Source organism: Mobula hypostoma, chromosome X1 (assembly GCF_963921235.1).
Source record: "Mobula hypostoma chromosome X1, sMobHyp1.1, whole genome shotgun sequence".
Classification (NCBI taxonomy): Eukaryota; Metazoa; Chordata; class Chondrichthyes; order Myliobatiformes; family Myliobatidae; genus Mobula; species Mobula hypostoma.
Genome location: NC_086128.1, coordinates 67,577,516 through 67,853,820, shown reverse-complemented (window position 1 = coordinate 67,853,820; position 276,305 = coordinate 67,577,516). Strand labels below are relative to the sequence as shown.

Sequence of the window (276,305 nt, the reverse complement as noted above, 5' to 3'; positions counted from 1 at the left end):
CTGTGGCTCCCCGTAGCTGTTTGCATGCGACAGCGGCCACACCCCGGGCAACGGCTTCGACAAGCCGGCTAAACCAGGTGAGGGTAGCCGACGGGTCTCAAACCCTCGGTGAGATAGGGAGTTGTCTATCCCAGCATGTGAAGACAGACTCCGGCGGATTGAGCGGACGAGACCTATGGAAGGTCCAACGGTCAAGAAGGCGGTCTCTGCAAGCGTCATGGAACGTGTAGAGCAGGACAAGACACAGAAGATGTCCTGGTCATCCACTGCACCTAGTCCCATCTCCAGCCGTCTCGACTCTGTCTTGGCACTGGAACCAGATGGGAATTGGGAAGAGAGAGTGAGGCTGACGCTGCGCAACTCTCCCTCACTTAAATCCAAACCACACGCTAGTCTCAACACCACTATAATAGTGTCAAGGTCCTCATCGATGTTGACGATGGACGAACAACGAACAACCACTACCGTCCAGGGCCCTAAATAGTCCATCCAGGTGAGGCGACACCTCACCTGTGAGCCTGTTGGGGTCATACACTGTGTCCGGGTCTCCTGCATATCGGTGAGACCCGACGGAGTTACGGAAACTGCTTCGCCGAGCACCTACGCTCCATCCGCCAGAGCAAGCGGGATCTCCCAGTAGTCACCTGTTTTAATTCCACGTCCCATTTCCATTCCGCCATGTCAGTCCACAGCCTCCCCTACTGTCGTGATGAAGCCACACTCCGGTTGGAGGAGCAACACCTTATATTCCATCTGGGTAGCCTCCAACCTGATGGCATGAGCATCGATTTCTTGAACTTCATCAGCAAACTTATATATTGAATTCGATGCTGCTGAGGGGAGGAGAAGATGGCGGCGTGACACAGCGCGCGCGGCCGCTCCAAATGATATCGTATCTGTGAAGTAGGATGCCGTGCACAATCCTGATTTGATGGAGACTGACGTTGAGAAGCACGGAGGAACATCTGGAGTAACTTCTGAAATGCCCGCTTCGCTGCCACTGCTACTGTGCGATCGAGAATCTCCGGAGGGGGAGGCCCCAAATCCTAGGCTTTGCCTGTTGCCTGTTGCTGGGACTGGGGTCGAAGCGCTCGGCAGAGATGGTGCTCGGTGCTCGGTGTCGGAGGGCTGGTCGGAGGCTCGAAGTTTTCGGACGGAGTCAGAGTCGGACTGTGGTTGGGGGCTTCCAGGGTGCTGCATTAGCAAGTTTGCGGCGCTGGAAGCTCATGGCAGGAAGAGAGTTTCTCCTTTCTACCGTCTGCATGAGATGATAGGACTTTCGAGAGACTTTGAGACTTTTTTTTTACCGTGCCCATGGTCTGTCTGTTCTTCATCAAATTACGGTATTGCTTTGCACTGTTGTAACTATATGTTATAATTATGTGGTTTTTGTCAGTTTTTTAAGTCTTGGTTCGTCTTGTGTTTCTGTGATATCATTCCGGAGGAATAAGTTGTATCATTTCTTAATGCCTGCATTACTAAATGACAATAAAAGTGGACTGCGAGTCCTCATAATCTAATCTAATCTAATCCAGTAATGCACCCCCTCTTCACCATTCCCCATTCCCGTTTCCTTCTCTCATTTTACCTCCTTACCTGCCCATCGCCTCCCTCTGGGGCTCCTCCCCCCTTTCCTTTCTTCCATGGTCTTCTGCCCTCTCCTATCAGACTCCCCCTTCTCCAGTCCCGTATCTCTTCCACCAATCGACTTCCCAGCTCTTTACTTCACCCCCTTACCGACACCCCCTCCCCCGGTTTCCCCGATCGCCTTCTTCACCTCCCCCTGCCCCCACCTTCTTACTCTGACTTCTCATTTCCTTTCTCCAGTCCTGCCGAAGGTTCTCGGCCTGGAACGCCGGGAGTTTGCTTTTCCCCCCGCAGGTGCTGCCTGGCCTGCTGAGATCCCCCAGCATCTCGTGCGCGCGCGGGTGGGGCGTCACGTCAACATGGCTGAGGTTACCTCTGGAACACTGTGGTCACGTTTGGCAGATCTGCTGCAGGCAAGGCACCATTTTGCTGGAAAGAGCTCAGGAGAGATTTATGAGGGTGTTGCCGGGACCTGACAGCTGATTAGACACATTCCTTAGGTGTTAGAACGAAGGTGCGTGCACGTGGCCAAGTGGTTAAGGCATTGGACTAGCGACCTGAAGGTCGTGAGTTCGAGCCCCAGCCGAGGGAACGTGTTGTGTCCTTGAGCAAGGCACTTAACCACACATTGCTCTGCGACAACACCGGTGCCAAGCTGTATGGGTCCTAATGCCCTTCCCTTGGACAACATCGGTGTCGTGGAGAGGGGAGACTTGCAGCATGGGCAACTGCTGGTCTTCCATACAACCTTGCCCAGGCCTGCGCCCTGGAGAGTGAAGACTTTCCAGGCGCAGATCCATGGTCTCGCAAGACTAACGGATGCCTTTAGAGCATAGGAGTGCGAAATCACAAAGGATGTAGAAAGCGTGAATGTGTGAGTGGAAACATCCTACAAAAGGCGGTGGGTAGAGCCCAGTCCATCTCAGGGAAAGCCCTCCCCACCATTGAGCAGATCTACAAGGAGCTGAGGCCTCTGTTGGTCTAGGACAACCCTGGATGTTGCGTCTCAGCTGTCTACGTGATACGCGAGCCTGGGCAGCACGATACAGAGAGCGGACAGTTGTCCGTGTAGCGGGCTCCGCCTCTCCAGGCAGCCGATGGACCCAAAGGAACGGCAGAGACCGATACAGTTTGGCACCAGGAGTTGCCAGTCAGCGTTGAACTCAACACGGGACTGCCTCAGGAACTCCAACTCTGGATTTTCCCCTCAGGGTTTACTCCCGAAGCCGTGAGTGGGCGTAGCCGCAAGGCAGCGGGTGGTTTGCGATCAGAGTTTTCCTTCTCCTAGATGAGCTGCCAACCGCGGCTGACGAGCCCCATCTGCCCGAAGCGACTGGTTTTAAGGCGCCAGTAACCCGCCTTTGCCCCTTCTCCTGTCAGTAGACACGGTTCCGCTGGGTTTAGTAGCTAAAACACACGTGAAGGCCGGGAGCTGGAGTTGGTTGTTAGAGGCTGTTTGAGACGCACGGCGTTGGGAGCATTTAATAGGCAGTGGGAGCTTGTCCCCACTCCCACCCCCGGCTATAAAAACCTTAAGGGACCAATAAGGAGAACAGCCACAAGAAATCCACATCCATCATCAAGGATGCCATCAGCCAGGATATGGTCCTCTTCCTGATGTGCGGAAGCCTCAGGACCCACACCACCAGGTTCAGGAACAGTTATTACCCCCTCAACCATCAGGAAGGAGGTACAGGAGCATCAGGGCCCACACCACCCAGGTTCAGGAACAGTTATTACCCCCTCAACCATCAGGAAGGAGGTACAGGAGCCTCAGGACCCACACCACCAGGTTCAGGAACAGTTATTATCCCTCAACCATCAGGAAGGAGGTACAGGAGCATGAGGGCCCACACCACCCAGGTTCAGGAACAGTTATTACCCCTCAACCATCAGGAAGGAGGTACAGGAGCCTCAGGTCTCACACCACCAGGTTCAGGAACAGTTATTACCCCTCAACCATCAGGAAGGAGGTACAGGAGCCTCAGGACCCACACCACCAGGTTCAGGAACAGTTACTACCCCTCAGCCATCAGGAAGGAGGTACAGGAGCCTCAGGACCCACACCGCCAGGATCAGGGGCAGTTATTACCCCTCAACCGTCAGGAAGGAGGTACAGGAGCCTCAGGACTCACACCACCAGGTTCAGGGACAGTTATTACCCCTCAATCATCAGGAAGGAGGTACAGGAGCCTCAGGACCCACACCACCAAGTTCAGGAACAGTTATTACCCCTCAACCATCAGGAAACATAGAAACATAGAAAATAGGTGCAGGAATAGGCCATTCGGCCCTTCGAGCCTGCACCGCCATTTATTATGATCATGGTTGATCATCCAACTCAGAACCCTGCACCAGCCTTCCCTCCATACCCCCTGATCCCCGTAGCCACAAGGGCCATATCTAACTCGCTCTTAATTATAGCCAATGAACTGGCCTCAACTGTTTCCTGTGACAGAGAATTCCACAGATTCACCACTCTCTGTGTGAAGAAGTTTTTCCTAATCTCAGTCCTAAAAGGCTTTCCTCAAACTGTGACCCCTCGTTCTGGACTTCCCCAACATCTTCCTGCATCTAGCCTGTCCAATCCCTTCAGGATCTTATACGTTTCAATCAGATCCCCCCTTCAATCTTCTAAATTCCAACGAGTACAAGCCCAGTTCATCCAGTCTTTCTTCATATGAAAGTCCTGCCATCCCAGGAATCAATCTGGTGAACCTTCTTTGTACTCCCTCTATGGCAAGGATGTCTTTCCTCAGATTAGGGGACCAAAACTGCACACAATACTCCAGGTGTGGTCTCACCAAGGCCTTGTACAACTGCAGTAGTACCTCCCTGCTCCTGTACTCGAATCCTCTCGCTATAAATGCCAGCATACCATTCGCCTTTTTCACCGCCTGCTGTACCTGCATGCCCACTTTCAATGACTGGTGTATAATGACACCCAGGTCTGGTTGCACCTCCCCTTTTCCTAATCGGCCACCATTCAGATAACAATCTGTTTTCCTATTTTTGCCACCAAAGTGGATAACTTCACATTTATCCACATTAAATTGCATCTGCCATGAATTTGCCCACTCACCCAACCTATCCAAGTCACCCTGCATCCTCTTAGCATCCTCCTCACAGCTAACACTGCCACCCAGCTTCGTGTCATCCGCAAACTTGGAGATGCCGCATTTAATTCCCTCATCCAAGTCATTAATATATATTGTAAACAACTGGGGTCCCAGCACAGAGCCTTGCGGTACCCCACTAGTCACTGCCTGCCATTCTGAAAAGGTCCTGTTTATTCCCACTCTTTGCTTCCTGTCTGCCAACCAATTCTCTATCCACATCAATACCTTACCCCCAATACCATGTGTTTTAAGTTTGCACACTAATCTCCTGTGTGGGACCTTGTCAAAAGCCTTTTGAAAATCCAAATATACCACATCCACTGGTTCTCCCCTATCCACTCTACTAGTTACATCCTCAAAAAAGGTACAAGGAAGGAGGTGCAGGAGCCTCAGGACCCACACCACCAGGTTCAGGAACAGTTATTACCCCTCAACCATCAGGAAGGAGATACAGGAGCCTCAGGACCCACACCACCAGGTTCAGGAACAGTTATTACCCCTCAACCATCAGGAAGGAGGTACAGGAGCCTCAGGACCCACACCTCCAGGTTCAGGAATAGTTATTACCCCTCAACCATCAGGAAGGAGGTACAGGAGCCTCAGGACCCACATCACCAGGTTCAGGAACAGTTATTACCCCTCAACCATCAGGATGGAGGTACAGGAGCCTCAGGACCCACATCACCAGGTTCAGGAACAGTTATTACCCCTCAACCATCAGGAAGGAGGTACAGGAGCCTCAGGACCCACACCACCAGGTTCAGGAACAGTTATTACCCCTCAACCATCAGGAAGGAGGTACAGGAGCCTCAGGACTCACACCACCAGGTTTAGGAACAGTTATTACCCCTCAACCATCAGGAAGGAGATACAGGAGCCTCAGGACCCACACCACCAGGTTCAGGAACAGTTATTACCCCTCAACCATCAGGAAGGAGGTACAGGAGCCTCAGGACCCACACCACCAGGTTCAGGGACAGTTATTACCCCCCTCAAACATCAGGAAGGAGGTACAGGAGCCTCAGGACCCACACCACCAGGTTCAGGAACAGTTATTACCCCTCAACCATCAGGAAGGAGGTACAGGAGCCTCAGGACCCACACCACCAGGTTTAGGAACAGTTATTACCCCTCAACCATCAGGAAGGAGGTACAGGAGCCTCAGGACCCACACCACCAGGTTCAGGAACAGTTATTACCCCTCAACCATCAGGAAGGAGGTACAGGAGCCTCAGGACCCACACCACCAGGTTCAGGGACAGTTATGACCCCTCAACCATCAGGAAGAAGGTACAGGAGGTGGGGGGAGGGGTAGTGGTGTGTATTTATCTGCTTTGCTGGTGAGACAATCTCAGGTTCTGGGCCTACTCTGTTGGTGGTTGCAGGAGTTGACTCTGGGACTGCAGGAAGTGATTCCGACAGCTCTGGACACCGTTCTTCACCAACAATTGACCCTGCTCTCCTCAAATGATGGATGTGTTGCTTCCAACTGACAGCAGACACGGATTCTTGTGTAGGAAGGCGGTCCGGTTCTGTCCTCGACCTCTCTGAGTCTTGATCAGCTCAGCGGTCCAGGAGTGAAACACCGGACGCTTGCCCCCGATTCGTCTCAGCTGTTCGTCCCGGCTCCTCCATCTGCAGATCGAAACTGGACACCAGCGGCTGATGATCGGTAATGAGGGCAAGCTCTCTCCCATACCAATACCGGTCGAGACGTTTTACACCCCAAACCCACCTCGATGCCCCTCCGTCGATCCGCGTGTAAATTTTCCCTGCAGCGGTACAGGACCGTGATGCAAGGACTATGGGGCATCCACTTCCGTCACCCGTTAGATGTGACATGGCTGCCCCTGCACCAGAAGACGAGACATCACAGGCAAACTCCACTGGAGCGTAAGGTGTGAGTACAGTGTCCAACGTCATCATTTCCTTCATCTTTTGGGAAGCCACGTCACACTGCCTGGTCCATTCCCGATCTGCAGTGATGAGTTCAAGGGATGGAGCACAGTAGCCAGGTTTGGCAGGAGACTCTTGTAGTAACTGACAAATCCTTGGCTTTTCTCCATCAGGTCCTGTCGAAGTTTAGAGAAAATAAGAAGTCCGACGTTTGATACATCTTTTAAATTCGAAGAAACCTGGAGACCTTTTATTCGGTATTTTCATATGGTTTGATTTATTGCTCTCCCAGTTACTCTCTCAAAACTTTGAATTTGATCAGAAAGTTCTTCTTTTTTCTTACTTCACTCTCAATATGGGCTGCCCAGTTCGCCTTTCTTTTTTTAAATTTTTTTTTTAGTTTTTGTTTATAGAGAATAGTGTTTTTTTTTCCTATATATAAAATTATAAAAGTTTCTTTATCTTTTTCTCTTTTTATGAAATGATGAGTATTTTATTTTTTAATATACACTATTAGATTAATACCATATGTGATCTTGATTATGTTTATTTTTACCTTTTATATGTATTGTTATCGATATAGAAATCTGAGATAATCCTCCTCTTGTTTTCGTATATATGTACTTTTAAAAAAATTAATAAAAAGATTGAGAAAGCAAAGCAAATCCTAAAGAGGACCACAGCCATGACACATATTTTGGCCTTGGGCCATCGACCGCAGCTCGAATTTTTTTCAGCACAGCTACGTAATTCTTGCGCCTCAGTGGTGTGACCACGGTAAGTGATGCTCGGCTTAAAGAATTCACTCGTGTCACGACACGCTCTGAACCCATCACTTTCTAATCTTTTTAATACTGCCTTGAGATCTTGGAGATGTTCCTCGTCATCTTTACCGGTAACAATGATGGCATCCTTACCGGTAGCAATGAGGTCATCCTTACCGGTAATAATGAGGTCATCCTTACCGGTAGCAATGATGTCATCCTTACCGGTAGCAATGAGGTCATCCTTACCGGTAACAATGATGTCATCCTTACCGGTAATAATGAGGTCATCCTTACCGGTAGCAATGATGTCATCCTTACCGGTAGCAATGAGGTCATCCTTACCGGTAACAATGATGTCATCCTTACCGGTAACAATGATGGCATCCTTACCGGTAGCAATGAGGTCATCCTTACCGGTAATAATGAGGTCATCCTTACCGGTAGCAATGATGTCATCCTTACCGATAGCAATGAGGTCATCCTTACCGATAGCAATGAGGTCATCCTTACCGGTAACAATGATGTCATCCTTACTGGTAGCAATGATTTCATCCTTACCGGTGACACTGAGGCCTGGCAGCCTTACAGCATCCGATGCTCAGCTTTCTGCCAGAGTGAAGGTGAAGGTGCTACTCCAAAAATCAAAGTTCAAAGGAAATTTATCATCAAAGCACAACCCTGAGATTCATTTTCTTGTGGGCAGACTCAGCAAATCAGTAGGATAGAAACTATAGCGGGATCGATGAAAGATCAGCCAGGGTGCAGAAGACAACAAACTGTGCAGGCGCAAATATAAATAAATAGCAATAGATAACAAGAACATGAGATGATGAGATAAAGAGCAGGTCAAATTTGAAGACAGAATGTAACATTAACGGTAAGACTCTTGGCAGCGCGGAGGATCTGAGAGATCTTGGGGTCCGTGTCCATTGGACGCTCAAAAGCTGCTGCGCAGGTTGACAGTGTCGTTAAGAAGGCGTACGGTGTGTTGGCCTTCATCAACCGTGGGACTGAGTTCAAGAGCCTCGAGAAGTTGGTCAAAGTTTTAGATGCCATGCTGGATCTCCACGGGCTCTGAAGAAAGTCGAGGAGCTGTTATGCTGCTTTCTTCATAATTGCACTTACGTGCTGGGCCTCTGAAATAGTATCACACAGGAATTTTAATCTATTAACCCTTTCCACCTCTGATCGTCTGATAAGGACTGGCATTTGGGACCGCTGGTTTCCCTCTCCTGAAGTCCATCATCAGTTTCGTTCCCTTGCTGGCACTGAGTGAGAAGATGTCGCCATGACAGCCAAGTTCATGATTCCCCTCCCACAGGAACCATAGAAAAACTACAGCACAGAAACAGGCCTTTTGGCCCTTCTTGGCTGTGCCGAACCATTTTCTGCCTAGCCCCACTGACCTGCACACGGACCATATCCCTCCATACACCTCCCATCCATGTATCTGTCTAATGTATTCTTAAATGCTAAAAAAGAACCCCCATTTACCACCTTGTCTGGCAGCTCATTCCACACTCCCACCACTCTTTGTGTGAAGAAGCCCCCCTGTAATGTTCCCTTTAAACTTCTCCCCCCTCACCCTTAACCCATGTCCTCTGGTTTTTTTCTCCCCTTCCCTCAGTGGAAAAAGCCTGCTTGCATTCACTCTATCTATACCCATCATAATTTTATATACCTCTATCAAATCTCCCCTCATTCTTCCATGCTCCAAGGAATAAAATCCTAACCTATTCAACCTTTCTCTGTAACTGAGTTTCTCAAGTCCCGGCAACGTCCTTGTAAACCTTCTCTGCACCCTTTCAACCTTATTAATGTCCTTCCTGTAATTTGGTGACCAAAACTGAACACAATACTCCAGATTCGGCCTCACCAGTGCCTTATACAACCTCATCGTAACATTCCCATGAGCTGATTCGTCACCACCTTTGATCCAGCCCACCACAGAGGTGTCATCAGGAAACTTAAAATATGGCGTTGGAGCTGTGCTTAGCCTCACAGTCATGGGTGTAAAGTGAGTAGAACAGGGGGCTGAGCACACAGTCATGTTGTGCTCTTGTGTTGATGGAGATGGTGGAGGAGACGTCGTTGCCATTCTGAACTGACTGGGGTCCGCAAGTGAGGAAATTCAGGATCCAAGGAGGTACTGAGGCCAAGGTCTTGTAACTTATTGATTCGTTTTGAGGGAACGACGGTATTGAATGCCGAGCTGTGGTTGATAATGTGACATGCTGTAGGCTTTCACTGCTGTGTAACAGGCTGTAAGGTTTCACTGATAATGCAATGGTTTCTCTGTAGCAGCAATGTTTGGGTTATGGCGAGAGATAACGGGGTTTGGAATGCTGTTGTTCTTTCTTGTGAGTCTGGAAGAGATATTTTCGTGGTCTTTTGGCTGGGGAGAGATGAGGAGAGAAGACACGAATGGAGAGAGGGTCGGTAGACCGCCGGACGGGGTGGACTCGAAGCGAGGGTTGAAGGGCAGCGACAATCGGAGGAGGTCGATGGTGGATGACGGCTTATCAGTGAGCCTCAACTTTGTGCAATAGACTGTTCCATAAGAATGGGCCCTTTTTCTTTCTTTTCATTTTCTTTACCAACCATATAGTCAAAGTAAGAATTATAAAGCTCAATCATTTAATCACGTGTTCTGTACTGTTTGTTATTTCGGGGTACTGATTTGTAACAGGGGACACATCGCGCAGCATCCACCCAAACGAGATTTCTTAAGTTTGGCCGGGCTGGGGGCTATCACCCCCCTATATTAAGCCACTAGCCGAAGCGAGAATTACAGTAAGGAGTCATCCTTATGTCTGCATCTTTGCTGTCCAGATGTTCCAGGGTTGAATGAAGATGAGATTAGATTAGATTATGAAGACACACAGTCCTCTTTTATTGTCATTTAGTAATGCGTGCATTAAGAAATGATACAATATTCCTCCGGTGTGATATCACAGAAACACAGGACAGACCAAGACTGAAAAACTAACAAAAACCACATAATTATAACATATAGTTACAACAGTGCAACAATACCATAACTTGATGAAGAACAGAACAGTAAAAAAGTTCAAAGTCGCTCAAATGTCCCGCATCTCACGCAGACGGGAGAAGGAAAAAAACTCTCCCTGCCATGCCCGACCACAGTCCGACTCTGAGTCGTCCCAAAACTTCGAGCCCTCCGACACCGAGTACCGAGCACTATCTCTATCCGAACGATTCGACCTCAGCCTCGGTCGCCAGCAGCAGGCAAAGCCGGAGATTTTGGGGCCTTCCCTCCAGAAGATTCCCAATCGCTCAGTAACAGCGGCAGCGAACCGGGCGTTTCAGAAATTTCTTCAGATGTTCCTCTGTGCTTTTACGTCTGTCTCCATCAAATCAGAATTGTCCACGGCCCCTATTTAACAGAAACGACATCATTTTCACCGGAGAGCTGCGCGTGCTGCGTCGCACTGCCATCTTCTCCTCTCACCAGAACAGCCAGGGAGATGGCACCTACTGTGGACCTGTTGCTCCAGTAGGTGAATCAGAGCGGATCCAAGTCACCTGCTTCATCCCCAGCCTCTCGAAACTTTTCATCACTGTGGATGTGAGTGATAGTCATCGAGGCAGGTCACCACGCCCTTCCTGGGCACCGGCACGATTGAAGCCTGCTTGAAGCAGGTGGTTGTCCTCAGACAGGTGAAGTGAGAGGCTAAAGATCTCAGTGTACACACCAGCCAGTCGGTCAGCACAGGTCTTTAGTATATGGCCAGGTACTGTGTCCGGTCCAAATGATTTCCAGAGATTCACCTCCCTGAAGGCAGCCCGCACGCCAGCTGGGGGACGTGGGGGGGGTTTGCGATGGCTTCCTCCACGTTCTGACAGTCAAAGCGAGGGTGGAAGGCAGTGGGTCCACCTGGAGGCAAAGCCCTGCTGTCTCCCGAGTCACCCGATTTAACTTCGAAGAGGAGGCGGTAACGTTCAAGGCCTGCCCACAGCCGTCGGGCACCCCTCGTCGGCTCAACTTCGCTCCGTGGTCTCCACCTCGCCCGCGAAGCGGTTCTCCAGAGAACCTGTGCCCCCTGGCAGCTTTCTCGGTCGCCGGACCTGACCGCCTCTGATCTGGCCCTCAGCAGGTTTCGTGTCTCATGGTTCATCCAGGGCTTCTGGTTGGGGGAGGAAGACTCCAAATGATTTAGTGGGGGACACACTCATCTACAGCTGTTTTAATAAAGTCCATTACAACCATGGTGCATTCGTTAAAAACAAGCCCTTACAGTGATAAAACCCTTTGTGAGTGTTTATGGTGAGAAACATTTTGTTTAGATTAGATTATGAGGACACGCAGTACTCTTTTATTGTCATTTAGTAATGCATGCATTAAGAAATAGTACAATTTGTTTCTCCAGAATGATATCACAGAAACACAAGACAAACCAAGACTTAAAAAACTGACAAAAACCACATGATTATAACACATAGTTACAACAGCGCAAAGCAATACCGTAATTTGATGAAGAATAGACCATGGGCACGGTAAAAAAAAGTCTCAAAGCCTCTCGAAAGTCCCATCATCTCACGCAGACGGTAGAAGGAAGAGAAACTCTCCCTGCCATGAGCTTCCAGCACCGCAAACTTGCCGATGCAGCACCCTGGAAGCACCTGACCACAGTCCGACTCCGAGTCTGTCCGAAAACTCCGACCCTCCGACCAGCTCTTCGACACCGAGCACCGAGCACCATCTCTGCACTTCGACCCCGGCCCCGGCAACAGGCAATAGGCAAAGCTGAGGATTTGGGGCCTTCCCCTCTGGAAATTCTCATTTGCACAGTAGCAGCGGGGCATTTCAGAAGTTTCTCCAGATGTTCCTCCGTGCTCTAACGGCTGCCTCCATCAAATCAGGACTGTGCACGGCATCCTAGTTCACAAATACGCTATCAATTTGGAGCGGCCGCGCGTGCTGCATCGCGCCGCCATCTTCTCCTCCCTCCATTTCGGAACTTTTCTTCCATCTCCATCTGTAGGTAGGCCTCAGCCAAGTCCACTTTGCTAAAGTGTTTTTCTCCAGGAAAGTTTGCAAAGATATCCTCTATCCCGGACAGAAGGTATTGACCTACTTTCAGTACTGGGTTGAGGGTGACCTTAAAGTCACCACAGATCCTGACAGACCCATTCTTCTTGGCTACTGGGGCCGATGGTGTTGCCCATGAGCTCCACTCAAACCTGGAAAAGTCCTCTCAGGCTGCAGTCTAGCTCATGGGCTGCTTCGTCATGGATGGTATAAGGAACTGGGCGGGCTTCGCAAAACTTGGGTTTGGCATTTTCATTTAACGCTATTTTACCCTTAACGTTTGAGTCTTCCAACACGAGGCATCACCCAGTACCTTTCCTAATTGGCTTTCAGTTGACTCTCTTGCAGGGGATGTGGCGTGCAAGTGGTGGATGGATGGCCAAGTCGAGTTTTAGTTGTCTCAACCCATCATGACCCCATAGTGTTGGCCCTCCCGTTTGTAGCAGATACAAATGTGGCCCGTTGGTTGTTGTATTTCACTGTTACAAATGCCATTCCCACATAAGTTTCTCCAGTATAAGTTCTTAGCTGGGTATCTGCAGGCTTCAGTTTAGTATCTATGAAATGTGGTACGAGCTCATTTTGTGGAATGACTGATTCTTTTTTCTTTGGCGTGTGCCTGCCTGTGTGCGAGTCTGTGCGTGGTGCGTCTGCGTGCATGCACGTCTGTGTGTCTGTGCGTGCGTCCGTGATGATGTCTTTCTCATGGCTTTTACAAGGCGCGGAGCGAGAGAGAGACTGTGTGGCGAGCCACTCCTCACACAGACATTTTCACAGTATTTTCCCTTTTTATTTTACGAGGTCGAGTTGCGATCTCGACACTCAACCTGGCACGGATGGAAAGTGTACTCGGGAGCGGACCTGACTGGTTTTGAACCCGGGAACCTCCGCTCCCGGGTCCGGCACCAATATCATTGCGCCACCAGCCGGCCTAGTCAATGTCCAATTCTATTTTAATTAATTATGGTGTAAGCCATATTGCTTGCCTATTGTTAGTTTGCACTTAGCAAAATTGGCACTCGTTTCTCACTGACCATCTCATTTGCTTCAAAATACTGTTCAATTTGCTCAGGATACAATATTTCAGTTATCTTTTGTGTAATGGAACACATCTATCTTTCCAATGTAGCCTGTCATTTCTGCTCTTTTTTAATAAACGTATGGCTGTTATCATGGTTTGTGAACCATGAATTTCGTATATTTTTAAAAAACAAGCCACACTTTATTGTTAACTTGAACGTCTCACTGTCCTTCCTCGTCACCACTGTAAAGTCCGAAGCATAAAATTGTTTGAAAGGAGAAAATGTGGAGCTGGGAGATAGCTTGTGCATGATTTTAATTTTTCCTTTAAGCGAGACGCTGCGTGTGACGTGGTGACGTGATGGTGTACGCCATTCACTTACTTTTACATACAACACATAATGAGTTATTTAAACAACAAAAGATTTGTAATCAAACAATACATTTACAATATTGCTCAAATATTACTGAATATAGATTTCTTTGCTCAGTAGCAAAGAATTCTTTGCAGTATTCTTTATTAGTGCAGCTACAAACAAGGCACTAGAGAAGCCATATTTTCATTAGGAGTTTGAGGGGATTTGGTATGTCACCAGACACTTGTAAATTTCCACAGCGGTATTCTTCATGTGTGGTTTAGCTACTAAGCCCGGTGGAAACGATTCTACTGACAGAAGAAGGGGCAAAGGTGGGTCACTGGTGCCTTAAACCAGTTGCTTTGGGTAGATGGGGCTCGTCAGCCGTGGTTGGCAGCTCAACCAGAAGGAAAACTTTGATCTCAAACCTCGGCAAACCTTGCGGTTGTACCCACTCGTGGGGAAGGCTTCCGAAGTAAACCCCAAGGGTAAAATCTGGCGCTGGAGTCCTCAGGGCAGTCCTATGTTGAGTTCAACGCTGACTGGCAACTCCTGGTGCCAAACTGTATCGGTCTCTGCTGTTCCTTTGGGTCCATCGGCTGTGTGGGGAGGGGGGAGCCTGCTATATGGGCAACAGCTCGCTCTCCATATCGTACGGCCCAGGCTCACGTATCACGTAGCCTTGTCTACGAGTGGTCAGGTCACTTCTCCGAGTGCGACTGGAACCGTGTAACCCAGTGCTACCTGTCGCATGGTCGGGTGGTCGGTGACTAAACCGGCTCCCCCAGCAGGCTTGCCTGGTGAGGAGGGTGGCTAGACACCCTGCAGGACGAGAAACAAGACCTGTCAAAAGGGTGGATGAACCCTCTCGTAGGGTCAACGGCCATCCAGCAAACACGTGCCATGAAGCGCGGAAAGGGCGTCCCTTGCATCGAAGCTTAGTCTGGCCATTCACGGCAACAGAACTTCCCCCACCGGCCGTCTTGGACCCCACCATGCCTCTGGATCCGGGAGGGGTTGTCGAGAGGGTGGGTCTGGACCTGTGCAACCCCCTACTCACCAAAAATCCACTCACGCACATGCTGTTCCTTTCTGAGGAGTGGGGTACCACCCCACTAACTGACTGAAAGGAACCACCATCATCCTATGGGATGGATAGCCAGAGAGAGATCACATAGACAGCTGGGATACATGGTCAACTCTGACTGACGAAGGCCGCAGACACAGACAGACTGTGGAGAGCGTTCTAACTGGCTGCATCACCATCTGGTATGGCAGCGGGGTGCGGAGGGGGCCACTGCACAGGAACGAAATAAGCTGCAGAGAGTTCTAAACTCAGTCAGCTCCATCACGGGCACCAGCCTCCCCAGTGTCAAGGACATCTATAAGGAGCGATGCCTCAGAAAGGCAGCGTCCATCATTAAGGACCCCCACCACCCAGGACGTGCCCTCTTCTCATTGTTACCATCAGGGAGGAGGCACAGGAGCCTGAAGACGCACACTCAACGATTCAGGAACAGCTCCTTCCCCTCTGCCATCAGGGAGGAGGTACAGGAGCCTGAAGACACACACTCAGTGATTCAGGAACAGCTTCTTCCCCTCCGCCATCAGGGAGGAGGCACAGGAGCCTGAAGACACACACTCAACGATTCAGGAACAGCTTCTTCCCCTCCGCCATCAGGGAGGAGGTACAGGAGCCTGAAGACACACACTCAACGATTCAGGAACAGCTCCTTCCCCTCTGCCATCAGGGAGGAGGCACAGGAGCCTGAAGACACACACTCAACGATTCAGGAACAGCTTCTTCCCCTCTGCCATCAGGGAGGAGGTACAGGAGCCTGAAGACACACACTCAACGATTCAGGAACAGCTTCTTCCCCTCTGCCATCAGGGAGGAGGTACAGGAGCCTGAAGACACACACTCAGCGATTCAGGAACAGCTTCTTCCCCTCTGCCATCAGGGAGGAGGTACAGGAGCCTAAAGACACACACTGAACGATTCAGGAACAGCTTCTTCCCCTCTGCCATCAGGGAGGAGGTACGGGAGCCTGAAGACACACACTCAACGATTCAGGAACAGCTTCTTCCCCTCCGCCATCAGGGAGGAGGTACGGGAGCCTGAAGACACACACTCAATGATTCAGGAACAGCTTCTTCCCCTCCGCCATCAGGGAGGAGGTACAGGAGCCTGAAGACACACACTCAATGATTCAGGAACAGCTTCTTCCCCTCCGCCATCAGGGAGGAGGTACAGGAGCCTGAAGACACACACTCAATGATTCAGGAACAGCTTCTTCCCCTCTGCCATCAGGGAGGAGGTACAGGAGCCTGAAGACACACACTCAACGATTCAGGAACAGCTTCTTCCCCTCTGCCATCAGGGAGGAGGTACAGGAGCCTGAAGACACACACTCAATGATTCAGGAACAGCTTCTTCCCCTCTGCCATCAGGGAGGAGGTACAGGAGCCTGAAGACACACACTCAACGATTCAGGAACAGCTTCTTCCCCTCCGCCAAATGATTTCTAAAAGGACTTGAACCCTTTGACACAACCTCACTATTTCTTTATTTCTCTAATATCTGGACGACTAATTTTCATAGACACACATATAATTACTGCAATTCAGCTTTATTTCCTGAAAATATATTTACCATTTATTTCACTCCACTGCGATCATAAATTTGACAACAGAAACTGATGATATGATACTTGATTCTAACCCACATTTTGGAGGCCGTTAGGCAGGAAACACGGTAGAAACTGCAAATAGCACACCTCAGACACATTGGAAGTTTGAGGAGACTTGAGTTTATATCATGTATTTAGAGACACAGAGTGGAACAGACCCTGGGTATTTATGTATTTAGAGACACAGAGTGGAACAGACCCTGGGTATTTATGTATTTAGAGACACAGAGTGGAACAGACCCTGGGTATTTATGTATTTAGAGTAACAGAGTGAACACACCCTGGGTATTTATGTATTTAGAGACACAGAGTGGAACAGACCCTGGGTATTTATGCATTTAGAGACACAGTGTGGAACAGACCCTGGGTATTTATGTATTTAGAGTAACAGAGTGAACACACCCTGGGTATTAATGTATTTAGAGACACAGAGTGGAACAGACCCTGGGTATTTATGTATTTAGAGACACAGAGTGGAACAGACCCTGGGTATTTATGTATTTACAGACACAGTGAGGAACAGACCCTGGGTATTTATGTATTTACAGACACAGAGTGGAACAGACCCAGGGTATTTATGTATTTAGGGACAAAGAGTGGAACAGACCTTGGGTATTTATGTATTTACAGACACAGTGAGCAACAGACCCTGGGTATTTATGTATTTACAGACAAAGAGGGGAACAGACCCTGGGTATTTATTTATTTAGAGACACCGAGTGGAACAGGCCCTGGGTATTTATTTATTTACAGACACAGTGAGGAACAGACCCTGGGTATTTATGTATTTACAGACACAGAGTGGAACAGACCCTGGGTATTTATGTATTTAGGGACAAAGAGTGGAACAGACCTTGGGTATTTATGTATTTACAGACACAGTGAGCAACAGACCCTGGGTATTTATGTATTTACAGACAAAGAGGGGAACAGATCGTGGGTATTTATGTATTTAGGGACAAAGAGTGGAACAGACTCTGGGTGTTTATGTATTTACAGACACAGAGTGGAACAGACCCAGGGTATTTATGTATTTAGGGACAAAGAGTGGAACAGACCCTGGGTGTTTATGTATTTAGTGACACAGAGTGGAACAGATCCTGGGTATTTATGTATCTGGTGACATAGAGTGGAACAAATAATGGGTATTTATGTATTTACAGACACAGAGGGGAACAGACCCTGGGTATTTATGTACTTACAGACAAAGAGTGGAACAGACCCTGGGTATAAATGAGCAGGACACACACAAGCCAGGACGTGCCCTCTTCTCATTGTTACCATCAGGGAGGAGGTACAGGAGCCTGAAGACACACACTCAGCGATTCAGGAACAGCTTCTTCCCCCTCTGCCATCAGGGAGGAAGTACAGGAGCCTGAAGACACACACTCAACGATTCAGGAACAGCTTCTTCCCCTCTGCCATCAGGGAGGAGGTACAGGAGCCTGAAGACACACACTCAGCGATTCAGGAACAGCTTCTTCCCCTCTGCCATCAGGGAGGAGGTACAGGAGCCTGAAGACACACACTCAACGATTCAGGAACAGCTTCTTCCCCTGTGCCATCAGGGAGGAGGTACAGGAGCCTGAAGACACACACTCAGCGATTCAGGAACAGCTTCTTCCCCTCTGCCATCAGGGAGGAGGTACAGGAGCCTGAAGACACACACTCAACGATTCAGGAACAGCTTCTTCCCCTCTGCCATCAGGGAGGAGGTACAGAAGCCTGAAGACACACACTCAACGATTCAGGAACAGCTTCTTCCCCTCTGCCATCAGGGAGGAGGTACAGGAGCCTGAAGACACACACTCAACGATTCAGGAACAGCTTCTTCCCCTCTGCCATCAGGGAGGAGGTACAGGAGCCTGAAGACACACACTCAACGATTCAGGAACAGCTTCTTCCCCTCTGCCATCCGATTTCTGAGTGGACATTGAACCCGTGAACACTACCTCACTACTTCATAATTTTAAAAAATTGTGTTGCTTATTTAATTCACCAATTTCATATATATGTACTTACTGCAATTCAGTTTTTTAAATTTTTATGAACTGCAATGTACTGCTGTCGCAAAGACAACAAATTTCACCACACGTGCCTGATTCTGACTCTGATCGTTAGAAATACAAGTTGTCTGACCACAGTCTCCTGCCCCAATTAAGCAGCTCCGCGTCCCAAATAGACGAAGGGGAATCCTGACTATTCTCTCGGTAAGTGTTTGCTCTTTAAGAGTTGTCCCAAATAAGCCTCTGCCCTGGTTAACCGATGGCCCAATTAACAGCTGGAATCCACGGTACATTTACTTTGAAATCTGGTTGCATAGGCTTTATGCAGAAGGCTTTGGGGTCAAGTGCTGGAGGGCGTAGATTTAAGGTGAGAGGTGAGAGGTTAACGAGGAGCCTTGCAAGCACTGCAGTCCTGTTGAAAAAACAACTCCATGGCATCTTAAAAGTTTCCTCCCCCGGGCAGTGTCTCTGATCAACCATTCTCATTAGACCTCCACTCCCCTCTGTTACCCGCGCCTCGAGGAAGGTTGAGAGCTGATTTCATAGAGGCACGCAAAATTATGAGGGGTATAGATAGGGTAAATGCAAGCAGGCTTTTCCCACTGTGGGGGTTGTTGGGTGGGACTACAACCAGAGGTCGTGGGTTAAGGGTGAAGGGTGAGGGGTTTAAGGGGCAACATGAGGGGGAACTCCTTCACCCGCAGGGGCGGTGAGAGGGCGGAACGAGCTGCCCAGCACAAGAGGTGCATGCAAGCTCGACTTCAACGTTTAAGAGAAGTTTGGATGGGTACCTGGTTGGAGGGCGGTGGTCCTGGTAACAGGTCGACGGGAGTAGGCAGTTTAAATGGTTTCGGCATGGACTAGATGGGCCGAAGGGCCTGTTCCTGAGCTGTACTTCTCTGTGACTCTAACAATGCACTGTAAAAACGTTAAACCATTTTTATAATTCGATTAGATTAGATTATGAGAACACTCAGTCCTCTTTTATTGTCATTTAGAAATGCATACATGCATTAAGAAATGATACAATGTTCCTCCGGAGTGATATCACAGAAAACAGGACAAACCAAAGACTAACACTGACAGAGCCACATAATTATAACATATAGTTACAGCAGTGCAAAACAATACCATAATTTGATGAAGAACAGACCATGGGCACAGTAAAAAAAGTCTCAAAGACCCTGAGTCGATCGACTCCCGAGTCCCCGATAGCAGGCGGCAAAAGGGAGAAACTCCCTGCCAAAAACCTCCAGGCACCGACAGCTGCTGATGCCTTGGAAGCAGCCGACCACAGCTGACACTGAGTCCGTCCGTCCGAAAACTTCGAGCCTCCGACCAGCCCCTCCGATACAGCCTCCCGAGCGCCATCCTCTGCCGAGCAGCTTCGACCTCTCCCCGGCCGCTGAAACACGCAAAGCCAAGGATTTCGGGGCCTTCAGCTCCGGAGATTCCGGTTACCACACAGTAGCAGCGGCAGCGAAGCGGGCATTCCAGAAGTTTCTCCAGATGTTCCTCCGTACTCTCACGTCCGTCTCCATCAAATCACGATTGTGCAGGGTACCCTACTTGACAGATAACAGGTTGTTCACATTGCAAATACACCCTGGTATTTATGTATTTATGTACATTACATTCCATATCTGCACCTCAATCCCTAACTTTATTTTTTTTATATAATTTAATTTTATAATTGTTGAATGTTGTTATTGTTTTGTTGTTGCATGTCGCTCCCTGACCGACCCACCACTCCAAATTCCTCATCCATCTGAGCGTATAATGGGCGGATAAAATTGATCCTTAATGCTTGATAAGTGGCAATTGGCCGTCGTATCCAGTGACGACCAGAGACCTGTGCGGGAAGAGCTTTTGAACTGGGGCGGTTGATCTTGGGTTATTTATTTTGAAATGGAGTTGGAAGGAAAGGTTATCTTACCTGCCGTTAACCCACGGTCTGCAGCAGGAAGCTGTGAACAAGAAGGGCCAGAGTCGCCTAGACTTCCTGAGGAAACTGAGGTCCTTTGGACTGTGCAGGCCTCTCCGTCACACGCTCTACCAGTCTGTTGTCGCCAGTGTGGCGGTGTGCTGGGGCAATGGCGTCAACGCGGGTGATGCTAACAGGCTCAATAGACTGATTAGAAAGGCTGGCTCTGTTATAGGAGTCAAACCGGACACACTGGAGGCCGTGGTAGAACAAAGGACCCTACGGAAAATCCTGGCCATTCTGGACAATGTTTCTCACCCTCTGCATGTCACCTTGGCTGAACAGGGGAGCACTTTTATTCATAGACTGAGACAACAGCGCTACATGTGCTGCAACACACAGCTCGAATCACATCATCAAGTTCGCCGATGACACGACCGTGGTGGGTCTCATCAGCAAGAACGATGAGTCAGCATACAGAGAGGAGGTGCAGCGGCGAACGGACTGGTGCAGAGCCAACAACCTGTCTCTGAATGTGAACAAAACAAAAGAGATGGTTGTTGACTTCAGGAGGACACGGAGCGACCACTCTCCGCTGAACATCAACGACTCCTCCGTAGTGATCGTTAAGAGCACCAAATTTCTTGGTATTCACCTGGCGGAGAATCTCACCTGGTCCCTCAACACCAGCTCCATAGCAAAGAAAGCCCAGCAGCGTCTCTGCTTTCTGCGAAGGCTGAGAAAAGTCCATCTCCCACCCCCATCCTCACCACATTCTACGGAGGTTGTATTGAGAACATCCCGAGCAGTTGCATCACTGCCTGGTTCGGAAATTGCACCGTCTCGGATCGCAAGACCCTGCAGCGGATAGTGAGGTCAGCTGAGAAGATCGTCGGGGTCTCTCTTCCCGCCATTAGAGACATTTACACCACACGCTGCATCCGCAAAGCAAACAGCATTATGAAGGGCCCCATGCACCTCTCATACAAACTCTTCTCCCTCCTGCCATCTGGAAAAAGGCACCGAAGCATTCGGGCTCTCACGACCAGACTGTGTAACAGTTTCTACCCCCAAGCCATCAGACTCCTCAATACCCAGAGTCTGGACTGACACCAACCTACTGCCCTCTACTGTGCCTATTGTCTTGTTTATTATTTATTGTAATGCCTGCACTGTTTTGTGCACTTTATGCAGTCCTGGGTAGGTCTGTAGTCTAGTGTAGTTTTTGTGTTGTTTTACGTAGTTCAGTGTAGTTTTATTGTTTCATGTAGCACCATGGTCCTGGAGAACATTGTCTCATTTTTACTGTGTACTGTACCAGCAGTTATGGTCGAAATGACAATAAAAAGTGACTTGACTTGACTTGACTTGGTGAGGTCATTTTTATCCTCAGCCATTAGGCTCGATAATGAGTCAACCTGTAGCCAGGGAAGTGATGACCCATATAACCATATAACAATTACAGCACGGAAACAGGTCATCTCGGCCCTTCCAGTCCGTGCCGAACTCTTACTCTCACCTAGTCCCACCGACCTGCACTCAGCCCATAACCCTCCATTCCTTTCCTGTCCATATATCTATCCAATTTAACTTTAAATGACAATATCGAACCTGCCTCAACCACTTCTGCTGGAAGCTCATTCCACACAGCCACCACTCTCTGAGTAAAGAAGTTCCCCCTCATGTTACCCCTAAACTTTTGCCCTTTAACTCTCAACTCATGTCCTCTTGTTTGAATATCCCCCACTCTCAATGGAAAAAGCCTATCCATGTCAACTCTATCAATCCCCCTCATAATCTTAAACACCTCAACCTTCTATGCTCCAATGAATAAAGACCTAACTTGTTCAACCTTTCTCTGTAACTTAGGAGATGAAACCCAGGTAACATTCTAGTAAATCTTCTCTGTACGCTCTCTATTTTGTTGACATCTTTCCTATAATTCGGTGACCAGAACTGGACACAATACTCCAAATTTGGCCTCACCAATGCCTTGTACAATTTCAACATTACATCCCAACTCCTATACTCAATGCTCTGATTAATAAAGGCCAGCGAACCAAAACCCCCTCCTGTTAGACTGTTTGAGATAACTTATTTAATTCTTTCTTACTTCTCTCTAACACTTGTGTATCTGTGCACACGTAAAGCTACTGCGACACTGTAATTTCTTTTGGGAATCAATGAACTATCTGTCTATCTACCTGTATAGAGACGTGTACTGAGTAGAACTGGCCAATCGACTGTGCGACAATCCGTAGACTTACATACAAGCAACACACATCAAAGTTGCTGGTGAACGCAGCAGGCCAGGCAGCATCTCTAGGAAGAGGTACAGTCGACGTTTCGGGCTGAGACCCTTCGTCAGGACTAACTGAAGGAAGAGTGAGTAAGAGATTTCAAAGTGGAAGGGGAGGGGGAGATCCAAAATGATAGGAGAAGACAGGAGGGGGAGGGATGGAGCCAAGAGCTGGACAGGTGATTGGCAAAAGGGATATGAGAGGATCATGAGACAGGAGGTCCGGGGAGAAGTAAAAGAGGGAGGGAGGAAACCCAGAAGATGGGTAAGGGGTATAGTGAGAGGGACAGAGGGAGAAAAAGGAGAGAGAGAGAGAGAGAATGTGTGTATAAAAATAAATAACGGATGGAGTACGAGGGGGAGGTGGGGCATTAGCGGAAGTTTGAGAAGTCAATGTTCATGCCATCAGGTGCCCCCATACAAATGGTTGTTCATCGTGTCCAGCGCTGACGGTGAGACGTGAGCGGGAGAGTTTTTAATGTGGGGAAGTTCCACTCTCTCGACCTCGGAAGTCCGGGTCCAGTGGTCTGAGTAGTGGTCACAGACTGGGCTCTTCCCTTGTTGCGGTGGAAGACCGTGGTGTCTTCCGTGCCTTGTCGTGCCCTTCGCAGCCCGCGGAGCGTCGCAGAGCCGCCTTTACGGCTGTTGGGCCTCACTGTAGATCTCGTCCGCCGGTCCGCCAGAACCGACCTCACACGTGCTGGGACGGGCACGGCCCTGTCTCACCCGGGGTATGTGGCTACCCTCAGCTGGTTCACCCCGCCTGCCGGAGCGGAGTACCGCGTCCCGTGCGAACGGTGAGAGCTGGGCGTGAACGGGCTGCCCCCGGAATGGACACGGACAAGCCCCCTCCCTCCACACCTCCGACACCCTCCATGTGAGCAGTAACCTTTTCACATGCGGAACGTTTCGCCAGGAGTTAAGGGCATCGAAAGGAGATAGCAAAGGAGGGCGGTTACGTGGATAGGTAAGGTTTAGAGGGATACGCGTCATGTTCAGGCAAACGCAAATGACCTCAGGTGGGGATTTTGGCCAGCCCGGCCCAGTCAGACCGAGTGGGGAGTTTGGGGGAGAGATAGGTGTGGTGAGGCAGGGAGGGAAAGGCGAGGGGAAGGCAAGTTGGACGCCGGACGAAGGGGAGGGGAAGGGGCGAGCACGGAGGAGGAGGATGGTTGCGCTTCAGTGAGAGAGAAGGAAAGCGTTTGGAGAGGGAGGGAGTGAGTGGGGAGGAGGGGAAGGGGAGTGAGGCAGAGGGATGAAGTTGGGGAGGGAGGGGATTGAGGGGAGAGGGAGGAGGGCTGAGGAGCGAAGCTGAGGGAGGGGATTGAGGGGAGAGGGAGGAGGGCTGAGGAGCGAAGCTGAGGGAGGGGATTGAGGAGGGAGGTGTTGAAGAGGGAGCTGATGGATGAATTGAGGGAGGCTGAAGGAGTGGTTGAGAAGGGAGGATGAGGAATGGGTTTGAGGAGGGTCATTGAGGGAGGGGTTGAGGAGGTAGGGGATTAAAGAGGGAGTCTAAGAGAGCGGATTGAGGAGGGAGGCTGAGGGAAGGGTTGAGGAGGGTTGTTGAGGGAGGGGTTGAGGAGGGAGTCTAAGAGAGGGGATTGAGGAGGAAGGCTGAGGGAAGGGTTGAGGAGGGTTGTTGAGGGATGGGTTGAGAAGGAAGGCTGAGGGAAGGAATTGAGGTGGAAGGCTGAGGAGAGGATTGAGGAATGAGGCTGTGAGGGATAAAGTGGACTGATGAGGGAGGAATTGAGGGAGGAGGCTGAGGGAAGAGGGCTGAAGAGGGAGGCTGAGGGAGGAATGTTGATGAGGGGGGCTAAGGGAGGGATTGAGGAGCAAAACCGAGGAGGTTCTGAGGAGGAATGAGGGATGAGAAGGAGGCTGAGAGAAGAGACTGAGGAGGGAGTTTGAGTGAGGGAGAGAGGAGGGAAGAGATTGAGGAGGCAGGCTAAGGAATACTGAGGGAGGGATTGAGGAGGGAGGCTGAGGGAGGAGGGTTGGGGAGGGAGGCTGAGGAAGGATGGTTGAGGAGTGAGGCCAAGGAAGGAATTGAGAAGGGAGACAGAAGCAGGGGTTTGTGTATGGAGGCTAGGGGAGGAGATGAGGGGTCAGGCTGAGGGAAAGAGACTAAGAAGGGAGGCTGAGGAGGGATTGACGAAGGAGGCTGTGGGAAGTTGAGGAGAGGGTGAGGGGAGTCGAGGAGGGAGGTTGAGAGAGGAATTGAGGAGTGAGGGTGAGCCTGAGGGAGGAGGGTTGAGGATGGAGGCTGAGGAAAAGGGATTAAGAAGGGATGCTGAGGGAGGAGGTCAAGGAGAGAGTGAGGGGAGTTGAGGAGGGAGAATGAGGGATGAGGTGTTTAGGAGGGATATTGAGGCTGTTGAAACAGAGGAATCCATGTGGTACCCACACCCGTTAAGAATAAACACTCCCCAGCTGTATTTACAGGCAATGCTCCAGTGTCTCATCGGGGTCTGCAGAGTTCAGTCCAACCCAGACCAGGCCCGAGGGGGTGGCAGACGATCCTGATCCCTCGAATCATGGCTCTGTCAGAAAGGACGGAAATCTCTCGGCCCCGCCAGCTCCGAAGAGTGAGAAATGGAATTAACCTTCTGTCCTCTGGACGTTCACTCAGATTCCCTCTTCCTGCAGATGCTGCCTGGTTCACCGGTAATGAAAGGGTTAACGCGGTGTGAGGAACATTAGGGCCTGTACTCGCTGGAGTTTAGAGGGAAGAAGGTCGGGGGAGATCATATTGAAACCTATTGGAAATTGGAAGCCCTTGATAGAGTGGATGTGGAGAGGATGTTTCCTATTGTGGGCGAGTCTAGGACCAGAGGGCACAGATAGAGTGGATGTGGAGAGGATGTTTCCTATAGTGGGGGAGTCTAGGACCAGAGGACAGAGATAGAGTGGATGTGGAGAGGGTGTTTCCTATAGTGGGGGAGTCTAGGACCAGAGGACACAGATAGAGTGGATGTGGAGAGGATGTTTCCTATACTGGGGGAGTCTAGGACCAGAGGGCACAGTTAGAGTGGATGTGGAGTAGATGTTTCCTATACTGGGGGAGTCTAGGACCAGAAGGCACAGATAGAGTGGATGTGGAGAGGGTGTTTCCTATAGTGGGGGAGTCTAGGACCAGAGTACACAGATAGAGAGGATGTGGAGAGGATGTTTCCTATAGTGGGGGAGTCTAGGACCAGAGGACACAGATAGAGTGGATGTGGAGAGGATGTTTCCTATAGTGGGGGAGTCTAGGACCAGAGGACACAGATAGAGTGGATGTGGAGAGGATGTTTCCTATACTGGGGGAGTCTAGGACCAGAGGGCACAGTTAGAGTGGATGTGGAGTAGATGTTTCCTATACTGGGGGAGTCTAGGACCAGAGGGCACAGATAGAGTGGATGTGGAGAGGATGTTTCCCATTGTGGGAGAGTCTAGGACCAGAGGACATAGATAGAGTGGATATGGAGGGAATGTTTCCAAGAGGTGGATAGTTTCTTGATTAGTCGGGGTGTCAAAGGTTACGGGAGAAGGCAGGAGAATGGGGTTGAGAGGGATAGTAAATCAGCCATGATGGACTAGGGGAGCAGACTCAATGGGCTGAATGGCCTGATCTGCTCCCGTGTCGTATGGAGAATCTCTGGTATCCTCAGTCTTTATTACAGACATGCTCTCAACATTTATTGTCTTTATTTTGTTCTTTTTTCTGTTTGCATTTTGTTGCCGTTTGCCCACTGCTTGTTTGTCTGTTCACTGTGTGCATTTTCACCATGTCCCTTCGTTTTTACCGTGAATGCCAGCGAGGAAATGAATCTCTGTGCTGTAGACCGTGATATATATGCACTTTGATAATAAATTTCCTGTTTGAACTTTGCAATGGAACTTTGTGCAGTCGTAGATGGTTCCCACCACTCACTTTATCCATCTCATGCTCTCGATATTTATTGCTTATTTATTCATTCTTATTATTTCTTTCTCTTCGTATTTGCACTGCTTGTTGTCTTTTGTGCTCCCATTGAACGCCCAAGGTGGTGCGGTCTTTTATTGATTCTGTTATGGTTACTATTCCATTATGGATTTATTCATTACGCCAGGCCGCTCAAACTGCCAGCCGCTTTGATTACAGAGTTACCTTGAACTTTGATCTGAAGTTTCCCAGTTCTTTGCATGCTCATGAATTCGCCTTGGGACTGAGGGAGTGAGCACGATTCAACATCTCCTGTGGCCGGGACGTACTGAGGGGAGCTTCGAGACTGTGGAATGGTGACAATTTATCACTCCTCAAACACGCGCTTTCCCATCTTAACAAACCCCAGAGCCCGGCAGAAACATCAATCTGCGATAGGAAAGCAACCTTCTTCATCAAGGACCCCCTCGACATTTTCATATGATGTAATTTGACCTTTCCGAATCTTTCTTATTAACTTAAAATATATGAGGAGTGGAGTTGACGACATTAATGAATGTGTTCGATTTACGATTTTGGTCCAGCCTTGTTTTGTTCCGTTTGCTTTCTTTTTGGGTTTAGTAGTTAGTTTTTTATTTTTTGTTTTTGTTTTGTTTTTTTTTGGGGGGGGTGGTTTTCTTTGCATTATTCATTTCTTTTTATTGCTCTTTTCTCTATGATTAACTATATTAAGAGTTTGCAAGTCTATTACACCTGTATTATCTGAAGTCTTTTTTTTGTACATGTTTTATCAACAATAAGATGATTCCAATCTCTCTGTATTGATATTGTTATTCTGTTTATAATTTTGGAAAATTAATAAATAGATTTTAAAAGAAAAGAAAGGATTCCCACCGTGGTCTACTAGTTCGACACACGTTCTACCAGTCTGTTGTCGCCAGTGCGGTGTGTGCTGGGGCAATGGCATCAATGCGGGTGATGCCAACAGGCGCAATAGACTGATTAGAAAGTCTGGTTCTGGTATGGACACACTGGAGGCCGTGGTAGAGCAAAGGACCCTGTGGAAAATCCTGGTGATTCCGGACAATGTTTCTCACCCTCTGCATGCCTCCTTGGCTGAAGAGAGGAACACTTTTAATAATAGACTGAGACAACAGCGCTGTCCCAAAGAAGTCATTCTTACCCTCGGCCATTAGGCTCTATAATGAGTCAACCTGTAGCCAGGGAAGTGATGACCCCCACCCTTCCTGCTAGACTGTTTGAGGCAACCTATTTTTTTTATTCTTTCTTACTTGTCTTCTAATATTTGTATATCTGTGCACTTGAAATGCTACTACGACACTGTAATTTCCTTTGGCATCAATAAAGTATCTAAGTAAGCTTTATTTTCACTGCTGCCACCAGGAAGGAGGTACAGGAGCCTCAGGACCCACACCACCAGGTTCAGGGACAGTTATTACCCCTCAACCATCAGGAAGGAGGTACAGGAGCCTCAGGACCCACACCACCAGGTTCAGGGACAGTTATACCACTCAACCATCAGGAAGGAGGTACAGGAGCCTCAGGACCCTCACCACCAGGTTCAGGAACAGTCATTACCCCTCAACCATCAGGAAGGAGGTACAGGAGCCTCAGGACCCACACCACCAGGTTCAGGAACAGTTATTACCCCTCAACCATTGCACTCTTGATCCAGAGGGGATAACTTCACAGTGAACTCATTCCACAACCTAAGGATTCATTTTCAAAGCCTCTTACTTCTTATGTTCTCTATATTATTTATTAATTTTTTTGGTAATTGCATGGTTTTTGACTTGGTTTGCACCTTGGTTGTCCGGCCTTGTGTGGGGTTTTTCATTGATTCTGTTGTGTTTCTTTGCAATTACTGTGAATGCCCGCAAGAGAATGTATCTCAGGCTTACGTATGGTGATCTACGTGAAGAATGAGCCCTCTGTCAGTCAGGGTCGAGCATGGATGTTGCACCTCAGATGTTTAGATACACAAGCCAGGGTGGTACGATGTGGAGAGCGAGCTGTTGCCCGTGTAGCGGGCTCCCCCTCTCCATGTAGTTGATGAACCCAAAGGATCGGCAGAGACCCGATACAGTTTGGCACCCGGTGTTGCCGGTCAGCGTTGAACTCAACGTAGAGACTCCAGCTCCGGATTTTTCCCTCGGGGTTCACTCCCGAAGCCGTCCCCGTGACTGGGTACAGCCGCAAGGCGGCGGGAGGTTTGAGATCAGAGTTTTCCTTCTCCCAGATGAGCTGCCAACCGCGGCTGACGAGCCCCGTCTGCCGGACGGACTGGTTTTAAGGCGCCAGTAACCCGCCGTTGCCCCCTTCTCCTGTCAGTAGACACGGTCCCGCCGGGCTTAGTAGCTAAACCACACGTGAAGACCGGGAGCCGGACTTGGTCATCAGAGGCTGTTTGAGACACAGACCACTGGGAGCGTTTAATAGGTAGTGGGAGCTCGTCCCCACTCCCACCCCCGGCCCTGACAACCGTGAGGAACCATATATGTAATTTATTTCAACTTTGCTGAAGTGAGAGGATATTCTCAGAGTTATATTAAGTAATCACAATAAACCATACAAACAATACGTTTTTTATTCAGTAATTTAACACTATCTGCAAATATATGTTCCACATCTCAACAGCGGTGATTTCTCCTGCAATAAGTCATTACAGTATAATATTAATATAGAATTTACATTCATTTTTTTAATACTCTTTGCAAGCATATGAACAAGGAAAAGCATGGTTAGAATTTGAATGCTTCCTCTGTCGTTAGTGTCCCAGAGATTCTGAAACTGTCAGTTAAAATTCTCAGGAAAATCTCACTCAGCCCCAGATGCTCCGAGGACAGACCGCGGTGGCCCCTCGTCCTTCCCTCTCTCCCACGGTCCACTCTCCTCTCCCATCAGACTCCCTCCTCTCCAGCCCCTTTGACTTCTCCCAGCCGCTCACTTCAGCGCCCCTCTCTCTCCCAAGCTGGCTTCACCTATCACCTTCCCAGCTTGTCCTCCTTTCCCCGTCCCGGTGAAGGGTCTCGGCTGTCGACTCCTCCCGCGCGTCTGCCGGACAGTTCCGGGAAGCGGTTCCAGGCCGCGGGGCTCACCGAACGCATCTCACCCCTGGAGGGATCACTATTGAGCCGAGGTGGTCATTTGTCCGAATAACTCGCGCCAATGGATAGATTGAACTTGAATTGCGGCGGGGGGGGGGGCAATATCCTAGCAGGGGGCTAATATCCTTGTGCTGAACGACCGGGGGGAGAGAGGGGGTTAAACTAGACTTGCAGGAGGGGTGGGAACCATGCTGCCAGAACAGATAGTGGAGTGTCTGTGGAGGCAAACGTTCAGCCTACATTCAAAGTCAGGGATCGTAAAGTGAAGTTATCCACTTTGGTGGCAAAAATAGGAAAACAGATTATTATCTGAATGGTGGCCGATTAGGAAAAGGGGAGGTGCAACGAGACCTGGGTGTCATTATACACCAGTCATTGAAAGTGGGCATGCAGGTACAGCAGGCGGTGAAAAAGGCGAACGGTATGCTGGCATTTATAGCGAGAGGATTCGAGTACAGGAGCAGGGAGGTACTACTGCAGTTGTACAAGGCCTTGGTGAGACCACACCTGGAGTATTGTGTGCAGTTTTGGTCCCCTAATCTGAGGAAAGACATCTTTGCCATAGAGGGAGTACAAAGAAGGTTCACCAGATTGATTCCTGGGATGGCAGGTCTTTCATATGAAGAAAGACTGGATGAACTGGGCTTGTACTCGTTGGAATTTAGAAGATTGAGGGGGGGATCTGATTGAAACGTATAAAATCCTAAAGGGATTGGACAGGCTAGATGCAGGAAGATTGTTCCCAATGTTGGGGAAGTCCAGAACGAGGGATCACAGTTTGAGGATAAAGGGGAAGCCTTTTAGGACCGAGATTAGGAAAAACTTCTTCACACAGAGAGTGGTGAATCTGTGGAATTCTCTGCCACAGGAAACTGTTGAGGCCAGTTCATTGGCTATATTTAAGAGGGAGTTAGATATGGCCCTTGTGGCTACGGGGGTCAGGGGGTATGGAGGGAAGGCTGGGGCGGGGTTCTGAGTTGGAGGATCAGCCATGATGATAATAAATGGCGGTGCAGGCTCGAAGGGCCGAATGGCCTACTCCTGCACCTATTTCCTATGTTTCTATGTAAAATTGAGTGCTGTGGGACTAACGTTCTTATTAGATTAGATTAGATTCAACTTTATCGTCATTGTGCCGAGTACAGATACAAAGCCAATGAAATGCAGTTAGCATCTGACCAGAAATACAAAGAATAGTGTTATTGACAAAATAACTGCGAATAAAAAAAAGTGCTACAGCACACAAATACAAAAGTACTGAGACAGTACAATATGGGTTTTATCAAGGTTTTCAAAGCTTGCAGAGAGATTTAGGCCAGTTGGAAGAGTGGGCTGAAAGATGGCAGATGGAGTTTAATGCTGATAAATGTGAGGTGCTACATTTTGGTAGGACTAGTCAAAATAGGACATACATGGTAAATGGTAGGGCATTGAAGAATGCTTTGGAACAGAGGGATCTAGGAATAATGGTGCATAGTTCCCTGAAGATGGAATCTCATGTGGTTAGGGTGGTGAAGAGAGCTTTTGGTTTGCTGGCCTTTATTAATCAGAGCATTGAGTATAGGAGTTGGAATGTAATGTTGAAATTGTACAAGGCATTGTTAAGGCCAAATTTGGAGTATTGTGTACAGTTCTGGTCACTGAATTATAGGAAAGATGTCAATAAAATTGAGAGGGTACAGAGGAGGTTTACTAAAATGTTGCCTAAGTTACAGAGAAAGGTTGAACAAGTTGGGTCTTTATTCTTTGGAGTGTAGAAGGTTGAGGGGGGACTTGATAGAGGTGTTTAAAATTATGAGGGGGATAGATAGAGTTGACGTGGATAGGCTTTTTCCATTGAGAGTGGGGGAGATTCAAACGAGGACATGAGTTGAAAGTTAAAGGGCAAAAGTTTAGGGGTAACATGAGGGGGAACTTCTTTACTCAGAGAGTGGTAGCTGTGTGGAACGAGCTTCCAGCAGAAGTGGTTGAGGCAGGTTCGATGTTGTCATTTAAAGTTAAATTGGACAGATATATGGACAGGAAAGGAATGGAGGGTTATGGGCTGAGTGCAGGTTGGTGTGACTAGGTGAGAGTAAGAGTTTGGCACGGACTAGAGGGGCCAAGATGGCCTGTTTCCGTGCTGTAATTGTAATTGTAGGTGATTTTAAGCTTTCCACATATTGACTGGGACTGCCAAACTGTAAAAGGGCTGGAAGGGGCAGAGTTTGTCGAATATGTTCAGGAAAGTTTCATTGATCAGTACACAGAAGTCCCAACCAGAGAGTGTATGATACTCAATCTGCTATTAGGGAATGAGACAGGGCAGGTGACAGAAGTTTGTGTAGGGAGAACACTGTGCATATAGTGATCACAATGACGTTAGTTTCAAAGTCATTATTGGAAAAGGATAGGCCTGGTCTTCGGGTTAAGATTCTAAATTGGAGGAAGGCCAGTTTTGATGGTATCAGAAAGGATCTGGCAAGTGTGGATCGGGACGGGCTGTTTTCTGGCGAAGGTGTACTTGGTAAGTGGGAGGACCCCAGAGGTGAAGTTCTGAGGGTACTAAGCTTGAGTGTGTGCCCATCAGATTAAAAGGTGAAGATAACGGGTTCGGGGAACCCTGGTTTTCAGGTGATGGTTAGGAGGTGCAGAGCAGGCATTGACGGCTAGGCACAAATGAGGTACTCCAGGAGAACAAGGAATGCAAGAGAACAGGGGGGCTGAGAGAAGGTGTCAGGTGGCTCTAGCGGAGAAGCTGAAGGAGAATGGCAAGGGCTTCTACAGAGGTCGGGTGAGACTACAACTGGAGGTCGTGGGTTCAGGGTTAAAGGTGAAATATTTAAAGGAAACACGACACGGATTGTTCATTCTTCACTCTGAGGGTGGTGAGAGTGTGGAGCGAGCTAGCGGCAGATCACAACGTTATAAGAGAAAAGTTTGGATAGGTACATGGATTGGGTGTGTGTGTGTGTGTGTGTGTGTGGTTCTGTGATAGTGCCCTGAACCAGGACTCTCTGCAAAAGTTTCGCCCATTTAGTGTTCAATATCTGACACTTCTTTGTATAGCTGGGAGTCACAACTCCTCATTAAAGTATTTCACATCCGGAGTGTTGTGAGCAGCTCTGGTCGTCCCCTCCCACTATAGGAAGGACGCTGAGGCTTTGGAGAGAGTGCAGAAGAGGTTCACCAGGATACTGCCTGGTTTAGAGGGCATGTGCTATCACGAGAGGCTGGACAAACTTGGGTTGTCTTCTCTGGAGGGTCGGAGACCGAGAGGAGATCTAATAGAGGTTGACAAGATGATGAGAGGCGTAGACAGAGTGGGCAGACAGTATCTGTTTCCCCAGGGTTGAAATGACTAACGCCATAGGGCATGCACTGAAGGTGAGAGGGGGTAATTCTGAAGGTGATGCGGGGTGGGGGGGGCAAGTTTTTCAAAAAATTAAACACAGAGAGTAGTGGATGTCTAGAATGTGCTGCCTGGGGAGCTGGTAGAGGCAGAAGCTTTAGCAGACTTTTGAGGGATGTTTAGAAAGGCACATGAGTGTGACGAAATGGAAGGGTAGAGACACTGTGCAGGCGGAAGGGATTAGTTGAGTTGCCCATAGTTTAGTTGGGCACCACACTGTGAGCCGAAGGACCTGTTCCCTGTGCTGAACTGTTTGATGTTCATGTTGGGTCCAACCCCCCCGGGCGCTGATTTGGCTCTGCATTTGTCTTGCTGTCTGTCACAGGCTCGCACGTCCTACAGCAGAGAATCCAGCCTTTGAACAGCGTAAGAAACCGTGCGGCACTTTCAAAATGTTTTTTTTCCCCGGAATATGTGCACTGTGACTATTTAGAACGGAAGCCAAACGAAGTCACATTATTTCACAGTTAATTTTAAGGTGACGTTAACTTTGTATAAAAGGAAGTTGCAGCTGCGCGGCAACGAAGGCTATGTGCGCAGGGGCATTTCGGTCATTGCGCGGCAGCTTGGCGGGAACAATGACTGCCGACGTTCGGCGAAAGTTCGGTGGTAACTTCATAGTGACAAAGGGTTCTGCAGATGCAGCACACAGCAAAATGATGGAGGAACTCAGCAGGCCATGCAGCATCTGTGGAAATGAATTAAACAGTCCACGTTTCGGGCCGGGAGCCTTCGTCACGACTGGAAAGGAAGGGGGCAGATGCCAGGATAAGAAGTTGGGGTGGGCGGCTGGGGTGTGGGGGATGGGAGGAGGGCAAACTAGAAAGTGATAGGTCAGGCCAAGTGGTTGGGGGAGGAGTGTTGAAGTAGGAAGCTGGGAGGTGATAGGTGGAAGAAGTAAATGGCTGTAGAAGGAAGAATCTGATTGGACTATGGGAGAAAGGGCAGGAGTCATCCCAGGGGGTGGTGGGAGACAGGTCAGGAGGGAAGATGCCAGAATAAAATGATGGGGGGGTGAGGTGGGGGGAATGGAAAGGAGGACTAGATAGCAGGTGATGGGTGAAGCCGGGTGGGTGGGAAAGGTAAAGGGCTGGAGAGGAAGGAATCTGATGGGAGAGGAGAGTGAGGAGGGGCACCTAGGGGAGGCGATAAGCAGGTGAGGAGAAGAGGCAAGAGGCCAGAGTGGGCAACAGAACAGGAGGGAAGCGGGGAGGGAGGAAAAAATCCTGGAAGGAGAAATTGATGTTCATGCCATCAGGTTGCAGACAGAATATGGTCTTGGTCCTGGACCTACACGGTCTGTTTGAACTACAAGGTGTGTCAGGGGAGTCAGGGCACAGATCAGGTCGGGGTGTAGCTGAATGGTGTCATCCCACGGGGCTGTAACTCTTGGCCGAAATGCCTTCAGGGCCAGGGATGAGGAGAGGGGCGAGGGGTCCCCCATAATCACAGCCCAGTGTTTCCCCCGCTGAGCGCCAGATCTGGGCTCCAGCGTCAACGAGGACCCAGTGTCATGCAGGGAGAGGACACACACACACACACTCAGACACACACACACAGACACACACTCACAGACCCACACACACAGACACACACACACACACACACACACACACACACACACACACACACACACACACACACACACACACAGACCCACACAGAGACACACACACACAGACACACACACACAGACTGAGACACACACACACAGACACACACACACAGACCCACACAGAGACACACACACACAGACACACAGACCCACACACACACAGACACACACACACAGACAGACACACACACACACACTCAGACACACACAGAGACACACACACAAAGACACACAGACACACACACACACACAGACACACACAGACAGACAGACAGACAGACACACACAAAGACACACTCAGACACACAGACACACAGACACACACACACACAGACACAGACACACACAGACACACACACTCAGACACACACAGACTGAGACACACACACAGACACACTCAGACACACACACACAGACACACACAGAGACACACACACAAAGACACAGACACACACACAGACACACACACACACAGACTGAGACACACAGACACACACACACAGACACACACACACACAGACACACACACACAAAGACACACACACTCAGACACACAGACACACACACACACAGACACACACACACTCAGACACACAGACACACACACACACAGACACACACACACACACAGACACACACACTCAGACACACACACTCAGACACACACAGACTGAGACACACACACAGACTGAGACACACACACAGACACACACACTCAGACACACACAGAGACACACACACAAAGACACACAGACACACACACAGACACACACACTCAGACTGAGACACACAGACACACACACACAGACACACACACACAGTCACACAGACTCAGAGACACAGACATACTCAGACACACAGGGACAGACAGACACACACAGAGGGACAGACAGACAGACACACACACCCACAGACCGAGACACTCACACACACACTGACACGCACAGATACACACACACACAGACACACACAGACTGAGACACTCACACACAGAGACACAGATACACAGACTGAGACACACACACACAGACACACACACACACAGACACACAGACCCACACAGAGACACACACACACAGACACACAGACCCACACACACACAGACACACACACACACAGACACACACACACACAAAGACACACACACTCAGACACACACAGAGACACACACACAAAGACACACAGACACACAGACACACACACAGACACACACAGACACACACACACACACACAGACACACACACACAAAGACACACACACTCAGACACACACAGAGACACACACACAAAGACACACAGACACACACACACTCAGACACACACACTCAGACTGAGACACACACACAGACTGAGACACACACACAGACACACACACTCAGACACACACACACAGACACACACACACAGACACACAGACTCAGAGACACAGACATACTCAGACACACAGGGACAGACAGACACACACAGAGGGACAGACAGACACACACACACACCCACAGACCGAGACACTCAGACACACACTGACACGCACAGATACACACACACACAGACACACACAGACTGAGACACTCACACACAGAGACACAGATACACAGACTGAGACACACACACACAGACACACACAGAGACACACACACAAAGACACACAGACACACAGACTCAGAGACACAGACATACTCAAACACACAGGGACAGACAGACACACACAGACACACACACACAGACCCACACAGAGACACACACACACAAAGGCACACACAGACCGAGACATACACACACACACAGAAATTGAGACACTCACACACACACACACTGACACACACAGACACACACACAGATACACAGACTGAGACACACACACAGACACAGGTACAGACAGACACAGACACACACACACACACTCAGACACAGAGACACATATAGACACAGAGACACAGACATACTCAGACACACACGCAGGGACAGACAGGTGCGCGCACGCACACACACACACACACACACACACACACACACACACAGGGACAATGCTGGAGGAACTCAGCAGGTCAGGCAGGAATCAAGATCATTTAATGTCATCTTTGTGTCAAGAAGAACTAAATAATTGTTACTTTGGCTCTGACGCAGCACAAAGCAAAACCCAAACAAACATAGTAAGATAAAGAACACAATAATAATAATAAAAACACAATAAATATAAACACATAATCTAGTTTACACACATCGATGGAAATCATCTATTGACAGGAACGAGGAATTGACATTTCAGGCTGAGACCTTTCGTCAGGATTGGACAGGAAGGGGGGAAGATAGATGCCAGAATAAAACAGTGGGGGGAGGACGACAGGCTAGAAGCTGATAGGTGAAGCCAGGTGGGTAGGGAAGCTGGGGGGGGTGGAATTTGAAGTGAGGAACTGGTTGGTGATGGGTGGAAGAGGTAAAGAGTTGGAGAAGAAGGAATCTGACAGGAGAGGAGAGTGGACCGTGGGAGAAAGGGAAGGAGGAGGGACGCTGGGGGAGGAGACGAGAAGAGGGAAGACACTGGATTAAAAAAGCTGGGAAGGAGGGGAAGGAGGACTAGCTGGAAGGTGAAGCCAGGGGGGTGGGAAAGGTAGAGGGCTGGAGAGGAAGGAATCTGATAGGAGGGGAGTGGACCGTGGGAGAAAGGGAAGGCAGGGCACCAGGGGGAGGTGAGGGGCAGGTGAGGTGACGAGGTAAGAGGCCCGTATTTAGAACGGAAGAGGGAAGGGAGAGGAGGAGGAGGTTATATTCAGTACTGGTCGCCGTTATGCGGAGTATAGATCTGAAGCTCTCTGAGGCCTTGCATTGAATCTGCTGATTAGATACTTTTAACAGTTTCTTTCCCTTTATCTCCTCAGAAGGCGCTCACCGCGGTCAGTTAGGGTTCCCGGCCACAGTCCCGAGCACGTTAAGTCCCACCGGCGGCCTATTCCACTTGGGGGGCAGGGGCAGCAGCTCATCCTGCGTGTCAGTGCCCACCCAAGCCCTTGGCGCCCGGACCCTGGCCACCTCCATTTTCTGAATTCACTTGCCCCAGGCCGTCCGTCTTTGCATGCACCTTGGTTTATGGAGAAATGCGATAAATATCGAGAGAGAGGGAGAGAGGGGCGCAGGCGCCCGTTGGACACCGGGAAGGACGCCGCGTCAGTCCTCTGGCGGGGCGAGCACGGCCGCGGGCAGCTTGCCTTACGACTTCAGGGAGGGAATGCTGCTGGACTTGCGCATCACCAGCCGCAGCTCGATGTCGGGGAGGGCGCCCCGCTTGCCGGGGGAGGTCCCTTCGTCGGCCGCTGCCAGGTGCAGGTCGAAGCGGAGCGAGGCCGATTTCTTGCGGAGGTGGGGGTTGTCTTTGAAGAAGGAGCACTCCCACCCTTTGATCAGCTCGTCCATCTTCTCCGTCCTGGAAAGAGCAGAAAGACCGGTGAGTTCCCAAACCATCACTGCGGACCACTCCAGACTGAGACCTGATTCCCCACTGCAGTTCTGACCGCAACAGAGGGAAGGTGAGGGAGGAGGGGAGAATCTTTTGCAACGGGCAGACCTCAGAGGAGTGCTGGGGGGCGGGGTGGTGAGCAGTCCATTGGAACTGGAGGGAGGAAGCAGGCCAGGTGGGTAACTTTATATAAAACAAAATTCCAGCTGCGTGGCAACGAAGGCTATGTGCGCGGGGGCATTTTGGTCATTGTGCGGTCGCGCACCCGCGCAACTAGGCAGGAACGGTGGCCGCCGATGCTTACTAAAAGTTCGGTAGTGACTTCATAACAGCAAGGGGTTCTGCAGATGCTGGAAATCTTAGAGCAACGCACACAAAACGCTGGAGCAACCCAGCGGGTCAGGCCGCCCCTGACAGCGAGAAACAGGAAACGGTCTGGGCGCAGGACCTCAAAAACTGGGAAGGACAGGTTTGGGAGGGAGAGGTGGGGTGGGGGCAGGGCATCTTTGTTGGGGCAAAAACCACGACTGTGTGGATTTCTTCCAGGTGCTGCTTAGGGCAGAGGTACTCAACTGGGGCTCCACGCTTAATGGGTATTGGTTCACGGCCTTAAAATAGGGCGGGAAGACTTGATTTCGAGAAACAGCAAGGATAGACATTCCCGGCCTGCTGAGCCATGCCACCCCTGACTTAACTCTAACCTGAGTATAGGAGAATTTACAATGACCACTTGACCTAGCCAGTACGTCGTCGGACTGTGGGAGGAAACCGAAGCGTCAGGGGTAAACCTACACATTCCCTGGGGGAGGACGTCAAGTCAAGTCACTTTTTATTGTCATTTTGACCATAACTGCTGGTACAGTGCACAGTAAAAACGAGATTTTTTCCAGACCATGGTGCTACATGAACAATACAAAAACTACACTGAACTACGTAAAACAACACAAAAACTACACTAGACTACAGACCTACCCAGGACTACATAAAGTGCACAGAACAGTGCAGGCATTACAATAAATAATAAACAAGACAATAGACACAGTAGAGAGCAGTAGGGTGGTGTCAGTCCAGGCTCTGGGTATTGAGGAGTCTGATGGCTTGGGGGTAGAAACTGTTGCACAGTCTGGTCGTGAGAGCCCGAATACTTCGGTGCCAGATGGCAGGAGGGAGAAGAGTTTATATGAGGGGTGGGTGGGGTCCTTCATAATGCTGTTTGCTTTACGGATGCAGCGTGTGGTGTAAATGTCTGTAATGGCGGGAAGAGAGACCCCGACGATCTTCTCAGCTGACCTCACTATCCTCTGCAGGGTCTTGCGATCCGAGATGGTGCAATTTCCGAACCAGGCAGTGATGCAGCTGCTCAGGATGCTCTCGATACATCCTCAGGAGAATGTGCTGAGGATGGGGTGCAGGGGAGATGGTCTTTCCTCAGCCTTTGTACAGAGGATGCTGGGATTGAACTGCAAACTGTGACAGCAACGCGTTAACGGCTACGCTACCCGTTCCCTCCCACCATCTAAAGGCATCCTGGTCAGTAGGTTGACTGGCCATTGTAAATTGTCCTGCAATTAGGCTGGGGGTTAAATTGGGGGGGGGGGGCTGGGCGGTGGGGCATGTTGGGCCGGAAGATCCTGTTCCTCGCTGTATCTCTGAATGAACAAACAAATAAATGAATATTGCGAATAAACTACTAACGATGTCATCTGACCATTCAGTAAATGGGAGACAGACAGCCAGAGAGCGAGAAGAGCAAATTTCCGGATGGCACCAAGATCGGGGGTGGAGTGGACAGCGAGGAAGACTATCAGAGCTGGCAGCGGGGTCTGAACCAGCTGGAAAAATGGGCTGAAAAATGGCGGATGGGATTTAATGCAGAGACAAGTATTGTTGAGGAGCGTTGTTGGGGATCCCTGCCACCCCATCCCACAATCTCTCTGACCCAGGAAGGAGGTACAGGAGCATCAGGACTAGAACTGCCAAAGACTGGGTAACAGGTTCTTCCCTCAGGCTGGGAGAGGAATGAATACCCGACCACCACTGGGGTCTCGTCACTACCACCCATCCCACAATCTCTCTGACCCACCACCGTCAGGAAGGAGGTACAGGAGCATCAGGACTAGGACTGTCAGACTGGGTAACAGCTCCTTCCCTCAGGCTGGGAGACTAATGAACACCCTATCCCACTGGGGTCTCGTCACTACCCCCCCCCACCCACAATCTCTCTGATCCACCACCGTCAGGAAGGAGGTACAGGAGCATCAGGACTAGGACTATCAGACTGGGCAACAGCTCCTTCCCTCAAGCTGGGAGACTGTTGAATTCCCGGCCACCACCGAGGTCTCGTCACTGGGACAGCGAGCTGCTTACTGACTACCTGTGCTGCGCACAACTTGCATTTTGAATTATATTTTATTGACTTACTTGTGGTAATATTTTTGTTATGCTCTGTGTGGGTGCACCGTGATCCGGAGGAACGCTGTTTCGTTTGGTTGTATATATGTACAGTCAGGTGTCAACAAACTTGAACTCGAAATGCGAGGTGTTGCCCTTTGGCGGGACCAGCCAGGGTAGGTCTTACACAGTGAACGGGCAGGGCACTGAGGAGTGCGGTAGAACAGGGGGATCTGGGAAAACAGGTCCATAATTCATTGAAAGTTGCGTCACAGGTAGATAGGGTCGTAAAGAAAGCTTTTGGCACGTTGACCTTCATAAATCAAAGTACTGAGTGCAGGAGATGGGATGTTACGTTGAGGTTGTACAAGGCATTGGCGAGGCCTGATTTGGAGTACTGTATGCAGTTCTGGTTATAAGATTGAAAGAGCGCAGAGAGAATTTACAACGAGTATTGCTGAGACTTGAAGACCCCAGTTATAAGGTTGAATAGGTTAGGACTTTATTCCCTGGAGCGCAGGAGTATGAGGGGAGATTTGATAGAGGTAGACAAAATTATGAGGGGCATAGACGGGTAAAGTGTTAACAAGTTCGTTGGACAGCAAGAAGATCCAACAAGTCGAAGTTTGAAGAAATACAGCCAGACTGCTCTCTAGGAGACTTGATTATGAGACAAAAGCTCAGATATTTTGGCCACGTCATGAGAAGACAGGATTCCTTGGAAAAGACGCTCGAAAAACAGAAGGTAAAAGGAGGTAAACACGAGGAATTCTGCCGATGCTGGAAATTCAAGCAACACTGGAACAACACACGTCAAATTTGCTGGTGAACGCAGCAGGCCAGGCAACATCTCTAGGAAGAGGTACAGTCGACATTTTGGGCCGAGACCCTTCATCAGGACTAACTGAAGGAAGAGCTAGTAAGAGATTTGAAAGTTGGAGAGGGAGGGGGAGATCCGAAATGATAGGAGAAGACAGGAGGGGGGGGGATGGAGCCAAGAGCTGGACAGGTGATTGGCAAAAGGGATATGAGAGGATCATGGAACAGGAGGCCCAGGGAGAAGGAAAAGGGGGGGGGAACCCAAAGGATGGGCAAGAGGTATAGTCAGAGGGACAGAGGGAGAAAAAGGAGAGTGAGAGAAAGAATATGTGTATATCAATAAATAACAGATGGGGTACGAGGGGGAGGTGGGGCCTTAGCGGAAGTTAGAGAAGTCGATGTTCATGCCATCAGGTTGGAGGCTACCCAGACGGAATATAAGGTGTTGTTCCTCCAACCTGAGTGTGGCTTCATCTTGACAGTAGAGGAGGCTGTGGATTGACATGTCAGAATGGGAATGGGACGTGGAATTAAAATGTGTGGCCAATGGGAGATCCTGCTTTCTCTGGTGGACAGAGCGTAGATGTTCAGTGAAACGGTCTCCCAGTCTGCGTCGGGTCTCGCCAATATATAGAAGGCCATGTCGGGAGCACTGGACGCAGTATATCACCCCAGCCCTTTTCATCACAGGTAAAAGAAGGATTGGACGACAGAGGCTACCACAGATGGATAATATTACTCAGACAACGCATATGGCCTTGGGGGATCTTAGAGAGGCGGTTTCCTCCAAGAAGGCGTCCATGAGGTCCCGGAGAGTCGGACTCGACTTAACAACCGAACAACAAATGGATAGGGTGTATGCAGGCAAGCTCTTCGCACTGAGGTTGGGTGAGACAAGAACCAGAGGCCACGGATTTAAGGGGGGGAATGTTTAAGGGGGAAACCCGAGAGGGAACTTCTTCTTTCCTCAGAGCACGGCGAGTGCGCGGGACGAGTTGGTCCGTTTCTGATCGCGCAGCCGGCACTCTTCGACGGACCTCGGTGAGACTTGGGCAGTCCGTGTGGTCCTCGGAGGTGGACCATTGGGGTACTACCCCCGAGCAACACACACACACAGACAATGCTGGAGAGACTCAGCAGGTCAGGCAGCATCTACGGAGGGGGATGAATAGCGCAATGTTTCAGGCCGAGACTCTTCGCCGAGGACCCGATAGGAAAGGTGGAGATGCCAGAATAAGAAGGTGGTGGGAGGAGGGGGAAGGAGGGGGAGGGAGGGGGAGGGAGGGGGAGGAAGGAGGAGGGAGGAGGAGGGAGGAGGAGGAAGGAGGACAAGCTAGAAAGTGATTGGTGAAGCCAGATGCATGGGGGGAGGGAGGCAAAGTAAGAAGCTGGAATATTGTGCACAGTTTTGGTCTCTAAATTTGAGGAAGGACATTCTTGCTATGGAGGGAGTGCGGCGTAGGTTCACAAGGTTAATTCCCGGGATGGCGGGATTGTCATATGTTGAAAGATTGGAGCGACTGGGCTTGTATGCACTGGAATTTAGAAGGCTGAGAGGGGATCTTATTGAAACATATAAGGTTATTAAGGGATTGGACATGCTGGAAGCAGGAAGCATGTTCCCGATGTTGGGGGAGTCCAGAACCAGAGGCCACAGTTTAAGAATAAGGGGTAGGCCATTTAGAACGGAGTTGAGGAAAAACTTTTTCACCCAGAGTTGTGAATCTGTGGAATGCTCTGTCTCAGAAGGCAGTGGAGGCCAATTCTCTGGATTCTTTCAAGAAAGAGTCGGATAGAGCTCTTAAAGATAGCGGAGTGAAGGGATATGGGGAGAAGGCAGGAACAGGGATGATCAGCCATGATCACAGTGAATGGTGGTGCTGGCTCGAAGGGCCGAATGGCCTACTCCTGCACCTATTGTCTATTCTGATTGGTGGAAAAGGTTAAGGGCTGGAGAAGAAGGAATCTGATAGGAGAAGGGAGTGGACCCATGGGAGAAAGGGAAAGTGAGGTGGGGTTGGGCACCAGAGGGAGGTGATAGGCAAGCGAGGAGAAGAGGCAAAGGGCTAGAGTGGAGAAATAAAGAAGGGGTGGGGGGGGGGAATTATCTGAAGTTGGAGAAATCGATGTTCGTGCCATCAGGTTGGAGGCTACCTAGACGGAATGTGAGGTGTTAGTCCTCCACCCTGAAGGTGGCCTCATTGTGGGAGAAGCGGAGGCCGTGGACTGACATGTCAGAATGGGGAATGGGGTTAGAATGGTCGGGCACTGGGAAATCCTGGTTTTTCAACCATGCCCAGAGTAATGCCAGCCTCCTCAGGACAAGGTGGTTGGGCAGCTGTTGGCCAGCACGGTCCTAGGTTCCAGTGGTGATGCATCAGCACGTTGGAGGGAGATTGAAAATCTGGCCGGGGGTTGCCACAACCACAACCTCTCCCTCAATGTCAGCAAGACTGACGAGCTGATTATTGACTTGGTCCCACTGAACCTGGACCCACACCACCAGGTTCAGGAGCAGTTATTACCCCCTCAACCATCAGGAAGGAGGTACAGGAGCCTCAGGACCCACACCACCAGGTTCAGGAGCAGTTATTACCCCTCAACCATCAGGAAGGGGGTACAGGAGCCTCAGGACCCACACCACCAGGTTCAGGAACAGCTATTACCCCACAACCATCAGGAAGGAGATACAGGAGCCTCAGGACCCACACCACCAGGTTCAGGAGCAGTTATTACCCCTCAACCATCAGGAAGGAGGTACAGGAGCCTCAGGACCCACACCACCAGGTTCAGGAACAGTTATTACCCCTCAACCATCAGGAAGGAGGTACAGGAGCCTCAGGACTCACACCACCAGGTTCAGGAACAGTTATTACCCCTCAACCATCAGGAAGGAGGTACGGGAGCCTCAGGACCCACACCACCAGGTTCAGGAGCAGTTATTACCCCTCAACCATCAGGAAGGAGGTACAGGAGCCTCAGGACCCACACCACCAGGTTCAGGAACAGTTATTACCCCTCAACCATCAGGAAGGAGGTACAGGAGCCTCAGGACTCACACCACCAGGTTCAGGAACAGTTATTACCCCTCAACCATCAGGAAGGAGGTACGGGAGCCTCAGGACCCACACCACCAGGTTCAGGAACAGTTATTACCCCTCAACCATCAGGAAGGAGGTATGGGAGCCTCAGGACCCACACCACCAGGTTCAGGAACAGTTATTACCCCTCAACCATCAGGAAGGAGGTACAGGAGCTTCAGGACCCACACCACCAGGTTCAGGAACAGTTATTACCACCAGGTTCAGGAACAGTTATTACCCCCTCAACCATCAGGAAGGAGGTACAGGAGCCTCAGGACCCACACCACCAGGTTCAGGAACAGTTATTACCCCTCAACCATCAGGCTCTTGAACCAAAGGGGATAACTTCACTCACCCCATCACTGAACTGTTCTCACAACCAATGGACTCACTTTCAAGGACTCTTCATCTCATATTCTCGATATTTATTACTTATTTATTTATTACTATTATCTCTTCTTGTTGTTGTGCTCTGTTTGATGTCTTCTGCACTCTCTTTGAACGCCCTCATTGGTGCGGTCTTTCATTGATACTGGTCTGGTTGTTATTCTATAGATTTATTGAGTATGTCCAGAAGAAATTGAATCTCAGGGTTGTATATGGTGACATATATGTACTTTGATAATAAATTTACTTTGAACTTTGGCGTGACCTAGCACTGCTCCCCCTTTGCTTGTACAGGGCGCCGTTAAGAACAGAACAGAAACTCTCTTGCACTCACTGAATTTTGCCGGGAGCCTTTGCGCTCTCGGATTCCGCGTCGTGACTGGGGATCTCCTGCGTCGCCACCGTCTCAATCCTCTGCTCCAGGGAAGCCTCCATCACGACAGCTACCGGGGGAGACGAAGAGTCATCAGTCAGATGGCGACCCGACCCTCAGCAATGGCGTCCAGCCGTTCTGAGATGCGCCCCCTCCTTCCCAACCCAAATTACTGCCCGTCCAGGCTTGGGGATGGACTGGAAGGACAGACCAGGTGAGCGGAAGGGGCGGAAAGGTACTAAGGTGCCGGGGACATTTACCAGCACGCTGCCTGGATGAAGAGGGTGTGTGTTATAATGAGACGTTGTGTTGCTTCCCCTGGAGTGGGAGAGGCTGAGGGCAGATCTGACATGTTTAGAAAGGTTAAGATAGAATAGGCAGTAGCTTTTTGCCAAGGGTTAAGATGTCTGACACCAGAGGACGTACGTTTAAGCTGGGGGGGGGGCGTAATTTCAAAGGAGATTTTTTTTTAAACAGTGGTGGGTGCCTGGGATGGTGGTCAAGGCAGAAACATTAGAGACTTTAGAAACATTAGATAGGCTCTGTCTGCCAGAGAGAGCAGGATCTCCCAGTGGCCGCACATTTTAATTCCACATCCCATTCCCATTCTGACATGTCTATCCACGGCCTCCTCTACTGTAAAGATGAAGCCACACTCAGGTTGGAGGAACAACACCTTATATTCCGTCTGGGTAGCCTCCAACCTGATGGCATGAACATTGACTTCTCTAACTTCCGCTAATGCCCCACCTCCCCCTCGTACCCCATCCGTTATTTATTTATATACACACATTCTTTCTCTCTCTCTCTCCTTTTTCTCCCTCTTTCCCTCTCACTATACCCCTTGCCCATCCTCTGGGCTCCCCTCCCCCTTTCTTTCTCCCTAGGCCTCCTGTCCCATGAACCTCTCGTATCCCTTTTGCCAATCACCTGTCCAGCTCTTGGCTCCATCCCTCCCCCTCCTGTCTTCTCCTATCATTTTGGATCTCCCCCTCCCCCTTTCAAATCTCTTACTAGCTCTTCCTTAAGAAGCTGGAATATTGTGTACAGTTGTGGCCTCCAAATTTGAGGAAGGACATTCTAGCTATGGAGGGAGTGCAGCGTAGGTTCATGAGGTTAATTCCCGGGATGCAGGACTGTCATATGTTGAAAGATTGGAGCGACTGGGCTTGTACACACTGGAATTTAGAAGGCTGAGAGGGATCTGATTGAAACGTCAACTGTACCTCTTCCTAGAGATGCTGCCTGGCCTGCTGCGTTCCACCAGCATTTTTTTGTGTGTGTTGCTTGGATTTCCAGCATCCGCAGATTTCCTTGTGTTTGTGAGACGTTTTGATAGGTAGATGGATGTGAGGGGAAACTGAACGATGAACACATTGTGTAGGAAGAAGAGAGTGGTTTAGTCGGCCACAGACAAGAGAAAGTCTGCAGATGCTGGAAATCCGAGCAACACACACAAAATGCTGGCGGAACTCAGCAGGCCAGGCAGCATCCATGGATAAGAGTACACAGTCGACGTTTCGGGCCGAAACCCTTTGGCAGGACTGGAGGGAAAAAGGCCGAGGGGAAGATTTAAAAGGTGGGAGTGGGGAAGGGAGAGGGAAACACAAGGTGATAGGTAAAACCTGGAGGGGGAAGGGAGAGGTAAAGAGCTGGGAAGTTGATTGGTAGAAGAGACAGAAGGCCGTGGAAGAGAGAAAAGAGGGGGAGGAGCACCAGAGGGAGGCGATAGGCGGACAAGGAGATACGGTGAGACGGGGAGAAGGGGATGGGAAATAGTGAAGGGGGGCTACTATTGGAAGTTAGAGAAGTCGATGTTCATGCCATCAGGTTGGAGGCTACCCAAATGGAATGTAAGGTGTTGTTCCTCCAACCTGAGTGTGGCCTCGTCGCGACCGTGGAGGAGGCCATGGATGGACACATCGGAATGGGAATGGGAAGTGGAATTAAAATGGGCGGCCGCCGGGAGATCCCGCTTTCTCCGGCGGACGGAGCGTAGGTGCTCGGCGGAGCGGTCTCCCAATCTGCGTCGGGTCGCACCGTGATAGCTAGTGCGAGAGGGCACAGTTTTAAGGTGCTTGGAAGTAGGTACAGAGGAGATGTCGGGGGTAAGTTTTTTACGCAGTGAGTGTGTGGAATGGGCTGCCGGCGACGGTGGTGGAGGTGGATACGATAGGCTCTTTTAAGAGACTCCTGGACAGGTACATGGAGCTGAGAAAAACAGAAGGTATGGGTAACCCTGGGTAATTTCTAAGGTAAGAGCATGTTCGGCACAGCTTTGTGGGCTGGAGGGCCTGTATTGTGCTGTAGGTTTTCTCTGTTCCTATGGTACACAGAAGGCCACACCGGGAGCACCGAACACAGTATGTGACACCCAACTTCCAGGTGAGACAGCTCTTCACCTGTGAGTCTGTTGATGTCACATACTGTGTCTGGTGCTCCCGGTGTGGCCTCCTGTAGAACGGTGAGACCCGACGCAGACTGGGAGACCGCTTCCCCCACCGGAAATAGCAGGATCTCCCCGCGGCCACCCGTTTTAATTCCACGATTCCTGTGGTTGTGCCGGGGTTAAAAAGCTGGGCTGCCGGGCGCCGCGGTTCGCTGGGCCAGGATGGGCCCGTCCCGCCCTGCGTCAATCGCTCAATGAACAGCGAAACAGAACACAGCACGCAACAAAGACGACAACAGCAGAGCAACACACACACACGGGCACAGACAGACAAGACACTCATATGAAAAGGCAGGTGTATGGGGTTGAGTGGGATCCGCGAACAGCCAGGACAGATTGGAGGAGCAGACTTGATGGGCTGAACGGCCTCATTCTGCTCCTGTGCCTTACAGGTCAGACAGCGTCTGTGGCAAAGAATAAACAGTCGATGTTTCGGGTTCAGACACTTCATTGGGACTGGAGAGAAAATAAGTCACGTCACTTTTTAAAAACGCAAACAGGAGGAAATCTGCAGTTGCTGGAAATTCAAGCAACACACGTCAAAGTTGCTGGTGAACGCAGCAGGCCAGGCAGCATCTCTAGGAAGAGGTACAGTCGACGTTTCAGGCCGAGACCCTTTGTCCTGATGAAGGGTCTCGGCCCGAAACGTCGACTGTACCTCTTCCTAGAGATGCTGTCTGGCCTCCTGCGTTCACCTGCAACTTTTATGTGTGTTTCAAGTCACTTTTTGATTGTCGTTTCGACCATAACTGCTGGTAGAGTACACAGTAAAAACGAGACAACGTTTTTCAGGACCATGGTGCTATATGAAACAATATTAAAAAACTACACTGATCTACACAAAACAACACAAAAACTACACTGGACTACAGACCTACCCAGGACTGCATAAAGTGCACAAAACAGTGCAGGCTTTACAATAAATAATAAACAAGACATTAGGCACAGTAGAGGGCAGTAGGTTGGTGTCAGTCCAGGCTCTGGGTATTGAGGAGTCTGATGGCTTGGGGGAAGAAACTGTTGCACAGTCTGGTCGTGAGAGCCCGGATGTTTTGGTGCCTTTTCCCAGATGGCAGGAGGGAGAAGAGTTTATATGAGGGGTGCGTGGGGTCCTTCATAATGCTGTTTGCTTTACGGATGCAGCGTGTGGTGTAAATGTCTGTGATGGCGGGAAGAGTTAGAGTAAGGAAATGGGGCGGGGAGGGGAGGGGGAAAAGAACAGCAGAACAAGCCCCTTTTCCTCCCCCCACGCTCGCCCCTAACCACCCACCCACAGACATTCACCCAACTCCGGGACAGGGGTACAACTTCTAGATTTCTGATTTAACCCCCACCACCTGCCCACCGACTGATCGGCCCGCAGGCCTCCCCTTTGAGCATACGCGCACCGCCAACCTGGAACATCCCGACAGCCGCAGACGTCCTTCGCGCCGCCCCCCCCCCGGCCCCCGCCATGTCACACTTACCTGAAGGGAGAGTCACTGTCTTCTGACGTAACCAGGTGTGCGATGACTGTGAGCCGACGGCGCCTGAGCTGGCGAGACTGTAATGGAGGGACAGCGTAAAGAGGCCGTAGAATTATCCTCGCGATGCACAGGCGAGCCGCTGGCCAGCAGTGAAAATCACGGCCCAAGCAATCGCGTGGCATGCAAGACAATTCCTAGAAGCGTGTGTTTTCTTTTCCCCCCCGCAAACAATTCCGTAAGCAGACTAGCCTTGTAGTCTGCGTTGGGACCGACTCTTTTTACGTTATATGTCAATGATTTGAGTGATGGAATTGATGGCTTTCTTGCAAAGTTTGCAGACGATACGAAGATAGGTGGTGGGGCAGGTAGTTTTGAGGAAGTCGAGAGGCTTCAGAAGGACTTAGTCAGATTAGGAGAATGGGCAAAGAAATGGCGGATGGAATACAGTGTCGGGAAGTGCACTTTGGCAGAAGAAATTAAAGCAGCAGTCTCCAAAGCATGTGCTACCGGTTCGCGAGGAAGCGATATGAGTCAGCTGCACCTTTCCTCAGTCCCTGTCACGCACTGTTGAACTTGAACATAGGGTTGCCAACTGTCCCGTATTAGCCCGGACATCCCGTATATTGGGCTAAATTGGTTTGTCCCATACGGGATCGCCCTTGTCCCGTATTTCCCCCGCTAAGGTAAAGCGTTCCTGTGAAACCTTTTGTGCCGAAATGGCGTGAAGCGAAGAAGCAATTACCATTAATTTATATGGGAAAAATTTTTCAGTGTTCCCAGACCCAAAAAATAATCTAACAAATCATACCAAATAACACATAAAACTGAAAATAATTCTAACATACAGTAAAAGCGTTAATGATATGATAAATACACAGCCTATATAAAGTAGAAATAATGTATGTACAGTGTAGTCGGGAAGATTAAGCCAAAACCGATTTGTGGGGGGAAAATTGGCACGTACGCACATGTGTACACCACATATGCGAACGTCACGCATGCGCACACAGGAACCTGCGCAAGGCTTCACGGTCACGGTCGTCTTTCTCGGGGTAAGCACAAGTGTCCCGTCAACACACACAAAAAGTGCTGGTGAACGCAGCAGGCCAGGCAACACCGAAAGGAAGAGGTACAGTTGACGTTTTGGGCCGGGACCATTCGTCAGGATTTGACTGCCACTTTTGTCCCTTATTTGAGAGTGAGAAAGTTGGCAACCCTAACTGTAAAAGACATGCTGAGGTGAGTTTAACCCTACTTGATCACCCCCCACCCCGGGTGGCCGCCCGCAAGAATATTGTCAATATTAAACCGGTCCGCGGTGCAAAGAAGATTAGGGACTCCTGTATTAAAGGGTTGACTATTTTCTAACACAAGAGAAAGTAAAAAACTCTGAGGTGCAAAGGGACTTGGGTGTCCTTGTGCAGGATTCCCAAAAGATTAATTTGCAGTTGAGTCTGTGGTGAGGAAGGCAAATGCAATGTTGGCATTCATTTCCAAAGGACTAGAATATAAACACAAGGATGTAACGTTGAGGCTTTATAAAGTCCTGGTGAGGCCTCACTTGGAGTATCGTGAGCAGTTTTGGGCCCCTTATCTTAGAAAGGATGTGCTGAAACTGGAGAGGGTTCTAGGGAGGTTCACGGAAATGATTCTAGGATCGAACGGCTTGTCATATGAAGCGCGTTTGATGGCTCTGGGCTCCTATTCACTTGAACGCAGAAGGTTGAGGGGTGACCTCATTGAAACTGATCAAACGGTGAAAGCGCGATGTCTCCTTGCGTGGCGACGAAAGTAGCTTACTCTGCAAGTAAATTGCCCAGATCAGAGAACAACTCAACCCAACCTGAGCTAGACATTTTCCGAGTTATTTCCAGTCCCCGTGAAGCTAACTAATCATCCTTTGCACAGCTCCAAGTAAAAATACGGGAATTAAGTTCAGGTTAAAGGCTCTGGTCTAAGATGGTGCTGGTGAACCACAGCGACGACTTACTGGTAGCGAACAATACTATTAAATAATGACACTTTTTCTCAATGCAATCCAATAGCCTGCAACTTCCCTTCCGGACCCGCTTGGCGTCTCTGCAGTTTTCAACTTAAGTACCGCGGGTGCAGAACGCTCTCAGTGTGGCGCACGCAAGCTGAATTCAGGCAGCGGGGCCCGGACCTGAGCGTGAGGAATGCGCCGATGTTTGGCGGGACCTCGAGCCGACTCAGAGTCGCACAACTGAGGTGAGGTGAGCCGAGGAAGAGGAGCCTGGGCCCCGGGAGCGAGGAAAGACCCCCGGTGATCGGCTGATTTGGGCACCAGGCCAGGCTGCTTACTTACTAATCGTGTTATTGTTTGCATTGGGCGTTCCGCGGTCTTCTTTTTAAATGGGTACGATTGGGTTGCACTGCTCTGTGGCTGCCTGGAAGGAGACAAATCTAAAGGTTGTCTATAATGCATGTACTTTGATGACAAATGAGCTTCGAACTTTTGCAGCCCACAAGACAGAGGAGCAGAACGAGGCCATTCAGCCCATCGAGTCTACCCTGCCATTGTAACGTGTCCGATTTACTATCCCTCTCAACTCCATTCTCCTGCCTTCTCCCCGTAACCTTTGTCACCCTGACGAATCAAGAACCGGTCAACCTCTGCTTTAAATACACCCAGTGACCTGGCCTCCACAGCCGACTGTGGCAACAAATTCCACAGATTCACCTCCCTCTGGCTAAAGAAATTCCTCCTCATCCCCATTCTGAGGCTGTCCCCTCTAGTTCTCCTCTCTCCCCCCGCTACCCACTACAGGAAACATCCTCTCCACATCCACTCTATCTGTGTCCTCTGGTCCTAGACTCCCCCACTATAGGAAACATCCTCTCCACATCCACTCTATCTGTGTCCTCTGGTCCCAGACTCCCCCACTATAGGAAACATCCTCTCCACATCCACTCTATCTGTGCCCTCTGGTCCTAGACTCCCCCACCATAGGAAACATCCTCTCCACATCCACTCTATCTGTGTCCTCTGGTCCCAGACTCCCCCACTATAGGAAACATCCTCTCCAAATCCTCTCTATCTGTGTCCTCTGGTCCTAGACTCCCCCCACTATAGAAAACATCCTCTCCACATCCACTCTATGTGTGTCCTCTGGTCCTAGACTCCCCCACTATAGGAAACATCCTCTCCACATCCACTCCATCTGTGCCCTCTGGTCCTAGACTCCCCCACTATAGGAAACATCCTCTCCACATCCACTCTATCTGTGCCCTCTGGTCCTAGACTCCCCCACTATAGGAAACATCCTCTCCACATCCACTCTATCTGTGAGCTCTGGTCCCAGACTCCCCCACCATAGGAAACATCCTCTCCACATCAACTCTATCTGTGTCCTCTGGTCCTAGACTCCCCCACTATAGGAAACATCCTCTCCACATCCACTCTATCTGTGCCCTCTGGTCCTAGACTCCCCCACCATAGGAAACATCCTCTCCACATCCACTCTATCTGTGTCCTCTGGTCCCAGACTCCCCCACTATAGGAAACATCCTCTCCACATCCACTCTATCTGTGCCCTCTGGTCCTAGACTCCCCCACCATAGAAAACATCCTCTCCACATCCACTCTATGTGTGTCCTCTGGTCCTAGACTCCCCCACTATAGGAAACATCCTCTCCACATCAACTCCATCTGTGCCCTCTGGTCCTAGACTCCCCCACTATAGGAAACATCCTCTCCACATCCACTCTATCTGTGTCCTCTGGTCCTAGACTCCCCCACTATAGGAAACATCCTCTCCACATCCACTCCATCTGTGCCCTCTGGTCCTAGACTCCCCCACTATAGGAAACATCCTCTCCACATCCACTCTATCTGTGCCCTCTGGTCCTAGACTCCCCCACTATAGGAAACATCCTCTCCACATCCACTCTATCTGTGAGCTCTGGTCCCAGACTCCCCCACCATAGGAAACATCCTCTCCACATCAACTCTATCTGTGTCCTCTGGTCCTAGACTCCCCCACTATAGGAAACATCCTCTCCACATCCACTCTATCTGTGCCCTCTGGTCCTAGACTCCCCCACCATAGGAAACATCCTCTCCACATCCACTCTATCTGTGTCCTCTGGTCCCAGACTCCCCCACTATAGGAAACATCCTCTCCACATCCACTCTATCTGTGCCCTCTGGTCCTAGACTCCCCCACCATAGGAAACATCCTCTCCACATCCACTCTATCTGTGTCCTCTGGTCCTAGACTCCCCCACTATAGGAAATATCCTCTCCACATCCACTCCATCTGTGCCCTCTGGTCCTAGACTCTCCCACTATAGGAAACATCCTCTCCACATCCACTCTATCTGTGTCCTCTGGTCCTAGACTCCCCCACTACAGGAAACATCCTCTCCACAACCACTCTATCTGTGTTATCTGGTGCTAGACTCCTCCACTATAGGAAACATCCTCTCCATGTCCACTCTATCTGTGTCCTCTGGTCCTAGACACCCCCACTACAGGAAACATCCTCTCCATATCCACTCTATCTGTGTCTTCTGGTCCTAGACTCCCCCACTGTAGGAAACATCTTCTCCACATCCACTGTATCTGTGCCCTCTGGTCCTAGACTCCCTCACTATAGGAAACATCCTCTCCACATCCACTCTATCTGTGTCCTCTGGTCCTAGACTCCCCCACTGTAGGAAACATCTTCTCCACATCCACTCTATCTGTGCCCTCTGGTCCTAGACTCCCCCACTATAGGAAACATCCTCTCCACATCCACTCTATCTGTGTTCTCTGGTCGTAGTGATGAGACCCTGGTGGTGACGGGGAATTCATTAGTCTGACAGCTTGAGGGAAGGAGCTGTTACCCAGTCTGACAGTCCTGGTACTGATGGTCCTGTACCTCCTTCCTGACGGTGGTGGGTCAGAGAGATTGTGGGATGGGTGGTAGGGAACTTCAGTGCCTCAGGCCCTTTGTCTACACCAGTTCTTGACTACCCTAAATATTGGGCTCTCCATACAGGGACAGCTTCATTTACCTTGGACTTCACAGAGTCTTGTCATCTTCAGAAGTTTTCTGATGACTCTGCCATAGTTGGATGCATCAGCAAGGGCTACGGTAGGAAACTTTGTCACATGGTGTGAGCAGAATTATCTGCAGCTTAATGTGAAAAAGACTAAGGAGCTGGTGGTAGACCTGAGGAGAGCTAAGGTACCAGTGACCCTTGTTTCCATCCAGGGGGTCAGTGTGGACATGGTGGAGGATTACAAATACCTGGGGATACGAATTGACAATAAACTGGACTGGTCAAAGAACACTGAGGCGTCTACAAGAAGGGTCAGAGCCGTCTCTATTTCCTGAGGAGACTGAGGTCCTTTAACATCTGACGGACGATGCTGAGGATGTTCTACGAGTCTGTGGTGGCCAGTGCTATCATGTTTACTGTTGTGTGCTGGGGCAGCAGGCTGAGGGTAGCAGACACCAACAGAATCAACAAACTCATTCGTAAGGCCAGTGATGTTGTGGGGATGGAACTGGACTCTCTGACGGTGGTGTCTGAAAAGAGGATGCTGTCCAAGTTGCATGCCATCTTGGTAATGTCTCCCATCCACTACATAATGTACTGGGTGGGCACAGGAGTACATTCAGCCAGAGACTCATTCCACCAAGATGCAACACAGAGCGTCATAGGAAGTCATTCCTGCCTGTGGCCATCAAACTTTACAACTCCTCCCTTGGAGGGTCAGACACCCTGAGCCGATAGGGTGGTCCTGGACTTATTTCCGGGCATAATTTACATATTACTATTTAACTATTTATGGTTTTATTACTATTTAATTATTTATGGTGCAACTGTAACGAAAACCAATTTCCCCCAGGATCAATAAAGATCAATATGACTATGACTATTCAGACAGCGGGGCAATGTGTGCTGGGTGGTAGCAAGGTGTTTAGATTTCTGTAGAATTCTTTTAATTCGGTTAATTGGGGCAGCCGCTTCTTTGGGACAACTCCTGAAGAACAGAATCCAATCGAGGGAATCGCCAGGATTCCCTTTGTTTATTTGGGATATGAGCTAGTGTGACTGGGACAGGAGAATGGTGCCAAAGAGTCATAGTCATAGTCATAGTCATACTTTACTGATCCCGGGGGAAATTGGTTTTCGTTACAGTTGCACCATAAATAGTTGAATAGTAATAGTCATAGTCATAGAAATAATAACTAGTAATAGAATAGTAATAGAAAATAGTAGTAAATAGTTAAATAGTAATATGTAAATTATGGCAGTAAATTATGAAATAAGTCCAGGACCAGTTTATTGGCTCAGGGTGTCTGACCCTCCAAGGGAGGAGTTGTAAAGTTTGATGGCCACAGGCAGGAATGACTTCCTATGACGCTCTGTGCTGCATCTCGGTGGAATGAGTCTCTGGCTGAATGTACTCCTGTGCCCACCCAGTACATTATGTAATGGATGGGAGACATTGTCCAAGATGGCATGCAACTTGGACAGCATCCTCTTTTCAGACACCACCGTCAGAGAGTCCAGTTCCATCCCCACAACATCACTGGCCTTACGAATGAGTTTGTTGATTCTGTTGGTGTCTGCTACCCTCAGCCTGCTGCCCCAGCACACAACAGCAAACATGATCGCACTGGCCACCACAGACTTGTAGAACATCCTCAGCATCGTCCGGCAGATGTTAAAGGGCCTCAGTCTCCTCAGGAAATAGAGACGGCTCTGACCCTTCTTGTAGACAGCCTCAGTGTTCTTTGACCAGTCCAGTTTATTGTCAATTCGTATCCCCTGGTATTTGTAATCCTCCACCATGTCCACACTGACCCCCTGGATGGGAACAGGGGTCACCTCTTTCAATAGCTTCTAACTGAACAACACATGCAAAATGCTGGAGGAACTCAGCATTCATGGAAGAAAAGTACAGTCGATGTTTTGGGCTGAGACCCTTCCTGCAGACTGGACTTGACTTCTCATCTTCTTTTCTCCAGTCCTGTCGAAGGTTCTCAGCAGGCAGTGAAGAAAGCTAATGGCATGCTGGCCTTCATAACAAGGGGAATTGAGTACAAGAGCAAAGAGGTCCTTCTGCAGCTGTACAGGGCCCTGGTGAGACCACACCTGGAGTACTGTGTGCAGTTTTGGTCTCCAAATTTGAGGAAGGACACTCTTGCTATTGAGGGAGTGCAGCGTAGGTTCACAAGGTTAATTCGCAGGATGGCGGGACTGTCATATGTTGAAAGATTGGAGCGACTGGGCTTGTATACACTGGAATTTAGAAGGATGAGAGGGGATCTTATTGAAACATAAGATTATTAAGGGATTGGACACGCTGGAGGCAGGAAGCATGTTCCCGCTGATGGGTGAGTCCAGAACCAGAGGCCACAGTTTAAGAATAAGGGGTAGGCCATTTAGAACGGAGTTGAGGAAAAACTTTTTCACCCAGAGAGTGGTGGATGTATGGAATGCTCTGCCCCAGAAGGCTGTGGAGGCCAAGTCTCTGGATGCTTTCAAGAAAGAGATGGATAGAGCTCTTAAAGATAGCAGAATCAAAGGTTATGAGGATAAGGCAGGAACTGGATACTGATTGTCGATGATCAGCCATGATCACAGTGAATGGTGGTGCTGGCTCGAAGGGCCGAATGGCCTACTCCTGCACCTATTGTCTATAAAACGTCGACTGTGTGCTCTTTTCCATGGATGCTGCCTGGCCTGCTGAGTTCCTCCAGCATGTTGTGTGTGTTGCTCTGGATTTCCAGCGCCTGCGGATTCTCTCTCGTTTGTAGTTTCTAACTGGTGTCAGTCACGTGCACTTGTGCGGCCGTTGGACACAACGCGGTGCATAGAGCGAACAGTTTTTAAAATAGCATCAGTTATGCGTGCTTGTGTTCAAAGAGCAGAGATTTATGTCACTGATATTTTGCGAGAAATAAGCAGTGAGACAATTCAGAACAGTTTTGCTCACTGCGGTTTCAAGCATTCAGAAATGGCCGGGAGTTAAAATGGAATGATTTCCTCAGAAGTCGATCAGGGTCTTCCCGAACCAGAAACCCTGGATCAGTCGCTCTGCGCGAGCAGCACTTACAGCGCGACATCGAGCTAACATCGCTGGCGATCTACTGGAGCTCAAGAAGAGCAGCTATGATCTGCGCAAAGCTATCAGGGCTGCGAAAGAGCAATACAGGGAGCAGATTGAGTCAAGATTCACAACGAATAGCACACGTGACTTGCGGCCAGGGCTGCAAACCATCGCAGACTTCAAAGCCAAACCTCGTGGTGCCGCCAGTATCGCGGCCTCTCTCCCAGATGAGCTCAATCACGTTTACGCTTGGTTCGATGTCGCTAGCTCTGAGCCTCCGAGGAAAGCCACCGCTTCAACCTGCAACCTGGTCACCTCCGAGGCTGAGGTACACAGGTATTTCCAAAGAGCGGACAGTCGCAAGGCTGCAGGGACCGGACAGCATCCCAGGGCGAGTATTTAGGATGTGCACAGCTGACATTTTTAATCTCTCCCTCTCCCAGTGTAGAGTGCCCTCCTGCTTCAAATTATCCACCATTGTCCCTGCACCAAAAAGGACCAAGGTAACATGACTGAACGACTGGCTCCTGTCACACTCACCTCAATAGTAAGCAAATGCTTTGAGAGGCTGGTCAAGGATTACATCTGCAGCTTGCTACCACCCACACTGGACCCTCTACAATTCCCCTACTGACACAACCGACCGACAGATGACACAATAAACACTGTTCTACACACCGTCCTTACACACCTGGAGAAGAAGGATGCTTATGTGAGAATGCTGTTCTTGGACTACAGTTCAGCATTCAACACCATAATTCCATCCAGGCTCAATAGGAAGATCAGAGACCTCGGCCTTCACCCTGCCTTGTGTAGCTGGATCCTGGACCTCCTATCAGATCGCCAGCAGGTTGTAAGAGTGGGCTTCCTCACCTCCAACCCTCTGACCCTCAATACAGGAGCCCCTCAGTGCTGTGTACTGTCTCCTCCTTTACCCCCTGTATACCCATGACTGTATCGTCAACCACAGCTCCGATCTGCTAATTAAATTTGCCGATGACACGACATTGATTGGCCTTATCTCAAACAACAACGAGGTGGCCTACAGGGAAGAAGTTACCACCCTGACACAGTGGTGTCAAGAAAACAACCTCTCCGTCAATGTCGCAAATACAAAGGATCTGGTTGTGGATAACACGAGGAATGGAGACGGGCTAACCCCTATCGACATCAATGGATCTGGGGTTGAGAGAATGAACAGCTTTAAGTTCCTCGGTATCCACATCACTGAGGACCTCACGTGGTCTGTACACACCAGCTGTGTGTTGAAAAAGGCACAACAACGCCTCTTTCACCTCAGACGGCTGAAGAAGTTTGGTATGGGCCCCCAAATCCTAAGAGCTTTCTACAGGGGCACAACTGAGAGCATCCTGACTGGCTGCATCACTGCCTGGTCTGGGAACTGTACCTCCCTCGATCGCAGGACTCTGCAGAGAGTGGTGCGGACAGCCCAGCGCATCTGTAGATGTGAACTTCCCACTGTTCAGGACATTTACAAGGACAGGTGTGTAAAAAGGGCCCGAAGGATCATTGGGGACCCGAGTCATCCCAACCACAAGCTGTTCCAGCTGCTACCATCCGGGAAATGGTACCGCAGCATAAAAGCCAGGACCAACAGGCTCTGGGACAGCTTCTTCCACCAGGCCATCAGACTGATTAACTCACACTGACTTGAGTGTATTTCTATATTACATAGACTGTTCTGTTTATTATAAATTACTATGATTGCACATTGCACATTTAGACAGAGACGTAACATAAAGATATTTACTCCTCATGTATGTGAGGGATTCAAGAGATAAAAGTCAACTCAAAACTTCAACAAGTTAAGAACTATTAAAAATTTGAAGGTGTCGACAATCACCTTGAATGTTACAATGACAGTGAAGATTTGGAGGGTGCAATCATCTCGAGCATTGCATGAAGGCATCCCATCATCTGCACTAGCTGTCTGTGCTGATATTGTTCATTTACAGTCAAAAGAACACATCAGCGTACACTGGATGAATTCCTTAGTCAATAACTGTTAGGAACTAATACACAGTTTTATAGTTCTGTCGTAATTCAATCCTCCAAGACGACCACAGCCTTGCCGTAGGGTTTGGAGGCTTGCGTGCCTCATTGACCTGGAGAGCTATGTTGGCCGGAGTCAGGGCTTTATGCTTTAGCTCTTGGAAGGGTTACCCTTGCCAAACAGGTCAAAGGGTAGAGGCCAGACTAAGAGTGTGCCTCAAGGATCTGTACTGGGTCCAATGTTGTTTGTAATATTTATTAATGATCTGGATGATGGGGTGGTAAATTGGATTAGTAAGTATGCAGATGATACTAAGATAGGTGGTGTTGTGGATGATGAGGTAGGTTTTCAAAACTTGCAGAGAGATTTAGGACAGTTAGAAGAGTGGGCTGAAAGATGGCACATGGAGTTTAATTCTGGAAAATGTGAGTTGCTACATTATGGTAGAACTAATCAAAATAGGACATACATGGTAAATGGTAGGGCATTGAAGAATGCAGTAGAACAGAGGGATCTAGGAATAATGGTGCATAGTTCCCTGAAGATGGAATCTCATGTGGATAGGGTGGTGAAGAAAGCTTTTGGTATGCTTGCCTTTATTAGTCAGAGCACTGGGTATAGGAGTTGGGATGTAATGTTGAATTTGTATAGGGCATTGGTAAGGCCAAATCTGGAGTATTGTGTACAGTTCTGGTCACCGAATTATAGGAAGGATGTCAATAAAATTGAGAGATTACAGAGAAGATTTACTAAAATGTTACCTGGGTTTCATCTCCTAAGTTACAGAGAAAGGTTGAACAAGTTAGGTCTTTATTTTTGGAGCACGGAAGGTTGAGTGGGGACTTGATAGAGGTATTTAAAATTATGAGGGGGATAGATAGAGTTGACGTGGATAGGCTTTTTCCATTGAGAGTGGGGAAGATTCAAACAAGGACATGAGTTGAGAGTTAAAGGACAAAAGTTTAGGGGTAACATGAAGGGGAACTTCTTTACTCAGAAAGTGGTAGCTGTGTGGAACGAGCTTCCAGCAGAAGTGGTTGAAGCAGGTTCGACGTTGTTGTTTAAAGTTAAATTGGATAGATATATGGACAGAAAAGGAATGGAGGTTTATGGGCTGTGTGCAGGTTGGTGGGACTAGGTGAGAGTAAGAGTTCGGCACGGACAAGAAGGGCCGAGGTGGCCCGTTTCCGTGCTGTAATTGTTATATGATTTAAAAGAGTGGCCCACTAGTCCTCCAGGTTTGTGTGGGTTCAGCTGTGGGGCTAACAACCCTGACCGGTCAACCAAAGCTGTTATGGAAACAGCAATGAGGAATCCTTCTACATCTGAGTGTGACAGTATTCCTGAGTCTCCACCTGGGACTTGTGTGACTGACAGTAGTGAAAACCGAGAGGGAGCTACTGATATGATGAAGGTATCCTTGAACACCACCAGAGATGGAGGATCTTTATCGCTGCCCTAAACGCCAATGGAAATTAGTATTATTGGTGGTGTTCTGTATTTCATTTAAATACATAGTCTGTTACTCAAACTTTATACCATTTTAACAATTTCCAAGAAAATTCAGCCAATTGTGGAGGCCACTTAATTGGGCCGCAACGTACTGGTCCCGATGTGTTCCAATTAACCAGAGTCCACTGTAATACCTTAGCATTTCTTTTCCGTGCAGGCATTGGCAGGAAAGTAAAGAAATGCGATAGGATTTGTGGGGGAGAAAAAAAAAAACACGAACCGCCAATGTGCCAGAGAAGACAAACTGTGGAAATTAACAGATAAACAAATAATATGGCGAACGGGGGATGTGGAGTTCCTGTCAGTCACCGGTGCATTTAGCTCACGGCAATCGCACTGAAGACAACAAAAAGGCCCGTAAAAAAAATTGTGCTGGAGTTGGAGACGGAGTCAGAAGGCTCAGAGGGACCGTAAGACAGAGGAGCAGAATTAGGCCATTTGGCCCATCGAGTCTGTTCCGCCATTCCATCATGGCTGATCCAAATTTCCCCTCAGCCCCAATCTCCTGCCTTCCCCCCCCCCCACCGCGTATCCCTTTGTGCCCTGACTGACCAAGAATCTATCAGGGGTGCCGGGGTGGAGAGGTGCATCTTTAATGATGGATACTGCCTTTCTGAGGCATTGCCATATGAAGGTGTCCTTGATACTAGGGCGGAGAGTGCTCACAATGGAGATGGCTGATACCATAATCCTCTGCATCAAAAAGTGAGGTGGTGTTCATGGACAATTCGGGAATCGGATGGCAGAGGGGAAGAAGCTGTTCCTGAATCGTTGAGTGTGTGTCTTCAGGCTCCTGTACCTCCTCCCTGATGGCAGAGGGGAAGAAGCTGTTCCTGAATCGCTGAGTGTGTGTCTTCAGGCTCCTGTACCTCCTCCCTGATGGCAGAGGGGAAGAAGCTGTTCCTGAATCGTTGAGTGTGTGTCTTCAGGCTCCTGTACCTCCTCCCTGATGGCAGAGGGGAAGAAGCTGTTCCTGAATCATTGAGTGTGTGTCTTCAGGCTTCTGTACCTCCTCCCTGATGGTAGCAAAGAGAAGAGGAGATATCCGATGCTCCTACGTCAAAGGGTCTGGGATGGTGAGCTCTCAGAATGAGACCAGATACGGAAGCAACTAATAATGAAAAGTTACGATGTTACAATAAAAAAAAACTTTTAAAAATAAACAAGTTGTTCAAAAACAAGAGCAAAAAGTGAGGTGGTCTTCAAGGACCGTTCCAAAATCCGTTGGTGGAGGGGAAGAAGCTGCATGTAAAACAGTGAGTGAGAGCCTTCAGACTCCAGTATCTCCTGGGGGAGACACGTCGATCCCTTAAATCAATCCCAGGAGAAAAACAGAATCATGGCAGAGAGACATCAATTCCAGTCTGACAAACACGGTCATGGTGGAGAGACGTTAATCCCAGTCTGATATACAGGGACATGGTGGAGAGACGTCAATCCCAGTCTGACATACAGGGTCATGGTGGGGAGACGTCAATCCCAGTCTGATATACAGGGTCATGGTGGGGAGACGTCAATCCCAGTCTGACATACAGGGTCATGGTGGGGAGACGTCAATCCGAGTCTGATATATAGGGTCATGGTGGGGAGACGTCAATCCCAGTCTGATATACAGGGTCATGGTGGGGAGGCAACAATCACAGTCTGAGATACAGGGTCATGATCGGGAGAGATAAATCCCAGTCTGATATACAAGGTTATGGTGGGTAGACATGATCCCAGTCTGATACAGATGGTCATAGTGGGGAGACATCAATCCCAGTCTAATATACAAGGTTACGGTGGGGAGACGTGATCCCAGTCTGATATATGGAGTGATGGCAGGGAGAGAGAGACGTCAATCCCAGTCTGGTATACAGGGTCATGGTGGGGAGACGTCAATCCCAGTCTGATATACGGAGTGATGGCAAAGAGAAGGAGACATCAATCCCAGTCTGATATACAGGGTCAGGGTGGGTAGTCATTTATTCCAGAGGTTGATATACAAGCTCATGATGGGGAGAACTAAATTCCAGTCTGATCTTCAGCGTAAAGGTGAGGTGACATCAATCCCAGTCTGATATGGAAGGGCAGGTGGGGAGACACGTCTGATATACAAGGAGAGGACATCAATCCCAGTGTGATCACAAGTCATGGGAGGTAGAGATGGGAATGGTCTAACAAACTAGACCTGGTGGAGGGACACCAATCCCAGTGTGAGACAAGGTCAGAAGAAATCCCAGTCTGATTTACAGGGTCATGGTGGAGTCATATCAATCCCAGTCTGATATACAGGGTCATGGTGGGGAGACATCAATCCCAGTCTGATATACAGGGTCATGGTGGGGAGACGTCAATCCCAGTCTGATATACAGGGTCATGTGGGGAGACATCAATCCCAGTCTGATATACAGGGTCATGGTGGGGAGACAACAATCCAGTCTACAGTCTGGTGGCCAGACATCAATCAGGGTCACAAGATCATGGGGTTAGACATCAATCCCAGTCTGATATATAAGGTTATAGTGGGGAGATACGATCCCAGTCTGTTACAGAAGGTCATAGTGGGGAGACAACAAACCCAGTCTGATATACAGGGTCATGGTGGGGAGACGTCAATCCCAGTCTGATATACCCAATCCCAGTCTGATATACAGGGGGAGACTCAATCCCATCTGATATACAGGGTCATGGTGGGGAGACGTCAATCCCAGTCTGATATACAGGGTCATGGTTGGGGAGACACAATCCCAGTCTGATATACAGGGTCATGGTGGGGAGACGTCAATCCCAGTCTGATATACAGGGTCATGGTGGGGAGACGTCAATCCCATCTGATATACAGGGTCATGTGGGGAGACGTCAATCCAGTCTAACAAGATCATGTCTGATATACAGGGTCATGGTGGGGAGACGTCAATCCCAGTCTGATATTAGGGTCAGGTTGAATCATAGCTAAAAAAGTATGGTAACTAGATCAGATCAGGTGTAACAAGTTATAGTGGGAGATCATCCAGTCTGTACAGAAGGTCATAGTGGGGAGACAACAAACCCAATCTGATACACAGGGTCATGATGGGGAGACGTCAATCCCAGTCTGATAGACAGGGTCATGATGGGGAGACATCAATCCCAGTCTGATATACAGGGTCATGATGGGGAGACGTCAATCCCAGTCTGATATACAGGTTCATGGTGGGGAGACATGATCCCAGTCTGATACACAATGTCATACAGGGGAGACGTCAATCCCAGTCTGATATTCAGAGTCATAGTACGTAGTCATCAATTCCAGAGGGATATTCAAGCTCATGGTGGGGAGAACTAAATCCCAGTCTGATCTTCAGGGTAAAGGTGGGGAGAGATAAATCCCAGTCTGATATTCAAGGGCATGGTGGGGAGACAAGAACCACAGTCTGATATACAAGGTCATGCTGGGAAGTTGTCAATCCCAGTGTGATACACAACGTCATGCAGGGGAGATGTCAATCCAGTCTAACAAACTATATCCTGGTGGAGGGACACCAATCCCAGTGTGAGTTACAAGGTAATGGTGGTCAGACAGAAATCCCAGTCTGATTTACAGGGTCATGGTGGGCAGACGTCAATCCAAGTCTGATATACAGGGTCATGGTGGGGAGACGTCAATCCCAATCTGATATACAGGGTCATGATGGGGAGACGTCAATCCCAGTCTGATATACAGGGTCATGATGGGGAGACGTCAATCCCAGTCTGATATACAGGGTCATGGTTGGGAGACATCAATCCAGTCTAACAAACAAGATCATGGTGGCCAGACATCAATCTCAGTGTGAATTACAAGATCATGGTGGTTAGACATCAATCCCAGTCTGATATATAAGGTTATAGTGGGGAGATACGATCCCAGTCTGTTACAGAAGGTCATAGTGGGGAGACAACAAACCCAGTCTGATACACAGGGTCATGATGGGGAGACGTCAATCCCAGTCTGATAGACAGGGTCATGATGGGGAGACGTCAATCCCAGTCTGATATACAGGGTCATGGTAAGGGAGACATTGATCCCAGTCTGATATACAGGGTCATGCTGGGGAGATGCAAATCCCAGTCTGAGAAACAAGGTCATGGTGGGGAGACATGATCCCAGTCTGATACACAATGTCATACAGGGGAGATGTCAATCCCTGTCTGATATTCAGAGTCAGAGTAGGTAGTCATCAATTCCAGAGGGATATACAAGCTCATGGTGGGGAGAACTAAATCCCAGTCTGATCTTCAGGGTAAAGGTGGGGAGAGATAAATCCCAGTCTGATATACAGGGTCATGGTGGGGAGACGTCAATCCCAGTCTGATATATGGGGAGACGTCAATCCCAGTCTGATATACAGGGTCATGGTGGGGAGACGTCAATCCCAGTCTGATATACAGGGTCATGATGGGGAGACGTCAATCCCAGTCTGATATATAGGGTCATGGTTGGGAGACATCAATCCAGTCTAACAAACAAGATCATGGTGGCCAGACATCAATCTCAGTGTGAATTACAAGATCATGGTGGTTAGACATCAATCCCAGTCTGATATATAAGGTTATAGTGGGGAGATACGATCCCAGTCTGTTACAGAAGGTCATAGTGGGGAGACAACAAACCCAGTCTGATATACAGGGTCATGGTGGGGAGACGTCAATCCCAGTCTGATATACAGGGTCATGGTGGGGAGACGTCAATCCCATTCTGATATACAGGGTTATGGTGGGGAGACGTGAATCCCAGTCTGATACAGATGGTCATAGTAGGTAGACATCAATCCCAGTCTGATATACAGGGTCATGGTGGGGAGACGTCAATCCCAGTCTGATATACAGGGTCATGATGGGGAGACGTCAATCCCAGTCTGAGATATAGGGTCATGGTTGGGAGACATCAATCCAGTCTAACAAACAAGATCATGGTGGCCAGACATCAATCTCAGTGTGAATTACAAGATCATGGTGGTTAGACATCAATCCCAGTCTGATATATAAGGTTATAGTGGGGAGATACGATCCCAGTCTGTTACAGAAGGTCATAGTGGGGAGACTACAATCCCAGTCTGATATACAGGGTCATGGTGGGGAGACGTCAATCCCAGTCTGATAGACAGGGTCATGATGGGGAGATGTCAATCCCAGTCTGATATACAATGTCATACAGGGAAGACGTCAATCCCTGTCTGATATTCAGAGTCATAGTAGGTAGTCATCAATTCCAGAGGGATATACAAGCTCATGGTGGGGAGAACTAAATCCCAGTCTGATCTTCAGGGTAAAGGTGGGGAGAGATAAATCCCAGTCTGATATTCAAGGGCATGGTGGGGAGACAACAACCACAGTCTGATATACAAGGTCATGCTGGGAAGTTGTCAATCCCAGTGTGATACACAACGTCATGCAGGGGAGATGTCAATCCAGTCTAACAAACTATATCCTGGTGGAGGGACACCAATCCCAGTGTGAGTTACAAGGTAATGGTGGTCAGACAGAAATCCCAGTCTGATTTACAGGGTCATGGTGGGCAGACGTCAATCCCAGTCTGATATACAGGGTCATGGTGGGGAGACGTCAATCCCAATCTGATATACAGGGTCATGATGGGGAGACGTCAATCCCAGTCTGATATACAGGGTCATGATGGGGAGACGTCAATCCCAGTCTGATATACAGGGTCATGGTTGGGAGACATCAATCCAGTCTAACAAACAAGATCATGGTGGCCAGACATCAATCTCAGTGTGAATTACAAGATCATGGTGGTTAGACATCAATCCCAGTCTAATATATAAGGTTATAGTGGGGAGATACGATCCCAGTCTGTTACAGAAGGTCATAGTGGGGAGACAACAAAACCAGTCTGATATACAGAGTCATGGTGGGGAGACGTCAATCCCAGTCTGATATACAGGGTCATGGTGGGGAGACGTCAATCCCAGTCTGATATATGGGGAGACGTCAATCCCAGTCTGATATACAGGGTCATGGTGGGGAGACGTCAATCCCAGTCTGATATACAGGGTCATGATGGGGAGACGTCAATCCCAGTCTGATATATAGGGTCATGGTTGGGAGACATCAATCCAGTCTAACAAACAAGATCATGGTGGCCAGACATCAATCTCAGTGTGAATTACAAGATCATGGTGGTTAGACATCAATCCCAGTCTGATATATAAGGTTATAGTGGGGAGATACGATCCCAGTCTGTTACAGAAGGTCACAGTGGGGAGACAACAAACCCAGTCTGATATACAGGGTCATGGTGGGGAGACGTCAATCCCAGTCTGATAGACAGGGTCATGATGGGGAGATGTCAATCCCAGTCTGATATACAATGTCATACAGGGGAGACGTCAATCCCTGTCTGATATTCAGAGTCATAGTAGGTAGTCATCAATTCCAGAGGGATATACAAGCTCATGGTGGGGAGAACTAAATCCCAGTCTGATCTTCAGGGTAAAGGTGGGGAGAGATAAATCCCAGTCTGATATTCAAGGGCATGGTGGGGAGACAAGAACCACAGTCTGATATACAAGGTCATGCTGGGAAGTTGTCAATCCCAGTGTGATACACAACGTCATGCAGGGGAGATGTCAATCCAGTCTAACAAACTATATCCTGGTGGAGGGACACCAATCCCAGTGTGAGTTACAAGGTAATGGTGGTCAGACAGAAATCCCAGTCTGATTTACAGGGTCATGGTGGGCAGACGTCAATCCAAGTCTGATATACAGGGTCATGGTGGGGAGACGTCAATCCCAATCTGATATACAGGGTCATGATGGGGAGACGTCAATCCCAGTCTGATATACAGGGTCATGATGGGGAGACGTCAATCCCAGTCTGATATACAGGGTCATGGTTGGGAGACATCAATCCAGTCTAACAAACAAGATCATGGTGGCCAGACATCAATCTCAGTGTGAATTACAAGATCATGGTGGTTAGACATCAATCCCAGTCTGATATATAAGGTTATAGTGGGGAGATACGATCCCAGTCTGTTACAGAAGGTCATAGTGGGGAGACAACAAACCCAGTCTGATATACAGGGTCATGGTGGGGAGACGTCAATCCCAGTCTGATATACAGGGTCATGGTGGGGAGACGTCAATCCCAGTCTGATATACAGGGTCATGGTGGGGAGACGTCAATCCCAGTCTGATATACAGGGTCATGATGGGGAGACGTCAATCCCAGTCTGATATACAGGGTCATGGTGGGGAGACGTCAATCCCAGTCTGATATACAGGGTCATGATGGGGAGACGTCAATCCCAGTCTGATATATAGGGTCATGGTTGGGAGACATCAATCCAGTCTAACAAACAAGATCATGGTGGTCAGACATCAATCTCAGTGTGAATTACAAGATCATGGTGGTTAGACATCAATCCCAGTCTGATATATAAGGTTATAGTGGGGAGATACGATCCCAGTCTGTTACAGAAGGTCATAGTGGGGAGACAACAAACCCAGTCTGATATACAGGGTCATGGTGGGGAGACGTCAATCCCAGTCTGATAGACAGGGTCATGATGGGGAGATGTCAATCCCAGTCTGATATACAATGTCATACAGGGGAGACGTCAATCCCTGTCTGATATTCAGAGTCATAGTAGGTAGTCATCAATTCCAGAGGGATATACAAGCTCATGGTGGGGAGAACTAAATCCCAGTCTGATCTTCAGGGTAAAGGTGGGGAGAGATAAATCCCAGTCTGATATTCAAGGGCATGGTGGGGAGACAAGAACCACAGTCTGATATACAAGGTCATGCTGGGAAGTTGTCAATCCCAGTGTGATACACAACGTCATGCAGGGGAGATGTCAATCCAGTCTAACAAACTATATCCTGGTGGAGGGACACCAATCCCAGTGTGAGTTACAAGGTCATGGTGGTCAGACAGAAATCCCAGTCTGATTTACAGGGTCATGGTGGGCAGACGTCAATCCCAGTCTGATATACAGGGTCATGGTGGGGAGACGTCAATCCCAATCTGATATACAGGGTCATGATGGGGAGACGTCAATCCCAGTCTGATATACAGGGTCATGATGGGGAGACGTCAATCCCAGTCTGATATACAGGGTCATGGTTGGGAGACATCAATCCAGTCTAACAAACAAGATCATGGTGGCCAGACATCAATCTCAGTGTGAATTACAAGATCATGGTGGTTAGACATCAATCCCAGTCTGATATATCCGGTTATAGTGGGGAGATACGATCCCAGTCTGTTAAAGAAGGTCATAGTGGGGAGACAACAAACCCAGTCTGATATACAGGGTCATGGTGGGGAGACGTCAATCCCAGTCTGATATACAGGGTCATGGTGGGGAGACGTCAATCCCAGTCTGATATACAGGGTCATGGTGGGGAGACGTCAATCCCAGTCTGATATATGGGGAGACGTCAATCCCAGTCTGATATACAGGGTCATGGTGGGGAGACGTCAATCCCAGTCTGATATACAGGGTCATGATGGGGAGACGTCAATCCCAGTCTGATATATAGGGTCATGGTTGGGAGACATCAATCCAGTCTAACAAACAAGATCATGGTGGCCAGACATCAATCTCAGTGTGAATTACAAGATCATGGTGGTTAGACATCAATCCCAGTCTGATATATAAGGTTATAGTGGGGAGATACGATCCCAGTCTGTTACAGAAGGTCATAGTGGGGAGACAACAAACCCAGTCTGATATACAGGGTCATGGTGGGGAGACGTCAATCCCAGTCTGATAGACAGGGTCATGATGGGGAGATGTCAATCCCAGTCTGATATACAATGTCATACAGGGGAGACGTCAATCCCTGTCTGATATTCAGAGTCATAGTAGGTAGTCATCAATTCCAGAGGGATATACAAGCTCATGGTGGGGAGAACTAAATCCCAGTCTGATCTTCAGGGTAAAGGTGGGGAGAGATAAATCCCAGTCTGATATTCAAGGGCATGGTGGGGAGACAACAACCACAGTCTGATATACAAGGTCATGCTGGGAAGTTGTCAATCCCAGTGTGATACACAACGTCATGCAGGGGAGATGTCAATCCAGTCTAACAAACTATATCCTGGTGGAGGGACACCAATCCCAGTGTGAGTTACAAGGTAATGGTGGTCAGACAGAAATCCCAGTCTGATTTACAGGGTCATGGTGGGCAGACGTCAATCCCAGTCTGATATACAGGGTCATGGTGGGGAGACGTCAATCCCAATCTGATATACAGGGTCATGATGGGGAGACGTCAATCCCAGTCTGATATACAGGGTCATGGGGGAGACTTGGGAGACATCAATCCAGTCTAACAAACAAGATCATGGTGGCCAGACATCAATCTCAGTGTGAATTACAAGATCATGGTGGTTAGACATCAATCCCAGTCTGATATATAAGGTTATAGTGGGGAGATACGATCCCAGTCTGTTACAGAAGGTCATAGTGGGGAGACAACAAACCCAGTCTGATATACAGGGTCATGGTGGGGAGACGTCAATCCCAATCTGATATACAGGGTCATGATGGGGAGACGTCAATCCCAGTCTGATATACAGGGTCATATGATGGGGAGACGTCAATCCCAGTCTGATATACAGGGTCATGGTTGGGAGACATCAATCCAGTCTAACAAACAAGATCATGGTGGCCAGACATCAATCTCAGTGTGAATTACAAGATCATGGTGGTTAGACATCAATCCCAGTCTGATATATAAGGTTATAGTGGGGAGATACGATCCCAGTCTGTTACAGAAGGTCATAGTGGGGAGACAACAAACCCAGTCTGATATACAGGGTCATGGTGGGGAGACGTCAATCCCAGTCTGATATACAGGGTCATGGTGGGGAGACGTCAATCCCAGTCTGATATACAGGGTCATGGTGGGGAGACGTCAATCCCAGTCTGATATATGGGGAGACGTCAATCCCAGTCTGATATACAGGGTCATGGTGGGGAGACGTCAATCCCAGTCTGATATAAAGGGTCATGATGGGGAGACGTCAATCCCAGTCTGATATATAGGGTCATGGTTGGGAGACATCAATCCAGTCTAACAAACAAGATCATGGTGGCCAGACATCAATCTCAGTGTGAATTACAAGATCATGGTGGTTAGACATCAATCCCAGTCTGATATATAAGGTTATAGTGGGGAGATACGATCCCAGTCTGTTACAGAAGGTCATAGTGGGGAGACAACAAACCCAGTCTGATATACAGGGTCATGGTGGGGAGACGTCAATCCCAGTCTGATATACAGGGTCATGGTGGGGAGACGTCAATCCCAGTCTGATATACAGGGTCATGGTGGGGAGACGTCAATCCCAGTCTGATATATGGGGAGACGTCAATCCCAGTCTGATATACAGGGTCATGGTGGGGAGACGTCAATCCCAGTCTGATATACAGGGTCATGATGGGGAGACGTCAATCCCAGTCTGATATATAGGGTCATGGTTGGGAGACATCAATCCAGTCTAACAAACAAGATCATGGTGGCCAGACATCAATCTCAGTGTGAATTACAAGATCATGGTGGTTAGACATCAATCCCAGTCTGATATATAAGGTTATAGTGGGGAGATACGATCCCAGTCTGTTACAGAAGGTCATAGTGGGGAGACAACAAACCCAGTCTGATATACAGGGTCATGGTGGGGAGACGTCAATCCCAGTCTGATAGACAGGGTCATGATGGGGAGATGTCAATCCCAGTCTGATATACAATGTCATACAGGGGAGACGTCAATCCCTGTCTGATATTCAGAGTCATAGTAGGTAGTCATCAATTCCAGAGGGATATACAAGCTCATGGTGGGGAGAACTAAATCCCAGTCTGATCTTCAGGGTAAAGGTGGGGAGAGATAAATCCCAGTCTGATATTCAAGGGCATGGTGGGGAGACAAGAACCACAGTCTGATATACAAGGTCATGCTGGGAAGTTGTCAATCCCAGTGTGATACACAACGTCATGCAGGGGAGATGTCAATCCAGTCTAACAAACTATATCCTGGTGGAGGGACACCAATCCCAGTGTGAGTTACAAGGTAATGGTGGTCAGACAGAAATCCCAGTCTGATTTACAGGGTCATGGTGGGCAGACGTCAATCCCAGTCTGATATACAGGGTCATGGTGGGGAGACGTCAATCCCAATCTGATATACAGGGTCATGATGGGGAGACGTCAATCCCAGTCTGATATACAGGGTCATGGTTGGGAGACATCAATCCAGTCTAACAAACAAGATCATGGTGGCCAGACATCAATCTCAGTGTGAATTACAAGATCATGGTGGTTAGACATCAATCCCAGTCTGATATATAAGGTTATAGTGGGGAGATACGATCCCAGTCTGTTACAGAAGGTCATAGTGGGGAGACAACAAACCCAGTCTGATATACAGGGTCATGGTGGGGAGACGTCAATCCCAGTCTGATATACAGGGTCACGGTGGGGAGACGTCAATCCCAATCTGATATACAGGGTCATGGTGGGGAGACGTCAATCCCAGTCTGATATACAGGGTCATGATGGGGAGACGTCAATCCCAGTCTGATATACAGGGTGATGATGGGGAGACGTCAATCCCAGTCTGATATACAGGGTCATGGTGGGGAGACGTCAATCCCAGTCTGATATATAGGGTCATGGTTGGGAGACATCAATCCAGTCTAACAAACAAGATCATGGTGGTCAGACATCAATCTCAGTGTGAATTACAAGATCATGGTGGTTAGACATCAATCCCAGTCTGATATATAAGGTTATAGTGGGGAGATACGATCCCAGTCTGTTACAGAAGGTCATAGTGGGGAGACAACAAATCCAAACTGATACACAGGGTCATGATGGGGAGACGTCAATCTCAGTCTGACAGACAGGGTCATGATGGGGAGACATCAATCCCAGTCTGATATACAGGGTCATGATGGGGAGACGTCAATCCCAGTCTGATATACAGGGTCATGATGGGGAGACGTCAATCCCAGTCTGATATACAGGTTCATGGTGGGGAGACATGATCCCAGTCTGATACACAATGTCATACAGGGGAGACGTCAATCCCAGTCTGATATTCAGAGTCATAGTACGTAGTCATCAATTCCAGAGGGATATTCAAGCTCATGGTGGGGAGAACTAAATCCCAGTCTGATCTTCAGGGTAAAGGTGGGGAGAGATAAATCCCAGTCTGATATTCAAGGGCATGGTGGGGAGACAAGAACCACAGTCTGATATACAAGGTCATGCTGGGAAGTTGTCAATCCCAGTGTGATACACAACGTCATGCAGGGGAGATGTCAATCCAGTCTAACAAACTATATCCTGGTGGAGGGACACCAATCCCAGTGTGAGTTACAAGGTAATGGTGGTCAGACAGAAATCCCAGTCTGATTTACAGGGTCATGGTGGGCAGACGTCAATCCAAGTCTGATATACAGGGTCATGGTGGGGAGACGTCAATCCCAATCTGATATACAGGGTCATGATGGGGAGACGTCAATCCCAGTCTGATATACAGGGTCATGATGGGGAGACGTCAATCCCAGTCTGATATACAGGGTCATGGTTGGGAGACATCAATCCAGTCTAACAAACAAGATCATGGTGGCCAGACATCAATCTCAGTGTGAATTACAAGATCATGGTGGTTAGACATCAATCCCAGTCTGATATATAAGGTTATAGTGGGGAGATACGATCCCAGTCTGTTACAGAAGGTCATAGTGGGGAGACAACAAACCCAGTCTGATATACAGGGTCATGGTGGAGAGACGTCAATCCCAGTCTGATATACAGGGTCATGGTGGGGAGACGTCAATCCCAGTCTGATATACAGGGTCATGGTGGGGAGACGTCAATCCCAGTCTGATATATGGGGAGACGTCAATCCCAGTCTGATATACAGGGTCATGGTGGGGAGACGTCAATCCCAGTCTGATATACAGGGTCATGATGGGGAGACGTCAATCCCAGTCTGATATATAGGGTCATGGTTGGGAGACATCAATCCAGTCTAACAAACAAGATCATGGTGGCCAGACATCAATCTCAGTGTGAATTACAAGATCATGGTGGTTAGACATCAATCCCAGTCTGATATATAAGGTTATAGTGGGGAGATACGATCCCAGTCTGTTACAGAAGGTCATAGTGGGGAGACAACAAACCCAGTCTGATATACAGGGTCATGGTGGGGAGACGTCAATCCCAGTCTGATAGACAGGGTCATGATGGGGAGATGTCAATCCCAGTCTGATATACAATGTCATACAGGGGAGACGTCAATCCCTGTCTGATATTCAGAGTCATAGTAGGTAGTCATCAATTCCAGAGGGATATACAAGCTCATGGTGGGGAGAACTAAATCCCAGTCTGATCTTCAGGGTAAAGGTGGGGAGAGATAAATCCCAGTCTGATATTCAAGGGCATGGTGGGGAGACAAGAACCACAGTCTGATATACAAGGTCATGCTGGGAAGTTGTCAATCCCAGTGTGATACACAACGTCATGCAGGGGAGATGTCAATCCAGTCTAACAAACTATATCCTGGTGGAGGGACACCAATCCCAGTGTGAGTTACAAAGTAATGGTGGTCAGACAGAAATCCCAGTCTGATTTACAGGGTCATGGTGGGCAGACGTCAATCCCAGTCTGATATACAGGGTCATGGTGGGGAGACGTCAATCCCAATCTGATATACAGGGTCATGATGGGGAGACGTCAATCCCAGTCTGATATACAGGGTCATGATGGGGAGACGTCAATCCCAGTCTGATATACAGGGTCATGGTTGGGAGACATCAATCCAGTCTAACAAACAAGATCATGGTGGCCAGACATCAATCTCAGTGTGAATTACAAGATCATGGTGGTTAGACATCAATCCCAGTCTGATATATAAGGTTATAGTGGGGAGATACGATCCCAGTCTGTTACAGAAGGTCATAGCGGGGAGACAACAAACCCAGTCTGATATACAGGGTCATGGTGGGGAGACGTCAATCCCAGTCTGATATACAGGGTCATGGTGGGGAGACGTCAATCCCAGTCTGATATACAGGGTCATGGTGGGGAGACGTCAATCCCAGTCTGATATATGGGGAGACGTCAATCCCAGTCTGATATACAGGGTCATGGTGGGGAGACGTCAATCCCAGTCTGATATAAAGGGTCATGATGGGGAGACGTCAATCCCAGTCTGATATATAGGGTCATGGTTGGGAGACATCAATCCAGTCTAACAAACAAGATCATGGTGGCCAGACATCAATCTCAGTGTGAATTACAAGATCATGGTGGTTAGACATCAATCCCAGTCTGATATATAAGGTTATAGTGGGGAGATACGATCCCAGTCTGTTACAGAAGGTAATAGTGGGGAGACAACAAACCCAGTCTGATATACAGGGTCATGGTGGGGAGACGTCAATCCCAGTCTGATAGACAGGGTCATGATGGGGAGATGTCAATCCCAGTCTGATATACAATGTCATACAGGGGAGACGTCAATCCCTGTCTGATATTCAGAGTCATAGTAGGTAGTCATCAATTCCAGAGGGATATACAAGCTCATGGTGGGGAGAACTAAATCCCAGTCTGATCTTCAGGGTAAAGGTGGGGAGAGATAAATCCCAGTCTGATATTCAAGGGCATGGTGGGGAGACAACAACCACAGTCTGATATACAAGGTCATGCTGGGGAGTCATCAATCCCAGTGTGATACACAACGTCATGCAGGGGAGATATCAATCCCGTCTAACAAACTAGATCCTGGTGGAGGGACACCAATCCCAGTGTGAGTTACAAGGTAATGGTGGTCAGACAGAAATCCCAGTCTGATTTACAGGGTCATGGTGGGCAGACGTCAATCCAAGTCTGATATACAGGGTCATGGTGGGGAGACGTCAATCCCAATCTGATATACAGGGTCATGATGGGGAGACGTCAATCCCAGTTTGATATACAGGGTCATGATGGGGAGACGTCAAACCCAGTCTGATATACAGGGTCATGGTGGGGAGACGTCAATCCCAGTCTGATATACAGGGTCATGATGGGGAGACGTCAATCCCACTCTGATATACAGGGTCATGGTTGGGAGACATCAATCCAGTCTAACAAACAAGATCATGGTGGCCAGACATCAATCTCAGTGTGAATTACAAGATCATGGTGGTTAGACATCAATCCCAGTCTGATATATAAGGTTATAGTGGGGAGATACGATCCCAGTCTGTTACAGAAGGTCATTGTGGGGAGACAACAATCCCAGTCTGATTTACAGGGTCATGGTGGGGAGACGTCAATCCCAGTCTGATATACAGGGTCATGGTGGGGAGACGTCAATCCCAGTCTGATATACAGGGTCATGGTGGGGAGACATGATCCCAGTCTGATACACAATGTCATACAGGGGAGACGTCAATCCCTGTCTGATATTCAGAGTCATAGTAGGTAGTCATCAATTCCAGAGGGATATACAAGCTCATGGTGGGGAGAACTAAATCCCAGTCTGATCTTCAGGGTAAAGGTGGGGAGAGATAAATCCCAGTCTCATATTCAAGGGCATGGTGGGGAGACAACAACCACAGTCTGATATACAAGGTCATGCTGGGGAGTCATCAATCCCAGTGTGATACACAACGTCATGCAGGGGAGATATCAATCCCGTCTAACAAACTCGATCCTGGTGGAGGGACACCAATCCCAGTGTGAGTTACAAGGTAATGGTGGTCAGACAGAAATACCAGTCTGATTTACAGGGTCATGGTGGGCAGACGTCAATCCAAGTCTGATATACAGGGTCATGGTGGGGAGACGTCAATCCCAATCTGATATACAGGGTCATGATGGGGAGACGTCAATCCCAGTTTGATATACAGGGTCATGATGGGGAGACGTCAAACCCAGTCTGATATACAGGGTCATGGTGGGGAGACGTCAATCCCAGTCTGATATACAGGGTCATGATGGGGAGACGTCAATCCCACTCTGATATACAGGGTCATGGTTGGGAGACATCAATCCAGTCTAACAAACAAGATCATGGTGGCCAGACATCAATCTCAGTGTGAATTACAAGATCATGGTGGTTAGACATCAATCCCAGTCTGATATATAAGGTTATAGTGGGGAGATACGATCCCAGTCTGTTACAGAAGGTCATTGTGGGGAGACAACAAACCCAGTCTGATATACAGGGTCATGGTGGGGAGACGTCAATCCCAGTCTGATATACAGGGTCATGGTGGGGAGACGTCAATCCCAGTCTGATATACAGGGTCATGGTGGGGAGACATGATCCCAGTCTGATACACAATGTCATACAGGGGAGACGTCAATCCCTGTCTGATATTCAGAGTCATAGTAGGTAGTCATCAATTCCAGAGGGATATACAAGCTCATGGTGGGGAGAACTAAATCCCAGTCTGATCTTCAGGGTAAAGGTGGGGAGAGATAAATCCCAGTCTCATATTCAAGGGCATGGTGGGGAGACAACAACCACAGTCTGATATACAAGGTCATGCTGGGGAGTCATCAATCCCAGTGTGATACACAACGTCATGCAGGGGAGATATCAATCCCGTCTAACAAACTCGATCCTGGTGGAGGGACACCAATCCCAGTGTGAGTTACAAGGTAATGGTGGTCAGACAGAAATACCAGTCTGATTTACAGGGTCATGGTGGGCAGACGTCAATCCAAGTCTGATATACAGGGTCATGGTGGGGAGACGTCAATCCCAATCTGATATACAGGGTCATGGTGGGGAGACGTCAATCCCAGTCTGAGATACAGGGTCATGATGGGGAGTCGTCAATCCCAGTCTGATATACAGGGTCATGGTGGGGAGACGTCAATCCCAGTCTGATATACAGGGTCATGATGGGGAGACGTCAATCCCACTCTGATATACAGGGTCATGGTTGGGAGACATCAATCCAGTCTAACAAACAAGATCATGGTGGCCAGACATCAATCTCAGTGTGAATTACAAGATCATGGTGGTTAGACATCAATCCCAGTCTGATATATAAGGTTATAGTGGGGAGATACGATCCCAGTCTGTTACAGAAGGTCATTGTGGGGAGACAACAAACCCAGTCTGATATACAGGGTCATGGTGGGGAGACGTCAATCCCAGTCTGATATACAGGGTCATGGTGGGGAGACGTCAATCCCAGTCTGATATACAGGGTCATGATGGGGAGACATCAATCCCAGTCTGATTTATAGGGTCATGGTTGGGAGACATCAATCCAGTCTAACAAACAAGATCATGGTGGCCAGACATCAATCTCAGTGTGAATTACAAGATCATGGTGGTTAGACATCAATCCCAGTCTGATATATAAGGTTATAGTGGGGAGACAACAAACCCAGTCTGATACACAGGGTCATGATGGGGAGACGTTAATCCCAGTCTGATAGACAGGGTCATGATGGGTAGACATCAATCCCAGTCTGATATACAGGGTCATGATGGGGAGATGCAAATCCCAGTCTGAGAAACAAGGTCATGGTGGGGAGACAGGATCCCAGTCTGATACACAATGTCATACAGGGGAGACGTCAATCCCAGTCTGATATACAGGGTCATGATGGGGAGACGTCAATCCCAGTCTGATATACAATGTCATACAGGGGAGACGTCAATCCGTGTCTGATATTCAGAGTCAGAGTAGGTAGTCATCAATTCCAGAGGGATATACAAGCTCATGGTGGGGAGAACTAAATCCCAGTCTGATCTTCAGGGTAAAGGTGGGGAGAGATAAATCCCAGTCTGATATTCAAGGGCATGGTGGGGAGACAACAACCACAGTCTGATATACAAGGTCATGCTGGGGAGTCGTCAATCCCAGTGTGATACACAACGTCATGCAGGGGAGATATCAATCCCGTCTAACAAACTAGATCCTGGTGGAGGGACACCAATCCCAGTGTGAGTTACAAGGGAATGGTGGTCAGACAGAAATCCCAGTCTGATTTACAGGGTCATGGTGGGCAGACGTCAATCCAAGTCTGATATACAGGGTCATGGTGGGGAGACGTCAATCCCAATCTGATATACAGGGTCATGATGGGGAGACGTCAATCCCAGTCTGATATACAGGGTCATGATGGGGAGACGTCAATCCCAGTATGATATACAGGGTCATGGTTGGGAGACATCAATCCAGTCTAACAAACAAGATCATGGTGGCCAGACATCAATCTCAGTGTGAATTACAAGATCATGGTGGTTAGACATCAATCCCAGTCTGATATATAAGGTTATAGTGGGGAGATACGATCCCAGTCTGTTACAGAAGGTCATAGTGGGGAGACAACAAACCCAGTCTGATACACAGGGTCATGATGGGGAGACGTCAATCCCAGTCTGATAGACAGGGTCATGATGGGGAGACGTCAATCCCAGTCTGATATGCAGGGTCATGGTAAGGGAGACATTGATCCCAGTCTGATATACAGGGTCACGCTGGGGAGATGCAAATCCCAGTCTGAGAAACAAGGTCATGGTGGGGAGACATGATCCCAGTCTGATACACAATGTCATACAGGGGAGACGTCAATCCCTGTCTGATATTCACAGTCATAGTAGGTAGTCATCAATTCCAGAGGGATATACAAGCTCATGGTGGGGAGAACTAAATCCCAGTCTGATCTTCAGGGTAAAGGTGGGGAGAGATAAATCCCAGTCTGATATTCAAGGGCATGGTGGGGAGACAACAACCACAGTCTGATATACAAGGTCATGCTGGGGAGTCGTCAATCCCAGTGTGATACACAACGTCATGCAGGGGAGATGTCAATGCCGTCTAACAAACTAGATCCTGGTGGAGGGACACCAATCCCAGTGTGAGTTACAAGGTAATGGTGGTCAGACAGAAATCCCAGTCTGATTTACAGGGTCATGGTGGGCAGACGTCAATCCCAGTCTGATACACAATGTCATACAGGGGAGATGTCAATCCCTGTCTGATATTCAGAGTCATAGTAGGTAGTCATCAATTCCAGAGGGATATACAAGCTCGTGGTGGGGAGAACTAAATCCCAGTCTGATCTTCAGGGTAAAGGTGGGGAGAGATAAATCCCAGTCTGATATTCAAGGGCATGGTGGGGAGACAACAACCACAGTCTGATATACAAGGTCATGCTGGGGAGTCGTCAATCCCAGTGTGATACACAACGTCATGCAGGGGAGATGTCAATCCCGTCTAACAAACTAGATCCTGGTGGAGGGACACCAATCCCAGTGTGAGTTACAAGGTAATGGTGGTCAGACAGAAATCCCAGTCTGATATACAGGGTCATGGTGGGGAGACGTCAATCCCAGTCTGATATACAGGGTCATGATGGGGAGACGTCAATCCCAGTCTGATATACAATGTCATACAGGGGAGACGTCAATCCCTGTCTGATATTCAGAGTCAGAGTAGGTAGTCATCAATTCCAGAGGGATATACAAGCTCATGGTGGGGAGAACTAAATCCCAGTCTGATCTTCAGGGTAAAGGTGGGGAGAGATAAATCCCAGTCTGATATTCAAGGGCATGGTGGGGAGACAACAACCACAGTCTGATATACCAGGTCATGCTGGGGAGTCGTCAATCCCAGTGTGATACACAACGTCATGCAGGGGAGATGTCAATCCCGTCTAACAAACTAGATCCTGGTGGAGGGACACCAATCCCAGTGTGAGTTACAAGGTAATGGTGGTCAGACAGAAATCCCAGTCTGATTTACAGGGTCATGGTGGGCAGACGTCAATCCCAGTCTGATACACAATGTCATACAGGGGAGATGTCAATCCCTGTCTGATATTCAGAGTCATAGTAGGTAGTCATCAATTCCAGAGGGATATACAAGCTCATGGTGAGGAGAACTAAATCCCAGTCTGATCTTCAGGGTAAAGGTGGGGAGAGATAAATCCCAGTCTGATATTCAAGGGCATGGTGGGGAGACAACAACCACAGTCTGATATACAAGGTCATGCTGGGGAGTCGTCAATCCCAGTGTGATACACAACGTCATGCAGGGGAGATGTCAATCCCGTCTAACAAACTAGATCCTGGTGGAGGGACACCAATCCCAGTGTGAGTTACAAGGTAATGGTGGTCAGACAGAAATCCCAGTCTGATATACAGGGTCATGGTGGGGAGACGTCAATCCCAGTCTGATATACAGGGTCATGATGGGGAGACGTCAATCCCAGTCTGATATACAATGTCATACAGGGGAGACGTCAATCCCTGTCTGATATTCAGAGTCAGAGTAGGTAGTCATCAATTCCAGAGGGATATACAAGCTCCTGGTGGGGAGAACTAAATCCCAGTCTGATCTTCAGGGTAAAGGTGGGGAGAGATAAATCCCAGTCTGATATTCAAGGGCATGGTGGGGAGACAACAACCACAGTCTGATATACAAGGTCATGCTGGGAAGTTGTCAATCCCAGTGTGATACACAACGTCATGCAACGTCTGAGGACTTCCGGTAGCGCTCATGGAGTGAAGTCGCGTTCTTGACTCGCTCCATTACCTCTGAGTTTTTTTTCTCTATGGTCAGCTATACTTTAATTAACCATTAAGGCATCAATTTTTACAATACTTTGAATTAAACTGAATTCTCTGACAATTGGATGATACTTAGATCTGCTATGTCTAAGAACGGGAAAGACGGCAAGGATGGTAAACCTCCGGTTAAACCAAAAGCTACGGATCTCCCCCCGACTGAATCACCGGTGACTTTGAAAGCGATATCGGAGTTAATTCAGAGGGAAATTTCAACCTCTGTTAGGGAGATGATTCGTACGGAAATTGCAGGCCCTGTTAAAGACCTGATTCATACGGAAATCTCAACTAATTTCCAGAAAATTACCGATTCAATTGATAAGATGCAAACGTATTGCGGAACATCAGTCGGCTATATCTGATCTTCAAAAATTCGCGCAACAAAGTGAGCTTAAGATGGGGAAAATCGAAGAAACAATTAATGTAATGAAGAAGAAACTTGACTTTCTGACTTTTAAAAACTCTGACTTGGAATCTAGAATGCGACGGCAGAATTTACGAATGATCGGCGTGAGGGAAGCCGTTGAAGCCAACAACCCCATGAATATTTCTCTCAGCTTTTAAAAGATGCATTCCCTACTGTATTTCCTGACCAACCACCGCTACTGGATCGTGTTCACAGAATCCCATCATACTCGTCTAGGTCAGATAGACCTAGGCATGTTATCTTACGTTTTCATTATTTTCAAGACAAGGAGAGACTGTTTCGATTCGCTCGATCTAAAGGTTTCATTGATTTTTCGGATCTTAAGTTCCGATTCGTGGAAGATTTCAGTAAACCAATCTGGGACCAACGGGTCCGTTACAGATCCGTGATGTCGGAATTCTATAAGATGGATTTAAGACCAGCGCTGCTGTACCCTGCACGTCTAAGGATTCACATGTTAGATGGAGCCCTTCGTTTTTTTGATTCTCCATCGGATGCCCAGAGTTATCTGGATCAACTTTCATCTTTAACATCTTAATTGCCTTTTTTTAATTATCTCTGTTGATCGGAGGCTGTGAATTGGTTGGTTTTAACTTTTCTGTGCCCTATTTGGGCAGAAAAGTTTACTTTTGATTTCTTAATATGGCTGCTAAACTTTCTTTTTAACTGCGTCATTTCTTTCTTTTCCCAGGGGATTCTGGGTGGTTACTTCCCTTTTGTCATCTTACGTATTTCCTGTGCGGCCTTAAATTTTGTAGTTTTTTTTAAATTTTATTCTGTTTTGCTTTTTATAATCACTTTATGTTAATAATTCTATTTTTTTTGTTGCTGTGTCTATTCATGAGTTTGAGGTTTATTGTGGTTTTTTTTTAATATATATTTTCCGGCTTTTGTTCTGTTCTGTATGTATCTTAATTGAGCTAACTTTTTTTTACTTATTTTTTTACTGTTTTACAATTAGCTGATCTTTTTCATATTTATACCTTTTTTTTAGGGAGCGTATACCGGAAGTCATGGGGGTAGTTTTAGCGCTTGCTTCTTTCTGGCGGGTCTGCTTTAGATTTTGCCTTGGGGTCTTGGGGTGGGGGTTGGTGGGAGGGGCTTCACGTTTTAGTTTGTTTCTCTTTGAGCTATATACATTATTGAAGTACTGGTTGCGTCCTTTTCCCCGGTATCTTTTGTATGTTCTGTTTCCTCTCCGGGTTTGTGGGTCGCGCCTATTGTCAATCCTCCTTGTTGTGGGTTGACTTTAGGATTTATGGAGTCTATTATTAATTTTGTCTCCTGGAATACTAATGGTCTTAATCATCCTATTAAAAGGAAAAAAGTTTTTAAAGTGTTCCGGAGACTTAAAGCACAAATTTTATTTTTACAAGAGACCCATGTACGGAGGGGGGACAGACTACGTTTTTTCAAATTCTGGAAGGGACAACAATTTCATTCGAACTCTAATGCTAAGATTCGAGGCGTCTCTATTTTTATAGATTCCTCAGTTACTTTTATACAACAGGATATTATCTCTGATCCGAATGGTAGATTTTTATTGGTTAGTGGTTTACTATTTAATAAAAAAGTAGTTTTGGTTAATGTTATGCTCCTAATATGGATTGTCCGGAATTTTATAAATCATTGTTTGATCAGTTTCCGAATTTGAACGAGTTTTCATTGATTTGGGGCGGAGATCTTAATACCTGTTTATCTCCAGCTTTGGACCGTTCGGCTCCTTTACGGACTTTACCTAATAAATCTGCAAATTTGATTAATTTTTTCCTTTCTGATTCTGGGTCGACGGACATTTGGCGTTTTCTGCATCCTCAGGAAAAAGATTCTTCCTTCTTTTCACATGTTCATCATTCCTATTCAAGAATTGATTATTTTTTCATTGATTCTCGTCTCATTCCTTCAGTGATTAAATGTGATTATGATTCTATAACCATTTCGGATCATGCTCCACTTAAGCTTTCTATTAAAATTATGGCCAATATACCAAACAATAGACAATGGCGTTTTAATTCGCTGTTGCTTCAGGACTCGGACTTTGTTAATTTTATGAATGAACAGATTGAGCTTTTTTTTACAATTAACTATACAGAAGATATTTCGGTTAACACTCTTTGGGACACTTTTAAAGCCTATATTCGGGGTCAGATTATTTCGTATTCCGTTGCTTTGAGGAAGAAACAGAAGCAGGAGGAGATGGCAATTGTGGACAAGATTAAAGAAATTGATAAGAAATATGTTATGGCTCCTTCTGAGGAGCTATACAAACAAAGAACTGAACTTCAAATGGAACACAGTTTACTACTCTCGTCCTCGATTGTAAACCAATTAAAGAAAACAAGAAGTGATTTTTATGTTCACAGTGATAAAATTGGCAAGCTGCTGGCTAATCAATTGAAATCTAATTATGTTAAATCTCAAATCAATCAGATTTATAACCAAAATGATCGATTGATATTGGATCATGTGGGGATTAATCAAACCTTTTGTGATTTTTATTCTTCTTTATATCAATCAGAGTCTCCTCGAGATTCTAAATATATGAATGATTTTTTAGATAAGTTAGACTTCCCTCAGATTTCACGGGATATGTCTTCTTTATTAGATACTTCCATTACAATGGATGAGATTAAGAATGTTATTTTTTCTATGAATCTGGGGAAAGCTCCTGGCCCTGATGGGTTTACCGTTGAATTTTATAAATATTTTGCTTCTTTATTGATTCCTTGGCTCTATAAGGTTTTTGAGGCTTCTTTGAAACTTGGTAAACTTCCGGAATCTTTTAATAGAGCATCAATTTCTTTAATACTAAAGAAGGATAAAGACCCTGCTCAATGTGCATCTTATAGACCAATATCTTTATTAAATGTTGATTCTAAAGTTTTTTCTAAGTTATTAGCAAATAGACTAGAAAAAGTACTTCCTTCTATTATTTCGGAAGACCAAACGGGTTTTATTAAAGGTCGTTACTCTTTTTATAATATTCGTACATTGTTAAATATCGTTTATACTCCCTCACAAAATGTTCCTGAGTGTGTTATTTCTTTAGATGCCGAGAAAGCTTTTGATAGAGTAGAATGGCCTTATTTATTTAAGGTGCTTGAAATGTTTAATTTTAGCTTGAAATTTATATCCTGGATTAAACTGTTATATTACTCCCCTGTAGCCTCGGTTCGTACTAACTCTTTAAACTCACCTTTTTTTCCTCTCTTTCGTGGTACTCGACAAGGCTGTCCTCTTAGTCCCCTATTATTTGATATTGCATTAGAACCTCTTGCAATTGCTATTCGAGAATCTTCAAATATTACTGGGATAACTCGGGGATTAAAGTCCCATAAATTATCACTCTATGCTGATGATTTACTTTTATATATTTCTAATCCTGAGAGATCCATTCCTGCTGTTTTAGAGTTATTAGCACAATTTGGTCTTTTCTCAGGTTATAAATTAAATCTTAGTAAGAGTGAACTTTTTCCGATTAATAAACATCTTCCCTTATATTATAAATTTCCATTTAAATTGATTAATAATTACTTTTCATATCTTGGGATTAAAATTACTTGTAAACATAAAGATTTATTTAAGACTAACTTTTTACCATTAATAGACCATATTACTCAACTTTCATCTAAATGGTTTCCCTTATATTTAACTTTGATTGGTCGTATTAATGCAGTTAAGATGTTTTTTTGCCAAAATTTTTATATGTGTTTCAGGCATTACCAATTTTCGTTCCTAAATCTTTTTTTGATAAAGTTGACTCTAAAATTTCTTCATTTATTTGGCAGAATAAGAATCCGAGACTGGGTAAAATACATTTACAGAAAGCTAAGAGAGATGGAGGTTTAGCATTACCTAATTTTAGATTTTATTATTGGGCTATTAATATTCGACATATGAAATTTTGGTTACTTGACCGGGACATACTATCTATTCCTAAATGGGTAGCATTGGAATTACAATCTGTTCAGGGTTATACACTTGGTTCTATTTTAGGTTCCTCTCTTCCTTTTGATTCGAAACGCCTTAAGCAGGTCTCTAACCCGATAGTTAAATATGCTTTGCGCATTTGGTTTCAATTCAGAAAATTTTTTGATCTTAATCAATTCGGGTTAGCGATTCCTATTTTAGGTAACATATTTTTTCCTCCCTCTTTTACGGATCGTGCTTTTCAAACTTGGAAGACTAAGGGTATTTTACGGTTTTTGGATTTATTTTTAGATGGTTCCCTTATGTCTTTTGAACAATTATCTAATAAATATAACTTATCAAGAATACATTTTTTTAGATATTTACAAGTTAGAAATTTCCTAAGTACTATACTTTCTTCCTTTCCAATGCTTCCTCCTATATATATTTTAGATTCGATAATTAACCTTAATCCATGTCAGAAAGGTGCATCGGCTATGATTTATAATATTGTTATGAAACTTAGGAAAGCTCCATTTGATAAGATTAGGGTAGATTGGGAACAGGAATTGGGGCTTACCATTTCTGTGGATGATTGGGGGCAGATTTTACAATTAGTTAATACTTCCTCTATTTGTGCTAAACATTCCCTAATTCAATTTAAAGTGGTTCATAGAGCACATATGTCCAAAGATAAGTTAGCGCGTTTTTACTCGCATATTAATCCTTTCTGTGATAGATGTTCGGGGCAGATAGCCTCTTTAACTCATATGTTTTGGTCTTGCCCTACTTTGGAAACTTTTTGGAGAGATATTTTCAATATTATTTCTAAGGTATTAAATATAGATATCTCTCCTCACCCTATTACTGCTATCTTTGGACTACCTAAAATTTCTAGTAATCTTTCCCCTTCAGCCCGTAGAATGATTGCATTTCTTACTTTAATGGCGAAAAGATGTATTTTACAACATTGGAAAGAGCTTAATGCTCCAACTACCTTTTTTTGGTTTTCTCAGACGATTTTATGTTTGAATTTGGAGAAAATTAGAAGTAACCTTTATGATTCTTCATTTAAATTTGAACAGATTTGGGGACCTTTTATTCGATATTTTCATTTAATGTAATATTTACCCTTCTTGTTTTTTTTTCACTGTTTTAATGGAGGTCGGGATTGAGGACGTGATTTTAAGTTTAACTCTGTTTGGTTTCAAGTTAGCCCATTGCTTTGCCTTGCTTTTAGTTAGTTGCACGGTGGGTTTTTTTTGGGGGTTTTTTTTTTCTTTTTTTCCATTGATATATATAAAATTTAGTATACTATTATGTTATCTTGGTTTCTTATGCTTAAATTACATTGTAGTATTTTCTTTTTGGTATTGTTATCTTTTGGAATTTTATTATACTTTAACATTGTATTAATGTTTATATGGCTTACCTTTGTTGTATACTTACTCAATAAAAAGATTTAAAAAGAAAGAAATACCAGTCTGATTTACAGGGTCATGGTGGGCAGACGTCAATCCAAGTCTGATATACAGGGTCATGGTGGGGAGACGTCAATCCCAATCTGATATACAGGGTCATGATGGGGAGACGTCAATCCCAGTCTGATATACAGGGTCATGGTGGGGAGACGTCAATCCCAGTCTGATATACAGGGTCATGATGGGGAGACGTCAATCCCAGTCTGATATACAGGGTCATGGTGGGGAGACGTCAATCCCAGTCTGATATACAGGGTCATGGTGGGGAGACGTCAATCCCAGTCTGATATACAGGGTCATGGTTGGGAGACATCAATCCAGTCTAACAAACAAGATCATGGTGGCCAGACATCAATCTCAGTGTGAATTACAAGATCATGGTGGTTAGACATCAATCCCAGTCTGATATATAAGGTTATAGTGGGGAGATACGATCCCAGTCTGTTACAGAAGGTCATTGTGGGGAGACAACAAACCCAGTCTGATATACAGGGTCATGGTGGGGAGACGTCAATCCCAATCTGATATACAGGGTCATGGTGGGGAGATGTCAATCCCAGTCTGATATACAGGGTCATGGTGGGGAGACGTCAATCCCAGTCTGATATACAGGGTCATGGTGGGGAGACGTCAATCCCGGTCTGATATACAGGGTCATGATGGGGAGACATCAATCCCAGTCTGATTTATAGGGTCATGGTTGGGAGACATCAATCCAGTCTAACAAACAAGATCATGGTGGCCAGACATCAATCTCAGTGTGAATTACAAGATCATGGTGGTTAGACATCAATCACAGTCTGATATATAAGGTTATAGTGGGGAGACAACAAACCCAGTCTGATACACAGGGTCATGATGGGGAGACGTCAATCCCAGTCTGATAGACAGGGTCATGATGGGGAGACATCAATCCCAGTCTGATATACAGGGTCATGATGGGGAGATGCAAATCCCAGTCTGAGAAACAAGGTCATGGTGGGGAGACATGATCCCAGTCTGATACACAATGTCATACAGGGGAGACGTCAATCCCAGTCTGATATACAGGGTCATGGTGGGGAGACGTCAATCCCAGTCTGATATACAGGGTCATGGTGGGGAGATGTCAATCCCAGTCTGATATACAGGGTCATGGTGGGGAGACGTCAATCCCAGTCTGATATACAGGGTCATGGTGGGGAGACGTCAATCCCGGTCTGATATACAGGGTCATGATGGGGAGACATCAATCCCAGTCTGATTTATAGGGTCATGGTTGGGAGACATCAATCCAGTCTAACAAACAAGATCATGGTGGCCAGACATCAATCTCAGTGTGAATTACAAGATCATGGTGGTTAGACATCAATCCCAGTCTGATATATAAGGTTATAGTGGGGAGATACGATCCCAGTCTGTTACAGAAGGTCATAGTGGGGAGACAACAAACCCAGTCTGATACACAGGGTCATGATGGGGAGACGTCAATCCCAGTCTGATAGACAGGGTCATGATGGGGAGACGTCAATCCCAGTCTGATATACAGGGTCATGGTAAGGGAGACATTGATCCCAGTCTGATATACAGGGTCATGCTGGGGAGATGCAAATCCCAGTCTGAGAAACAAGGTCATGGTGGGGAGACATGATCCCAGTCTGATACACAATGTCATACAGGGGAGATGTCAATCCCTGTCTGATATTCAGAGTCAGAGTAGGTAGTCATCAATTCCAGAGAGATATACAAGCTCATGGTGGGGAGAACTAAATCCCAGTCTGATCTTCAGGGTAAAGGTGGGGAGAGATAAATCCCAGTCTGATATTCAAGGGCATGGTGGGGAGACAACAATCACAGTATGATATACAAGGTCATGCTGGGAAGTTGTCAATCCCAGTGTGATACACAACGTCATGCAGGGGAGATGTCAATCCAGTCTAACAAACTAGATTCTGGTGGAGGGACACCAATCCCAGTGTGAGTTACAAGGTAATGGTGGTCAGACAGAAATTCCAGTCTGATTTACAGGGTCATGGTGGGCAGACGTCAATCCAAGTCTGATATACAGGGTCATGGTGGGGAGACGTCAATCCCAATCTGATATACAGGGTCATGATGGGGAGACGTCAATCCCACTCTGATATACAGGGTCGTGGTTGGGAGACATCAATCCAGTCTAACAAACAAGATCATGGTGGCCAGACATCAATCTCAGTGTGAATTACAAGATCATGGTGGTTAGACATCAATCCCAGTCTGATATATAAGGTTATAGTGGGGAGATACGATCCCAGTCTGTTACAGAAGGTCATTGTGGGGAGACAACAAACCCAGTCTGATATACAGGGTCATGGTGGGGAGACGTCAATCCCAGTCTGATATACAGGGTCATGGTGGGGAGACGTCAATCCCAGTCTGATATACAGGGTCATGGTGGGGAGACGTCAACCCCAGTCTGATATACAGGGTCATGGTGGGGAGACGTCAATCCCAGTCTGATATACAGGGTCATGATGGGGAGACATCAATCCCAGTCTGATTTATAGGGTCATGGTTGGGAGACATCAATCCAGTCTAACAAACAAGATCATGGTGGCCAGACATCAATCTCAGTGTGAATTACAAGATCATGGTGGTTAGACATCAATCACAGTCTGATATATAAGGTTATAGTGGGGAGACAACAAACCCAGTCTGATACACAGGGTCATGATGGGGAGACGTCAATCCCAGTCTGATAGACAGGGTCATGATAGGGAGACATCAATCCCAGTCTGATATACAGGGTCATGATGGGGAGATGCAAATCCCAGTCTGAGAAACAAGGTCATGGTGGGGAGACATGATCCCAGTCTGATACACAATGTCATACAGGGGAGACGTCAATCCCAGTCTGATATACAGGGTCATGATGGGGAGACGTCAATCCCAGTCTGATATACAATGTCATACAGGGGAGACGTCAATCCCTGTCTGATATTCAGAGTCAGAATAGGTAGTCATCAATTCCAGAGGGATATACAAGCTCATGGTGGGGAGAACTAAATCCCAGTCTGATCTTCAGGGTAAAGGTGGGGAGAGATAAATCCCAGTCTGATATTCAAGGGCATGGTGGGGAGACAACAACCACAGTCTGATATACAAGGTCATGCTGGGGAGTCGTCAATCCCAGTGTGATACACAACGTCATGCAGGGGAGATATCAATCCCGTCTAACAAACTAGATCCTGGTGGAGGGACACCAATCCCAGTGTGAGTTACAAGGGAATGGTGGTCAGACAGAAATCCCAGTCTGATTTACAGGGTCATGGTGGGCAGACGTCAATCCAAGTCTGATATACAGGGTCATGGTGGGGAGACGTCAATCCCAATCTGATATACAGGGTCATGATGGGGAGACGTCAATCCCAGTCTGATATACAGGGTCATGATGGGGAGACGTCAATCCCAGTCTGATATACAGGGTCATGGTTGGGAGACATCAATCCAGTCTAACAAACAAGATCATGGTGGCCAGACATCAATCTCAGTGTGAATTACAAGATCATGGTGGTTAGACATCAATCCCAGTCTGATATATAAGGTTATAGTGGGGAGATACGATCCCAGTCTGTTACAGAAGGTCATAGTGGGGAGACAACAAACGCAGTCTGATACACAGGGTCATGATGGGGAGACGTCAATCCCAGTCTGATAGACAGGGTCATGATGGGGAGACGTCAATCCCAGTCTGATATACAGGGTCATGGTAAGGGAGACATTGATCCCAGTCTGATATACAGGGTCATGCTGGGGAGATGCAAATCCCAGTCTGAGAAACAAGGTCATGGTGGGGAGACATGATCCCAGTCTGATACACAATGTCATACAGGGAAGATGTCAATCCCTGTCTGATATTCAGAGTCAGAGTAGGTAGTCATCAATTCCAGAGGGATATACAAGCTCATGGTGGGGAGAACTAAATCCCAGTCTGATCTTCAGGGTAAAGGTGGGGAGAGATAAATCCCAGTCTGATATTCAAGGGCATGGTGGGGAGACAACAACCACAGTCTGATATACAAGGTCATGCTGGGAAGTTGTCAATCCCAGTGTGATACACAACGTCATGCAGGGGAGATGTCAATCCAGTCTAACAAACTAGATTCTGGTGGAGGGACACCAATCCCAGTGTGAGTTACAAGGTAATGGTGGTCAGACAGAAATTCCAGTCTGATTTACAGGGTCATGGTGGGCAGACGTCAATCCAAGTCTGATATACAGGGTCATGGTGGGGAGACGTCAATCCCAATCTGATATACAGGGTCATGATGGGGAGATGTCAATCCCAGTCTGATATACAGGGTCATGATGGGGAGACGTCAATCCCAGTCTGATATACTGGGTCATGGTGGGGAGACGTCAATCCCAGTCTGATATATAGGGTCATGGTTGGGAGACATCAATCCAGTCTAACAAACAAGATCATGGTGGCCAGACATCAATCTCAGTGTGAATTACAAGATCATGGTGGTTAGACATCAATCCAGGTCTGATATATAAGGTTATAGTGGGGAGATACGATCCCAGTCTGTTACAGAAGGTCATAGTGGGGAGACAACAAACCCAGTCTGATACACAGGGTCATGATGGGGAGACGTCAATCCCAGTCTGATATACAGGGTCATGCTGGGGAGATGCAAATCCCAGTCTGAGAAACAAGGTCATGGTGGGGAGACATGATCCCAGTCTGATACACAATGTCATACAGGGGAGACGTCAATCCCTGTCTGATATTCACAGTCATAGTAGGTAGTCATCAATTCCAGAGGGATATACAAGCTCATGGTGGGGAGAACTAAATCCCAGTCTGATCTTCAGGGTAAAGGTGGGGAGAGATAAATCCCAGTCTGATATTCAAGGGCATGGTGGGGAGACAACAACCACAGTCTGATATACAAGGTCATGCTGGGAAGTTGTCAATCCCAGTGTGATAAACAACGTCATGCAGGGGAGATGTCAATCCAGTCTAACAAACTAGATTCTGGTGGAGGGACACCAATCCCAGTGTGAGTTACAAGGTAATGGTGGTCAGACAGAAATTCCAGTCTGATTTACAGGGTCATGGTGGGCAGACGTCAATCCAAGTCTGATATACAGGGTCATGGTGGGGAGACGTCAATCCCAATCTGATATACAGGGTCATGATGGGGAGACGTCAATCCCAGTCTGATATACTGGGTCATGGTGGGGAGACGTCAATCCCAGTCTGATATATAGGGTCATGGTTGGGAGACATCAATCCAGTCTAACAAACAAGATCATGGTGGCCAGACATCAATCTCAGTGTGAATTACAAGATCATGGTGGTTAGACATCAATCCAGGTCTGATATATAAGGTTATAGTGGGGAGATACGATCCCAGTCTGTTACAGAAGGTCGTAGTGGGGAGACAACAAACCCAGTTTGATATACATGGTCAGGGTGGGGAGATGTCAATCCCAGTCTGATATACAGGGTCATGGTGGGGAGATGTCAATCCCAGTCTGATATACAGGGTCATGGTGGGGAGACGTCAATCCCAGTCTGTTATACAGGGTCATGGTGGGGAGACGTCAATCCCAGTCTGATATACAGGGTCACCGTGGGGAAACGTCAATCCCAGTCTGATATACAGGGTCACGGTGGGGAGACATCAATCCCAGTCTGATATACAAAGTCATGGTGGGGAGACACGATCCCAGTCTGATATACAGGGTCATGGTGGGGAGACGTCAATCATAGTCTGATATACAGGGTCATGGTGGGGAGACATGATCGCAGTCTGATATACAGGGTCACGGTGGGGAGACGTCAATCCCAGTCTGATATACAGGGTCATGGTGGGGAGACATGATCCCAGTCTGATATACAGGGTCACGGTGGGGAGACGTCAATCCCAGTCTGATATACAGGGTCATGGTGGGGAGACGTCAATCCCAGTCTAATATACAGGGTCATGGTGGGGAGACGTCAATCCCAGTCTGATATATAGGGTCATGGTGGGGTGACGTCAATCCCATTTTGATATACAGGGTCATGGTGGGGAGACATCAATCCCAGTCTGATATACAGGGTCATGGTGGGGAGACGTCAATCCCAGTCTGATATACAGGGTCATGGTGGCCAGACATCAATCTCAGTGTGAATTACAAGATCATGGTGGTTAGACATCAATCACAGTCTGATATATAAGGTTATAGTGGGGAGACAACAAACCCAGTCTGATACACAGGGTCATGATGGGGAGACGTCAATCCCAGTCTGATAGACAGGGTCATGATAGGGAGACATCAATCCCAGTCTGATATACAGGGTCATGATGGGGAGATGCAAATCCCAGTCTGAGAAACAAGGTCATGGTGGGGAGACATGATCCCAGTCTGATACACAATGTCATACAGGGGAGACGTCAATCCCAGTCTGATATACAGGGTCATGATGGGGAGACGTCAATCCCAGTCTGATATACAATGTCATACAGGGGAGACGTCAATCCCTGTCTGATATTCAGAGTCAGAGTAGGTAGTCATCAATTCCAGAGGGATATACAAGCTCATGGTGGGGAGAACTAAATCCCAGTCTGATCTTCAGGGTAAAGGTGGGGAGAGATAAATCCCAGTCTGATATTCAAGGGCATGGTGGGGAGACAACAACCACAGTCTGATATACAAGGTCATGCTGGGGAGTCGTCAATCCCAGTGTGATACACAACGTCATGCAGGGGAGATATCAATCCCGTCTAACAAACTAGATCCTGGTGGAGGGACACCAATCCCAGTGTGAGTTACAAGGGAATGGTGGTCAGACAGAAATCCCAGTCTGATTTACAGGGTCATGGTGGGCAGACGTCAATCCAAGTCTGATATACAGGGTCATGGTGGGGAGACGTCAATCCCAATCTGATATACAGGGTCATGATGGGGAGACGTCAATCCCAGTCTGATATACAGGGTCATGATGGGGAGACGTCAATCCCAGTCTGATATACAGGGTCATGGTTGGGAGACATCAATCCAGTCTAACAAACAAGATCATGGTGGCCAGACATCAATCTCAGTGTGAATTACAAGATCATGGTGGTTAGACATCAATCCCAGTCTGATATATAAGGTTATAGTGGGGAGATACGATCCCAGTCTGTTACAGAAGGTCATAGTGGGGAGACAACAAACCCAGTCTGATACACAGGGTCATGATGGGGAGACGTCAATCCCAGTCTGATAGACAGGGTCATGATGGGGAGACGTCAATCCCAGTCTGATATGCAGGGTCATGGTAAGGGAGACATTGATCCCAGTCTGATATACAGGGTCACGCTGGGGAGATGCAAATCCCAGTCTGAGAAACAAGGTCATGGTGGGGAGACATGATCCCAGTCTGATACACAATGTCATACAGGGGAGACGTCAATCCCTGTCTGATATTCACAGTCATAGTAGGTAGTCATCAATTCCAGAGGGATATACAAGCTCATGGTGGGGAGAACTAAATCCCAGTCTGATCTTCAGGGTAAAGGTGGGGAGAGATAAATCCCAGTCTGATATTCAAGGGCATGGTGGGGAGACAACAACCACAGTCTGATATACAAGGTCATGCTGGGGAGTCGTCAATCCCAGTGTGATACACAACGTCATGCAGGGGAGATGTCAATGCCGTCTAACAAACTAGATCCTGGTGGAGGGACACCAATCCCAGTGTGAGTTACAAGGTAATGGTGGTCAGACAGAAATCCCAGTCTGATTTACAGGGTCATGGTGGGCAGACGTCAATCCCAGTCTGATACACAATGTCATACAGGGTAGATGTCAATCCCTGTCTGATATTCAGAGTCATAGTAGGTAGTCATCAATTCCAGAGGGATATACAAGCTCGTGGTGGGGAGAACTAAATCCCAGTCTGATCTTCAGGGTAAAGGTGGGGAGAGATAAATCCCAGTCTGATATTCAAGGGCATGGTGGGGAGACAACAACCACAGTCTGATATACAAGGTCATGCTGGGGAGTCGTCAATCCCAGTGTGATACACAACGTCATGCAGGGGAGATGTCAATCCCGTCTAACAAACTAGATCCTGGTGGAGGGACACCAATCCCAGTGTGAGTTACAAGGTAATGGTGGTCAGACAGAAATCCCAGTCTGATATACAGGGTCATGGTGGGGAGACGTCAATCCCAGTCTGATATACAGGGTCATGATGGGGAGACGTCAATCCCAGTCTGATATACAATGTCATACAGGGGAGACGTCAATCCCTGTCTGATATTCAGAGTCAGAGTAGGTGGTCATCAATTCCAGAGGGATATACAAGCTCATGGTGGGGAGAACTAAATCCCAGTCTGATCTTCAGGGTAAAGGTGGGGAGAGATAAATCCCAGTCTGATATTCAAGGGCATGGTGGGGAGACAACAACCACAGTCTGATATACCAGGTCATGCTGGGGAGTCGTCAATCCCAGTGTGATACACAACGTCATGCAGGGGAGATGTCAATCCCGTCTAACAAACTAGATCCTGGTGGAGGGACACCAATCCCAGTGTGAGTTACAAGGTAATGGTGGTCAGACAGAAATCCCAGTCTGATTTACAGGGTCATGGTGGGCAGACGTCAATCCCAGTCTGATACACAATGTCATACAGGGGAGATGTCAATCCCTGTCTGATATTCAGAGTCATAGTAGGTAGTCATCAATTCCAGAGGGATATACAAGCTCATGGTGGGGAGAACTAAATCCCAGTCTGATCTTCAGGGTAAAGGTGGGGAGAGATAAATCCCAGTCTGATATTCAAGGGCATGGTGGGGAGACAACAACCACAGTCTGATATACAAGGTCATGCTGGGGAGTCGTCAATCCCAGTGTGATACACAACGTCATGCAGGGGAGATGTCAATCCCGTCTAACAAACTAGATCCTGGTGGAGGGACACCAATCCCAGTGTGAGTTACAAGGTAATGGTGGTCAGACAGAAATCCCAGTCTGATATACAGGGTCATGGTGGGGAGACGTCAATCCCAGTCTGATATACAGGGTCATGATGGGGAGACGTCAATCCCAGTCTGATATACAATGTCATACAGGGGAGACGTCAATCCCTGTCTGATATTCAGAGTCAGAGTAGGTAGTCATCAATTCCAGAGGGATATACAAGCTGCTGGTGGGGAGAACTAAATCCCAGTCTGATCTTCAGGGTAAAGGTGGGGAGAGATAAATCCCAGTCTGATATTCAAGGGCATGGTGGGGAGACAACAACCACAGTCTGATATACAAGGTCATGCTGGGAAGTTGTCAATCCCAGTGTGATACACAGCGTCATGCAACGTCTGAGGACTTCCGGTAGCGCTCATGGAGTGAAGTCGCGTTCTTGACTCGCTCCATTACCTCTGAGTTTTTTTTCTCTATGGTCAGCTATACTTTAATTAACCATTAAGGCATCAATTTTTACAATACTTTGAATTAAACTGAATTCTCTGACAATTGGATGATACTTAGATCTGCTATGTCTAAGAACGGGAAAGACGGCAAGGATGGTAAACCTCCGGTTAAACCAAAAGCTACGGATCTCCCCCCGACTGAATCACCGGTGACTTTGAAAGCGATATCGGAGTTAATTCAGAGGGAAATTTCAACCTCTGTTAGGGAGATGATTCGTACGGAAATTGCAGGCCCTGTTAAAGACCTGATTCATACGGAAATCTCAACTAATTTCCAGAAAATTACCGATTCAATTGATAAGATGCAAACATGTATTGCGGAACATCAGTCGGCTATATCTGATCTTCAAAAATTCGCGCAACAAAGTGAGCTTAAGATGGGGAAAATCGAAGAAACAATTAATGTAATGAAGAAGAAACTTGACTTTCTGACTTTTAAAAACTCTGACTTGGAATCTAGAATGCGACGGCAGAATTTACGAATGATCGGCGTGAGGGAAGCCGTTGAAGCCAACAACCCCATGAATATTTGTCTCAGCTTTTAAAAGATGCATTCCCTACTGTATTTCCTGACCAACCACCGCTACTGGATCGTGTTCACAGAATCCCATCATACTCGTCTAGGTCAGATAGACCTAGGCATGTTATCTTACGTTTTCATTATTTTCAAGACAAGGAGAGACTGTTTCGATTCGCTCGATCTAAAGGTTTCATTGATTTTTCGGATCTTAAGTTCCGATTCGTGGAAGATTTCAGTAAACCAATCTGGGACCAACGGGTCCGTTACAGATCCGTGATGTCGGAATTCTATAAGATGGATTTAAGACCAGCGCTGCTGTACCCTGCACGTCTAAGGATTCACATGTTAGATGGAGCCCTTCGTTTTTTTGATTCTCCATCGGATGCCCAGAGTTATCTGGATCAACTTTCATCTTTAACATCTTAATTGCCTTTTTTTAATTATCTCTGTTGATCGGAGGCTGTGAATTGGTTGGTTTTAACTTTTCTGTGCCCTATTTGGGCAGAAAAGTTTACTTTTGATTTCTTAATATGGCTGCTAAACTTTCTTTTTAACTGCGTCATTTCTTTCTTTTCCCAGGGGATTCTGGGTGGTTACTTCCCTTTTGTCATCTTACGTATTTCCTGTGCGGCCTTAAATTTTGTAGTTTTTTTTAAATTTTATTCTGTTTTGCTTTTTATAATCACTTTATGTTAATAATTCTATTTTTTTTGTTGCTGTGTCTATTCATGAGTTTGAGGTTTATTGTGGTTTTTTTTTAATATATATTTTCCGGCTTTTGTTCTGTTCTGTATGTATCTTAATTGAGCTAACTTTTTTTTACTTATTTTTTTACTGTTTTACAATTAGCTGATCTTTTTCATATTTATACCTTTTTTTTAGGGAGCGTATACCGGAAGTCATGGGGGTAGTTTTAGCGCTTGCTTCTTTCTGGCGGGTCTGCTTTAGATTTTGCCTTGGGGTCTTGGGGTGGGGGTTGGTGGGAGGGGCTTCACGTTTTAGTTTGTTTCTCTTTGAGCTATATACATTATTGAAGTACTGGTTGCGTCCTTTTCCCCGGTATCTTTTGTATGTTCTGTTTCCTCTCCGGGTTTGTGGGTCGCGCCTATTGTCAATCCTCCTTGTTGTGGGTTGACTTTAGGATTTATGGAGTCTATTATTAATTTTGTCTCCTGGAATACTAATGGTCTTAATCATCCTATTAAAAGGAAAAAAGTTTTTAAAGTGTTCCGGAGACTTAAAGCACAAATTTTATTTTTACAAGAGACCCATGTACGGAGGGGGGACAGACTACGTTTTTTCAAATTCTGGAAGGGACAACAATTTCATTCGAACTCTAATGCTAAGATTCGAGGCGTCTCTATTTTTATAGATTCCTCAGTTACTTTTATACAACAGGATATTATCTCTGATCCGAATGGTAGATTTTTATTGGTTAGTGGTTTACTATTTAATAAAAAAGTAGTTTTGGTTAATGTTATGCTCCTAATATGGATTGTCCGGAATTTTATAAATCATTGTTTGATCAGTTTCCGAATTTGAACGAGTTTTCATTGATTTGGGGCGGAGATCTTAATACCTGTTTATCTCCAGCTTTGGACCGTTCGGCTCCTTTACGGACTTTACCTAATAAATCTGCAAATTTGATTAATTTTTTCCTTTCTGATTCTGGGTCGACGGACATTTGGCGTTTTCTGCATCCTCAGGAAAAAGATTCTTCCTTCTTTTCACATGTTCATCATTCCTATTCAAGAATTGATTATTTTTTCATTGATTCTCGTCTCATTCCTTCAGTGATTAAATGTGATTATGATTCTATAACCATTTCGGATCATGCTCCACTTAAGCTTTCTATTAAAATTATGGCCAATATACCAAACAATAGACAATGGCGTTTTAATTCGCTGTTGCTTCAGGACTCGGACTTTGTTAATTTTATGAATGAACAGATTGAGCTTTTTTTTACAATTAACTATACAGAAGATATTTCGGTTAACACTCTTTGGGACACTTTTAAAGCCTATATTCGGGGTCAGATTATTTCGTATTCCGTTGCTTTGAGGAAGAAACAGAAGCAGGAGGAGATGGCAATTGTGGACAAGATTAAAGAAATTGATAAGAAATATGTTATGGCTCCTTCTGAGGAGCTATACAAACAAAGAACTGAACTTCAAATGGAACACAGTTTACTACTCTCGTCCTCGATTGTAAACCAATTAAAGAAAACAAGAAGTGATTTTTATGTTCACAGTGATAAAATTGGCAAGCTGCTGGCTAATCAATTGAAATCTAATTATGTTAAATCTCAAATCAATCAGATTTATAACCAAAATGATCGATTGATATTGGATCATGTGGGGATTAATCAAACCTTTTGTGATTTTTATTCTTCTTTATATCAATCAGAGTCTCCTCGAGATTCTAAATATATGAATGATTTTTTAGATAAGTTAGACTTCCCTCAGATTTCACGGGATATGTCTTCTTTATTAGATACTTCCATTACAATGGATGAGATTAAGAATGTTATTTTTTCTATGAATCTGGGGAAAGCTCCTGGCCCTGATGGGTTTACCGTTGAATTTTATAAATGTTTTGCTTCTTTATTGATTCCTTGGCTCTATAAGGTTTTTGAGGCTTCTTTGAAACTTGGTAAACTTCCGGAATCTTTTAATAGAGCATCAATTTCTTTAATACTAAAGAAGGATAAAGACCCTGCTCAATGTGCATCTTATAGACCAATATCTTTATTAAATGTTGATTCTAAAGTTTTTTCTAAGTTATTAGCAAATAGACTAGAAAAAGTACTTCCTTCTATTATTTCGGAAGACCAAACGGGTTTTATTAAAGGTCGTTACTCTTTTTATAATATTCGTACATTGTTAAATATCGTTTATACTCCCTCACAAAATGTTCCTGAGTGTGTTATTTCTTTAGATGCCGAGAAAGCTTTTGATAGAGTAGAATGGCCTTATTTATTTAAGGTGCTTGAAATGTTTAATTTTAGCTTGAAATTTATATCCTGGATTAAACTGTTATATTACTCCCCTGTAGCCTCGGTTCGTACTAACTCTTTAAACTCACCTTTTTTTCCTCTCTTTCGTGGTACTCGACAAGGCTGTCCTCTTAGTCCCCTATTATTTGATATTGCATTAGAACCTCTTGCAATTGCTATTCGAGAATCTTCAAATATTACTGGGATAACTCGGGGATTAAAGTCCCATAAATTATCACTCTATGCTGATGATTTACTTTTATATATTTCTAATCCTGAGAGATCCATTCCTGCTGTTTTAGAGTTATTAGCACAATTTGGTCTTTTCTCAGGTTATAAATTAAATCTTAGTAAGAGTGAACTTTTTCCGATTAATAAACATCTTCCCTTATATTATAAATTTCCATTTAAATTGATTAATAATTACTTTTCATATCTTGGGATTAAAATTACTTGTAAACATAAAGATTTATTTAAGACTAACTTTTTACCATTAATAGACCATATTACTCAACTTTCATCTAAATGGTTTCCCTTATATTTAACTTTGATTGGTCGTATTAATGCAGTTAAGATGTTTTTTTGCCAAAATTTTTATATGTGTTTCAGGCATTACCAATTTTCGTTCCTAAATCTTTTTTTGATAAAGTTGACTCTAAAATTTCTTCATTTATTTGGCAGAATAAGAATCCGAGACTGGGTAAAATACATTTACAGAAAGCTAAGAGAGATGGAGGTTTAGCATTACCTAATTTTAGATTTTATTATTGGGCTATTAATATTCGACATATGAAATTTTGGTTACTTGACCGGGACATACTATCTATTCCTAAATGGGTAGCATTGGAATTACAATCTGTTCAGGGTTATACACTTGGTTCTATTTTAGGTTCCTCTCTTCCTTTTGATTCGAAACGCCTTAAGCAGGTCTCTAACCCGATAGTTAAATATGCTTTGCGCATTTGGTTTCAATTCAGAAAATTTTTTGATCTTAATCAATTCGGGTTAGCGATTCCTATTTTAGGTAACATATTTTTTCCTCCCTCTTTTACGGATCGCGCTTTTCAAACTTGGAAGACTAAGGGTATTTTACGGTTTTTGGATTTATTTTTAGATGGTTCCCTTATGTCTTTTGAACAATTATCTAATAAATATAACTTATCAAGAATACATTTTTTTAGATATTTACAAGTTAGAAATTTCCTAAGTACTATACTTTCTTCCTTTCCAATGCTTCCTCCTATATATATTTTAGATTCGATAATTAACCTTAATCCATGTCAGAAAGGTGCATCGGCTATGATTTATAATATTGTTATGAAACTTAGGAAAGCTCCATTTGATAAGATTAGGGTAGATTGGGAACAGGAATTGGGGCTTACCATTTCTGTGGATGATTGGGGGCAGATTTTACAATTAGTTAATACTTCCTCTATTTGTGCTAAACATTCCCTAATTCAATTTAAAGTGGTTCATAGAGCACATATGTCCAAAGATAAGTTAGCGCGTTTTTACTCGCATATTAATCCTTTCTGTGATAGATGTTCGGGGCAGATAGCCTCTTTAACTCATATGTTTTGGTCTTGCCCTACTTTGGAAACTTTTTGGAGAGATATTTTCAATATTATTTCTAAGGTATTAAATATAGATATCTCTCGTCACCCTATTACTGCTATCTTTGGACTACCTAAAATTTCTAGTAATCTTTCCCCTTCAGCCCGTAGAATGATTGCATTTCTTACTTTAATGGCGAAAAGATGTATTTTACAACATTGGAAAGAGCTTAATGCTCCAACTACCTTTTTTTGGTTTTCTCAGACGATTTTATGTTTGAATTTGGAGAAAATTAGAAGTAACCTTTATGATTCTTCATTTAAATTTGAACAGATTTGGGGACCTTTTATTCGATATTTTCATTTAATGTAATATTTACCCTTCTTGTTTTTTTTTCACTGTTTTAATGGAGGTCGGGATTGAGGACGTGATTTTAAGTTTAACTCTGTTTGGTTTCAAGTTAGCCCATTGCTTTGCCTTGCTTTTAGTTAGTTGCACGGTGGGTTTTTTTTGGGGTTTTTTTTTTTCTTTTTTTCCATTGATATATATAAAATTTAGTATACTATTATGTTATCTTGGTTTCTTATGCTTAAATTACATTGTAGTATTTTCTTTTTGGTATTGTTATCTTTTGGAATTTTATTATACTTTAACATTGTATTAATGTTTATATGGCTTACCTTTGTTGTATACTTACTCAATAAAAAGATTTAAAAAGAAAGAAATACCAGTCTGATTTACAGGGTCATGGTGGGCAGACGTCAATCCAAGTCTGATATACAGGGTCATGGTGGGGAGACGTCAATCCCAATCTGATATACAGGGTCATGATGGGGAGACGTCAATCCCAGTCTGATATACAGGGTCATGGTGGGGAGACGTCAATCCCAGTCTGATATACAGGGTCATGATGGGGAGACGTCAATCCCAGTCTGATATACAGGGTCATGGTGGGGAGACGTCAATCCCAGTCTGATATACAGGGTCATGGTGGGGAGACGTCAATCCCAGTCTGATATACAGGGTCATGGTTGGGAGACATCAATCCAGTCTAACAAACAAGATCATGGTGGCCAGACATCAATCTCAGTGTGAATTACAAGATCATGGTGGTTAGACATCAATCCCAGTCTGATATATAAGGTTATAGTGGGGAGATAAGATCCCAGTCTGTTACAGAAGGTCATTGTGGGGAGACAACAAACCCAGTCTGATATACAGGGTCATGGTGGGGAGACGTCAATCCCAATCTGATATACAGGGTCATGGTGGGGAGATGTCAATCCCAGTCTGATATACAGGGTCATGGTGGGGAGACGTCAATCCCAGTCTGATATACAGGGTCATGGTGGGGAGACGTCAATCCCGGTCTGATATACAGGGTCATGATGGGGAGACATCAATCCCAGTCTGATTTATAGGGTCATGGTTGGGAGACATCAATCCAGTCTAACAAACAAGATCATGGTGGCCAGACATCAATCTCAGTGTGAATTACAAGATCATGGTGGTTAGACATCAATCACAGTCTGATATATAAGGTTATAGTGGGGAGACAACAAACCCAGTCTGATACACAGGGTCATGATGGGGAGACGTCAATCCCAGTCTGATAGACAGGGTCATGATGGGGAGACATCAATCCCAGTCTGATATACAGGGTCATGATGGGGAGATGCAAATCCCAGTCTGAGAAACAAGGTCATGGTGGGGAGACATGATCCCAGTCTGATACACAATGTCATACAGGGGAGACGTCAATCCCAGTCTGATATACAGGGTCATGGTGGGGAGACGTCAATCCCAGTCTGATATACAGGGTCATGGTGGGGAGATGTCAATCCCAGTCTGATATACAGGGTCATGGTGGGGAGACGTCAATCCCAGTCTGATATACAGGGTCATGGTGGGGAGACGTCAATCCCGGTCTGATATACAGGGTCATGATGGGGAGACATCAATCCCAGTCTGATTTATAGGGTCATGGTTGGGAGACATCAATCCAGTCTAACAAACAAGATCATGGTGGCCAGACATCAATCTCAGTGTGAATTACAAGATCATGGTGGTTAGACATCAATCCCAGTCTGATATATAAGGTTATAGTGGGGAGATACGATCCCAGTCTGTTACAGAAGGTCATAGTGGGGAGACAACAAACCCAGTCTGATACACAGGGTCATGATGGGGAGACGTCAATCCCAGTCTGATAGACAGGGTCATGATGGGGAGACGTCAATCCCAGTCTGATATACAGGGTCATGGTAAGGGAGACATTGATCCCAGTCTGATATACAGGGTCATGCTGGGGAGATGCAAATCCCAGTCTGAGAAACAAGGTCATGGTGGGGAGACATGATCCCAGTCTGATACACAATGTCATACAGGGGAGATGTCAATCCCTGTCTGATATTCAGAGTCAGAGTAGGTAGTCATCAATTCCAGAGAGATATACAAGCTCATGGTGGGGAGAACTAAATCCCAGTCTGATCTTCAGGGTAAAGGTGGGGAGAGATAAATCCCAGTCTGATATTCAAGGGCATGGTGGGGAGACAACAATCACAGTATGATATACAAGGTCATGCTGGGAAGTTGTCAATCCCAGTGTGATACACAACGTCATGCAGGGGAGATGTCAATCCAGTCTAACAAACTAGATTCTGGTGGAGGGACACCAATCCCAGTGTGAGTTACAAGGTAATGGTGGTCAGACAGAAATTCCAGTCTGATTTACAGGGTCATGGTGGGCAGACGTCAATCCAAGTCTGATATACAGGGTCATGGTGGGGAGACGTCAATCCCAATCTGATATACAGGGTCATGATGGGGAGACGTCAATCCCACTCTGATATACAGGGTCGTGGTTGGGAGACATCAATCCAGTCTAACAAACAAGATCATGGTGGCCAGACATCAATCTCAGTGTGAATTACAAGATCATGGTGGTTAGACATCAATCCCAGTCTGATATATAAGGTTATAGTGGGGAGATACGATCCCAGTCTGTTACAGAAGGTCATTGTGGGGAGACAACAAACCCAGTCTGATATACAGGGTCATGGTGGGGAGACGTCAATCCCAGTCTGATATACAGGGTCATGGTGGGGAGACGTCAATCCCAGTCTGATATACAGGGTCATGGTGGGGAGACGTCAATCCCGGTCTGATATACAGGGTCATGATGGGGAGACATCAATCCCAGTCTGATTTATAGGGTCATGGTTGGGAGACATCAATCCAGTCTAACAAACAAGATCATGGTGGCCAGACATCAATCTCAGTGTGAATTACAAGATCATGGTGGTTAGACATCAATCCCAGTCTGATATATAAGGTTATAGTGGGGAGATACGATCCCAGTCTGTTACAGAAGGTCATAGTGGGGAGACAACAAACCCAGTCTGATACACAGGGTCATGATGGGGAGACGTCAATCCCAGTCTGATAGACAGGGTCATGATGGGGAGACGTCAATCCCAGTCTGATATACAGGGTCATGGTAAGGGAGACATTGATCCCAGTCTGATATACAGGGTCATGCTGGGGAGATGCAAATTCCAGTCTGAGAAACAAGGTCATGGTGGGGAGACATGATCCCAGTCTGATACACAATGTCATACAGGGGAGATGTCAATCCCTGTCTGATATTCAGAGTCAGAGTAGGTAGTCATCAATTCCAGAGAGATATACAAGCTCATGGTGGGGAGAACTAAATCCCAGTCTGATCTTCAGGGTAAAGGTGGGGAGAGATAAATCCCAGTCTGATATTCAAGGGCATGGTGGGGAGACAACAATCACAGTATGATATACAAGGTCATGCTGGGAAGTTGTCAATCCCAGTGTGATACACAACGTCATGCAGGGGAGATGTCAATCCAGTCTAACAAACTAGATTCTGGTGGAGGGACACCAATCCCAGTGTGAGTTACAAGGTAATGGTGGTCAGACAGAAATTCCAGTCTGATTTACAGGGTCATGGTGGGCAGACGTCAATCCAAGTCTGATATACAGGGTCATGGTGGGGAGACGTCAATCCCAATCTGATATACAGGGTCATGATGGGGAGACGTCAATCCCACTCTGATATACAGGGTCGTGGTTGGGAGACATCAATCCAGTCTAACAAACAAGATCATGGTGGCCAGACATCAATCTCAGTGTGAATTACAAGATCATGGTGGTTAGACATCAATCCCAGTCTGATATATAAGGTTATAGTGGGGAGATACGATCCCAGTCTGTTACAGAAGGTCATTGTGGGGAGACAACAAACCCAGTCTGATATACAGGGTCATGGTGGGGAGACGTCAATCCCAGTCTGATATACAGGGTCATGGTGGGGAGACGTCAATCCCAGTCTGATATACAGGGTCATGGTGGGGAGACGTCAACCCCAGTCTGATATACAGGGTCATGGTGGGGAGACGTCAATCCCAGTCTGATATACAGGGTCATGATGGGGAGACATCAATCCCAGTCTGATTTATAGGGTCATGGTTGGGAGACATCAATCCAGTCTAACAAACAAGATCATGGTGGCCAGACATCAATCTCAGTGTGAATTACAAGATCATGGTGGTTAGACATCAATCACAGTCTGATATATAAGGTTATAGTGGGGAGACAACAAACCCAGTCTGATACACAGGGTCATGATGGGGAGACGTCAATCCCAGTCTGATAGACAGGGTCATGATAGGGAGACATCAATCCCAGTCTGATATACAGGGTCATGATGGGGAGATGCAAATCCCAGTCTGAGAAACAAGGTCATGGTGGGGAGACATGATCCCAGTCTGATACACAATGTCATACAGGGGAGACGTCAATCCCAGTCTGATATACAGGGTCATGATGGGGAGACGTCAATCCCAGTCTGATATACAATGTCATACAGGGGAGACGTCAATCCCTGTCTGATATTCAGAGTCAGAGTAGGTAGTCATCAATTCCAGAGGGATATACAAGCTCATGGTGGGGAGAACTAAATCCCAGTCTGATCTTCAGGGTAAAGGTGGGGAGAGATAAATCCCAGTCTGATATTCAAGGGCATGGTGGGGAGACAACAACCACAGTCTGATATACAAGGTCATGCTGGGGAGTCGTCAATCCCAGTGTGATACACAACGTCATGCAGGGGAGATATCAATCCCGTCTAACAAACTAGATCCTGGTGGAGGGACACCAATCCCAGTGTGAGTTACAAGGGAATGGTGGTCAGACAGAAATCCCAGTCTGATTTACAGGGTCATGGTGGGCAGACGTCAATCCAAGTCTGATATACAGGGTCATGGTGGGGAGACGTCAATCCCAATCTGATATACAGGGTCATGATGGGGAGACGTCAATCCCAGTCTGATATACAGGGTCATGATGGGGAGACGTCAATCCCAGTCTGATATACAGGGTCATGGTTGGGAGACATCAATCCAGTCTAACAAACAAGATCATGGTGGCCAGACATCAATCTCAGTGTGAATTACAAGATCATGGTGGTTAGACATCAATCCCAGTCTGATATATAAGGTTATAGTGGGGAGATACGATCCCAGTCTGTTACAGAAGGTCATAGTGGGGAGACAACAAACCCAGTCTGATACACAGGGTCATGATGGGGAGACGTCAATCCCAGTCTGATAGACAGGGTCATGATGGGGAGACGTCAATCCCAGTCTGATATACAGGGTCATGGTAAGGGAGACATTGATCCCAGTCTGATATACAGGGTCATGCTGGGGAGATGCAAATCCCAGTCTGAGAAACAAGGTCATGGTGGGGAGACATGATCCCAGTCTGATACACAATGTCATACAGGGGAGATGTCAATCCCTGTCTGATATTCAGAGTCAGAGTAGGTAGTCATCAATTCCAGAGAGATATACAAGCTCATGGTGGGGAGAACTAAATCCCAGTCTGATCTTCAGGGTAAAGGTGGGGAGAGATAAATCCCAGTCTGATATTCAAGGGCATGGTGGGGAGACAACAATCACAGTCTGATATACAAGGTCATGCTGGGAAGTTGTCAATCCCAGTGTGATACACAACGTCATGCAGGGGAGATGTCAATCCAGTCTAACAAACTAGATTCTGGTGGAGGGACACCAATCCCAGTGTGAGTTACAAGGTAATGGTGGTCAGACAGAAATTCCAGTCTGATTTACAGGGTCATGGTGGGCAGACGTCAATCCAAGTCTGATATACAGGGTCATGGTGGGGAGACGTCAATCCCAATCTGATATACAGGGTCATGATGGGGAGACGTCAATCCCACTCTGATATACAGGGTCGTGGTTGGGAGACATCAATCCAGTCTAACAAACAAGATCATGGTGGCCAGACATCAATCTCAGTGTGAATTACAAGATCATGGTGGTTAGACATCAATCCCAGTCTGATATATAAGGTTATAGTGGGGAGATACGATCCCAGTCTGTTACAGAAGGTCATTGTGGGGAGACAACAAACCCAGTCTGATATACAGGGTCATGGTGGGGAGATGTCAATCCCAGTCTGATATACAGGGTCATGGTGGGGAGACGTCAATCCCAGTCTGATATACAGGGTCATGGTGGGGAGACGTCAACCCCAGTCTGATATACAGGGTCATGGTGGGGAGACGTCAATCCCAGTCTGATATACAGGGTCATGATGGGGAGACATCAATCCCAGTCTGATTTATAGGGTCATGGTTGGGAGACATCAATCCAGTCTAACAAACAAGATCATGGTGGCCAGACATCAATCTCAGTGTGAATTACAAGATCATGGTGGTTAGACATCAATCACAGTCTGATATATAAGGTTATAGTGGGGAGACAACAAACCCAGTCTGATACACAGGGTCATGATGGGGAGACGTCAATCCCAGTCTGATAGACAGGGTCATGATAGGGAGACATCAATCCCAGTCTGATATACAGGGTCATGATGGGGAGATGCAAATCCCAGTCTGAGAAACAAGGTCATGGTGGGGAGACATGATCCCAGTCTGATACACAATGTCATACAGGGGAGACGTCAATCCCAGTCTGATATACAGGGTCATGATGGGGAGACGTCAATCCCAGTCTGATATACAATGTCATACAGGGGAGACGTCAATCCCTGTCTGATATTCAGAGTCAGAGTAGGTAGTCATCAATTCCAGAGGGATATACAAGCTGATGGTGGGGAGAACTAAATCCCAGTCTGATCTTCAGGGTAAAGGTGGGGAGAGATAAATCCCAGTCTGATATTCAAGGGCATGGTGGGGAGACAACAACCACAGTCTGATATACAAGGTCATGCTGGGGAGTCGTCAATCCCAGTGTGATACACAACGTCATGCAGGGGAGATATCAATCCCGTCTAACAAACTAGATCCTGGTGGAGGGACACCAATCCCAGTGTGAGTTACAAGGGAATGGTGGTCAGACAGAAATCCCAGTCTGATTTACAGGGTCATGGTGGGCAGACGTCAATCCAAGTCTGATATACAGGGTCATGGTGGGGAGACGTCAATCCCAATCTGATATACAGGGTCATGATGGGGAGACGTCAATCCCAGTCTGATATACAGGGTCATGATGGGGAGACGTCAATCCCAGTCTGATATACAGGGTCATGGTTGGGAGACATCAATCCAGTCTAACAAACAAGATCATGGTGGCCAGACATCAATCTCAGTGTGAATTACAAGATCATGGTGGTTAGACATCAATCCCAGTCTGATATATAAGGTTATAGTGGGGAGATACGATCCCAGTCTGTTACAGAAGGTCATAGTGGGGAGACAACAAACCCAGTCTGATACACAGGGTCATGATGGGGAGACGTCAATCCCAGTCTGATAGACAGGGTCATGATGGGGAGACGTCAATCCCAGTCTGATATACAGGGTCATGGTAAGGGAGACATTGATCCCAGTCTGATATACAGGGTCATGCTGGGGAGATGCAAATCCCAGTCTGAGAAACAAGGTCATGGTGGGGAGACATGATCCCAGTCTGATACACAATGTCATACAGGGAAGATGTCAATCCCTGTCTGATATTCAGAGTCAGAGTAGGTAGTCATCAATTCCAGAGGGATATACAAGCTCATGGTGGGGAGAACTAAATCCCAGTCTGATCTTCAGGGTAAAGGTGGGGAGAGATAAATCCCAGTCTGATATTCAAGGGCATGGTGGGGAGACAACAACCACAGTCTGATATACAAGGTCATGCTGGGAAGTTGTCAATCCCAGTGTGATACACAACGTCATGCAGGGGAGATGTCAATCCAGTCTAACAAACTAGATTCTGGTGGAGGGACACCAATCCCAGTGTGAGTTACAAGGTAATGGTGGTCAGACAGAAATTCCAGTCTGATTTACAGGGTCATGGTGGGCAGACGTCAATCCAAGTCTGATATACAGGGTCATGGTGGGGAGACGTCAATCCCAATCTGATATACAGGGTCATGATGGGGAGATGTCAATCCCAGTCTGATATACAGGGTCATGATGGGGAGACGTCAATCCCAGTCTGATATACTGGGTCATGGTGGGGAGACGTCAATCCCAGTCTGATATATAGGGTCATGGTTGGGAGACATCAATCCAGTCTAACAAACAAGATCATGGTGGCCAGACATCAATCTCAGTGTGAATTACAAGATCATGGTGGTTAGACATCAATCCAGGTCTGATATATAAGGTTATAGTGGGGAGATACGATCCCAGTCTGTTACAGAAGGTCATAGTGGGGAGACAACAAACCCAGTCTGATACACAGGGTCATGATGGGGAGACGTCAATCCCAGTCTGATATACAGGGTCATGCTGGGGAGATGCAAATCCCAGTCTGAGAAACAAGGTCATGGTGGGGAGACATGATCCCAGTCTGATACACAATGTCATACAGGGGAGACGTCAATCCCTGTCTGATATTCACAGTCATAGTAGGTAGTCATCAATTCCAGAGGGATATACAAGCTCATGGTGGGGAGAACTAAATCCCAGTCTGATCTTCAGGGTAAAGGTGGGGAGAGATAAATCCCAGTCTGATATTCAAGGGCATGGTGGGGAGACAACAACCACAGTCTGATATACAAGGTCATGCTGGGGAGTCGTCAATCCCAGTGTGATACACAACGTCATGCAGGGGAGATGTCAATCCCGTCTAACAAACTAGATCCTGGTGGAGGGACACCAATCCCAGTGTGAGTTACAAGGTAATGGTGGTCAGACAGAAATCCCAGTCTGATTTACAGGGTCATGGTGGGCAGACGTCAATCCCAGTCTGATACACAATGTCATACAGGCGAGATGTCAATCCCTGTCTGATATTCAGAGTCAGAGTAGGTAGTCATCAATTCCAGAGGGATATACAAGCTCATGGTGGGGAGAACTAAATCCCAGTCTGATCTTCAGGGTAAAGGTGGGGAGAGATAAATCCCAGTCTGATATTCAAGGGCATGGTGGGGAGACAACAACCACAGTCTGATATACAAGGTCATGCTGGGAAGTTGTCAATCCCAGTGTGATACACAACGTCATGCAGGGGAGATGTCAATCCAGTCTAACAAACTAGATTCTGGTGGAGGGACACCAATCCCAGTGTGAGTTACAAGGTAATGGTGGTCAGACAGAAATTCCAGTCTGATTTACAGGGTCATGGTGGGCAGACGTCAATCCAAGTCTGATATACAGGGTCATGGTGGGGAGACGTCAATCCCAATCTGATATACAGGGTCATGATGGGGAGATGTCAATCCCAGTCTCATATACAGGGTCATGATGGGGAGACGTCAATCCCAGTCTGATATACAGGGTCATGGTGGGGAGACGTCAATCCCAGTCTGATATACAGGGTCACGGTGGGGAGACGTCAATCCCAGTCTGATATACAGGGTCACGGTGGGGAGACGTCAATCCCAGTCTGATATACAGGGTCACGGTGGGGAGATGTCAACTCCAGTCTGATATACAGGGTCATGGTGGGGAGACGTCAATCCCACTCTGATATACAAGGTCATGGTGGGGAGACGTCAATCACAGTCTGATATACAGGGTCATGGTGGGGAGACGTCAATCCCAGTCTGATATACAGGGTCACGGTGGGGAGACGTCAATCCCAGTCTGATATACAGGGTCATGGTGGGGAGACATGATCCCAGTCTGATATACAGGGTCACGGTGGGGAGACGTCAATCCCAGTCTGATATACAGGGTCATGGTGGGGAGACGTCAATCCCAGTCTAATATACAGGGTCATGGTGGGGAGACGTCAATCCCAGTCTGATATATAGGGTTATGGTGGGGTGACGTCAATCCCATTTTGATATACAGGGTCATGGTGGGGAGACATTAATCCCAGTCTGATATACAGGGTCATGGTGGGGAGACGTCAATCCCAGTCTGATATACAGGGTCATGGTGGGGAGACGTCAATCCCAGTCTGATATACAGGGTCATGGTGGGGAGGCCTCAATCCAAGTCTCATATACAGGGTCATGGTGGGGAGACGTCAATCCCAGTCTGATATACAGGGTCATGGTGGGGAGACGTCAATCCCAGTCTGATATACAGGGTCACGGTGGGGAGACGTCAATCCCAGTCTGATATACAGGGTCACGGTGGGGAGACGTCAATCCCAGTCTGATATACAGGGTCACGGTGGGGAGATGTCAACTCCAGTCTGATATACAGGGTCACGGTGGGGAGACGTCAATCCCACTCTGATATACAAGGTCATGGTGGGGAGACGTCAATCACAGTCTGATATACAGGGTCATGGTGGGGAGACGTCAATCCCAGTCTGATATACAGGGTCATGGTGGGGAGACGTCAATCCCAGTCTGATATACAGGGTCATGGTGGGAAGACGTCATTCCCCGTCTAATATACAGGGTCATGGTGGGGAGACGTCAATCCCAGTCTGATATACGAGGGCATGATAGAGAGACGTCAATCCCAGTCTAATATATAGGGTCATGGTGGGGAGACGTCAATCCCAGTCTGATATACAGGGTCATGGTGGGGAGACATCAATCCCAGTCTGATATATTAGGTTATGGTGGGGAGACATCAATCCTAGTCTGATATATTCGGTTACAGTGGAAAGACATCAATCCCAGTCTGATATATTAGGCTACAGTGGGGAGACATGATCCCAGTCTGATACAGAAGGTCATGGTGGGGAGACAACAAACCCAGCTTGATATACAGGGTCAGGGTGGGGAGACATCCAGAGACTTATAAAACCGACAGCACAACACAGGCCCTTCAGCTCACCAAGTTGTGCCAAATATGTCCCTACTGTAGAAATTACTCGGCTTACCTACAGCCCTCGAGTTTACTAAGCTCGATGTACCTATCTAAATGCCTCTTAAAAGACCTCATTGTATCCACTTCCACACCTGTTGCCAGCCGCCCATTCCACGCACTCACCACTCTCTGAGTAAAAACCTTATCCCTGACATCTCCTCTGTACCTGCTCCCCAGCAACTTAAACCTGTGTCCTCTTGTGGCAACCATTTCAGCCCTGGGAAAAAGCCCTGACTATCCACACGATCAATGCCTCTCATCATCCTATACATTTCTATCAGGTCACCTCTCATCCTCCGTCGCTCCAAGGAGAAAAGGCAGAGTCAATCCCAGTCTGATATACAGCTTCATGGTTTGGAGACGTCAATCCAGGTCTGATATACAGGGTCATGGTGGGGAGACGTCAATCCCAGTCTGATCTACAGGGTCATGGTGGGGAGACATCAATCCCAGTCTGATCTACAGGGTCATGGTGGGGAGACGTCAATCCCAGTCTGATATACAGGGTCATGGTGGGGAGACGTCAATCCCAGTCTGATCTACAGGGTCATGGTGGGGAGACATCACTCCCAGTCTGATATACAGCGTCATGGTTTGGAGACGTCAATCCCAGTCTGATATACAGGGTCATGGTGGGGAGACGTCAATCCCAGTCTGTTATACAGGGTCACGGTGGGGAAATGTCAATCCCAGTCTGATATACAGGGTCATGGTGGGGAGACGTCAATCCCAGTCTGTTATACAGGGTCATGGTGGGGAGACGTCAATCCCAGCCTGTTATACAGGGTCACGGTGGGGGAATGTCAATCCCAGTCTGATATACAGGGTCACGGTGGGGAGACATCAATCCCAGTCTGATATACAGGGTCATGGTGGGGAGACATCAATCCCAGTCTGATATACGAGGGCATGATAGGGAGACGTCAATCCCAGTCTAATATACAGGGTCATGGTGGGGAGACGTCAATCCCAGTCTGATAGACAGGGTCGTGGTGGGGAGACGTCAATCCCAGTCTGATATACAAGGTCAAGGTGGGGAGATGTCAATCCCAGTCTGATATACAGGATCACGGTGGGGAGATGTTAATCCCAGTCATATATACAGGGTCACGGTGGTGAGACGTCAAACCCAGTCTGATATACAGGGACATGGTGGGGAGACGTCAATCCCAGTCTGATATACAGGGTCATGGTGGGGAGACGTCATTCCGAGTCTGATATACAGGGTCATGGTTGGGAGACGTCAATCCCAGTCTGATATACAAGGTCATGGTGGGGAGACGTCAATCCCAGTCTGATATACAATGTCACGGTGGGGAGACGTCAATCCCAGTCTGATATACAGGGTCATAGTGGGGAGACGTCAATCCCAGTCTGATATACAGGGTTATGGTGGGGAGACATCAATCCCAGTCTGTTATACAGGGTCATGGTGGGGAGACGTCAATCCCAGTCTGATATATGAGGGCATGATAGGGAGACGTCAATCCCAGTCTAATATACGGGGGCATGGTGGGGAGACGTCAATCCCAGTCTGATATACAGGGTAATGGTGGGGAGACGTCAATCCCAGTCTGATATACAATGTCATGGTGGGGAGACGTCAATCCCAGTCTGATATACAGGGTCACGGTGGGGGGATGTCAATCCCAGTCTGATATACAGGGTCATAGTGGGGAGACGTCAATCCCAGTCTGATATACAGGGTCATGGTGGGGAGATATCAATCACAGACTAATATGCAAGGTTACAGTGGGGAGACATGATCCCCGTCTGATACAGATGGTCATGGTGGGGAGACATCAAACCCAGTCTGATATACAAGGTCATGGCGGGGAGACGTCAACCTTCGTCCGATTTACAGGGTCCTGGAATCAGTCTGATACACAAGGTCACAGTAGTGGAGAGACATCAATCCTAGTCTGATATATTAGGTTATGCTGGGGAGACATCAATCCTAGTCTGATATATTCGGTTACAGTGGAAAGACATCAATCCCAGTCTGATATATTAGGCTACGGTGGGGAGACATGATCCCAGTCTGATACAGAAGGTCATGGTGGGGAGACAACAAACCCAGTTTGATATACAGGGTCATGGTGGGGAGACGTCAATCCCAGTCTGATATACGAGGGCATGATAGAGAGACGTCAATCCCAGTCTAATATACAGGGTCATGGTGGGGAGACGTCAATCCCAGTCTGATATACAGGGTCATGGTGGGGAGACGTCAATCCCAGTCTAATATACAGGGTCATGGTGGGGAGACGTCAATTCCAGTCTGATATACAGGGTCATGGTGGGGAGACATCAATCCCAGTCTGATATATTAGGTTATGGTGGGGAAACATCAATCCTAGTCTGATATATGAGGTTATGGTGGGGAGACATCAATCCTAGTCTGATATATTCGGTTACAGTGGAAAGACATCAATCCCAGTCTGATATATTAGGCTACAGTGGGGAGACATGATCCCAGTCTGATACAGAAGGTCATGGTGGGGAGACAACAAACCCAGCTTGATATACAGGGTCAGGGTGGGGAGACATCCAGAGACTTATAAAACCGACAGCACAACACAGGCCCTTCAGCTCACAAAGTTGTGCCAAATATGTCCCTACTGTAGAAATTACTCGGCTTACCTACAGCCCTCGAGTTTACTAAGCTCGATGTACCTATCTAAATGCCTCTTAAAAGACCTCATTGTATCCACTTCCACACCCGTTGCCAGCCGCCCATTCCACGCACTCACCACTCTCTGAGTAAAAACCTTATCCCTGACATCTCCTCTGTACCTGCTCCCCAGCAACTTAAACCTGTGTCCTCTTGTGGCAACCATTTCAGCCCTGGGAAAAAGCCCTGACTATCCACACGATCAATGCCTCTCATCATCCTATACATTTCTATCAGGTCACCTCTCATCCTCCGTCGCTCCAAGGAGAAAAGGCAGAGTCAATCCCAGTCTGATATACAGCTTCATGGTTTGGAGACGTTAATCCAGGTCTGATATACAGGGTCATGGTGGGGAGACGTCAATCCCAGTCTGATCTACAGGGTCATGGTGGGGAGACATCAATCCCAGTCTGATCTACAGGGTCATGGTGGGGAGACGTCAATCCCAGTCTGATATACAGGGTCATGGTGGGGAGACGTCAATCCCAGTCTGATATACAGGGTCATGGAGGGGAGACGTCAATCCCAGTCTGATATACGAGGGCATGATAGGGAGACTTCAATCCCAGTCTAATATAGAGGGTCATGGTGGGGAGACGTCAATCCCATTCTGATATACAAGGTCATGCTTGGGAGACGTCAATCCCAGTCTGATATACAGGGTCACGGTGGGGACACGTCAATCCCAGTCTGATATACAGGGTCATGGTGGGGAGACGTCAATCCCAGTCTGATATACAGGGTCATGGTGGGGAGACATGATCCCAGTCTGATATACAGGGTCACGGTGGGGAGACGTCAATCCCAGTCTGATATGAAGGGTCATGCTGGGGAGACGTCAATCCCAGTCTAATATACAGGGTCACGGTGGGGAGACGTTAATCCCAGTCTGATATACAGGGTCATGGTGGGGAGACGTCAATCCCAGTCTGATATATAGGGTCATGGTGGGGTGACGTCAATCCCAGTCTGATCTACAGGGTCATGGTGGGGAGACATCACTCCCAGTCTGATATACAGCGTCATGGTTTGGAGACGTCAATCCAGGTCTGATATACAGGGTCATAGTGGGGAGACGTTAATCCCAGTCTGATATACAGGGTCATGGTGGGGAGACGTCAATCCCAGTCTGATATACAGGGTCACAGTGGGGAGACGTCAATCCCAGTCTGATATACAGGGTCATGGTGGGGAGACGTCAATCCCAGTCTGATATACAGGGTCATGGTGGGGAGACATCAATCCCAGTCTGATATATAGGGTCATGGTGGGAAAACGTCAATCCCAGTCTGTTATACAGGGTCATGGAGGGGAGACGTCAATCCCAGTCTGATATACGAGGGCATGATAGAGAGATGTCAATCCCAGTCTGATATACAGGGTCATGGTGTGGAGACGTCAATCCCAGTCTGATATACAGGGTCATGGAGGGGAGACGTCAATCCCAGTCTGATATACGAGGGCATGATAGGGAGACTTCAATCCCAGTCTAATATAGAGGGTCATGGTGGGGAGACGTCAATCCCATTCTGATATACAAGGTCATGCTTGGGAGACGTCAATCCCAGTCTGATATACAGGGTCACGGTGGGGAGACGTCAATCCCAGTCTGATATGAAGGGTCATGCTGGGGAGACGTCAATCCCAGTCTAATATACAGGGTCATGGTGGGGAGACGTCAATCCCAGTCTGATATACAGGGTCATGGTGGGGAGACGTCAATCCCAGTCTGATATATAGGGTCATGGTGGGGTGACGTCAATCCCATTCTGATATACAGGGTCATGGTGGGGAGACGTCAATCCCAGTCTGATATGCAGGGTCATGGTGGGGAGATATCAATCCCAGACTCATATGCAAGGTTACAGTGGGGAGACATGATCCCCGTCTGATACAGATGGTCATGGTGGGGAGACATCAAACCCAGCTTGATATACAGGGTCATGGCGGGGAGACGTCAACCTTAGTCTGATTTACAGGGTCCTGGTGGGGAGAGCGAATCCCAGTCTGATACACAAGGTCACAGTAGTGGAGAGACATCAATTCCAGGTCTGATATATTAGGTTATGGTGGGGAGACGTCAATCCCAGTCTGATATACAGGGTCACGGTGGGGAGACATCAATCCCAGTCTGATATACAGGGTCATGGTGGGGAGACATCAATCCCAGTCTGATCTACAGGGTCATGGTGGGGAGACGTCAATCCCAGTCTGATATACAGGGTCATGGTGGGGTGACGTCAATCCCAGTCTGATATACAGGGTCACGGTGGGGAGACGTCAATCCCAGTCTGATATACGAGGGCATGATAGGGAGACGTCAATTCTAGTCTGATATACAGGGTCATGGTGGGGTGACGTCAATCCCAGTCTGATATACAGGGTCACGGTGGGGAGACGTCAATCCCAGTCTGATGTACAAGGTCATGGTGGGGACAGTTCACTCCCTTCTCTATTGACTCTGTCATATGCAAGTTCGAGGGTCAAAATAATTTTACGTTCTGAGTACGTATACTTTGCCGTATCGTATTCCGAGGTTTATTTTCACGCAGGCATTCACAGTAGAAGAGAAAAGAAGCAAAAGTTTTTATGAAAAACTGCACATAAAAACCTCATGAGCAACTTCTGTGTAAGGGACAAACTTTGCATTTAATAAACCAACGAATCGACAAACAAGAGCGTCAGATATTATTAGGCACACAAGCCTAAGGAGAATGGTATAATTTTTACTCTGTACACAGTGCAGCACAAAAAACCTACGAGTGTATAAAGAACATAATAATCATAAAAAACACAATAAATTTAAATACCTAAACACATACATCCCTGCTTCCAATCGTGGGCGAGTCTGGGACCAGGGGGTACAGCCTCAGAATAGAAGGACGTTCCCTTTAGAATAGAGACTGGAGGAACTTCTTTAACTAACGGTTAGTGAACTTGTGAAATCCTTTTGCCGCACGCGGCTGTGGAGGCCAAGTCATTGGCTATATTTAAAGCAGAGGTCAACTGGTTCTTGGTTATTATGAACTAGTTGCCTGTTACACCTCCGGCATGTCAGGCGGCAATGAAGGTTCTTCACCTCTGTTGGTCTTTGACTATATAGAATAAATCTTCATTGCTGTTTCTGTAACAATTTCCTTTTGACCAATCAGGGTTGTTGCCCCCGCCCGCCCCTCGAATCTGTCGGGAGCCAGTGGCCCTCTCTTAGTCTGACCTCTACCCTTTGACCTGTTTGACATGAGCGACCCTGCCAAGAGCTAAAGCACAAAGCCCTGACTCCAGCCAGCACAGCTCTCCGGGTCACTGAAGTACAAAAGCAAAGAGGTCCTTCTGCAGCTGTACAGGGCCCTGGTGAGACCACACCTGGAGTACTGTGTGCAGTTTTGGTCTCCAAATTTGAGGAAGGACATTCTTGCTATTGAGGAAGTGCAGTGTTGGTTCACAAGGTTAATTCCCGGGATGGCGGGACTGTCATATGTTGAAAGATTGGAGCGACTGGGCTTGTATACACTGGAATTTAGAAGGCTGAGAGGGGATCTTATTGAAACATATAAGATTATTAAGGGATTGGACACGCTGGAGGCAGGAAACATGTTCCCGCTGATGGGGGAGTCCAGAACCAGAGGCCACAGTTTAAGAATAAGGGGTAGGCCATTTAGAACGGAGTTGAGGAAAAACTTTTTCACGCAGAGAGTGGTGGATGTATGTAATGCTCTGCCCCAGAAGGCTGTGGAGGCCAAGTCTCTGGATGCTTTCAAGAAAGAGATGGATAGAGCTCTTAAAGATAGCGGAATCAAAGGTTATGGTGATAGGGCAGGAACTGGATACTGATTGTGGATGATCAGCCATGATCACAGTGAATGGCGGTGCTGGCTCGAAGGGCCGAATGGCCTACTCCTGCACCTATTGTCTATTGAAAGCCTCCTAACCCTAGATTGTGGTCATCTTGGGGGAAGTTCTTGATTCGTCAGGGTGTCAAAGGTTACCGGGAGAAGGCAGGAGGAGGCGTTTGAGGGGGATAATGAATCAGCCATGATGGAACGGTCCAGCAGACTCGATGGGCTGAATGGCTTAATTCTGCTCCTACAATAGCAAGCATGAGCACGATGTTCCATTCCTGTAAGGCAGGGCGGCAGGTTTCCAGCACTCACCTTCCCTCCTCTCCGTCGAGGAGGCCGCGGTACCTCGCTATTTCCCCCTCCAGCCTCATCTTGGTGTTGAGCAGCAACTCGTGCTTCCAGACCTGGCGCCTGATGTCCGTCCTGACCTCCCTCAGCTCGCCCTCCAGCTCCTCGACGACGCCCGCCAGGTCCCTCACCCGCCGCTCGTGCCTCTGCTCAGTCGCGCGGAGCGAGCGCTCCAAACCCTTCCGCTGCAAATCCACAACAGACCCGTCAGCGTTCTGTCGCGGAGCACGCCCAGCGCCCTTCCCCCCTCTTCCCGCGCGAAGCCGCCCCCCCCTTTCAAAAACCAGAATCAGCCTCAAGGTGCTTGGGGGGAGCTCAGCGGCGCCTACGGAAAAGAGCGAACAGTCGACGTTCCGGGCCGAGACCCTTCGTCGGGACTGTAGAGGGAAGGGGCAGAGGCCCTATAAATTCTGCTCCCCACCTTCCTTATAGGGCCTCTCCCCCCTTCCCTCTACAGTCCTGATGAAGGGTTCCGGCCCGAAACGCCGACTGATCGTTTCCACGGATGCTGCCCGACCTGCTGAGTTCCTCCAGCGTGCTGTGAGTGACCAGAGGGAGGTGATGGGCAGGTAAGGGGATCAGGTAAGAGAGGGAAATGGGGATGGGGAGAGGTGGGGCCATGACCGGAAGTTGGAGAAGTCGATGTTCATGCCATCAGGTTGGGGGCTACCCAGACGGAGTATAAGGTGTTGTTCCTCCAACCTGAGTGTGGCCTTGCCGCGACGGCGGAGGAGGCCACGGAGTGGCTGTTGGAATGGGAATGGGAAGCGGAGTTAAATCTTCCGGCGGACGGAGCGTAGGTGCCCAGGGAAGCAGTAGGTCATAAAATTTGTTGTTTTGCGGCAGTGCATTGCAATACACAATAACAAAATCTAATTATTTACCATACTGTGATAACGTCTATCTATAGCTGGGGTGCCTGAGACTTCTGCACACAGGACTGTAGTAATTTTATCCATTGCACTGTACTGCTGCCACAAAAACAAAGACAAATTTCATGTAACATACATCAAAGTTGCTGGTGAACGCAGCAGGCCAAGCAGCATCTATAGGAAGAGGCGCAGTCGACGTTTCAGGCCGAGACCCTTCGTCAGGACTAACTTCATTGTTCGTCAGGACAAATTTCATGTGTATGATGATAAACCTGATTCTGATCTGGGTCTCTGCTGTGGACTGAGAGAGGGGAAGGGGGACAGGGAGAGGGGAATCATGGTTGGGAAGAGGGGAAGGGCGAGGGAAGGGAGTGGGAAACACCAGAGAGATACTTTGTAATGGTCAATAAACCAATTGTTTGGAATCAAACGGCCTTGCCTGGTGTCTCAGGGCTCTGGGTGCGTTTGCACTCCCCAACTGCCCCGACACTCCTTCTCTGCCACCTGTCCCACACCCCTCCCGCAGCACTCCACCCTCGCCATTCCCAACATCCTCTGCTCCCGCCAGATTGACAAACTCACTCTCCGCTCCACGCTGACAGATACAGTCTCAGGCAATCCAGCTAGATACTGTACATATGCCTCTGAATTTTGCCCCGTTCTGTATAAAATTAATTTAAATCCGAGGGGAAAAAAGCAAAATAAATATTGAGGTCGTGCACATGGGTTCATTGTCCATTCAGAAACCTGACTGCAAAGGGCAAGACATTGAGTGTGTGTCTTCAGGCTCCTGTACCTCCTCCCTGATGGCAGAGGGGAAGAAGCTGTTCCTGAATCGTTGAGTGTGTGTCTTCAGGCTCCTGTACCTCCTCCCTGATGGTAGAGGGGAAGAAGCTGTTCCTGAATCGTTGAGTGTGTGTCTTCAGGCTCCTGTACCTCCTCCCTGATGGCAGAGAGGAAGAAGCTGTTCCTGAATCGTTGAGTGTGTGTCTTCAGGCTCCTGTACCTCCTCCCTGATGGCAGAGGGGAAGGAGCTGTTCCTGAATCGTTGAGTGTGTGTCTTCAGGCTCCTGTACCTCCTCCCTGATGGCAGAGGGGAAGAAGCTGTTCCTGAATCGTTGAGTGTGTGTCTTCAGGCTCCTGTACCTCCTCCCTGATGGCAGAGAGGAAGAAGCTGTTCCTGAATCGTTGAGTGTGTGTCTTCAGGCTCCTGTACCTCCTCCCTGATGGCAGCGCTGAGAAGACGCATGTCCTGGGCGATGGGGTCCTTAATGGTGGGGGTGCCACCATTTCGAGGCATCGCCTTTTGAAGATGTCCTGAACGCTGGGGAGGCTGGTTCCCATGATGGAGCTGACTGAGTTTACAACTCTCTTCAGATTTTTTCGATCCCCGTGCAGTGGCTTCTCTGTACCATGCGGTGATGCAGCCAGTCAGAATGCTGTCCAAGGTATATCTGTTGACATTTGTGAGAGTATTTGGTGACGTACCAAATCTCCCAAAACTCTTGAGGAAATATAGCCACTATTGTGCCTTCTTTGTGTCACGCTCAGCTATATTGGCTCGTATTTATCTCGGGGAAACCCCGTCCGCTGCCCACCTTGTCTCCAGGGCGCAGGTTGTATGGAAGACCGGCAGTTGCCCATGCTGCAAGTCTCCCCTCTCCACGACACCGATGTTGTCCAAGGGAAGGGCATTAGGACCCATACAGCTTGGCACCGGTGTCGTCGCAGAGCAATGTGTGGTTAAGTGCCTTGCTCAAGGACACAACACGCTGCCTCGTCTGGGGCTCGAACTCACTACCTTCAGGTCACCAGTCGAATGCCTTAACCACTTGGCCACGTGCCCACAATGTATCTTTTACCAATTACACTTTATAGATATTAGTAAGTCGATGAGATTAATAGAAGTTCAATACAAAAAGGAACGGAAAAGGTGTCAGACTTATCAAAGTTCAGTTTCTCTGTGCACACGTTGGAGTGCGGGGACCTCTTTGGGACCACCTGGACCCCTTCGACTGGCAGCACGGCACCACCCGCAGTGATCAACCCCAGCTCTCCCCGCACGTCCGTCGTCCTCACGGTCTCTCCTCCAACCTCCCCGCCAAAAACCCCCTGGTTCCCAGCCATATGAGACAGCATATCACCCCCAGAAAGAATTCCCCTTCCCGAAGTCCACCATCAGGTCTTACAGGCGTCGGATGCAAGGTGGCCGTTGCGACATCACCCAACCAGCTGATCCCTCTCACTCCCGTCCGCCCCCCCCACCTTCGCCCTCGTCGCCATCCGAAGTTCGAAGGTCGCCCCGCCGTGAAATTTACGGACGGTATTTGAGCTGCGCCTCGCCGCACGGTTGCGGGTGTAGAGAGCGAGAGTAGAGCAGTGGGCTAGGCGCGCAGACCTGTGGTGCGCCAAGCGTTGACCGTCAGCGAGGAGGAGACGTCTACACAGACTGCGGTCGGACGGTAAGGAGGTCAAAGATCCGGATGCAGGGGGAGGTACAGAGGCCCGGATTTTGGAGCTTGTGGATTAGAGCTGAGGGTACGATTGTGTTGATGACAGCTCTGCGTTCAATAAAGAGCCGCCTGACTTTAGTATCACTATTAATCGAGGCGATCCGAGGCCGAGGGGAGGGCGAGTGAGGCCGTAGACTTATCGTGGCGATAGGCAACCTGCAGCAGGACATCTTGATAGTTAAGGAGGGAGGAGAAGATGGCGGTGCGACACAGCGCTCGCGGCTGTTCCGAATGATATCGTATGTGTCAACTAGGGGTACCGTGCACAATCCGGTTTTGATGGAGACAGCCGTGAGAAGCACAGAGGAACATCTGGAGTAACTTCTGAAATGCCCGCTTCGCTGCCGCTGCTACTGTGCGATCCAGAATCTCCGGAGGGGAAGGCCCCAAATCCTCGGCTTTGTGTATCGCCTGTTGCCGGGGCCGGGGTCGAAGCGCTCGGCAGAGATGGTGCTCAGTGCCCGGTGTCGGAGAGCTGGTCGGAGGCTCGGAGTTTTCGGACGGACTCGGAGTCGGACTGTGGTCGGATGCTTCCGGGATGCTGCATTGGCAAGTTTGCGGCGCTGGAGGTTCACCGTCTGCGTGAGATGATGGGACTTTCGAGAGACTTTGAGACTTTTACCGTGCCCATGATCTGTTCTTTATCAAATTAGGGCATTGCTTTGCACTGTTGTAACTATATGTTATAATTATGTGGCTTTTGTTAGTTTTTAAGTCGGTTTGTCATGTGTTTTTGCGATATCATTCTGGAAAAACATTTTTATCATTTCTTAATGCATGCTTTACTAAATGACAATAAAAGGGAGCTGCGTGCCCTCATAATCATAATAATCCAGGCCCCTTGCTTTGCCTGGAGATGATTCTGGCCACGATCAACCTCTCGAAGCACCTCATCACAGGAGAAGAGTGGTTCGCACAACGTTTTACACTACAGGAGACCCGGGTTCAATTCCCACCGCCGCCCCCATAATCAGCTTGCACAGTCTCTCCCCTTGACCGCTCGGCTCTCCTCCCGGGTGCCCCGGTTTCCTCTCACAGCCCAAAAACCTACCGGCTGGTAGGCTAGTTAGTCTTTAGACAATAGACAATAGGTGCAGGAGTAGGCTATTCAGCCCTTCGAGCCAGCACCGCCATTCACTGTGATCATGGCTGATCATCCACAATCAGTATCCTTTTCCTGCCTTCTCCCCATATCCCTTCACTCCGCTATCTTTAAGAGCTCTATCCAACTCTTTCTTAAAAGAATCTAGAGAATTGGCCTTCACTGCCTTCTGAGGCAGAGCATTCCACAGATCCACAACCCTCTGTGTGAAAAAGTTTTTCCTCAACTCCGTTCTAAATGGTCTACCCCTTATTCTTAAACTGTAGCCTCTGGTTCTGGACTCACCCAACATTAGGAACATGTTTCCTGCCTCCAGCGTGTCCAATCCCTTAATAATCTTATATGTTTCAATCAGATCCCCTCTCATCCTTCTAAATTCTAAAGCCCAGTCGCTCCAATCTCTTCAAAATATGACAGTCCTGCCATCACGGGAATTAACCTTGTGAACCTACACTGCCTCCCTCAATAGCTAGGATGTTCCTCCTCAAATTTGGAGACCAAAACTGTACACAATATTCCAGGTGTGGTCCCACCAGGGCCCTGTACAACTGCAGAAGGACCTCTTTGCTCCTATACTCAACTCCCCTTGTTATGAAGGCCAGCATGCCATTAGCTTTCTTCACTGCCTGCTGTACCTGCATGCTTACTTTCAGTGACTGATGAACAAGGACACCCAGATCTCGTTGTACTTCCCCTTTTCCTAACTTGACACCATTCAGGAAGTAATCTGCCTTCCTGTTCTTACCACCAAAGTGGATAACCTCACATTTATCCACATTAAACTGCATCTGCCATGCATCTGCCCACTCACCCAGCCTGTCCAAGTCACCCTGCATTCTCATAACATCCTCCTCACATTTCACACTGCCACCCAGCTTTGTGTCATCGGCAAATTTGCTAAATTAGTCATTGTAAACTGTCCCACGATCAGGCTGGGATGAAATCAGCGGATTGCCGACTGGCACGGCTCCAAGGGCTGGAAGAGTCTGTTCCGCGCTGTGTCTCGATAGATAGATAGACTGATAGTACTTCACTATCTTTCCAAGTTTCATTTTGATGTGGCTGCCCGGGGTGGTGATGGTGGTGACAGAAGCAAGCACGATAGTGGCGTTCAAGAGTCTCTGAGACAGTGACGACAATGTTGAGGAATTGGAAGGGTGTGTAGGCACGAGGGATTAGTTTAGTGGGTATTTGATTCCTGATCTAATCGGTTCAATCAGCGCGGCCCTGTAGCGCAGCCTTTCCCTATAACCCGGGTCCTCGAGTGCCAGCCACATCCTCGTAAACTTTCTCTGCACTCTTTCGATCTTATTGATGTCTATCCAGTATGTCAGCCAGGGCACAAAACACCACAGAACGGCAAAGAAAGATACGAATTCTGACATCAGAGGATAAAGTATCCTCTGACCCGGATCTGGGCTGTACCCTCCAAATATCCGGACCTGCCTCTCGGTTTTTTTTTGCACTACCTTACTTTCCATTTTTCTATTTTCTATTTATGACTTATAATTTAAATTTTTAATATTTACTATCGATTTGTAATCCAGGGAGCGGGAAGCACGGAATCAAATATCGCTGTGATGATTGTACGTTCTGGTATCAATTGCTTGGCGGCAATAAAGTATAAAGTATAGATTTGGAATAAAATGCCTTTAAATACCAGAATGGGTTTTCAATGTAAAGGGCAGTGCAAATAGAGGGGAGTGGGGAGGTCCAACTAGAATGGTTAATCAAGATTAACTGCCCGGGGGAAGAAATTTTTAAGATGGTGTCACGTTTTTGTTTTCATAGCCCTAATGCACATTTTGGGTGGCGGGGTGGAGATACGTCTCCACCAAAGGATGTGTGAGGCTCTCGTTCCCTCCACCAGCCTGCAGATCACCCTCGGGCAAGGTGTAGCACCTGCTTAGCCCCCCGATCAGGGTCAGGTGAAACCGTGGGATCAGGTGGTGGATGGTCATACGAGCAGCCGGTGCAGATCACAAGTCCTGGTGATGCGACCACTGACGCCAGGCAGACAATCTCTGAAGGGTATTGATAATGGCTGGGGGTATCACCCGTCTTGTAAAGTCACTGCCCAGAAGGCGGCGATGGCAAACACCTCCATAGGAAAATTTGCCAAGAACAATCATGGTCATGGTACGATTATGACTGTCTACCCATCATACAACAAGGCGCGCCTAACGATGATGTCATATGACAAGGTGTGCATAATGACGATGTCATATGACACACAGCAGATAATGATGATGTCATACGACACAGCACATAATGATGATGTCACATGACCCGGCACTAATGATGATGATGATGATGATGATGATGATGATAATTTCACATTATAAAACAAGGCAATTATCTGTGAAATGAGATTCTGCAGATGCTGGAAATCCAGAGCAACACACAAAATGCTGGAGAAGCTCAGCAGATCAGGGGCGTATTAGGAAATGAATAAACAGTCGATGTTTGGGGCCGAAACCCTTCATCAGGACTGAGAAGGAAGGGGGAAGATGCCTGAAGAAAAAGGTGGGGGGGGGGGAGGGACGAAAGCCAGCTGGAAGGTGATAGATGAAGTCAGGAGGGCGGGAAAGGTCAAGGGCTGGAGAAGAGAGAGTCTCACAGGAGAGGAGAGTGGACCGCGGGAGAAAGGGAAGGAGGAGGGGACCCAGGGAGGAAGTCATAGGCAGGTGAGAAGAAGTGAAAGGTCAGAGAAGGGGAGAAGGGCAGGAATTTTGTTCACTGGAAGGAGAAATGGATGTTCATCACACCATCAGGTTGGAGGCTACCCAGACGGAATATAAGGTGTTGCTTCTCCACCCTGAGGGGTGGCCTCATCTTGGCACAGGAGCGACACGTCGGAACGGGAATGGGAATCGGAGTTAAAATGTGTGGCCACCGGGAAGTCCCGTTCGTGGCCGAGCGTGCTCGACGAAGCGGCCTCCTCTCACCCACCACCAATTTACGACGGGTCTCACCGACGTAGGGGAGGCTGCACCGGGAGCAGCAGATGCAGTAAGCGATGCTGGATGCATTGGAGCTCGTGACACACCTTTGCTCTAAAAAGACTCTGTCCCGACCAATGCTTCGAACTCCTGAAAATATCTACTCCGTGGGGGCCACACCCCTCACTCGTCCGCGGCGCGCCGACCTTTTGCGTCGGGATGCCTGAGGGAGTCCCGCGATCGGGCCTGGATCAAAGAGGGCAGCTTCAGAACGGGGGAGGTACGAGGTGCCGCAGTTCAGGGAGATGGTCTCGGTCTTAGACACCAGGTCCAACTTACCACATCCGACCCGTGACTAGGAGGACACGGATAACAGGTGGTATGTTTTGTTAAACAAAATATGGATCGGGCTGCGTGTCTGATCAGACTGATAACCAGCCTTTCTCTAGAATTGAACCTCCTAAACACAAGACAACATACGAAGGACACTTCACATTATGGATCATACATAAAAAAAAATAAAATCGAAGCAATATTGATAAGCATGGACGCTGAAAAGGCATTTGAATCGGTTAATTGGAATTTTCTTTACAGAGTTTTACATCGATTTGGTTTCCATGACACAATTATTAAAACTATACAGGCACTATATGACAACCCTACTGCTAGGATTAAAATCAATGGATATTTATCTAATAGTTTTACCCTAGAAAGAGGCATGAGACAGGGTTGTGCATGGTCACCGCTACTCTCCGCATTATATCTGGAAACATTAGCTCAATACATCAGACAAAATGAAGATATCAAGGGAATTACTATTAAAGGGACAGAGCATAAATTGGCCTGTTACATGGATGACATATTGATCTATCTCGGGCAACCGACATCCTCTTTCCCTAAATTAATGCAATCCTTTGAACAATATGGTTAATTGTCAGGATACAAGATCAACACAGATAAAACCCAATTACTTTCAGATGGACTATAGCCCATCAAGAGAAATTGAAAGTAGATATCCCAGGGCATGGCAAACAGAGTCTTTCAAATATTTGGGCATCATTATGCCAAAAGATTTGGCAAAATTATCAGAATGCAATTATCAGCCTATATATAAATATATTAAGGAAGATATAACAAGATGGAACCTAATTCCTTTTTTTCAGTCTCAGTTCAAGGATTGAGTCTATTAAAATGAATATATTGCCCAGACTACTATATCTCTTTCAGACCCTACCAATAGAGATTAATCAGAATCAATTCAATGAACGGAGCAAAATGTTATCAAGATCTATATGGCAAGGTAAAAGGCCTAGAGTTTGTCTCAAAACTGTGCAATTAGCCAAGGAAAAGGGGGGATGGAGCCTACTTTCTCTTACAGATTATTATTTTGCAGCACAGTTGAGAGCTGTGATATGCTGGTGCATCCCATCATATGACGCTCAATGGAAAAACATTGAGGAGAGGATACTTTCCATCCCCATACAGGCAATTTTGGCTGATAACAACCTACAAAGATACATAAATACTATTGATAACCCGTGGGTGAAATGGACTCTTAAAATATGGAAAACTGTTATAAAAGAATATAAACTAGAGGGAGATATTGCAATTCTTAAATGGTGTGCATATGACTCGGATTTTACACCGAATAATCTGGATGCTAGATTTAAGGACTGAACAGCTAAATGAATTAACAGCTATTTGCAATATAATGAAAGAAGAAATACTGTTCAGTTTTGAAATGCTCAAAGACAAACATTTATTAGAAAAACAAGACTTTTATCGGTATCTACAGATGCGACAGTATGTTAATAGGAGGGTTAAAAAATGTAACCAAGGCAAGGACATGTCTGATAGAGCTATTTAGAAAAGCATATAATTCAGACAACGGTAGTAGAATCATTTCAAGCGTGTATAAGGGTTTGTCAAATCTTAAAACACATTCTACTTCATACATTAAAACAAAATGGGAGAAGGAAGGAGGGATAATATCTGAGGAAGACTGGACAATAATATGGAGGTATCAATGGAAGTGGTACCAGTTCACAGAAATGGAGGGAGTTCGGGTGGAAAAACTTGATCAGATATTTTATTACACCCTCTCAGAAATCCCACTATGATAACAATCTCCCTGTTTGCTGCAGAAATTGTGGAAATCAAAATGCAAACCATTATCATATTTTCTGGGAATGCCCCGTTATCAAAGACTATTGGAGTGGGATACACAATGCCCTACAAGACATCTTTAAATGTGAAATACCCTTAGAGAGTAAGACCATATATTTTAGGTATATACCTCAAGAATAGTTGAAAAGAGATAAATATTTAATGAATATACCGCTTGTGGCTGGTAAAAAGACCCTTACCAGGAGATGGTTATCACAGGAGAGCCCAACTTTAAAGCCATGGATGGAAATTACAATGGACATTTACAAAATGGAGAAGATAACAGCATCTGTTAATCATAAGTTGAAACAATTTGATTACTGCTGGGAAAAATAGTTCAACTACATAACACCTCATAGGCCTGATTTTATTCTCACAAATCAATGAATATGTCGTTTAAAAAAAAAGATCACTCCCTACTTGTGCATAGTTTTCTCCTTTTGCTTGTTCTTTCTTTCCTCTCCTTTCTATAGGTGTATACCTCAGATAAATATTATGTGGAGATTTGTGGCAAATATGATTATATGATATATATGTACAGTATCTCAATTACATCTTATGGAAATGTTTGTTTGATGATGAACTTCAATAAAAATTAAATTACAAAAAAAAAAAGAATTGAACCTCCTGAGTGGTTGCTGGGGAGAAATGACAGGGTAAATTACAGGATTTCCTGTCAAATTTTAATGAATAAAAGATTAGCTTTATTTGTCAATTGCAGAGTACTGCACAAAATTTTTAGGCAGTTACCTCAATAGACAGCAATAGACCACAAGGCCATAAAGGAGCAGAATTAGGCCATTCAGCCCATCGGGTCTACTCTGCCATTTCATCATGGCTGATCCAATTTTCCCTCTCAGCCCCAATTTCCCGCCTTCTCTCCATATCCCTTGATATGCTGACCAATCAAGAATCTATCAACCTCTGCCTTAAGTATACGTAAAGACTTGACCTCCACAGTATTCTGTGGCAACAAATTCCACAGATTTACCACTCTCTGGCTAAAGAAATTCCTCCTCATCTCAATTCTAAAAGGACACGCCTCTATTCTGAGGTTGTATCCTCTGGTCCTAGACTCCCCCCACTATAGGAAACATCCTCTCCACATCCACTCTATCTGTGTCCTCTGGTCCTAGACTCCCTCACTATAGGACATCCTCTCCACATCCACTCTATCTGTGTCCTCTGGTCCTAGACTCCCTCACTATAGGAAACATCCTCTCCACATCCACTCTATCTGTGTCCTCTGGTCCTAGACTCCCTCACTATAGGACATCCTCTCCACATCCACTCTATCTGTGTCCTCTGGTCCTAGACTCCCTCACTATAGGAAACATCCTCTCCACATCCACTCTATCTGTGTCCTCTGGTCCTAGACTCCCCCACTATAGGAAACATCCTCCCCACGTCCACTCTATCTGTGTCCTCTGGTCCTAGACTCCCTCACTATAGGAAACATCCTCTCCACATCCACTCTATCTGTGCCCTCTGGTCCTAGACTCCTCCATGATAGGAAACATCCTCTCCACATCCACTCTATCTGTGCCCTCTGGTCCTAGACTCCTCCATGATAGGAAACATCCTCTCCACATCCACTCTATCTGTGTCCTCTGGTCCTAGACTCCCCCATTGTAGGAAACATCCTCTCCTTATCCACTCTAACAAGGCTGTTCACCTTTCGATGTGTTTCAATGAGGTCACCCCTAATTCTTCTGAATTCCAGTGAAAATAGGCCCAAAGCCATCAAACGATCTTCATATGTCAAGCCATTCAATCCTGGAATTGTTTTTGTGAACCTCCTTTGAACCCCCTCCAGTTTCAGCACATCCTTTCTAAGATAAGAGGCCCAAACTTTCACTCACAATACTCCAAGTGAGGCCCCACCAGTGCTTTATAAAGTTTCAACACCACATCCTTGCTTTTATATTCTAGTACTCTGGAAATGAATACTAACATGAAAGCGTCAGCTTTCCAAGAAAAGGAAAACCTGAAAAAGCAGATAGACTTGGAAAAACAAGAAGTTTAAAAGTATAACGTGCGATAATTACTATTCTGTAACAAGACGATTTTAGTCTTACAAGTGATGTAGATGAAATCAATGTAACTGAGGTAACGCAACTACACGAAAACATGTGACAAAGTTAGGGAAGAATAGCAGTTTGTGGCATTATCTAATGAGCGCGTTAAGCATCCACGAGGAATTGCAACTACAGAATGATGCTAATAGAGAACTACAGGCTGAACTAGATTGTCTGAAGTTGAGAACTCCAGGACATATTTGGTTGGAACACCACAAGTCTAGCAGGTGGTGGTAATGCACTGAAAACTGGTTGCCAACCGCCACTAGACAAAAAAAAAGAAGAATGTTAACATTGCATTTGCCTTCCTCACCGCAGACTCAACCTGCAAATGAACCTTTCGGGAATCCATCTGACATTTCTTTGCCCATTTTCCCAATCTAAGTCCTTCTGTAGCCTCAAACCTATGTGCCCCACCTATCTTCACAGCAACCGCAAACTTTGCAACAAAGCCATCGATTCCATCATTTAAATCATTGACATATAACGTCAAAAGAATTGGTCCCAACACAGACCCCTGTGGAACTCCACTAGTCACTGGCCACCATCCAGAAAAAAGCTCCCTTTATTCCACTCTTTGCCTCCAGCCAATCAGACACTGCTTTATCCATACTAGAATCAAGCAGCCTCGTGTGTGGCACCTTGTCAAAGGCTTTCTGAAAATCCAAATACACAACATCAACTGGTTCTCCTTTGTCTATCCTGCTTGTTATTTCTTTAAAAAGTTCCCAACAGATTTGTCAGGCAAGTCTTTCCCTTGAGGACACCATGTTGACTGTGGCCCTATTTTATCAAGTGCCTCCAAGTACCCTGAGACCTCATCCTTAAAAAATCAACGCCAACATCTTCCCAACTACTGAAGTCAGACAAACAGTCCAACAATTTCATTTCTTCTGCCTCTCTCGCTCCTTGAAGAGCGGAGTGACATTTGCAATCTTCCAGTTTTCCGGAACCATTCCAGAATCTAGTGATCCTTGAAAGATCATTACTAATGCCTCCACAATCTCTTCAGCTACCTCTTTCAGAACTCTGGGGTGCACACCATCTGGTCCAGGTGATTAACTACCTTCAATTTCTCAAGAACCTTCTCCCTAGTAATGGTAACTTCACACACTTCATGACCCCTGACACCTGGAACTTCCACCATACTGTTACAGACTTCCACAGTGAAGACCGACACAAAATACTTATTCAGTTTGTCTGCCATTTCCTTGTCCTCCATTACCAGCTCTCCAGCATCGTTTTCCACTCTCGACTCTCACCTCCCTTTTACATTTTATGTACTCGAAGATACTTTTGGTATCCTCTTTAATATTACTGGCTAGCTTACTTTTGTATTCCATCTTTACCTTCTTAATGAATCTTCTAGTTGCCTTCTGTTGGTTTTTAAAAGCTTCCCAATCCTCTAGCTGTCCACGAATTTTTTCTTTATTATGTGCCCTCTCTTTGACTTTTATGTTGGCTTTGACTTCTCTTGATTTCAACTACTGCACAGAGTCTTGTCATCTTCAGAAGTTTTCTGATGACTCGGCCATAGTTGGATGCATCAGCAAGGGAGGTGAGGCTGAGTACAGGGCTACGGTAGGAAACTTTGTCACATGGTGTGAGCAGAATTATCTGCAGCTTAATGTGAAAAAGACTAAGGAGCTGGTGGTAGACCTGAGGAGAGCTAAGGTACAAGTGACCCCTGTTTCCATCCAGGGGATCAGTGTGGACATGGTGGAGGATTAAAAATACCTGGGGATATGAATTGACAATAAACTGGACTGGTCAAAGAACACTGAGGCGGTCTACAAGAAGGGTCAGGGCCGTCTCTATTTCCTGAGGAGACTGAGGTCCTTTAAGATCTGTCGGACGATGCTGAGGATGTTCTACGAGTCTGTGGTGGTCAGTGCGATCATGTTTGCTGTTGTGTGCTGGGGCAGCAGGCTGAGGGTAGCAGAGACCAACAGAATCAACAAACTCATTCATAAGGCCAGTGATGTTGTGGGGATGGAACTGGACTCTCTGACGGTGGTGTCTGAAAAGAGGATGCTGTCCAAGTTGCATGCCATCTTGGACAATGTCTCCCATCCACTACATAATGTACTGGTTGGGCACAGGAGTACATTCAGCCAGAGACTCATTCCACCGAGATGCAACACAGAGCGTCATAGGAAGTCATTCCTGCCTGTGGCCATCAAACTTTACAACTCCTCCCTTGGAGGGTCAGACACCCTGAGCCAATAGGCTGGTCCTGGACTTATTTCCTGGCATAATTTACATATTACTATTTAATTATTTATGGTTTTAATACTATTTAATTATTTATGGTGCAACTGTAACGAAAACCAATTTCCCCGGGGATCAATAAAGTATGATTATGACTATTTGTTAGCCACAGTCATCTTCCCTTCAGAATAATTCTGACCCTCTTTGGGATGTATATATCCTGTGCCTTCCAAATTGCTTCCAGAAATTCCAGCCATTGCTGCTTTGCCATCATCCCTGCCAGTGTTCTTTTCCAATCAATTCTGGTTAGCTCCTCTCTCATACCTCTATAATTCTCTTTACTCCACTGTAATAGTGATACATCTGACTTTAGCTGCTGCTTCTCAAATTTCAGGATGAATGCCATCATATTATGACCACCTTCCCCCCACTCTCTTCAACGTCTTCCTGGAACAGATCACGAGTGTTGCCCCCGAAGATCATGTGGGGACAGTCAGCATCGAAGGGAGGAACATCACAACCCTAAGATTTGCTGATGACTTGCAGGAAAAGAGGACGAACTGGCCAGAGTACTGTTCAGAACTGTACAACTACCAGAGCAAAGGGGGATCCAAGCGTGCTGAATGTGCAGGAATCTTCCAATGAGGATGACGATCCAATCACGCGTGAAGAAGTTGAAGCTGCAATATGATCACTGAAGTGTGGGAAGTCAGCAGGAGTTGACAACATCCCTGCTGAACTGCTGAAAAGGCTGGAGGAGAGCCCATGATAGACATGCTTACCACCATCTGCAATAAGATCTGGCGGACAGGTGAATGGCCGACACCTTGGACTCAGTCGCTGATCACTGTGCTTCCCAAGAAAGGCAATCTCCAGCTTTGCCAGAATTACCGTACCGTCAGTTTGATCAGCCATGCAAGCAAGGTAATGCTCAGAATCATCTTGAACAGACTGAGACCTCAGGCAGAAGACATCATTGCCGAGGAACCAGGCTTCCATAAGGGCAGACCTACCACTTGGCAGATTTTCAACCTTCGCACCCTCTGTGAGAAACACCTTCAGCATCAGAGAGAGATCTACCACGTCTTCATAGATTTCAAGAGGGCGTTTGACAGAGTCTGGCATGATGCCTTATGGGCCACCATGAAGAAATTCAACATGGGGCAGAACCTGATTCATACAACTCATCAGCTTTACGCCAAGGCAACCAGTGCAGTGCTCGCTCAGGGCACCATCGGGGAGTGGTTCCATACCTCGGTAGGAGTCCGTCAGGTCTACCTCCTCTCCCCTACTCTCTTCCAACGTCTTCCTGGACTGGATCAAGAGTGTGTTCCCCTTGAAGATCATGTGGGCACAGTCAGCATCGGAGGGAGGAACGTCACAAACCTAAGATTTGCTGACGACATTGATGGACTTGCAGGATAAGAGGACGAACTGGCCAACCTTGAGAACCTCCACAAAGTTTGGAATGGAAATGAGTGCCGAGAAAACCAAGCTCATGGCAAATGCCAACGGTGCCATCACAACAGACATCTCAGTCCATGGTCAGAAACTTGAGACAGTGCAGCAGTTCAAATACCTGGGGGCAATCATCAGTGATGAAGGATCAAGACCAGAAGTCCTGGCAAGAACCACACAGACAATGACTGCACTATCCAAACTCAAGACAATATGGAGGGACAGCAACATCACCACGAAGTACAAGATCAGACTCCTGCATGCGTTGGTATTCTCCATCTTCCTGTACGCATGTGAGACATGGACCCTCACAGCAGAGCTACAGAGGAAGATACAGGCATTGGAAATGAGATGCTATCGCAACATGTTGGGCATCTCATACTTGGACCATATCACAAACGAGCAGGTCCGCAAGACCATCCAGCACCACATTGGCCCCCACGAAGACCTTCTCACAACGGCGAAGAAAAGGAAGCTGAGATGGTACAGCCACGTAACAAGATCCAGTGGCCTTGCAAAGACCGTTCTGCAAGGAAATGTGGAGGGGAAAAGAAGGAGAGGTAGACAGAGGAAAAGATGGACGGACAACATCAAAGAATGGACAGGGAAAAACAACTTGCGGTAACCCAGACTCTGGCACACAACCGCGACAGATGGAACAGACTGGTGCGAAGCTTGACGTGACGGCACCCCGATGACTCCACCAGGAGTTAAGGGCGCAAGGCAAGGCTCCTATCGATCCTGGTTCATTGCACAACACCCAATCCAGAGTAGCTGATCCCCTTGTGGGCTGAACCATGAGCTGCTCCAAAAAGCATTCTTGTAGGCACTCTTAAAAACTCCCCCTCCTAAAATCCAGCACCAATCTGATTTTCCCAATCTACCTGCACACTGAAATACCCCTTGCCTATTGTATTTCGGCATGCATTTTCAATCTCCCATTGTAATTTGTAGACCACATCCTTACTATTATAGAGCTTCCATCATGGTCTTTTGACCCTTGCAGTTCATCAGCTCCATCCACAAAGATTCAACACCTTCTGATCCTACGTCACCTCTTTCTCACGATCTGATTTAATTTTTTGTTTAACCAACAGAGCAACCCCACCCTCTCTGCCTTCCTGCCTGTCCTTTCGATACAACGTGTATCCTTGGACATTAAGCTCCCAGCTATAATCTTCTTTCAACCATGATTCAGTGATGCCTACAACATCATACATGCCAACCTGCAACTGTGCTACAAGTTCATCTACCTTGTTCCATATACTGCGTGCATTCAAAATATAACATCTTCAGCCCTGTATTCATCCTTTCTGATTTTGTCCACCTTTTACATTGCAACTCATCCTGTTGACTGCAATTTTGCCCTAACAACAGCCTCTCCTCACTACACATTGCCTCTGTTTGTAAACCAGCTACAGCATCTTCAGCAATATCATCCACCTTTCCTACGATACTTCTTGCATTGAAATACAGACAGCTCAGGACACTAGTTGCACCATGCTCAACCTTTCGATTCCTGACTTTGTCTGAGGTCTTACCAACATCTGCCTCCACAATCTCTCCACTAACCGTTCTGGCATTCTGGTTCCCATCCCCCTGCAACTCTTAGTTTAAACCCCACCGAGCAGCACTAACAAACCTTCCCGCTGGGATATTAGTTCCCCTCCGGATCAGGTGCAAACCGTCCCTTCGGTACAGGGCCCACTTTCCCTGGAAGAGAGCCCAGTGATCCAAAAATCTTAAGCCATCCCTCCGACACCAACTCCTTAGTCACGCATTAAACTGTACAATCTTCCTAGTCCTGGCCTCACTAGCACGTGGCGTGGGTAGCAATCCTGAGATCACAACCCTGGCGGTCCTGTCCTTTAACTTAGCACCTAACTCCCTGAACTCCCAATGCAGAACCTTGTCACTCATCCTACCCATGTCATTGGTACCTACATGGACCACGGCCTCTGGCAGTCCGCCCTCCCACTTAAGAATGCCAAGGACCGGATCCGAGATGGTAGTCATAGTCATACTTTATTGATCCCGGGGGAAATTGGTTTTCTCTACAGTTGCACCATAAATAATTAAATAGTAATAAAACCATAAATAATTAAATAGTAATATGTAAATTATGCCAGGAAGTAAGTCCAGGACCAGCCTATTGGCTCAGGGTGTCTGACCCTCCAAGGGAGGAGTTGTAAAGTTTGATGGCCACAGGCAGGAATGACTTCCTATGACGCTCTGTGCTGCATCTCGGTGGAATGAGTCTCTGGCTGAATGTACTCCTGTGCACACCCAGTACATTATGTAGTGGATGGGAGACATTGTCCAAGATGGTATGCAACTTGGACAGCATCCTCTTTTCAGACACCACCGCCAGAGAGTCCAGTTCCATCCCCACAACATCACTGGCCTTACGAATGAGTTTGTTGATTCTGTTGGTGTCTGCTACCCTCAGCCTGCTGCCCCAGCACACAACAGCAAACATGATCGCACTGGCCACCACAGACTCGTAGAACATCCTCAGCATTGTCCGGCAGATGTTAAAGGACCTCAGTCTCCTCAGGAAATAGAGACGGCTCTGACCCTTCTTGTAGACAGCCTCAGTGTTCTTTGACCAGTCCAGTTTATTGTCAATTCATATCCCCAGGTATTTGTAATCCTCCACCATGTCCACACTGACCCCCTGGATGGAAACAGGGGTCACCGGTACCTTAGCTCTCCTCAGGTCTACCACCAGCTCCTTAGTCTTTTTCACATTAAGCTGCAGATAATTCTGCTCACACCATGTGACAAAGTTTCCTACCGTAGCCCTGTACTCGGCCTCATCTCTCTTGCTGATGCATCCAACTATGGCAGAGTCATCAGAAAACTTCTGAAGATGACAAGACTCTGTGCAGTAGTTGAAGTCCGAGGTGTAAATGGTGAAGAGAAAGGGAGACAAGGCAGTCTCCTGTGGATGTTCCAGGCCCTGGCACCCGGGAGGCAACCAGGATTTTCGTTCTCGTCCACAGAACCTCCTGTCTGTTCCCTTAACTAACGAGACCCCTATAACCACAGTGTGCCTCTTCTCCCCCCTTCCCTTCTGAGTCACAGAGGCAGATTCAGTGCCAGAGACCCGACCGCTGTGACTTTCCTCTGCTAGGTCGTTTCCCCCGGACAGTATCCAAAGTGATAGACCTGTTGTTGAGGGGGATGGCCACAGGGGAACTCTGCACTGGCTCCTTAACCCCTTTCTCCTTACTGACTGTCACCCAGTTTCCTGTGTCCCGCACCTTGGGTGTAACTACCACGCTATATGTCCTATCTATCACCCCCTCAGCCTCCCGTTTGATCCGGAGTTCATCCAGTTCCAGCTCCAACTCCTTAAAGCGGATTGTTAGAAGCTGCAGGTCTCAGACCATAAGACAAAGGAGCAGAATTAGACAATCTGGCCCATCGAGTCTGCTCCACCATTCAATCATGGCTCATTTTTAAAAATCTCCTCCTCAACCCCAGTTCCCGGCCTTCTCCCCGTAACCTCTGATACCGTGTCCAATCAAGAACCTATCAATCTCTGCCTTAAATACACCCAACGACCTGGCCCCCACAGCTGCCTCTGGCAACAAATTCCACAAATTCACCACCCTCTGGCTAAAGAAATTTCTCTGCATCTCTGTTTTAAATGGATGCCCCTCCATCCTGAGGCTGTGCCCTCTTGTCCTAGACTCTCCCACCATGGGAAACATCCTTTCCACATCTACTCAGTCTAGGTCTTTCAACATTCAAAAGGTTTCAATGAGATCCCCCCTCATCCTTCTGAATTCCAGTGAGTACAGACCCTGAGCCATCAAACATTCCTTGTATGATAACCCTTTCATTCCTGGAATCATCCTTGTGAGCCTCCTCTGAACCCTCTCCAATGCCAGCACATCTTTTCTAAGATGAGGAGCCCTAAACTGTTCACAATACTCAAGGTGAGGCCTCACCAGTACCTTATAAAACCTCAGCATCACATCCCTGCTCTTGTTTTCTGGACCTCTTGAAATGAATGCTAACATGGCATTTGCCTTCCTCACTACCGACTCAACCTGCAAGTTAATCTTCAGGGTGTTCTCCACAAGGACTCCCAAGTCCCTTTCCATCTCAGATTTTTGGATTTTCTTCCCGTTTGGAAAATAGTCCACACATTTATTTCTACTACCAAAGTGCATGACCATGCATTTTCCAACATTGTATTTCATTTGCCACTTTCTTGTCCATCCTCTTAATCTGTCTAAATCCTTCTGCATCCTACCTGTTTCCTCAACCCTACCTGCCCTTCCACCACTCTTCGTGTGATATGCAAACAAAGCCATGTATTCCATCATCTAAATCGTTATATACAGCATAAAAAGAAGTGGTCCCAACACCGACCCCTGCGGAACATCATTAGTCCCTGGCAGACAACCAGTCCTTTTATCCCCACTTGCAGCCTCCTACCAATCAGCCAATGCTCTAACCGCATTAGTAATTTCCCTGTAATACTATTAGCTCTTAACGTAAGCAGCCTTGTCAGATGCCTTCTGAAAGTCCAAATATACAACAGCCACTGCATTCCCCTTATAACCATACATAACCATATAACAATTACAGCACGGAAACAGGCCACCTCGGTCCTTCTAGTCCATGCCGAACTCTTACCCTATCCTAGTCCCACCGACCTGCACTCAGCCCATAACCCTCCATTCCTTTCCTGTCCATATATCTGTCCAGTTTAACTTTAAACGACAACATCGAACCTGCCTCAACCACTTCTGCTGGAAGCTCGTTCCACACAGCTACCACTCTCTGAGTAAAGAAGTTCCCCCTCATGTTACCCCTAAACTTTTGCCCTTTAACTCTCAACTCATGTCCTCTTGTTTGAATCTCCCCCATTCCCAATGGGAAAAGCCTATCCACATCAACTCTATCAATCCCCCTCATAATTTTAAACACCTCTATCAAGTCCCCCCTCAACCTTCTATGCTCCAAAGAATAAAGACCCAACTTGTTCAACCTTTCTCTGTAACTTAGGAGATGAAACCCAGGCAACATTTTAGTAAACCTCCTCTGTACTCTCTCAATTTTATTGACATTTTTCCTATAATTCGGCAACCATAACTGTAAACAATACTCCAAATTTGGCCTTACCAATGCCTTATACAATTTCAACATTACATCCCAACTCCTATACTCAATGCTCTGATTAATAAAGGCCAGTATACCAAAAGCTTTCTTCACCACCCTATCCACATGAGATTCCACCTTCAGGGAACTATGCACCATTATTCCTAGATCCCTCTGTTCTACAGCATTCTTCAATGCCCTACCATTTAACATGTATGTCCTATTTTGATTAGTCCTACCAAAATATAGCACCTCACATTTTTCAGCATTATCTATCCGACTTGTAATCTGCTCAAAGAATTCCAACAGGTTCGTCAGGCGGGATTTTCCCTGAAGGAAACCATGCTGACTTTGTCCTATCTTGCCCTGTGTCATCAAGTACTCCATCACCTCATCCTTAAAAATAGACTCTTCTCAACCACTGAGGTCAGGCTAACTGGTCTATAATTTCCTTTCTGTTGCCTTCCTCCTTTCTTAAAGAGTGGAGTAACATCTGCGATTTTCCAGTCCTATGGCACCATGCCAGAGTCCAATGATTTTTGAAACATCATTTCTAATGCCACCACAATCTCTAACACTACCTCCTTCAGAACCCTGGGGTGCAGTTCATCCGGTCCAGGTGACTTTAGGTCTTTCAGCTTTTTGACCACCTTCTCTCTTGTAACAGTAACTGCACTCACTTCTCTTCCTTCACACACTACAACATCAGGCATACTGCTAGTGTCTTCCACAGTGAAGACTGATGCAAAATACTCATTTAGTTCATCAGCCATCTCCTTGTCCCCCATTATTATTTCTCCAGCCTCATTTTCTAGCGGTCCTATATCCACTCTCATTTCTCTTTTATTTTTAACATACTTGAAAAAACTCCCACTATCCACCTTGATATTATTTGCTAGCTTGATTTCATATTTCATCTTTTCCCTTCCAATGATATTTTTTAGTTGCTCTCTGTAGGTTTTTAAAAACTTCCCAATCCTCTATCTTCACACTAATTTTTGTTCTGTTGTATGGCCTTTCTTTTGCTTTTGCAACAGCTTTGACTTCCCTTGTCAGCCACGGTTGTACTGTTTTACCATTTGAATATGCCTTCATTTTTGGAACACACATGTCCTGCACCTTCCTGACATCCCTGCCAGCAGCTCTTTCCAATTTACTTTGGCCAACTCCTCTCTCATACCACTGTCATTTCCCTGACTCCACTGAAATACTGCTATGTCAGGCTTAACTTTCTTCCCATCAAATTTCAAGTTGAACACAATCATATTGTGATCACTGGTTCCTAAGGGTTCTTTTACCTTCAGCTCCCTAATCACCTCCGGTTCGTTGCATAACACCCAATCCATAGCTGATCTCCTAGTAGGCTCAACGACAAACTGCTCTAAAAAGCCATCTCATAGGCATTGAACAAACTCACTCTCTTGAGATCCATTACCAACCTGATTTTCCCAATTGACCTGCATGTTAAAATCTCCCATGACTATCATAACATTGGCCTTTTGACACCCCTTTTCTATTTCCTGTTGTAATCTGTCGTCCACCTTCCAGCCACTGTTGGGAGGCCTGTATATAACTGCCATCAATGTCATTTTACCCTTGCAGTTTCTTAACTCAACCCACAAGGAGTTAACATCTTCCGATCCTATGTCACATCTTTCTACTGATTTGATGCCATTGTTTACCAGTAGAGCCACACCACCCCCTCTGCCTACCTTCCTCTCCCTCCGATACAACGTGTAACCTTGGACATTCAGCTCCCAATTACAACCATCCTTCAGCCACGATTCAGTGATGGCCACAACATCATACCTGACAATCTGTAATATTGCAACAAGATCATCCATCTTATTTCTCATACTACACGAATTTAGATACAACACCTTGAGTACCTTATTTGCTATCCTTTCTGATTCTGCATCCCTAATGATTTAATACTCACCCTGTTGGCTGCAACTAAGTCCCATCACCTGCCTGCCCTTCCTGACAATCTGATTGTGTGCTATCTTTACTTTTTTACCATCAGTCCTTTCCTGAGTCCCTTCACTCCAGTTCCCACACCGCCCCCCCCACGCTAAATTAGTTTAAACCCTCCCCAACAGCTCTAGCAAACCTGCCCGCGAGAATATTGGTCCCCCTCAGGTGCAGGTGCGACCGGTCACTCTTGACCAGGTCATACTTCTCCCAGAGGAGATCCCAGTGATCCAAGAACCTGAAGCCCTGCCCCATGCACCTGCTTCTCAGCCACGCATTTATCTGCCAAATCGTCCTGTTTCTACCCTCACTGGCGCGTGGCACAGGCAGCAATCCAGAAATAACTACCCAGGAGGTCCTGCTTCTCAGCTTTCTACCTAGCTCTCTAAGTTCTCTCTTCAGGACCTCATTGCTTTTCCTTCCTATGTTAATGGTACCAATATGTGCCAAGACATCTGGCTGCTCCCCCTGCCTCTCCAAAATGTTGTGGGCGCGATCTGAGACATCCCTGACCCTGGCACCTGGGAGGCAACATACCATCCGGGTGTCCCGTTCACATCCACAGAATCTCCTGTCTATTCCCCTTGCTATCGAGTCCCCTATCACTACCGCTCCTCTCTTCTCCCTCTTTCCCTTCTGCACCACGGACCCACGCTCAGTGCCTGTAACCCGGCCGCCGTGGCATTCTCCTGGGAGGTCGTTTCCCCCACAGAAGTATCCAAAACGGGATATTTGTTTTTGAGGGGACTGGCTTCTCGCAGTTGTAGTCATCAGGGATACTGGAGGTCTCCCTGCCTTCACGCATCCCACAAGAGGAGCATTCAGCTGTCCTGCCTGCCATCTCTCCTGTCCTACCTGAGCAGATATAAAGAAGGGAAGGGAGAAGAGAAAAACAACCTCCAGCTTTCCTTGGCTTCCTCTGACCCAAGCCTCTCTTCGCTGAATCCTTGAAGAATGACCACCCTGACTCTGTTCACTCAGACGCCCCCCCGCCTTCCTTCAACTTGCTCCCGCTAACCCGTCCCAAATGCGGGTTAAAGCTCTTCCTTCGTAAACTGCCGCCAAAATCTGGCCCTTAAAATCTCGGTCGCCATCCTGATTGAAAGGTAGCTCCCTCGTGCACTCCCCGCCGCACGTGGTCCAACTCAGAGGAAACTGGCGTGAGGCCCGGCTTTCAAACCTTGGACGCGGACCTGGCTGAAAGACAGTTCTTTTTACGCAAAAAGGATAGGTAGGCAGAGGGGATGATGTGGCTCGACTGGTAAAGAGTGGCATCAAATCAGTAGAAATATGTGACATAGGATCAGAGGATGTTGAATCCTTGTGGGTTGAGTTAAGAAACTGCAAAAGCAAAAGGACGTTGATAGCAGTTATATACAAGCCTCCCAACTGTGGCCGGGATGTGGACCACAGGTTACAACAGGAAATAGAAAAGGCAAGTCAAAAGGGCAATGTTACGATAGTCTTGGAAGATTTTAACATGCAGGTCGATTGGGAAAATCAGATTGGTAAGGCTTTTTCCACTGAGGCAAGGGGAGAAAAAAAACCAGAGGACATGGGTTAAGGGTGAGGGGGGGAAAAGTTTAAAGGGAACATTAGGGGGGGCTTCTTCACACAGAGAGTGGTGGGAAGTATGGAATGAACTGCCAGACGAGGTGGTAAATGCGAGTTCATTTTTAACATTTAAGAATAAATTGGACAGATACATGGATGGGAGGTGTATGGAGGGATATGGTCGGTGTGCAGGTCAGTGGGACTAGGCAGAAAATGGTTCGGCACAGCCAAGAAGGGCCAAAGGGCCTGTTTCTGTGCTGTAGTTTCTATGGTTCTACGGTTCTACGGATCTGCGTCTACCACCACCCCTGGCAGGGGCGTTCCACACACGCTCCACTCTCTGTGTGAAAACAAAACTTACCTCTGACATCCCCACCGCCTACACTTTCCTCCGATCACCTTAAAATTATGCCCCTCATGTTAGACATCTCCCCTCTCTCCTCCCCGCCCACCCCCGGGAAAAGGGGTCTCTGGCGGTCCACTCAATGTATGCCACCTATAACGAGACAACTGGACATAGGAGCAGAATCAGGCCATTCAGCCCATCAAGTCCACTCTCCGCTCCATCATGGCTGATTTACTATCCCTCTCAACCCCATTCTCACGCCTTCTCCCCGTAACCTTTGTCACCCTGACTAACCAAGAACCTAGCAACCTCCAATTTAAATACACCCAATGACTTGGCCTCCACAGCCATTTGTGGCAATGAATTCCACAGATTCATCAACCTCTTGTTTAAGAAATGCCTCCTTATCTCCATTCTACAGTAACATCCTTGTATTCTGAGTCTGTGCCCTCTGGCCCTAGACTCCCCCACCATAGGAAACATCCTCTCCACATCCACTCTATCTGTGTCCTCTAGTCCTAGACTCCCCCACTATAGGAAACATCCTCTCCACATCCACTCTATCTGTGCCCTCTGGTCCGAGACTCCCCCACTATAGGAAACATCCTCTTCACATCCACTCTATCCGTGTCCTCTGGTCTTAGAATCCCCCACTATAGGAAACATCCTCTCCACGTCCACTCTATCTGTGTCCTCTGGTCCTAGACTCCCCCACTATAGGAAACATCCTCTCCACATCCACTCTATCTGTGTCCTCTGGTCCTAGACTCCCTCACCATAGGAAACATCCTCTCCACATCCACTCTATCTGTGTCCTCTGGTCCTAGACTCCCCCACTATAGGAAACATCCTCTCCACATCCACTCTATCTGTGTCCTCTGGTCCTAGACTCCCCCACCATAGGAAACATCCTCTCCACATCCACTCTATCTGTGTCCTCTGGTCCTAGACTCCCCCACTATAGGAAACATCCTCTCCACATCCACTCTATCTGTGTCCACTGGTCCTAGACTCCCCCACTATAGGAAACATCCTCTCCACATCCACTCTATCTGTGTCCTCTGGTCCTAGACTCCCCCACTATAGGAAACATCCTCTCCACTCTCTTTAGGCTTTTCAATATTTGACAGGTTTCAATGTGATTCCCCCCTCATTCTACTAAACTCCAGTGAGTAAAGGCCCAGAGCCATCAAACACTCCTCAAATATTAACCCTTTCCCTCCCTGGATCCTTCCAAGGATGCAGGTAATATTAGTGGTAAGACTCTTGGCATTGCGGAGGATCTGAGAGATCTTGGGGTCCTTGTCGATAGGACACTCAAAGTTGCTGCACAGGTTGACAGTGTTGTAAAGGAGGCGTGTGGTGTGTTGGCATTCATCAACTGTGTTCAAGAGCCACGAGGTAAATGTTGCAGCTGTATAAGACCTTGGTCAGACCCCACTTGGAATATTGTGCTCAGTTCTAGTCACCTCACTACAGGAAGTTTGTGGCTACTATCGAGAGAGTGCAGAGGAGATTTACAAGGCTGTTGCCTGGATTGGGGAGCATGCCCTATGAGAATAGGTTGAATGAACTCGGCCTTTTCTCCTTGGAGCGACAGAGGATGAGAGGTGACCTGATAGAGGTGTACAAGATGATGAGAGGCATTGATCGTGTGGATAGTCAGAGGTTTTTTCCCAGGGCTGAAATGGCTAGCACGAGAGTGCACAGTTTGAAGGTGCTTGAAATAGGTACAGAGGAGATGTCAGGCTAAGTTCTTCACACACAGAGTGGCAGTGGTAGATGTGGATAAAATTGGGTCTTTTAAGAGACTCTTAGGTACATGGAACCTAGAAAAATAGAGGTCTATGCGCTATGGAAATTCTAGGCAGTTTCCAGAGTAGGTTACATGGTCAGTACAACATTGTGGGCCGAAGGGCCTGTAATGTGCTATAGATTTCTACGTTTTTATGAAGGTTAGCATTTTCAGAGAAAGTGGGATAAGATTACTGACACCAAAGATTTATAGATATTTGGCTTACAAAGCCCACCTTAAGTTGAGTGATCCAGAGAATCCCATTGTCCCTGCCAAGGTGAAGTTCCTGTTGAAACTGGGTCCACTGTGCTCTCAGAGAAACATTCCCACCCACAAATAACTCTGTGAGAAACCACCTCTTGCTCCATAGTAACACATACACACACACACTCAAAATGCTGGAGGAACTCGGCAGATCAGGCAGCATCTGTGGAAGTGAATAAACAGCTCATGTTTCGGGCCGAGAACCTTCAACAGGATTGGAGAGGAAGTGGGGGAAAACACAGAAAGCCTACAGCACAATACAAGCCCTTCGGCCCACAAAGCTGTGCCGAACATGTCCTTACCTGAGAAAATACCCAGGCTTACCCATAGCCCTCTATTTTTCTAAGCTCCATGTACCCATCCAGGAGTCTCTTAAAAGACCCTATCGTTTCCACCTCCACCACCGTCACCGGCAGCCCATTCCACACACTCACCACTCTCTGTGTAAAAAACTTACCCCTGACATCTCCTCTGTACCTGCTTCCAAGTACCTTAAAACTGTGCCCTCTCGTGCTAGCCATTTCAGCCCTGGGGAAAAGCCTCTGACTATCCACACGATCAATGCCTCTCATCATCTTATACACCTCTATCAGGTCACCTCTCATCCTCCGTCGCTCCAAGGAGAAAAGGCCGAGTTCACTCAACCTATTCTCATAAGGCATGCTCCCCAATCCAGGCAACATCCTTGTAAATCTCTTCTGCACCCTTTCTTGTGGTTTCCAGCGGCTCTGACCTCAACAAACATTGAGCGGCTGGTAATGGATCATATAAAATCCCACCTTCCAGCTGCATTGGAACTTGTTCACTTCACCTCCGGCCCACTGACGAAACCATAGCCTCATTCCCCCCCACCCCCACTCCATCCTGTCCCACCTAAAAAACAATGCCTCACATATGTAGATGTTGTTAAACATTTTGGTCTCCAAATTTGAGGAAGGACATTCTTGCTATTGAGGGAGTGCAGCGTAGGTTCACGAGGTTAATTCCCGGGATGGCGGGACTGTCATTGGTCGAAAGATTGGAGCGACTGAGGTTGTATACACTGGAATTTAGAAGAATGAGAGGGGATCTGATTGAAACATACAAGATTATTAAGGGATTGGACACGCTAGAGGCAGGAAACATGTTCCCGATGTTGGGGGAGTCCAGAACCAGAGGCCACGGTTTAAGAATAGAAACATAGAAACATAGAAAATAGGTGCAAGAGTAGGCCATTCGGCCCTTCGAACCTGCACCGCCATTTATTATGATCATGGCTGATCATCCAACTTAGAACCCCGCCCCAGCCTTCCCTCCATACCCCCTGACCCCCGTAGCCACAAGGGCCATATCTAACTCCCTCTTAAATATAGCCAATGAACTGGCCTCAACTGTCTCCCTTGGCAGAGAATTCCACAGATTCACCACTCTCTGTGTGAAGAAGTTTTTCCTAATCTCGGTCCTAAAAGGCTTCCCCTTTATCCTCAAACTGTGACCCCTTGTTCTGGACTTCCCCAACATCAGGAACAATCTCCCTGCATCTAGCCTGTCCAATCCCTTTAGGATTTTATACGTTTCAATCAGATCCCCCCTCAATCTTCTAAATTCCAACGAGTACAAGCCCAGTTCATCCAGTCTTTCTTCATATGAAAGTCCTGCCATCCCAGGAATCAATCTGGTGAACCTTCTTTGTACTCCCTCTATGGCAAGGATGTCTTTCCTCAGATTAGGGGACCAAAACTGCACACAATACTCCAGGTGTGGTCTCACCAAGGCCTTGTACAACTGCAGTAGTACCCCCCTGCTCCTGTACTCGAATCCTCTCGCTATAAATGCCAGCATACCATTCGCCTTTTTCACCGCCTGCTGTACCTGCATGCCCACTTTCAATGACTGGTGTATAATGACACCCAGGTCTCGTTGCACCTCCCCTTTTCCTAATCGGTCACCATTCAGATCATAATCTGTTTTCCTATTTTTGCCACCAAAGTGGATAACTTCACATTTATCCACATTAAATTGCATCTGCCATGAATTTGCCCACTCACCCAACCTATCCAAGTCACCCTGCATCCCCTTAGCATCCTCCTCACAGCTAACACTGCCACCCAGCTTCGTGTCATCCGCAAACTTGGAGATGCTGCATTTAATTCCCTCATCCAAGTCATTAATATATATTGTAATAAGGGGTAGACAATTTAGAACGGAGTTGAGGAAAAACTTTTTCACACAGAGAGTTGTGGATCTGTGGAATGCTCTGCCTCAGAAGGCAGTGGAGGCCAATTCTCTGGATTCTTTGAAAAAAAGAGTTAGATAGAGCTCTTAAAGATAGCGGAGTGAAGGGATACGGGGAGAGGGCAGGAACTGGATACTGATTGTGGATGATTAGCCATGATCACAGTGAATGGTGGTGCAGGCTCGAAGGGCCGAATGGCCTACTCCTGCACCTATTGTCTAAACGCCGAGCTGGTCTGAGAACACGATCGTCGCTGAGGTGGCTAAACTGTTCTCACTGGGACTCTCAAACTCTGTAACTGGATCTCGGACCTTTTTGCTGGAAATACCCCAGTCAGCGGGAGTTGGCAGCTGCATCTGACTGAGCGGCCCCCTGGGGATATGAGCTCAGCCGGCCGCTGAACAGGCTGCTGACTCACGGCCTGCACTGTCAAACCCAGCTCCAACCACACCATCGAGCTCGCCGGCCTCATCAGCGACAACGGTGAGTCAGCAGGCGGGAGAGGAGGTGGAGAGGCTTGTCCAGTGGCGTGGGGGCAACAACCCGAGTCCCGACGTGGACAAGACAAAAGAAGCGATGGCGGACCTCAGGCCAACCTCTCTCCCCGCGGCACATCAGCGGCTCTGCCGTGGAGAGAGAGAGAGAGAGGAGCACAGAGTTCCCTGGGTGTGCACGTAACGAACGATCGAACCTGGACCCACAACACCTCCTCATTGGTGAAGAAAACACAGCAGGGTCCACACTCACTGAGTCTCCCCGTCGCCATTCTGACAACCTCCTGCAGGAGGACCAAGCAGACTTGTCCTGTCTGGTTGTGTCACTGTGTGGCAGGGAGGCTGCAAGACGTCGGACCGCAAGACCCTACAGAGGACGGTGAGAACAGGCAAGAGGGATCTTCAGGACCCCTACTGGGAGCATTTTATATGAAGGGCCCAGAGCATTGTTGAGGATCTCTACTATCCATCCCACAATCTCGTCACTGCCCCCCCCCACCCACAATCTCTCTGACCCACCACCATCGGGAAGGAGGTACAGGAGCCTCAGGACTAGGACTGTCAGACTGGGTAACAGCTTCTTCCCTCAGGCTGTCAGACAATGAATACCCCATCACCACCGGGGTCTCATCACTACCCCCCATCCCAAAATCTCTCTGACCCACCACCATCAGGAAGGAGGGACAGGAGCATCAGTACTATGACTGTCAGACTGGGTAACAGCTTCTTCCCTCAGGCTGTGAGACTAACGAATACCCTGTCACCACCGAGGTCTCGTCACTACCCCCCCATCCCACAATCTCTGTGACCCACCACCGTCAGGAAGGAGGTACAGGAGCATCAGGACCAGGACTCTTCTTTGGCATCCGTTAGTCTCGTGAGACCATGGATTTGCGCCTTGGAAGGTTTCCAGGGCACAGGCCTGGGCAAGGTTGTACAGAAGACCGGCAGTTGCCCATGCTGCAAGTCTCCGCTCTCCACGCCACCAATGTTGTCCAAGGGAAGGGCATTAGGACCCATACAGCTTGGCACCGGTGTCGTCGCAGAGCAATGTGTGGTTAAGTGCCTTGCTCAAGGACACAACAGCGGAGGTTCACAAGGTTAATTCTCGGGATGGCGGGACTGTCATATGTTGAAAGATTGGAGCGACTGGGCTTGTATACTCTGGAAGTTAGAAGGCTGAGAGGGGAGCTGATTGAAACATATAAGTTTATTAAGGGATTGGACACGCTGGAGGCAGGAAGCATGTTCCCGCTGATGGGTGAGTCCAGAACCAGAGGCCACAGTTTAAGAATTAGGGGTAGGCCATTTAGAACGGAGTTGAGGAAAAACTTTTTCACCCAGCGAGTGGTGGATGTATGGAATGTTCTGACCCAGAAGGCTGTGGAGGCCAAGTCTCTGGATGCTCTCAAGAAAGGGATGGATAGAGCTCTTAAAGATAGCAGAATTAAAGGTTATGGGGATAAGGCAGGAACTGGATACTGATTGTGAATGATCAGCCATGATCACAGTGAATGGCGGTGCTGGCTCGAAGGGCTGAATGGCCTATTCCTGCACCTATTGTCTATTGTCAACACGCTGCCTCAGCCAAGGCTCAAACTAGCGACCTTCAGATCACAAGACTGATGCCTTAACCACTTGGCCACGTGGACTGTCAGACTGGGTAATAGCTTCTTCCCTCAGGCCGTCAGACTAATGAATACCCCATCACCACCGAGGTCTCGTCACTGGGACAGCGAGCTGTTTACTGTTTCCCATGCTGCACACGACATGCAATCTGAATTATATTGTGTTGACTTATTCATAGTAATATTTTGGTCTATATAGTGCGTGCGATACACGTTGTGTGGGTACATCGTGGTCTGGTGGGACGTGATGTTGTTTAGTCGTACATGTGCGCAGTCACACGACAATGAACTTGAACTAGACCTGACGAGCGGTTGTACAAGTCAGTCGGTGGTGAGGCTGCTCTCGGGGTACTGTGTACAGTTTCGATCCGCCTGTGATAGGAACGACAGAGCACCACAGCACAGAAAACAGGCCAATCGGCCCTTCTAGTCTGTGCCAAAACTTTATTCCGCTAGTCCCATTGACCTGCATCTAGTCCATAACCCTCCAGACCTCTCCCATCCATGTACCTATCCAACTAATTCTTAAAACTTATGAGTGAGCCCGCCTTTACCACGACAGATGGGAACTCATTCCACACTCCCACCACTCTCTGAGTGAAGAAGTTCCCCCTTTCACCCTAAAGCCATGTCCTCTCGTATTTAACTCTCCTACTCTAAGTGGAAAGAGCCTACTCGCATTTAGATTGGGAACAATCTGATTAAACTGGAACGAGGGCAGCGAAGATTTTCGAGGATGCTGGGCCAGGACGAGAGGGCCCCAGTTATGGGGAGACGTTGGCCGGGGTGGGTTCCTGTTGCTTGGGACGTAGGAGAAAGTTGGGTGAGGGGGACCCTTATCATCATTATCATTATGCGCCATGTCATTTTGACATGGGTGATCACAGTCTTTCCACGGCCATGATTGATCTTGGCAAATTTTATCTACAGAAGTGGTTTGCCATCGCGTTCTTCTGGGCAGTGACTTTACAAGACGGATGATCCCCCAGCCATGATCAATACTCTTCAGAGATTGTCTAGCCTGGCGTCAGTGGTCACATCACCAGGACTTGTGATCTGCACCGGCTGCTCGTACGACCGTCCACCACCTGATCCCATGGTTTCACCTGACCCTGATCGGGGGCTAAGCAGGTGCTACACCTCGCCTGAGGGTGACCTGCAGGCTAGCGGAGGGAAGGAGTGCCTTGCACCTCCTTCGGTCGAGACGCATCTCCACCCCAACATCCTTGAGGACTTATACAAACGTTCAAAACGACGGGAGCTGAGCTCCCACCGCGAACGGGTCCCAAACCCGGCCGTGAAAGGGGCGGGGGAGGGTTGGGCGCGGGTCTCGCGACCCCCATCCCATCAAAGACCCCCCGAGCCACAGCAGCCCCAAAGACCTCATTGCTGGGAGATACGCCAAGAAGCTGGGCTGCACCGGGGAACATTCCAAAGGGTGGCCCAGGACAAGCGGCTGTCAGGGGGTCTGTACCCCAGCGGGGGGGGGGAGGGGGTGAGGGGTGACGGGCTGAAGAAGAGGAATAGAAAAGGAAGTCTACATCTAGGTGGCAGAGGGCGACGGGTGGGAGGGTGGGGGAAAGATTCCAAAAGGACCCAGGGCGCCCCTTTTTCACGCAGAGGTGGTGGGACGGACTGGCCGGAAGAAGTGGTTGAGGTAGGTAAAATCGTTTCATTTGGACAGGCACACGGAGGAGGAGGGGGCTTGGGGGGGGGATATGGGCCGAGTGCGGGTAATGGGGCCCAGTGTAAGGGGGGTGGGGGAGGAGTTGGATGCTGTGGGCAGCATGGCCCAGACGGGCCGAACGGCCTGTGTCTCCACTGTATTGCTCTACTAGCCATCACAGATCCTCCACTAGCTCCCCACGGTGACCCCCCCCCCACCACCACCCAGGACAGGCCCTGTTCTCAATGTTACCATCAGGAAGGAACTCACACACTCAAACATTCAGGAACAGCTTCTTCCCCTCTGCCATCTGATTCCTGAATGGACATTGAACCCATGAATATTACCTCACTACTTTTTGATTTCTATTTTGTCAGTACTTATTTAAATATAAATAAGTAGGTTTGTCAAGTGTTTCTGTGATATCATTCTGGAGAAACATTGTATCATTTCTTAATGCATGCATTACTAAATGACAATAAAAGAGGACTGCGTGCCCTTATAATCTAATCTAATCTAAATAAGTATCTATCTACAGATACACACACACACAAATATATATATATAGTGGTATGTACTGTATTTCACGGCCTTTTTCCACAGTATCATGTGTTGTAATGTACCGCTGCCGCAAAGACAACAGATTTCAAGACAAATGTCGGTGATATTAAACCGACACTGATTCTCACCTACAAGCTTGGGGCAATTTGCAGTGACCCAAGTTTCCCCTGCGCCCCCTCCCTCCCCCGCCCACGGGCCTCCGGGTTGCGACAGGGGACTGGATAATGCCGAGGAAAGCGGGAACGTGCAGACTCCACGGAGACAGCACGGGGCTGAGTTACCGAACCTGCACCGTACGGCTGTGCCCCCCCCCCGGGGGTCTACAGGGAACAGGCGTCCCCCAACCCCACTCCCCTGAGCAGCCCCTGCAGGCCTGTCACTACCCAAGGGCACTGGGTGCGAAGGACGCCGGCGATGCAGACACGGGCCGGGGCAGCTCCAGACGTGGCCGAGTGAACTGGCAGCCGCCGATGGCGCTGACAGCGACCCGCAGCTTCTAACGAGAGACCGGTGCGCGCACACAGACACACGTCCTTACCAACGCCCGCAGAGACTCCGTCTCCAGCTGGAGGCTCTGCCACTGACGCCGGGCATCCGTCAGCTCGGCCCTGGCCGACTGCAAGCAATCTCCGTCTCCGCCGTCGCTCAGTTCCGCCTCTCCGCCCTCCGGAGCCTACAGAGACAGGAGAGGGGGGAAGAGAGAGGAAAGATGGGGGGAAGAGAGAGGAGAGAGAGGGGGGAAGAGAGAGAGGAGAGAGGGGGGAAGAGAGAGAGGAGAGAGGGGGGAAGAGAGAGAGGAGAGAGGGGGAAAGGGAGAGGGGGAAAGGGAGAGGGGGAGAGAGAGGGGAAAGAGGGGGCGAGAGAGGGGGCGAGAGAGGGGGCGAGAGAGGGGGAGAGAGAGGAGAAAGGGGAGAGAGGAGAAAGAGATGGGAGACAGAAGAGGGGGGAGAGAGGGGGAGAGAGGGGAGAGAGGGGAGAGAAGGGGAAAGAGAGGGGAAAGAGATGGGAAAGAGATGGGACACAGAAGAGAGAGAGGGAGAGAAGGAAGAGAGTCAGAGAGAGAGAAGCAGAATTAGACATAGAGACAGAGATGGAGAGGCAGGAACAGTTGAGAGAGAGAGGAAGGGAGACAGGGACAGGGAGAGAGAGATAACGGAGAGTGGGGGTTGAAGAGGAGCCCTTCGGCTGTCTTTCGGCCGGGCTACATAGCGGACGGGACCGCAGTGGGGACGCCCTTACGCCGCTCCCACCCCCACCCTCGATCGTACCTGAGGGCAGTAGCCGTCCATGAGGTGTCGGCTCCTAAGTACGATGCGCTCGTAGTGCTTCTGGATGTCGGCGAGGAGCCGGGACAACTCCATCGCCGCCGCGTCTCCTCTCCCATCCTCCTCCGGCGTTAGCGCCGGGCAGCAGCAGCGGCGGCGCACCAGGAGACGGGGACGGCGGGCGCATGAGGCGGTACTGACCAGTGTTGGGACAGGGAACGCCTCCTCCTTATCCTCCTCCTCCTCTGCGGGCAACCTCTGGTCTCCCACCCCGCCCCCCGGCTTCGCCTGCTTCAAGCCAAGGGCACTGCGAGGATCCGCAGCCGCCGCCTCTCAGGGCGGCGTCATCTGAGCGGAGTTGGACAACGTAACCCACCCCCACTGTTGCGCTGTGGTGGGGGCACACTCATATCGACAACAGACAATAGGTGCAGGAGTGGGCCATTCGGCCCTTCGAGCCAGCACCGCCATTCACTGTGATCATGGCTGATCATCAACAATCAGTATCCAGTTCCTGCCTTCTCCCCATAACCTTTGATTCCGCTATCATTAAGAGCTCTATCCATTTCTTTCTTGAAAGCATCCAGAGACTTGGCCACCACAGCCTTCTGGGGCAGAGCATTCCATACATCCACCACTCTCTGGGTGAAAAAGTTTTTCCTCAATTCCGTTCTAAATGGCCTACCCCTTATTCTTAAACTGTGACCTCTGGTTCTGGACTCACCCATCAGCGGGAACATGCTCCCTGCCTCCAGCGTGCCCAATCCCTTAATAATCTTATATGTTTCAATAAGATCCCCTCTCAGCCTTCTAAATTCCAGAGTATACCATAGAAACCATAGAAACTACAGCACAGAAACAGGCCTTTTGGCCCTTCTTGGCTGTGCCGAACCATCTTCTGCCTAGTCCCACTGACCTGCACACGGACCATATCCCTCCATACACCTCCCATCCATGTATCTGTCCAATTTATTCTTAAATGTTAAAAAAGAACCCACGTTTACCACCTCGTCTGGCAGCTCATTCCATACTCCCACCACTCTCTGTGTGAAGAAGCCCCCGCTAATGTTCCCTTTAAACTTTTCCCCCCCCCTCACCCTTAACCCATGTCCTCTGTTTTTTTTTCTCCCCTTGCCTCAGTGGAAAAAGCCTGCTTGCATTCACTCTATCTGTACCCATCATAATTTTATATACCTCTATCAAATCTCCCCTCATTCTTCTATGCTCCAGGGAATAAAGTCCTAACCTATTCAACCTTTCTCTGTAACTGAGTTTCTCAAGTCCCGGCAACATCCTTGTAAACCTTCTCTGCACTCTTTCAACCTTATTTATATCCTTCCTGTAATTTGGTGACCAAAACTGAACACAGTACTCCAGATTCGGCCTCACCAATGCCTTATACAACCTCATCATAACATTCCAGCTCTTATACTCAATCAATCTCTGGAGACAGCTTATCCTCTGATGTCTACTATAAGTCTACTGACTCTCACAGCTATCTGGACTATTCCTCTTCTCACCCTGTCTCTTGCAAAAACGCCATCCCCTTCTCGCAATTCCTCCGTCTCCGCCGCATCTGCTCTCAGGATGAGGCTTTTCATTCTAGGACGAGGGAGATGTCTTCCATTTTTAAAGAAAGGGGCTTCCCTTCCTCCACTATCAACTCTGCTCTTAAACGTATCTCCCCCATTTCACGTACATCTGCTCTCACTCCATCCTCCCACCACCCCACTAGGAATAGGGTTCCCCTGGTCCTCACCTACCACCCCACCAGCCTCCGGGTCCAACATATTATTCTCCGTAACTTCCGCCACCTCCAACGGGATCCCACCACTAAGCACATCTTTCCCTCCCCCCCCCCTGCATTCCGCAGGGATCGCTCCCTACACAACTCCCTTGTCCATTCGTCCCCCCCATCCCTCCCCACTGATCTCCCTCCTGGCACTTATCCGTGTAAGCGGAACAAGTGCTACACATGCCCTTACACTTCCTCCCTTACCACCATTCAGGGCCCCAAACAGTCCTTCCAGGTGAGGCATCACTTCACCTGTGAGTCGACTGGGGTGATATACTGCGTCCGGTGCTCCCGATGTGGCCTTTTATATATTGGTGAGACCTGACGCAGACTGGGAGACCGCTTTGCTGAACATCTACGCTCTGTCCGCCAGAGAAAACAGGATCTCCCAGTGGCCACACATTTTAATTCCACATCCCATTCCCATTCTGACATGTCTGTCCACGGCCTCCTCTACTGTGGAGATGAAGCCACACTCAGGTTGGAGGAACAACACCTTATATTCCGTCTGGGTAGCCTCCAACCTGATGGCATGAACATCGACTTCTCTAACTTCCGCTAAGGCCCCACCTCCCCCTCGTACCCCATCTGTTACTCATTTTTATGCACACATTCTTTCTCTCACTCACCTTTTTCTCCCTCTGTCCCTCTGAATATACCTCTTGCCCATCCTCTGGGTCACCCCCCCCCTTGTCTTTCTTCCCGGACCTCCTGTCCCATGATCCTCTCGTATCCCCTTTTGCCTATCACCTGTCCAGCTCTCGGCTCTATCCCTCCCCCTCCTGTCTTCTCCTATCATTTTGCATCTCCCCCTCCCCCTCCAACTTTCAAATCCCTTACTCACTCTTCCTTCAGTTAGTCCTGACGAAGGGTCTCGGCCTGAAACGTCGACTGCACCTCTTCCTATAGATGCTGCTTGGCCTGCTGCGTTCACCAGCAACTTTGATGTATGTTTCTTATACTCAATACTTTGATTAATAAAGGCCAATGTACCAAAAGCTCTCTTTACAACCCTATCTACCTGTGACGCTACTTTTAGGGAATTTTGTATCTGTATTCCCAGATCCCTCTGTTCCACTGCACTCCTCAGTGCCTTACCATTAACCCTGTATGTTCTACCTTGGTTTGTCCTTCCAACGTGCAATACCTCACACTTGTCTGTATTAAACTCCATCTGCCATTTTTCAGCCCATTTTTCCAGCTGGTCCAAGTCCCTCTGCAGGCTCTGAAAACCTTCCTCACTGTCTACTACACCTCCAACCTTTGTATCATCAGCAAACTTGCTGATCCAATTTACCACATTATCATCCAGATCACTGATATAGATGACAAATAACAATGGACCCAGCACTGATCCCTGTGGCACACCACTAGTCACAGGCCTCCACTCAGAGAAGCAATTCTCTACCACCACTCTCTGGCTTCTTCCATTGAGCCAATGTCTAATCCAATTTACCACCTCTCCGTGTATACCTAGCGACTGAATTTTCCTAACTAACCTCCGATGCGGGACCTTGTCAAAGGCCTTACTGAAGTCCATGTAGACAATATCCACTGCCTTCCCTTCATCCACATTCCTGGTAACCTCCTTGAAAAACTCCAATAGATTGGTCAAACATGACCTACCACGCACAAAGCCATGTTGACTCTCCCTAATAAGCCCCTGTCTATCCAAATGCTTGTAGATTCTGTCTCTTAGTACTCCCTCCAATAACTTACCTACTACCGACGTTAAACTTACCGGCCTATAATTTCCCGGATTACTTTTCGATCCTTTTTTAAACAACGGAACAACATGAGCCACTCTCTAATCCTCTGGCACCTGACCTGTAGATAGCGACATTTTAAATATTTCTGCCAGGGCCCCTGCAATTTCAACACTAGTCTCCTTCAAGGCCCAAGGGAACACCCTGTCAGGTCCCGGGGATTTATCCGCTTTAATTTTCCTCAAGACAGCAAGGACCTCCTCCTTTTCGATCTGTACAGTTTCCATGATCTCACTACTTGTTTCCCTTAATTCCATGGACTTCATGCCAGTTTCCTTAGTAAGTACAGACGCAAAAAACCTAATTAAGATCTCCCCCATTTCCTTTGGTTCCACACATAGCCGACCACTCTGATCTTCAAGAGGACCAATTTTATCCCTTACAATCCTTTTGCTCTTAATATACTTGTAAAAGCTCTTTGGATTATCCTTCGCTTTGACTGCCAAGGCAACCTCATGTCTTCTTTTAGCCCTCCTGATTTCTCTCTTAAGTATTTTCTTGCACTTCTTATACTCCTCAAGCACCTTATTTACTCCCTGCTTCCTATACATGTCATACAACTCCCTCTTCTTCTTTATCAGAGTTGCAATATCTCTTGAGAACCAAGGTTCCTTATTCCTATTCACTTTGCCTTTAATCCTGACAGGAACATACAAATTCTGCACTCTCAAAATTTCTCCTTTGAAGGCTTCCCACCTACCGATCACATCCTTGCCAGAGAACAACCTGTCCCAATCCACGCTTTTTAGATCCTTTCTCATTTCTTCAAATTTGGCCTTCTTCCAGTTAAGAACCTCAACCCTAGGACCAGATCTATCCTTGTCCATGATCAAGTTGAAACTAATGCTGTTATGATCACTGGAACCAAAGTGCTCCCCTACACAGACTTCTGTCACTTGTCCTAACTCGTTTCCTAACAGGAGATCCAATATTGCATCCCCTCTAGTTGGTCCCTCTATATATTGATTTAGAAAACTTTCCTGAACACATTTTACAAACTCTAAACCATCTGGACCCCTAACAGTATGGGAGTCCCAATCAATGTACGGAAAATTAAAATCCCCTACCACCACAACTTTATGTTCCTGCAGTTGCCTGCTATCTCTCTGCAGATTTGCTCTTCCAATTCTCGTTGACTATTGGGTGGTCTGTAATACAATCCCACTAATGTGGTCATACCTTTCCTGTTTCTCAGCTCCACCCATAAGGACTCAGTAGACAAGCCCTCTAATCTGTCCTGCCTGAGCACTGCTGTAATATTTTCCGTAACAAGCAAAGCTACTCCCCCACCTTTCATTCCTCTGCCTCGATCACATCTGAAACATCGGAACCCTGGAATATTAAGCTGCCAGTCCTGCCCCTCCTGTAGCCAAGTTTCACTAATTGCTATAACGTCATAATTCCACGTGTCAATCCACACCCTCAACTCATCCGCCTTCCCCGCAATACTCCTAGCATTGAAATATATACACCTTAGAAGATTTTTACCACCACTCACAACCTTTCTATCAGCGGATTTGCTTGAACTTTTAACATCATTTATTTTCACCCCAGCCACACTGTCAGCTCTGGCACTCTGGTTCCCATCCCCCTGCAAATCTAGTTTAAAGCCTCCCCAACAGCACTAACAAACCTCCCTGAAAGGATATTGGTCCCCCTGTAGTTCAAGTGTAACCCATCTCTCATGTACAGGTCCCACCTGCCCCAGAAGAGGTCCCAATTATCCTGAAATCTGAAACCCTGCTCCCTACACCAGTTCCTCAGCCACTTGTTCCTCCTCCAGAGCATCCTATTCCTACCCTCACTGGCACCTAGCACAGGTAGCAATCCTGAGATTACCACCCTCGAGGTCCTGCTTTTCAACTTCCTACCAAGCTCTCTATACTCACTCTCCAGGACCTCCTCACTCTTCCTTGCTATGTCATTGGTACCGATGTACACCACGACATCTGGCTGGTCACCCTCCCACTTCAGAATGTCATGCAAACAATCAGAGACATCCTTGACCCTGGCACCCGGGAGGCAACAAACCATCCTGGATTCTCTGTCACGACCACAGAACCTCCTATCTGCACCTCTAACTATCGAGTCCCCTATCACTACCACTCTCCTCTTTTCCCCCCTCCCTTCTGCAGTGCAGAACCAGACTCAGTGCCAGAGATCCGGCTACTGCAGCTAGTCCCAGGTAACTCATCCCCCCCAACAGTATCCAATGCGGTATACTTGTTGTTGAGGGGAATGGCCACAGGGGAACCCTGCTCTGCCTGCCCTTTCCTCTTCCCTCGCCTGACAGTGACCCAATTTCCCGTCCTCTGCTCCTTTGGCGTAACTACCTCCCTGTAGCTACGATCTATAATCTCCTCATTCTCCCGAATGATGCGCAGGTCATCCAGCTCCTGCTCCAGTTCCCTAACGCGGTTTGTTAGGAGCTGCAGCTGGATGCACTTCTTGCAGGTGTTGTTGTCAGGGACACCGGAGGGCTCCCTGACTTCCCACATCCTGCAAGAGGAGCATTCCAACATCCTGCCTGGCATTCTCACTGCACTAAACAATCTGAACAAAAAACTTACCTGAACCTACTCTGGCCTCTATACAAGCCCAGTCGCTCCAATCTTTCGACGTGTGACAGTCCCACCATCCCAGGAATTAACCTTGTGAACCTACGCTGCACTCCCTCAATAGCAAGAATGTCCTTCCTCAAATTTGGAGACCAAAACTGCACACAGTACTCCAGGTGTGGTCTCACCAGGGCCCTGTACAGCTGCAGAAGGACCCCTTTGCTCTTATACTCAATTCCCCCTGTTATGGCCAGCATGCCATTAGCTTTTTTCACTGCCTGCTGTACTTGCATGCTTGCTTTCAGTAATTGATGTACAAGAAAACTTAGATCTCGTTGTGTTTCCCCTTTTCCTAACTTGACTCCATTTAGATAATAATCTGCCTTCCTGTTCTTACCACCAAAGTGGATAACCTCACATTTATCCACATTAAACTGCATCTGCCATGCATCTGCCCACTCACCCAGCCTGTCCAAGTCACCCTGCATTCTCATAACATCCTCCTCACATTTCACACTGCCTCCCAGCTTTGTGTCATCGGCAAATTTGCTCATGTTACATACATACACTGAGCGGCCACTTTATTAGGCACACCGACGCCCCCTGCACCTCAACCAATCAGGCGGCAGCGACTCAACCCTTATAAGAGCACGCCGGCACGGTCCAGAGGCTCAGCTCTTGTTTCGGGCCGGATCTCGGATCGGGGGAAGAAATGCGATCGAAGTGACCCCCCCTCCACCACCCCACCGCCGCCCCCCCCCCCACAAAAGAATACTGAAGAACAGAGGCCGCTCGTGATGTTCAAATAATTCTGTCCGCAGGTCCCGGCTTTCAGCCGCAGAACACGCCGTTCTCTGCGTGTTAACGTGTGTGCCTCATACAGTGGAATCTTAAACCTTGAGGTCAACGATGCCACAAGACCTTGGAGCATTGTGAGGCCGTTCGGCCCGTCGAGTCTGTCCTCCCCATTCCATCACGGCTGATCGCTCAACCCCATTCTCCTGCCTTCTCCCCGTAACCTTCGACACCCTGACTAATCAAGAACCCTTCAAACCTCGGCCTTAAGCAGATCCAATGACCTGTCCTCCACTGCCGTCTGCGGTAAAGAGTTCTGCAGCTTCATCACCCTCCGGCTGAAGGAATTCAGAATTAGAATCAGCTTTATTACCGCCGGCACGTTGCGATGGGTCCAGGCAGGAGTTCAGTCCAGTCATGACCAACCTCTCAACAGCATTTCTTCACTGTCGACGAGAGTGCTACCGGGCGATAGTCATTAAGGCAGTTTGCATTAATGTTCTTAGGCACTGGTATAATTGTTGCCTTTTTGAAGCAAGTGGGAACTTCCGCCTGTAGCAGTGAGAAGTTCAAAATGTCCTTGAGTAATCCTTATCTCTGTCTGAAATAAATATCCCTGAATTATGTGGCTATGCCCTCTGGTCCCAGCCTCCCCCACTATAGGAAACATCCTCTCCACATCCACTCTATCTGTGCCCTCTGGTCCCAGCCTCCCCCACTATAGGAAACATCCTCTCCACATCCACTCTATCTGTGTCCTCTGGTCCTAGACTCCCCCCACTATAGGAAACATCCTCTCCACATCCACTCTATCTGTGCCCTCTGGTCCTAGACTCCTCCACTATAGGAAACATCTTCCCAACATCCACTCTATCTGTGCCCTCTGGTCCTAGACTCCCCCACTATAGGAAACATCCTCTCCACATCCACTCCATCTGTGCCCTCTGGTCCTAGACTCCCCCACCATAGGAAACATCCTCTCCACATCCACTCTATTTGTGTCCTCTGGTCCTAGACTCCCCCACTGTAGGAAACATACTCTCCACATCCACTCTATCTGTGCCCTCTGTTCCTAAACTCCCCTACTATAGGAAACATCCTCTCCATATCCACTCTATCTGTGTCCTCTGGTCCTAGACTCCCCCACTATAGGAAACATCCTCTCCACATCCACTCTATCTGTGCCCTCTGGTCCTAGACTGCCCCACTATAGGAAACATCCTCTCCACATCCACTCTATCTGTGCCCTCTGGTCCTAGACTGCCCCACTATAGGAAACATCCTCTCCACGTCCACTCTATCTGTGCCCTCTGGTCCTAGACTGCCCCACTATAGGAAACATCCTCTCCACATCCACTCTATCTGTGCCCTCTGGTCCTAGACTGCCCCACTATAGGAAACATCCTCTCCACATCCACTCTATCTGTGTCCTCTGGTCTTAGACTCCCCTACTACAGGAAACATCCTCTCCACATCCACTCTATCTGTGCCCTCTGGTCTTAGACTCCTCCACTATAGGAAACATCCTCTCCACATCCACTCTATCTGTGCCCTCTGGTCCTAGATTCCTCTCCACTTCTATGTAGACCTTTCAATATTTGATAGGTTTCAGTGAGTACTGCCTCCCCACCCTGCTTCTTCTAAACTCCAGCCCAGAGCCATCAAACACTCCTCATATGTTAACCCTTTCAATCCTGGGATCATTCTCCTGAATCTCCTTGGGACGATCTCCATTGCCAGCACATCCTTTCGTATTTAAGGAGCCAAAAACTGCTCACAATACTCCCAAGTGCTGTCTGACCTGAGCATTACATCCTTGCTTTTCTATTCCAGTCCTCTGGAAATGAATGCCAACGTTGCATTTGCCTTCCTCACCACCGACTCAACCTGCAAGTTATCTTTCAGGCAATCCTGCACGATGACTCCCAAATCCCTCTGCACCTCTGATTTTCTCCTCATTTGCAAGCACTTTCTGACGTCATATTCCACTTTCCACTTCTTTGCCGATTCCCCCGATCTGCCGAATTATAGGAAAGATGTCAATAAAATTGAGAGAGTACAGAGGAGGTTTACTAAAATGTTGCTTGGGTTTCATCTCCTAAGTTACAGAGAAAGGTTGAACAAGTTGGGTCTTTATTCTTTGGAGTGTAGAAGGTTGAGGAGGGACTTGATAGAGGTGTTTAAAATTATGAGGGGGATTGATAGAGTTGATGTGGATAGGCTTTTTCCATTGAGAGTGGGGGAGATTCAAACAAGAGGACATGAGTTGAGAGTTAAAGGACAAAAGTTTAGGGGTAACGTGAGGGGGAACTTCTTTACTCAGAGAGTGGTAGCTGTGTGGAACGAGCTTCCAGCAGAAGTGGTTGAAGCAGGTTTGATGTTGTCATTTAAAGTTAAATTGGATAGATATATGGACAGGAAGTGAATGGAGAGTTATGGGCTGAGTGCGGGTTGGTGGGACTAGGTGAGAGTAAGAGTTTGGCACGGACTAGAAGGGCTGAGATGGCCTGTTTCCGTGCTGTAATTGTTATATGATTATATGGTTAACTACTTTGGTTCTGTCCTCACTAAGGAGGACATAAATAATCTTCCGGAAATAGTAGGGGACCGAGGATCTAGTGAAATGGAGGAACTGAGGGAAATACATGTTAGTAGGGAAGTGGTGTTAGGTAAATTGAAGGGATTAAAGGCGGATAAATCCCCTGGGCCAGATGGTCTGCATCCCAGAGTGCTTAAGGAAGTAGCCCAAGAAATAGTGAATGCATTAGTGATAATTTTTCAAAGCTCTTTAGATTCTGGACTAGTTCCTGAGGATTGGAGGGTGGCTAATGTAACTCCGCTTTTTAAAAAAGGAGGGAGAGAGAAACTGGGGAATTATAGATCGGTTAGCCTAACATCGGTGGTGGGGAAAATGCTAGAGTCAGTTGTCAAAGATGTGGTAACAGCACATTTGGAAAGCGGTGAAATCATCGGACAAAGTCAGCATGGATTTGTGAAAGGAAAATCATGTCTGACGAATCTCATTGTATTTTTTGAGGATGTAACTAGTAGAGTGGATAGGGGAGAACCAGTGGATGTGGTATATTTAGATTTTCAAAAGGCTTTTGACAAGGTCTCACACAAGAGATTAGTGTGCAAACTTAAAGCACACGGTATTGGGGGTAAGGTATTGATGTGGATAGAGAATTGGTTGGCAGACAGGAAGCAAAGAGTGGGAATAAATGGGACCTTTTCAGAATGGCAGGCAGTGACTAGTGGGGTACCGCAAGGCTCAGTGCTGGGACCCCAGTTGTTTACAATATATATTAATGACTTAGATGAGGGATTAAATGCAGCATCTCCAAGTTTGCGGATGACATGAAGCTGGGTGGCAGTGTTAGCTGTGAGGAGGATGCTAAGAGGATGCAGGGTGACTTGGATAGGTTAGGTGAGAGGGCAAATTCATGGTAGATGCAATTTAATGTGGATAAATGTGAGGTTATCCACTTTGGTGGCAAAAACGGGAAAACAGATTATTATCTGAATGGTGGCCGATTAGGAAAAGGGGAGGTGCAATGAGACCTGGGTGTCATTATACACCAGTCATTGAAAGTGGGCATGCAGGTACAGCAGGTGGTGAAAAAGGCGAATGGTATGCTGGCATTCATAGCGAGAGGATTCGAGTACAGGAGCAGGGAGGTACTACTGCAGTTGTACAAGGCCTTGGTGAGACCACACCTGGAGTATTGTGTGCAGTTTTGGTCCCCTAATCTGAGGAAAGACACTCTTGCCATAGAGGGAGTACAAAGAAGGTTCACCAGATTGATTCCTGGGATGGCAGAACTTTCATATGATGAAAGACTGGATGAACTGGGCTTGTACTCGTTGGAATTTAGAAGATTGAGGGGGGATCTTATTGAAACGTATAAAATCCTAAAGGGATTGGACAGGCTAGATGCAGGAAGATTGTCCCCAATGTTGGGGAAGTCCAGAACGAGGGGTCACAGTTTGAGGATAGAGGGGAAGCCTTTTAGGACTGAGATGAGGAAAAACTTCTTCACACAGAGAGTGGTGAATGTGTGGAATTCTCTGCCACAGGAAACAGTTGAGGCCAGTTCATTGGCTATATTTAAGAGGGAGTTAGATATGGCCTTTGTGGCTACGGGGGTCAGGGGGTATGGAGAGAAGGCAGGTACAGGGTTCTGATTTGGATGATCAGCCATGATCGTACTGAATGGTGGTGCAGGCTCGAAGGGCCGAATGGCCTACTCCTGCACCTATTTTCTATGTTTCTATTTGTCCTACCCATTAATTCCCCAAATGATTCCAACGGATTTGTCAGGCAAGATTTCCCCTTTAGAAAACCGTGCTGACCTTGGCCTCCAAGTATCCTTCATAACATCTTCCCAACCATTGAAGTAGGGTAACTGGCCTATAATTTCTGTTCTTTCTTCTCCCTTCCCACCCCTCCACACCACTTCTTAGAGAGTGGAGTGCCATCTGCAATTTTCCTGCCCTCAGGAACCATTCCAGAATCTTAAAATAAATAAAAATAAAGCATCCGCATCCGTTAGTCTTGCGAGACCATGGATCTGCGCCTGGAAAGTCTTCACTCTCCAGGGCGCAGGTTGGGCAAGGTTGTATGGAAGACCAGCAGTTGCCCATGCTGCAAGTCTCCCCTCTCCACGACACCGATGTTGTCCAAGGGAAGGGCATTAGGACCCATACAGCTTGGCACCGGTGTCGTCGCAGAGCACTGTGTGGTTAAGTGCCTTGCTCAAGGACACAACACGCTGCCTCGGCTGGGGTTCGAACTCACGACCTTCAGGTCGCTAGTCCAATGCCTTAACCAGTTGGCCACTTTAAAATGTCATTACTAATGCCCCCAAAATCTCCTGTTGCCTCTTTCAGAACCCTGGGGTGCAGTCCATCTGGTCCAGGTGACTTATTTACCCTCAGCTTCCCACGCACTTTCTACTTCGTAATAACAGCGACACTCGCTTCTGCCCCCACCCTCCCGACTCCCTCACAGTTCTCGGATTTTCCATCTTCAGGACTGAGCAGGCGAGAAGGGCTCTAGAGAAGCTCAGACACGGCAAAGCCTCGGGACCCCGAGGATGGCGTGAACCGCAGGGTCCTGCAGGACAGTGCCAAGCAGCTGTGTGTGGAGCCCTCCAGCGCAGTTTCAATCCGAGTCTCAGCTTGGAAAGGGTCCGGACAGTGTGGGAAGCATCTCCGTACCCAAGGGCCAATCGGAAAGTCTCGAATGACTACCGTCTAGCGGCCCTGACCTCACACATCATGAAGGCCCTACAAAGGTTGGTCCTGGCTCACCTCTGACCCCTGGTCAGATTAGCCATCGATCCCCCGCAGTCTGCCTACCTGGAGCACATTGGAGTCGATGATGCTGGCATCTATCTGCTGAACAGAGCTTGCTCCCGTTTGGATGAGCAGGGCAGCACTGCAAGGATCATGCATTTTGATTTCTCAAGTGCCTTCAGCACCATACAGCCCTCATTGCTGGGGGGAAAGCTTCATTCAGTGCAGGTTGGCACTTCCATTGTATCCTGGATAAAGGACTACCTGACTAGCTTCAGAAGCGGTGTGTCAGACATGGCTATAAGTAGGACTGGGGCCCCACGGGGGACTGTATCAGTTTCCTTCTTGTTTACTCGATCTTAATTCTGATTTGATGGAGACAGACGTGAAAGCACAGAGGAACGTCTGGAGAAATTTCTGAAATGCTCGGTTCGCTGCCGCTGTTACTGAGCGATCGAGAATCTCCGGTGGGGAAGCCCCAAAATCCCCGGCTTTGCCTGCTGCTGGCGACCGAGGCTGAGGTCGCATCGTTCGGATAGAGATGGTGCTCGGTACTCGGTGTCGGAGAGCTGATCGGAGGCTCGAAGTTTTCGGACGACTCAGAGTCGGACTGTGGTCGGGCATGGCAGGGAGAGTTTTCTTCCTTCTCCCGTCTGCGTGAGATGTGGGACTTTCGAGAGACTTTGAACTCTTTTACTGTGCTCGTGGCTTGTTCTTCATCAAGTTATGGTATTGTTGCACTGTTGTAACTATATGTTATAATTATGTGGTTTTTGTTAGTTTTTCAGTCTTGGTCTGTCCTGTGTTTTGTGATATCACACCGGAGGAATATTGTATCATTTCTTAATGCATGCATTACTAAATGACAATAAAAGAGGACTGCGTGTCCTCATGATCTAATATCTTCACATACCAATCCTCACAGAGGGGTCAGAAGTGGAGAGAGTGAGCAGCTTCAAGTTCCTGGGTGTCAAGGTCTCTGAGGATCTAACCTGGTCCCAACATATCGATGTAGTTATAAAGAAGGCAAGACAGCGGCTATACTTCATTAGGAGTTTGAAGAGATTTGGCATGTCAACAAAACACTCAAAAACTTCTATAGATGTCCCATGGAGAGCATTCTGACAGGCTGCATCACTGTCTGGTGTGGGGGGTGGGGGCTACTGCACAGGACCGACAGAGGTTGTAAATCTAGTCAGCTCCATCTTGGGTACTAGCCTACAAAGTACCCAGGACATCTTCAGGGAGCGGTGTCTCAGAAAGGCAGCGTCCATTATTAAAGACCTCCAGCACCCAGGGCATGCCCTTTTCTCACTGTTACCATCAGGGAGGAGGTACAGGAGCCTGAAGACACACACTCAACGATTCAGGAACAGCTTCTTCCCCTCCGCCATCAGGGAGGAGGTACAGGAGCCTGAAGACACACACTCAACGATTCAGGAACAGCTTCTTCCCCTCTGCCATCAGGGAGGAGGTACAGGAGCCTGAAGACACACACTCAACGATTCAGGAACAGCTTCTTCCCCTTTGCCATCAGGGAGGAGGTACTGGAGCCTGAAGACACACACTCAACGATTCAGGAACAGCTCCTTCCCCTCTGCCATCAGGGAGGAGGTACAGGAGCCTGAAGACACACACTCAACGATTCAGGAACAGCTTCTTCCCCTCTGCTATCCGATTCCTAAAATGGACTTTGAAGCTTTGGACACAACCTCACTTTTTGAAAAGATATACAGTATTTGTGTTTTTGCACATTTTGAAATAATTTATTCAATATATGTAATTGATTTGCTTGTTTCTTTATCGTTATGTTTTATTTTATTTATTATCTTTTTCTCTCTCTGCTAGATTCTGTATTACATTGAACTGCTGCTGTTAGGTTAACAAATTTCACGTCACATGCCGGTGAGAATAAATCTGATTCTGATATACAACACTGAGTCATGTCATCTGCAGAAATTCTCTGGTGACTCAGCAATAGTTGGGTTTATAAAGGGAGGATGGGAGGATGAATACAGGGTCCTGGTGAAGGACTTTGTCAAATGGTGCAGGCTGAATCATCTGCAGCTGAACATCAGTAAGACAGAGGAGATGCTGATGGACTTCAGGAAGACTGAGTCTGCACTGCTCCCTGTTACTGTTGCTGGTGTGGACGTGGATGTGGTGAGGACCTACGAGTACCTGGGGGTGCACCTGGACGACAGACTTGAGTCGAACACCAACACAGAGGCTGTGTACAAGAAGGGCCAGAGTCTCCCCTACTTCCTGAGGAGACTGAGGTCCTTTGGACTGTGCAGGCCTCTCCCTCACACGCTCTACCAGTCTGTTGTCGCCAGTGTGGCGGTGTGCTGGGGCAATGGCGTCAACGCGGGTGATGCCAACAGGCTCAATAGACTGATTAGAAAGGCTGGCTCTGTTATAGGAGTCAAACTGGACTCACTGGAGACCGTGGTAGAACAAAGGACCCTACGGAAAATCCGAGCAATTCTGGACAATGTTTCTCACCCTCTGCATGTCACCTTGGCTGAACAGGGGAGCACTTTTAGTAATAGACTGAGACAACAGCGCTACATGTGCTGCAACACACAGCTCGAATCACATCATCAAGTTCGCCGATGACACGACCGTGGTGGGTCTCATCAGCAAGAACGATGAGTCAGCATACAGAGAGGAGGTGCAGCGGCGAACGGACTGGTGCAGAGCCAACAACCTGTCTCTGAATGTGAACAGAAGAGATGGTTGTTGACTTCAGGAGGACACGGAGTGACCACGCTCCGCTGAACATCAACGACTCCTCCGTAGTGATCGTTAAGAGCACCAAATTTCTTGGTGTTCTCCTGGCGGAGAATCTCACCTGGTCCCTCAACACCAGCTCCATAGCAAAGAAAGTCCAGCAGCGTCTCTACTTTCTGCAAAGGCTGAGAAAAGTCCATCTCCCACCCCCCATCCTCACCACATTCTACAGAGGTTGTATTGAGAGCATCCTGAGCAGCTGCATCACTGCCTGGTTCGGAAATTGCACCATCTCGGATCGCAAGACCCTGCAGCGGATAGTGAGGCCAGCTGAGAAGATCATCGGGGTCTCTCTTCCCGCCATCACAGACATTTACACTACATGCTGCAAAGAGTGCTATATGAGGTCATTTTTACCCTCGGTCATTAGGCTCTATAATGAGTCAACCTGTAGCTGGGGAAGTGATGACAACCCCCCCCCCTTCCTGCTAGACTGTTTGAGGCAACTTTTTTTTAATTCTTTCTTACTTCTCTTCTAATATTTGTAAATCTGTGCACTTGTAATGCTACTGTGACACTGTAATTTCCTTTGGGATCAATAAAGTACCTATCTATCTTCTGCTGGTGTCTTTCGCAGTGAAGACTGATGTAGAGTACTTATTAATTTCCTCCACCATTTCTTTGTGCCCCATTGCTACGCGTCCAGCATCATTTTCCGGCGGTCCGCTATCCACTCTCATCTCTCTGTTACTCCTCGTATACCTTTTAAAAACTTTTAGTATCCCTTTGATACGATTGGCTTGTGGCTCTTCTCATTTCTCCTTTACTCCCTTTATGGTTTTTTCAGTTGCCTTCTGGTGGTTTTCGAAAGGCTTCTCCATCTCTAACGCTCCCACTAATTTTTGCTGTATTATATGCCCTCCCTTTTGCTCTTGACTTTCCTTGTCAGCCACGGTTGTCCCATTCTCCCTGTAGAATACTCTTTCATTTTTATGTCTGGGCTGCATCTTTTGTGCACTTTCCAAATCTCCCCCCCCACACTCGAAACGTTAGCCGTTGCTACTCTGCCATCATCCCAACTAGTGTCCCCTTGCAATCAACTTCGGCCAGCTCCTCTCTCATGCCTTTGTAATTCCCTTTACTCCACTGTAATACTGATGCATCCGATTTTAGCTTCTCCTTCTAAGTTACAGGACGAAGCCTATCGTATTGTGATCACCGGCTCCTAAGGGTTCCTTTACCTTATGCTCCCTGGTTCATTACACAACGCCTGATCTGGAATTGCTACTCCCTTAGTGGGCTCAAACACAAGCTATTCCAAAAAGACAATCTCAAAGGCATTCAACAAATTCCCTCTCTCGGGATTGAGCACCAGTTGGATTATTTAAGACTTCCTGCATATTGAAATCCCCCATCATTACAGCCTTTCTACAACACGAGCCAACAAACCACACAAGTGCTTGGTGAATCACCAGAAACTACTTTATTTAACGCAGGCTGAATTCCAAGAAGCAAGTCATAATTTCTAGGCTAATAGATTTGGCGTCTTCTGAAGTTCATCACAACTGGGCGAGAAGAGGTCGGCTAAGTAGTGGCCACATTGACCTCCTGATGAGACTCAACGATCTGCCCGTCAACAAGTGTTTGGGTGATGGTAACGACCTTCTTTTTGGTAATCACCTCCGGTTCTGGGGGGGAATAAACGAGGGAACGGTTACAGAGTAAGCGCAGAACGCAGAACAGCACAGGCCTTTCGGCCCGTTGTCGCTGTGCCGATCCATTTAAATTCGTAACCAGGAGACAATTAGAAACACTATCACAGCAGTGTGCGCTGTTTTCGAAAACAAGCGGTGTTGCAGACTGTAACATCGAAACAGCGTGCTGTTGGTTCCACCCCCCCCTCGTTACTGAGATGTCTGACATGTCGGCAGTAGTTTTTCAAAGGGCTCTTGATCGTGGTCTCAGTGCTGGGGGCGGTGGGGGGGGGCGTGGCTTTGCTATTGCTTGCATGGTCCCGGTGTGGTGGAGGAGAACTTTGGCTGGAGCAAGTTGCGGGTGAATAGGAGGGTTGATGCTTTTGCATGGGAGGGGGGAGAGGGGGCTTTGGGGGTTCTAATGTTTTCTGTCATTCATTCTTTGGGTTTTTTTTCCCCCTGTTTCGTGGATGTCTGTGAAGAGTAAGAATTTCAGGTTGTATACCATATACGTTCTCTGATATAAAATGGAACCACAAAGTGGCCAACTAAACTAATCCCTTCGGACCGCACAATGTTCAACCCTTCCATTTTCCTCCCGTTCAATGTGCCTATCCAAATGTCTCTTAAAAGCCTCTAATATATTTGCCACCCCAGGCCACCCATTCCAGGCACCCACCGCTCTCTGTGTGTTAAAAAAACAACTCCTTTGAAATTACCCCAACCCCCCCACCATAAATGCATTCCCTCTGAATAATAGGCATCCGTAAGTCTCGTGAGACCATGGATTTGTGCCTTGGAAGGTTTCCAGGACGCAGGCCTGGGCGAGGTTGTATGGAAGACCGGCAGTTGCCCATGTTACAAGTCTCCCCTCTCCACGCCACCGATGTTGTCCAAGGGAAGGGCATTAGGACCCATACAGCTTGGCACCAGTGTCGTCGCAGAGCAATGCATGGTTAAGTGCCTTGCTCAAGGACACAACACGCTGCCTCAGCCAAGGCTCGAACTAGCGACCTTCAGATCACTAGACCGACGCCTTAACCACTTGGCCACGCGCCAACATTCCCTCTGGTAGTAGACAGAGGGGAAAACAGAACATAGAACCGCACAGCTCAGGAACAGGCCCTTCAGCCCACAATGTTGTGCCGAACCAATTAAATTAGTCATCCAATCACTACCTAATCTCTTCCACCCAACACAACGGCTAATGTTGCCGGGGGTCCCAACCTAGCACACCCAACCACGTTCAGCGGAAGCACCCCGAGCGCATGTGACCGCACTGGGAGTACTGTGAGCAGCTTTGGGCCCCTTATCGAAGGAAAAGATGGGATGGCATTGGAGAGAGTCCAGGGGAGGTTCACCAAAATGATTCCGGAAAGAAAGGGTGAACATTTGAGTAGCGTTTGACTACTCTGGGTCACTGTTCACTGGAGTCCCGATTTTCTGAACGGATATTGAACCCACGAACGCTGCCTCATTATTTTCTAATTTTATTTTTGCATTGCTTATATAATTTATCTATTTTTATATATAGAAACATAGAAAATAGGTGCAGGAGTAGGCCATTCGGCCCTTCGAGCCTGCACCACCATTTATTATGATCATGGCTGATCCTCCAACTCAGAACCCCGCCCCAGCCTTCCCTCCATACCCCCTGACCCCCGTAGCCACAAGGGCCATATCTAACTCCCTCTTAAACATAGCCAATGAACTGGCCTCAACAGTTTCCTGTGGCAGAGAATTCCACAGATTCACCACTCTCTGTGTGAAGAAGTTTTTCCTAATCTCGGTCCTAAAAGGCTTCCCCTCTATCCTCAAACTGTGACCCCTCGTTCTGGACTTCCCCAACATCGAGAACAATCTTCCTGCATCTAGCCTGTCCAATCCCTTTAGGATCTTATACGTTTCAATCAGATCCCCCCTCAATCTTCTAAATTCCAATGAGTACAAGCCCAGTTCATCCATATTTCATTGTATGGCTGCAAGAAACTTAACAAATTTCACAACATATGCCAGTGATATGAAACCTGATTTCTGATTCTGATTCTGAGAATAGAAAAATGGTGGGGGGGGGGCGGGGAAGGTAAGGGACCTCATTGAAACCTATCGAATATTGAAAAGTCCAGATAAGGTGGATGTGGAGAGGATGTTTCCTGTAGTGGGGGAGTTTAGGACCAGAGGGCACAGATAGAGTGGATGTGGAGAGGATGTTTCCTACAGTGAGGGAGTCTAGGACCAGAGGACACAGATAGAGTGGATGTGGAGAGGATGTTTCCTATAGTGGGGGGAGTCTAAGACCAGAGGACACAGATAGAGTGGATGTGGAGAGGATGTTTCCTATAGTGGGGGAGTCTAGGACCAGAGGACACAGATAGAGTGGATGTGGAGAGGATGTTTCCTATAAGGGGGGGGAGTCTAGGACCAGAGGACACAGATAGAGTGGATGTGGAGAGGATGTTTCCTATAGTGGGGGAGTCTAGGACCAGAGGGCACAGATAGAGTGGATGTGGAGAGGATGTTTCCTATAGTGGGGGAGTCTAGGACCAGAGGGCACAGATAGAGTGGATGTGGAGAGGATGTTTCCTATAGTGGGGGAGTCTAGAACCAGAGGACACAGATAGAGTGGATTTGGAGAGGATGTTTCCTATAGTGGGGGGAATCTAGGACCAGAGGGCAGAGATAGAGTGGATGCGGAGAGGATGTTTCCTATGGTGGGGGGAGTCTAGGACCAGAGGGCACAGATAGAGTGGATGTGGAGAGGATGTTTCCTACAGTGAGGGAGTCTAGGACCAGAGGACACAGATAGAGTGGATGTGGAGAGGATGTTTCCTATAGTGGGGGAGTCTAGGACCAGAGGGCACAGATAGAGTGGATGTGGAGAGGATGTTTCCTATAGTGGGGGAGTCTAGGACCAGAGGACACAGATAGAGTGGATTTGGAGAGGATGTTTCCTATAGTGGGGGGAATCTAGGACCAGAGGGCAGAGATAGAGTGGATGCGAGAGGATGTTTCCTATAGTGGGGGGAGTCTAGGACCAGAGGACACAGATAGAGTGGATGTGGAGAGGATGTTTCCTATAGGGGGGGAGTCTAGGACCAGAGGACACAGATAGAGTGGATTTGGAGAGGATGTTTCCTATAGTGGGGGAGTCTAGGACCAGAGGACACAGATAGAGTGGATGTGGAGAGGATGTTTCCTATAGTGGGGGAGTCTAGGACCAGAGGGCACAGATAGAGTGGATGTGGAGAGGATGTTTCCTATAGTGGGGGAGTCTAGGACCAGGGGGCACAGATAGAGTGGATGTGGAGAGGATGTTTCCTATAGTGGGGGAGTCTAGGACCAGAGGACACAGATAGAGTGGATTTGGAGAGGATGTTTCCTATAGTGGGGGGAATCTAGGACCAGAGGGCAGAGATAGAGTGGATGCGAGAGGATGTTTCCTATAGTGGGGGGAGTCTAGGACCAGAGGACACAGATAGAGTGGATGTGGAGAGGATGTTTCCTATAGGGGGGGAGTCTAGGACCAGAGGACACAGATAGAGTGGATTTGGAGAGGATGTTTCCTATAGTGGGGGAGTCTAGGACCAGAGGGCACAGATAGAGTGGATGTGGAGAGGATGTTTCCTATAGTGGGGGAGTCTAGGACCAGGGGGCACAGATAGAGTGGATGTGGAGAGGATGTTTCCTATAGTGGGGGAGTCTAGGACCAGAGGACACAGATAGAGTGGATTTGGAGAGGATGTTTCCTATAGTGGGGGGAATCTAGGACCAGAGGGCAGAGATAGAGTGGATGCGGAGAGGATGTTTCCTATAGTGGGGGGAGTCTAGGACCAGAGGACACAGATAGAGTGGATGTGAAGAGGATTGTTCCTATAGTGGGGGAGTCTAGGACCAGAGGACACAGATAGAGTGGATATGGAGAGGATGTCTCCTATGGTGGGGAGAGTCTAGGACCAGAGGGCACAGATAGAGTGGATGTGGAGAGGATGTTTCCTACAGTGAGGGAGTCTAGAACCAGAGGACACAGATAGAGTGGATGTGGAGAGGATGTTTCCTATAGTGGGGGAGTCTAGAACCAGAGGACACAGATAGAGTGGATTTGGAGAGGATGTTTCCTATAGTGGGGGGAATCTAGGACCAGAGGGCAGAGATAGAGTGGATGTGGAGAGGATGTTTCCTATGGTGGGGGGAGTCTAGGACCAGAGGGCACAGATAGAGTGGATGTGGAGAGGATGTTTCCTACAGTGAGGGAGTCTAGGACCAGAGGACACAGATAGAGTGGATGTGGAGAGGATGTTTCCTATAGTGGGGGAGTCTAGGACCAGAGGGCACAGATAGAGTGGATGTGGAGAGGATGTTTCCTATAGTGGGGGAGTCTAGGACCAGAGGACACAGATAGAGTGGATTTGGAGAGGATGTTTCCTATAGTGGGGGGAATCTAGGACCAGAGGGCAGAGATAGAGTGGATGCGAGAGGATGTTTCCTATAGTGGGGGGAGTCTAGGACCAGAGGACACAGATAGAGTGGATGTGGAGAGGATGTTTCCTATAGGGGGGGAGTCTAGGACCAGAGGACACAGATAGAGTGGATTTGGAGAGGATGTTTCCTATAGTGGGGGAGTCTAGGACCAGAGGACACAGATAGAGTGGATGTGGAGAGGATGTTTCCTATAGTGGGGGAGTCTAGGACCAGAGGGCACAGATAGAGTGGATGTGGAGAGGATGTTTCCTATAGTGGGGGAGTCTAGGACCAGGGGGCACAGATAGAGTGGATGTGGAGAGGATGTTTCCTATAGTGGGGGAGTCTAGGACCAGAGGACACAGATAGAGTGGATTTGGAGAGGATGTTTCCTATAGTGGGGGGAATCTAGGACCAGAGGGCAGAGATAGAGTGGATGCGAGAGGATGTTTCCTATAGTGGGGGGAGTCTAGGACCAGAGGACACAGATAGAGTGGATGTGGAGAGGATGTTTCCTATAGGGGGGGAGTCTAGGACCAGAGGACACAGATAGAGTGGATTTGGAGAGGATGTTTCCTATAGTGGGGGAGTCTAGGACCAGAGGACACAGATAGAGTGGATGTGGAGAGGATGTTTCCTATAGTGGGGGAGTCTAGGACCAGAGGGCACAGATAGAGTGGATGTGGAGAGGATGTTTCCTATAGTGGGGGAGTCTAGGACCAGGGGGCACAGATAGAGTGGATGTGGAGAGGATGTTTCCTATAGTGGGGGAGTCTAGGACCAGAGGACACAGATAGAGTGGATTTGGAGAGGATGTTTCCTATAGTGGGGGGAATCTAGGACCAGAGGGCAGAGATAGAGTGGATGCGGAGAGGATGTTTCCTATAGTGGGGGGAGTCTAGGACCAGAGGACACAGATAGAGTGGATGTGAAGAGGATTGTTCCTATAGTGTGGGAGTCTAGGACCAGAGGACAGAGATAGAGTGGATATGGAGAGGATGTCTCCTATGGTGGGGAGAGTCTAGGACCAGAGGGCACAGATAGAGTGGATGTGGAGAGGATGTTTCCTACAGTGAGGGAGTCTAGAACCAGAGGACACAGATAGAGTGGATGTGGAGAGGATGTTTCCTATAGTGGGGGAGTCTAGGACCAGAGGGCACAGATAGAGTGGATGTGGAGAGGATGTTTCCTATAGTGGGGGAGTCTAGGACCAGAGGGCACAGATAGAGTGGATGTGGAGAGGATGTTTCCTATAGTGGGGGAGTCTAGGACCAGAGGACACAGATAGAGTGGATTTGGAGAGGATGTTTCCTATAGTGGGGGGAATCTAGGACCAGAGGGCAGAGATAGAGTGGATGCGGAGAGGATGTTTCCTATAGTGGGGGGAGTCTAGGACCAGAGGACACAGATAGAGTGGATGTGGAGAGGATGTTTCCTATAGTGGGGGAGTCTAGGACCAGAGGACACAGATAGAGTGGATTTGGAGAGGATGTTTCCTACAGTGGGGGAGTCTAGGACCAGAGGACACAGATAGAGTGGATGTGGAGGGGATGTTTCCTATAGTGGGGGAGTCTAGGACCAGAGGACACAGATAGAGTGGATTTGGAGAGGATGTTTCCTATAGTGGGGGAGTCTAGGATCAGAGGACACAGATAGAGTGGATGCGGAGAGGATGTTTCCTATAGTGGGGGAGTCTAGGACCAGAGGGCACAGATAGAGTGGATGTGGAGAGGATGTTTCCTATAATGGGGGAGTCTAGGACCAGAGGGCACAGATAGAGTGGATGTGGAGAGGATGTTTCCAATAGTGGGGGGAGTCTAGGACCAGGGGGCACAGCCTCAGAATAGAGGGACATCCATTCAGAACAGAGATGAGGAAGAATTTCTTTAGCCAGAGGGTGGTGAATCTGTGGAATTCATTGGCTACATTTAAAGCAGCGATTGATAGGTTTTTGACCAGTACGGGCGCCAATGGTTAGGGGGAGAAGGCAGGAGAATGGGGTTGAGAGGGATAATAAATTGGCCCTGATGGAATGGCAGAGCAGACTCGATGGGCCGAAGTGCCTAATTCTGCTCCTATGTATTAGCAAGCAAAAAGTCGTGCTTCCGTTAAACTGTCCACACTTTTGAAAGTGTAATTTGGATGAGCAGAGGAATCTTGGGTTCCAAGCTCATAGCCCCTGAAAGTGGCTACACAGGTTTGCCAGGGTGGTTCAGAAGGCACATGGCACGCTTGCCTTTGGTAGTGGAGCCACTGAGTTTGAAAGTCAGGAAGTTATCTGGCAGCTTTGTAAAACTCTAGTTAGGTGCATCTGGACCGTTGCGTAGCGTTCCGTTTTCGGAAGGAAGCCAAGGCATTGGACAGGGTGCCGAAGAGGTTTACCAAGATGCCGCCTGGATTAGAGGGCGTGTGCTATAGTGAGACCTCCAAACATTGTCATTGGTTTCCTGTCATCGGCGGAGGAATACACTGGGGAGGCACTACGTGGTGCTTACCTTTAATGGTCTCTATGGTTCTGATCTCAGTAGAGTAGCTGTTGGAGATAGACAGAACAACAATCAGACACCAAGAAGAAGCAAGTGGTCATAGTGCAGAGGGTGGGGTGTAACACTACTCCAGTGCCAGCGACCCAGGTTCAATTCCCCCCGCACCCCCCCCCAACTGTGGTCTCACGGGCTCCCCGCTTCCCCCCGCATTACAGAGACATAGAACACAGAACATTCCGGCACTGTTGGATTTTTTACCCTACTCTCCCTCCTGGTCTTATTAGTCAGGACGCCAAAGGTAACGGGGAGAACAAAGATGAGAGGGATCATAAATCAGCCAGGATGGAGTAGGGGGGAGAGCAGATTCGATGGGCTGAATGGCCTAATTTTGCTCCTGTGGGCTTCTGGTCCTGAACTTGACAAACGCATGTTGATGACGGGTTGGATTGGAGTTCGAAGCTGTGCCTGGGACGGACAGCTTCCCGCTGCGAAAGGCTGGTTTCGGGCCAGCCTCTCGGGGAACCGCTGACCAGCGGCCCGCCTGCAGCGAGAGGGCCAGAGGCAGGTGTTCCCTCCGGCCGTGCGGGTTTGCTCCCGCGGACGGGTCAGGGTTGCCACCTCACGGCAGGCATTGCTGGCGCCAGAAGCGCGGCGAGATTTCCGCGTTGTCCCCAGCACATTCGCGACGCAAGCGACACTTTTCACCGTATGTAGTGCGTTTCTGATGTGCTGCTGACCGGTATCCGCTCCTGCGCTGTACCGGTCTGGGTTCTTTGTTCAGTGGGGAGTGCGGGGGAGGTCTGAGAGAGGTTACTGCAGAGATGAGAAGCTGGGGCTCCAGTCGGAGGAGTCGAGGTGGTCCCCGCACATCAGACCCCACGTCCTTCTACAGATGCGCTGCAGAGAGCATCCGAGCTAACTGCAGCAGAACCTGGACAGCGGCGGTCAGGAGGGGCTCGACAACGGGGGCTCAAAACTGACCCACGGACCCTCCGTCACGGGTACAGACACAGAAAGGGGCCGGTAACTCCATGAAGGATCCCACCCACCCTGCTCACGGACTGTCTGTCCCATCCACGCCAGGGACCGCGAGACTCGAAAGTAGTTAACTTCCCCAAGCTGTCAGGCCGGTCCCCACCCCTCACCAGCACCACACCCACATCACCTCGTGTCACTTCACGCACCTACAGGCCAGGCTACGTATGAAACACCTCCCATTGTTTTTCTTTGTGCTTCTTGTGTAATTTCAAATACTGCATCAGCTATGCGGAGGGGGAAGGGTTAGGTTAACCGAAGTTTGGCACAATACCGTGGGTCAGAGGGTCTACACTCTGCTCCGCTCGACCACACTCCCTGCCTCACCTGATGTCCTCTCCTTCCAGCAGGCGACGGTACGTGGCGATCTCCATCTCCAGCCGGGTTTTGATGTCCAGCAGCTGTGCGTACTCTTGGCACTGCCTCCGCGAGTCGGCCCGGATCTGGGCCAGGTCGGCCTCCCGCTGCTCCAGCAGGTCCTGGAGGTGATAGAGCTGCTCAGCGTAGCGATCTCCGATGCCCTGCAGGGTGTCTTCCAAGGACGATTTCTGTGTTTAGAGGTTGACAGTCAGTAAACCTGTCGGTGCGGGCAGGGAGAGAACGGAGTGAACGGGTTCAACGTTGGCTCAGGGGGAGATTGGATTTGACATTGGCTCAGTGGGAGAGTGGATTTGATTGGCTCAGAGGGAGAGTGGATTTGATTGGCTCAGAGGGAGAGTGGATTTGATTGGCTCAGTGGGAGAGTGGATTTGATTGGCTCAGTGGCAGATTGGATTCAACATTGGCTCAGTGGGAGATTGGATTTCATTGGGTCAGGGGGAGAGTGGATTTGATTGGCTCAGTGCGAGATTAGATTTGACTGGCTCAGTGGGTGATTGGATTCAACATTGGTTCAGTGGGAGATTGAATTTGGTTGGCTTAGGGGGAGATTGAATTCGACGTTGGCTCAGGGGAAGATTGGATTTGACTGGCTCAGTGGGAAAGTGGATTTGATTGGCTCAGTGGCAGATTGGATTTGATTGGCTCAGTGGGAGAGTGGATTTGATTGGCTCAGTGGCAGATTGGATTCAACATTGGCTCAGTGGGAGATTGAATTTGATTGGCTCAGTGGGAGATTGGATTTGATTGGCTCAGAGGGAGTTTGGCTTTGATTGGCTCAGCGGGAGTTTGGATTTGATTGGCTCAGTGGGAGTTTGGATTTGATTGGCTCAGTGAGAGAGTGGATTTGATTGACAGTGAGAGGTTGGATTTGATTGGCTCAGGGGGAGTTTGGATTTGATTGGCTCAGCGGGAGGTTGGATTTGATTGGCTCAGTGGGAGATTGGATTTGATTGGCTCAGTGGGAGATTGGATTTGATTGGCTCAGTGAGAGAGTGGATTTGATTGGCTCAGTGAGAGGTTGGATTTGATTGGCTCAGAGGGAGAGTGGATTTGATTGGCTCAGTGGCAGATTGGATTTGATTGGCTCAGTGGGAGAGTGGATTTGATTGGCTCAGTGGCAGATTGGATTCAACATTGGCTCAGTGGGAGATTGAATATGATTGGCTCAGTGGGAGATTGGATTTGATTGGCTCAGAGGGAGTTTGGATTTGATTGGCTCAGTGGGAGTTTGGATTTGATTGACTCAGTGGGAGTTTGGATTTGATTGGCTCAGTGAGAGAATGGATTTGATTGACTCAGTGAGAGGTTGGATTTGATTGGCTCAGAGGGAGTTTGGATTTGATTGGCTCAGCGGGAGGTTGGATTTGATTGGCTCAGTGGTAGATTGGATTTGATTGGCTCAGTGAGAGAGTGGATTTGATTAACTCAGTGAGAGGTTGGATTTGATTGGCTCAGTGGGAGATTGGATTTGATTGGCTCAGTGGGAGATTGGATTTTATGGCTCAGTGGGAGATTGGATTTGATTGGCTCAGTGGGAGATTGGATTTGACATTGGCTCAGTGGGAGAGTGGATTTGATTGGCTCAGCGGGAGATTGGATTGATTGGCTCAGTGGGAGATTGGATTGATTGGCTCAGTGGGAGATTGGATTTGATTGGCTCAGGGGGAGATTGGATTTGACATTGGCTCAGTGGGAGATTGGATTTGATTGGCTCAGAGAGAGAGTGGATTTGATTGGCTCAGTGGCAGATTGGATTTGATTGGCTCAGTAGGAGAGTGGATTTGACTGGCTCAGTGGCAGATTGGATTCAACATTGGCTCAGTGGGAGATTGAATTTGATTGGCCCAGTGAGAGATTGGATTTGATTGGCTCAGAGGGAGTTTGGATTTGATTGGCTCAGCGGGAGGTTGGATTTGATTGGCTCAGTAGGAGATTGGATTTGATTGGCTCAGTGGGAGATTGGATCTGATTGGCTCAGTGAGAGAGTGGATTTGATTAACTCAGTGAGAGGTTGGATTTGATTGGCTCAGAGAGAGAGTGGATTTGATTGGCTCAGTGGCAGATTGGATTTGATTGGCTCAGTGGGAGAGTGGATTTGATTGGCTCAGTGGCAGATTGGATTCAACATTGGCTCAGTGGGAGATTGAATTTGATTGGCCCAGTGGGAGATTGGATTTGATTGGCTCAGGGGGAGATTGGATTTGACATTGGCTCAGTGGGAGATTGGATTTGATTGGCTCAGAGAGAGAGTGGATTTGATTGGCTCAGTGGCAGATTGGATTTGATTGGCTCAGTGGGAGAGTGGATTTGATTGGCTCAGTGGCAGATTGGATTCAACATTGGCTCAGTGGGAGATTGAATTTGATTGGCCCAGTGGGAGATTGGATTTGATTGGCTCAGAGGGAGTTTGGATTTGATTGGCTCAGTGGGAGGTTGGATTTGATTGGCTCAGTGGGAGATTGGATTTGATTGGCTCAGTGGGAGATTGGATTTGAATGGCTCAGTGAGAGAGTGGATTTGATTAACTCAGTGAGAGGTTGGATTTGATTGGCTCAGAGAGAGAGTGGATTTGATTGGCTCAGTGGCAGATTGGATTTGATTGGCTCAGTGGGAGAGTGGATTTGATTGGCTCAGTGGCAGATTGGATTCAACATTGGCTCAGTGTGAGATTGAATTTGATTGGCCCAGTGGGAGATTGGATTTGATTGGCTCAGAGGGTGGATTTGATTGGCTCAGCGGAAGGTTGGATTTGATTGGCTTAGTGGGAGATTGGATTTGATTGGCTCAGTGGGAGATTGGATTTGATTGGCTCAGTGAGAGAGTGGATTTGATTAACTCAGTGAGAGGTTGGATTTGTTTGGCTCAGAGGGAGTTTGGATTTGATTGGCTCAGTGGGAGATTGGATTTGATTGGCTCAGTGTGAGATTGGATTTGATGGCTCAGTGGGAGATTGGATTTGATTGGCTCAGTGGGAGATTGGATTTGACATTGGCTCAGTGGGAGAGTGGATTTGATTGGCTCAGTGGGAGATTGGATTGATTGGCTCAGTGGGAGATTGGATTTGATTGGTTCAGTGAGAGAGTGGATTTGATTGACTCAGTGGGAGATTGGTTTCAACATTGGCTGAGCGGGAGAGCCACACAAAGGCAGTATAGATGGCTGCTTCTCTGATTACAGGACTGTATCAGGTGGTGTACCAAAGGGATGTTGTTTGTCATTTATATCAATGATCCGGATGATAGTGTGGCAAACTGAATCGGCAGCTTTTGCGGATGGCACTAAGACTGGAGACGACATGGACAAATGAGGAAGATTTTGGGCCAGCTGGAAAAATGGGCTGAAAAATGGCAGAGGGAATTTAATGGAGACAAGTGCGAGTTGTTGCACGTTCGGAGGGCAGGGCATGAATTTACTCTGGAGTGCTGTAGAACAGAGGGATCTCGGTGTACAGATCTGTAATTCCTTGAAATTAGTGTCACACAGATATGTAGGGTCGTAAAGAAAGCTTTGGGCCTTCATAAATCAGAATACAGAGTGCAGGAATTGGAATGTTTTACTAAAGTTCTATAGACGTTTGTGAGGACAAGTTTGGAGTACTGTGTACAATTCTGGTCATCTACCTACAGGAAAGATCTCAATAAAATTGAAAGAGTGCAGAGAAAATTTACAGGATGTTGTCAGGGCTTGAGGAGCTGTTTTATTAGGTGGGGTTGAATAGGTTATTCCCTGGAACGCAGGAGAATGAGGGGAGATTTGAGAGAGTCATGTGGGTTACAGATGGGGTAAATGAAAGCGGGTTTTTTTCACTAGAAATGGAGGTCACGCGGTTGAGGGTGAAAGGTGACATGGTTAAGGGGAACATGAAGGAGAACTTCTTCACTGGTGGGAGTGCGGAACAGGCTGCCTGTAGAAGTGGTGTGTATGGGTTCAATTTCAACACGTGAGAGAGGTTTGGATGGGTACGCGGATGAGAAGGGTGGGGAGGGCTGTGGGTCGATAGGACGAGGCGGAACCACGGGCCACATGGAGGCCTGTCTCTGTTCCGCGGCGGGGCAGGCCGACGGGGGGGGGCGCGGAAAACCTCGCGGCCACTCACCACGCTCAGCAGCGTCTGGAGCTCGATCTCCACCGCCTGCAGCTTCCGCCTGTTCTCGGTCAGCTGCTCCTTCTCGGTGCCCACAATCTGGGTGCTGGTCGTCATGGTCTGCTGGAGGGTGGCTGACTGCAAAGAAAATGCCTGGCATTAGCGGTCCGGAGGGGGGGTGGGGGCGGAAGCCCGGCGAGCTGCCGCCACCCCGGGGGCGTAGCGGCGACATCGCAGGCTTGGCGCGTTCCGCGGTTCAGAGGTCAACGTGAGGAATTCGTGCGATCTCCCCCCACGGACTGCCTGGGTTTCCTCCGGGAGCCCCAGTCCTCTCCCACAGCGTAAAGGTGTGCGGCTGATTGGATCGATTGGTCAATGTAAATTGGCTTAGCGTTAAATAGGTGGGTTGTGGGGCGTCAAGGCGTGTTGCCCTGTTCTGCACTACGTCTCGAAATTAATGAATATTTGTCCCGTTGGGTCTGCTCCCCCAGTCCATCGCACCTGATTTATTATCCCTCTCAACGCCATCCTCCTGCCTTCATCCCATTGACACCCTGACAAATCAAGAACCTATCAACCACCACTTTAAAGATACCCAGCCTCTTGGCCTCCACAGCCGTCTGCGGCAATGAATTCCACAGATTCACCACCCTCTGGCTGAAGAAATTCCTCCTCATCTCTGCTGTAAATGGACGTCCCTTTATTCTGAGGCTGTTCCCTCTGGCCCTAGACTCCCCAATGTAAGAAACATCTTCTCTACATCCACTCTATCTGTGTCCTCTGGTCCTAGACTCCCCCACCATAGGAAACATCCTCTCCACATCCACTCTATCTGTGTCCTCTGGTCCTAGACTCCCCCACTATAGGAAACATCCTCTCCACATCCACTCTATCAGTGTCCTCTGGTCCTAGACTCCCCCACTATGGGAAACATCCTCTCCACATCCACTCTATCTGTGTCCTCTAGTCCTGGACTCCCCCACTATGGGAAACATCCTCTCCACATCCACTCTATCTGTGCCCTCTGGTCCTAGACTCCCCCACTATGGGAAACATCCTCTCCACATCCACTCTATCTGTGTCCTCTAGTCCTGGACTCCCCCACTATGGGAAACATCCTCTCCACATCCACTCTATCTGTGCCCTCTGGTCCTAGACTCGCCCACTATGGGAAACATCCTTTCCACATCCACTCTATCTGTGTTCTCAGGTCCTGGACTCCCCCACTATAGGAAACATCCTCTCCACATCCACTCTATCTGTGCCCTCTGATCCTAGACTCCCCCACTACAGGAAACATCCTCTCCACATCCACTCTACCTGTGTCCTCTGGTCCTAGACTCCCCCACTATGGGAAACATCCCCTCCACATCTACTCTATCTGTGCCCTCTGATCCTAGACTCCCCCACTATAGGAAACATCCTCTCCCGATCCACTCTATCTAAGCCTTTCTATATTTCATAGCTTTCAATGAGGTTCCCCCCTCATTCTTCTGAAATCCAGTGTGTGCAGGCCCAGAGCCATGAAAAGTGCTTCATACATTAACCCTTTCGTTCCTGGGTCCATTCTTGTGAACCTCTTTTGAACTCCTCCAATGCCAGCCCGTCCTTTCTTCGCAAAGGTGTGCAAAGCTGCTCTCAGTACTGCAAGTGCGGTCTGATGAAGCCTCAACATTAAGTCCTTGCTTTTTCTATTCCAGTCCTCTCGAAAATTACTGCTGACATTGCATTTGCCTCCCTCAGCGCAGACTCAACCTGCAAGTTAACCTTCGGGGGAACCTGCGCGAGTCCCTTTGCACCTCGGATTTCCGCTCCGAGTTTAGAAAGCAACTTACGCCTAATGCTGGCATTTTTTAAGGAATACATGCAACTAGGTCCCCACGAGGACGTGGGCAGAGGTGCGCTAGGTTACGAGGGGTGCAGACAGGTTAAAGGCAAGCAGGCAGGCAGGGAGGTCATGGGTCAAGGGTAAAAGGTGAAAAGGTTAAGGGGACCACGAGGGGAAACGTCTTCACTCGGGGGGTGTTAAGAGTGGGGAACGAGCTGCCAGCACAAGTGGTGCGTGCGAGCTCGATTCCAACGTTTGAGAGCAGTTTGCATATTGCATGGAGGTCTATGGTCCCGGTGCGGGTCGATGGGAGTTGGCAGCTTAAATGGGTTTGGCACAGACTAGATGGGCTGAAGGGCCTGTTTCTGCGCCGTACTGTGTCTGTGACTCCATCATCAAGCCTGAAATGAGAATTCTGCCTGACGCTGCTGTTTATTTCCAGAACTTACTGTCTTTTTTTTTTAAACCTTACTCAGAATTGACTTCCAAACTTCAATGGCAGGGGTGCCCGATACAAGATAATCCAACACCATAGAATGGATCTTGGCCAAACGCTGGGGCGGCTTTATCAACGCAAGAGATTCTGCAAATGCTGGAAATCCAGAGCAACTCACAAGAAATGCTGGAGGAACTCAGCAGGTCAGGCAGCGTCTGTGGAGAGGGGAATAAACTGTCGACGTTTCGGGCCGAGACCCTTCATCAGGACTAGAAAGGAAAGGGGGAAGAGGCCAGAAGAAGGTGGGGGAGGAGGGAGGAGGACAAGCTGACAGGTGACAGGTGAGACCAGGTGAGGGGGAGGGTGGGTGGGTGGGGGAGGGGGAGGAGGACAAGCTGACAGGTGACAGGTGAGACCAGGTGAGGGGAAGGTGGGTGGGTGGGGGAGGGTGAGTAGTACTAGCTGACAGGTAACAGGTGAGACCAGGTGAGGGGGAAGGTAGGTGGGTGGTGGGGGAGGGGGTAGGAGGACAAGGTGACAGGTGACAGGTGAGGGGGAAGTGGGTGGGAGGGAAAGGGGAAGGAGGACAAACTGACAGGTGACAGGTGAGACCAGGTGAGGGGGAAGGTGGGTTGGTGGGGGAGGGGGAGGAGGACAAGGTGACAGGTGACATGTGAGACCAGGTGAGGGGGGAAGGTGAGGGGGAGGGGGAGGAGGACAAGGTGACAGGTGACAGGTGAGACTAGGTGAGGGGGAAGGTAGGTGGGTGGTGGGGGAGGGGGTAGGAGGACAAGGTGACAGGTGACAGGTGAGGGGGAAGTGGGTGGGAGGGAAAGGGGAAGGAAGACAAACTGACAGGTGACAGGTGAGACCAGGTGAGGGGGAAGGTGGGTTGGTGGGGGAGGGGGAGGAGGACAAGCTGACTGGTGACAGGTGAGACCTGGTGAGGGGGAGGGTGGGTGGGTGGGGGAGGGGGAGGAGGACAAGCTGACAGGCGACAGGTGAGACCAGGTGAGGAGGAAGGTGGGTGGGTGGTGGAGGGGGAGGAGGACAAGCTGACAGGTGACAGGTGAGACCAGGTGAGGGGGAAGGTGGGATGGTGGGGGAGGGGAGTTGTTGAAGTAAGAAGCTAGGAGGTGATTGGTGGAAAAGGTATAAGGCTGAAGAAGAAGGAATCTGATAGGAGAGGGGAGTGGACCATGGGAGAAAGGGAGTGGGGGGGGGGCACCAGAGATTTTCACTCGTGCAAGGGAATCTCCAGATGCTGGAAATCTAGAGTAGCCCACACAGAAAATGCTGGCGGGACCCAGCAGGTATCCACGGAAACGGTTAAACAGTCGACTTCTCAGGCCAAGACCATTCTTCAGGGCTCAATATTCTTTTGGTTGCGGGGGGGGTGGCGGTTTGTGTGGATGTAGGGAATATAGGAGAACAGGCATCACAACCTACACAGTAATAGATCGTTTACCTTCCACATTTTATCCGGAGGGAATTGTTTCCTTCCCGGTTTGCACCGTGCAGCCTAGGTTCGTAATTACTCGCGGGTGAAAGGGAATGTACGTCGGCCATCTTGGAATGTCGGAGCGATCCCGATGGGCCGAATGGCCTGATTCTGCTACTGCCCCCTAGGGTTTTATTTGGCAGCCTGGTAGCGTAGCGGTTAGTGCCGTCGTCTTACCGCGCCAGGGAGTGACGGTCGGGGTTCGATTCCTGTCCCCGTCTCCGAGCGCTTTGAATGTTCTCCCCGCGACAGCGCAGGTCGTCTCCGGGCACTTCCCCTCCCCTCCCACAGTCCAAAGGCGTGCGGGTTAGGGTGAGCACGTCAGGCACGGGGCGCCCAGTACAGCCCCGCCCTGATCTGACCCGACCGGGAAAGGGCGCGCTTACACCGGACGTTTCCACGTCCCCCCCCACCGTGTGGCCAAAAGACAAAATAAACACAAAATGCCCCCCTCTAAGCCCCGTCTCACTCTCCCACTTACCTGCTCCTTGTACCAGGCCTCTGCCTCCTTCTGGTTCTTGGCCGCCATGATTTCGTACTTCTCCCTCATTTCGTCCAGGACCTTGGTCAGATCCGTCCCCGGGGCGGCGTCCACGTCCACCGTCACGTTGCCGCGCAGCTGACTGCGCAGAGATTTCAGCTCCTGACCGAGCGGGAAGGACAGATGTTCAGAGCGGTCGTTGTTGGTTCTACAGACGCCACAGGGAGCATTCTTACCTCTTTTCCTCACCCGCCCTGGGTCCCCGTCTCTCTCCCTTTCTCCCGCGGTCCACTCTTGTCTCCTGTCAGATTCCTTCTTCTCCAGACCTTTACCTTTTCCGCTGATCACTTCCCAACTTCTCAGTTCATTCCCCCTCCCACCTGGCTTTGCCTGTCACCTTCTAGTTTAATTTATCCCACCGCCCCTCTTCTTCAATTCCCCACTCTGACCTCTCACCTCTTCTCACCTGCCTGTCACCTCCCCCTGGGTCCCCTCCTCCTTCCCTTTCTCCCACGGTCCACTCTCCTCTCCTAACAGATTCCTTCTTCTCCAGCCCTTTACCTTTCCCGCCCATCACCTCCCCCTGAAGTCCCTCCTCCTTCCCTTTCTCCCACGGTCCACTCTCCTCTCCGATCAGATTCCTTCCTCTCCAGCCCTTTACCTTTCTCACCCATCACCTCCCCCTGGTGTCCCTCCTCCTTCCCTTTCTCCCACGGTCCACTCTCCTCTCCTAACAGATTCCATCCTCTCCAGCCCTTTATCTTTCCCACTTATCACCTCCCCCTGGTGTCCCTCCTCCTTCCCTTTCTCCCACGGTCCACTCTCCTCTCCGATCAGATTCCTTCCTCTCCAGCCCTTTACCTTTCCCACCCATCACCTCCCCCTGGTGTCCCTCCTCCTTCCCTTTCTCCCACGGTCCACTCTCCTCTCCGATCAGATTCCTTCCTCTCCAGCCCTTTACCTTTCCTGCGCGCCTGGCTTCACCTGTCCCCTTCTGGCTATCCTCTGTGTGCCCTCTCCCTCCCCCGCCTTTTTATCCTGGCGTCATCCCCCTCCTCTTCCAGTCCTGAAGGAGGGTCCCCCAACATCGGGAACATGCTCCCTGCCTCCAGCGTGTCCAATCCCTTAATAATCTTATATGTTTCAGTCAGATCCCCTCTCATCCTTCTAAATTCCAGTGTATACAAGCCCAGTCGCTCCAATCTTTCGACATATGACAGTCCCGCCATCCCCGGGAATTAACCTACGCTGCACTCCCTCAATAGCAAGAATGCCCTCCCTCAAAGAATGGTCCGGAGTTCATCCGGTTCCAGCTCCGACTCCTTAACGCGGATTGTCGGAAGCTGCAGCTGGACGCAGTTCTTGCAGCTGTAGCCGTCAGGGACACTGGAGATCTCCCTGCCTTCCCCACACCCCGCAAGAGGGACATTCCGCTACCCCGCCTGGCATCTCGACCAGACTGAGCAGGGAGGAAGAAGGGAACACTAAATACGCTGTGTGGGGGGCAGGAGGGGCTGGAATATCTACCGACAGCTTTTTGTTTTCTCTCGCTCAGGGCTCTCCGCGATGAAACCTCTCAGAGCTGAAGCCTCAAAGTCCCCACTTCAAGCTCAGACACTCCAACAAATACTGTATCAGTGATGGTCTCTGCTGCCTCTCCTCCTTCCCTCGAATCTCCTCTCCCATCAGCCGTTTACCTCTTCCACCGATCACCTCCCAATTTCATCGCCTCCCTCGCCTACCCACCCACCTTCCCCCTCATCGGGACTCACCTGTCACCTGTCACCTTGTCCTCCTCCCTTTCCCCCACCCACCCACCTTTCCCCTCACCTGGACTCACCTGTCACCTGTCACCTTGTCCTCCTCCCCTTCCCTCACCCACCCACCTTCCCCCTCACCTGGTCTCACCTGTCACCTGTCACCTTGTCCTCCTCCCCTTCCCCCACCCACCCACCTTCCCCCTCATCTGGTCTCACCTGTCGCCTGTCACCTTGTCCTCCTCCCCTTCCACCACCCCCCCACCTTCCCCCTCACCTGGACTCACCTGTCACCTTGTCCTCCTCCCTTTCCCCCACCCACCCACCTTTCCCCTCACCTGGACTCACCTGTCACCTGTCACCTTGTCCTCCTCCCCTTCCCTCACCCACCCACCTTCCCCCTCACCTGGTCTCACCTGTCACCTGTCACCTTGTCCTCCTCCCCTTCCCCCACCCACCCACCTTCCCCCTCATCTGGTCTCACCTGTCGCCTGTCACCTTGTCCTCCTCCCCTTCCACCACCCCCCCACCTTCCCCCTCACCTGGACTCACCTGTCACCTTGTCCTCCTCCCCTTCCCCCACCCACCCACCTTCCCCCTCACCTGGTCTCACCTGTCACCTGTCACCTTGTCCTCCTCCCCTTCCCTCACCCACCCACCTTCCCCCTCACCTGGTCTCACCTGTCACCTGTCACCTTGTCCTCCTCCCCTTCCCCCACCCACCCACCTTCCCCCTCATCTGCTCTCACCTGTCGCCTGTCACCTTGTCCTCCTCCCCTTCCACCACCCCCCCACCTTCCCCCTCACCTGGACTCACCTGTCACCTTGTCCTCCTCCCCTTCCCCCACCCACCCACCTTCCCCCTCACCTGGTCTCACCTGTCACCGGTCACCTTGTCCTCCTCCCCTTCTCCCACCCACCCACCTTCCCCCTCATCTGGTCTCACCTGTCGCCTGTCACCTTGTCCTCCTCCCCTTCCACCACCCCCCCACCATCCCCCTCACCTGGACTCACCTGTCACCTTGTCCTCCTCCCTTTCCCCCACCCACCCACCTTTCCCCTCACCTGGACTCACCTGTCACCTGTCACCTTGTCCTCCTCCCCTTCCCTCACCCACCCACCTTCCCCCTCACCTGGTCTCACCTGTCACCTGTCACCTTGTCCTCCTCCCCTTCCCCCACCCACCCACCTTCCCCCTCATCTGCTCTCACCTGTCGCCTGTCACCTTGTCCTCCTCCCCTTCCACCACCCCCCCACCTTCCCCCTCACCTGGTCTCACCTGTCGCCTGTCACCTTGTCCTCCTCCCCTTCCCCCACCCACCCACCTTCCCCCTCACCTGGTCTCACCTGTCATCTGTCAGCATAAAAACACAATAAATACAAATACAGAATATAGGTTCTATACTTTGATTGTGTGTCCATAAAGTGACGCTGGGCACAGGAGTGTCTGTACATGAGGTGACTCTGACAGGAAATGATAAAGTAGTGGTGGTTGGGGGTGTGGAGGGGTGTGTCAGTGGGTGATTGGGGGTGTGGAGGGGTGGGTCAGTGGGTGATTGGGGGTGTGGTGGGGTGGGTCAGTGGGTGATTGGGGGTGTGGAGGGGTGGGTCAGAGGGTGATTGGGGGTGTGGAGGGGTGGGTCGGTGGGTGTTTGGGGGTGTGGTGGGGTGGGTCTGTGGGTGATTGGGGGTGTGGTGGGGTGGGTCAGTGGGTGATTGGGGGTGTGGAGGGGTGGGTCAGAGGGTGACTGGGGGTGTGCAGGGGTGGGTCGGTGGGCGATTGGGGGTGTGGAGGGGTGGGTCGGTGGGTGATTGGGGGTGCGGAGGTGTGGGTCGGTGGGTGATTGGGGGTGTGGAGGGGTGGGTCAGCGGGTGATTGGGGGTGTGGAGGGGTGGGTCAGTGGGTGATGGGGGGAGTGGAGGGGTGGGTCAGTGGGTGATTGGGGGTGTGGAGGCGTGGGTCGGTGGGTGATCGGGGGTGTGGAGGGGTGGGTCGGTGGGTGATCGGGGGTGTGGAGGGGTGGGTCGGTGGGTGATCGGGGGTGTGGAGGGGTGGGTCAGTGGGTGATTGGGGGTGTGTGGAGCAGTGGGTCAGTGGGTGATTTGGGTTGTGGAGGGGTGGGTCAGTGGGTGATTGGGTGTGTGGAGGGGTGGGTCAGTGGGTGATTGGGGGTGTGTAGGGGTAGGTCAGTGGGTGATTGGGGGTGTGGAGGGGTGGGTCAGTGGGTGATTGGGGGTGTGGAGGGGTGGGTCGGTGGGTGATTGGGGTGTGGAGGGGTGGGTCGGTGGGTGGTTGGGGGTGTGGAGGGGTGGGTCAGTGGGTGATGGGGGGTGTGGAGGGGTGGGTCGGTGGGTGATCGGGGGTGTGGAGGGGTGGGTCGGTGGGTGATCGGGGGTGTGGAGGGGTGGGTCGGTGGGTGATCGGGGGTGTGGAGGGGTGGGTCAGTGGGTGATTGGGGGTGTGTGGAGCAGTGGGTCAGTGGGTGATTTGGGTTGTGGAGGGGTGGGTCAGTGGGTGATTGGGTGTGTGGAGGGGTGGGTCAGTGGGTGATTGGGGGTGTGTAGGGGTAGGTCAGTGGGTGATTGGGGGTGTGGAGGGGTGGGTCAGTGGGTGATTGGGGGTGTGGAGGGGTGGGTCGGTGGGTGATTGGGGTGTGGAGGGGTGGGTCGGTGGGTGGTTGGGGGTGTGGAGGGGTGGGTCAGTGGGTGATGGGGGGTGTGGAGGGGTGGGTCAGTGGGTGATCGGGGGTGTGGAGGGGTGGGTCGGTGGGTGATCGGGGGTGTGGAGGGGTGGGTCGGTGGGTGATCGGGGGTGTGGAAAGGTGGGTCAGTGGGTGATAGTGGGTGTGTGGAGGGGTGGGTCAGTGGGTGATTGGGTGTGTGGAGGGGTGAGGTCAGTGGATGATTGGGGGTGTGGAGGGGTGGGTCGGTGGGTGATTGGGGGTGTGGAGGGGTGGGTCAGTGGGTGATTGGGGTTGTGGAGGGGTGGGTCAGTGGGTGATTGGGTGTGTGGAGGGGTGGGTCAGTGGGTGATTGGGGTTGTGGAGGGGTGGGTCACTGGGTGGTTGAGGGTGTGGAGCGGTGGGTCGGTGGGTGATGGGGGGAGTGGAGGGTGGGTCGGTGGGTGATTTGGGTTGTGGAGGGGTGGGTCAGTGGGTGATTGGGAGTGTGGAGGGGTGGGTCAGTGGGTGATTGGGGGTGTGGAGGGGTAGGTCAGTGGGTGATTGGGGGTGTGGAGGGGTGGGTCGGTGGGAGATTGGGGGTGTGGAGGGGTGGGTCAGTGGGCGATTGGGGTTGTGGAGGGGTGGGTCAGTGGGTGATTGGGTGTGTGGAGGGGTGGGTCAGTGGTGATTGGGGATGTGGAGGGGTAGATCAGTGGGTGATTGGGGGTGTGGAGGGGTGGGTCGGTGGGTGATTGGGGGTGTGGAGGGGTGGGTCAATGGGTGATTGGGGAGTGGAGGGGTGGGTCGGTGGGTGATTGGGGGTGTGGAGGGGTGGGTCGGTGGGTGATTGGGGGTGTGGAGGGGTGGGTCGGTGGGTGATTGGGTGTGTGGAGGGGTGGGTCAGTGGGTGATTGGGGTTGTGGAGGGGTGGGTCAGTGGGTGATTGGGTGTGTGGAGGGGTGGGTCAATGGGTGATTGGGGGTGTGGAGGGGTGGGTCGGTGGGTGATTGGGGGTGTGGAGGGGTGGGTCAGTGGGTGATTGGGTGTGTGGAGGGGTGGGTCAGTGGTGATTGGGGGTGTGGAGGGGTAGGTCAGTGGGTGATTGGGGGTGTGGAGGGGTGGGTCGGTGGGTGATTGGGGGTGTGGAGGGGTGGGTCAGTGGGTGATTGGGGTTGTGGAGGGGTGGGTCAGTGGGTGACTGGATGTGGAGGGTTGGGTCAGTGGGTGATTGGGGGTGTGGAGGGGTGGGTCAGTGGGTGATTGGGGGTGGAGGGGTGGGTCGGTGGGTGAGTGGGGGTGTGTGGAGGGGTTGGTCAGTGGGTGATTGGGGGTGTGCAGGGGTGGGTCAGTGGGTGATTGGGGGTGTGGAGGGATGGGTCGGTGGGTGATTGGGGGTGTGGAGGGATGGGTCGGTGGGTGATTGGGGGTGTGGAGGGGTGGGTCGGTGGGTGATTGGGGGTGTGGAGGGGTGGGTCGGTGGGTGATTGAGGTTGTGGAGGGGTGGGTCAGTGGGTGATTGGGTGTGTGGAGGTGTGGGTCAGTGGGTGATTGGGGGTGGAGGGGTGGGTCGGTGGGTGATTGGGGGTGTGGAGGGGTGGGTCGGTGGGTGATTGGGGGTGTGGAGGGGTGTGTCAGTGGGTGATTGGGGGTGTGTGGAGGGGTGGGTCTGTGGGTGTTTGGGAGTGTGGAGGGGTGGGTCAGTGGGTGATTGGGGTTGTGGAGGGGTGGGTCAGTGGGTGATTGGGTGTGTGGAGGGGTGGGTCAGTGGGTGATTGGGGGTGTGGAGGGGTGGGTCAGTGGGTGATTGGGTGTGTGGAGGGGTGGGTCAGTGGGTGATTGTGGGTGTGGAGGGGTGGGTCAGTGGGTGATTGGGGGTGTGGAGGGGTGGGTCAGTGGGTGATTGGGGGTGTGGAGGGGTGGGTCAGTAGGTGATTGGTGTGGAGGGGTGGGTCAGTGGGTGATCGGGGGAGTGGAGGGGTGGGTCAGTGGGTGATTGGGGGTGTGGAGGGGTGGGTCAGTGGGTGATTCGGGGTGTGGAGGGGTGGGTCAGTGGGTGATTGGGTGTGTGGAGGGGTGGGTCAGTGGGTGATTGGGGGTGTGTGGAGGGGTGGGTGGGTGGGTGATTGGGGGTGTGGAGGGGTAGGTCGGTGGGTGGTTGGGGGTGTGGAGGGGTGGGTCAGTGGGTGATGGGGGGTGTGGAGGGGTGGGTCGGTGGGTGATCGGGGGTGTGGAGGGGTGGGTCGGTGGGTGATCGGGGGTGTGGAGGGGTGGGTAAGTGGGTGATTGGGGGTGTGTGGAGCAGTGGGTCAGTGGGTGATTTGGGTTGTGGAGGGGTGGGTCAGTGGGTGATTGGGTGTGTGGAGGGGTGGGTCAGTGGGTGATTGGGGGTGTGTAGGGGTAGGTCAGTGGGTGATTGGGGGTGTGGAGGGGTGGGTCAGTGGGTGATTGGGGGTGTGGAGGGGTGGGTCGGTGGGTGATTGGGGTGTGGAGGGGTGGGTCGGTGGGTGGTTGGGGGTGTGGAGGGGTGGGTCAGTGGGTGATGGGGGGTGTGGAGGGGTGGGTCGGTGGGTGATCGGGGGTGTGGAGGGGTGGGTCGGTGGGTGATCGGGGGTGTGGAGGGGTGGGTCGGTGGGTGATCGGGGGTGTGGAAAGGTGGGTCAGTCGGTGATAGTGGGTGTGTGGAGCAGTGGGTCAGTGGGTGATTTGGGTTGTGGAGGGGTGGGTCAGTGGGTGATTGGGTGTGTGGAGGGGTGAGGTCAGTGGATGATTGGGGGTGTGGAGGGGTGGGTCGGTGGGTGATTGGGGGTGTGGAGGGGTGGGTCAGTGGGTGATTGGGGTTGTGGAGGGGTGGGTCAGTGGGTGATTGGGTGTGTGGAGGGGTGGGTCACTGGGTGGTTGAGGGTGTGGAGCGGTGGGTCGGTGGGTGATGGGGGGAGTGGAGGGTGGGTCAGTGGGTGATCAGGGGTGTGGAGGGGTGGGTCGGTGGGTGATTTGGGTTGTGGAGGGGTGGGTCAGTGGGTGATTGGGAGTGTGGAGGGGTGGGTCAGTGGGTGATTGGGGGTGTGGAGGGGTAGGTCAGTGGGTGATTGGGGGTGTGGAGGGGTGGGTCGGTGGGAGATTGGGGGTGTGGTGGGGTGGGTCAGTGGGCGATTGGGGTTGTGGAGGGGTGGGTCAGTGGGTGATTGGGTGTGTGGGGGGGTGGGTCAGTGGGTGATTGGGGGTGTGGAGGGGTGGGTCAGTGGGTGATTGGGTGTGTGGAGGGGTGGGTCAGTGGGTGATTGTGGGTGTGGAGGGGTGGGTCAGTGGGTGATTGGGGGTGTGGAGGGGTGGGTCAGTGGGTGATTGGGGGTGTGGAGGGGTGGGTCAGTAGGTGATTGGTGTGGAGGGGTGGGTCAGTGGGTGATCGGGGGAGTGGAGGGGTGGGTCAGTGGGTGATTGGGGGTGTGGAGGGGTGGGTCAGTGGGTGATTCGGGGTGTGGAGGGGTGGGTCAGTGGGTGATTGGGTGTGTGGAGGGGTGGGTCAGTGGGTGATTGGGGGTGTGTGGAGGGGTGGGTGGGTGGGTGATTGGGGGTGTGGAGGGGTAGGTCGGTGGGTGGTTGGGGGTGTGGAGGGGTGGGTCAGTGGGTGATGGGGGGTGTGGAGGGGTGGGTCGGTGGGTGATCGGGGGTGTGGAGGGGTGGGTCGGTGGGTGATCGGGGGTGTTGAGGGGTGGGTAAGTGGGTGATTGGGGGTGTGTGGAGCAGTGGGTCAGTGGGTGATTTGGGTTGTGGAGGGGTGGGTCAGTGTGTGATTGGGTGTGTGGAGGGGTGGGTCAGTGGGTGATTGGGGGTGTGTAGGGGTAGGTCAGTGGGTGATTGGGGGTGTGGAGGGGTGGGTCAGTGGGTGATTGGGGGTGTGGAGGGGTGGGTCGGTGGGTGATTGGGGTGTGGAGGGGTGGGTCGGTGGGTGGTTGGGGGTGTGGAGGGGTGGGTCAGTGGGTGATGGGGGGTGTGGAGGGGTGGGTCGGTGGGTGATCGGGGGTGTGGAGGGGTGGGTCGGTGGGTGATCGGGGGTGTGGAGGGGTGGGTCGGTGGGTGATCGGGGGTGTGGAAAGGTGGGTCAGTGGGTGATAGTGGGTGTGTGGAGCAGTGGGTCAGTGGGTGATTTGGGTTGTGGAGGGGTGGGTCAGTGGGTGATTGGGTGTGTGGAGGGGTGAGGTCAGTGGATGATTGGGGGTGTGGAGGGGTGGGTCGGTGGGTGATTGGGGGTGTGGAGGGGTGGGTCAGTGGGTGATTGGGGTTGTGGAGGGGTGGGTCAGTGGGTGATTGGGGGTGTGGAGGGGTGGGTCAGTGGGTGATTGGGGTTGTGGAGGGGTGGGTCACTGGGTGGTTGAGGGTGTGGAGCGGTGGGTCGGTGGGTGATGGGGGGAGTGGAGGGTGGGTCAGTGGGTGATCAGGGGTGTGGAGGGGTGGGTCGGTGGGTGATTTGGGTTGTGGAGGGGTGGGTCAGTGGGTGATTGGGAGTGTGGAGGGGTGGGTCAGTGGGTGATTGGGGTTGTGGAGGGGTAGGTCAGTGGGTGATTGGGGGTGTGGAGGGGTGGGTCGGTGGGAGATTGGGGGTGTGGAGGGGTGGGTCAGTGGGCGATTGGGGTTGTGGAGGGGTGGGTCAGTGGGTGATTGGGTGTGTGGAGGGGTGGGTCAGTGGTGATTGGGGATGTGGAGGGGTAGATCAGTGGGTGATTGGGGGTGTGGAGGGGTGGGTCGGTGGGTGATTGGGGGTGTGGAGGGGTGGGTCAGTGGGTGATTGGGGTTGTGGAGGGGTGGGTCAGTGGGTGATTGGGTGTGTGGAGGGGTGGGTCAGTGGGTGATTGGGGTTGTGGAGGGGTGGGTCACTGGGTGGTTGAGGGTGTGGAGCGGTGGGTCGGTGGGTGATGGGGGGAGTGGAGGGTGGGTCAGTGGGTGATCAGGGGTGTGGAGGGGTGGGTCGGTGGGTGATTTGGGTTGTGGAGGGGTGGGTCAGTGGGTGATTGGGAGTGTGGAGGGGTGGGTCAGTGGGTGATTGGGGGTGTGGAGGGGTAGGTCAGTGGGTGATTGGGGGTGTGGAGGGGTGGGTCGGTGGGAGATTGGGGGTGTGGAGGGGTGGGTCAGTGGGCGATTGGGGTTGTGGAGGGGTGGGTCAGTGGGTGATTGGGTGTGTGGAGGGGTGGGTCAGTGGTGATTGGGGATGTGGAGGGGTAGATCAGTGGGTGATTGGGGGTGTGGAGGGGTGGGTCGGTGGGTGATTGGGGGTGTGGAGGGGTGGGTCAATGGGTGATTGGGGAGTGGAGGGGTGGGTCGGTGGGTGATTGGGTGTGTGGAGGGGTGGGTCGGTGGGTGATTGGGGGTGTGGAGGGGTGGGTCGGTGGGTGGTTGGGGGTGTGGAGGGGTGGGTCAGTGGGTGATCGGGGGTGTGGAGGGGTGGGTCGGTGGGTGATCGGGGCTGTGGAGGGGTGGGTCGGTGGGTGATCGGGGGTGTGGAAAGGTGGGTCAGTGGGTGATTGTGGGTGTGTGGAGCAGTGGGTCAGTGGGTGATTTGGGTTGTGGAGGGGTGGGTCAGTGGGTGATTGGGGGTGTGGAGGGGTGGGTCGGTGGGTGATTGGGTGTGTGGAGGGGTGGGTCAGTGGGTGATTGGGGTTGTGGAGTGGTGGGTCAGTGGGTGATTGGGTGTGTGGAGGGGTGGGTCAATGGGTGATTGGGGGTGTGGAGGGGTGGGTCGGTGGGTGATTGGGGGTGTGGAGGGGTGGGTCAGTGGGTGATTGGGTGTGTGGAGGGGTGGGTCAGTGGTGATTGGGGGTGTGGAGGGGTAGGTCAGTGGGTGATTGGGGGTGTGGAGGGGTGGGTCGGTGGGTGATTGGGGGTGTGGAGGGGTGGGTCAGTGGGTGATTCGGGTTGTGGAGGGGTGGGTCAGTGGGTGACTGGGTGTGTGGAGGGTTGGGTCAGTGGGTGATTGGGGGTGTGGAGGGGTGGGTCAGTGGGTGATTGGGGGTGGAGGGGTGGGTCGGTGGGTGATTGGGGGTGTGTGGAGGGGTTGGTCAGTGGGTGATTGGGGGTGTGGAGGGGTGGGTCAGTGGGTGATTGGGGGTGTGGAGGGATGGGTCGGTGGGTGATTGGGGGTGTGGAGGGATGGGTCGGTGGGTGATTGGGGGTGTGGAGGGGTGGGTCGGTGGGTGATTGGGGGTGTGGAGGGGTGGGTCGGTGGGTGATTGGGGGTGTGGAGGGGTGGGTCGGTGGGTGATTGAGGTTGTGGAGGGGTGGGTCAGTGGGTGATTGTGTGTGTGGAGGTGTGGGTCAGTGGGTGATTGGGGGTGGAGGGGTGGGTCGGTGGGTGATTGGGGGTGTGGAGGGGTGGGTCGGTGGGTGATTGGGGGTGTGGAGGGGTGGGTCAGTGGGTGATTGGGGGTGTGTGGAGGGGTGGGTCAGTGGGTGATTAGGAGTGTGGAGGGGTGGGTCAGTGGGTGATTGGGGTTGTGGAGGGGTGGGTCAGTGGGTGATTGGGTGTGTGGAGGGGTGGGTCAGTGGGTGATTGGGGGTGTGGAGGGGTGGGTCAGTGGGTGATTGGGTGTGTGGAGGGGTGGGTCAGTGGGTGATTGTGGGTGTGGAGGGGTGGGTCAGTGGGTGATTGGGGGTGTGGAGGGGTGGGTCAGTGGGTGATTGGGGGTGTGGAGGGGTGGGTCAGTAGGTGATTGGTGTGGAGGGGTGGGTCAGTGGGTGATCGGGGGTGTGGAGGGGTGGGTCAGTGGGTGATTGGGGGTGTGGAGGGGTGGGTCAGTGGGTGATTCGGGGTGTGGAGGGGTGGGTCAGTGGGTGATTGGGTGTGTGGAGGGGTGGGTCAGTGGGTGATTGGGGGTGTGTGGAGGGGTGGGTGGGTGGGTGATTGGGGGTGTGGAGGGGTTGGTCTCAATGTGGCCTCATTCCAACTGATGCTCATGCTCCTGACATCAGGGGTGGTGTTTCACCAGAGTGGCCGCAGCCAGCAGCTGGCTGAACCCCAGACACCGCCCGCCCCCCCGAGTTTGTATCACCATCCCCCTGGTTTGGCCTGTCCCCTCGCTCACCTCCTCATGGTTCTTCTTGAGGTACATCTGCTCCTCCTTCATCGCTTCGATCTGGGACTCCAGGTCGGACCGGGTGACCGTCAGCTCATCGAGGACTTTGCGCAGCCCGCTGATGTCCATCTCCACCCCGCGCCTGATGACCAGCTCCGAGTCGTACCTGCAGGGTGGGCGAAGGAAGAGAGAAGAGCGGTTTCATCGTGGGCCACCTCCAATCACAGTCTCTGATCTGTCCCGTCCCGCCCAGCCATTGGCTGTTTTACAGTGGGCCGTAACAATCCTCTAACCAATCAAACTGAGCTTTTTTTTTAAAGAGGTCAATTTTAAGACCATAAGACCATAAGACAAAGGAGCAAAAGTCAGCCATTCGGCCCATCGAGTCTGCTCCGCCATTTTATCATGAGCTGATCCATTCTCCTATTTAGTCCCACTCCCCCGCCTTCTCACCATAACCTTTGATGCCCTGGCTACTCAGATACCTATCAATCTCTGCCTTAAATACACCCAATGACTTGGCCTCCACTGCCGCCCGTGGCAACAAATTCCATAGATTCACCACTCTCTGGCTAAAAAAATTTCTTCGCATCTCTGTTCTGAAAGGGCGCCCTTCAATCCTTAAGTCATGCCCTCTCGTACTAGACTCCCCCATCATGGGAAACAACTTTGCCACATCCACTCTGTCCATGCCTTTTAACATTCGAAATGTTTCTATGAGGTCTCCCCTCATTCTTCTAAACTCCAAGGAATACAGTCCAAGAGCGGACAAACGTTCCTCATATGTTAACCGTCTCATTCCCGGAATCATTCCAGTGAATCTTCTCCGTACCCTCTCCAACGTCAGCACATCCCTCCTTAAATAAGGAGACCAAAACTGCCCACAGTATAACTGCACACAATATTGGGGCAAACTCGATATTGGGGGATGAAGTATAAGGTAGCTAGGTGTACGGACATGCACTTCGGAAGAAGGAACAAAGACCTATGGAGCTGGCTGGTGGTGTAGTGGCATCTGCACCGAACTTTGGGGCGAATGGTCCCTGGTTCGAATCCGGCCGGCTCCCTGCGCACTTTCTGTCCGTTCTGGGTCGCGCTTCGAGCTGGAAAACTCAGCCTCGTAAAGCGGAGCATGCGCGAGAGAAATGGGAAGGGCTGCCGCCCGATGTGCTGGTGATCCGAGACGCAGGAGGGATTTGGGACTCCTGGTCCAGGATCCCCTGAGAGGTTTAACTTGCCGCTTGAGCCGACGGCGGGGGAAATGGTGGAGGAACTCAGCAGGCCGGGAAATGCGTAAACAGTTGGACGTGACGGGGTTCATCAGAAAATCAAGCTCGTTGCGTTGGCTCCCAGCTTTTAAGCATTCAGTAACGCAGGGGTGTACTGGGGCGCCCAGGGAAGGGTCGCATCACAGGTGAGGGGGCTTGTCGTGTCCGTTCCGGGGGGCAGCTCACTCGCCTTCGGTCCCCGCCGGACACTCAGCCCTCACCGGCGGCTCCAAGTCGCTGCTCGCACGCGACAGCGGAGAGCTATGTTTTGAGGGGGGGGTCACCCACGCCAAACAGGTCAAAGGGTAGACCATTGGACCTCCAGGTTCGGGTGGGGGCAGGGATAACAACCCTGACCGGTCAAACAAGACTGTTACAGAAGCAGCAATAAAGGGTCCTTCTGCGTATGAGTGTGATGGTATCCGAGTCTCCACCCGGGACTTGCGTGACTGTCGGTGGTGAAAACCCGAGACGATGACACGATGAAGGAGGACCTTCCTTGCTACCCTAAACACCAACAGCGTAACGGACCGTAAGTATCTAACAGAAAGAGCGTTGGCGTTGGGGAGAGCCCAGAGGAGGTTCACGAGAGTGAATGTACTGTATGATGTAATTCCCACTGATGTTGCCGTTGTGGACCTTTGGAAGAAAAATAAAATTAAACCGGTAAATGTGTACGTAGTGTGTTGTCGTTACCTGCAGGAAGAGACGGTGAAAGGTTTCGCATGCATTACAACAGTGCTTGGAGGTAGTCCAGGGGAAAACAGAATAGAGTGTGGCAGTCACTGAGAGAGTGCAGTGCAGACAGGCAACAAGGTGCAAGGTCGTAACTAGATCGATCGTGAAGACCTGAGAGGAAGGGTCCTTGAAAGGGGGATCCGTAGGTTGTGGGAACGGTTCAGTGATGGAATGAGTGAAGTTGAGTGAGATTACCCCTTCTGTAATCTCAGTTATCCGCTGATGGTTGAGGGGTAATAACTGTCCCTGAACCTGGTGGTGTGGGTCCTGAGACTCCTGTACCTCCTTCCTGATGGTTGAGGGGGTAATAACTGTTCCTGAACCTGGTGGTGTGGGTCCTGACGCTCCTGTACCTCCTTCCTGATGGTTGAGGGGGTAATAACTGTTCCTGAACCTGGTGGTGTGGGTCCTGACGCTCCTGTACCTCCTTCCTGATGGTTGAGGGGGTAATAACTGTCCCTGAACCTGGTGGTGTGGGTCCTGAGACTCCTGTACCTCCTTCCTGATGGTTGATGGGTAATAACTGTTCCTGAACCTGGTGGTGTGGGTCCTGAGGCTCCTGTACCTCCTTCCTGATGGTTGAGGGGGTAATAACTGTCCCTGAACCTGGTGGTGTGGGTCCTGAGACTCCTGTACCTCCTTCCTGATGGTTGAGGGATAATAACTGTTCCTGAACCTGGTGGTGTGGGTCCTGAGACTCCTGTACCTCCTTCCTGATGGTTGATGGGTAATAACTGTCCCTGAACCTGGTGGTGTGGGTCCTGAGACTCCTGTACCTCCTTCCTGATGGTTGAGGGGTAATAACTGTCCCTGAACCTGGTGGTGTAGGCCCTGAGGCTCCTGTACCTCCTTCCTGATGGTTGAGGGGTAATAACTGTCCCTGAACCTGGTGGTGTAGGCCCTGAGGCTCCTGTACCTCCTTCCTGATGGTTGAGGAGTAACATCTGTTCCTGAACCTGGTGGTGTGGGTCCTGAGGCTCCTGTACCTCCTTCCTGATGGTTCAGGGGTAATAACTGTTCCTGAACCTGGTGGTGTGGGACCTGAGGCTCCTGTACCTCCTTCCTGATGGTTGAGGGGTAATAACTGTTCCTGAACCCGGTGGTGTGGGACCTGAGGCTCCTGTACCTCCTTCCTGATGGTTGAGGGGTAATAACTGTTCCTGAACCTGGTGGTGTGGGCCCTGAGGCTCCTATACATCCTTCCTGATGGTTGAGGGGGTAATAACTGTTCCTGAACCTGGTGGTGTTGGCCCTGAGGCTCCTGTACCTCCTTCCTGATGGTTGAGGAGTAATAACTGTTCCTGAACCCGGTGGTGTGGGACCTGAGGCTCCTGTACCTCCTTCCTGATGGTTGATGGGTAATAACTGTTCCTGAACCCGGTGGTGTGGGACCTGAGGCTCCTGTACCTCCTTCCTGATGGTTGATGGGTAATAACTGTTCCTGAACCTGGTGGTGTGTGTCCTGAGGCTCCTGTACCTCCTTCCTGATGGTTGAGGGGGTAATAACTGTTCCTAAACCTGGTGGTGTGGGTCCTGAGACTCCTGTACCTCCTTCCTGATGGTTGAGGGGTAATAACTGTTCCTGAACCTGGTGGTGTGGGCCCTGAGGCTCCTGTACCTCCTTCCTGATGGTTGAGGGGGTAATAACTGTTCCTGAACCTGGTGGTGTTGGCCCTGAGGCTCCTGTACCTCATTCCTGATGGTTGAGGAGTAATAACTGTTCCTGAACCTGGTGGTGTGGGACCTGAGGCTCCTGTACCTCCTTACTGATGGTTCAGGGGTAATAACTGTTCCTGAACCTGGTGGTGTGGGACCTGAGGCTCCTGTACCTCCTTCCTGATGGTTGAGGGGTAATAACTGTTCCTGAACCTGGTGGTGTGGCATCTGAGGCTCCTGTACCTCCTTCCTGATGGTTGAGGGGTAATAACTGTTCCTGAACCCGGTTATGTGGGCCCTGAGGCTCCTGTACCTCCTTCCTGATGGTTGAGGGGGTTATAACTGTTCCGGAACCTGGTGGTGTGGGACCTGAGGCTCCTGTACCTCCTTCCTGATGGTTGAGGGGGTAATAATTGTTCCTGAACCTGGTGGTGTGGGCCCTGAGGCTCCTATACGTTCTTCCTGATGGTTGAGTGGTTATAACTGTTCCTGATCCTGGTAGTTTGGGTCCTGAGGCTCCTATACCTTCTTCCTGATGGCTGAGGGGTAATAACTGTTCCTGAACCTGGTAGTGTGGGTCCTGAGGCTCCTATACCTTCTTTCTGATGGTGGAGGGGTAATAACTGTCCCTGAACCTGGTGATGTTGGTCCTGAGGCTCCTGTTCCTCCTTCCTGATGGTTGAGGGGGTAATAACTGTTCCTGAACCTGGTGGTGTGGGACCTGAGGCTCCTGTACCTCCTTCCCCTTGGCAGCAGTGAGAAGAGAGCGTGACCTGGGTGTTGGGTGTCCTTGATGCTGGATGCTGCCTTCCGGCGTCAGCACTCCATGTAGATGTGCCAGGGCGGCCAAGGCACTCAGAGATAGCAGAGTCAGACATTCAACCAGGCCGCGGCAAATTCCCTCCTCCCTGTTCCCTTTCTCCCGTTATCAACACATTGTCAGCGTCCTGTCCCAGGGTCAAGGACAGGAACCTATACTTTATAAAGACAAGAGGTTTCGCAGATGCTGGACATCCGGACCAACATGCACAAGATGCTGGAGGAACTCAGTAGGCCAGGCAGCGCCTGTGGAAGTCAATAAACAGTTGACGTTTTAGGCTGATACCCTTCAGCGGGACTGGGAAGGGACGGGGAAGAAGCCAGACTAAGGAGTAGAGGGCAGAGGGGAAGGTGGACAAGTCAGAAGATGGTAGATGAGGCCAGGTGGGTGGGGGAGGGGGTTGAAGTGAGAAGCTAGGAGGAGATTGGTGGAAGAGGTAAAGGGCTGGAGAGGAAGTAATCTGATTAGAGAGGAGAGTGTACCATGGGAGAAGGGGAAGGAGGAGAGACACCAGGGGGAGGTGATGGGTGGGAAAGGTAAAGGGCTGGAGAAGAACAAATCTGATTGGAGAGGAGAGTGGACCATGGGAGAAAAGGAAGGAGAAGGGACATCAGGGGGAGGTGATGGGTGGGAAAGGTGAAGGGCTGGAGAAGAAGGAATCTGACAGGAGAGGAGAGTGGACCATGGGAGATAGGGAAGGTGGAGGGATATCAGGGGGAGGTGATAGGTGGAAGAGGTAAAGGGCTGGAGAAGCAGGAATCTGACAGGAGAGGAGAGTGGACCATGGGAGAAAGGAAAGGAGGAGGGGACCCAGAGGGAGGTGATTGGTAGGTGAGGACAGGTAGGAGGCTTGAGTGGAGAAATGAAGAAAAGGGAAGGGAGAAGGGGGGGAGAAAATTACCAGAATTTGGAGGAAGTGAAGTCCATGCCATCAGGTTGGAGGCTAACTAAATGAAATGTGAGGTGTTGCTCCTCCAGACTGAGGGTGGCCTCATCGTGACAGAAGACGGGGGCCGTGGACCAACACGTAGCAATGGGAATGGGGACTGGAGTTGAAGTGGAGGGGAAAAGTCGGGAGAGATCGACGCCCAAGCCATCGCTCCCCGCAGTGTGGTCACTGACAAGGGGACAGCCAGGTGACCCCAGTCAGCCGCTCGGGAGAGATTTGGCGAGGGCGCGGGTGCCGCCCACAAGGTGTCCGCAACCTGCCTACCGACTCACTTGGTTCTGAAATCGTCTGCGGCCAGTTTTGCGTTGTCGATCTGCAGTAGGACCTTGGCGTTGGCCAGCGAGGCGGCGTTGATCTGGAAAACACAAAGGCACGTCACTTGTTTCTGAACTGAGGGACGCATGGGCAACAAGGGCAGTGGATTTGGGGGGAGCAACAGGCAATTAAAAAAGACTGCTGAAGGATTTCAGTGAATCGGGAAGAGTCTATCAGCAGTTGACGTTCCTATCACCTGTTCTTCCCCCCCCCCACCTTGTTATTTAGTCCTGGGGGCGGGGCGGGGATAGAGGCAACTGCATTAGGAACATTTAAGAAACTCTTCGCTAACTCAGCCAGAGACTCATTCCACCGAGATGCAACACAGAGCGTCATAGGAAGTCATTCCTGCCTGTGGCCTTCAAACTTTACAACTCCTCCCTTGGAGGGTCAGACACCCTGAGCCAATAGGCTGGTCCTGGACTTATTTCCTGGCATAATTTACATATTATTATTTAATTATTAAGGTTTTATACTGCTATATCTATACTCTATTCTTGGTTGGTGCAACTGTAACGAAACCCAATTTCCCTCGGGATCAATAAAGTATGACTATGATTATGACTATAAGATGGTCTTACAAACTCTTAGATAAGATGGTTGAGATAGTCCGGGGGACAGACAACAGAGAGGCCATCTCTTGGACTTGGTCTGAGTCTTGTTATGAGACTCGGCATGCCAGCAGAGACTTTGGCAAGTTTCTGCAGATGTTCCGTGGCGAGCAATTGAGATGCGTCACCATCTGGTAGGGGAGTGGGGTGGGGGCTACTCTGCAGGATCGGGAAAAGCTACAGAAAGATGCACACTCAGCCAGCTCCATCTCGGGCGCGAGGGAGGGGTGCCTGATTTTAAGGTGATCGGAGGAAAGTATAGAGGGGGTGTCAGAGGTATTTTTTACACAGAGTTGTTGTGGGGGGGGCTGTGGAATGTGTTGCGAGGGGTGGTGGTCGAGGCAGATACATTAGAGGTATTTAAGAAACTCTTGCATAGGCACATGTGTCTGAGGGAAGGGTTGGATTGATCTGAAAGTAGGTTTTAAAAGGTTGGCACAACATTGTGGGCCGAAGGGCCTGTAATGTTCTATCAAATCATAGGAAATTGCCTTAATCCCATAGCTGCCAAAGGGATGTGACCTGGGAGTGATCATGGGGGGAGGGGGCAGAGGTTAAAATGGTCTGGGGATAGTCTATAGCGAAGCCGCCCATCTGAACCTTGTTACCAGGCTCGGTTGGTCACTCAGGACTCACTCAGATTTCCCCCGAGACGCCGTGGAGAGCATTCTAGATGGTTGCTCAGCCCGTCTGGTATGGGGAGGTCCAGAACGAGGGGTCACAGTTTGAGGATAAAGGGGAAGCCTTTTAGGACCGAGATTAGGAAAAACTTCTTCACACAGAGAGTGGTGAATCTGTGGAATTCTCTGCCACAGGAAACAGTTGAGGCCAGTTCATTGGCTATGTTTAAGAGGGAGTTAGATATGGCCCTTGTGGCTAAAGGGATCAGGGGGTATGGAGGGAAGGCTGGGTTCTGTGTTGGATGATCAGCCATGATCATAATAAATGGCGGTGCAGGCTCGAAGGGCCGAATGGCCTACTCCTGCACCTATTTTCTATGTTTCTATGTTTCTATCTGCACAGGTCAGAGTGGTGGTGGTGGGGAAGGTGAGAATGTGGCGTCCACCATTTAGGACCGCCTCCCCCCTCCCCTAGCCCCCATCACCCGGGATAAGCCCTCTTCTCATAGCTACCATCAGGGAGGAGGTACAGGAGCCTGAAGACACACACTCAACGATTCAGGAACAGCTCCTTCCCCTCTGCCATCAGGGAGGAGGTACAGGAGCCTGAAGACACACACTCAACGATTCAGGAACAGCTTCTTCCCCTCTGCCATCAGAGAGGAGGTACTGGAGCCTGAAGACACACACTCAACGATTCAGGAACAGCTTCTTCCCCTCTGTCATCAGGGAGGAGGTACAGGAGCCTGAAGACACACACTCAACGATTCAGGAACAGCTGCTTCCCCTCCGCCATCAGGGAGGAGGTACAGGAGCCTGAAGACACACACTCAGTGATTCAGGAACAGCTTCTTCCCCTCTGCCATCAGGGAGGAGGTACAGGAGCCTGAAGACACACACTCAACGATTCAGGAACAGCTTCTTCCCCTCTGCCATCAGGGAGGAGGTACAGGAGCCTGAAGACACACACTCAACGATTCAGGAACAGCTTCTTCCCCTCCGCCATCAGGGAGGAGGTACAGGAGCCTGGAGACACACAGTCAACAATTCAGGAACAACTTCTTCCCCTCTGCCATCAGGGAGGAGGTACAGGAGCCTGAAGACACACACTCAACGATTCAGGAACAGCTTCTTCCCCTCTGCCATCAGGGAGGAGGTACAGGAGCCTGAAGACACACACTCAACGATTCAGGAACAGCTTCTTCCCCTCCGCCATCAGGGAGGAGGTACAGGAGCCTGGAGACACACAGTCAACAATTCAGGAACAACTTCTTCCCCTCTGCCATCAGGGAGGAGGTACAGGAGCCTGAAGACACACACTCAACGATTCAGGAACAGCTGCTTCCCCTCCGCCATCAGGGAGGAGGTACAGGAGCCTGAAGACACACACTCAGTGATTCAGGAACAGCTTCTTCCCCTCTGCCATCAGGGAGGAGGTACAGGAGCCTGAAGACACACACTCAACGATTCAGGAACAGCTTCTTCCCCTCTGCCATCAGGGAGGAGGTACAGGAGCCTGAAGACACACACTCAACGATTCAGGAACAGCTTCTTCCCCTCCGCCATCAGGGAGGAGGTACAGGAGCCTGGAGACACACAGTCAACAATTCAGGAACAACTTCTTCCCCTCTGCCATCAGGGAGGAGGTACAGGAGCCTGAAGACACACACTCAACGATTCAGGAACAGCTTCTTCCCCTCTGCCATCAGGGAGGAGGTACAGGAGCCTGAAGACACACACTCAACGATTCAGGAACAGCTTCTTCCCCTCCGCCATCAGGGAGGAGGTACAGGAGCCTGGAGACACACAGTCAACAATTCAGGAACAACTTCTTCCCCTCTGCCATCAGGGAGGAGGTACAGGAGCCTGAAGACACACACTCAACGATTCAGGAACAGCTTCTTCCCCTCTGCCATCAGGGAGGAGGTACAGGAGCCTGAAGACACACACTCAACGATTCAGGAACAGCTTCTTCCCCTCCGCCATCAGGGAGGAGGTACAGGAGCCTGGAGACACACAGTCAACAATTCAGGAACAACTTCTTCCCCTCTGCCATCAGGGAGGAGGTACAGGAGCCTGAAGACACACACTCAACGATTCAGGAACAGCTTCTTCCCCTCCGCCATCAGGGAGGAGGTACAGGAGCCTGAAGACACACACTCACACACACACACACACTCAACATTTTAGGAACAGTTTCTTCCCCTCTGTTGTAATGTATAATTTTTCCCACAAAATATTAAATGTATTACAATATTCTTTTGCCGCAAGACAGCAAGGTTCACGACGTGGGCCAATGATATTGAATCCGATTTTGAATGGTGAGTTCGGAGATTGACTGACCTGGGCTCGGAGGTCCTGAATGGTCTTCCAGTAGGCGCCCAGGTCTTTGGTGCCGGCGGGAGACCTCTTCTCGTAGTACTCCCGGATCTGGAGCTCCAGCTGGCTGTTGGACTTTTCCAGGGCGCGCACGTTCGCCAGGTAACCGGCCAGGCGGTCGTTCAGGTTCTGCATAGTCAGCTTCTCGTTGATGGCGAACGGCTCCAGCATAGCCGAGCCGTGGCCGCCGTAGCCGCCGGAGTAGAACCCCCCGCTGTAGCCGCCGCCATAGCCGGAGGAGGAGATGCGGCTGTGCCGGGTCGAGGCGTTGTGGACGCTGGTGGCGCGTCGGGGTCTGACCGAGCCGCCCGCCACGCTGCTCCTCACCGTGCGGGACGAGCCGCCCAGGATCACGGAGCCGGACTTGCGCCCGGCTGCCCCGTAGCTTTGGTTCGAAAACGCGGAGTAGGACATTATCGACCCGGATGGGAGTCTCAGTACTCGGGAACACGAGTGGTGCCCGGACCAAGTGACCGGTGAACTTTAAGTACAAGATCTCCGGTGGGCGGTTCGGGAAGCTCCGCTGGGCTTCAGAATGCGAACGGTCAGGTTTGAGACGGCGAGGAGGGATTCGGGAGCGATGCCAGAATATGCCCATTGTTCCGTCCGGTAGAGCGACATACCAAGGAGCGTTATTGCCACGGGCACTTTGAAATTCTCATCTCGCCACTGGAATGTAAACAATTTGTTCACACAATATGCACCCATGCACAGAAGGATCCAATCCCCCAAGCAACTAACTCGAGGTCTCCTGACGTCTTGAACGTCGATTTCTCCAATTTCCAATTATTTCTTCATCTCATCTTCACGTCATCCCATCTTCACTACATCTCAACTTCACTTCATCTTCCTCCGGTGCCTTCTCTTCCTTCTCTTACTCCCTTGGTCCACTTCCTCTGCTATCAGATTCCTTCTTCTCCAGCCCTTTACCTCTTCCATCTATCACCTCCCTCTGGTGCCCCTCTTCCTCCCCTTTCTCCCACGGTCCACTCTCCTCTACTATCAGATTCCTTCTTCTCCAGCCCTTTCAGCATGATTCTCTGGCGTGTTATTTGACATCACCATTATGTGTTGTGTCATACCACTTCATCGTTATGTGCTGTGTCGTGTGACACCTCCCTGATGGCAGAGGGGAAGAAGCTGTTCCTGAATCGTCGAGTGTGTGTCTTCAGGCTCCTGTACCTCCTCCCTGATGACAGAGGGGAAGAAGCTGTTCCTGAATCGTTGAGTGTGTGTCTTCAGGCTCCTGTACCTCCTCCCTGATGGCAGAGGGGAAGGAGCTGTTCCTGAATCACTGAGTGTGTGTCTTCAGGCTCCTGTACCTCCTCCCTGATGGCAGAGGGGAAGAAGCTGTTCCTGAATCGTTGAGTGTGTGTCTTCAGGCTCCTGTACCTCCTCCCTGATGGCAGAGGGGAAGAAGCTGTTCCTGAATCGTTGAGTGTGTGTCTTCAGGCTCCTGTACCTCCTCCCTGATGGCAGAGGGGAAGAAGCTGTTCCTGAATCGCTGAGTGTGTGTCTTCAGGCTCCTGTACCTCCTCCCTGATGGCAGAGGGGAAGAAGCTGTTCCTGAATCGTTGAGTGTGTGTCTTCAGGCTCCTGTACCTCCTCCCTGATGGCAGAGGGGAAGAAGCTGTTCCTGAATCGTTGAGTGTGTGTCTTCAGGCTCCTGTACCTCCTCCCTGATGGCAGAGGGGAAGAAGCTGTTCCTGAATCATTGATTGTGTGTCTTCAGGCTCCTGTACCTCCTCCCTGATGGTAGCAATGAGAAGTTGGTATGTCCTGGTGGGGGGGGGTGGGGTGCTAAATATGGAATCTACCTTTCTGAGGCACCTCCTGACAAAGACCACCTGTCTTCTCCCAGGTTCTCACTACACCTCACCTTCCCGCTCACCTGGTCTCACTCATCACCTGCCAGCCTGTACTACACTGGAGAAAGGACAATTTTAGAAACTTAGAAAACCTACAGCACAATACAGGTCCCATACACTCAACATGGCTTTGTGTATGGTAGGTCATGTCTAATCAATCTTATAGGGTTCTTCAAGGATGTTACCGGAGAAGCTGATGAAGACAAGGCAGTGGATGTTGTCTACATGGACTTTAGCGAGGCATTTGACAAGGTCCAGCATGGGAGGTTGGTCAAGAAGGTTCAGTCATTTGGCATTCAGGATGAGGTGGGGTGTCGCAGGGATCAGTGCTGGGTTCGTTGTTGTTTGTCAATCAACGATCTGGATGATAATGTTGTTAGCTGGATCAGCAAATTTGTGGATGACAACAAGACTGGGGGGGGGCAGGGTGGGTAGTGGACGGCGAGGAAGGCTACAGTGGGATCTGGACCAGCTGGAAAATGGCAGATAGAATTTAACGCAGACGAGTGTGCAAGGCATTGCACTTTGGTAGGATCAGCCAGGGTAGGTCTTACACAGTGAACGGTCAAGCGCTGTGGAGCGTAGTAGAACAAAGGGATCTGGCAATACAGGTCTATATTTCATTGAAATTGCCATCACAGGTAGATAGGGTCCTAAAGGAAGGTTTTGGCACATTGGCCGTCATAAATCAAAGTATTGATTACTGGAGTTGGGATGGTATGTGAAGTTGTGCAAAATGTTTGAAACCTAATTTGGAGTACTGTGTGCAGTTTTTTAGCCATCTGCCTCCAGGAAAGATGTAAATCAAGTTGGCAGATGGCAGAGAAAATTCACAAGGACGTTGCCAGGACTGGAGGACCTGAGTTACAGGGAAAGATTGAGTAGGTTAGGGCTTTATTCTTTGGAACACAGGAGATCCAGGGGAGATTTGATAGAGGTTATACAAAATTATGAAGGGTGTAGTCAGGGCAAATGCAAGCAGGCTTTTTCCAGCAACACACATAAAAGTTGCTGGTGAACGCAGCAGGCCAGGCAGCATCTCTAGGAAGAGGTGCAGTTGACGTTTCAGGTCGAGACCCTTCGTCAGGACTAACTGAATGAAGAGTGAGTAAGGGATTTGAAAGTGGGAGGGGGAGGGGGAGGGGGGGATCCAAAATGATAGGAGAAGACAGGAGGGGGAGGGATGGAGCCAAGAGCTGGACAGGTGATTGGCAAAAGGGATACGAGAGGATCATGGGACAGGAGGTCCGGGAAGAAAGACAAGTGGGGGGGGGGACCCAGAGGATGGGCAAGGGGTATAGTGAGAGGGACAGAGGGAGAAAAAGGAGAGAGAGAGAAAGAATGTGTGTAAAAAAATGAGTAACAGATGGGGTACGAGGGGGAGGCGGGGCATTAGCGGAAGTTAGAGAAGTCAATGTTCATGCCATCAGGTTGGAGGCTACCCAGATGGAATATAAGGTGTTGTTCCTCCAACCTGAGTGTGGCTTCATCTTTACAGTCGAGGAGGCTGTGGATAGACATGTCAGAATGGGAATGGGATGTGGAATTAAAATGTGTGGCCACTGGGAGATCCTGCTTTCTCTGGCGGACAGAGCGTAGATGTTCAGCAAAGCGGTCTCCCAGCCTGCGTCGGGTCTCGCCAATATATAAAAGGCCACATCGGGAGCACCGGACGCAGTATATCACCCCAGTCGACTCACAGGTAGACAGGCTTTTTCCGCAGAGGTTGGGTGGGGCTGCAACTAGAGGTCGTGGGTTAAGGGTGAAGGGTGAAAGGTGAAAGGTTTAATGGGGAGCTGGAGGGGGAAACTTCTTCACTCAGAGGGCGGTGAGAGTCCAAAGCTCACTTAGCTCTCCGGTTGGACAGGACTCAGCGGAGGTGAGCTATCAGAATGAGTTGGACTACTGTAAACGCCAGCGCTCGGCGGAAAAACGACACCCGGTTTTTTACGCACTGATGGCGTCACCTCGACTGGTGACGAGACGTTTGCGACCAAGCCTCCAGGCTCGGCGAACTACCCTGTAAACAGGTACGTCTAGGTGAGTGGACTTGCCAAGGTGGGATGGCGTTCTTGATGGTGGTGTAAACAGTGTTCAAGTGTGTAGGGTCCTCTGGTTCCACGTCAGATTCAGACTCAGAACCACCAGGCTGATTCCAGAGATGAGGGGGTTGAGACTATGCGGAGAGATTGAGTCACCTGGGACTGTACTCACTGGAATTCAGAAGGATGAGAGGAGATCTTATAGGAGATCTAAAATTATGGAAGGGATAGATAAGATAGAGGCAGGAAAGTTGTTTCCACTGGTAGGTGAGACTAGAACTAGGGGACATAGCCTCTAGATTCGGGGGAGTAGATTTAGGATGGAGATGAGGAGAAACTGCTTTTCCCGGAGAGTGGAGAATCTGTGGAATTCTCTGCCCAGGGAAGCAGTGGAGGCTACCTCAGTAAGTATAATTAAGACAAGGCTGGATAGATTTTTGCACAGGAGGGGAATTAAGGGTTATGGGGAAAGGGCAGGTAGGTGGAGATGAGTCCATGGTCAGATCAGCCATGATCTTACTGAATGGCATAGCAGGCTCGACAGGCCAGATGGCCGACTCCTGCTCCTATTTCTTATGTTCTTTAATATCACCAGCATACGTCACAAAATTTGTTAACTTAGTGGCAGAAGTACAATGCAATACGTGATAAATATAGAAAAAACTGAATTACAGTAAATATATATATATATATTTATAGGAGGAGAAGATGGCGGCGCGACGCAGCTCGCAGTGGCCACTCCGGTGGTGATGTCTGTTATCTGTCAAGTAGGGTGCCGTGCACAATCCTGATTTGATGAAGACGGACGTGAGTGCATGGAGGAACATCTGGAGAAACTTCTGAAATGCCCGCTTCACTGCTGCTGCTACTGTGTGGTCCGGAGTCTCCGGAGGGGAAGGCCCCGGGTCCTCAGCTTTGCTGTTGCTCGGCGGCCGAGGCGGGGTCGAAGCGCTTGGCAGAGATGGTGCTCGGTGCTCGGTGTCGGAGAGGCTGGTCGGAGTGCTCGGCAGAGGATGGTGCTCGGAGAGGCTGTGTCGGAGGGCTGGTCGGAGGCTCGAAGTTTTTGGACAGACTCAGAGTCCGCCGTGGTCGGGTGCTTCCAATGCATTGGCAAGTTGGCGGCGCTTGGAGGTTTATGGTGGGGAGAGTTCCTCCCTTCTGCCGCCTGCGTGAGATGATGGGGCTATCGGGATTTTGAGACTTTTTTTTACCATGCCCATGGTCTGTTCTTTATCAAATTACAGTATTGCTTTGCACTGTTGTAACTATATGTTATAATTATGTGGTTTTGTCAGTTTCAGTCTTGGTTTGTCCCGTGTTTTCTTGTGATATCATTCTGAAGGAACGTTGTATCATTTTTTTAATGCATGCATTTCTAAATGACAATAAACGAGGACTGAGTGTCCTCATAATCTAATCTAATCTATATATGAATATTAAGTAGTTAAATAGTGCAAAAACAGAAATAATTTTTAAAAAGTGAGGGAGTGTTGATGGGTTCATTGTCCATTCAAAAATAGGATGGCAGAGGGGAAGGAGTTGTTCCTGAATCGCTGAGTGTGTGTCTTCAGGCTCCTGTACCTCCTCCCTGATGGCAGAGGGGAAGAAGCTGTTCCTGAATCGTTGAGTGTGTGTCTTCAGGCTCCTGTACCTCCTCCCTGATGGCAGAGGGGAAGAAGCTGTTCCTGAATCGTTGAGTGTGTGTCTTCAGGCTCCTGTACCTCCTCCCTGATGGTAGCAATGAGAAGAGGGCATATCCTGGGTGATGGGGTCCTTAATGATGGACGCTGCCTTTTCGAGGCACTTCTCCCTGAAGACATCTTGGATACTATGGAGGCTGGTACCCATGATGGATCTTTTAAACTTTCCCATAGTTTCTTTCAGTCCTTTGCAGTAGCCCACACCCCATGTCAGACGCTGATACGGCCTGTCAGAACGATCTCCACAGTATATCTTTAGAAGTTTTCGAGTGTTTTTGGTGACAAAGCAAACCTGCTCAAACTCCTAATGAAACATAGCTGCCGTCTTGCCTCCTTTGTAGCTGCATCGATATGCCAGGACCAGGTTAGATCCTCAGAGACATTGGCACCACGGTTGGTGGTAGCAAGGCAGAGGCTTCTTCAAACTGGCCTGTTTGAAGTCCCTCTGTGATGATCGCGAAGGCGTCAGGGTGTGCCTTGGCGTGACTGTCGATCAGCTCCTCCCGAGCCTGCCTGACGTCGGCCAGGGGTGGAACGTACGCGGCAGATAGAGGTAGGAAGCGGGAAACCTCCCCGGCAGGCTGAGTGGACAATCTCCCTGATTGGGGCACGTCTCGGGTTGAGGGGAAAGGGGGCCAGGACCAGCGCACCCATGCCCCATCGCGAAACAAACTCCGACGCCCCCACCTTTCCCTGACGCCACTGTCCAAACCGTGGTGAATCAGGCAGCTCCATTCAGCAGGCCACCTCCTTCCCTTGCTCGAGGTCAAACTCCCAGAGTGGGTGATCCAATGCTCTGTCAGACGGTGGGTTAGCCTGACAGATGGAAAAGAGAGTCCGAGGATCTCCCAGACCCTCCTTGAAGAAATCTGGCATCCCCACTAATTCCTGAGAACTTCTTAACCTTGAACTGCTCAATACGGGGAGAGAAGCATTCAGGGTGGTGTCGAGAACCTTGTGCCAGGAACCCACATATGACTATAAAAACATTTTGGGGTGGCCGATTTGCCCCAGTGTCTACTCTGCCATTCCATCGTGGCTGATTTACTATCCCTCTCAACCCCATTCTCCTGCCTTCTCCCCGTAACCTTTGAGACCCGGACTAATGAAGAACCCATCAACCTCCACTTTAAATACACCCAATGACTTGGCCACCACAGCTGTCCGTGTCAATGAATTCCACAGATTCACCATCCTCTGGTTGAAGAAATTCCTTCTCATCTCTGTTCTAAAGGGACGTCCCTCTTTTCTGATGCTGTGTCCTCTGGTCCTAGACTCCCCCACTTTAGGAAACATCCTCTCCCCATTCACTCTATCTGTGTCCTCTGGTCCTAGACTCCCCCCACTATAAGAAACATCCTCTCCACATCCACTCTATCTGTGTCCTCTGGTCCTAGACTCCCCCACTATAGGAAACATCCTCTCCACATCCACTCCATCTGTGTCCTCTGGTCCTAGACTCCCCCACTATAGGAAACATCCTCTCCACATCCACTGTATCTGTGTCATCTGGTCCTAGACTCTCGCACTATAGGAAACATCCTCTCCACATCCACTCTATCTGTGCCCTCTGGTCCTAGACTCCCCCACTGTAGGAAACATCCTCTCCACATCCACTCTATCTGTGTCCTCTGGTCCTAGACACCCCCACTATAGGAAACACCCTCTCCACATCCACTCTATCTGTGCCCTCTGGTCCTAGACTCCCCCCACTACAGGAAACATCCTCTCCACATCCACCTTATCTGTGTCCTCTGGTCCTAGACTCCCCCACTATAGGGAACATCCTCTCCACATCCACTCTATCTGTGCCCTCTGGTCCTAGACTCCCCCACTATAGGAAACATCCTCTCCACATCCACTCTATCTGTGTCCTCTGGTCCTAGACACCCCCACTATAGGAAACATCCTCTCCACATCCACTCTATCTGTGTCTTCTGGTCCTAGACTCCCTCACTATAGGAAACATCCTCTCCACATCCACTCTATCTGTGTCCTCTGGTCCTAGACTCCCCCACTATAGGAAACATCCTCTCCACATCCACTCTATCTGTGTCCTCTGGTCCTAGACTCCCCCCACTATAGGAAACATCCTCTCCACATACTCTCTATCATTTCAATATTGGACAGGTTTCCATGATATTCCCTTTTCGTTCTTCTAAGTTCCAGCGAGTTCAGGTTCCGGAGCCATCAGACGCTTCTCGTACATTAACCCTTTCGTTCCCTACGTAAAGAGATCACCACCTGACCGGCCCACCCTTCCTGAACTCCGTCCACCTCCGGCCTTTGTGTTAAAGTCCCGTGACTGGTGAGCCTGGAGTCCGAGGCCTCTTGTCCGGTGATTGGCAGGTCCTGGGGTCGAAGCTGAGGACTGAGGCCAAGAGTTTCGAGACCGGAAGTCTGGGAAACAAGGCCTGCTGGCCAGAGCCCCGGGACTGGGCTTTTTGCGGGCTGCCCGTTTATACTGCACGTGGTTTATAATGGCCTCCTTCAGCTTTCAGAGTTGCCTTTCCTGTTGCCGACAGGCCGGAGGGAGGTACGTTGCTTTTTGTGCGAGGAAGAGGTTGGGGATTTGGGGTCTGATGGTCTTCCTGGCCTTTCTCTGCGTGCCGGTGATCCGTTAGTCTTTTGAGTGGGAGGGGGCGGGTTGGTGGGTTCGATGTTATTGTCACTGTTCGTTTTTGCAAGCGAGGGGTTTGGGGTTCAATGTTATTGTCACTGTTTGTTTTTGTGAGGGAGGGGACTGGGAGTTTGATTTCGCGAGGGGGGGGTTCGAGGTTCGATTTCACGAGGGAGGGGGTTGGGAGTTCAATGTTATTGTCGCTGTTCATTTTTGCGAGGGAGGGGGTTTGGGGATTCAATGTTCTGGCTGCCATTGTCTGCAAGGGCGATATGTTAGTTTTTTGTGCTGGGGGGGAGGGCGGTGTTGGAGTTTGCGAGTTTTTGCTGCTTTTTCCTTTGCTTTTATATGTGGAGCTGGGTGTGTGTGTGTGGGGGGGGCGGGCGCAGGGGGATTATCTCTTATCTTTAAATAACTCCCACGGTCTTTCTGTATTTCGTGGCTATCTGGAGAAGACGAGTGGGGCCTGGGGTACTACCTAACCAGACACCGTCACGGACAGTTAGAAGAACGAGGGAACCTCATTTGAAACCTATCGGTCATTGAAAGGGCTGGAGTAGATGTGGAGAGGGTGTTTCCCGCTACTTTTCGTATCGTCAAAACATCAATTCAAGGAATGGCGCGGGGAGCCTGAAGTGTGGGTGTAACTTCAGCTTTACTTTAAGCAAGGCCAGCCCGTGTCATGTGACGGCTTGCGCAGTTAACGTATTTTACGCATCACCCATTACGGATTACTTTAAATGAGCAAGAATGCTTTATCAAACAATGTATGTACAAGATCACTCAAATATTATTGAAATATTAAACGCAGAACACTCTTTAGATTAGATTATTAGATTAGATTATGTGGACACACAGTCCTCTTTTATTGTCATTTAGTAATGCATGCATTAAGAAATGATACAATTTGTTCCTCCAGAATGATATCACAGAAACACAAGACAAACCAAGACTAAAAAAACTGGCAAAAACCACATAATTATAACATATAGTTACAACAGTGCAAAGCAAAACTGTAATTTGATGAAGAACAGACCATGGGCACTTAAAAAAAAGTCTCAAAGTCTCTCGAAAGTCCCATCATCTCACGCAGACGGTAGAAGGAAGAGAAACTCTCCCTGCCATGAGCTTCCAGCGCCGCAAACTTGCCGATGCAGCACCCTGGAAGCACCCGACCACAGTCCGACTCTGAGTCCGTCCGAAAACTTCGAGCCTCCGACCAGCCCCTCCGACACCGAGCACCGAGCACCATCTCTGCCGAGCGCTTTGACCCCGGCCCCAGAAACACGCAACAGGCAACAGGCAGAGCCGAGGACTCGGGGCCTTCCCCTCCGGAGATTCTCGATCGCACAGTAGCAGCGGCAGCGAACCAGGCATTTCGGAAGTTTCTATAGATGTTCCTCCGAGCTTCACGTCTGTCTCTATTAAATCAGGATTGTGCACGGCCTCCTACTTCACAGATACGATATCATTTGGAGCGGCCATGTGCGCTGCGTCGAGCCGCCATCTTCTCCTCCCCTGGCTGTCTTCCCTGCTTAGTTAGAAACTCCAACTCAATAGACTATCCATCTCAGCAGTATAACACGACTATCACATACAGACACAGTAAAACACGACTATCACATACAGACATCCACAGTATAATCAATTTTAAACCGTCCGTTCAAGCTTAAAGATTTAATCGGTGTCAAGGATTTCCTACTCTTGAGGGATAACACCTTTACTTTCTAGGGAGGCCAGTTGGCTTGACAAGAGAGATTTGTGGCTGTGAAATGACGTCACGTTCTGGGAGCTCCTCTGCGGTGTCTGGAGCAGTTGACGTTGAGACTGCCAGACGGCGCCAGACGCCTCGTCTGATGCAGCTTCGAAACACGAAACTAGGTCAGAGGAAGTCACGGGAGTCCGGTGGCGGGAGAGTCCGGGCCCGAGGGCACAGCCTCGGAATACCGAAGGACGTCACTTTGAAGCAGAGATAAGGGGAAATTTCTTCAGCCAGAGGGTTGGTGAATCTGTGGAATTTGTTGCCACAGACGGCCGTGGAGGCCGAGTCATTAGGTGTATATACATCGGAGGTTGACTAATCAAGGCGTCAAAGGTTACAGGGAGAAGGCAGGAGAACGGGGTTGAGAGGGATAGTAAGTCAGCCACGATGGAATGGTGGAGCAGACTCAATGGGCCGAATGGCCTCATACTTCTCCAATGTCTTGTGGTCTTATCGTCACAAATGCAACCGGAGTTTGCAAATATGGTTCTGGAACTTTCTCCCCCATCTCCCCCCGCCCCCTCTTACCTTAGGAAAATCCTTAGCTGAGCTGTTTCGATGAGTAGCTAGCCCCTGCTGGTGGGAGTGCTAAGGCAGCTTCAAAGACCATAAATTGGAGAAGACCACAAGACCATCTAAGCCATTTGGCCCATGGAGTCTGCTCCGCCGATTCAGCATGGCTGATCCATTTCCCGCTCAGCCCCAATCTCCTGCCTTCTCCCCGTATCCCTTCACGCCCTGACTGATGAAGAAACTATCAACCTCTGCCTGAAACTCTTGCAGCTTAATGTGAAAAAGACTAAGGAGCTGGTGGTAGACCTGAGGAGAGCTAAGGTACCGGTGACCCCTGTTTCCATCCAGGGGCTCAGTGTGGACATGGTGGAGGATTACAAATACCTGGGGATACGAATTGACAATAAACTGGACTGGTCAAAGAACACTGAGGCTGTCTACAAGAAGGGTCAGAGTCATCTCTATTTCTTGAGGAGACTGAGGTCCTTTAACATCTGCCGGACGATGTTGAGGATGTTCTACGAGTCTGTGGTGGCCAGTGCTATCATGTTTGCTGTTGTGTGCTGGGGCAGCAGGCTGAGGGTAGCAGACACCAACAGAATCAACAAACTCATCCGTAAGGCCAGTGATGTTGTGGGGATGGAACTGGACTCTCTGACGGTGGTGTCTGAAAAGAGGATGCTGTCCAAGTTGCACGCCATCTTGGACGATGTCTCCCATCCACTACAGAATGGACTGGGTGGGCACAGGAGTACATTCAGCCAGAGACTCATTCCACCGAGATGCAACACAGAGCGTCATAGGAAGTCATTCCTGCCTGTGGCCATCAAACTTTACAACTCCTCCCTTGGAGGGTCAGGCACCCTCAGCCAATAGGACTTATTCCCTGGCATAATTTACGTATTACTATTTAACTATTTATGGTTTTATTACTATTTATTATTTATGGTGCAACTGTAATGAAAACCAATTTCCCCCGGGATCAATAACTTATGACTATGACTGTGACTAAGCCTCCACAGCCAACTGTAGCAACGAATTCCAGAGATTCACCACCCCTCCAGCTAAAGAACTTCCTCCTCACCTCCACTGTAAAGGGACATCCCTCTATTCCGAGGCTGTGCCCTCCGGTCTCAGACTCCCGCCACCACAGGAAGCATCCTCTCCAGGCTCACTCTCCTTCACCATTCGATAGCTTTCAATGATAGCTTTCCTCATTCTTCTGAATTCTAGTGAACTCCGTCCCAGAGTCATCAAACCCTCCTCACATGACACCCCTTGCAATCCCAGAATCGTTTTTGTCAACCTCCTTTGAACCCTCTCCAATGTCAGCCCATTAGTGAGGGTACAGAGAAGATTTACAAAAATGTTGCCTGGGTTTCATCACCTAAGTTACAGAGAAAGGTTGAACAAGTTGGGTCTTTATTCTTTGGAGCATAGAAGGTTGAGGGGAGACTTGACGGAGGTATTTAAAATTATGAGGGGGATTGATAGAGTTGACGTGGATAGGCTTTTTCCATTGAGAGTGGGGGAGATTCAAACAAGAGGACATGAGTTGAGAGTTAGGGGGCAAAAGTTTAGGGGTAACATGAGGGGCAACTTCTTTACTCAGAGAGTGGTAGCTGTGTGGAACGAGCTTCCAGCAGAAGTGGTTGAGGTAGGTTCGATGTTGTCGTTTAAAGTTAAATTGGATAGCTGTATGGACAGGAAAGGAATGGAGGGTTATGGGCTGAGTGCAGGTCGGTGGGACCAGGTGAGAGTAAGAGTTCGGCATGGACTGGAAGGGCTGAGATGGCCTGTTTCCGTGCTGTAATTGTTATATGGTTATATCCTTTCTTAGATAAGGGGCCCTAAACTGGTTACAATACTCCAAGTGAGGCCTGACCTTATAAAGCCTCAGCATTACATCCTTGCTTTTACATTATAGTCCTCTTGAAATGAATGCCAGCATCACATGTGGCCTTCTCACCACAGACGGCGAATTAAACTCCAGGGCAATCCCGCATGGGGACTCCCTGTGCACCTCCTGCTTTTTAAAGTTCTCTCTCCGTTCAGGAAGTAGACTACCCTTCCACTTCTTCTGCCAAAGTGCATGCCCGTTCATCTCCCCGACGCTGTATTCCGAAGAGACTTGGACAGCTATGTGGAGAGCAAAGGTGCAGAAGAATGGGCCAAACCGGGGAAAGGCTCATTTAGGCGGTCATTTCGGTTGGCAAGGGCTAGATGGGCCGAAGGGCCTGTTCCCATTCTGCCTGACTCTGGGTGACTCAGGATCAGGGATCAACATTAGTCCTTGTTTTGCACTAACGTGGATTAGGAGTGTCTGCTCTGGTGTGTCTGTCAGGGCATGGTAGGCAACAACACTTAAAAAAAAACCCAACATTCAACAATTGCAAAGAAAAATAAATTTAGAGATTAAAGAATTGAATGACTTTATTACTTACATCCCTCAAATTCATGAGGAGAAAGAATCTTTATGTTCCGTCTCCGTCTAAACGTGCAATTGATAGTGATAGACATCTGGAGAAATTTCTGGAATGCCTGGTTCGCCGCTGTTGTTACTGTGTGAACGAGAATCTTCCGGAGGGAAGGCCCCAAAATCCCCGGCTTTGCCTGCTGAGGCTGAGGTCGAAGCGTTTGGATAGAGATGGTGCTCGGTGCCGGGTGTCGGAGGGCTGAGCAGAGCTCGAAGTTTTCGGACGACTCAGAGTCGGACTGTAGTCGGGCATGGCAGGGAGAGTTTTCCTTCCTTCTCCCGTCTGCGTGAGGTGTGGGACATTTGAGAAACTTTGAACTCTTTTACTGTGCCCATGGCCTGTTCTTCATCAAGTTATGGTATTGTTGCACTGTTGTAACTATATGTTACAATTATGTGGTTTTTGTTAGTTTTTCAGTCTTGATCTGTCCTGTGTTTCTGTGATACCACACCGGAGGAAATATTGTATCATTTCTTAATGCATGCATTACTAAATGATAATAAAAGAGGACTACGCGTCCTCATAATCTAATCTAATCAAATCTATAATAAATAGTGTGTCAATAGGACGGTCAATATAACAGAAATATAGTTGTATCAGCATGAATTAATAACAGTAATTATACTAATTTATAATAATTTATAATAAATAGAACATTCAATGTAACATAGAAATACACTCAAGTCAGTGTGAGTTCATCAGTCTGATGGCCTGGTGGAAGAAGCTGTCCCGGAGCCTGTTGGTCCTGGCTTTTATGCTGCGGTACCGTTTCCCGGATGGTAGCAGCTGGAACAGTTTGTGGTTGGGGTGACTCAGGTCCCCAGTGATCCTTCTGGCCCTTTTTACACACCTGTCTCTGTGGATGGCCTGAATCATGGGAAGTTCACATCTACAGATGCGCTGGGCTGTCCGCACCACTCTCTGCAGAGTCCTGCGATTGAGGGAGGTACAGTTCCCGTACCAGGCAGTGATGCAGCCAGTCAGGATGCTCTCAATTGTGCCCCTGTAGAAAGTCCTTAGTTCTCAGTGTGAGTGAGGAATAAAACCAAGATAAATACCAGCGTGTGATTACAATGTAAACAACATTTTAGAAAGTGTTATTTAAAGTGTGTACAGTGCAGTGACTGGGGGAATAGAGGGGGGTGGGGAGGTCTAACTAGGTTTACTAAAATGTTACCTGGGTTTCATTTCCTAAGTTACAGAGAAAGGTTGAACAAGTTGGGTCTTTATTCTTTGGAGCGTAGAAGGTTGAGGGGGGACTTGATAGAGGTGTTTAAAATTATGAAGGGGATTGACAGAGTTGACTGGTTAGACTTTTCCCATTGAGAGTGGGGGAGATTCAAACAAGAGGACATGGGTTGAGAGTTAAAGGGCAAAAGTTTAGGGGTAACATGAGGGGGAACTTCTTTACTCAGAGAATGGTAGCTGGGTGGAACGAGCTTCCAGCAGAAGTGGTTGAAGCAGGTTCAATGTTGTCGTTTAAAGTTAAATTGGATAGATATATGGACAGGAAAGGAATGGAGGGTTATGGGCTGAGTGCAGGTCGGTGGGACTAGGTGAGAGTAAGAGTTCGGCACGGACGAGAAGGGCCGAGATGGCCTGTTTCCGTGCTGTAATCGTTGTATGGTTATAGAACGGTTGATCAGATTAACTGTCTTGGTGGTGGGGGAAGAAACTTTTCAGACGGCGTGAAGTGCCTGTTCTGGTAGCCCTACCGTGCTTTGCGGAAGGGAGGTTTTGGAAAAGGCGCTCTGCTGCGTAGGTAGTGAAGTGTTTTTTTTCCCGCTTGCTCACGTCTTTGTCCTGGAGATGTACAAGTCTTGTGGTGGCGGTAGACAGCGGCCTTTCCCGCGGACCTGACGGCTCGCTGAGTCGAGGCTGTTTGTCGGTCGGGGGGTCGACGTGGAGGTGGCGTCCCGGCTTGTCTACGTGATCCCAAAGGGACGGCGGAGACCGATCCAGTTTGGCACCAGGAGTTGCCGGTCGGCGTGGAACTCAACGCAGCCCTTAGGGACTCCAGCTCCGGACTCCCCCACCCCCCGCCCAACCCCACCCCCGAAGACTTCTCCCCGTGAGTGTGTGCAAACGCAAGGCAGCAGGAGGTTGGAGATCAGAGTTTTCCTTCTGCTGGATGACCAGACGAGCCCCGTCTGCGCGGAGCGACTGGTTTTAAGGCGCCAGTGACCCGCCTTTGCCCCCTTCTCCTGTCGGTAGAAACGGCTCCACCGGGCTTAGTAGCTAAGCCACAGGTGAAGGCCCGGACCAGGACTTTGTTGTCACGGGCTTTTGCAGACACGTTGGGAGCACTTGGTAGCTAGAGCGAGTTTGTCCACATTAATCACACCCCCGCCCCACAGCTATAACAACTTAAGTACACTTTGATGTAGTTTTTGTACTCTGCAACAAACAGTGATGGCCGACGTGAGGATGCTCTCCACGGGTTGGCAAGTATCTGGGGAGGTTACAATGTGCAGCCTTGCCTGTTCTCACAGGGGAACGTCTAAAAATAACATCACGTCGGTGACATACCGGTGGCTCGCCCTTTCGGCGGAATGCTGAGCCCGGCCCTCTCCAGAAATGTCGCTCTTCCTGACTAGTTGGTCGGGGGTCGCTTCGTTGCAGCGCGACAACGCCCCAAAGTCACAGATGGGCAGGGGCGGCCACCGGGGAGTGGTTCGGCGAGTTCCTGCAGATTCCTCGCCGGAGCGAAAATACCTCGGCTTGCCAAATGTCCTCACGGCCGCGGGGGATCATGTCAAGTCCGCCAGCCCGGCTGCGAGTGGAGCGGGGTTGGGTACTGGGCTAGCAAACCCCCCCTCCCCCATCCCGTTAAAAAAAAAACTCAGAGGTACAGAATGCCCGAAAGACCTCGTCCCTGGGAGAGGAAGGATGCCTCCACCGGCCCAGGACTGGCGAGCTGCGGGCGGCGGCCGACTTTGCTCCACGGAGGTGGGGGCGGGGGGTGGCTGTTTCCGGGCAGGAGGTTCCAAAGTTCGGGCTGGCGGCTGCGCTTTTGCCAGCTTGGGCACCGGTGACCACACGTCCGCGTACTTTCCCCAAGTGCGCTTGGTGGGAGGGGGGCGGGGTGGGGTTCGTCCCGAAAGAGGCTACCCCCCCCGTATTCAAAGCTAGGATGGGGAATAGCTTCTTTCCCCCCCGCCCCCCCGCATCCCCCGGGGGCTGCGAGACAGCTGGACTTCACCCCGGATCTCATCACGCACGAAGTGGCCAGTGGCGTGAGGCAGCCTACATTTCGGGTCAAGAAGAGTTGCGGCCGTTGGGGTCCACGGGAGATTCACCCCATCACGCTCGGAGGCGCGAACCTTCGCCGCAGAGGCTGACCCCGGCACCGGGTCATCCGTGGACAACCCCCCTCGAACGCGCCTCCTCCCCCCACCCCCCTCAGGAGAACTCGATGAGGAGATGCCGGACCCAGTCGGCTGGGCAGTCTCCTTTAAAGAGGGAGCAACTGGGCGGGGGACAAGAACTCAAAGGGTCACCACCCTCGCCACCACAGACCGTCCCAAACCCGGCTGCGAGAGGAGGAGGGTTGGCCGTGGGGCTAACAACCCCCCCGCCCCCGCCATCCCGTAAAAGCCCACTGCTACTGAGACACCAACAGAAGCTCCAAAGTCCTCGTCCCTGGGAGAGGGAGGATCTTCCCCTGGAAGACGGATAAAGTCATGTGGTGGCCGTGAAGGATCCCACCCACCCGGTCTGTCCCACTCCCATCGGGGACCACCAGACTCAAAAACAGCGACTCTCCCCAAGCAGTGAGGCTGATCAACACCTCACTCACTGACCCACCCCTCCACACCCCCAATAAACCACCGACCCACCCCTCCACACCCCCAATCACCCACCGACCCACCCCTCCACACCCCAATCACCCACCGACCCACCCCTCCACACCCCTAATCACCCACTGACCCACCCCTCCACACCCCCAATCACCCACTGACCCACCCCTCCACACACCCAATCACCTACCGACCCACCCCTCCACACCCCCAATCACCCACTGACCCACCCCTCCACCCCCCCAATCACCCACTGACCCACCCCTCCACACCCCCGATAACCCACTGACCCACCCCTCCACACCCCCAATCACCCACTGACCCACCCCTCCACACCCCCAATCACCCACCGACCCACCCCTCCACACCCCCAATCACCCACTGACCCACCCCTCCACACCCCCGATCACCCACTGACCCACCCCTCCACACCCTCAATCACCCACTGACCCACCCCTCCACACCCCCGATCACCCACTGACTCACCCCTTCATACCCCCAATCACCCACTGACCCACCCCTCCACAACCCCGATCACCCACTGACCCACCCCTCCACACTCCCAATCACCCACCGACCCACCCCTCCACACCCCCAATCAACCACTGACCCACCCCTCCACACCACCAATCACCCACTGACCCACCCCTCCACACCCCCAATCACCCACTGACCCACCCCTCCACACACCCCCAATCACCCACTGACCCACCCCTCCACACCCCCAATCACCCACCGACCCACCCCTCCACACCCCCAATCACCCACCGACCCACCCCACCACACCCCCAATCACCCACCGACCCATACCTCCACACCCCCAATCACACACTGACCCACCCCTCCACACCCCCAATCACCCACTGACCCACCCCTCCTCACCCCCAATAAACCACCGACCCACCCCTCCACACCCCCAATCACCCACCGACCCACCCCTCCACACCCCCAATCACCCACTGACCCACCCCTCCACACCCCCAAACACCCACTGACACACCCCTCCACACCCCCAATCACCCACTGACCCACCCCTCAACACCCCCAATCACCCACTGACCCTCCCCTCCACACACCCCCAATCACCTACTGACCCACACCCCCATACCCCCAATCACCCACTGACCCACCCCTCTACACCCCCAATCACCCACCGACCCACCCCTCCACACCCCCAATCACCCACCGACCCACCCCTCTACACCCCCAATCACCCACTGACCCACCCCTCCACACCCCCAATCACCCACTGACCCACCCCTCCACACACCCAATCACACACCGACCCACCCCTCCACACTCCCAATCACCCACTGACCCTCCCCTCCACACACCCAATCACCCACTGACCCTTCCCTCCACAGTCCCAATCACCCACTGACCCACCCCTCCACACACCCAATCACCCACCGACCCACCCCTCCACATCCCCAATCACCCACTGACCCACCCCTCCACACCCCCAATCACCCACTGACCCACCCCTCCACACCCCCAATCACCCACTGACCCACCCCTCCACACCCCCAATCACCTACTGACCCACCCCTCCATACCCCCAATCACCCACTGACCCACCCCTCTACACTCCCAATCACCCACCGACCCACCCCTCCACACTCCCAATCACCCACTGACCCTCCCCTCCACACACCCAATCACCCACCGACCCACCCCTCCACACTCCCAATCACCCACTGACCCTCCCCTCCACACACCCAATCACCCACTGACCCTCCCCTCCACAGTCCCAATCACCCACTGACCCACCCCTCCACATCCCCAATCACCCACCGACCCACCCCTCCACACCCCCAATCACCCACTGACCCACCCCTCCACACCCTCATTCACCCACTGACCAACCCCTCCACACTCCCAATCACCCACTGACCCACAACTCCATACCCCCAATCACCCACTGACCCACCCTCCACACCCCCAATCACACACTGACCCACCCCTCCACACCCCCAATCACCCACTGACCCACCCCTCCTCACCCCCAATAAACCACCAACCCACCCCTCCACACCCCCAATCACCCACCGACCCACCCCCCACAACCCCAATCACCCACTGACCCACCCCTCCACACACCCCCAATCCCCCACTGACCCACCCCTCCACACCCCCAATCACCCACTGACCCACCCCTCCACACCCCCAATCACCTACTGACCCACCCCTCCATACCCCCAATCACCCACTGACCCACCCCTCTACACTCCCAATCACCCACCGACCCACCCCTCCACACTCCCAATCACCCACTGACCCTCCCCTCCACACACCCAATCACCCACCGATCCACCCCTCCACACTCCCAATCACCCACTGACCCTCCCCTCCACACACCCAATCACCCACTGACCCTCCCCTCCACAGTCCCAATCACCCACTGACCCACCCCTCCACATCCCCAATCACCCACCGACCCACCCCTCCACACCCCCAATCACCCACTGACCCACCCCTCCACACCCTCATTCACCCACTGACCAACCCCTCCACACTCCCAATCACCCACTGACCCACACCTCCATACCCCCAATCACCCACTGACCCACCCTCCACACCCCCAATCACACACTGACCCACCCCTCCACACCCCCAATCACCCACTGACCCACCCCTCCTCACCCCCAATAAACCACCGACCCACCCCTCCACACCCCCAATCACCCACCGACCCACCCCCCACAACCCCAATCACCCACTGACCCACCCCTCCACACACCCCCAATCCCCCACTGACCCACCCCTCCACACCCCCAATCACCCACTGACCCACCCCTCCACACCCCCAATCACCCACTGACCCACCCCTCCACACCCCCAATCACCCACTAACCCACCCCCCACACTCCCAATCACCCACTGTCCCACCCCTCCACACCCTCATTCACCCAGTGACCAACCCCTCCACACTCCCAATCACCCACTGACCCACACCTCCATACCCCCAATCACCCACTGACCCACCCTCCACACCCCCAATCACACACTGACCCACCCCTCCTCACCCCCAATAAACCACCGACCCACCCCTCCACACCCCCAATCACCCACCGACCCACCCCTCCACACTCCCAATCACCCACTGACCCTCCCCTCCACACACCCAATCACCCACTGACCCTCCCCTCCACAGTCCCAATCACCCACCGACCCACCCCTCCACATCCCCAATCACCCACCGACCCACCCCTCCACACCCCCAATCACCCACTGACCCACCCCTCCACACCCTCATTCACCCACTGACCAACCCCTCCACACTCCCAATCACCCACTGACCCACACCTCCATGCCCCCAATCACCCACTGACCCACCCTCCACACCCCCAATCACACACTGACCCACCCCTCCACACCCCCAATCACCCACTGACCCACCCCTCCTCACCCCCAATAAACCACCGACCCACCCCTCCACACCCCCAATCACCCACTGACCCACCCCTCCACACCCCCAATCACCCACTGACCCACCCCTCCACACCCCCAATCACCCACTAACCCACCCCCCCACACTCCCAATCACCCACTGTCCCACCCCTCCACACTCCCAATCACCCACCGACCCACCCCTCCACAACCCCAATCACCCACTGACCCTTCCCTCCACAGTCCCAATCACCCACTGACCCACCCCTCCACACACCCAATCACCCACCGACCCACCCCTCCACACACCCAATCACCCACCGACCCACCCCTCCACATCCCCAATCACCCACTGACCCACCCCTCCACACCCCCAATCACCCACTGACCCACCCCTCCACACCCCCAATCACCCACTGACCCACCCCTCCACACCCCCAATCACCTACTGACCCACCCCTCCATACCCCCAATCACCCACTGACCCACCCCTCTACACTCCCAATCACCCACCGACCCACCCCTCCACACTCCCAATCACCCACTGACCCTCCCCTCCACACACCCAATCACCCACCGACCCACCCCTCCACACTCCCAATCACCCACTGACCCTCCCCTCCACACACCCAATCACCCACTGACCCTCCCCTCCACAGTCCCAATCACCCACTGACCCACCCCTCCACATCCCCAATCACCCACCGACCCACCCCTCCACACCCCCAATCACCCACTGACCCACCCCTCCACACCCTCATTCACCCACTGACCAACCCCTCCACACTCCCAATCACCCACTGACCCACACCTCCATACCCCCAATCACCCACTGACCCACCCTCCACACCCCCAATCACACACTGACCCACCCCTCCACACCCCCAATCACCCACTGACCCACCCCTCCTCACCCCCAATAAACCACCGACCCACCCCTCCACACCCCCAATCACCCACCGACCCACCCCCCACAACCCCAATCACCCACTGACCCACCCCTCCACACACCCCCAATCCCCCACTGACCCACCCCTCCACACCCCCAATCACCCACTGACCCACCACTCCACACCCCCAATCACCTACTGACCCACCCCTCCATACCCCCAATCACCCACTGACCCACCCCTCTACACTCCCAATCACCCACCGACCCACCCCTCCACACTCCCAATCACCCACTGACCCTCCCCTCCACACACCCAATCACCCACCGACCCACCCCTCCACACTCCCAATCACCCACTGACCCTCCCCTCCACACACCCAATCACCCACTGACCCTCCCCTCCACAGTCCCAATCACCCACTGACCCACCCCTCCACATTCCCAATCACCCACCGACCCACCCCTCCACACCCCCAATCACCCACTGACCCACCCCTCCACACCCTCATTCACCCACTGACCAACCCCTCCACACTCCCAATCACCCACTGACCCACACCTCCATACCCCCAATTACCCACTGACCCACCCTCCACACTCCCAATCACACACTGACCCACCCCTCCACACCCCCAATCACCCACTGACCCACCCCTCCTCACCCCCAATAAACCACCGACCCACCCCTCCACACCCCCAATCACCCACTGACCCACCCCTCCACACCCCCAATCACCCACTGACCCACCCCTCCACACCCCCAATCACCCACTAACCCACCCCCCCACACTCCCAATCACCCACTGTCCCACCCCTCCACACTCCCAATCACCCACCGACCCACCCCTCCACAACCCCAATCACCCACTGACCCTTCCCTCCACAGTCCCAATCACCCACTGACCCACCCCTCCACACACCCAATCACCCACCGACCCACCCCTCCACATCCCCAATCACCCACTGACCCACCCCTCCACACCCCCAATCACCCACTGACCCACCCCTCCACACCCCCAATCACCCACTAACCCACCCCCCCACACTCCCAATCACCCACTGTCCCACCCCTCCACACCCTCATTCACCCAGTGACCAACCCCTCCACACTCCCAATCACCCACTGACCCACACCTCCATACCCCCAATCACCCACTGACCCACCCTCCACACCCCCAATCACACACTGACCCACCCCTCCTCACCCCCAATAAACCACCGACCCACCCCTCCACACCCCCAATCACCCACCGACCCACCCCTCCACACTCCCAATCACCCACTGACCCTCCCCTCCACACACCCAATCACCCACTGACCCTCCCCTCCACAGTCCCAATCACCCACCGACCCACCCCTCCACATCCCCAATCACCCACCGACCCACCCCTCCACACCCCCAATCACCCACTGACCCACCCCTCCACACCCTCATTCACCCACTGACCAACCCCTCCACACTCCCAATCACCCACTGACCCACACCTCCATACCCCCAATCACCCACTGACCCACCCTCCACACCCCCAATCACACACTGACCCACCCCTCCTCACCCCCAATAAACCACCGACCCACCCCTCCACACCCCCAATCACCCACTGACCCACCCCTCCACACCCCCAATCACCCACTGACCCACCCCTCCACACCCCCAATCACCCACTAACCCACCCCCCCACACTCCCAATCACCCACTGTCCCACCCCTCCACACTCCCAATCACCCACCGACCCACCCCTCCACAACCCCAATCACCCACTGACCCTTCCCTCCACAGTCCCAATCACCCACTGACCCACCCCTCCACACACCCAATCACCCACCGACCCACCCCTCCACACACCCAATCACCCACCGACCCACCCCTCCACATCCCCAATCACCCACTGACCCACCCCTCCACACCCCCAATCACCCACTGACCCACCCCTCCACACCCCCAATCACCCACTGACCCACCCCTCCACACCCCCAATCACCTACTGACCCACCCCTCCATACCCCCAATCACCCACTGACCCACCCCTCTACACTCCCAATCACCCACCGACCCACCCCTCCACACTCCCAATCACCCACTGACCCTCCCCTCCACACACCCAATCACCCACCGACCCACCCCTCCACACTCCCAATCACCCACTGACCCTCCCCTCCACACACCCAATCACCCACTGACCCTCCCCTCCACAGTCCCAATCACCCACTGACCCACCCCTCCACATCCCCAATCACCCACCGACCCACCCCTCCACACCCCCAATCACCCACTGACCCACCCCTCCACACCCTCATTCACCCACTGACCAACCCCTCCACACTCCCAATCACCCACTGACCCACACCTCCATACCCCCAATCACCCACTGACCCACCCTCCACACCCCCAATCACACACTGACCCACCCCTCCACACCCCCAATCACCCACTGACCCACCCCTCCTCACCCCCAATAAACCACCGACCCACCCCTCCACACCCCCAATCACCCACCGACCCACCCCCCACAACCCCAATCACCCACTGACCCACCCCTCCACACACCCCCAATCCCCCACTGACCCACCCCTCCACACCCCCAATCACCCACTGACCCACCCCTCCACACCCCCAATCACCTACTGACCCACCCCTCCATACCCCCAATCACCCACTGACCCACCCCTCTACACTCCCAATCACCCACCGACCCACCCCTCCACACTCCCAATCACCCACTGACCCTCCCCTCCACACACCCAATCACCCACCGACCCACCCCTCCACACTCCCAATCACCCACTGACCCTCCCCTCCACACACCCAATCACCCACTGACCCTCCCCTCCACAGTCCCAATCACCCACTGACCCACCCCTCCACATTCCCAATCACCCACCGACCCACCCCTCCACACCCCCAATCACCCACTGACCCACCCCTCCACACCCTCATTCACCCACTGACCAACCCCTCCACACTCCCAATCACCCACTGACCCACACCTCCATACCCCCAATTACCCACTGACCCACCCTCCACACTCCCAATCACACACTGACCCACCCCTCCACACCCCCAATCACCCACTGACCCACCCCTCCTCACCCCCAATAAACCACCGACCCACCCCTCCACACCCCCAATCACCCACTGACCCACCCCTCCACACCCCCAATCACCCACTGACCCACCCCTCCACACCCCCAATCACCCACTAACCCACCCCCCCACACTCCCAATCACCCACTGTCCCACCCCTCCACACTCCCAATCACCCACCGACCCACCCCTCCACAACCCCAATCACCCACTGACCCTTCCCTCCACAGTCCCAATCACCCACTGACCCACCCCTCCACACACCCAATCACCCACCGACCCACCCCTCCACATCCCCAATCACCCACTGACCCACCCCTCCACACCCCCAATCACCCACTGACCCACCCCTCCACACCCCCAATCACCCACTAACCCACCCCCCCACACTCCCAATCACCCACTGTCCCACCCCTCCACACCCTCATTCACCCAGTGACCAACCCCTCCACACTCCCAATCACCCACTGACCCACACCTCCATACCCCCAATCACCCACTGACCCACCCTCCACACCCCCAATCACACACTGACCCACCCCTCCTCCCCCCAATAAACCACCGACCCACCCCTCCACACCCCCAATCACCCACCGACCCACCCCTCCACACTCCCAATCACCCACTGACCCTCCCCTCCACACACCCAATCACCCACTGACCCTCCCCTCCACAGTCCCAATCACCCACCGACCCACCCCTCCACATCCCCAATCACCCACCGACCCACCCCTCCACACCCCCAATCACCCACTGACCCACCCCTCCACACCCTCATTCACCCACTGACCAACCCCTCCACACTCCCAATCACCCACTGACCCACACCTCCATACCCCCAATCACCCACTGACCCACCCTCCACACCCCCAATCACACACTGACCCACCCCTCCTCACCCCCAATAAACCACCGACCCACCCCTCCACACCCCCAATCACCCACTGACCCACCCCTCCACACCCCCAATCACCCACTGACCCACCCCTCCACACCCCCAATCACCCACTAACCCACCCCCCCACACTCCCAATCACCCACTGTCCCACCCCTCCACACTCCCAATCACCCACCGACCCACCCCTCCACAACCCCAATCACCCACTGACCCTTCCCTCCACAGTCCCAATCACCCACTGACCCACCCCTCCACACACCCAATCACCCACCGACCCACCCCTCCACACACCCAATCACCCACCGACCCACCCCTCCACATCCCCAATCACCCACTGACCCACCCCTCCACACCCCCAATCACCCACTGACCCACCCCTCCACACCCCCAATCACCCACTGACCCACCCCTCCACACCCCCAATCACCTACTGACCCACCCCTCCATACCCCCAATCACCCACTGACCCACCCCTCTACACTCCCAATCACCCACCGACCCACCCCTCCACACTCCCAATCACCCACTGACCCTCCCCTCCACACACCCAATCACCCACCGACCCACCCCTCCACACTCCCAATCACCCACTGACCCTCCCCTCCACACACCCAATCACCCACTGACCCTCCCCTCCACAGTCCCAATCACCCACTGACCCACCCCTCCACATCCCCAATCACCCACCGACCCACCCCTCCACACCCCCAATCACCCACTGACCCACCCCTCCACACCCTCATTCACCCACTGACCAACCCCTCCACACTCCCAATCACCCACTGACCCACACCTCCATACCCCCAATCACCCACTGACCCACCCTCCACACCCCCAATCACACACTGACCCACCCCTCCACACCCCCAATCACCCACTGACCCACCCCTCCTCACCCCCAATAAACCACCGACCCACCCCTCCACACCCCCAATCACCCACCGACCCACCCCCCACAACCCCAATCACCCACTGACCCACCCCTCCACACACCCCCAATCCCCCACTGACCCACCCCTCCACACCCCCAATCACCCACTGACCCACCCCTCCACACCCCCAATCACCTACTGACCCACCCCTCCATACCCCCAATCACCCACTGACCCACCCCTCTACACTCCCAATCACCCACCGACCCACCCCTCCACACTCCCAATCACCCACTGACCCTCCCCTCCACACACCCAATCACCCACCGACCCACCCCTCCACACTCCCAATCACCCACTGACCCTCCCCTCCACACACCCAATCACCCACTGACCCTCCCCTCCACAGTCCCAATCACCCACTGACCCACCCCTCCACATTCCCAATCACCCACCGACCCACCCCTCCACACCCCCAATCACCCACTGACCCACCCCTCCACACCCTCATTCACCCACTGACCAACCCCTCCACACTCCCAATCACCCACTGACCCACACCTCCATACCCCCAATTACCCACTGACCCACCCTCCACACTCCCAATCACACACTGACCCACCCCTCCACACCCCCAATCACCCACTGACCCACCCCTCCTCACCCCCAATAAACCACCGACCCACCCCTCCACACCCCCAATCACCCACTGACCCACCCCTCCACACCCCCAATCACCCACTGACCCACCCCTCCACACCCCCAATCACCCACTAACCCACCCCCCCACACTCCCAATCACCCACTGTCCCACCCCTCCACACTCCCAATCACCCACCGACCCACCCCTCCACAACCCCAATCACCCACTGACCCTTCCCTCCACAGTCCCAATCACCCACTGACCCACCCCTCCACACACCCAATCACCCACCGACCCACCCCTCTACATCCCCAATCACCCACTGACCCACCCCTCCACACCCCCAATCACCCACTGACCCACCCCTCCACACCCCCATTCACCCACTGACCCACCCCTCCACACCCCCAATCACCTACTGACCCACCCCTCCATACCCCCAATCACCCACTGACCCACCCCTCTACACTCCCAATCACCCACCGACCCACCCCTCCACACTCCCAATCACCCACTGACCCTCCGCTCCACACACCCAATCACCCACCGACCCACCCCTCCACACTCCCAAACACCCACTGACCCTCCCCTCCACACACCCAATCACCCACTGACCCTCCCCTCCACAGTCCCAATCACCCACTGACCCACCCCTCCACATCCCCAATCACCCACCGACCCACCCCTCCACACCCCCAATCACCCACTGACCCACCCCTCCACACCCTCATTCACCCACTGACCAACCCCTCCACACTCCCAATCACCCACTGACCCACACCTCCATACCCCCAATCACCCACTGACCCACCCCTCCACACCCCCAATCACCCACTGACCCACCCCTCCACACACCCCAATCACCCACTGACCCACCCCTCCACACCCCCAACCACCACTGCTTTATCATTTTCTGTCAGGGTCAGAGATACATACAGACAAGAGAAAATCTGCAGATGCTGGAAATCCAGAGCAACACACACACACACACAGCGAGACCCTTCATCGGGACTGGAGGAAGGAAATTGAGGAGATGAATAGGTGAAACCTTGTGGGGCGGGGTGAAGTAAAGAGCTGGGAAGTTGATTGGTGAGAGAGATACAGGGCTGGAGAAAGGGGCAATCTGATAGGAGAGGACAGAAGGCCCTGGAAGAAAGGGAATGGGGTGGAGCACCAGAGGGAGGTAATGGGCAGGTAAGGTGATCAGGTGAGAGAGGGAAATTGGGATGGAGAATGGTGAATGGGTGGGGGCAATTACTGGAAGTTTGAGAAATCGATGTTCATGCCATCAGGTTGGAGGCTACCCAGATGGAATATAAGGTGTTGTTCCTCCAACTTGAGTGTGACCTCATCACAGCAGTGGAGGAGGCCATGGAATGGGAATGGGAAGTGGAATTAAAATGGGTGGCCACTGGGAGATCCCGCTTTTTCTGGTAGATGGAGCATAGGTGCTTGGTGAAACGGTCTCCCAATTTGCATCGGGTCTCACTGATATACAGGAGGCCACACTGGGAGCACCAGACACAGTAGATGACCCCAACAGTCTCACAGGTGAAGTGTCACCTCACCTGGAAGGACTGTTTGGGGCCCTGAATGGTGGTGAGGGCGGAGGTGTAGGGGCCGGTGTGGCTCTTGTTCCACTTGAAAGGATATGGGCCAGGAGGGAGATCATTGGGAAGGGACAAATGAACAAGGGAGTCACGTAGGGAGCAATCCCTGTGGAAATCAGAAAGTGGGCGGCGGGGAGATGTGATTGGTGGTGGGATCCCGTTGGAGGTGGCAGAAGTTTGGGAGAATGATGTGCTGGGTGCGGAGGCTGGTGGGGTGGTAGGTGAGGGCACGAGGAAGCCTATCTTTGGTAGGGTGGCGTGAGGGTGGGGAGAGGGCAGACAGGCGCAAAACGGAAGAGACGCGGTTGAGGACAGCGTTGTTGGTGGAGGAAGCGAAGCCCCTCTCGTTGAAGAAGGAGGACGTCTCCTTCGTTCTGGAATGAAAAGCCTCATCCTGATGCGGCGGAGATGGAGGAATTGGGGGCGGGGGCGGCACGCGTTTTTGTTCAGATGCTCCTTTGCTTAGTGTCATTTTATGGAATATCATCAGTCAAGTTATCTATGTGTTTAGATCTATTGTCGTTTTTTTATTATTATTGTAGTTTTTATCTTATCGTTGTTTTTTTTTGCTTCAGATCTGGAGTAACGATTATTTCATTCTCTTTACTCTTGTGTGCTGGAAGTGACATTAAACAATCTTGGATCTGAAACAACCTTGAACTGGAAGCGCGTGAGTGCTCAGTGGGTCAGGCTGCAGCTGTGGAGAGAGGAAAGGCTTAATTTTTCAGGTCAACGATTTGTCCAGCACAATATTTTGCCGTTGAATCTGTCCATTTTCTTTGCCCCCTCCCCCTGCAAATGCCTGCAAGAAAATGGATCTCAGGGCAGTGACATAAACGTCATCGCCATCATCATGACGCGTGCTGTGTCGTGGGCGGCCATGGGTCTCTTGACCATGATCGTGCTTGGCAAATCCTTCTGACAGGAGAGGCTTGCCATCGCCTTTTTCTGGGCAGTGACTTTTACCGAGTTGTATCCCTAATTAATTAATTATAATAAATTAGCATTTGAGGCAGATGCATAAATTAAGATGAATTAATAATAATAAATTAGTGTTTGGGGTGGGCACGTTGGCAACACTTAGAAGATCCATGTAGGCACATGAGACAAGCTCATTGTGCAGCGCAGTATAGACCAAATGGGCCGAAGGGCCTGTTCCTGTACCGGAGGGTCATTGGGTATATTTAAAGCAGATGTTGATAGGTTTTTGATTCGTCAGGGTTTTAAAGGTTACGGAGAGGAGGCAGGGGAATGGGGAATGGTTGCAAGGGAATGATCAGCCATGATGGAAAGGCGAAGCAGACTCGATGGGCTGAATGGCCTAATTCTGCTCCTGCCCCTTATGCTCTTACAATCCTTACGACTCTGTGACCTGATTCTCCTTTAAAAAAAAATGAGCAAAAGTGGTGAAAAACTATTTTTAACAAAGTTAGTGATTATTTTAAAACCAGAATCGTGACAGTTGAACCCAGAGTTCACATGGAGAGCGGGTCAACGGGTGAAGATAAAACATGGATGGAGGAGCTGTCAGGAAGTTGGTACACGGTGCAATGGGTGGACATAAAACATGGAAGGAGGAGCAAACCAGGAACCAGGACTAAGACTGTGAGACTGGGTAACAGCTTCTTACCTAGGCTGTGAGACTAATGAATACTCTGTCACCACCGAGGTCTCATCACAAGGACAGGGAGCTGTTTACTGTTTACCTCTGCATGAATTTTGATTTGTATTTTATCAACTTATTTATAATAATATACTCCATGTTATATAATTTATTTATGGTGTAATATTTTGGTTTATGTGCTGTGTGTGATATATGTTGTGTGGGTGCACCGTGCTCCAGAGGGACGCTGTTTTGTTTGGTTGTATATATGAACAGTCAGATGACAGCAAACTCGAACTTGAACTGAAAACTTTACAGCGCAGTACAGGCCTTTCAGCCCACAAAGTGTGCTGACCCTTTAACCTACTCTAAGATCACAGTAAGTAAGTAAAATTTGTTAGCAAAGTTCACACATGTCACCAAACATTACCCTGAGATTTAGTTTCTTACAGACATTCACAGTAAAACAAAGAAATACACCAGAATCAATGAAAAGCTACACAAAGACTGATAACTAACCAATGTGCAAGAGAAAACCAACTGTGGAAACACAAAAAAAAACCACAAATAATAATAATAATTCGTTAATAATATCAAGAACACGAGTTGTAGGCTCTTTAAAATTGAATCCATAGGTTGTGGAATGAGTTCAGTGTTGTGGTGAGTGAAGTTATCCCCTTTGGTTCAAGAGCCTGATGGTTGAGGGATAATAACTGTTCCTGAACCTGGTGGTGTGGGTCCTGAAACTCCTGTAGCTCCTTCCTGATGGTTGAGGGATAATAACTGTTCCTGAACCTGGTGGTGTGGGTCCTGAAACTCCTGTAGCTCCTTCCTGATGGTTGAGGGGTAATAACTGTTCCTGAACTTGGTGGTGTGGGTCCTGAGGCTCCTGTACCTCCTTCCTGATGGTTGAGGGGTAATAACTGTTCCTGAACCTGGTGGTGTGGGTCCTGGGGCTCCTGTACCTCCTTCCTGATGGTTGAGGGGTAATAACTGTTCCTGAACCTGGTGGTGTGGGTCCTGATGCTCCTGTACCTCCTTCCTGATGGTTGAGGGATAATAACTGGTCCTTGCTCACTCAATCTGTCCTCCAAAGACACCCTCTCTAATCCAGACAGCATCCTGGTGAATCTCCTCTGTACCCTCTCTAATCCAGGCAGCATCCTGGTAAATCTCCTCTGCACCCTCTCTAATCCAGGCAGCATCCTGGCGAATCTCCTCTGCACTTTCTCTAATCCAGGCAGCATCCTGGTGAATCTCCTCTGCACCCTCTCTAATCCAGGCAGCATCCTGGTGAATCTCCTTTGCACCTTCTCTAATCCAGGCAGCGTCCTGGTGAATCTCCTCTGCACCCTCTCTAATCCAGGCAGCATCCTGGTGAATCTCCTCTGCACCCTCTCTAATCCAGGCAGCATCCTGGTGAATCCCCTCTGCACCCTCTCTAATCCAGGCAGCATCCTGGCGAATCTCCTCTGCACTTTCTCTAATCCAGGCAGCATCCTGGTGAATCTCCTCTGCACCCTCTCTAATCCAGGCAGCATCCTGGTGAATCTCCTTTGCACCTTCTCTAATCCAGGCAGCGTCCTGGTGAATCACCTCTGCACCCTCTCTAATCCAGGCAGCATCCTGGTGAATCTCCTCTGCACCCTCTCTTATCCAGGGAGCATCCTGGTGAATCTCCTCTGCACCTCTCTAAAGCTTCCACATCCTTCCTACAATGAGGCAAACAGAACTGAACACAATACTCCAAGTGTGATCTAACCGGGGTTTTATAGAGCTGGAACATGATCTCACTGCTCTTGGACTTAATTCCCTGACTACTAAAGACCAACACACCATCCACCTTCTTAATCACCTTAACAACTTGCACGACAACTTTGAGGGATCTGTGGACGTGGAGCAGCAGATCCCTCTGACCCTCCGCACTGCTCAGAATCCCACCATTAACCCCGAACTCTGCCTTCGAGTTCGAACTTCCAGTGAATCAATTCACACTTTTCTGGGCTAAACTCCATCTGCCCCTTCTCAGCCCAGCTCTGCATCCCGTCAATGTCCCCCTTGTCACCTGTGACTTGTGAAAACCTTTCTCGCTCTCCACAACACCAGCAGCCTTCGTGCCATCCGCAAGCTTCCTCACATACCTTTCCAGTTCCTCATTCAAGTCATGTATAGAAATCACGAAGAGCCAAAGGGGTTAGCTGGTTAATCTGGAAACCATTGCAATGCCTGGTCACACTTAGTAAAAAGATGGGGGCTGTGCAATCCGTAACTAAGGTGACTCGAAGGAAACCCCTTTTGCTGTAGGGCTGCCTCTCACACCAGGGTTGCAGGCTGCGGATTTCACACACAGCGGGCGGCCACCCCATTGTGTGACAATGTCGCCGCCTTCGAGGAGTGAAATGTCAACGGCCAACTATTAAAGAGTAGAAAGGGAGATTCCTGGCAGTGTGGCAGGACAGAGGGACTTTGGCATCCACGTCCGTGGGGGCCCTCAAAGTTGCCGCACAGGTTGGTAACGGTTAAGAAAGCGTTTGGTACGTTGGCCTGTAATAGTCGGTGGTATTGAGCTCAAGAAGTTCAAGGTAATGATGAAGATCTATAAGACACCGGTTAGACCGGCGCTGTGTTCGGTTTTGCTCACCTCTTTACCGGAGATTTGCCAGGATCAGAGAGCGAGCCCTATGGCAGGTTGAGTGATCTGGGGCTTTTTAGTCTGAACGAGGATGAGAGAAGGTATCCCTGATTAGAGGCAAAGATAAAATGGGCAGCTGTTTCTCAGGCCTGGAATTACTAACAGGAGAGGGCATGATTTTAATGTGTTTGGGGGAAAGTATGGGGTGTCAGGGGTAACTTTTTTTACACAGTGTTGGGTTTGTGGAATTAGTGATAGGAGAGGCCGTGATTTTAATGTGTTTGGGGGAAAGTATGGGGTGTCAGGGGTAACTTTTTTTACACAGTGTTGGGTGTGTGGAATTACTGATAGGAGAGGCCGTGATTTTAATGTGTTTGGGGGAAAGTATTGGGGTGGTCAGGGGTAACTTTTTTCTTACACAGAGTGGTGAGTGTGTGGAATTACTAATAGGAGAGGCCCATGATTTTAATGTGTTTGGGGGAAAGTATGGGGGGGTGTCAGGGGTAACTTTTTTTACACAGAAAATGATGGGTGTGTGTGGGTTACTAATTCGAGAGGGCATGATTTTAATGTGTTTGGGGGTAAGTATAGAGGGGGGATGTCAGAGGTAACTTTTTACACAGAGAGTGGTGGGTGTGTGAAATTACTAATTCGAGAAGGCGTGATTTTAATGTGTTTGGAGGAAAGTATGGGGGGGGGGGAATGTTAGAGGTAACTTTTGTTTTACACACAGAGTGTGGTGGGTGTGAGGAACGTCCTGCCAGGTGTGGTGGTAGAGGCTGATACATTAGGGGGCATTTAGATAGACACGTGGACGACAGAAAAATCGAGGAGGGAAGAGTTAAATTGATCTTGGAGTACTTTAAAACATTCTGGAGGGTGGGGGGGGGCGGTGCTGGTGGGAGGGTCGAGCTCTGGGTAGGGGTGGTATTGAGGGAGGGTCACTCCACGCTTCTTTGCGGGGAAAACCCCCCACCCCCCGTTTTATCGAGAGCAGCTGCGGGTATGGGATGTCGCCTCGACCGGGGCAGGGGACTCCTGCGCCGATGGGTATCGGGTGTATGACTCCGTGGCTCTTTATTCCGAAGGAGCCACCGGCCCTTGATTTGTATATATAAAACACTCCGTGCGTTCTCAATCCCTGTGACAGGCGGTTTCGAGCGGGACGGGATGGAGGAGCGGACGACCTGCAGAGCCTGTTTCCCCGGTGCGGAGTTTTCCTTCTCTCTGTCTCCGCATTCCTGTCGCGGGCGGGGTTGCCCAGCGAGGTGGGTGTCCCTCAGACGGCGCAGAGCTCCCTCCCAGACGGAGGAACGCCCTCTCAATACCAGCCTCCCTCCACTCCGCTCTTCCCCTCAGTGTGACAACACCCCCCTCCGACTAACCCTGTTTTCACAAAACTACAGAAACAAAGTTTATTCAGGCGAAAATACACAAAATGCAAACAAGACAGTGAAATAAATTCGAATTAAAATATGATAAAATGCTGTCTATAAAACGGGGAGGGACGGGACTGCTCCCGGAAGTCCCCCGTTGTACCCACTGTGCCCGCGTGTTCCCTCTCCGCGGACGGCCGGGCACGGACGTTCCCCCCGGAAGAGACCTTCCTTCCACCGCCCGCCGTCCGGACCGGCTCAAGCCCACGAGTTAAGTCTGCTGAACCGGGTGCCCGGCATATACGGAGCGAGGGGGCTGAACTGGGGACAGAACCCGAGCCGCAGCCCCTCCAGATACTCGGGCCTGGAGGGGGGTGGGGTGGGTGGGGGCTGGAACCCCCTCACACTCCGTGTAAGCGCGGTTCACTGCCGGAGAATGGACGGGGGTAACTGCTCCCCGACGCGGCACCGTCCACCCCCAGGTCGCCAGTGTACAGGGGAAGGAGCCCAGCGTGAAGAGACTTCCACTGTGAAGGGGAAGGGGGGTCCTCCCACCTCACCTCCACCCCGTCGCCGGGAGGTAACACAGACCGCCCCACCGAGTCCGGTCGGCAGGCGAAGGCAAGGGGGTGGTGAAAGTTGTGCCGGAGCAGACCCTGCCAGAACCCGCGAGGTGGCTCACGTTACGTGGGACCCTCTTCCCGCCTCGCATCCCGGGGGAGTGGGTCCGAAGAGCTTTTCCGACTGACCGGCGCAGGAAGCACCCTGACTGGACCCGACTAAACCCCCAAACCCGCAGCAGCTCTGGATAAAACCCGGGGTGGGGGTGGGGGGTTTAGTTCCCGCAAGGCGGCGTGGAGTGACCCCCCCCCATCAATGCCACCCCTACCCAGAGCGCGAACCTCCCCCAGTACCGCCCCTCCCACCGCGTTTTTAAAGTTCCCCAAGAGCAATCCACCCCCCCCGCACTCAACCCTCCATTTTGCTACCGTCCGTGTGCCCGTCTAAGAGTCTCTCAGGGTGGCGGGGCCACTGGAGCAGGGACCCAATCACAGACCCGGTACTGTGTACACAGTGGAATTAACAGACATCCCACCCTGCAAAAACTCATTTCAGGGAGCTAGCACCCCCGCCCCCCACAACTCCATGTCCTCACCTGTCGACCTCCAACGGTGTACATTCGTCTAATCTGTAAACCTAGTTGGGTATATGCAGAAAATGCGACATTTATAAATATGTACTTACATTATCATGTTTATTCTATTAAACTTTAAGCAAGTCTACAGGGAGTTTGGCCTCATCAGGTAGGACATCAATAGCGTAGCTCCTTAGCAGCTAGCTTAAATCAGGGCTCCCCAACCTTTTTGCAACTAGGACTGGTTTAATATAGAAACATAGAAACATAGAAAATAGGTGCAGGAGTAGGCCATTCGGCCCTTCGAGTCTGCACCGCCATTTATTATGATCATGGCTGATCATCCAACTCAGAACCCCGCCCCAGCCTTCCCTCCATACCCCGTGACCCCCGTAGCCACAAGGGCCATATCTAACTCCCTCTTAAATATAGCCAATGAACTGGCCTCAACTGTTTCCTGTGGCAGAGAATTCCACAGATTCACCACTCTCTGTGTGAAGAAGTTTTTCCTAATCTCGGTCCTAAAAGGCTTCCCCTCTATCCTCAAACTGTGACCCCTCGTTCTGGACTTCCCCAACATCGGGAACAATCTTCCTGCATCTAGCCTGTCCAATCCCTTTAGGATCTTATACGTTTCAATCAGATCCCCCCTCAATCTTCTAAATTCCAATGAGTACAAGCCCAGTTCATCCAGTCTTTCTTCATATGAAAGTCCTGCCATCCCAGGAATCAATCTGGTGAACCTTCTGGCAATATTCTTGCGGACCAGCCGACCCAGGGGAGGGGGGTGTTAATCACGACTGGAATATAGGTGATAAGTCAACTATAAGTCACTTGTAAGTGGCTAATACACTCAATTTCGTTTCTAAAGGGGTTTGTCTAATGAGGTAATACTAAACACACAGCTCATATTTTCCTCTCATGAATGTGGTGAGAAGTCAATTATAACAGTGGTCCCAAACCTCCGGGCTGCGAAGAATGCAGGGGTACAGTGGTAGCCAGAAAGCACCCAGCACATCTTTAAGAAAAAAGCCAAAATAAATAAGCTAATTGATTAGGTGCCGCCTGGCACGTAAATGTCCGCCAGATCAGAAACGACGCAAGTGGCAATCGCCTCTGATCTGGGCTGACATTTATTTGCCGGGTGGCACCTAATTAATTAGCTTGTTTATTTTGGCTTTTTTCTTAAATACTTGCTGGGTGCGTTCCGGCCACCGCTGTATTCTTCATGGCCCGGAGGTTGGGGACCACTGAATTATAAGTCACTTATAAGTAAATAGCATCATGACATTTTAAGTAACGTTTGGATATTAAACACACCGCATATTTTCCTCGTATGAATATATAAAATCATTGCAACACACAAATATCGCTGAATCAGTGGGAGCCTTGGGCTTCTTTCCCTGCAACAAGATGGTCCTATCGAGGGGTGATGGGAGACAGTGATACTCAAAGGGGGTTCCTTATGTCCAGTCTGTTCCGCAATTTAGTTTTCTTTGCATTCATTGGAGAAAACTCTGCCTTGCAGAAATATGTTGGAAATGGAAGCAACGTTTTCAGTGTTTTTGTGGCTATCTCAGGATATTCAGCCCTGACTTTGATCCAGAATGCCAGCAGAGATGTTATGTCAAACATACTTTTCAGCTCGCTGTCATTTGCAAGCTCGTGGAGTTGATCTTTTTCCCACGCTGACATGGATAATTCACTGGGGACATTCACAAATGGGTCACAGACATATTCCTTTACACATCTTGGGTCACAGATGACCTCACGTGTGTTAAAATTCAACAGTGGGCGTGACAGGGAATGAGGGAAGGTGCAGCTGACTCAAATCATTTCATATCGCCAAATAATATTGTTTCCTCGGTTGGGGTGGTTGGGGAACACTCTTAGCACGAAGAGAGTCCAATCAGGATGCTCACTCTCCCTCTCAAAAATATCTATTTTTGGGATATTGTATATAATTTCTGGGTGTCAGGGAGCCACTATCGATATGCGGGAGACTCCCAGAACTTCCGGGAGAGGTGGGATGTCTGTATTAATTGAGTGACAAATCCCGAGGTGCAAACAAAGTTGGCGTCAAAGTTCAGTCAGAGATCAAAACATCCAGAGAAATCCAAAAACCAGAATCAGGAAACAGGCAGAGTTGACATTCAGACAGACAGAGTACAGATATGAATGCTGGAAAGGTTCTGGAAAATTCACTGACACAATCTGGCCACAACCAGGTGAAAACACAGGACTGAAATACACTGAGCAATAACCAGAGAGGCAGATAATAGGTGGAGCACAATGAGACACAGGTGGCAGCAATACAGGTAATAATGAGAAACAGGTGAGAGACAGATAACTCAGTAATACAGGGGCCGGAGTAGAGCAGGAGCGGGGACAGGAGCACATGGCGAAACAGAACCACAGACTGACAGCTAGGGGGAAAACACACAAAAAGACAGTGTTCAACTGTAGGTACTGGCAAAGGGCCCTGATATATCTCCATCTACCAACACCCCAGGCAGGGCGTTCCACACACCCACCATTCTTTGTGTGAAAAAAGTTACCTCTAACATCCCCCCCATGATTTCCCCAAAACACATTAAAATCTCCCCCTCTCTACAGTAATTGCTCACACACCCACCGCTCTCTGTGTAAAAAATGTTACCTCTAACATCCCCCCATAATTTCCCCCAAACAGATTAATATCTCGCCCTCTGTATAGTAATTCCACTCTCCCACCACACTCTGTGTAAAAAAAATTACCTTTAACATCCTCCCCATAATTTCTCCCAAACATATTAAAATCTTGCCCTCTGTATAGTAATTAAAACATAGAACACAGAATGATACAGCACAGTAAAGGCCCTTCGGCCCACAATGTTGTGACGACCCTCAAACCCTGCCTCCCATATAAGCCCCCACCTTAAATTCCTCCATATACCTGTCCAGTAGTCTCTTAAACTTCACTAGTGTATCTGCCTCCACCACTGACTCAGGCAGTGCATTCCACTCACCAACCACTCTCTGAGTGAAAAACTTTCCTCTAATATCCCCCTTGAACTTCCCACCCCTTACCTTAAAGCCATGTCCTCTTGTATTGAGCAGTGGTGCCCTAGGGAAGAGGCGCTGGCTATCCACTCTATCTATTCCTCTTATTATCTTGTACACCTCTATCAAGTCTCCTCTCATCCTCCTTCTCTCCAAAGAGTAAAGCCCCAGCTCCCTTAATCTCTGATCATAATGCATACTCTCTAAACCAGGCAGCATTCTGGTAAATCTCCTCTGTACCCTTTCCAATGCTTCCACATTCTTCCTATAGTGAGGCGACCAGAACTGGACACAGCACTCCAAGTGTGGCCTAACCAGAGTTTTATAGAGCTGCATCATTACATCGCGACTCTTAAACTCTATCCCTCGACTTATGAAAGCTAACACCCCATAAGCTTTCTTAACTATCCTATCCACCTGTGAGGCAACTTTCAGGGATCTGTGGACATGTACCCTGAGATCCCTCTGCTCCTCCACACTACCAAGTATCCCGCCATTTACTTTGTACTCTGCCTTGGAGTTTGTCCTTCCAAAGTGTACCACCTCACACTTCTCCGGGTTGAACTCCATCTGCCACTTCTCAGCCCACTTCTGCATCCTATCAATGTCTCTCTGCAATCTTTGACAATCCTCTACACTATCCACAACACCACCAACCTTTGTGTCGTCTGCAAACTTGCCAACCCACCCTTCTACCCCCACATCCAGGTCATTAATAAAAATCACGAAAAGTAGAGGTCCCAGAACAGATCCTTGTGGGACACCACTAGTCACAATCCTCCAATATGATTGTACTCCCTCCACCACCACCCTCTGCCTTCTGCAGGCAAGCCAATTCTGAATCCACCTAGCCAAACTTCCCTGGATCCCATGCCTTCTAACTTTCCGAATAAGCCTACTATGTGGAACTTTGTCAAATGCCTTACTAAAATCCATATAGATCACATCCACTGCACTACCCTCATCTATGTGCCTGGTCACCTCCTCAAAGAACTCTATCAGGCTTGTTAGACATGATCTGCCCTTCACAAAGCCATGCTGACTGTCCCTGATCAGACCATGATTCTCTAAATGCCTATAGATCCTATCTCTAAGAATCTTTTCCAACAGCTTTCCCACCACAGACGTAAGGCTCACTGGTCTATAATTACCCGGACTATCCATACTACCTTTTTTGAACAAGGGAACAGCATTCGCCTCCCTCCAATCCTCCGGTACCATTCCCGTGGACAACGAGGACATAAAGATCCTAGCCAGAGGCTCAGCAATCTCTTCTCTCGCCTCGTGGAGCAGCCTGGGGAATATTCCGTCAGGCCCCGGGGACTTACCTGTCCTAATGTATTTTAACAACTCCAACACCTCCTCTCCCTTAATATCAACATGCTCCAGAACATCAACCTCACTCATATTGTCCTCACCATCATCAAGTTCCCTCTCATTGGTGAATACCGAAGAGAAGTATTCATTGAGGACCTCGCTCACTTCCACAGCCTCCAGGCACATCTTCCCACCTTTATCTCTAATTGATCCTACTTTCACTCCTGTCATCCTTTTTTTTCACATAATTGAAGAATGCCTTGGGGTTTTCCTTTACCCTACTCACCAAGGCCTTCTCATGCCCCCTTCTTGCTCTTCTCAACCCCTTCTTAAGCTCCTTTCTTGCTTCCGTATATTCTTCAATACACCCGTCTGATCCTTGCTTCCTAAACCTCATGTATGCTGCCTTCTTCCACCTGACTAGATTTTCCACCTCACTTGTCACCCATGGTTCCTTCACCCTACCATTCTTTACCTTCCTCACTGGGACAGAAATATCCCTAACATCCCGCAAGAGATCTCTAAACATCGACCACATGTCCATAGTACATTTCCCTGCAAAAACATCATCCCAATTCACACCCGCAAGTTCTAGCCTTATAGCCACATAATTTGCCTTTCCCCAATTAAAAATTTTCCTGTCCTCTCTGATTCTATCCTTTTCCATGATAATTCCACACACCCACCACTCTCTGTGGAAATAAAGTTACCCCTAACATCCCCACCATTATTTCTCCAAAACACATTAAAATCTCGGCTTCTCTATAGTAATTCCAGACACTCACAACCTTGTGTAAAAAAAGTTACCTCTAACATCCTCACCATAATTTCCCCCAAACACATTAAAATCTCACCATCTCTATAGTAATTTCATGCACACTTCACTCTCTGAGTAAGAAAAGTTATCTGTAACATCAACTGCCATTGTTTCTCCCAAACACGTTAAAATCTCGCCCTCTCTATAGTAATTTCACACACCCACCATTCTCTGTGTAAAAACAGTTACCTCTAACATCCCCCCCATAATTTCCCCCAAACACATTATAATCTCACCCTCTCTATAGTAATTCCACAAGGCCACCCCTCTCTGTGTAAATAGAGTTAACTCTAACATCCCCCCAAAATTTCCCCCAAACACATTAAAATCTCACCCTCTCTATAGTAATACCACACACCCAGCATGCTTTGTGTAAAAAAAGTTACTCTAACATGCCCCTAATAATTTCTCCCAAACACATTAAAACCTCGCCCTCTCTGTAGTAATACCACACACCCACCAGGCTCTATGTAAAAAATGTTACTCTAACATGCCCCTAATAATTTCTCCCAAACACATTAAAATCTCACCCCCTCTGCAGCAATTCCACACACCCACCACTCTGCGTAAAAAAAGTTACCTCTAACACCCCCCAGATATCCCCCAAACACATTAACACCTCGCTCTCTCTATAGTGTTTCCACACACCCACTGCTCTCTGTGTAAAAAAAGGTTACCTCTAACATCCCCCAAAATTTCCCCCAAACACATTAAAATCTCACCCCCTATAGTAATACCACACACCCACCACCCTCTGTGTAAAAAAAGTTACCTCTAACATCTCCCCCCATCATTTCCCCGAAACACATTAAAATCTCGCCCTCTCTATAGTAATTTCACACACCCACCACTCTCTGTGTAAAAAAAATTACCTCAAACATCCTCCCCATATTTTCTCCTAAATACATTAAAAACTCGGTCTCTCTATACTAATTCCACACACCCACCACTCTCGGTGTAAAAAAATTAATCTCTAACATCCCTCCCATAATTACTCCCAAAACACATTAAAATCTCACCCTGTCTATAGTAATTCCACGCCCCCCCACTCTGTGTAAAAAAAGGTTACCTCTAATATCCCTCCATAATTACCCCCAAACACGTTAAAATCTCACCCCCTCTATAGTAATTCCACACTCCCACCGCTCTCTGTGTAAAAAAACTTACCTCTAACACCCCCTAGATATCCCCCAAACACATTAACACCTCGCCCTCTCTATAGTGTTTCCACACAGCCACCGCTCTCTGTGTAAAAACAGTTACCTCTAACATCCCCCATAATTTCCCACAAACACATTAAAATCTCGCCCGCTCTATTGTAATTCCTCACACAACCACCACTCTCTGTGTAAAAACAGTTACCTCTACATCCCCCATAATTTCCCACAAACACATTAAAATCTCGCCCGCTCTATCGTAATTCCAGACTCCCACCACTCTCTGTGTAAAAAACGTTACCTCTGATATCTCCCTCCCCCCATAAACTTTCTGCCAAACACATTAAAATCACGTCCTCTCCTAATTCCCAGCCTGAGAAACAACTGCCCACTGTATTTTTGCGTCTAATCGGGGATACACCTCTCACACCTTCTTTCAGACTAAAAACCCCAGCCTGCCCTCCTAGGTCACGCTCTCCGATCCTGGCAAATCTCCCCTGCGCCCTCTCTCTCTCTTCCCTCTCCCTCTCTCTCCACATCCTCCCGGTAAAGAGGTGACCAAAACCGAACACAACGCCGGTCTAACCGGAGTCTTACAGATCTTCATCATTACCTCGAAGTTACACTTTAATCGTCGGCCACGCGAAAGCGAAGGCTGGCGGTGGTGCGGAGAGCGTGGAAGGTGTTCATAAGTCACGGGTGACAATGGGACGTTGACCACACGGGCTGAGGAGTCAACAAGCACAGAAACAGGCCCTTCGGCCCATCTATTCCATGCAAGAATCTTGGGGCTGTTTCATCGGCGGTACCACCCTCCCCCCCGCCCCAGAGCTGGGAGTAACCGAGGCGCGGGTGAACTTCGCGGGAGCCAGGGGGCTCGCACGTTTGCAGGAGGGTGATGCGTCGATTTCAGTTAATTTTATCAATATTCCAGTCCCCATTCCCCAGCCCCACAGGTCGGCCTATGTTCTCCTCCACTGACACGGGGAGGCCACCCTCAGATTTGAGGGGCAACACCTCACATTCCGTGTCGGTGGCCTCCAGCCTGATAGCGTGACATCGAGTTCCCCAACGTCTGGGTCATTTCCCCCCACAATTCCCCACTCCAGCCTCTTACCTCTTCCCCTCACCTGCCTATCACCTCCCCCTGGTTTCCCTTCTCCTTCCCTTTGTTGCACTGTCCACTCTCCTCTCCTATCAGATTCCTCCTTCTCCAGCCCTTTGTCTTTTCCGTCTATCACCTCCCCCTGGTGCCCCTCATCCTTCCCTTTCTCCTATGGTCCACTCTCCTCTCCTGTCAGATTCCTTCCTCCCCAGCCCTTTACCTTCTCCATCTATCACCGCCCAGCTTCTCACTTCATCACCCCTCTTCCCCCACTCACCTGGCTTGACCCATCACCTTCTCGCTCGTCTTTATTCCCCTCTCCCGCTTTCTCATTGTGGCTTCTGTCCCCTTCCTTCCCAGTCCTGATGCAGGGTCATGGCCGAAACGTCGACTGTTTATTCATCTCCGCAGATGCTGCCTGACCTGCTGAGTTCCTCTAGCATCTTGTGTCTGTGAGTGTGAGTGTGAGTGTGTGTGTGTGTGTGTGTGTGTGTGTCTCTGAGTGTGTGTGTGTGTCTCTGTGTGTGTGTGTGTGTGTGAATGTGAGTGTGTGTGAGTGTGAGTGTGTGTGTGTGCGAGTGTGTGTGTGTCTCTGAGTGTGTGTGTGTGTGTGAGAGTGTGTGTGTGAGTGTGAGTGTGTGTGTGTGCGAGTGTGTGTGTGTGTGTGTGAGAGTGTGTGTGTGTGTGTCTCTCTGTGTGTGTGAGTGCGAGTGTGTGTGTGAGTGTGAGTGTGTGTGTGTGCGAGTGTGTGTGTGTGTAGGTGTGTGAGTGTGTGTGTGTGCGTGTGTGTGTCTGTGTGAGTGTGTGTGTATGTGTGTGTGTCTGTGTGTGTGTGTGTGTGTGTGAGTGTGTGTGTATGTGTGTGTCTCTGAGTGTGTGTGTGTGTGAGAGTATGTGAGTGTGTGTGTGTGAGAGAGAGTGTGTATCTTTGTGTGTGTGTGTGTGTGTGTGTGTGTGTGAGTGTGTCTCTGTGTGTGTATGTGTGCAAGTGTGTGTGTGGGTGTGTGTGGAACAAAACTGCTGACCAGATCCTCTCTGTAGTAATTCCACAAACCGTCCAATCTCTGTTGAAAAAAAGTTACCTCTAACATCCCCCCATAATTTCCCCCAGACACATTAAAATCACGTTCTCTCCAACTAGTAATTCCCAGCCTGAGATACAGCTGCCCACTCTATCTTTGCCTCTGATTGGGAATACACCTCTCTCGTCCTCTTTCAGACTAAAAGCCCCAGATCACTCAGCCTGCCATCGGGCACGCTCTCTGATCCTGACAAATCTCCCCTGTGCCCTCTCTCTCTCTCTGAAGCCTCCATATCCTCCCGGTAAAGAGGTGACCAAAACCGAACACAGCGCCGGTCTAACTGGTGTCTTATAGATCTTCATCATTACCTTGAACTTCCTGAGCTCAATACCAGCCTGACTATTACAGGCCAACGTAGCAAACGCCTTCTTAACCATTATCAACCTGTGCGGCAACTTTGAGGGTCCCCACAGACGCGGATGCCAAAGTCCCTCCGTCCCGCCACATTGCCAGGAGTCTCCTCGTCCCCTCTCTACTCTTTAGTCGTCGGCCACGCGAAGGCTGGCGGTGGTGCGGAGAGCGTGGAAGGTGTTCATAAGTCACGGGTGACAACGGGACGTTGACCAGACGGGCTGAGGGGTCAATAAGTGCAGAAACAGGCCCTTCGGCCCATCTGTTCCATGCCAGAATCTTGGGGCTGTTTCATCGGCGGTACCACCCTCCCCCCGCCCAGAGCTGGGAGTAACCGAAGCGCGGGTGAACTTCACGGGAGCTTGGGGGCTCGCATGTTTGCAGGAGGGTGATACATCGATTTCAGTTAATTTTATCAATGTTCCAGTCCCCATTCCCCAGCCCCACAGGTCGGCCTATGTTCTCCTCCACTGCCGCCCTCAGATATGAGGGTCAGCACCTCACATTCCATCTCGGTGGCCTCCAGCCTGATAGCGTGACATCAAGTTCCCCAACGTCTGGTCATTTCCCCCCACAATTCCCCACTCCGGCCTCTTACCTCTTCCCCTCACCTGCCTATCACCTCCCCCTGGTGTCCCTCCTCCTTCCCTTTCTCCCATGTCCACTCCTCTCCTATCAGATTCCTCCTTCTCCAGCCCTTTGTCTTTTCCACCGATCACCTCTCCCTGAGTCCCCTCATCCTTCCCTTTCTCCTGTGGTCCACTCTCCACACAGACCCCCACACACACACTGACACACACACACACACACACACACACACACACACACACACACTCACACGCATATACACACACCTTGCATACAGACACTCCTGTGTCGAGCATCACTCTGTGGACATGGAGTTCAGGAGAACCCCCACCCGCACTCGCACAAGAGAAAGGAGTGGTTATGACCTCAGGAGAAGCCACACCACTCACACTTCGCTCCATGTTGGCGTCACAGCGGTGCAAACCGGGAGCAGTTTCAAATTCCTGGGAGTGCACGTCTCACACGACCTCTCACCGTCCCGGGGCACACCCGAGACAGTCAGGACAGCTCACCACCCACCTCTGTTCTCTGAGGAGGCGCAAGAGAGCCAGACTTTGAACATCCGCACTCCCGTCACTCTGCAGGTGCCCAGTAGGGGGCGCCCTGACATGCGGCGGGACGGCCCGGATCGGGAGATGCTCCGTGCACAAACAGCAGATCATCAACACTGCCCAAAGCATCACCGACACCAGCCTTCCCACACAATCATGGACATAGATACAGAAAGGGGCCAGTAACATCATGAAGGATCCCACCCACCCTGCTCACAGACGGTCTGTCCCACTCCCATCGGGGAGGAGGTTATGTAGCATCCACGCCAGGACCACCAAACTCAAAAACAGTGACTTTCCCCCAAGCAGTGAGGCTGATCAACACCCCCACCCACTGACCCACCCCTCCACACCCCCAATCACCCACTGACCCACCCCTCCACACCCACAATCACCCACTGACCCACACACCCACACCCCTATCACCCACTGACCCACCCCTCCACACCCCCAATCACCCACTGACTCACCCCTCCACACCCCCAATCACCAACTGACCCACCCCTCCACACACCCCCAATCACCCACTGACCCACCCCTCCACACCCCCAATCACCCACTGACCCACCCCTCCACACCCCCAATCACCCACTGACCCACCCCTCCACACACCCCCAATCACCCACTGACCCACCCCTCCACATCTCCAATCACCCACTGACCCACCCCTCCAAACCCCCAATCACCCACTGACCCACCCCTCCACACCCCCAATCACCCACTGACCCACCCCTCCACACCCCCAATCACCCACTGACCCACCCCTCCACACCCCCAATCACCCACTGACCCACCCCTCCACACCCCCAATCACCCACTGACCCACCCCTCCACACCCCCAATCACCCACTGACCCACCCCTCCACACACCCCAATCACCCACTGACCCACCCCTCCACACACCCCCAATCACCCACTGACCCACACCTCCACACCCCCAATCACCCACTGACCCACCCCTCCACATCCCCAATCACCCACTGACCCACCCCTCCACACCCCCAATCACCCACTGACCCACCCCTCCACACCCCCAATCACCCACTGACCCACCGCTGCACACCCCCAATCACCCACTGACCCACCCCTCCACACCCCCAATCACCCTCTGACCCACCCCTCCACACACCCCAATCACCCACTGACCCACCCTTCCACACCCCCAATCACCCACTGACCCACTACTCCACACCCCCAATCACCCACTGACCCCCCACTCCACACCCCAATCACCCTCTGACCCACCCCTCCACACACCCCAATCACCCACTGACCCACCCCTCCACACCCCCAATCACCCACTGACCCACCCCTCCACACCCCCAATCACCCACTGACCCACCCCTCCACACCCCCAATCACCCACTGACCCACCCCTCCACACCCCCAATCACCCACTGACCCACCCCTCCACACCCCCAATCACCCACTGACCCACCCCTCCACACACCCCCAATCACCCAGTGACCCACCCCTCCACACACCCCAATCACCCACTGACCCACCCCTCCACACCCCCAATCACCCACTGACCCACCCCTCCACATCCCCAATCACCCACTGACCCACCCCTCCACACCCCCAATCACCCACTGACCCACCCCTCCACACCCCCAATCACCCACTGACCCACCCCTCCACACCCCCAATCACCCACTGACCCACCCCTCCACACCCCCAATCACCCACTGACCCACCCCTCCACACACCCAATCACCCACTGACCCACCCCTCCACACCCCCAATCACCCACTGACCCACCCCTCCACACCCCCAATCACCCACTGACCCACCCCTCCACACCCCCAATCACCCACTGACCCACCCCTCCACACCCCCAATCACCCACTGACCCACCCCTCCACACACCCCCAATCACCCACTGACCCACCCCTCCACACCCCCAATCACCCACTGACCCACCCCTCCACACCCCCAATCACCCACTGACCCACCCCTCCACACCCCCAATCACCCACTGACCCACCCCTCCACACCCCCAATCACCCACTGACCCACCCCTCCACACCCCCAATCACCCACTGACCCACCCCTCCACACCCCCAATCACCCACTGACCCACCCCTCCACACCCCCAATCACCCACTGACCCACCCCTCCACACCCCCAATCACCCACTGACCCACCCCTCCACACCCCCAATCACCCACTGACCCCCCACTCCACACCCCAATCACCCTCTGACCCACCCCTCCACACCCCCAATCTACCACTGACCCACCCCTCTACACCCCCAATCACCCACTGACCCACCCCTCCACACCCCCAATCACCCACTGACCCACCCCCTCCACACCCCCAACCACCCTCTGACCCACCCCTCTACACTCCCAATCACCCACTGAGTCACCCCTCCACACCCCCAGTCACCCACTGACCCACCCCTCCACACCCCCAATCACCCTCTGACACACCCCTCCACACAACCCAATCTCCCACTGACCCACCCTTCCACACCCCCAATCACCCACTGACCCACTCCTCCACACCCCCAATCACCCACTGACCCCCCACTCCACACCCCAATCACCCTCTGACCCACCCCTCCACACCCCCAATCTGCCACTGACCCACCCCTCCACACACCCAATCACCCACTGACCCACCCCTCCACACCCCCAATCACCCACTGACCCACCCCCTCCAAACCCCCAACCACACACTGACCCACCCCTCTACACTCCCAATCACCCACTGACACTCCCCTCCACACCCCCAATCACCCACTGACCCACCCCTCCACATCCCCAATCACCCACCGATCCACCCCTCCACACCCCCAATCACCCACTGACCCACCCTTCAACACCCCCAATCACCCACTGACCCTCCCCTCCACACCCCCAATCACCCACTGACCCACCCCTCCACATCCCCAATCACCCACTGACGCACCCCTCCACACCCCCAATCACCCACTGACCCACTCCTCCACATCCCCAATCACCCACTGACGCACCCCTCCACACCCCCAATCACCCACTGACCCACTCCTCCACATCCCCAATCACCCACTGACCCACCCCTCCACACCCCCAATCACCCACTGACCCACCCCTCCACACCCCCAATCACCCACTGACCCACCCCTCCACACACCCAATCACCCACTGACGCACCCCTCCACACCCCCAATCACCCACTGACCCACTCCTCCACATCCCCAATCACCCACTGACGCACCCCTCCACACCCCCAATCACCCACTGACCCACTCCTCCACATCCCCAATCACCCACTGACGCACCCCTCCACACCCCCAATCACCCACTGACCCACCCCTCCACACCCCCAATCACCCACTGACCCACCCCTCCACACACCCAATCACCCACTGACGCACCCCTCCACACCCCCAATCACCCACTGACCCACCCCTCCACACCCCCAATCACTCACTGACCCACCCCTCCACACCCCCAATCACCCACTGACCCACTCCTCCATGCCCCCAATCACCCACTGACCCACCCCTCCACACACCCCCAATCACCCACTGACCCACACCTCCACACCCCCAATCACCCACTGACTCACCCCTCCACATCCCCAATCACCCACTGACCATCCCCTCCACACCCCCAATCACCCACTGAACCACCCCTCCACACCCCCAATCAGCCACTGACCCACCGCTGCACACCCCCAATCACCCACTAACCCACCCCTCCACACCCCCAATCACCCACTGACTCACCCTTCCACACACCCCAATCACCCACTGACCCTCCCCTCCACACCCCCAATCACCCACTGACCCACTCCTCCACACCCCCAATCACCCACTGACCCCCCACTCCACACCCTAATCACCCTCTGACCCACCCCTCCACACCCCCAATCTCCCACTGACCCAACCCTCCGCACCCCCAATCACCCACTGACCCACCCCTCCACACCCCCAATCACCCACTGACCCACCCCCTCCACACCCCCAACCACCCTCTGACCCACCCCTCTACACTCCCAATCACCCACTGACACTCCCCTCCACACCCCCAATCACCCACTGACCCACCCCTCCACATCCCCAATCACCCACTGACCCACCCCTCCACACCCCCAATCACCCACTGACCCACCCCTCCACGCCCCCAATCACCCACTGACCCACCGCTCCACACCCCCAATCACCCACTGACCCACCCCTCCACACCACCAATCACCCACTGACCCACACTTCCACACCCCCAATCACCCACTGACCCACCCCTCCACATCCCCAATCACCCACTGACCCACCCCTCCACACCCCCAATCACCCACTGACCCACCCCTCCACACCCCCAATCACCCACTGACCCACCGCTGCACACCCCCAATCACCCACTGACCCACCCCTCCACACCCCCAATCACCCACTGACCCACCCCTCCACACCCCAATCACCCTCTGACCCACCCCTCCACACCCCCAATCACCCACTGACCCACTCGTCCACACCCCCGACCACCCACCGACCCACCCCTCCACACCACCAATCACCCACTGAGTCACCCCTCCACACCCCCAGTCACCCACTGACCCACCCCTCCACACCCCCAATCCCCCTCTGACACACCCCTCCACACAACCCAATCTCCCACTGACCCACCCTTCCACACCCCCAATCACCCACTGACCCACTCCTCCACACCCCCAAAAACCCACTGACCCCCCACTCCACACCCCAATCACCCTCTGACCCACCACTCCACACCCCCAATCACCCACTGACCCACCCCCTCCAAACCCCCAACCACACACTGACCCACCCCTCTACACTCACAATCACCCAATGACACTCCCCTCCACACCCCCAATCACCCACTGACCCACGCCTCCACATCCCCAATCACCCACCGATCCACCCCTCCACACCCCCAATCACCCACTGACCCACCCCTCAACACCCCCAATCACCCACTGACCCACCCCTCCACACCCCCAATCACCCACTGACCCACCCCTCCACATCCCCAATCACCCACTGACGCACCCCTCCACACCCCCAATCACCCACTGACCCACCGCTCCACACCCCCAATCACCCACTGACCCACCCCTCAACACCCCCGATCACCCACTGACCCACCCCTCCACACCCCCGCTCACCTACTGACCCACCCCTCCACTCCCCGAATCACCCACTGACCCACCCCTCCACACCCCCAATCACCCACCGATCCACCCCTCCACACCCCCAATCACCCACTGACCCACCCCTCCACACCCCCAATCACCCACTGACCCACCCCTCCAAACACCCAATCACCCACTGACCCACCCCTCCACATCCCCAATCACCCACTGACCAACCCCTCCACACCCCCAATCACCCACTGACCCACCCCTCCACACCCCCAATCACCCACTGACCCACCCCTCCACATCCCCAATCACCCACTGACCCACCCCTCCACACCCCCAATCACCCACTGACCCACCCCTCCACACCCCCAATCACCCACTGACCCACCCCTCCACACCCCCAATCACCCACTGACCCACCCCTCCACACCCCCAATCACCCACTGACCCACCCCTCCACACCCCCAATCACCCACTGACCCACCCCTCCACACCCCAATCACCCACTGACCCACCCCTCCACACCCCCAATCACCCACTGACCCACCCCTCCACACCCCCAATCACCCACTGACCCACCCCTCCACATCCCCAATCACCCACTGACCCACCCCTCCACACCCCCAATCACCCACTGACCCACCCCTCCACACCCCCAATCACCCACTGACCCACCGCTGCACACCCCCAATCACCCACTGACCCACCCCTCCACACCCCCAATCACCCACTGACCCACCCCTCCACACCCCAATCACCCTCTGACCCACCCCTCCACACACCCCAATCACCCACTGACCCACTCGTCCACACCCCCGACCACCCACCGACCCACCCCTCCACACCACCAATCACCCACTGAGTCACCCCTCCACACCCCCAGTCACCCACTGACCCACCCCTCCACACCCCCAATCCCCCTCTGACACACCCCTCCACACAACCCAATCTCCCACTGACCCACCCTTCCACACCCCCAATCACCCACTGACCCACTCCTCCACACCCCCAATCACCCACTGACCCCCCACTCCACACCCCAATCACCCTCTGACCCACCCCTCCACACCCCCAATCACCCACTGACCCACCCCCTCCAAACCCCCAACCACACACTGACCCACCCCTCTACACTCCCAATCACCCAATGACACTCCCCTCCACACCCCCAATCACCCACTGACCCACCCCTCCACATCCCCAATCACACACCGATCCACCCCTCCACACCCCCTATCACCCACTGACCCACCCTTCAACACCCCCAATCACCCACTGACCCTCCCCTCCACACCCCCAATCACCCACTGACCCACCCCTCCACATCCCCAATCACCCACTGACCCACCCCTCCACACCCCCAATCACCCACTGACCCACCCCTCCACACCCCCAATCACCCACTGACCCACCCCTCCACACCCCCAATCACCCACTGACCCACCCCTCCACACCCCCAATCACCCACTGACCCACCCCTCCACTCCCCAATCACCCACTGACCCACCCCTCCACACCCCCAATCACCCACTGATCCACCCCTCCACACCCCCAATCACCCACTGACCCACCCCTCCACACCCCCAATCACCCACTGACCCACCCCTCCACACACCCAATCACCCACTGACGCACCCCTCCACATCCCCAATCACCCACTGACCCACCCCTCCACACCCCCAATCACCCACTGACCCACCCCTCCACACCCCCAATCACCCACTGACCCACCCCTCCACACCCCCAATCACCCACTGACCCACCCCTCCACACCCCCAATCACCCACTGACCCACCCCTCCACACCCCCAATCACCCACTGACCCACCCCTCCACACCCCCAATCACCCACTGACCCACCCCTCCACACCCCCAATCACCCACTGACCCACCCCTCCACACCCCCAATCACCCACTGACCCACCCCTCCACACCCCAATCACCCACTGACCCACCCCTCCACACCCCCAATCACCCACTGACCCACCCCTCCACATCCCCAATCACCCACTGACCCACCCCTCCACATCCCCAATCACCCACTGACCCACCCCTCCACACCCCCAATCACCCACTGACCCACCCCTCCACACCCCCAATCACCCACTGACCCACCGCTGCACACCCCCAATCACCCACTGACCCACCCCTCCACACCCCCAATCACCCACTGACCCACCCCTCCACACCCCAATCACCCTCTGACCCACCCCTCCACACACCCCAATCACCCAGTGACCCACCCCTCCACACACCCCAATCACCCACTGACCCACCCTTCCACACCCCCAATCACCCACTGACCCACCCCTCCACACCCCCAATCACCCACTGACCCACCCCTCCACACCCCCAATCACCCACTGACCCACCCCTCCACACACCCCAATCACCCACTGACCCACCCTTCCACACCCCCAATCACCCACTGACCCACTCCTCCACACCCCCAATCACCCACTGACCCCCCACTCCACACCCCCAATCACCCTCTGACCCACCCCTCCACACCCCCAATCACCCACTGACCCACCCCCTCCAAACCCCCAACCACACACTGACCCACCCCTCTACACTCCCAATCACCCACTGACACTCCCCTCCACACCCCCAATCACCCACTGACCCACCCCTCCACATCCCCAATCACCCACCGATCCACCCCTCCACACCCCCAATCACCCACTGACCCACCCCTCAACACCCCCAATCACCCACTGACCCACCCCTCCACACCCCCAATCACCCACTGACCCACCCCTCCACATCCCCAATCACCCACTGACCCACCCCTCCACACCCCCAATCACCCACTGACCCACCCCTCCACACCCCCAATCACCCACTGACCCACCCCTCCACACCCCCAATCACCCACTGACCCACCCCTCCACACCCCCAATCACCCACTGACCCACCCCTCCACACCCCCAATCACCCACTGACCCACCCCTCCACACCCCCAATCACCCACTGACCCACCCCTCCACACCCCCAATCACCCACTGACCCACCCCTCCACACCCCCAATCACCCACTGACCCACCCCTCCACACACCCAATCACCCACTGACGCACCCCTCCACATCCCCAATCACCCACTGACCCACCCCTCCACACCCCCAATCACCCACTGACCCACCCCTCCACACCCCCAATCACCCACTGACCCACCGCTGCACACCCCCAATCACCCACTGACCCACCCCTCCACACCCCCAATCACCCACTGACCCACCCCTCCACACACCCCAATCACCCACTGACCCACCCCTCCACACCCCCAATCACCCACTGACCCACTCCTCCACACCCCCAATCACCCACTGACCCCCCCCTCCACACCCCCAATCACCCACTGACCCACCCCTCCACACCCCCAATCACCCACTGACCCACCCCTCCACACCCCCAATCACCCACTGACCCACCCCTCCACACCCCCAATCACCCACTGACCCACCCCCTCCACACCCCCAACCACCCACTGACCCACCCCTCTACACTCCCAATCACCCACTGACACACCCCTCCACACCCCCAATCACCCACTGACCCACCCCTCCACATCCCCAATCACCCACTGATCCACCCCTCCACACCCCCAATCACCCACTGACCCACCCCTCCACACCCCCAATCACCCACTGACCCACCCCTCCACACCCCCAATCACCCACTGACCCACCCCTCCACATCCCCAATCACCCACTGACCCACCCCTCCACACCCCCAATCACCGACCGATCCACCCCTCCACACCCCCAATCACCCACTGACCCACCCCTCCACACCCCCAATCACCCACTGACCCAACCCTCCACACACCCAATCACCCACTGACGCACCCCTCCACACCCCCAATCACCCACTGACCCACCCCTCCACATCCCCAATCACCCACTGACGCACCCCTCCACACCCCCAATCACCCACTGACCCACCCCTCCACACCCCCAATCACCCACTGACCCACCCCTCCACACACCCAATCACCCACTGACCCACCCCTCCACACCCCCAATCACCCACTGACCCACCCCTCCACACCCCCAATCACTCACTGACCCACCCCTCCACACCCCCAATCACCCACTGACCCACCCCTCCACGCCCCCAATCACCCACTGACCCACCCCTCCACACCCCCAATCACCCACTGACCCACCCCTCCACACCCCCAATCACCCACTGACCCACCCCTCCACACCCCCAATCACCCACTGACCCCCCACTCCACACCCCCAATCACCCTCTGACCCACCCCTCCACACCCCCAATCTACCACTGACCCACCCCTCTACACCCCCAATCACCCACTGACCCACCCCTCCACACCCCCAATCACCCACTGACCCACCCCCTCCACACCCCCAACCACCCACTGACCCACCCCTCCACACCCCCAATCACCCACTGACCCACCTCTCCACACCCCCAATCACCCACTGACCCACCCCTCCACACCCCCAATCACCCACTGACCCACCCCTCCACACCCCCAATCACCCACTGACCCACCCCTCCACACCCCCAATCACCCACTGACCCACCCCTCCACACCCCGAATCACCCACTGACCCACCACTCCACACCCCCCAATCACCCTCCGACCCACCCCTCCACACACCCAATCACCCTCCGACCACCCCTCCACACAACCAATCACCCACTGACCCACCGCTCCACACCCCCAATCACCCACTGACCCACCCCTCCACTTCCCCGACCACCCACTGACCTACCCCTCCACACCCCCAATCACCCACTGACCCACCCCTCCCCAACCCCAATCACCCACTGACCCACCCCTCCACACCCCCAACTACCCACTTACCCACCCCTCCACACCCCCAATCACCCACTGACCCACCCCTCCACACCCCCGATCATCCACTGACCAACCCCTCCACACCCCCAATCACCCACTGACCCACCCCTCCACACCCCCAATCACCCACTGACCCACCCCTCCACACGCCCGATCACCCACTGACCCACCCCTCCACACCCCCGATCACCTACTGACCCACCCCTCCACACGCCCAACTACCCACTTATCCACCCCTCCACACCCCCAATCACCCACTGACCCACCCCTCCACACCCCCTATCACCCACTGACCCACCCCTCCACGCCCCCAATCACCCACCGACCCACCCCTCCACACCCCCGATCACCCACTGACCCACCCCTCCACACCCCCAATCACCCACCGACCCACCCCTCCACACCCCCAATCACCCTCCGACCCACCCCTCCACACCCCCAATCACCCACTGACCCACCCCTCCACACCCCCAATCACCCACTGACCCACCCCTCCACACCCCCAATCACCGACTGACCCACCCCTCCACACCCCCAATCACCCACTGACCCCACCCTGCACAGTCCCAACGTTTTAGTTTCGATTCCCATCTCGATTTGTCGGTCCGCAGCCTCCTCTTATGCCGGGATGAGGCCACACTCAGGGTGGAGGATCAACAGGTTGTATTCAGTCTGATTGGCCTCCAACCTGATGGTGTGATGAACGTCGATCCTCTCCGAACGTTGTTGGAAAAATATTATAAGATACTTCAAGACCCCATACCAGGAAAAATATAAGGACACAAAGGTGGCGTGTTGGAGATGGTGTGGCTCCAATGAGGCAAATCATTTCCATAGTTTTTGGGATTGCCCTAAATTTAGTTTATATTGGGAAGTCATTCACAGAACATTAGTTCAGGTATTTAAGGTTCAGATACCTCTGAACTTTGAGTTTCTCTACTTGGGGCATGTATTGTTTTTGGAGCAGAAGAAAGATATAAAGCTGCTACAGGCCCTTTTCGCGGCAAGTAAGAAATCAATCACCAGAAAGTGGTTTAATCCAACTTCACCTACACTAGAAGATTGGTATGAAATTATTTTGGAAATATTTAAAGTGGAAAAGATGACCTACACTCTAAGAATTCAAAAAGAAAAAATTTTATCAAGTTTGGAATAAATGGATTGAATTTATAACCCCAGAGCGAGCAGACTTTAGATGACTCTCCTAATGGTTTATGCTGTCTGTCTCACCAACATATTAATAGTGTTAACATAAGCACTGTTGGCTCGAATGTTTACTGGTTTTTTTTGGAAAATGTGGAAGTAACTCAAGTAAAGAAAAGATCTGGGGAAATTTTGGACCAGAAAGAAATGGACCAGAAGAGATACATGGAAATTAGTATTCAACCACTATTATTAATATTTTTTATAACTACTATTACCACTATTTAGTTTAATAGGGTGGAATTACAATTGCACATCAACATCTATTTGAGTGCCAAATTATTTTCTATATTATCTCAATGTGCACTTGTGATTGAATAAATTAAAATAGATTTACTCACATCAAAAATGGAAAAGGTTATATATGAGAAAAGGAACAACGATTTCTCAAACCTCTGATAAAAATAAAATAATAATCCCTCCCTCTCCCGTCTTGTATTCCCCACTCAGGCCCATTTCCACCTCTCACCTGGGTCCTCTCCTCCTCCCCTTTCTCATGTGGTCCTCTTCCTTTCCCTATGCAAATGTTTTACTCCTAAGGCTAATGTAACGGCTTCTGTGTAATGTTCCATGGGAAAGGGAATGGTTTCTCTGTAGCAGCAACGTTTGGGTTATGGCTCGAGATAACGGGGCTTTGGAATGTACCTTATCCAATGGGAGAAATGTTGTTCTTTCTTGTGAGTCTGGAAGAGAGATTTTCGCGGTCTTTCATTGGGGAGTGATAGAGAGCGAGGACACGAATGGAGAGAGTCAGAAGACCCCTGGATGGAGTGGACTGAGGAGCGAGGGTCCGAGGGTCGGCTATGCTCGGAGGTCGACGGGAGCAAATGAATGGACAGTGAGATCCAACGATGTGCAATAGACTTTTTTCCTTAAAATAGCACTTTTTTCTTTTTATTTTCTTTACTAACCCTCTGTCCAGATTAAGGAGATTTCTCGGCTTTTGCGGGGCCAGGAGCTGTTTTCCCCCAGACGAACACGTGCTGGCCGAGTCCAAGTGTTACACCTATCGGATCCCTTCCTCTCCAGGCCTTCACCTTTCCCACCTGACCAGCTTATCACCTTCCAGCTGTCCTCCTTCCCCCTTCACTTCCAGTCCCAAAGAAGGATCCCATCCCGACGCGTCAGCTGCTTGTTCATTGGCCGAAACGCTGCCCGGCCCTGACGAGTTGCTCCAGTGTTTTGTTTGCGGGTTGAAAGGTGGTTTTCTCAGGGGAATACGGGGTGGGGTGGGAAGATCTTCTTCACTCCAGTGTGTGGTGAGAGTGTGGAAGGTGTTGCCCAGCGCAAGTGCCGGATGCAGTTTCGATTGTGACGGCCAAGAGAAGTTTGGATGGGTACGTGGATGGGAGGTGTATGGAGGGTTGTGGTCCCGGAGCAATTCGATGTGATTAATAGTCCATCAGGGACTAGATGGGCTGAAGGGCCTGTTGCTGTGCTCTATCACTCTGTAACCTCACAAGGTCTCAGCTGAGAGACGGGGTCAGGGTCCGTTTGGAAAGTTTTGGAGCACAAAACAGACTCCTCAATATGGCTGGTTGTCAAAGCCTTTATTCACGTCTCAGAGATACAGAAAGCAGAAAAATCACTTGATATTTGTTTAAAGCCGTGCACGGAAGTCTCCCCTGTCGTTTTCCAAGGCCCCTCCGCCGTCTTGATTAATTCACCTCCTCCATACGAGAAGACACCACTTTCCCGTCCACAACCTCCTCCACCACGGTGAACGTCTTGGTCTGGGTTGAAACAACGGGCTCTGAAATGAAAACCAGTCAGTCAGAGATCTCACGGGACGATCGCCTGATACAGTCACCAATCAGCCTTCTCAAGACCATCAGACATAGGAGCAGATTTGGGCTATTCAGCCCATCGAGTCTGCACAGCCATCCCATCATGTCTGATTTACTATCCCTCTCAACCCCGTTCTCCTCCCTTCTCCCTGAAGGATCTATCAGCCTCCAGTTTCATGAAACACTGCACGGTGAATCTGTGGGATTCGTTGCCACAGATGGCTGTGGACGTCAAGTTTTTGGGGTAGACTTAAAGCAGAAGTAATGCGCCTAATTCTATTTGATGTACCAAATGATCTTAAATGTACCAAATGACTTAGCCACTGCAGTTGTCCCTGGCTGAACAAATTCCTCCTCTTCCCTGTTCTGAAGATACATACTTGTATTCTGAGGCTGTGCCCTCTGGTCCTAGATTCCTCCGCTGTAGGAAACATCCTCTCCACATCCACTCTATCTGTGTCCTCTGGTCCGAGACTCCCCCACTATAGGAAACATCCTCTCCACATCCACTCTATCTGTGTCCTCTGGTCCTAGACTCCCCCACTATAGGAAACATCCTCTCCACATCCACTCTATCTGTGTCCTCTGGTCCTAGACTCCCCCACTATAGGAAACATCCTCTCCACATCCACTCTATCTGTGCCCTCTTGTCCGAGACTCCCCCACTATAGGAAACATCCTCTCCACATCCACTCTATCTGTGTCCTCTGGTCCGAGACTCCCCCACTATAGGAAACATCCTCTCCACATCCACTCTATCCGTTTCCTCTAGAACTAGACTCCCCCACCATAGGAAACATCCTCTCCACATCCACTCTATCTGTGTCCTCTGGTCCTAGACTCCGCCACTATAGGAAACATCCTCTCCACATCCACTCTATCTGTGTCCTCTGGTCCTAGACTCCGCCACTATAGGAAACATCCCTTGGTCGCTGCCCAAACTGCTGAGTTCCTCCAGGATTTTGAGCGCATGACCAAACTTTCTCAGCCCGACTGCGCCGTGCGGAGACGGTAAGATGGCCTACTCACTTCTTTCCTGCTTGACCACCGTCTTCTGTATAGTTGACCTGCTTGACACTTGGCCAGAAGACTGACCCCTGAAAAACAAAGGGGCAGAGTGTGACCTTGCACTAAGGGAAGGGCTGGGAGTGGGAGGAGGTCAAGACTTCCAATTAAATATTGCCTGCCACAGAACCTTAGCACACATCTCACATCACACCACAGGCAAAGCCCACCCCACCATCGAGCAGATCTACAAGGAAGAAAATAGCATCTGTCATCAGTGACCCCACCATCCAGACAAGGCTCTCTTGCCATTGTTACCATCAGGCAGGAGGTACAGGAGACCCAAGACCCACACCACCAGCTTCAGGAACAGTTATTAAACCTCAACCCTCAGGAAGGAGGTGCAGGAGCCTCAGGACCCAAACCACCAGGTTCAGGAACAGTTATTACCCGTCAACCATCAGGAAGGAGGTACAGGAGCCTCAGGACCCAAACCACCAGGTTCAGGAACAGTTATTACCCTCTCAACCAACAGGCTACTGAAGCAGGTTGAAGAACTTCACTCAGCCCAACTCTGAACTACAACTCTTCCACACCCTACAGGACTCACTTTCAAGGTCTCAACAACTCATGTTCTCGGTATTAATTTACTTTTACTCAACATTTGCACGACTTGCCCTCTTTTGTATACTGTACATTTTTTAATCAGTCTTTGTTATGTAGAGTTTTTCATTTATTCGATTGTATTACTTTACTTCCCTGTCAACAGCTGAGTCTCTTCCCAGGGCAGAAATGGTAACATGAGGGGCCGCACCTTTTAGGGGAGGAAAGTATGGGAGGGTTGTCAGAGGTAGCGTTTCTTTTTGACAAAGAGTGGTAGGCATTTGGAATGCCCTACAGGGGCGGTGGGAGAGGCATAAACATTTAGGGAACTGAGGAATCTCTAAGATAGGGACAGGGATAACGGAAAAATGTAGGTGGGAAGGGTTGGATTGAACTTACAGAAGGTTAGAAGCTTGGCACAACATTGTGGGTCGAAGGGTCTGTCCTGTTCTATGTTCTAGGACTGGATTGTATTCAGGTTCGAGTCTGGCCTGGCGAGTTGCTTACCCGGAGCCGCCCAGCAGCCTGCGATAGGTCTCAATTTCCGCCTCCAGTCTGCTCTTTATGTTCAGGAGCTGCTGGTACTCCTGGCTCATGGACAGGATCTTGGCGCGGAGATCGCCCAACGCCCCTTCCAGACCGTTGATGGTTATCTGCAGATTGGCCCTCTCACCGGAGAAGCGCATGTCAACCTCATTCAGGTTACCCTCCAGCGAGGCGATCTGGGGGCAAGAGGTGGGCGGTGAGAGGGGGATTTCCAGTGACTGGGCTGCGCCCACCCCAACTCCCGTCCTTCTACAGACGCGCGGTAGAGAGCATCCGAACAAACTGCATCACCGCTGGGTACGGGAACTGCCCGGCAGCACACAGGAAGACTCTACAATGGGTATTCAAAATTACCCAACTCTACACCGGCACCAGCCTACCGACCACCCATATACAGAAAGGTGCTGGAAACAGGGCCGGGAACATCATGAAGGATGACACCCACCCTGCTCACGAACTGTGTGTCCCACTCCTGTCAGGGTGGAAGCTGTGTAGCATCCACGCCAGGACCTCCAGACACAAAAAACAGTGACTTTCCCCCAAGCAGTGAGGCTGATCAACACCTCCACCCACTGACCCACCCCTTCACACACCCCAATCACCCACTGACCCACCCCTCCACACCCCCAATCACCCACTGTCCCACCCCTCCACACCCCCAATCACCCACTGACCCATCCCTCCACACCCCTTTCACCCACTGACCCATCCCTCCACACCCCCAATCACCCACCGACCCACCCCTCCACACCCCAATCACCCACTGACCCACCCCTCCACACCCCCAATCACCCACCGACCCACCCCTCCACACCCCAATCACCCACTGACCCACCCCTCCACACACCCCCAATCACCTACTAACCCACCCCTCCACACCCCCAATCACCCACTGACCCACCCCTCCACACCCCAATCACCCACTGACCCACCCCTCCACACCCCCAATCACCCACTGACCCATCCCTCCACACCCCATTCACCCACTGACCCATCCCTCCACACCCCCAATCACGCACCGACCCACCCCTCCACACCCCCAATCACCCACTGACCCACCCCTCCACACCCCCAATCACCCACCGACCCACCCCTCCACACCCCAATCACCCACTGACCCACCCCTCCACACACACCCAATCACCCACTGACCAACCCTTCCACACCCCCAATCACTCACTGTCCCACCCGTCCACACCCCCAATCACCCACTGTCCCACCCCTCCACACCCCCAGCCACCACTACTTTATTAATTCCTGTCAGAGTCACCTCATGTACAGACACTCCTGTACCCTGCGTCACTTTGCGGACATACAGCCTTTGCGAATAATCAATCAATCAATAGCTGGGTGGCTGCCTGGCCTCCCCCACTGCCAGCCCAGCCCGGCGGGTTACTCACAATGCTTTGCATCGTGCTCAGCTCGGTCTCCAGCCCCTGACAGCTGTGCCTCAGTTCAGTCAGTCTGGATTTCTCCCCATCGAGGGCACTCGTGTTGACGGTGATCTCCTGTTGCACAGCCGCAAACTGAAACAGTTGAAAGTAAATTTTTATTGTCAAACCAGACGTACCACACAACTACACTGTTGATGTCCAAAACTCGTCTGCGAAAGATGTGTTGGGTGGGGGTGGGTGTCGTCGGGCACGTGTCTAAAACCCCCACACTCCCCCATCCCGGGACCTACAGTAGCTCCAAAGACCTCACCCCAGGGAGAGGAAGGAAAATATGCGATATACATCTGGGGACAACTTGAAAGACTGGGCCACAACATCGGACTCTGGTGAGCGGCTGTCAGCTGCCGATTCTGCAGTAGGGGTGATGGGCCCTCTGCGAGCCCAGAGGTTGTGAGAGCATTTGAATGATGGGGTAAGTGAACTCATCCCCTCTGATTCATGGTTGATGGTTGAGGGGTGATACCTGTTCCTGAACCTGGTGGTGAGGGTCCTGAGACTCCTGTACCTGTTTCCTGATGGCTGAGGGGCAATAACAGTTCCTGAACCTGGTGATGTGGGTCCTGAGGCTCCTGTACTTCCTTCCTGATGGCTGAGGGGTAATAACTGTCCCTGAACCTGGTGGTGTGGGTCCTGGGGCTCCTGAACCTTCTTCTTGATGGTTGAAAGGTAAAAACTGTTCCTGAAACTGGTGGTGTGGGTCCTGGGGCTCCCGTACCTTTCCCCTGATGGGAGCAGTGAGACGAGAGCATGATCTTGTTATGAAGAATAGTGATAAAGCTTCCCAAGGAAGGAAATTGGGGAGAATGGGGGAGGGGGAGGTTGAGGTATGGGGACCCTCAGTGAACCCTGGCAGAGGGGATAGACTTGCAACAGCGTAAATCCCTGGTTAGACAACTCTTGGAGAATTGTGTTTCTTTCTGGTCAGCTCATTGCGGGAAGGATGCAGAGGAGATTCACCAGGATGCTGCCTGGATTAGAGAGGGTGCAGAGGAGATTCAGCAGGATGCTGCCTAGACTGGAGAGGGTGCAGAGGGAGATCCACCAGGATGCTGCCTGTTTTAGAGAGGGTGCAGAGGAGATTCACCAGAATGCTGCCCGAATTAGAGAAGGTGCAGACGAGATTCACCAGGATGCTGTTTGGATTAGAGAGGGAATAGAGGAGATTTACCAGGATGCTGCCTGGATTAGAGAGGGTGCAGAGGAGATTCACCAGGAAGCTTCCTGGATTAGACAGGGTGCAGAGGAGATTCACCAGAACACAGCCTGGATTAGGGAAGGTGCAGAGGAGATTTACCAGGATGCTGCCTGGATTAGAGAGGGTGCAGAGGAGATTCGCCAGGTTGCTCCCTGGATTAGAGAGGGTGCAGAGGAGATTCACCAGCATGCTGTCTGGATTAGAGAGGGTGTAGAGCAGATTCACCAGGATGCTGCCTGGATTAGCGAAGGTACAGAGGGGATTCACCAGGATGTTGCCTGGATTAGAGAGGGTGCAGAGGAGATTTGCGAGGATGCTGCCTGGATTAGAGAGGGTGCAGAGGAGATTCACCAGGATGCTTCCTGGATTAGAGAGCATGTCTTATGATGATAGTGAGCTGGGATGTTTCTCTTTGGAGTGAAGGAGGATGAGAGTAGGCTTGACAGAATTGTGCACAGTGGTAAATGGCACAGATGGAGTGGACAGCCAGAGATTTTTTCCGCCCGGGTGGAAATGGCTAATGCAAGGGGGCAAATTTTAAGGTGACTGGCGGAGAGTGTAGGACTGGATGTCAGAGGCAAGTTCTATCCGCCGGGATTGGTGGGTGCAAGGAATGTGTTACCAAGGGTGGTGGTAGAGGCAGATTTAGTAGGGACATGGAGGAAACTTATAGATTGATACATGGATGGAAGAAAAAATGGAGGAGGGATGGGTTAGATTGATATTGGTGTTGGTAAAAAGGTTGGCACAACTTCATGGGCTGAGTGCCCTGTATTCTGCTGTAATGTTCGATGTTCTGTAGGAAAAGCTATAGTTGCCTGCTCGCTGGTGGGGAAGGTAATGGATAACTTGATCATTTGGGAACCAGTGGGATGGTGAGGGAGGAAATGTTTCTTGAATTGGAATGGTGGGACAGAGTCTAAAGTTTGGAGACAGGACGTTCCAGAGAATCGTCACCGAGTCTTCCATTCAATCAGCACAGAAAGAAGCTGTTCAGCCCAGTGGCTCCAGAGGGGCAAAGTTAAACAGGAAGCACATGGATGTGCAGGATCTGATTTCTTTTCTGCCTTGACAACTGATCGTGTGTCAAATGTTAACTTTAAATCTACAGAAGATGGCACTGAGGGATTGAGTGAGGATCGGCTGTGAAGGGATAGAACCAGCATGATGGTCTGAATGTCCTCCTCCTTTCCGTGTGGGGCTTAAACCTGGAATTCTGAGGGTGACAGGTGCGAGGGCGAGGTGTTGAGTCATCGTGTGATGGTGCAGAGATCGGGGTGGGATGACACCGTAACGGCTGACAAGGTGCTAATACATCATGTGGGGTGGGGTGGGGGGAGCTTCAGACCGGGGAGTTGAATTCCAGCGGCGTCTCTGAGGCAGCTGCTCATTCTGCCCAAGATCTCTGACTTCTCCAGTTTCCTCCGGTATTGCAAAGACAGGGCGGTACGCAAGGGCTCAGGGTAAATTGTCCTCTGACTAGATTCGGGTTGAGAGGAAAATTGGATGGGCCATTATGAATTGGGAGAGAAGATGCCACGGGCCGAATGGCCTGAATATGCCCCTATACCCTGCGGTCACCTGGACGTGTGAACAGGTGGGTGGATGGGCCGCGGGGCTCGAAGGGACAGGGAGGGCCTGTTCGGCGCGGAATCTGGGAATAAGATCCCTGTTACCTGCTGCTTGTACCAATCGTCAGCATCTGCCTTGTTCTGGGTGACCATGGCTTCATACTTCGTCCGAATTTCTCCCAGAATCTTGAGCAAGTCCACGGAGTCTTCAGCTGTGACATCGACAGAAACGTTGCCAGTCATCTGGGACTTCAGGCTCCTGAGCTCCTGCAGGAAGGAAGAATACGCAGCGATTTCACCCTCTGATTCTCGGCAGTGACACGGAACAGAAACGACTCACAATGTTTGGGCAGTTACGCCCATTGCTTACATCTTCATGGTTTTTCCTGATGTAAATGAGCTCCTCTTTCAGGTTCTCAATCTCGGTCTCCAGTTGGCTCTTCACGAGGGTGAGGTTATCCAACATCATGCGCAGACCATTGATATCGTTCTCAACGGACATCCTGATGGACAACTCAGTTTCAAACCTATCGAGATGGGAAAAGAGCAGGAGATTCTGGTCATCGGTGGCCAGGGCTGAAGTCGTTAAGCTTTTCCTGCACCAAACTATACAAGATATCTGGGCCTGTACTCACAGGAATTCAGAAGAATGAGGGGTGACTTCATTTAAACGCATCGAATGGTGAAAGGCTGAGATAGAGTGGATGTGGAGAGGATGTTTCTTATAGGGGAGGAGTCTAGGATCAGAGGACACAGATAGACTGGATGTGGAGAGGATGTATCCTACAGAGTGGGTGTCTAGGACTAGAAGACACAGATAGAGTGGACGTGGAGAGGATGTTTCCTACAGAGTGGGTGTCTAGGACTAGAAGACACAGATAGAGTGGATGTGGAGAGGATGTTTCCTATAGTCGGGGAGTCTAGGACCAGAGGACACAGATAGAGTGGATGTGGAGAAGATGTTTCCTATAGTGGAGGAGTCTAGGACTAGAAGACACAGATAGAGAGGATGTGGAGAAGATGTTTCCTATAGTGGGGGATTCTAGGACTAGAAGACACAGATAGAGTGGATGTGGAGAGGATGTTTCCTATAGGTGGGGAGTATAGGAGCAGAGGGCATGGGCTCAGAATAGAGCAGCATCCTTTTGGATGGGAGATGAGCCTCCCATTACTATCTGGTTTTCCACCCCTGTGCTTTGACAAAGACTAAAAACATTTGCCAAAAAGAGTTTTGATTTCTCTGCATAGATGCTGACTGACTTGCTGAGTTCCTCCAGGAGAGACAGTGCAGTATGTGTCTGTCTGTCTGTGAGCCTATGCATGTCTGAGCGCCTGTGTCTGTCCGTGTCTGCTTTTCTCTGTTCCCAAGGTGGGGAAAAGGGAACTTCTAATTGTTAGATTGAGATCTCTGTCAGTGTTTCACATGCCAAGTTTGTTCGGATACCAGTGTCACTGTATTGTATTTGACTTTCTGGAAAGCATGAGCCTTTTTATAATATTATTCCAGTTTTTTTTGCGCGGGGGGGAGGGGGAGAATACAGTGGGTCTACTTCCTGTTTCTTTGCCTCATACTCCAGCCCAGTAGGTGGCGGTAATGGACCTTATTCTGGTCCGCCAGTCGCCATTAAACTTCCCGAGAAGAAGACGACGACCTGGAGGACTCATTTGGTCCATTGTCCGCCCTTCAGCGGAAGGGAGAGGGGCCGGAGGAGGCAGACGCGGTCAATTGGACCCCTATACTCGCATCGGCCGGCTCGGTACTAACTTGGCCTTGAAGTCTTCCGCCGCCAGTTTGGAGTTGTCCACTTGGAGCATGATTCCGGAGTTGGCGAGGATCAAGTCGTTGATCTGTGGGAGACAGGAGGTGGAAATGTACCGGGTGGAGCAAGGGGGACGTGGGGAAACACAGGCACATTGTCCCGTCCGCTTCTGGTTTGCAAGGTTAAACTTAAACCCCTCAACCCCTGTCTCTCTCCTCCCAGCCCCCGCCTATCTCAGGGCTACCTCTTCCTCCACCAGCCCCTCCCTCCTCCACCCTGCTCTCCCCTCCGCCCTCTCCACCAAGCCCCTCCCTCTCCACCAGCCCCCCCCACTCTCTCTCTGTCTCCTCCACCCCGCCCGTCCCCCTTTAGCCTTCGATCCCCTTTTCCACGTGGATTTTCTCCCGGTTTCTTCCCGCATCGCACAGACGTGAATCGAGGGCCCGCTACGTTGACCCGTTTCGATGGCCGTGCGTGAAGTAAAGTCAATCCTTCACCCCACTGCCCCGGCCCTTCCCCATTCCTTCCCTCGCACCTAACGTTCTCCTCTCTGCGGAGGGCACGGCCTCGGACCAGAGGACAGAGGCGAGGAGGAATTTCTTTGGCCGGAGTTGGTGGCGAATGTGTAGAACTCGTTTACTACGGGCGGCCGCAAACAGGTTGGGTAGTCTTCAAGCGGGAGGTCCTCAGGGGCGGCGAGGCGCCCCTTTCCCTCCGCCAGCCCGCGGGGTCACCCTTGGGCAAGGTGCTTAGTCCACCTTGCCCCCTCCCCACATCCACCGTGTCCACATGAAACGGTGGGATCAGGTGGTGGACGGTCGTACGAGCAGTCGGTGCCGGTCACAAGTCCTGGTGATGCGACCACTGACGCCAGGCAGACAATCTCTGAAGAGTATTGTTAATGGCCGGGGGTGGTGTTAGGGGCGCCAATCTCGCAAAGGCAATAGTCAACCACTCTGTAACTTCGCCAAGATGCATTTGAGAGGGACAGTAGGTTAGCCAGACTGGAATGGCGGCCCACAGTCGATGGGCTGAATGGCCTTGTTCTGGTCGGGTGTCTAATGGCCAACCTCCTCGCAACCTGACATCTCCCCCCACCTCCCCCGGCACACACACACACACACACACACACACTGCGGGGAGGGGGAGCTTTTTCCGGGCTCTTACCTGGTCGCGGAGGCCCTTGATGGTGGCCCAGTACTCGCTGTAGTCGCGGGTGGTGGGACCCGCCTGTTGGTAGTACTCCCGGATCTGAAGCTCCAGTTCGGCGTTGGACTTCTCCAGGAAGCGCACCTTCTCCAGATACGCCGCCAGCCGGTCGTTCAGGCCCTGCATGGTCTGCTTCTCGTTCACCAAGGCGGAGGAGGAGATGCTGTACCCGCCGCCAAACCCGCCGCCGTACCCGCCGCCGAACCCGCCGCTGTACCCGCCGCTGAAACCGCCGCCGAACCCGCCGCCGGATCCGTACGCCATGCTGGCGCTCAGTCCCATGCCGGCGCCCAGGGCTGAGCCCAGGCCGTAGCTGGAGGCTCGACTGCTGGACACTCGGCTCTGGCCGAAGCCGTACGCACTGCCTCCCCGCATGCTTGAGGAGACCCCGGACACGCTGCGGGAACCCCAGCTCTGACCGCCGCTGCTGCTTCTGACGCTGGTCCGCATCTTGTTCCTCAAGCCTTACACCGAGCCACTGGTGTGCGGCCACCTCCTTCTCGCCTCTTTATATCCTCATCCCGAGCCGGGCCACCGCCCAGAGAGAGAGAGGGAGATAAAAAAAAGCGCTGGGTGTGGAGCGGGACCGCCGCCTGGGGCTCCTTGGAGGGTCTCGAGTTACGGGGGACACACCCAGAGTCCGGAACCCACGATCCCGCCGCCTCCCACGGCCGCGGAGCAGATCTGATCCATTCTGGAGAAGAGAGAGAAAAAGTTTCACCAAGTTTATTTGTTCAAGTGCAAGAGTTTAATTGTCGTTCAACCACACTCCCGAAATCAGCCAAGCCCACAGCGTTCCTCCGGGACCCGGGGAGCAAAACACGTTACCGACCCGTACACAGCATAAAGTTAACGACGGCGGGAAAGCACACGGCTATAACATACAATGATATATTTAAAAATAATGACTGGTGTGGGGTTTGG

General features: G+C 50.4%; 2 protein-coding genes across 2 annotated transcripts in view; both read right to left on the bottom strand.

Annotated features, from left to right (window-relative positions):
• Positions 1–32,979: 32,979 nt before the first annotated feature.
• Positions 32,980–208,728, bottom strand: LOC134340213 (keratin, type I cytoskeletal 17-like). The gene is made up of 14 exons (XM_063037188.1): positions 208,164–208,728; positions 204,547–204,629; positions 198,853–199,009; positions 187,360–187,521; positions 183,126–183,251; positions 178,976–179,196; positions 177,623–177,660; positions 170,575–170,663; positions 154,034–154,360; positions 153,304–153,438; positions 119,776–119,996; positions 49,178–49,254; positions 45,224–45,332; positions 32,980–38,176 (listed from the first exon to the last, which is right to left on the bottom strand). Exons 1-14 carry the CDS (start codon positions 208,611–208,613, stop codon positions 37,963–37,965), a joined length of 2,409 nt encoding a protein of 802 aa, XP_062893258.1. The 5' UTR covers positions 208,614–208,728; the 3' UTR covers positions 32,980–37,962.
• A 57,089-nt stretch (positions 208,729–265,817) lies between these two features.
• The window catches only part of LOC134340212 (uncharacterized), a 150,068-nt gene continuing 139,580 nt past the window's right edge, over positions 265,818–276,305 (bottom strand). The window contains exons 40-48 of the mRNA XM_063037187.1: positions 276,015–276,075; positions 275,340–275,831; positions 274,178–274,260; positions 272,783–272,939; positions 272,518–272,679; positions 269,593–269,718; positions 268,154–268,368; positions 267,068–267,135; positions 265,818–266,004 (exon numbers count right to left, since the gene is read on the bottom strand). Of these exons, the coding sequence (XP_062893257.1) occupies positions 265,910–266,004; positions 267,068–267,135; positions 268,154–268,368; positions 269,593–269,718; positions 272,518–272,679; positions 272,783–272,939; positions 274,178–274,260; positions 275,340–275,831; positions 276,015–276,075 (1,459 nt within the window). The 3' untranslated portion in view covers positions 265,818–265,909. The remainder of the gene's footprint in view (positions 266,005–267,067; positions 267,136–268,153; positions 268,369–269,592; positions 269,719–272,517; positions 272,680–272,782; positions 272,940–274,177; positions 274,261–275,339; positions 275,832–276,014; positions 276,076–276,305) is intronic.

Coding starts and splice junctions, on each gene's coding strand:
- LOC134340213 (XM_063037188.1), bottom strand. CDS start 208,613: ATGTCCTACTCCGCGTTTTCGAACCAAAGCTACGGGGCAGCCGGGCGC. Junction 45,333..49,177: donor GACAGTGACTCTCCCTTCAG/GTAAGTGTGACA, acceptor CTCCCCCGGTAG/CTGTCGTGATGGAGGCTTCC. Junction 38,177..45,223: donor AAGGCTCCCGGCAAAATTCA/GTGAGTGCAAGA, acceptor TGCTCTTTCCAG/GACGGAGAAGATGGACGAGC.